General features: G+C 54.4%; 1 protein-coding gene across 2 annotated transcripts; it reads right to left on the bottom strand.

Moving 5' to 3' along the window:
* Positions 1 to 35,742: 35,742 nt before the first annotated feature.
* On the bottom strand, positions 35,743 to 275,733 carry CMIP (c-Maf inducing protein). Of its 2 annotated transcripts, none has more exons than XM_044761603.2 (21): positions 275,105 to 275,733; positions 129,720 to 129,845; positions 116,728 to 116,778; positions 89,973 to 90,134; positions 85,072 to 85,113; positions 78,986 to 79,048; positions 76,471 to 76,551; positions 69,941 to 70,044; positions 68,335 to 68,439; positions 61,795 to 62,148; positions 53,970 to 54,035; positions 52,634 to 52,660; positions 52,274 to 52,322; positions 49,466 to 49,573; positions 46,877 to 46,993; positions 45,028 to 45,168; positions 44,166 to 44,213; positions 43,018 to 43,164; positions 42,038 to 42,143; positions 40,497 to 40,567; positions 35,743 to 37,742 (listed from the first exon to the last, which is right to left on the bottom strand). In XM_044761603.2, exons 1-21 carry the CDS (start codon positions 275,402 to 275,404, stop codon positions 37,689 to 37,691), a joined length of 2,322 nt encoding a protein of 773 aa, XP_044617538.1. In that variant the 5' UTR covers positions 275,405 to 275,733; the 3' UTR covers positions 35,743 to 37,688. The 2 variants fall into 2 exon arrangements, with proteins under 2 accessions (XP_044617538.1, XP_070356822.1); XM_070500721.1 differs by lacking the exon at positions 275,105 to 275,733 and adding an exon at positions 256,513 to 256,650.
* Between the last annotated feature and the right edge of the window lie 1,263 nt (positions 275,734 to 276,996).

Here is a 276,996-nt window from a genome sequence, read left to right as displayed (position 1 = left end):
AGGGCCTAGCTGGATTTTCAAATCTAAAAAAATAAAAAAAGACCAGAGCAAGCAAATACACGTCAGTGTCTGATGACTCCTCCGCTGCCTGGGTCCTCCCTGTCAACAGAGCTGGCCTTGCCCAACTCTCTCCCGGCGTGTTACCTCCACACAGCACAGCATCCACTGGGGGACAGTCCTTCACAGACGACCTTGGCATCAAGTCAGAATTAAGCTGCCAACCAGCCAGCCAGCCCAGCGATTTGTAAGGGGCCAAAATGTCACTGACAAGGTGCCTTCGTTTCCTGGGGCTACTGCGACAAAGTCCTGCACACTGGGTGGCTTAAAATGACAGGTATTCATTCTCGCACAGCTCTGGAGGCCAGAAGTCCGGAATCAAGGCTTGGGCAGCACTGGTTCTGCCTGGAGGCTCTGGGAGAGAGTCTGCTCCAGGCCCCTCTCCCAGCTTCTGGTGGCTGCCAGCAACTCTTGGCGCCCCTTGGCTTGTAGATGCATCATTCCAATCTCTGCCTCTGTTGTCACATGGCGTTCTCCCTGTGTGTCTCTGTGTCTTCACAGCATCTTCCTTCTGTGTCTCTCTGTGTCCGTGTTGTTATAAGGACATCAGTCATTGAATTTGGGGCCCACCCTAACCCAATATGACCTCGTCTTAACTTAATTACATCGGCAAAGACCCTCTTTCCAAATGTGATATTCTGAGGTTCCAGGTGGATGTGAATTTGGGGTGGACACTAGTCAACCTGGTACACAGGTCAGGAACATGATGGAGAAAATTGGGCTCGCCACAGGCCTCCTGGAGAACTAGAATGGCCAGAGAGCTCAGCTTGCGGCTGAAAACGTAATGACATGGGATAAGGCGAGACCCTCACAGGACATGCTGGGGTGATCGTCCATGGTTGCTCAGCTGCCTTTTAGGAGAGTGAGTCTATTCAAAAGCCAGCTGTGGGCGACTATATTTTCCAAAGACATCTGTCCATACCATCTGCTCTTCCACAATGTGACACTGACTTTCCTCCGTGGAGAGGTGGGGTCTGGGGTCTCTCCCCTTGAATGTGGCCAATCTTTGTAACTTTTTGTAAGTGTCTCAATAGAATGTGACAGAAGGGAGGATGCATGACAGCATCTGCCTGGCTTGGGACACATACTTTGGGAACCCCACACTGACATAAGACTAGCTACCCTGAACTCACCATGCTGGAGAGACCGCATAGAGAGACCACCTAGAGACAGAGAGATGCCCGGGGCCCCCCAGCTGCTCCAGCCCCCTCTGGTCAAGTCTTCTCGCCCAGCAGCCGACACGAGAGTGAAGAAAGCTTTGAGACGACCCCAATCCACGTCAGCACCCACCTGCAACTACATGGGACACCCTGAACCAGAACTGCCCCACGACTCCCAAATGCCCAACCCACAGAAACCATGAGAGAGAATCAATACGTATTGTGGTTTTAATCCAGTAACTTTCAGAGCAATCTGTTACACAGCAATCAATAACCAGTACAAGGGGTTTGTGTTGCTGTGTAGAGCTTGCAAGTCTGGGGCAGAGCAGAATTGTCCAGGGCTGCAAAAGAGAGATAGGGCTCTGCCATCTGGAATCCTCCCTCTTTGCCCTTCCCTGTGGCATCTTCTTCTGCCTCTCCCCTAAATAAAATCTGAAAATATATTTGAAAATGTCCATTTGAAGGGACACTGTACGATCAGCCTGCCTTGGGGGGCCCTGTACTCCAGTGTGGCCCTCCTCTGCACAGGTTGTTCCCATGTCACAAAGTCCCTGCCCCACACCTGATGAATTGTCTCATCCCAGAGGACTCAGCTTGTTATGTTAAGGGGAAGGACAAGACAAATTTTACACACATGGTATTTAAACTAACAGTTGGTAGCTGCTCTAAAAAAATAATAGCGACTAGGGCTGGCCCTGTGGCTGAGTGGTTAAGTTTGTGAGCTCCACTTTAGCCACCCAGGGTTTGCTGGTTCAGATCCTGGGTATGGACCTACACACTGCTCATCAAGCCACGCTGGGGCAGCATCCCATGTAGAGGAGCTAGATTGACCTGCAACTAGGACATACAACTGTATAGTGGGGCTTTGGGGAGAAAAGGAAAGAAGAAGCTTGGTAACAGATGTTAGCTCAGGGCCAACCTCCTCAAAAAAAAAAAAGACATATGTATATATTTGCCATTACTCCAAAATGCACTAAAATTAAGACACAGTGATTGGAAAGAGACACAGATGGATAGAATGCGGCAAAAACAAACACAATAAGATGTTCCTGGGCAAATCAGAAGTGGTAATTCTACACGTGCTGGTGGTACAGTTTGTTCAAATTTTCTTTGTGTTCTAAAATGTTTGTAATAAAATGTTGGGAAAATAACAAGAGCAAATAATGACACTGCAAGATGATGGGCCACATATGGTTCTAAAGCCCAATATCCAACTTATTCAGTCTTCAGCCCAACCCTCTGAGGGAGGTTCCATTATTACCCTCCTTTTATTAATGAGGAAGCCAGGCAAAAGAAGGTCAAAGCTTGCCCAATTTTACAAGGCTGGTAAAGGACACAGGTGGGACTTGAACCTGGGCAGACAGCTCCAACACTGTGCACACTTCATCATTACAACATATCACCTCTCGCTCAGGTCCTGCTTTTATAATCAGAAGAATTATAATTTTATCATTAAGGCATACTTACATTAAATTTGAACGTAGTGGGCTTCTGACATTCTTTTTGTCTACCCAGTGAAATCTGCCCTCCCACGTCTGGGCCATCCCTCCTTAGGTGGACGCCAGAACCTTGCTTTCCCAGACTCCCTTGCAGCTAGGGTGCAGGCATTTCCGTCTGCCCCCTCAGTCAGGTGCACCAGCACCAGGGTTGTGTTCAGGAGCTGATGACAAGAAGAGCAGGTGCCAGAGGGCACATACTTGCAGAAGCAGTGGCAGAGACACCTGCTGTCCAGTGGCAGCAGATCTAGAGGCTGCAGACTCCAAGCCTAGTGGAACCAGATGTGCTGTCTGCCCAGGCCGGGCAGGGGCAGAGCTCCACGCCAGTCACCATGCCTGGTTTCGCCTTGCTTTTGGCGATGCACATTCCAGACCTGGATCTCTGCCCTTTCAGTGAGTCTCGTGCCACTTAATATCCTTCAATAAATTCCTTGTTTCTGCTTACACCAGGATGGGTTCCTGCTCTGCCTCCGACAACTGACGGATACAGTGTATCTTCTGAATGATTCCTGACTACATAAAGAAAACTCCGAAGAGCTAAAAGACTGAAAAGGAGCTGTTGACAAGAGCTGAGTGGAATGGGTAATTTCCTGAAACTTAAGGGGAAATTGACACGTGTATGCCTCCAGGTGTAAACTATCTCTGAAAAATCACCAAAAAAGTAGGAAGAGTGGCTGTCCCGAGGGAGCAATTTGGGTGGTTGCAGCTCAGGGCAGATGACATTTTAAATCTTTAGAATTCTGTACCTGTGCAAATGTTACCTGTCAAAAAATAAATACATAATTGAATTGATTAAAATGACAACAATGAAACATGATTAAACGCTAATCATGGTGATCTCTTGGTGATTATTTTCCCACCTGTTTCTACATTTCTGTATTTTTCAAATATCTTAGCATGAGGATGTGCACTTTAATAATCAGAAAAAAGGTACAATGAAAAGGAACTGGAGCCCACAGAATGAGAGAAGATATTTGAAAAGCATATATCTGATAAGAGAATTGTATCTTGTATATAGAATGTACAAAGCAGGCTTACAACTCAATAATAATAAGATGAATATCCCAACTTCAAAGTGGGCAAAAATCCCAAATAGATATGTTTCCAAAGAAGATATACAAATGACCAATGAGCACATGAAAAGATGCTCAACATTATTAGCCATCTGGGAAACGCAAATTGAAATCACATGAAATACCGTTCACACGCACTAGGATGGCAAAAATAAAAAAGACAGATAATAACAAGTGTTGACAAAGATGGGGGGAAATTGGAACCCTCCTACCCTGCTACTGGGAACGTAAAATGGCGCAGCTGCCTTGGAAAACAGTCTGGCAGTTCCTCAAAGGCTAAATATAGAGTCGTTATATGACTCAGCAATCCCACTCCCAGGTGTACACCCAAGAGAATTCGAAACACAAGTCCACACAAAAACTCGCACATGAGTGTTAATAGCAGCATTATTCATAACAGCCAAAAGGTGGAAACAACCCAGATGCCCATCAACGGATGAACGGATAAACAAAACGTGGTCTATCCACACAATGGAACATATTCAGCAATCAAAAGAAATGAAGTCCTGATATTCTCTACAACACGGATGAACCTTGAAAACCTCACGCTAAGTGAAAGAAGCCAGCCACAAAAGACCACGTAGCACATGATTCCATTTACATGAAATGTCCAGAATAAGCAAATCTACAGACACAGAAAGTAAATTTGCGACTGAAAGTGGTTGGGGAAAAGGGGAAATGAAGACTGACTGCTTAATGGGTATGGGGTTTCTGCTTGGGGTGATAAAAATGTTCTAAAATTGATTGTGATGATGGTTTTACCACTCTGTGAATAAACTAAAACCCACTGAATTGTACACTTTACATGGGTGAATGGTATGGTATGTGAATTAGATCTCAACAAAGCTGTTTTTAAAATGTGAAAAAAAAAAGAACTGGAGGAAAACATCAAACAATAGCATTTTTCTATGAGGCTTAGTCTTTTGTTTTTCATTTGTTTGGTGATATGTGTGTGTGTGTGTATGGGTGGGTGGGTGTTTTGTTTCCAGGGCCTGGCACAAAACTGGAGCCCAGCAAATGTTTATTGACTGAATGGATAGATGACGAAAAGATGCTAGATGGATAGATGGATGGTGGTAGCCAGCCTCCAAGATGGCCCCCAGTGGTCCTCATCTCCTGGAATTTATGCCCTTGTGTTGTCTCTTCCATCACTGAAGAAGCATTGACTGTGTCACTGACAGAACTCTGTGAAAGTGGCAGTGTACGGCTTCCGAGGCTAGGTGATAAAAGGCATTGTAACTTCCGTTTTGGTCCTTTGGGCTGCTCTTTCAGGGGACGCCAGGCATCACGCTGTGAGGACAGTCAAGCAGCCCTCTGGAGAGGCTCATGTGGAGAGGGAGTGAGGCCTCCCCCCAATAACCAGCATTAACTAGCCAGCTCTTCCTGAATTCCTGACCCTCAGAAACCACGAGATAATAAATAATTGGGTTTTTTAAAATCACTAAGTTCTGAGGTCATGCAGCAAAAGATTACTAATAGAGATTTATAATAGATGGGTGGATGGATGGATGATTGGGTGGACAGATGGATAGATGGATGGGTGAATGGGTGGGTGGATGGATGGATGGATGGATGGATGGATGGATGAGTGGGTGGCTGGATGGATAGGTGGATGGTTGGTAATGGGTAGATGGATGAGTAGATGGTAGATGGTAGATGGATGGGTGGGTGAATGGGTGAGTAGATGGATCAATGGATCAATAGATTGATGGATGGATGCATGGGTGGGTTGATGGATGGATGGATGGATGAATGGATGGATAGGTAGATGGACAGATGGATGGACAGGTGGGTGGACGGATGGGTGGGTGGATGGATGAGTAGATGGTAGATGGGTGGGTGGATGGATGGATAGATAGATGGATGGATGGATGGTGGATGGATGGATGGATGGATGGATAGGTAGATGGACAGATGGATGGACGGGTGGGTGGACGGATGGGTGGGTGGATGGATGAGTAGATGGTAGATGGGTGGGTGGATGGATGGATAGATAGATGGATGGATGGATGGTGGATGGATGGATGGATGGATGGTGGATGGATATTAGATGGATGGATGGAATTTTCAATTTGTTTCTCTCCTAGAACTTCCTTTTTTTCTCTCACTCACCCAAAAGTAAAGAAGATGCAATTACTCCAACATGATTCTCATTTTGAAACTCTCCATTCCAGCAGGGTTCAGGCTCGGGGAAACATCCATGCCCAAAAGATGCGAGGTCACTACACTTCCTGCCACATTTCCTCTCCCTCGCCCAAAGTAGCAGCAAGTGGAAACGACTGGGATCTCTTGCATGATTTCAGAAAACATGTGTAGAGGCCTAGCTCTGTCTGCTCCAGGCCTGGGCTCCAGATCCCAGAGCTCCCAAGACAGATCAGACTTGGAACAAATTGCCGAGGACGCAAGAGAAGGTGGCGGGGTCACGGAACGAGCAATGCTCTGCAGTAGACACATCTGGTTCAAAACACAGCTCCCTTGCTTGGGCAACTCACCTCACCTCTCTGTGCTCCCAGTTCCTCATCTATAAAATAGAGCCAGGGACAACCTCCTCGTGAAGTCTGTGACTGCAACACCAATATCAATTAAAGGTTCCCGCAGGACCTGGGGCCTTGCACTTATCTTCCTTCTTGCCCCTACCTAGCTCTCTGTTTGTCCTCCCCTGGCCCATGACAGTATATGGCATGGCCACCTGCACAGCTCTGGCTTCAGGTGACCTGGGCTGGAGTCCAGGCTGGGCTCCTTCACTGTGTGACCTTGGGCAAAATACTTAACCTCTCTGTGCCTCCATTCAATTATCTGTAAAATGAGGGATAATAATAGTAGCTGCCTTATAAGTTTGTTGTGAGGATTAAAAGACAGAATCCTATAACTCACTTTCCTCCCAGAAATAGTCACCATCCCTGTCTCCATGGCAACCACGGGTGGACTTCATGGAACATTTTTTTCCTGATGGCCTGGAGCTCTGGAGAAGGGCACAGTTTCCAGGTCCATGAGGAGCATCCTCGGAGCTTCTGCAGATACGGCTTCAGGAGCTGAGGGCAGAAGCTTCAGTTAAAGGCCCGGGATGGGGCTTCTCTCCCATGGACGGCCACCTCTCTGCTCTGCTGGCAGCACTTTCCTGCCTGCCAAGAATGATCACATGTTTTATCTCATCTGATCCCCACCCCAATAGTAGGGTCAGGGGGATTTCCAGCCCCATTTTTCAGATCAGGAAACTGGGGCTCAGAGAGGCCAGGCAATTTGCCTAAGGACACAAAGCTGGTTGCTCCTCTTCCTACACTTCCCTCACTTTGTGCCCTTGCAGAGGTGTTAACTTCTGTGGGGGTCACCACTTCCAATCCAGGCTCCAAAACTCAGTTTGACTCCCACCGTGAAGTGAAGTGCACTGCTTTGTGAATTTCCAAATCACTTACCACCCAGTTTGGTATGAGGTGAAAGGAACGGAGAAAACACAAACAGGAAAGGAAAAAGGATGAGAAAGGAAGTGGTTGAGGGGATGGGGAGGGAGGGTACCCCGGAGGCTTCTCTGTCCCCTCCTGTCACAGATGGAGGTGGCAAACCTAGAAGCGGGTCGCCAGGATCACCAGGTCAACCCCCAGGCATGTTCCCCAAGGACCAAAGTCCTCAGCCTGCCAGGTCCGGCCTTGACCTTCCTCCTGGAATCACCCCAGGTCAGCAGAAGCAGCTCCCCCGGGGCAGGGCTGTGATGGGGACTCAGAGCAGGCCAGACCTACTGGCCGGGCAGCACCCTCACACTACCTCAGCCTCCGTCCGATGTGGGACTGTCCTGACCCCGGCCATGGGGCCCTGGCTGCTGACCCAGCGATGGGGGTCCTCCCACGCCACAGCAGCCCCTCAGTAACCCAAGCCCTCCAGCTAACTCTCCTCGAGAAGAGAGCACCAAACCCCTGGTTCCTTTCATCTCTGTCCTATCTAATGATGGCTGTGGGCTCTCTTCCGTCATCCTCCCAGCTGCCCTCATCTTCTCCCAAGACTCAGGACCCAGACAACCGTGTCATTGAGGATGGTACAGTCCAGCTCAAAGGAGAGAAGAAAGGGCTCCTCTCCCCCCGTGCCCGTGCCAGCCTGGTAGTCAGCGCCCTTGGTTTCTGCTCTGGTCCTGGCTCAGGCTTTCCCAGGGTTGGTCCAAGGCATTCCTTCCTTGCTCTTCAAAAGTTTAAGCCCTGGAGCAGGAGAGAGGAACTCCCTCCAGATGAAGAGAGATTCCCCGAGCCCCAAGAAAGGGCAAAAGAAACCTGAGTCCTGGGTAGGGATCAGGGCCAGCTCCAAGGGGATGCTCCATGGAGGGGCCAGGCAGTGCGGTATCGTGGAAGCAGTAAGCTTAAAGGATCAGATCTCAAGAACACAGATGCACCAGTAACTGGAGCTAACAGTCACTGAGCACTTCAGGTGTGCCAGGCAGCATTCTAAATAAATACTTTTACATCCGTCAAACTATCTAATTACCACCACAGCCCCATGAGGCAGGTACTGCTCTCATCCCATGTTACAGCTGAGGAAACTGAAGCACAGAAAGGGTAAGTGACTTGCCCAAGGTCACACAGCTGGGAAGCAGCAGAGCCAGGATTTGAACCCATGATGCTTTGCTCCTGAATCCATACCTCCCTGTCCACAGTATGGCCAGAGGGGCCTCCCAAAGCCTGGGTCTAACTTAAAATCCTAGGGCTTTGGGAAGTTTCTCAAAAAGTCAAACAGAATTACCATAGGATCCAGCAATTCCACTTCTGGATATATTTCCAAAAGCACTTAAAACAGGAAGTCGAACAGGTATTTGCACCCCCGTGTGCATAGCAACATTATTTACAACAGCCAAAAGGTAGAAGCAACACAAGTGTCCATCAATGGGTGAATGGTTAAGCAAAACGGGGCACAGACACACAACGAAATACTATTCCACCATAAAAAGGAGGGCAACTCTGACACGTGCCACAGCATGGACGGACCTCGAGAACATTATGCTAATTGAAAGAGGCCCATTGCAAAAAGACAAATATCCTAGGATTCCACTTCAATGAGGGACCTGGAGCAGTCAGACTCATAGAGACAAAGAGCAGACGGGTGCAGGGGCTGGGGTGGGGCAGGGGGAATGGGGAGGTAGCGTGAAATGGGGACAGAGCGCCAGTTTGGGAAGATGGAAAAGCTCTGGGGATGGATGGTGGCAGGGGTTGCAGAACAACGTGAATGTACTTACCGCCGCTGAACTGCACACTTAAAAAAATGGTTCAGATGGTGAATTTTATGCTATGTATATCTTACTGCAATAGAAAAAACAGCCGAGGACTTTGGCCCAGCTCTGCGCTGGGCACATCCCACAGAGACTGATGGGGCCATTTGACCAAACTGGCTAATGGGGCTGAGAGGCTACAAACTTAAGAGAGGTCGCACTCCTTGTCAACCTGAGCTTGAGGGCCAGACCTGCCACAGGCGGGAAGCCGGGGCCACCGGGACAGGTCGGGGTGGCGACAGGGCGGAGGCTGAGAACAGACTGTGACTGTGATTGGGTTTCCTCAGCAGGGGCTTGGGGTGGGGGACACCCAGAGGGGCTCAGGCTGAGTCACGGGCTCTGGCTAATAATAGCTAATACCGTTATTAAGCACTTGTTGTGTATCAGGCTCTTTGCTTGGCACCACGTGTGTAGCACCTGATTTATTTCTTACTACAACCCTCTGAGGTATTATTATGTCCATTGCACAGATAAGGAAACTGAGGCCTCAAGAAGACCTCCAGCTAACAAGCAGCAGAGCCAGGCCAGAACCCACATGTCTTTTTTATTTTTAATTTTTTTTGAGGAAGATTAGCCCTGAGCTAACTAACTACTGCTAATCCTCCTCTTTTGCTGAGGAAGACTGGCCCTGAGCTAACATCCGTGCCCATCTTCCTCTACTTTGTATGTGGGACGCCTACCACATCGTGGCTTGCCAAGCAGTGCCATGTCCGCAGCCAGGATCCGAACCGGCGAACCCCAGGCCGCTGAAGCAGAACGTGCGCACTTAACCACTGTGCCACCAGGCCAGCCCCCAGAACCCACATGTCTTGACGCCCAGCCTCTGCCCAGGCTGCGGCTCCTCTGCCCACATAGGGGATTCATCTTTGAGGTATCCGCACCTGGGCTGGGGCTTCTGCCCAAAGCCGGGGGCCTCGCCTCCACGGGCATCCTGAGGGGTCTGGCCATCAGGCAGGGTCCTGGACGTGGGCCATGTCCTTCATGGAAGTTGCTGGAAGTGGATGCAGCCCGGGAGGAGCCTGAATGGAGGGTGGGCAGCCGCAGGGTCAGGGAGGGTTCTGGGGACGACCTGGGGGAGGGGAGATGGAGGTCAAGCTGGAGAAGCGCCTCAGGGCAGCGGGAGGAGCCCTTCCAGGAGGTCTCAGAGGCCTCCTCGGCCACCGCCTGGACGGCTGCCATTAGTGCCGCCACAGCTGCCTCCGCCCCAGGGAGAAGAGGAAGTGGTCAGAAGCAGCTAGAGAGAAACTTAGAAGAGGACATGTCCCAACCCCCAGGGCCCTCCCCTTGGGGACAAGGGGACAGCTGAGCTGTCCCCACGCTTCTTGGAACCTCCCACCTGGGGCAGAGGAAACCTGCTGTAACCCCACAGTGACGTCCTGAAAACACTCTAGATTCTCAGGACTTCCAGGGCCTTCAGCTTCCGGGAGCCCTGAGGTCCAGGGGAGGGGGCAGTGGGAGCCCCCAGCCCAGTGCCCGGCACTCAGCAGGCTCACAGTCCTTGACTAAGGGAGGAGTGGGGCATCGTGGTGAAGAGTGAGCCTCTGGAGTCATGGGTTCAAATCCTGGCTCTGCCTTTTACTAGCTCTGTGGGCAGGGACGGGTTGCTGACCTTTTCTGGGCCCATTGCCTCGTCTGCAACATGGAGAGAACAACAGTGCCTCCCTTGTGGTGAGAATTCAAGGAGGTGTGAGATGTAGAGTGCTAAATGCAACGCCTCACATGCGGTAAGAGTTTACTAAATGCTAGCTCTTGCTATGTCAGGGGAATCTCTGAGGACCCAGGGCCCACAGGTTGCCTCTCTTCTCTCAGAGGCTGGACCTAGGGCTGGCAGCAGGTACAGGCTGGGCACAGGGTATGTCCAGAGGAAACCGGCCGGGCTGCTACCACGAATGGAGAGAGAATCAGAAAAATCTTAAGGACAAACATGGATGAACTCCATCTCTCCAGAGGTCCACTCTGAACCCCATTCATAGCACATTCTAATCCTCAAACACCTCCAGCATGCTAAAGGGCAAAGCCCAAGAGGTCTGGGACACATCTCAGGAGCTCAGCCAAACTCTGCTGCTTTGCCCTGGATGCACAATTAGTGTGTCTGCTGCCCCCACCATCTTAAGTCGAGTTCTGCAGAAAGATTCATCCCCACTCTAGTGTTATATGCAATAGCTGTTTACAGAGCTTTTGCTCTGTCATCAAGAAGCAGCTAACAGGGGGCTGGCCTGGCGGCACAGTGGTTAAGTGCACGTTTCGCTTTGGTGGCCCGGGGTTCACTGGTTTGGATCCTGGGTGCGGACATGGCACCACATGGCAAGCCATGCTGTGGTAGGAGTCCCACATATAAAGTAGAGGAGGATGGGCACAGATGTTAGGTCAAAGCCAATCTTTCTCAGCAAAAAGAGGACGATTGGCAGCGATTGGCAGCGGATGTTAGCTCAGGGCTAATCTTCCTCAAAAAAGAAAAGCAGCCAACAGGGGTGGGACTGAGTGAGGGGAGTGAAGTGCCCAGGGTGGGGCCCTGAGAGTGAGTGCCTCCTTAAATTTTGCAACTCCTGAAATGTTCCCTCTCAGGGTGAACCCTGGGCACCCTCTGCATGTCACCCTAGTCCTGGCCTTGCCCACAAATCTCCAGTTCCCATCGCTCCTGCCTCTTTCAAACATCCCAACCACCTCCACTTTCAAACTATTCACCGAGAACCAAACAAAATACTTTGTAAGAACCACCTAGAATTAAAAGAAGGGAAGAAATGGGAGGCATGCTTTTGGCAGGGAACTTCCTTATTTTTCAGAGCCCTTCATCTCACAGGATAACTCATTACATCACTGTGGAGGGCGCTCTCTGACTCAAGTTCAGAAACCGCTTTTCCAAAATACCCTCACAGAGGAAACTCTTATTATGAGACACGGTGCCAGAATTTCACACCACTTGTGTGTGACAAAAGAACAAGGGACAGTAATATTTCAGCAGTTCACACAAGAGGAAACACATTGGCCAACTTGAAAAAAAAAAAAAAAGATGGTCAATCTCACTCATCAACAAAGAAGCGAAAATGAAATGGCAATTGTACATTCTAGTCAAAAATTTGCTATCTTACCTTATAAATGGTTTCCCATGTTTGTTCAAACATATGTATCTCTACGTGTATACATTCTTATAGCTAACTCCTTTTTTCAAAGTGGGATCTTTTTTCTTACTTAACACTATATGGTGGTCATCTTTTTAGAACAGCTAATCCAGCAAACCTCAGGGTTTTTTGTTGTTGTTGTTGTTTTGTTTGTTTTTAAATCAGCCATCGAAGTTTGCATTCCCCTGTGTGGAAGGAGCCCAGCTGAGTTACCCTGCTGCCTGCTGACAGGCTTACAGGTTGTGTCATTGTTTCTCTTATAAGCAACGCATGTCTCCACATGTATCTTTGAACACTTGGGCGAGTATAGTCATAGAAGAAAATCACTTGTCATTGTCAATGCTGGATCATATGCCAAAACATACATGTATGCTTTAAATTTTGACAGAAATGCCAAATTGCCCCCCAAATACGTTACTGTTGGAGTTGGTAACAATATCCATCTATTGCTTTAATTTTTTTTTTAATTAAAAAGACCATTTTGTTGACGATTACAGAGAAGGCAGAAAGCAGCCCAGAAGGGCCCGAGGAAGAGGTTCTTTGGCTGAGTTAGCTCCCGGTCCCCCAAGTAAACCCCTAAACCATTTGTGCGTGAACATGTAAATCAAACCCATGCTTTGGGCACCCAGCGGCGACTTCTGTTTCCTGCTCGGAGAGCCCCGTGTAAAAGAAGCAGCAGGAAGGCGGTTGGGCGGAGCTTCTGGCCCCACTCAGGGCCTCTCCTGCCACCCCCAGGCCTCAACGCTTGAACAGATCAGCGGCAGGGGAGAGGAAGCCTGGCTGGGTCCCTAGAAAGGACTCAGTTTCAATCCCAGCTTTGACAGTGTCTTGACTTTAGACAAGTTGCTACGACTGCGAGCCTCAGTTTTCCTAACCTGTAAAATGGGCCCGATAAAACTGGCCTGGCTCACTGGGTCATCACGAGGATCAGACGTGGGAAAGTATGTGAAAGTAACTGGTTTTCCTTCCTTCTGTTTTGGGTTTGCTGTCAGGTCTACAGCTGGGGAGTAGGGGAGCCCAGTCTGGGGTTTTCTGACCACAAGTGCTTTCCCAGAAACAGTCTTCCTTGAAGTTGTTATTTTTTTTATCTGAATAGGTTACACATGCACACGATACAAAATTCGAAAGGTCTAAAAGGGTTAAGTGTGAGAAGGAAGCTTCCTTCCCACTCCTGACCACCCCCTCGTCCACCCAGTCCCCTCCCCCTGAGGCTTTGTCATCTTTTTCTTGTGTCCTCTTCCTGGCTCAGTGTTTGTTCATTTCCACAAAAATGCAGCATTTCACACATAGTGCTCTGCAACTTGCTTTTTAAAAAAATTTACTACTATTTCTTGAAGCTTTTCCCCTATCAGTGCATATGGAGCTTCCTCATTCTTTTTCCTCCCTACTTTGTACTTTGAAAAATTTCAATATTATAAAAAAAACTTGCAAGAATAGGAGAATGAAAAACCATATTTTTTAAGTTAGCAATTATCAATTACCAATGTTTCATATACGCCACATTTGCTTTCTCTCTTTCTCTCTCTTTTTTCTAAACTATCCAGTTTAGAAAACAGTTAGGATTTCAATCCCAGATACTTCAGCGGGTATCTCCTAAGAAGAAAGACATTCTCCTACATAACCACGATACAAGGAACACATTCAGGAAACTCAATATTGATACAATGCTATTATCTAATGTATAGCCCATAATCAAATTTCCCCAGGTGTCTAACTAAAAAATCCAGCCTCCGACTAAGGATTACCCATTGCATTTAACTGTTACATCTCTATAGTCTCCTTTAACCAAGAACGGTCCCCAAAGACAAAAGTCTTTTATGACATTGACATTTTTTTAGTGCCCAGGCCAGTTTTGTAAAATACCTCTCATTTTGGATTCCCTCGATTCTTTCCTCAAAATAGACTTAGGCAAAACGTTTTTTTTGCAGGAATATTACAAAGCTGATGTTATACCTCATTATTTTAATGGCAACAGAGTACTTATGGATGCACCACAATTTATGTAACCCAACCTTGATCTGTACATGGCTAGATGATTTCTAGTCGTTTGTTTTATAAACAATGCTACAATGAATATTCTTAAACTTCTGTCATTTTGAAAGTGTCTGAGTATGTCTGTAGGATAAATTCCTAAAAGTGGAATCCTGGATCGATATTTATATGTGTGTGTATATATATATATATATATATATATATATATATATATATACCTTTATAATTTTGAAAGCTATTGCCAGATTGCCCTTTATAGAGGACATATTTATTAATACTCCCACTAATACTGTGTGAGGACGCTAGCCCCAAAAGCTTGTTTTATTTTTTAATTTTCATCTCACTGTGTCCTAGCTAGTAAGGCCACGCATCCTTGCTGAGCCTCTGTATGACAAGATGTCCTTATATCTTCCCCTGCCAGTTTTGGCTAGAATTGGAATGAAATCCTACCTTCCAAGGACAAAGTCTGAAGTGCTCTCCTGGAGCGGAATTCTTGCTCTTTGTGACAAAACACGTCCGTTTTCTCTGTAAACTGCTACGATTCAGAGAGAAGAGGGATTTGGTAACCAAGGAAGGTGTGTTAAGCTTTGCTAGTTGCTCCATCGATGTAATCCAGCCTGCGAAGTGGGATTTATTAAAATGCCCATTTTACAGTTAAGGAAACAGAGGCTGAGGGAAATTAAACGACTTGTTTACTCAAGTCTGAGTAAGGATTAACGGATCCGGACCTGCTTGCCATCACAGAAGTGTGTATAGCTTTTATTCTCCGCCTCCTTGGGTGTTGGCAGTGGAGAGAGAGAAACACAAATCATTTAACTCTAAATGCAAACACTGTTCACCCGCTGCCGCAGCGCTGGGCTCGCGTAAGACCATCTCAGCTCCCACCTCCTGGCTCCCGGACCACTTGAACATTACCTTCCCCAGAACGCACGCTCTCGGGGAGCCTCTAGCCTCTGTGGACTACACTCCCCAGAATACAATGCGTCCCCATCCGCCGGCGCGCTTCCGCTCCCGCCCCACGTGTTTTCTGGGAGTTGCGGTTTCTGGGGCGGAACGCGGGGAGGGTGGGGTCGGGCGCTGTGCGGGGCACAAAGGCGTCTGGTGGGAACAGGTTCCACGCTTATAAGCCAGCAGACACTGGGCAGGCCTGAAAGCGCTTCCTGCCTCCCTTTAGCCAGCACGCTGGCTCTGTCTGTGGCCGCACCGCCCTAGGGAGCCGTCGGTTGAGACTTTCTCTGAGGTTCTTTTAGGATCCTGGCATTCACTTTACTCAGTTTTCTAGGGGCCGTTATTCTGTGACATCATGTCGCCCCAGGAGGGCACCCATTTTCTTCCTCCTTGAGACCCCCGCTGCCTTCTAAGCAGTAAAGAAAAAAAAGGAAGGAAGTACCTTCTAATGGGCTATCTTGTCCCTACAGACAGGCAAATCGTTGTATTATAATAAGAATCAAGTCTGGCCGCCCAAGTCGGCTTCTGAATCAGAGCTGAAAGCGGAGGTTCTCAGCCTACGGCTTCCCGCGCCAGCCCCCAGCCCCGCATCTGCATCGGGGTCTGCACAGAGCGTCCACGTGACTCCAACCTGCAGCCCAGCTCAGCGCCTCAGGTTTATGGGGCAAAGGTGAAACGTCTGTCTGCTAGATTTACCTGCTTTTTCTTTTAAAAACGACCAGACTGTCTGCTTTGAGACCAACAAATGTGCATCATTTACCTCTGTATCCCCAAGACCCAGCCCATGCTGCCCACAATGGGGAATGACCTTGGCATGATATCCAGCGGGTATTTACCGGATGGCCAATTGTCCGTGGCCGGGGTCCGTTCATTAGTCAGTGCCCATGTTATCCTGGTTGTTAAATATATTTTGAATATGGCCTCTAAGTTATAGTTGTTGGGGTGGGGGGTTGCATGGAATTCAGCAAAATTTGAGCTGGGAGAGAGAGAGGACAAAGGGCAAACAGATTTGGTGGCAATACTAGGGGGTATTGGAATTCAGAGAAAAGGAAGATTGGTGTGGCCACAGGTCATGGAAGGCTTCTGGCACCTCTACTTATTTCTCATAGGTCAGCACTCGGTCACATGCCCATCCTTTCCAACCAGTGGAAGAGGACTAGGAATGCCGTAGCTGCTCAGAGCAATCAAGATTCAGTCTCTGTGGTCAGGCGCCCTGCCGTTTGGTCAGCAACGACAAAAGGGAACCGATAACGTAACTGAACAATCTTTCTCTACTTCAGCCCTGCAGTGACCCGGATGCAAAACCCAGCCCCTTCCGTGGGGTTCATTTACGACAAGCATTTAATGATTCCTGTGTTCTTTACTGAAAGTTTGTGGAATGATGGGGAAAAGGTTCCACTGCACAACATCCTTTAAAATCCATATTAGCATTGGCGTTAAGACTAGACACTTTTGTTCTAGAAAAAGCAGCACTCCCTTCACGTAGTGCCCAGTCTTGCTGGCTCCTCTTTCCTCCTCTCCAGATTTCTCTCAAAAATGCAAATTCCGTTTCCTGCTATTATTCAGAGCAATTCAGTTCTTTCCCAGCTCCTTTTCCACACTGGCTTCCTTATCACCCCCATCATCACCATCACTATTACTATTTACGGAGACCGTTGCTGTGAAATTGGAATCTTTGGGTTGCAAGTGAGAGAAAAGTCAACTCAAAACAGGCTTAAACAAAAAGGGAAATGATCAGCTCATGTAACTAAAACTCTAGGGCTGCAGTCACAGCTGGATCTAGGAGCTACAGCAACATCGTCAGGACTTAAGTCTCTCTCCCTCTGTTTCCCTCTGAGGATGAGGGGTGTGGGGCTCATGTTCGGGCAGACTCTCTCTTACAGGAGCCCTTCATAGCTCCAGTTTTCCTTTCTCCCAGCTTCCCATCCACAAGGAAAGAAGAGCTCCTGACCCACCAATTCCAATAAAAGCCTCGAGCCCAGTTCCCATCAGCTCAGCATGGATGAGGTGCCTGTTCCCAAGTCCCCATGCGAGTGGAGATGAAATCTAGGGACTAGCTTAGGTGGGATTGGGTGGTCACTCCTAGAACTGTGGGCGTCTGGGACAGCCAGCACCCATCAGACCATGGACCCAGAGTGGGCAAGAACCGGTTCCCTTAAGGAGAGTGGGAGACCATCAGCAAAGAAAGGAGGATGGATGTTGGGTTAGACCATGAATGTCCCCAGGACACATGTGTGTTAAACACTTCGTGCAGGCTACCCCATTAATCTTCCCATCGACTCTACACAGGAGGGACCATTATGCCTGTTGAGTTGATGAGTAAACTGAGGTGGGTAGGTAGAGGCAGTGAGATTTGAACCCAGGCAGGAGTAGCTCCAAAGCCGAGTACATTCAGGTGCTGCGTGGAACCAAGGGTCCCCCTGTCAACAGGCCGCCCCTCCCCAGCTGTCTGTGCTACTTGAGCACATCCTTTGGGCTCTCACTTTCCACCCTGAGCAGCTTACCAAAGTATTTCTGATAAACACACGTGGCCCTCTCCACTAGAGCAGAGGGTCTCAGCCTGGGGATTGAGGACAAAGGGCCCATGAACTTGGATAGTGTTAGGGACTGAATGTCTGTGTCCCCCCAAATCCGTATGTTCAAGCTCTAACTCCCATGTGATGGTATTTGGAAGTGGGGCCTTTGGGAGGTAATTAGGGTCAGATGAGGTCATGAGGGTGGGGCCCCTATGATGGTATAAGTGGCCATGTGAGGACCCAGTGAGAAGGCAGTGTCTGCAAGCCAGGAAGTGGGCCCTCACCAGGAGCTGAAATGGCGGGACCTTGATCTTGGGCTTCCAGCCTCGAGAAACCAATGTCTGTTGTTGCAGTCCCCCAGTCTGCAGTATTTTCTTATCAAGGGAGGCTCGGCTAAGCTATCATGTTCAGTAGGTTCAGTGCATCAAAGGCACTTTCCACTTACAATATTTTCAACTTACCGTGGCTTCATCGGGATGTCACCCCATCGTAAGTCAAGGAGGATCTGTAACTGGTTTGCTTAAGCCTCCTGTAAACTTACTTTATGTACTTACAAATATTATTTGGGGCAGAGTGGCACAGGCGCATGCCCAAATGAAGCCTGGGGAACAACCTGTTCTCTTTCTTGTTTCGTGTCTATGAGACAATCACTGAGGGGACTAGCGACGTTCCGCTCAAGGCAGATAAGACCTGGGGACGTGAGAGCCGCCATTGAACCCTATAGGGACATTTGCAGGTAGGAGCTAGGACCCACGATGGCAGCAACAGGAATGCAAGTCGGGGGTTCCCAAAGCAGGCTGCTCCTCCCCGTCAGAGTGACCCCACCCTGGTGTGAACTGCTCTGGGAGGTGATGAGCTCCCCAACACTGCAGGAACCTCCCAACCCTTCCCGGCACCCACTCCTGCCCCCTCCAACCAGTTGGGCTCACCGCAGCCAAGGCAATCTTTGGGGAGATAAATCAGATCACATCACTCTGTCACTTTACATTCCATGGCTCCCCATTGCCCTCAGGATCTCATCTAGACTGTGTGCCGTGGCCTACAAGAGCCTACCTGTCCAGCCTCACCTTATTCTATGTGCTACCCCATTCACTCCCTCCAGCCCCCTGGCCCCGGCTCCTTGAATGTGCCTCGCTCCCTCCAGCCTCCTGGCCTTTGGCCGTGGAGGTGCCCCTGCCTGGACCGACCAACCGCGCTGCCTACTGCTCTTTGCCCGGCTTCCAGGCGTGCATCCTGTGTCACTCCGACTCCTGCCAGGAGACCAAGAACACTCCAGCTCTCTTAACAGAGAGAATGTAATGCAAAGAAATGTTAACCAGGGGCTGAGAACAGAAAAAGGTGACATGAGGATACTAAGGTGTCACACGTTAATAATGACCCGGAGCAGGCCTGGAGGGACAAAGGAGGTGGGCCGATCATGAAAACTTAGAAGCCTGGGGGCCCCAGGCCTCTGAGGAGGAGCTGGCCAGCTTATAAACTGCAACTTAAGCATCACCTTGCCGGAGAGGCGGTCCTGGTCCTGGGCCTGGTCCTGGTCCCGGTCCCGGTCCCGCCACAGCACCTGTCGCTTCCCTTCAGAGCAGTGTTCATGTGTGCTGGGGTCTGTCCGACCTCAGTCTCCCCACCGGACGCCCAAGAGTGGTGATTACGCCACGTCCTATGTCATTGTGCTAAGTGCCCCCCAGAAACCTCCTTGACAGAATCATTTCTTGGGGACAGTGTCAAGGGACTGGCTGGACTGAGGCTCTGCCAGGTTCTCTAAACTCTCTTGATCTTGAACCTGGGCTGGGGCTAGAGTGACCGAGAGGGGCCAAGCTGGTCCAGGGGTCCAGGACTTAAGGTGGTGCTCCCTCTCAGGGCTGAGCAGGCGCAGAGGCCACCTCTGAGAAGGAGCGCCGCCTTAAATGCTGTGCTCCGGGCACCTCATTGCCTCACCTGCTCCCCACCCCTGCCCTGCCTTGCACACTGCCTGGCACCAATCGGTGCTCAGCAACTTTGAGGTGAATGAATGAATGAGAATTAACCTCGGTTTTCCAGGAGTCCCAGCCCACCTGGAGTAATGAATGCTCTAGGTCATCTTCGGCTGAGAAGGGCTATACTGCCCTTAAAAATTTCCCAAGATGGCAGATTTTATGTTCATGTGTTTTTCGCAGTGAAAAGCATTTTTTTAATGGGAAAATAAAAGTCTCCCCTGCAGGTAATAAGCCACTTGGTGCAGTGGGAAGTGGCCCTGCTTTGGGGCCAGATAGTTGAATTCACAGTGAAGCGATTCTACTTCCTGGCTGTGTGGCCTTAGCAAGTCGCTTTACCTCTCTGAGCTACAGTTGTCTCACGTGTAAAATGCAACTAAACACTGAAGTGCCTGGCACACAGTAGGTTCTTTATACAGGTTTTTTTCCTCTTGTTGTGAGCCCTAATCACACTTCAAACACAGAGGACCTACCTCCCCAAGTGGGTCACTCGTCCAGTGGGGGACTGAATTAAAACCAAGGCTGAGGGTCCTGCACCATGGGAGAAGGGGTCTGCCTTGGGGGAACCGCTCCTGCTCTATGGAGCAAAGAGGGTGTATGGGTCAGAACTCTATTCAAACTTGCTTAAGCAAAATGGGAGATTTATCGTCTCACATATTGGAAATCCCAGGGGGAAAACCTGGCTTCGGGTTAGGCTGGATCCAGGGGCTCAACAAGTCCTTCATTGTTCTCACTCTTCGACCCAATGACTGTTCAGGGCAATAGAGTGCAGCGATTGGCCTTGCTTGTGGGGTAGGGCAGGGGTGGTGGCTGTAATTGACAGCCCCACTGACCCAGCTCCCAGAGGAAGAAGGGTTGATGTCGGCAGAAGAAGGGAGGAAAGTCAGATAAATAGAACCTTACTACCTGCCAACAGTGTCCTAAGCACGCATACTTGTTAAATCACTGAATCCTTGTAACAACCCTGCAAAGTGGGTGTGATTTTCATCACTCCATTTGACAGATGAAGAAGCCGAGTGAGTGAGGGGCAGAGCCAGCATCCAACCCCAGACTGTCTGGCTCCAAGTCCAGGTGCTTCACCTCTTCCCCACGTTGCCTCAGACACAAACAGGAGATGGTGGTCGCAGGGGCAGCCCCGGAAGAAGGGGTCCCAGCGCCCCCCCCCCCGGAGTACTATGGGGAGCAGCTGGGGACCACAGGTGGCCCAGCCTCAGCATGACATCTGTCTTGAGTGCGTCTGTGTCTGCAAAATGCTGGGGGCTCCCAGAGAACTTACCAGAAATTGAGGACACTCCCAGGCTCCACCCCAAAGACAAAAGTCCCCAGCCTGAAGACCCCGATGCCAGTCCTGCCGCTTCCACAGCTGGCTGTGTGACTTGGGGCCAGTCCCTGCTCCTCTCTTGGCCTGTTTCTTCCTCTTGCCAATGAGCAGGCTGGGCCTGAATCCCCGCCACCGATGGCCTGGGCTCTCCCTGGGGAAAAGCTGGGTGAACTGCTCCAACTTGTGGTCAGCCACAAACTGCTGTCCCCAACAGCCCCAGGTGCTGGGAAAACAAGGGGGCCCCTCCCACAGCCTGGCCCCCAGCATACCACCGAGAAGGCCCAACCGTGAACCCAGCTTCCTCCCCTATGGTGGCCCTTAGTCTACCAGTGGTGGGCCTGCCCCCCACCCCTCTGCAGGCCAGCACATTCTGCCTCTGCTGAAGCTCCCCGCACCCTGACCCACACCTCAGCCTCCTACACGGGTGTCAAAATCCCATGAGGGCAGGGGCTCTCAACAGGGGTGATCTTGTCCCCCAGGTAGGGTTTCAGGTTTAGCAAATAAGAATGCAATCTTTGGGACATAAACTAAAAAGTTATGAGTTGCTTATCTGAAACGCAAATTTATGGAGAAAGGTGTATTTTATCTGGCAACCTTACACCCAAGGACATCTGTCCGTCTGGAGAGATTTTTGATTGTCACAACTCGGGGGTTCTATTGGCATCTAGTGGGTGGAGGCCAGGGATGCTGCTAAACACCCTACAAGGCACAGGATGGCCCCCCGCACCCCCAAGAATGATCTAGCCCCCAAAGTCAACAGTGCTGAGGGCAGGAACCCACACCCCAAGTCCTTCCCAGTGTGAACACACATATATACTCACCTGCGATCTCTGGGGCTTGTCAGAGGGAGCAGTGGTTATCCTTATGTGAAGGCCAGGGAAACTGAGTTACAGGCTAAGTGGCTCGTTCAAGCTCACACAGGTGGCAAGGAGCAAAATGGAGTCTTGGCGAGTCTGTGCCTTCTCCTCTCTAATCAACTCCCCTGTTCGTCTAGATATGGAGCCATGTGAGGTCAGCCAGGAAGCACAGTGGTGTGGGGGGGCACAGGTAAAGCCTTACAGGGTCCCCACACCTTCCGGGACTGTCCCATCTGGGCTCCTACGGGCAGGCAAGCCAGGCCTGGAGAGAGATGATCCCGGGCGTCACTACCAGGGCTGTTTTCAGTTGTGCCACCAGGGGGCAGCAGAGACCTGGAAAGGAGTCTGCACGCCTGAGCCTGCCACGGCTGGAGGGAACACGACTTTCATCCAGACTCCTGGGTTCCCCCCCAGAGATGCTGATTCAGTGGGCCTGCAGTGGGTGCCAGGCACTGGTATTTTTAACAGCTCTCAAGTGACTCTCATGTGCAGCCAGGACTGAGAACCACTTGGTGTTCATCCCTGATTGCACATCAGATCACCTGGGAGCTATAAAAAATACCAGTGCGAAAACAGCCCAGATGTCCACCGACGGATGAATGGATAAGCAAAATGTGGTCTATACAGACAACAAGATGTTACTCAGCCATAAGAGGAATGAAATTCTGGCCCACGCTACAACATGGATGAACCTGGAAAACACCGTGCTAAGCGAATTAAACCAGACATAAAAAGACAAACACTGTAGGAGTCCACTTATATGAGGGACCTGGAGTAGCCAAATTTGTAGAGACAAAGTAGAATAGAGGTTACCAGGGCTGGGGAGTAGCGGGGGGTGGAGTTAGCGCTTAATGGGGACAGAGTTTCAGCTTGGGATGAAGAAAAAGTTCTGGAGGAGATGGTTGCACCACAATGTGAGTGTACTTAATGCCACTGAGTTGCACACTCAAAAATGGTTAAAAAGATAAACTTTACATTACATATATTTGACCACAATAAAAAAAAATGTAGCAGAAACATAAATGCTGAGTTTCACGATTAAAGTTTATCATTCCTCAAAACAAAACTCAAACGTCCAAGTCTGTAGCTAATTGATTAAATAAGACGGTCTGGGGGTCTGAAAGTGTCCCAGATGAATTTCACATGCAGTCACGGTGAAGGGTGCTTCGTCTAAGATCATCCTCAGATTCCAGCATCCAGGAAGAATAGTGGGTGTGCCATCCATTTGTCTATTATGATGGCTTAAAAATCTGTCGACAAATTCTTTGATGCTTTTCCTTCAAGAGGAGGACTCTGTTTCCCTTCCCCCTGAGTGTGAGCGGGACTCAGTGACTTGCTTCTAACAAACGGGAAAAGAAAAAGCAGACGTGATGGTGGTGGAGAGACTGAGGACTCCTGTCAATAGCCACGTGAGGGAGCCATGGTGGAAGTGATCCTCCAGCCTCAGTCAGGCCTTCAGAAGAGACCGCAGCCCCAGGTGACAGCCTGATTGCAACCACAGGTGAGACCCTGAGTCAGAATCCCCCAGCTAAGTCATCCCCAAATTCCTGTCACACAGAAATGGTGAGATAATAAATGTCTTTTGTTTCAAGCCACTAAATTTTTAGGTGATTTGTTACACAGCAATAGATTATTAATCTACTCATTCAGGAGTCATTGAGCCATCCACCCATCCCTGTACACACCTACTCATCCATCTACCCAACCACTCACCCAGCTATCCATCCATCCATCCATCCATCCATCCATCCATCCATCCATCCACCCACTTATCACAGAACCAGGGCCCAGCACAGACTAGACTGATGGAAATATTTGTCAAGTGAGTGAATCAACATTTTCTAAATGTCTCCTCTGTGTCACTGGCTGAGACGGGCCAGGGGACTCACCCAGAAACATGTCCTCCCGATCAGTGTGTGATGGGGCTGGTGCCCGGTCCTGCTGGCAAGACTGGGCAGCCCAGGAAGGTGCTCCGGCCCACAGAGACTGTTGGCCACCTGCGGGGGAGTAGCTTCCCCACTCATGCGCCACAAATCCCTCAGGCCTGCCTGATGCAGAAAACCTGCTTCTGTCTCTCTGCCTCCCCACCGCCCCCCCCCACCCCCCCGACCTACCCACCACGGGGGCAAATGCTAAGGCTGCTGGCTGCCACTCAGGAGGGCCCTCAGCCTGGAGGAGGGGAGACGTGGGGACAGCAGAGCTGCCTGCCCTAAGGGAGAGTTTGTGATGAGAATATCCGGGCTTTCCTGGAGGCCGAATGGGGCAGCCACAGAGAGAGGCCAGTTTCCTTCTGTGCGGCCTCACCGTCTCTTCCCTGAGAACATCACAGAGGCCTGGGCCCCTCCCTCCCACCATACCCTTTCCCAGCCTACTCTCTTCTCATCCCTCAGGGTTTGCCCTACATGTGAGGGCTCAGTTTTCTCATCTATAAAATGGGAACGAGGAGGATATTTTGGAGATGAGACTACACGGTGCCCAGGAGGACCCTCTGCAAAGGGCCAGTGGCAGCAAGTACTGCAGTGTGCCCGCTGAGCTGCTATGAAAAGAGCGTAGGGTGACAGTGAAACCAAAGTCCTCCTAGCAGTTGGCAGGGCCGTAGGTGACCCTCCTCGGATCCCTGCTTTGCTCACTCTGCTCTGGCTGCATCATCTCCTCCTGTTCCTCTAACATTCCACATCCACTCTCACCTCAGGGCCTTTGCACTGGCTGTTCCCTTTACCTGGAATGCTCTTCCCCCAAATCCCCACATGGCTCCTCCCTCCCTCCTTCAGGTCTTTGTTCAAATGGCACCTTCTCTGGTGTGAGGCCTTCCCTGGCCCCCCTTCTTCCACTCTCCCCATCCTCCATTTGGATTTATTTTTTTCCATTACATACATCCTTCTAAGACACTACATCTTTTCCTTATTGATTTTGCTTATTGCCTGACTCCTCTCAGAACAGAGGCTCCACAAGGCAGGATCTGCTAGATCTCCATGCCTACTAGAGTGACCAGCACATGGTAGGTTTACAAGATGGATAGATGGATAGATGACGGATAATGGATGAATGATGGATGGATGGATGGATGGATGGATGATGGGTAATAGATGAATGATGGATGGATAGATGATGGATGGATGGATGGATGATGGATGGATGGATGGATGATGGATGGATGGATGACAATGGATGGACAGATGAATAGATGGTTAAAGGAAGAGGATACTGGGTGGGACTTTTCCAACAGTCTTGAAATCAGCATCTCGGTGTGAGTTCCCCACATTCTAGACAAAGCTAGAAAACTAGGACCAGACCCCAGGGCTTATTAAAAAGTGGCTGGAAAGGTTTTGTTCTTCCCACATACTATCCCAGCACCAACAAAACACTGGGGTGGGATGAGCGGGGAGAGAAAAGGAGGGAAAACTCCCTTCCCCAGGTCCCAAGTTCACCCCTGCCCTGCACCCGCAGCCCCCGCCCCCCGGTAAGGCAGGTGTTGCTGATCTTCACACTGCACCTGCCCAAACTAGGGCAAAGCGCCATGGCAAGACGTGTCCACGGCCTGTCGGCGCACGTCAGGGAGGTGTGAGTTTCTGGGAGTCACACGGACACCACGAAGGAAGTGGGGCCTGGGACAGTTTCCCAGTGTCCCATCAAAGGGCTGGCCCAGGGCCAGGAGACCCCAGCAGGAAGCAATGGGAGGTGGGCGGTGAGCCACAGGAGGAGAGAACTGGGAGGGAACATGCCGTGGGGACCCTCAGCTCTGCCCCCACCCCACATGGTACCCTCCAAAACACACACTTGGGCTAACGTTGGAACACGTCTGCGGCCAGCCAGAGAAGCAACTGACAAATAAAAATGGCAAGCAATAGGATATATTGGAGTATATGAGGAAGCCATTTGGTGTAAACCTAATTCGGCCTGACTTTGTTTTTTCCCAAAGGGCCTGACTGTGGCTGTTGAGCACGCATTGCATATCTGCTTTAAAACATTTACTATGGCAAGAACAAATGGCCTTAAGATAAAGGTGTAACTTCCCCCCACATTGGCATTTCCTTAGGGATAAGCATCTTTCCTTAGGCTAGGAACTGATTGCTGTGCTCACCTTTGACCACCCAGCTTGGTACAACAGACCTGCCACCCTGCTGTGTTCACTGAGACAGCAGACCCACCTGCTGTGTCCGTCAATCGCTGTGCCAACAGAGCAGTCTCTCAACTATTGTAAAAGGGACATTTCAATCCTATGTGAATCCTGTTTGGGGGTATATAACCACTCTGTGCATCCCACTTCTTCCGTGCCCTTTATTCCTTCAGGAGGAAAGGCCCCGGGCCATGGTCCTTAGATTTCAGCTCAGAATAAACTCTCCCAAATTTTCATTTATAGATTGGTTATGGATTATTTTCATCAACACAACAATGATTAAACAAGGACAACACTGGGGAAGTACGGGACACATGTCCCTTTCCACTTTCACCCCCTCTGGGAGGAGGAATGGGCTCAGAAAAGGGAAGAGGTGTGAAATTGGATGTGAGGCTGAAGTTTTCAACTCGTCTGGACATTTTGCTACTGAAGGTGTCTTTAAGAAACTGGAAAGGGGGGCTGGCCCCGTGGCCGAGTGGTTGAGTTCGTTGGTTCGAATCCTGGGCGCGGACATGGCACTGCTCATAAAACCACGCTGAGGCAGCGTCCCACATGCCACAACTAGAAAGACCCACAACAAAGAATATACAACTATGTACCGGGGGGCTTTGGGGAGAAAAAGGAAAAAAATAAAATCTTAAAAAAAAAAGAAAAGAAAAGAAACTGGAAAGGAAGATGCCAGAGAACAAGGTTTAGAGGCAAAGGAAATTCATACGTGTCCTCCACGGAGTTCTGCGGGCAGTAGGCCAGCTACGGGTTATGATGCCCCTTCCTCCGCCCTGGGTGGTGCTGAGGATTATGTGAGTTCGGCTAAGCCTTTCTGACACGGCCTGGCACCAGGAGGGCCTCAGGGAATGTGGCTGAATGCAGGGGCATTGGAAACAAAACAATGGAGCGGGGAGTGTGGGGGTGGGACGGGGTGGGTGAGAGGGAGCATGGCCCCCCGGTCCACTGCGGTGGGGGAGGGCCATGGGAGGCCGCGGGGCGTTTGTATGTCAAGGCATCTCCCAGACGCAAGAAAGGAGCTGTTTTGGGGTGACAGGGATGGGGCAGGCTGGAGGGCAGCACGGAGCCCCTCCGGGTCTGGTCGTCGGCCCTATCGCCGGGCCGGGCCCTGGGGCAGAGCCACAGGCCTGCAGGACTAGATCTGTTCTTTCTGCGTCGCTCCATCCTGCAGAGCCTTCCCAGCCCGGGGGTCTCCGGCAGCTGGGAACACGTGCGGAGGGAAGCCGGGGTCTCCATGGCAACGTTGACGTCATGGGCCTGGGGCCCGGAACGCTGCCTCCCGCCCCCAGCGGCCGGCCTGGCGCAGCCCCAGCCCCCGATCTGCAGCAGCTGCGACATCAGGGACGTTGGAGCTGCCGCCCTGCCCTCTGATCTGTCCGGTCCTGGCCACCACAGGCAGACAGGTGTGAATCAGGCCAGCCAGGCCTCACCTGCCTGCCGCCTCCCTGGGTCCCGCTTCCTCCTGCCCCTTTGTCCTCAAATTGCTCTCAGCTGGCTGCTCGCTAAACAGACCTTACTTCCTGTTTCATTAACAGGAAGCCCCCTCCCAGGGAGAATGCGCATTTTAATAGGAATGTGGGAGGTGATGCGCCGCCCCCTCTCCCCTAGCCGTCTGCCTCCCTCCGTCTGTTCCACAGTAAAGCTGGGGGGGTTATTTAGACAACTGCCACATTATCACACACCCTAGCCCGCCACTCTGCCTCCGCCCCTTAGCGGCTTCCCACTGCCCAAGCCCTGAGACCAAGAGGCCTTGCCGCTCTCTCCTGCTGCTCAGGCCCTCCCCATGCCTCCTGCTCCTCCCTTCTAGTAGTTGGTTCCTCCCAAGTGCCAGGCGCTGCCTCAGGGCCTCCGCACAGGCTCTTCCCTCGCCTAGAAGGCCGTTCCCTCCTCCACCTCCCCACGGGGCTGGTGCTTTCCGACTCCTGCTCCAGGTCTGGGCGTCTTAGCCAGTGCTGCCTCTCCTGGAGGCGCTCATCCCAGCCTGCACTTCCTTTTAGCTCTCTCTGCCGCTGTCATGACGAATGACTTGTGGGATTATTTGTCTGAGGGCTGCCTCCTCCCTCAGACTGCATGTGGCAGAGGAAAGCTTTTGTTTTATTCACTCCTGAGCGTCCAGTGTGACTGGCACACAGTAGGTGCTCAATACACTTTAAAAAAACCCTGCTTTACTGAGCTATAATCCACATATCATACAATCCACCCAAGTAAAGTGTACGATTCCACAGGTTTTCGTATATTTACTGAGTTGTGCAGACATCACCACAGTCGCTATTAGACCATTTTCATCACTCCAAAAAGAAACCCTGTGTCCTTTAGCCATCACCCCCCTGTCCCCTCACTCCCTGAGCCCTAATGGACCATTAATCCACTTCCTGTCTCCGTAGATTTCCCTGTTCTGGACTTTCTTATGACTGAACTGTATGTGGACGTTTGTGACAGGCTTCTTTCACTTAGCACAGTGTTTCAAGGCTCAGCGCAACACATTTTTGCTCAATAAATGAATGACTGGGTGGTGGGGGGAATGGAAGGCTGTGGGAGGTGAAGGGAGGACGCTCTCCTGGTGGCTGCTGGCCAGTGGGAGGAAGGACGCCAGGTGCCTTATGAGATTCCCATCTAATAAGGGGCAGAGCTCTGTGTGAGCCTGTGCCTGGCTGCCCCAGGGCCACACTTGATGGCCTTCAGCTCAGGGTCAAAAATCCAGTCTTACTGCCCAACCCCTGATGCTAGATGTGTGGGTCAGATGCCCAGCCCCTGCCCTCATTTCATCAGCAGAGACACTATCTTCACATTGGAGTTTTTCATTCGTTCATTCATTCATTCACTTCTTCCACAGAGATGCACAGTTATGATCTACAAGTCTTTCTCCTAGAAATGAATATACTCTTCTTTTGAAAAATCAGTTAAAATAGATGTTTGCTTTCCAGCAGGACTGGCGGCTGGAACTGTGAACCCGGGATGTCTGCAAGTCACTTCTGCAGGAGCTCCCCCGGAGGTCCGGCCCCGAGCTCACAGGCAGCTCTGAGGTGGCCTCTCTAAGTAAAAACCGTTTCATTGGTGCGTAAGTGTTGTTTCAAGTCCTGTCCCTTGCTGCTCCCTACTTCCTACCATGTTGCCCCTGCCCCAGCTCGGGGTCTATAGCAATTCTAGAACTGTGCTGCCCATGCAGGAGCCATTGGCCACATACGACTGCTCCCGAGCGATTGCAATGTGACAGGTCCCAGCTGAGATGTGCTGGAAGTGCAAAATGCACACCAAGTTTCAAAGATTTCATACCAAAAAAGAAAACAGTGTGAAACATCTCATTAATCATTTTTATATTGACTACATGTTGAAATGATAATATTTTGGGTATGTTAGGTTAAAGAAAATATATCATTAAAATTAATTTCGGCTGCTTCATTTTACTTTTTAAAATGTGCTACTGGAACATTTTACATTATACATGTGGCTTGAATTCTATTTCTATAAGACAGCGCTGGTTTTCAATAGCCACCCACCAGGGGAGACAGCCCCTTAACCCCATGCCCATGACGGACCCTGCTGGAACTTCAGGGCTGCAAGGGGCTTAAGATGCATTACTGCTACCCTTGAGAAAGCCCGGGAGAGAATTGTTGCCCCACCTCCCACCCCAGCAAAGCCCCTGCAGCCTGTGCATGTGTGTGTGAGCCCCAGGGAGGAGCTGCAGTGAGGGCTACGCTGTGCCCGGGAAGTGCCTGAAATCCCAGTGCCCCATCCCTGAGCCTCGTGCTCCCTGGATCCGACAGCCCCTTCTCCCCCGTGGCAAATTAGAGAGGAGACACAAGCCAGTGTTTTAGGGGACCAGCTCTTTGTTGCTACCATCACATTTAGAGGAAAAACAAACAGCCAAGTGGTCTGCTGCCAGGAGCTTGGTGGAAACCTTCCAGCCCGTGCCAGCCCCCTGCTTCTGTGGAGTGACCAACCATACCTCTGGAGGGGGCTCCGAAGGGCAGGTGTCAATACATGGCTGAGTGGCTAAGGGACCATGTGGATTTCATCTCCCTGACAAATCCTGGTGAAGCTAGCCCAGGCCAGCCTTATTCAGCCTTAGAGCAGGAACAGGAAGGACGCCAGCACTGAGGTTTCCAACGCCCCATCCAGATCTGGAGAGTGCACTGAAAAATGTAGTGAAGTTACAGATCCCAGCATGTACAGCTGTGCAGGTTATGCGTTGCACAAGGGTACCACAGCTGAGGAGTCCATCATGAGTTTGGACTACAATCATTATGACAACTTTCCAGCAGATGGCAGTAGAGTGTTTTGAGGAGGGGACACTTAAGTGGCTGGACGAGTATGGCTCTGCCAGTCATCTCTCACCCTCCCAGGCCCAGGCACAGCAGCAGCCATCTTTTTGTTTAAAAAATTCTTTATTGATGACATTTTTTTAAAAATTAAGGCAAAATTCATGTAACATAAAAGAAACCGTTTTAAAGGAGCATTTAGAACGTTCACGTTGTTGCACAATCACCAACTCTATCCAGTTCCAAAAAATTTTCATTACCCCCAAATAAAACCCTATACCCATTGAGCAGTTACTCCCCGGCCCCTGGTGAACACCACTCTGCTTTCTCTCTATTCAGATTTGCCTATTTTGGATATTTCATATAAATGGAATCATACAATATGTGGTCTTTTGTGTCTGCTTTATTTCACTCAGCATAATGTTTTCAAGATTCATCCATGTCGGAGCATGTGTTAGTGCTTCATTCCTTTTTGTGGATGGCTAATAGTCATTGTCTCTATATACCACGTTTATTTATCTGCTTATCCATTGATGGACATTTGGGTTGCTTCCACCTGATGTCACTTTTAAAAAGTCGATGTGTAACATATATAGGAATTTACACAAACCTTAAGTGTAGAGCTCCATGAGCGTGTAAACATCCACATATCCACAGATCAAGACATACTGCATTCTCATCACCCTGGAAGATTCCCTCCTACCTTTCCATCAATAACATCCCCACACCCCTTGCAGAGGTAACTACTATTGTGACCTCTATGATCGCAGATGACTTGTGCCTGTTCATGAACTTTATATAAATGGAGTCGTACAGCAAACCCTCATATGTATCCAGCCCCTTTCGCACAACGTAATGTCTAGCCAATTAATTCACGTCATTGTGTGCATCGTCACTGGTTCTTTTTCTCTTTTCTGCAGAATCCCATCAGATGACTATGTCACTATGTATTTATTCATTCTCCTGTTGATGGAGACATTTACGTTATTCCCCCGTGTGACTATCCCACAGTTTATTTATTCATTCTCCTGTGAGTGGATATTTGAGTTGTTTCCACTTTTTGGCTATTATGAATACTGCCGCTGTAAACATTCTTGTTTGCGTCTTTGGGTGGACACGCGAGCTCAGGCTCTTGGGTGTACCCCAGGAGTGGAGCTGTGGGGTCACGGGGGCTGGGGGCAGATGCTCAGCTTTCCTAGATACCCTTTCCAAAGTGGTCAGATCAATTTCTACTCCCACCAGCAACGTATGAGGCCTTCAGGCGGCCAACATCCCCATCTCTGAACATGGATGCAGGCTGACTCCTGGGCCCCCTTCGGCTCTGTTGCTAAGTTCGGGGCAGGAATACCCTTGTGACCACGCAGTCTCCTTGGGAGGGTTTTCCCAGCCTGTCATGGAAGGGTGTTGTGGAATGGGCTTCCCCTTCCGTCCCCAACCTGTCTCTTTGTCCCCTAGCATGGTCAGTCACTGTCTTAGTTTGGGTTTCCCCAGAAGCAGGCTCTGAGATAAAGCTTCCAACAAGCACAGGTAGCTTATTGAGGGAGTGGTCCCAGGGAACACAAATGGGTCCATGAGACCGTGAGGGGGAGAAGGGCAGGATGTCCTAACAAGCCAGGGAGCCCTGGGGGCAGCTGGAGCTTAATCCCAGGGAGGGACTCCAGGAGTCAGAGGAGAATGGGGCCTCAGCGTTCTGCATGCCCACTAGGAGCGAGGGAGCTGGGACATTTACACACCAGCCCCGCCTGTCGTTGAGGACCTCTGCTAGGCAGAGGTGCTAACTCTAGACCCTCACAGCCTGCCTTGGGGAATAAGCCAAGAAACGGAGCATCATCCTTGACTCCTTCTGGCCCTCCCTCCACACCGATCCCCATGTTCTGCAGTTTTGCTCCTAAGCTTTATTTGACTCTGTTTCTCCACATGGTCCCTACCCTGGTCCAAGCCCCAGCCAGATCCATTCACCAGCCAGCAATGCAGAGATCTTCCCATAATGCTTGGGTTATAAGCTTGGCTCTGTCCCCTGCTCCCCGTGTGACCTTGACCGAAAGCCGCAGCCTCTCCTGGCCTCCACTTCCCCACTGGTCAAGAGGGACTGTGTTAGCACCTCCCTCATAGGCTTGCCAGGAGGAGTAAATGAGTTCAGACCACAAAACCCTTGTTCCTGCGCCTGGCACGTAGTGGGTGCCATGTAAGTGTTTTGTTAGAAAACGGGTAGGATGACTGCAAGCTCCTTGCAATCATTCACAGCCCTCAGGATAAACCCCTGACTTCGAAGCATGAGTACCCAGACACTGGCTCCCCTCAGCCCCCAGCGCCCCCTGCAGCGTGTGGAATGGTGGCCCCCCAGAAGACACACTCATGTGGAACCTGGGACTGTGACTGTATTTGGGAAAAGAGTCTTTGCGGAAACGATCAAGTTAGGGACCTGGCCGTGAGCTCCTCCTGGATCATCCAGGGGGACCCTAAATCCAACAGCACGAGCCTTATGAGAGAAAGGCAGAGGGAGAGGGGGAGGCAGACGGAGGAGGGGGGAGGCCGGTGGAACGGAGGCAGGGATGGGAGGGCGCAGCTGGAAGCCAGGATTGCCTGGAACCACCGGAAGCTGGAAGAGACAAGGAAAGGCTTCTCCTCTGTCTTCGGAGAGAGCACGGCCCTGCGGACAGCTGAATTTTGGGCTTTTGGCTTCCAGAACTGTGGGGGGATACATTTCTGCAGTGCATGGCAGCCCTCGAGAACTGATACACCGTTTCCCTGGGCTGCTGTAACAAAGTACCGCACCCTGGGGGCTTAAAATAACAGAAATGTATGCTCACAGTTCTGGAGGCCAGGAAGCTGAAACCAACGTGTGGGCAGGGTTGGCAAAAATTTCACTGGGGGCCAGTCTGTGCCATGCCTGTCCCCTGGCTTCTGGGGGCTTATTGGCCATCTTTGCGGTGTAGACGCATCACTCCACGCTCTGCCATCATCTTGCATGGCCTGCTCCCTGCCCCTGCCCATCCACTCCCTCTGTGTGGGTCCGCCTCTGTGTCCAAATCCTCCGTTTATAAGGACCCCAGTCATACTGGATTCGGGCCCACCCATATGATGTCATTTTAACTTGATTACTCTGTAAAGACCCCATTTCCAAATAAGGTCACATTCTTAGGTACCAGGGGTTGGGACTTCAGCATCTCTTTTGTGAGGGACACCAGTCAGGCCCAACGATCACACATGCCCCTCGCCCCATGCATGCTCTACTCTCCATTTACAGGTTCCGGGCAGATTGCGCTCTGGTCTGTGGCCACCTCTTGGCACAGTCTACTTTCCTCTCTGATGAGTTGGTAAAGTCCTCGTTCTTCAGTTTCAACAATACCACTTCCTCCAGGAGGCCTCCCTGACCCCTAAAGCCTGGGTTGGTTGTCCCCCTCTGGGCCCACCATAGCTTCCTGTCAGAGCATTTGCCATGCAATAGCGGGGCAGCTTGACTCCTTGCCCGTGGGCACTAGGACCCTGGGCCCTGGACCACGAGGGCCATGTCTCGTGCTTCTTCTTGCATGTTTTCTAGCACACCCCCCCCCCCCCACACACACACACAGGGCCTGGTGGAAGCAGGTGCTCAATAAAGAATCGTTGAATGCATGAATGCATGAATGAATGAGTGAGGCCAGGCCCTTTTCCAAGGCTCTCTAACCCCTTTCCCTGCTGGCCTCTAGAGAAACTTCCAAGAGAGCCTAGCTACTTTAGAGCAGTCTGCCAGACATAAATGACAGCTTGGCTAACCGGGCTCCCACGTGGCGCAACTCCAGGGAGTACCATTCACACTGTAGTCTAAGTGACTGGAGAACAGCTCATTCTAAAGCAGGCACTGTGAATGGGACAATAGTTCCTAAGAGAGCTCAGTTCCTAAGAATCCAATAGCCACTCTATGTGCCCCTAATTGCAGGATTTGCCTTGAAATTTCCTGATTAATATCCCTCTCCAGCTCAAGGGCCTAGAGCCCCACTGGGCTCTCGTTGGACCCCTCTGGGGCCAGCACCATCAGCTGCTGGGGTTGCTTGTGTGTTGGGGGGAGGAAGAAGGGGGGTCCTGGCATGAAAGAGGTGGCCTACTCTGGTGGGATTCTGGTGAGAATGGAAGGAAGGGCAAGCTACGGAGGCATGTGCAGGGCTATAGCTCAGAGAACTGACAAGCGGAGCCAAGGTCCCCAGGAACCAACCTCGAGGAGCTGTTACCACCTGCAGATCTGAAGGGCGAGGGAAGACGTGGTGTCACTTGGCTGTACCAGGAGGAGGGACATTCCAGGTTAAGGGCGGTAAGGCCTCTGACAGCAGGGGCAGGGGGCAGGCCCCACCCTGAGGGGGTGGGGCTGGGAGCTGGAATCAGAGGGTGGCTAAGGAGGGAGCGGGGCTCACCAAGGGGGCCGCTACTGCCAGAAATGAGCACTGAAGCTGGGAAACATGGGGAAGAAACGCCCTAACCTCTTTCTCTTCCCATCTCCCGACCTCCACCAGGGAGCCTGCGTTCTCCAGGCTCCAGCAGAAGCCAGGGGGCAGAGCCCAGATGATGCAGGACAGAGTGGGGAGGAGGGCTGAGGACAGGACAGCCGGCAGGGCCCCATCTTCTGTCTGTAGTTATGAACGCCTGTGAGCCAGGCCCTCTGCCAGGTGCAAGGATCAGAGACGGAGCAGGTTGCAGTGCCTTGCGCGGGCACATGCGTGTGCAGACACATCTATACTTGCAGCAGGTGACGGTGAAGCCAGGGTGAGGCTGACTCATGGAGCCTAGGGCTCTTTGGAACATTCCCTTTAGATTTTCCCTCCTCGACAAGGCCTGCCTGCCACCCAGCAAGTCCAGGGCCGTCCTTACCCTTTTCTCTGGCACCTGCTTTCCCTGTGTGGCCAGCCGTAGGCGGATGGAGTGTCCCACACCCCATCATGTTCTTAGGCTGCCTACTTGAAGGATGTATACAGGCCTTCAGAGCGAGGAGAACCAGGGGAGCAGCGGGGGTGGGGTGGGGGCCTGCTCCTGTCATCCAGAGAGAGTCAAGGGGCCTGGCTTAGGCTGGGGGAGGGGGAGGTGCAGACGGACGAGGAGGAGACTCAGGAACATTCTGGAGTCACCTCGGCAGGCCGGCGATGGGGTGGATGTGGGGCAGAGCCGGGTGAGTGATGGGCCGCTGAGGCCCCACCCAGACTTTGGGAATCAGGACCTGCAGTTTCCAGAACCCCAGAGAGGAGAAGGCACCTTCCTCTGAGAGCTCCGGACTAGAGCTTCAGTAAGGCCCTGCCGCCCAGCAGTCTAGATGGACGGCACAAGTTCTCCCCTGGGGTGACTGTCCCCTGGGGACGCTGGGCAACATCTGGAGACATTTCTGGTCGTCACGACCGGGGCGGGTGGGTGCGACTGGCCTCTAGTGGGTCGAGGCCAGGGGCGCTGCTCCACATGCTGTGATGCACAGGACGGCCCCACCACGGATGTCGGAAGATCAGGCCCCAGAGGTCAACCGCGCCCAGGGTGAGAAGCCTCGACACTCAGGAGCGGGGATTCAGGCCCTGCCGGGAGCCCCCCAACTCTCGGCCTTCCCGTCCCCCCCGAGAGGCCCCCTCGAAGCCACACAGAAAGGCCAGATGTCAATGAGTCACTTACAGTTTATTTTTGCCTGAAAGTGTTTCACATGTCTGAACACAGCTACGTGACAGTAGTATTAACCATCAGGAAAAGCAACGGTGCGAAGGGGAAAGGTGGCATGTCTCGGTTCTTCTTTTTTTTTTTTTTCTTTTTCTTTTTTAAAGTTTTTTTTTTTTTTGCTTCTGCTTCTTCCTGCACCAGAGTGCTGTAAAGTATAGGACCGGAGGGGAGAGAATAAAACCAAACAACGGAAAACGACGACGACAACGACAAAAAAAAAAGGACCGAACACAAAACGGACACACTCACGCACACACGAAATAAAACCTGGCACGTAAAATGAATTAAGACTGAAACCCAATTTCTTTTTTTTTTTCCTTTTTTAAAAAAATGAGGGCGTAGTCGGGGGGTAATAAAGTCTACCTAGCAAAGTATAAAACGACAAAAGCATGGTTTCCATTGAATAAGATTAAATATATATAAAACAATTACATCGACAGGGGCGTGGGTCTGGAGGTGCCGAGGGCAAGTATTTGTGCTAAACCAACAGAATGGGGCTTGGGGGAGAGGGGACCCCAAGTAAACCATAAAGGGGCTGTTCTGTACAGTGAGGGCTTGTTAAGAAAAAGCCGACTGTTTACAAAAGAAACGGAGGTTGGTTTGTCTTCGGGACAGGTGTGGGGGCGAAAGGGGCGTCTGCGCTGCAGTGGCCACATCCATGGGGGTGGGGCGGGCAGTCAGGACGGTGGAGGCAACGTCTGTCTCTTCTCCCAAGAGACCATGCAAAGAGGCGGGCATGCATGAGGAGACCACGGGAAGCACAGGATGGCGGGGAGGCCACAGGTGGCAGAGTCTCAGTCGGGGACGGGAACAGCAGAGGCCCGCGGAGATGGGAGCTCTCCGGGGGTGGGGGCGGGGCAGCTCTTCTGGGGGATGGACCAGGGAGGATAGGTTAGCACCCCCCCCTCCAAATGTGTCAAAGGGGGCCGAGAGAAAGAGTTGGGGCCCTAGGGGAGCAAGACTACAACGTGGGGACCCCACTCCTGCTCCTCCCCCCAGCCTGACCCCCACCCCATGGGGCGGTCGGAAACATCGGGGAATGGGAAACACAGTGGCAGGTGGGCGGGAGGACAGACGGACCGACAAGAGAGCATTAGCTTACAGAATCCATTACGAAAGAGCAATTAATTTTCCAAGGAGGTTCTTTTTTGTTTTTTTTTTGTCTGTTTGTTTCCTTTAAAAAAATAACAATAATACTACCACTACCCCGACAGCTGACTGGCTTATACAGTACTACACGCCAGGGGCGGGCGGGCGGAGGGAGGGAGGGTGAAAGACTTCATAAATAAGAGGCAGGTCCCAGACCCGCAATTTGTCAACATTTCTTAAATAGGAGCATTATTTAAATCTTATGTACAACAAGAATCACTTTGCATAGCAATGGCGAGGACACAGGACGGGTGTGATGACTGACGGGTCTTCTTGTCCCAGTGGCGGGGGCCAGTTCTCAGCCGGAGCCTCTGAGGAAGAAAGCATCCTCGGCGGCCCTCGAGGCCCCTCGGGATCTCGTGATGGTGGCATCAGAGTTGACTTTTCCCACACGGCATTAAACACAAAGGCAAAGAAAATCCACGAAGGGTCCCTCCCTCCCCAAGCCCCCCACCCCCACCCCCTCCCCGACCCGCTGACGCTCCGCTGTTGCTACAAAGTCCATTTTAGATCAGGTCAAGGTTTCCAATTATGAAGCTAAAAGAATTAGGCGGGGGCTGGGCGTGCTTACGGACCCCCCTCCCCACCCCCTCCCCCCTCCGCCCTCTGCCCCCAGAAAGACTCCCCCATCTATCTCACAGCCGGACGCTGGGGGTGGGCCCCCAGGACCGGCCGCTCTACGGCTAATAGTCGAGAGTGCTGCGGCTGCAAACTCCGCCCGCCCGGCCCGGCCGAGGCTTCACCAGGCTTCTGTGTAGCGCACGTCCACCTCCTTCAGGTTGGGAAGCTTGGCCTGCGGGGGAGCAAGAAGCATTTGGTCCCTTCCTGAGCCTGGCAGTGCCTAGCTCCACTCCCCACCTGGTCACTGGGGGTTCCTTGGAGCTCGGAGCTGGGTGACCTCAGGGAGAATCTCAGGTGGGATGTGCCCGGCCCCAGAGAAAGCAGGCGACAGCTAGAGAGGGCAGGCGACGGCTCCTGGGATTCCATGCCCACGCCTCAGAGAGGCTTCGGATCCCTGGCTTTGCAGGTGGGAAGCCCAGGGTGTGAGCCCCAGCCTTGCCACTTGCTGGCTGCGACACTGGGCAGACGATCCAGCCTCCGGGACCCTCAGTTTCCCTATCTGTGGAGTGAATTCCAGTCTAGCCCCAGGACGGCCCCCAGGATGGTGTTAGGGATTAAATACCAAATGCACAGCAAGCCCAGAGCACCCCCGCCAGCGCAAGGTTGTGTCTACAGACGGGACCCCTCTCACTTCTATGGTCCTCATCACCATCAGAAGTCAGGCAGGCGAAATAACACGGGATCACCACAAGCTGCAGGTACCTGGGGTCTGTGGATTCTTCCCGCCCAGCATTCCCCCAGGAGGATGTCGCTAGGCTACAGACTCCACCTGATACTCCTCAGAGCTGCTTCTTGCTCTCCATCCCTCCACCCAGACGCTGCCTCGCTTCCCTCTTTTATAAACGGTGGGCTTTTCCTTAACGAGCCTTCACTGTACAAGAGGCTGCTCACTGGTCTCCTGCCTTTCCTCCTCCCTTCCCAACTTTCCCGTGCACTGGCCAGTGCACGCACACATGCACTCATGTGCACATGCGCACAGCTATGCACATACATGCACACACACACAATTCTTCACTGCTTCTCTCCTGTGTTCCATAACCCTCCATGGCTCCCTATGGCCCAGACACAGGTTACACACGGGGTCTGCACTCACCAGTGTGGCATTGTAAAAAGAACGTTTAAGGAAACCTTTCAAAATTAGGAGACTGCCACAGAAGAATCCAGACTTCCAGGGTCTCATGAAAAAAAGGGAAGATCTAGCTGGACTGGGCAGTGAACTCTGTGACCTTACCTGCCTGGTGCAGAACGGAGGCTGCCCCCACCACCCTGCCCCCTCCAAGGCAGGCAGTCTCCAGTCTGCCCCGAGTCCCCGCAACACAGAGTCTGGGCGTCACTGACCAGTACCATCAAGCTGGCACCATTGTGAGTTTCCCGAATGTGGGAAAATAACACATGGACTGAAAGTGACTTCTTCATGGCGGCTCATGCCCACCTTTCCTGCTTGGTCTCAGGAGTGTTTGCATCTTTGCTTCCTCACCTTTCACATGCACGGGAATCCTTGGGGGAGGGGTTAAGAGGCCCATTTGGATTCAGCAGGTCTGGGAGCCCTGGATCTTCTGACCAGCCCCCAGGGCGGTCACTGGGCCGACTCCAGCCTGGCTCCTTCCTGCATCCACTGCCTAACCTCCCCTGTGCTTCTTGGGACCCTAGCTATCTCTTCTCCTCTGCTTGGCAAACTCACTTCTCCAGACCCCCTTTTGTGGAGACCCTTCTGGCCCAGTGAACGGAGCTGGCTGTCCCCTTCCTGCTGGCCCCCGAGCCCTGGCCTGCCCTGGTGGGCTGCTCTTGTCTGTCTGGCAGGATTGAGCTTCTTCCCGGGCAGGGGGGAGGCAGCTGCTCCTCGGCGGCCCTGTCGCCAGCACAGGCCGGGCACACAGTAGGTTCTCCAAGAGCATCTAGAGGCTTGGCCAGTGAGCAAGCCCAGGGCTACAGCTCTGGCTGAGCTGGAGGTGGGAGTGGAGAGGGGAGACCCTGCTGCAGGTGGCCTCAGCCAAGGCTGCTGCAGGACCCCCTCCAAGTGGCTTCCAGGGTGCCCAGGCACTGGCACACTGGAGCACCATCTGGCCTCCTGGCCCAGCCCTCGTTCCCAGGGCGCTGGTTCCCTGCGGCCTCGCCCACTCCTTCTGGGGCAGCTGGTGCGGGTGCAGGATGACAGGGCGGCAGGAGGCTGCTGAAGGCCCAGCCCTGCCAACTCCCCAAGACAAGCTTTTTTACAAAAAACATGTGCCCTGCCTTCTGCCACTCAGATCCTCGCTTCTCCCAATTTTATCTTGCCAGTGTCACCTGGGCTGCCGGTCCAGGCTCTGACCGGGGTGACTGCACCAGCCCCGTGAATGTTCTCCCTGCTTCTACTCTTGCTCGGCCCCTCCCCTCAAAAATTTTATTTTCCACGTAACAGCCAGAACAAACCTTTAAAAGCATAACTCACCACCCTGCTTAGAGTCTCTGAAAGCTTTCTTTCTGCTGGACTTGGAGGAAGCCCAGGGTCCCCCCGTGACCTGTGAGGGCTTATTCAGGCTGGCCCCAGTCGGCTCTCTCTCTCACCTTTTAGTTCCATTTGCCACAAAGTCCGTTTGCGTCAACTCTTTCTGCCTCAGGACCATTGCACTCGCTCTTCCTCTCACCTGTTGCATCCTTGGCTTTTTAACTTTTGGGTCTCAGCTTATGCAGCCTCTACTTCAGAGGGACTGTCCCTGATCATCCCATGCCTGACAGGCTCCCTATTTCCAATCGACCAATTCCCTGCTGGCTTCCTCTTTGTCATTCCTTTCAACCTGCCAGTATTTTATTTATTGGCTTATACGCTGATGTAATAGCCTTTCCTGCTGGAGAATGAGCTCCGTGAGGGCGAAGTGTTAGTATCTAGATGCTGGCTGGAGGGAGGGAGGGAGGGAAGGAGGGAGGGAGGAAGAAAAGAATGAATTACCTTCAGATCTTCGTAGGTGTCAGCCGAGAGCTTGGTGCTGTTCATGTTTAAACTACAGAGACTCTTCATGGCTGTACGAGAACAGACAGACAGACGGTCATTAGATCAGTGAGACCCTACAAGGGGCAGCTGCAGGTATGGGACGGTCAAGCTGGGGGACTGAGTGTGGTCGCCAAGGCCCCTGTTTAGGAGATGGGGTGAGGGAGGCGGAATTTGAGAGGCTCAGCGGGGGGTCCACTAGGTACAGAAAGTCTATTTCAGGCATGTACTGGTCTGAATTGGGTCCATATTCTCCACTGCCCTCTGAGCCTCCCTCCCTCTGGTCCCTCTGTTGTGCCTCCCCACTGCCTGGACCCCAAATGTCCCCAGAGCTTGAGAGCCACACCCCGGACCAGCCCCAACAGGCCAGGCCTGGCCCTTCCCCCAAGCAAAGCCTGGGAGCTCTTCCAGTAGGAGCTGACTCAGGGCCTGGACTCTCAGATGCAGGCCTCAAACTTCGGTTTGCGTCAAGAGTCACATGGGGAGCCTGTCAAAGACATGATGTCCTGTCCCACTCCCGGAGATGCTGAGCAGGGGGTTGGAGTGGGGCCCAGGAATCTGCATCGTTACCCAGGCCCCCCACCCTGCTGTGTGACTCCAGTGACAGTGTCCAAGGGGCACACTGGCAGAGAAGTGGCTCCAAACCTCACCCTCTCTGCTCTCCATTAGCCCTGTCACCCGCCCCCACCCCCTCCCACGCCATCGGGAATCTGCCAATGACCTTGCAGGGGACACGGCCACCGCCCAGCATGCCTCCCCCTTGGCTAACTCCTCCATGGGTGTCTTGCACACCCAGCCCAGTCACCCCCGTGGAGAGCCTTGCTCAATTCCTCCAGCTGAGGCACGGGCCTCTCATCTAAAGCAATGGGTCTGAAATCGGGAAATGCAGATCCCCAGCCTCAATGCCACCCGGAAGCTTAGTCCAGTAGATGGGGATCAGGGTACAGGATCTGGCATCTCAAGGGCCCCAGAGTATTGTGTGGCTCCTTCTATTAGGGCTGCGCTTCTCAAACTCTAGTGCACACAGGACGCACCCAGGTGCCTTATTAAAATGCAGTTTCCGAGTGAGGGGGTCTGGGCAGGGCCTGAGCGTCCGCATTTCTAAGGAGCTCCCAGTGATGCTGCGGCTGCTGGTCGGGAAGCATGGCCACAACGTCCGGGGACACTTTCCTTGAACTTGGTCTCTTGGGCTGACAGTGTCAGGAGGGTATGGGCTGGACCTTACTCATCTTTTTCTTTCTCCCCTAGACTAGAAGCTCCATGAGGACACATAGAAGCTCCTGGTTTGTCACAGGACCTAGAATGGCCCCTACACACAGTAGGTGCTCAGTGGACACCTGTTCAATGAATAAATGAATACACTCCAGCACACAGCAAAGCGCACAGTGCCAAGTCGGTGCTCAGCCAGAGTTCACTGACTGACTGAGCGAGTGAGTGAGTGAATGGATGGATGGATAGATGAAGTGGGCCCGCACCCTCCCCGGCAGCCCCTTCATACTCACAGCTGAGGGCCAGCAGGCCGGCGTCGGTGACGGGCGTCTCGCACAGGTTCAGCACCTGGAGCATGGTGAGGTGTTCCGACAGGAGCCGCAGGCCGGCGTCTCCAAACTGCGGGCACAGGACCTCTCAGCCCTGGAGACTGATTCAGGCCTCCCCCGGGCACCCCAAGGAAAGGACCCTAGGCTGGGGCAGTGGTGGAGGACGGGGTGGGGACAGAGCCCAGCTCCTGGGCCCACGGCCCTCCAGGTATTGGGTCTGGGTTGCTCTCGCTTCTCTGCAAAGACTCAAACGCCTCTCTCGACCTGGGTTTGAGTCTGGCTTCTGCCTGTGGACGCGGGCCAGGCCATGGCCCTCCCTGGGAGTCAGCTTTGCCTCTACGGAGGGGGGCTTTGAACTCAGCAACTCCTGGATGCAAGAGGGAGCTGAGGCGGCCGTTCCCCACAGCTGGGACAGTGGGATGGGGAGGGCCGGGCCTGGAAGGCGGACTGCTGGGAACGCCCCGGTTTCTCTGCTATAAAATGAGGGCGACGGTGGCCCCTACACTCCACACGTGCTGCACAAGTGCTGACCCATGAGAAGCGCTTCACAGCTCGATGCACGCTGAGCATGGGCAGCAAGCACAGCGGTCTTTATTACAACGAAGAGACCCACAGGCTGCCCGCGCTCCCCAGGCAGGCTCGCAAGACCCTGCTTCTCAGCTCTGTCTCCTGGTGCCTCTGACACCGCCGGGCATGTCCCTGCCCGGGACCTCGGCGACTCCAGCTGCGAAATGGGCCACTGGGCTTCATGAGGTCCCAAACCGCCTCTGGCCTGGGGGAACTGGGTGCTGAGCCAGGAAGGGTGTGGTAGTCAAGTGACTGGGCCCGGGGGCTCTGGGCAGAAAGGCCAGCCATGGAGGAGGGCACAGGGTGGGCACGAGGCTGGGGTGGAGGGCGGGCAGGGAGGCGGGGGCCGGGGCGCAGGCACGGGCGGGCGGTCGCACCTGAGTGGACCACAGGTTCAGCTGCTTGAGAGAAGGCAGTTTGATGAGGTGCTCGGCGCAGGCACTGGTTACGTTGGTGAAGGCCAGACTGAGGTTCTCCAGGTTTCCGAAGGAGCCAGAGCTCAGCAAACGAGCCAAGTCTGCATCCTGCAAACAGACCGACAGGCGGGGTCTTGGGGAGGCCGGGGGCTGCCGGGGGCTCCCAAGACCCTGAGCCTTCCCAACTCCCTCCCCACCTCCTTTCCCTTGCCCCCCAGAGAGCTGTCCCTGGGGGCGGCAATTCCCCAGGAGCCGAGGTGATGGCACGGCTCGGTGGGTTGGGCCGAGGGGGGTGTCAGGGAGGGAGGGGCTGCCTCCATGTCCCCATGGGTGGCAGCTGCGGGCGGAGGAGAAAGCCTTCAGTGCCATGACTCACACCTTGAGTCACGAGCTGGGGTGTTCCAAGGCCATAGCCCTCCCTTGGGCGTGCATGTGTCTCCCAGGCAGCAGCTTATGTCCATTTCCCACATACAAACACTGAGGCCCCTCAACTCTAAGGCCTGAGCACTAGGCTGTGAGATTCTTGAGGGTAACATACATTCTCCCTTTCATCTTAGTGATAGAATCCTTGAGTTTTAGCTGCCACCTGGCTGCCCTGAATTAAAGCTCATTTCCCAGCTAGGTGTGGCCATGTGCTAAATCTGGACAATGGTCTAAAAGCAGGCAAGTCAAGCAGAGCTTCCATGAAGGTCCTTAAAAGGAAGGGGCATGTTTGCCTCTTCCTCCTTCCTGATGGCTGGCATGGAGACAAGATGGCTGGAGCTTGAGCAGCCTTTTTTGGACCATGAGGTGGAAGCCATGTGCTAAGCATAGTGGGGCAGTAGGATAAAAGGAACTAATGTATCTGGTACATTAAATGTTTAATGTATACTAGCTACTACTACCATTCTGATTAATAACTGGTAACATGTTACTATTAACAATAATCTACTCCATGTTTGGTTTCCTGTAGCCTGGTTCCCTCCTGGAAAAGCTGTCCTGGCAAGTATCACAGGGTCCTTGTTCGCCCGCCATCACCTCCAGCAGACACTGTCTGCCGCTGCCAGCAGGGAGCACAGACCCACCTTCCTCCCTCCACCCCGCCCGGCAGGAGAAGGAAAACAACTCACTGTGGACTTGGAGGGCAGTGTTAGCCTGGTGGGCCCGCCTTTCCTTTGCTGCAACAGAAACCAGGCTGATTACGACCCGTCCTTCTCCCTGAGCTTCCTCCCTGTGACCCTACCTCCACGACCACCACGCATGGTGCCATTCTCACTTCTTGGTGGTAGGAAGCAACATGGTGGTCTTGGTCTCAGGGGCAGACCCCAGACAGGGTTTGAGCACAGGTGGTCTATTCCCAAGACTCGCCAGCAGGGGAGGGGGAAGAGAGATGGCAAAGGCCCCTGAGGGAAGGGGGTGTTATCGGTCCAGCTACCATGGGGGCCTCTGGGAGACGGGGGAGGAGTCACGTGTAGGGGATCTCCTTCTGGAGGGGAGGGAGCTGGAGGGTTTAGACACCCTCTCCCATGAGTCAGTGGTTCAGAGCTGCTGCAGGAGACCAGGCGGCGGGAATTCCCGCCACTTCCATCCTGCTGTGCATGCGTGTGGACAGAGAAGGCCCTGTGGCCAAGAGGTGCAGGTGCTGCATTTGGAGGTCAAGCCCCCATGCATGAGATGGGATGTGGGGATGAGGGGGAGCAAGGGTGGGCAGGTGACTGCCATGCACAGCTCTGGGGTGAGGCAGGATGCAGTCCTGGCCAGGCCCTGGACAAGCTGTGGGACTTTGGGCCACTGACTTGACCTCTCTGTGTCTCTGATCATCTGGAAAGTGGCAGGTGCTAATCCCGACCACTTTGGGTCTGGAGGAGGATTCAATGAGATAGAGGCCCAGGGAGGTGCAAGTAACAGTCCCCAGGCTCTGCTCTACTGCACCCCAGCCGCTCTCTCGGCCGGCCTGGCACGGGAGGCCCCGGGAGTTGGCCGTGGACTCACCAGCTCCTTCAGCTCCCGCTGCCGGTCGCACAGCTGCTCGTACATGCGCTTCCCCACGCCCGTGCTCTCCAGGGTTGAGATGATCTGCAGCTGGGTGTCGTTGTTGTCGATAATGTTGTATTCCAGCATCAAGCACAGGATCTGCCCGGGAGCCACGGATGTGTTACCGCCGGCCTGCGACTCCGGGCCGGGCTGCCCCGTGTAGGCGTAGAGGGCCAAACAGCCTGCCCAACAGCCCCACTCTCCAGAAAGGGGGCCTAGAGATCAGCTCAGCACACCCCGTGCACCCCAAGGGTCTTATTCCAAAAATCAGCAACCTGCTCTCTGGTCTGCAATGTCGTGTGACATTGGACAGATCACCGACCTCCACTGCCCACCTGTACAAGGCGTGTTAGTGGACACCCAGCTGAGCGCACAGTAGGCTCTTGGCAAATGCACACAGAAACGACATATGCCAGGCCCCTGAGGGTTGGGAGAGAGCCCAAAGACACAACAGCTGTTTCTACCCCTGGCTCTTCCCCTGGTGCCGGGCACACAGTGAGTCCTCCAGACGTGCGCACTGCACTGCACTGCAGCCCCGGGGGACACGTGCACTGCGCAGCCTCCTAGAGGGCCTCGCCTGCTGCGCGTGCACAACTTCCTTCCCAGCCCCGCCTGCCCGGATCCACACGCCGACGGCCCTGCCTCCGAGATCCCCTTTCCCATGGCTCCTCACTCGCCAAGCAGAGCCCACTCGGCCCAGGTCCTCACGCCACCGCTTGCCTGCCTCCTGTCCTCTGCTCACCCCCTGCCCCCACGTCCCCCTGCACAAGGCAGTCAGGACCAGCATCTGGACCAAACTTCAAGCTCCTCACCAGGCCTTTTCAGGCACGTCCAGCTGCATCCTGAACCTCTTGCCCCCTTGACTCACTATATTCTCGCCCCCCCGGCCCTGTTCTTACACCAAGCCTCTTGCCAGAGGGCCTTGGCACGTGCTGTTTGGAGTGCTCTGCTCCTGCCTTCTTGCTAACTTCTCCTTGGTCCTCAGATCTCACCCTAACTCTCACTTGCACAAGAAGCTCTGGTGGTAAATTCTTTGACACTCTTCCCGCTGAGAGATGAGGCCTGATTCCCATCCCTTGACTATGGGCCGGCCTTGGCGACTCCCTCCCAATGGGCAGACGTGGCGGAAGTGCTCCTGACTGACTTCTGAGGTTAAGTTAGGAAAAGTGACATGGCTTTCGCCTGGTCTCTCTTTGGACAGTGGCTCTAGGAGCCCCAGGCTTCTGGGACTTCGGGGCAGATGGTGAGGATCGGGTGACAGGTGACGTCAGGGGCTGGGGCCGAGGGTGTGCTCGCTGGTGAGTGGGAACCCTACAACCCCGAGGCTGCTGCGTGCAGAGACCTGGCAGCCCAGGCTACTCCAGCCTCCACTGGGTGAGTGCCCTGAGGCAGGGGCCGGGAATGCGGGTGAACAAGCCTCGGAGATGACCCAGCCAGCCCGTGTGACTGTGACCAGGGGAGACCAGAGCGAGAACTGGCCAGCTGAGCACAGGCACCCCACGATGCGTGAGCAAAATCAAGGAGTATTGTTATTTTAAGCCCCCATTTGGGGTGGTCTGTTATGCAGCAATAGACGAGCAGAACAGAAACCTTCTGGATCCCTCTGACCAACACAGATCATGAGGGAAACTGAGAAACTGTTGGACGAAGGCCCCTCGCTCCCGCTAAGCTCAGGGGGCTGGGACGGCACCCGCCTCCGTATCCCCAGCTCCCGTAACAGCTCTGGACTCTCAGAAGGCACTCAGTCAACGAGAAGGAAGCACCGGGCGAGCCAGCAGCCCGCCGGGGCCTCGGGCCGGCTCCTTACCTCCACCATGGTCTGGTTCCCCCTCAGCGCCAGGAGCATGCAGGGCCCCAGCTTGTTTTCCGCCAGGGAGAGCAGGAACTTTTTGGTCTTGTAACAGGAGCCCATGAGGATGTGCACCTGCGAGAGGAGATGGACCAGCTGAAGGGCAGCGACCGCGTGGGGCTGTGGCCTTCGGCGCCTGCCTCTAGCACACCGGAAGGATCACAGAACCAGACGTTTATCAGAACCGCCCCCCCCCCGCCACACCCCCTCTGGACACCAGATCTGAAATAATGAGATTCAAAAGACCCCTCTGACACGGAGGAACCTCGAGGACACTGTGCTAAATGACATAAGCCAGTCACAAAGGGGCAAATCGTGTAGAATTCCACTCAGTGAGGGACTACACCAGTCAGATTCATGGGGACAGAAAGCAGAATGGTGGGGGCCGGGGGCCAGGGGCTGGGGCTGCGGAGTTTGTGCTTAATAGACATGGAGGGTTTTCCGTTGGGGAAGGTGAAGAGTTCTGTGCATGGATGGTGACAACAGCTGCACAACGTGATTGTACTTTACGCCACAGAACTGTGCACTCGAATACGGTTACGATGGTAAAATCTATGTCATGTACATTTACCACCCCCGCCCCCCCTCCCCAAGCCCTGCTCCCCTCAGGACTCTGCTGACATTTGCCCTCTGGCTTCTCAGCACTGTTCAACCTGGCAGAAATTTCTGGGCAGCCCTTGCTTGGGGGTGCATGAGCCCAGCCTCGCACGCGGGACAGGGAACATCACGGAGCCCCAGCTCCCCTTCCCAGGCCCTCTGTGAGCTCCAGAGGCATTGTGAGCGATTGTCTGCCCCAGAAATCCAAGAACTGGCAAACTCTGCTCCATCCTGGCTTATATTCTTTCTGGTGTATCTAGAGGCCAGGCCCAAGGGCAGGGGTCCCCAAGCAACAGGGCTGGGGGGGGGGGCCCCAACACCTCGTTTGCTCCCCTCGCCACTTCAAGCAATAGTGAATGCCCTTCCGTGGTGGGAAACGGCAGCCTAATCAAGGGCACCTTTTCCGTGCCATGTGTCTCCATGGAAACGAGGCACTGCCATCCCAGGGGCTGCCTGCTCCTTCCCCATGGATGTTTCCTTCTGCTCCATCATGAACAACTCTGGCACACAAACGCCATCTCTCTGGCTGGGAAACTGCCAGCTCGTTGAGTTCTCTCTCACACTCAGTCCCCACAGCCAGGGGTGGGGGGACCACCAGGCGTTGCCATGGCGAAGCTGTGACATCAGAGGCGCCTCCGTGAGCGGTGAGAGAGAGGTGGCACAGGCAGGCAGGGCCAGCACTTCCAGGATGCACAGGGCACTCAAAAGGGACTGGTCAGGCAGCAGGTGAGGAGGGGAGGGCAGGTACGTTTAAGGAAAAGGACCTAAAAATAAGCTCCTTTCAAGAATGGTTCCAGGGACAGCGCCGGAGTTGTCGTCACTGCACAAACCTGGACGCTGAGTTCACTGCTCGAGCCTGATGAGCAGCTCACCCCCTGAACCGGTTTCCCGGAGGGATGAGAACAACTGCAACTGTCACTTCCGTTACTTGCGAGCCCTCACTGCGCGAGGCTCTGGCTCAGCCTCTCGCATCTATTATCGCACGCAGTCGCCATGGTAACCCCGTGAAGCCAATTCCACGCTCCCTGTTCTACAGATGAGGAAACGGAAGCCCAGGGAGGCAAGTCAGTGGCCCAGGGTCACCAAGCTAGCACGGAGCCGAGCTGCGATCTGAACCAGGTGTGGCTGACGCCCAGGCTTTCTCATGCTTGGGAACACTCCTGATGGCAGAACGGAGCTGGCGTTGGCAGCAAGCCAGACAGCTGAGGTTGCTGGCCACCTGGGGGAGCATCTGCCCTCGGGGAGGAGAGTCTCTGCCTCCTGTCAGGAGCTGGACACTCTGACAGTGGAAGAAGGGGCTGGCTCTGGACAGCATGGGCCTGGGTTAAGGGAGGGACATGGAGGCTGAAGGCCTGTGTGACCTCAGGCAAGCCACTGTACCTCTCTGGGCCTGTTTCAACACAGATGTAGTTAAGGGATAGGGTACTGTGAAGATTAAGAGATAGTGCCCGTGAGGGATGCCCGGCACAAAGAAAGTACCAGAAGTCACCACAGCTGCAGGTACTGGTTTGGTGACCTCGGATCTCTCATCTCCAGGGTGGATGATCACCCTGGCCTTGGCTTCTCGTTGCAAGGATTGGATGAGCTGGTAGATGTGCAGTGCCTTCTAGAATCCCTGTGCACGCTAAGCACTCAGTCCCTGGGACCTCACACTGCTGCTGCGATAAACTGTGAGCTGGGGCAGCCAGCGCCACACTCCTCAGCTGCCTGGTCTGTACACTGGGGTGACAGGAAGCGACAGCTCCACACAGAGCTCAGTGAGACGGAGGCATTTCATGCCCTTGGCTCGGCGCATGCTCAGATAAGAAATGAGGAAGGGACCCTCGTGGTCCTCACCACCACGACCTTCACCATCAGCATCGTTTTAGCCTAGAAATTCCCGGGCTGGCCACGGCCGGCTCTTCACTAGTCGGGAGAGGCAGAGCCAGCGCAGGGGCCCGCTCCACGTACCATGCTGGCGAACAGCTCCCCGTCGTCATCGCAGGCCACCCCTCCGGGGCTGTAGAGCTGGAACCAGCCGTCTTTGCCGGCCCGCACGCTCAGCAGGCACGAGTGGACCTGCCGCAGAGGAGAGGCACCGGGGTCAGACCCTCGAGGCCCCGGCGAGAACAGCGCCCTGTATCTACACACGCGGCTGCCGAGGGCCGCAGGAGTCCTGCAGGGAAGGACCTGTTTCACCTTGCTTAGTCCAGCGACTCCCAGCCTTCTATCAAATTCCATGGAAGGCCTTTTGGGAAAAACCGTGGTCCCCATAGACCACAGAGCTCCAGCCATCAGCCACCAGCTCCGTGGAGGAGGGTGGGGCCGGTTTGGTTGGTTGCCCTGAATAAAAGCAGCCTGTGGCCCAACCGAGGGGAGGCTCTAGGCCACTGCACAGACATAGCCCCCTTTTGTGGGGGGGTGGCATTCCTTCTCTCTCCCCTCTCTGTGTCTCTAACCCTTCTCTCTTGCTCTCTGCCCCTCTTTCTCTCTGAACCTCCGCCCCACTCACTCTGTGGGTTTCTGCTCCCCCCACTGCGGACCCTTACCCTCCGGGGGACTGCTTTCTTCCCTCCTTGAGTTTCCTATCTTCACCCTCACGTGAGAGCACGGTACCCCTCTCCAGGTGTCCGCCCCCTCACTGGGTCTCTGTCCCGCTACCTGCTCTCTGGGACCCTGCCACCCTCTCTTTGGGTCTCATCTGCACCTCCTTCTGAGTCTCTGTGCCTCTCCCTGGAAGGGACTCTGTCCAGGGCAGGGGGCAATTTCAGCGCCGGAAGCCCAGCTCTCTCTCTGCCTTTCAACATCCTCCCCAGTGCCTGGTGTGTCAGTGTATGGGTGGGCGTGTGTACGTGTGTGCAAACACATGTGCGTGTGCGTGTGTTTGTGTTTGGGAGGAATCCCACATCCACCCTGGCCCTGCTGTGACTGCAGAGAGAGAGGGAGGGAGGGAGGGAGGGAGAGAGAAAGAAGGAAGGAGAGAGAGAGAGGGAGGGGGGCAGAGAGACAGAAACGTGGACCTTTGTTCCTCCTACTCCATCCTCAGAAGACAGAGGAGAGAACAGCCCCACCATGTCCTTCAGGAGAGGACAATCTGCTGCCAAGAGTCACTTACTCACAGATACTCAAGTGATCACGACTCACACACAAGTAAACAGAAGACAGAGGTGGTGGGGCTTGGATTTTCCCTCTGAGTTGGAAGAATATCAAATGTTAACTTATCTACTTCAAAGAAATACAGAACCAAGACTATGAAACTCCATTCAACAAATATAGCAAAATGCTTATAAAACAACTTTGGCTCCACTCAGGAGGGAGAAGGTGGGAGGGGAGACAGAGGAAGAGAAAAGGAGAGAAAATCAGGGGCAGGCCCAGGGAGGGGAAGGGAGGGGAGGCAAGGCGCCAGGCTGGTCCAGGAGCGGGTCCTCTTCCAGCCCCTCCTCTCCTCACGGATGTTCCTGGGGCCTGGAAACCTCGCTCCCAGCTCTTGGCTCTGAAGCTCTGCTGTGGGAAGCAGCTGGTGCCACTTTTATTCCCCAACTTCAAAGTCTGTGTTTGAAATAAAGGCCCACTTTCCAGGGGAATTCTGAGAATCTGTCTTCACGCACGGCAGGAAAGCTAAGATTTCGGAACCACGAAGACCATCACTGGTATCTGACCGTTTGAAAGCTGCCCATCCACCATTTCTGCTTTTTCCCATCGCACCCGAGGATAGCCTTTGGAACCCGGGTTTGGAATCACAGTGTTTTAGAACCAGATCCTTCTAGAGTAGGTTTTACAGCATGGCCTGAAGACAACATATTCTGGCTCCATTGAGAATAACTCGCTCCCTCCTCTGCCCATCCTTATCCTCCTGCTCCAGTGGGGTGCATGTGGCTGGGTCTGTCCCCGCCTGGGAGCCAGACCCCCTCACATCCTGGAATCCATGCACACAGAGAAGGGGGCTGGGAGCTCCTGCTCATCTCTGCAGCCCCCAGCCCAGCGTGAATGCTACAGAGCCAGCTTCAGTACAGGCTTGGGAGCCAGACTCCCTGGGTTTAAATCCTGCCTCAGCCATGTACCAGCTGTGTGACCTTGGAGATGGAACTCAACTTTAGTTTTCTCAACTCTCAAAGGAGGGTAATTCTGATATAAATCCTGAAATATAATGATAGAACTGACTGAAAGCGTTTTGCGCACGGAATGTGCCTGACAGGCGAGCACCGAATAAAGGCTGGTTGTTGTCATCACACTGATGCAGTGGAAGGAGATGGCTGCGGTTGGTCCCCAGTCTGCTCTGAGCCCTTGCTCACACACACAGACTCAGATGGAAGGCTTCCCTCTCCCTGAAGCCCAGCTGTCTGAGGGACAGAGTGGCCCCTCAGGGAGGCCCTTGGCCACCATGCCCGGGAAATGAAACCCCGGCTCAGATCTCAACTCAGATTCCTTCCCTGCCTGCAGATTCACAGAGACTGGCAGGACCAGAGAGAACCGAAAGCTGTCTTGCATCTGGCAGGGAGCCCCTGTGCCAGCCGGCCCCCAAATCAAGGCCTGGGATTCGAGGAGAAACCGCCTCTGGTTAGCCTGAGCTGACAGTACAACTCTGACATCCCAGGCTGGCTCAGGCGCTCACGGCGGGGGCTGTGTTTATGCACAAGGCAAGAGGCCTTTGTAAACTGTTCTGAATGCCCGTGGGTGACAAGGAGGCCCTGACAGAGCCACAGAAGGCTCGGAGAGGGCTGCGCGAGTCCTGCTACGGCCCTGACAGCATGCCTTCTGGGGGGCCAAGGGACACCTCACCTCTTGTCGTGGGTCTTCAGCGAACCTCTGAATCACGTACTTCAGTTCCCTGAAAGAGACGGACGGGAGTGGGGTCACGCCTAGGGTCCCGGCCGGTGTGGACCAGGACGGGGGTCAGGGCTGGGGGTGGAGGAGGGGCCAGGAAGGGCCAGGGACCCCGGGGGAGCTGGCAGACCGGGAAAGGCCTGGACGGGCTTGGACACGTGCTGCAGGAGAACTTCCAAGAGGAGCCATCGTTGCCTCCTAGAATGCACATGACAGAGAATGGGCCGGAAGGAGGGCTGGCTGCTGGGGGACGATCTCAGGACAGAGGACACTGGTACCAGGGGGAGGCAACGAGGGCGCTGCTGAAATACTCACTTGGTGAACTTCTCGTGTGCGAGTGCTCTGCAACAAAAGCAAAGGGAAAGGGGGTTAATGGGGCGCCTTTGAAACGGCACCGTGACCCACAGACCTCCTGGGGGACCGCTCGGCTTTACGTGTGATTCAAGGAATGAAGCGGGAGTGGAGAAGAGAACACGGACATGTTGTCCCTGCTCGAAACTGCAAAACAAAGGCCTCCTTTGATGAGGCGACAGATCATGGTGACGTGAACAGACTGAGCGCCCCCAGGTCCCGCACCTATAAACAGGAGTGGCGCTAACTGGGGTGAGTGTGAGCGTGTGTGCCTGTGCGCGGGCACTGGGGACCCAGGTGTGTTTGTTAATTGTTCCACAATTAAGGTGCGGCTGTACTAATTACCGCCGTACATCAGAGCGGCAATGAGGGACCATTCTCCAGGCGAATTGCATCATGGGTCCACTGTCAAGTGTGTCCCTGGGGCTGCAGAGATGGCGGCTGCAGCCAGCGATGCCACTGCTCTTCGGAGATGCGGTGGCTCTCAGGAGTCAGATTTCTCTGGTCTCGAGTCCTGGGGGCCTCAGGGACACGCCAGGCCAGCAAATGGGGCAATTACTGAGTGTAATGTCCCCCTCGGAGAGCCGCATGTCATCAACACAGGCTCGGTAATGGGCTCCTGAGAGAGCCCCTGGCTGCCCGGGGACCGGCTTCTTCACATCTATCAAAACAGCGACCTGAGGCATTTTAGGGCCTGCTTATTAGACAGAGCCTTCTCCTCAGGCCATTATCCGCTGGGCTGTTTCTCCCTATTTTCCTGTGACAGATTCAATATTGCGATAAGGGCTGGCAAGAGAGACACAGAGGGAGGGTCCATTTCTGGCCCAGCACACTGTGGAGCGGGAGCTAATAACCGTAATGGGTGTAATGGGCGTCATAAGACAGCTTTCAGCTTAGAGAGCAATTCCACACGCATTTCCTTCTGATTTGTACTGGGCCCTGGAGAGAGGAGAGGCAGACGGCACGACTCCTTCCCTCTGATGGGCAATAAAACTGCTTGCTCCTGCGTGGGGGTGTGGTGCGGGACGGGGGCTCTGCTCACATCCTCAGCTCAGTGAGTCCCTCCAAAAACGCGAGGAGGTGATTCTCCCACTTTTCAGAGTGTGTGTGGGGGGGTGCCTCCCCGGGGGTCCCACAGCTGAGGACCAACATCTCCGTCTCCCCTGTCACCTGCGGTGCTCCCAGGGTGGCTCAGTGCGTCCCGTGACTGGACGTGACCGGGCCCCCCGCTAAGGCCTTGGTGGACGACTGAGGTTTCCCTCACAGGTCAGAGGGTTCTGGAGACGTGAGTGGGACTTACTCTTTGGGGAATGGAATGGGTTGAAGCAAGCTGGCCAGAGACGGTCTCCAGTCATCATAGTCCGACCTGGAAGGAGAAGGGGCAGTGGTCAGGTTTGGTCTGGACCAGGAGAGGTTTCTGGCACACTGTCGTGGATGGGCTGAGAGAGACTCACATGGCACCAACTCTGCTCCAGCCACTGGGAAGCTGGGAGGACCAGCAGCCGGTGCCCGGAGCGCAGCCACGAGGCCTGACAGAACCTGTCCGGAGATTTCCTTAACGGCAACTGAAGGGACTAGCGGCCCAGTTCCCGGGGTCTCACCCCTCCTCGCTTCTAAACCCAGGCTGCGGACCACTGTGCCTTCCATCTTTTGCACTATCAAGGGTATTACGGGCTGATTTGCGTCCGCCCCTCAAATTCCTATGTTAAAGAACTGACCCCCAGCACCTCCGAATGTGACTGCATCTGGATGCAGGTCCTTAATGAGGTGGTTAAGGTAAAATGAGGATGGGCCCTAACCCCTGTGACTGGCCTCCTTATAAGAAGAGGAGGTTAGGACACGCGCACACACAGGGAAGACCACGTGGAGACACAGGGAGAAGACGGGCGTCTACACGCCAAGGAGAGCACTTCAGAAAGAACCGGCCCTGCCCCCACCCTGACTTCAGAGCTCCAGCCTCTACAACTGCGAGAAAAGGCGTTTCTGTCACGTGAGCCCCAGTCTGTGTAAGTCTGTCACGGCGGCCCAAGCAGACCGATGCAGGGGGCTGAGGCTGGGAATGCAAAGCTACTCTCATCTTTGATTGACCAAAACTGAGCAGCAAATTTATAGACTGATTCATAATAAATGAAAATTATATCTGCTTATTGTTGTTTGGGTCAACTCTCACAATTTATCTGATACTTCTATTCTTGTGTTCAGACAATAGCCTTTTTTTTTTTTTTTAAGTTGCTGCTAATGACAGTAAAAACAATGGTGATGATAAGAAGTAGTAAAATAATAATAATGACGTAATAAAAATAAAATAAAAAATGAAATAAAATAACAAAATAATTTTTAAAAAGTAAAAATGAAAACAGACCTCGGCTGAGGTCTCGGGGGAGACGAGGCACCGGAGGGTCACGTCCCGCCTGGCCTGGGGAGCCGATGATGTGACAGTAGGAACAACATCAGCATGAAGAATGATGGCTGCCATGTGCTGAGCACCCACTGTGTGTCAGACCTGCTAGGCCATGGAATCGGCCCCATGTCGTACACAAGCCCTTATTACAGCGAGGAGTGTTAAGTAGCTGGCTGAGGTGACTGCAGAGCTGTGTGGCCGAGAGGTCACCGGAAGGGCGGCAAGAGCTTCTTGCGGCCATTGTGGAGTCAGCAGGGCTGCTCCCTCCTCCCGCCAGCACAGCTTCCTAAAGAAACGGCTTTTTCTGCCAACTCCCCCTAAGGAGCCAGGAAGGGAAGGGGAAGGAGGGTGTGGAGCCTCAGCGCCTCAGCCTGTGGACAGAAGGGCCTTCCCCAGGCCCTGGAGCATCCACGCACCCCGGTTAATACAAACATCCTACGAGGAGCGTGTTAGGATAGCCCCATTTTGCAGAGGAGGAGAACTAAGGCTCAGAGACGTCATGTGATTCACATGAGTTGTCGACTGCCATCGGGAGGGGAGTGCGAGCAGCGGGAAGCGGGATGCAGGACTCACGGCCAGGTCCGCGGACTCCAGGCTGACACTGGGCATGCGCTCTGTGCCGCCCGGGGGTGGCTGGGCGCGGGGAGCACGTCTGGACTCGGAGACCCCTTTTGACCCCACACCTGTGTGCTGCTTTCTCGGGGCGGGTCATCTATTTTTGCGACTAGCTTGGCCTCCCTCTAAATGGCTCCCCTCCCTTCCCCCCACCTGTCACCAACTCTGACTCGTGTGTTCCAGAAAATCTAACAGTAGTAAGAGCAAATATCGTAGACAGCACGTGTCGTGAGCCAGGGGTCTTCCTGGTAGACACATGGGTCAGCCATGCAGTCCTCCCAGAAACCCAGGGAGCGGGCCGCGCTTGCCACCCCCATCTGCAGACAAGGAAACAGTTGCGGTAAGAACAGGCGCTGGCCCAAGTCGCACAGCTGCTCAGAGCTGGGGCTCGAACCAGGAGTCGCTTGTGCCCCTACCCACTGAACATCACCACCTCTCAGGAAGCCGCTGGCCTGGCCCTACCTGTGGAGGAAGACCATTTCCCTTTATCACAAAGGGCGCTTACTAGCTTTTCTTTAAAAAAATAAAATATGTTTTATGTAGAAATGTCACTAAATACAGAAAACCCTAAGGAGACTTTAAATCACCCATAATCTGAGTGGGTGTCTGAGGCTGTGGAGCTGTGGCTGCGCCCTGGCCCGGCCCAGGGTCACTCCTGAACAGAAGGGGATGTTGACAAGCATCTTCCGCAGAACAGCGCGGGCCGCCTGTGTTCCTGGGCGCTAACTCAGCGGGAGACGGAGGCCAGGGCCGGGGTCTGGGCGGAAACCCTGTTCTTCCCATGTCTCCCCAGCCTGGAGCTCGGCCCCCTGTCGGCTCCATCACGGTGGCTCCCAGGACCAAGAGAGGGGATGTGGGGGCCAAGAAAGAGGAAGAAGGCAAGCAGACTTCCTTCCTTGCCTCGGCCCAGCCAGCTCTGTCTGTGGTTGGCTCCTGGCCCTGTTCCAGCTGCCTGGTGGTGTGAGGTGGGTGTGCTGGCCAGAGGCTGGGAGGCTAGGTGCCTGGGGCTGGCCAGGCCCGAGGGATGGGGCGTGGGACTCCTGTGGCCAGCAGAGCACCTGCCATGAGCAACCAAAGAGGAGTGCCAGCCTCAGGGTGGGTGGCCTGGCTGCCCTGGAGCAGGCAGGTCTGTTGTCCCAGGGGGGTTGCCTCTGGCTATCAGGCATTCTCCCCCTGGCCATGCCTGGCCGGGAATGGAAGGGAGAGCAGCAGGCCAGGCTGGGAGAGGCCTGAGTGCCCACCTCCAGGAAGGAGGAAAGACAGCCAGGCTTTCCCTGGGCTCAGAGAGGGCAGACGAGGTGCCTTAAGCATCCCCAGGGCCTCAGGTGTCAAGCACTCAAACACTTAATCCTTATGTTAATGGGGCCAGGCTGGCTTAGAACCCTCATTTATAGAGGACAAACAGAGGCCTAGAGAGGTCTGGACACCTGCAGAAGGTCACAGAGCTCGTGAGGGGAGAAGCTAGACCTGAACGAGGTTCTGCGCACGAAGCCCGGGCCTCCACCTCATGCTGCCATCCATGAGTGGTTTACAGCCCAGATGGCTGAGGACTCCTGTCTCTTGCTGGGGTGGGGGTAACACCACGGACAGGCTGGACAGGTGAGCGATGGACATGGGGCAGCCGCCTTGGCCTGGCAGAGACACGCATGCTTGGCGGAACTGTAACCCAACTTGACAGGTGTTGCCTAAACCCGAGCTCTGAGCTGTCTGTGGACAAGATGCTTCCTCCCAGCCACGCCATTTCCTCCCCCTTCACGGCATCATCTGCACGGCACAGGGAGAATGCTGCCCTGCCTGGCGGGACAGCAGCTGATGCACTGGCCTGAGGGCAGCGGGGCCCCACGAGCCCGGGAGAAGCCAGAAGTCCCCAGCCCACTGGCTGGGGTCAGGCAGGCCTCGCCCTGACAGCTGCATGCACGTGACAGCATCCAACCTGAACCCCAGCTCTCTCGGGGCCACAGCCCAGACAACCGCATGCTGCTGGCCCCCGGCGCTGTGGGGAGCGGGGGTGAGCTGAGGGTGGAGTGAGGCTTGGAGACCAGAGAGAAACCCATCGGCCTTTCTAGAACACCGTGAGAGAAGCACCTGATGCCGGCCTCGATGCTCAGAAAGGCCCAGGGTGCAACAAGGGCATGTGGGGACACATCTCATTCTGCTTCGCTCCTGCCATGCACATACATTTAGAAATATCTGCTCCCTCAAAAGACAAGCCAGCTGGCCCAGGGATTAAAACCCAAGGTGAGAAGCGAGTGGCCATCATCTCTGAGGGTGGGGACTTGGGCAAATCCCCTCCCTCTCTCTACCTGCCCCGTCATCCCATCAAGGACCTTCCAGGGCCGCGGAGCAGGTGCACTGGCCTCAGATGCTCCAGGGAGCTTTGAGTTTCTACAGAGGGGCCTCGTGCCCCAGGAATTGGCATTTGAAAGTTTCCAAACAGATCTAGCTATCGATCCATGCATCTATCTACATATATGAACACATATACACATATGCAGGCATCATTTAAAACCCTTACCAGAAGCCTACAACGGAGATGCTAATGATGGAGATAAGAGCACCTGTCCTTGTCGCCAGCCTGCGGGGTGCCAGGCGCTGGGACGAATGCCAGGCACACACTAATTCATTTAACTCTCAAGGCAGTCCTGGGAACCTTGACCTGTGCAGGGAACAGTTTTTCTTTTCAAGGGTATCCAGGGAGCTTTTTTTGCAGCTTACATTACTTTTCAAAGGTGTCAAATTCTAACAATGCACAGACCTTCCTATGGCAACATGACTCATCAGGGGCTGAGCCTGTAGGGTGGGCCCACTCTCACTGGGACCAGCAGCGCCTGCTCCCCGGGACGGGCTTGGGCAACTGGGCCAAGGCTCTAAGCGTGGCTTCCTTGGCCCCCCCACTGCCTCTTAAGACCCTCCATTCCCATAAGATCCTCTGCTCTTTCATTGTTTACGCACCACTCTCATTTGGGGGGCTCTCCTTGATAATAGAAGTCCACTCTTGTCAAGAACCAGCACTGGGCCAGCACTGGAAAGGTCCTAAATTCTCACAACACCCCTGAGAAAGACACCCATTTTACAGATAAGAAAACTGAGGCCCCGGGAAGTCACGAACGCCACCTGCGGTTACACAGCAGATTAAGTGATGTAGCCGCATTTCCTCAATTCTCAGATTGCGCGCTTCTTGCCATCCGGGGTGCACTGAATGCCATATTCAGCTTTTTTTCCTTTCAAAGTGCGGCTACTAAATCAACAATACACCTTCCTCTCAATGGCATCTTAAAATAGAGGACACAGTTGCAATCAGAAAGCGTGACTCCCATTTGCCCGGTGTCTACACCTGCAAGGTGTCTACTCTGCGCTGGAGCCCGGAGCCAGGCCCTTAACCTCACTCCAATGCCCGGGGGCAGCTGTGACTCTGAGAGGACAGGAACGCACCCAGGGTCTCAGGCTAACACTGGCACCTGTGGCCTTTGAACCAGCACTGTCTGGCTCTGAATCTGTCCTTCTTCCATGGTATCACACTTTGGAGTGCTCTGAGCCGCTGGGCCAACATGTCTGAGGCCCCCAGCGGCCCCCAGACAGCAGCAGACTTGGATGAGGAAGTTTCTAGGAAAAGAAGTGCTCAGGCCCAAATCCTGCTCTGACCTCCCTCAGGGTAATAGAAGCTCCCAGCAGTATAAACCCCCCACTGCGTGCAGCCCTCGGGGCGGGCTGTGAGCTGCTGCTCTGAGCAGCGGCCAGGAACACCTCCGGTTCCCAGCGGGCAGCCCCTGACCCCGCCCACGCCCTGGCAGCTGGGCGATGCGGGCAGGCAGGAGGTCAGCAAGAACAGAGTCCTCATTCATGAGCGTGTTTATGAAGAGGGAAAAAAACCGCGTGTCAACTGCATGATGAAACGCAAGCCCTTAGTGCTTCATGAGAAACACGAGTCGGGGCCAGGCCAGCAGAAGGCCTGGGAGTTCCAGGTGTTTGCGGAAAACAGCGGAGTCGGGGGCCGTCTCCTCCAGGGCAAGGAGGAGAAGGGGGCCAGGGCTGACCTGTCCCTTAGAGGGCCGACTGCCACTGCTGGGAGAAAGTGGGACTCCCGCCTGCCCTGAGGAAACCGACACGTGTTCTTGGAGATGCTCTCTGAGCAGACTCTAGAATGTCCTTTGGCTGGCAGGGGCCCGGGGGGAAGGCTGCTAATGCAGTTGTGCCTCAGCTGGCTCTGCTACTAGAGCCACGGGCGAGGCTGGACCTGACCGCCCGGGAGCCCTCACCCTCTCCTCACCGGGGCCGAGGCAAGGGCAGAGGACGGGGATAGGAGCTGCTGCATCCGGAGTCTCCTTTCAAACCACAAGAAGCCAGTGTGTGACACGCACGTGTAAGGGTGTGTGTGCATGTGTTCACCTTCACAGACACCACAGGCCTTGCTTTTAGAGCACGGGGGCACCCCTAGGCAGCCCCCAGCCTCATCCGCCATCTTGCCAGGCAGCTGGCAGGTCGCCCCCACCCCCCAGCAGACCCTAAGTGCGTTCTTGGAGCAACAGATTCATGAGGAGAAGGAACGCAGCACAGCCTCGGAGACGTGCTGAGACGGACGGGACCCTGGAGCCGGGCCTCCCCCCGGATCGGGCAGCCCTGGTGCCCCGCCTTCAGACAGGTGCCACGCATCAGTCAGACGTGACCTCGCCATCATACCCCCAACTCCTCTGAGAAGCCCACCAGCCACCCCCAACTGCGCCTGGCAATGCCAGCTCCTGGCCCCGGTCCTGAGAGTGGGGCTGAGCTCTGCTCTGAAGGACAGGGCTTGTGGGAGGCAGGGGAGGTACCTGCTGGGCTCTCCAGCCCAAGCTGGCCCACGGAAACGGAGAGCTCAGCGCAGGGCAGAGGGAGCCAGCCACGAGGTCCCTGGACCCAGGGCTCCAGGAACCAGGCGCACGTGAATGTGAGACAGGTCTGAGGTGGTACAAGGTAAATGGCACGGCCGGCAAGACTCTTGAGGGTCAAAGATTAAGATGTTCCCACTCTAGAGTCACACAACCGAGGCTCATGGAGGGGCAGGGACGGACGGGCCTGAAGCACCCGGGCCCGAAGCGGCACCACCTAGAGGTGACCCGTCTTGTTTCCTAGCTCCTTTTCCGGAGCTTTCCTCACCAGCCAGGACTGCAGAGCCGGCTCCTGCACACCACTCGCTCCCTGCCCATGGGAGAGCTCAGGAGGACGAGGCGGGGGCCTGGGCCACGGCACAGTCCATGAGGGCCCTACACAGAAGACTGCTACATGCACACACAACACCAGGGTGCACACACAACCACAGAGACACCCAGGCACACGGGCCCAAGCGTGCACAGCCACACACACGCCAAAAGAAAACAGACATCCGTATATAGACATCCACACCAAGCACACCCAGTGTGCATGGATCACCCAACACAAAACCCACTCACACTGGCTCACAGGTGTACTTGCACACGCACGCAGAGAAACATGCACACACTCAACTCTTGTGCACAAACGCTCACACGCATACACGTGTACTCATAGCCACTCATTCACAAAAGCAGCACAAGTGCCCAGACACACCCACATTCGTGCACTTGGACACACACACTCAGGCAACCACATATGTGCTGTCACACCACACATACCCAAAGCCACTTGTACACATACAAAGACACTCACAAACTCAGAATGACATGCAGAGGTTCACACGCTCATAGACGCACTTGGGCACCCATGTGCTCATGACTGCCCTGGCAGGTGAAGGCAGACACTCACACACAACGTGCTCAAACTCATGCACACATGTATGATTGTGCATAGACCTAGACATGTGCCCAGATACTCAAGCAGACATGTGCACACATAGGCCTGAATGCACCCCACACATGTACACACAGACACATACACGTACTCGGCATATGTTCACAGACATACACACCCAAAATCTGTGCCCTCATAGCCTGCAACTGCATCTTGTGTATCCACACTCACGCTTACTCACACCCCAACTCAAGTGTGCACACACACTCTGCATGCCTCGAACCAGCGAACATGGCCACACCCAGTTGTGAAGCCACGCCCCCACTCCCCCCCTCGCGGGTGCCAGGCGCGCACAGGGGACACTCACAGCAGCTTGAGGATTTCCACGTAGCAGCCGAGCGTGCGGTCGGCCTGGGGGCCCAGCTCGATGCTCATGGTGCTGCAGGCAGGGCTGACCATGAGGCAGTCGATGAGGTTGGGCTCGCTGTCGTTGCCCGCGCTGGCCGTCAGCGCCGGCTTGGCAGTGCTGGTGTGCTCCACCTCCACGTGGATCTCGCTGGAGGCCACGACCACCGACTTGAGCCGTGCCTCGGACAGCGTGGCTTCCTGAGACACCAGGTCCGGGCTGGGGTGCAGAAGGCGCAGAGGTAAGGTGGGCTTCCGGTCGCAGGGCTGCTGGCAGCCGTTCCGGATCTCCTTCAGGCTGGGGGAGTTGTCGCGGCTGGGGGAAGAGGCAGGAGAGGCCGTGAGGACGGGTGGCCGGCACGCGGCCCCAAGAAGTCCTAAAAGCTGCAAGCCACCATCGAGTGAGCGCTTCTGACGCGCCACGCTCCACCACGCTGAATGCCTCCCTGAACCCTGGGGCCCAGCTACGAGCCAGCGCTGGCATCTCCCACTGCACAGGGGGACACCGAGGCTCGGTCTGGGCGAGTGGCTTCCCAAGGTCTCAAGACAGGGAGGGGTGGAGATGGCATCCAAACCTGCACACATTGGCGCTCAACACACGTCTGTTGAACGAATGAGTGAATGTCAATTTATAGAGACACCTCCACTGGGGTCTTTCCTGGCTACCTTCCTGACACACCTATGAGACCCACTAAGGGGTTTTACCTCTGGTTGCTTCCTATAGTCTAACCACTTCCTCCACTGAGCCTGATGCCATCCCGTCCTCCAGGGCAAGGCCCAGGCCCCACCTCTACTGCCCCCTCCCCAGCCAGGTGAGAAAGCTCAGTGTTCCCTCTACCTGAGAAGTCACTCCAAGGGGATCCCAAACCCCAGAATTCTAGTCCTCTGGAGTCTGCAGTCCCTCCTGTCCAGAGCACCCCCACTGCTCCCGGCTAACACCCCAGGGGCAGCCTCTCCAACAGCCTGGAGGAACGATGCTGTGCAGGGCCTTAACAGGTGTTAACTGAGGAAAGGGCTCTGTGGAATCACTGATGTCCCATTTGTTTGGGAAATGCTGGGCCAAGTACAATGAGATTAGGCTGCTTTACAGCAGGACTTGTCAGTGCCTCGAAGCTGGTTAAAGCCCTTCTCTCACTGAGGGCTCAAACTTCACAGGAGAAGGGAGGCGCCTCAGGAGGAAGGTAATTCCAGCAATGGGTTTCCTTTGTTGCTGCCCCTGGACCCTCACAGCTCAAGAAAGACGTGCGCCTAGGGGTCAAATGACCTACCCTGGCTCACGGGCTCGTAAATGGAAGGGTCTGGGACTTGAAACCAGGTCTGGGACTGCAAAGCCGGGGCTCCTCACACCATGACCATGGTGGCTTCCAAGATCCTGGACAATCTCATGCAGGTCCTCCTCTTCCAGGAAGTCTTCTCTGATTTCTTCCACCCCCCGCCCTCTCCTTTCCCGCCCCTGAACTAGAGTTTTCCATCCCTGGCTGGATACCAGTGTCCCTCAGGGCACTTCTAAACATCCTAAAGCCCAATTAGATAGGAGTCTCCGGGGTGGGGTCCGGATACGAGTAACTTCTAGGTCTCCCTGTGGGTGCAGTCAAGACTGAGTCCGCTGCTCCCAGAGACGCAGCACAACAGCACGATCACAGAAGCTGCTGGTCCGGTCCCTGCCTCAACGTGCCACACGCATGCGCCCTGTGCTTCCAGAGAGACACACGTGCTCCTTGTGCACAGGGCCAGGCCGAGTGCAGAACTCGGACCCAACGCACATGGAGGGCCTGAGTTTATCCAGCACGTGCCACGGGCCAGGCCTGAGCTGAGCCCACCAACGGAGTTTAATAAATACACTTTAAACTTCGCTGGGGAAAAACAAAAGCCATCAGCTGAAGTCCGAGAATTCTACGGTTGATGGAAAACTGCGTGTGGTCCGAGGGGGGAGGGCGGTGTGACCGTCTCCTCCGTTCAGAGCTCACTTGCTCCCCAAACGCCCAACGCTCCTTCTCCCTTTGTTTGCCTCTGCCGGGGTTTAGGAGTGGATTTTCAAGGCTGTTTGGCTCAGACCGGGTGATTTTCCGGCGAGCTATGCTAACCTGGGTCAAATTGTCTGTTCTGCGTGTGAGTACATCACGTACCCACTGAGAGCACTGAGGACGCGCCCGGAGGACAGCACGGGGCTTTATCTTCCAGGAACTGACCAGCGGCCGGGATGGACCTGAGCCCAGGAAAGGTCACGGCAGCTTAGCAGCCCTCGGGGTGATTTCCTGGAGGGACTGAGGGCAGCCTTTGGAAGCCAGGCTCCTGTGGGCTCCCGGGGCTGGGCGGTTCTGAGCTGGGGGTTGGGGCAGCCTGCGCAGGAGGCAGCAGGCCCCGCCTCACCCACCGCATGCCACCACTCTGGGCACCTGGTCGCATTCGCTGTCTCGGGGTTCCCCCAGTCACGTGTGCCACCACCCCCCAGTCCATCCTGCAGCAGCTGGGGGGCATCTGGAAACTGACATCTCCTCAGGTCCCGTCTCTGCTTCAAACCCATCAGTGACTCCGATGCCCTCAGAGGAAAAACTCACAGCTAAAACACAGGCACAGCTCTGCCACTCCAAGCGTGGTCCCCGACCAGCGGCCTGGGCAGCACTGGGAGTGCTAGACAGCGAGTCTCGGGCCCCACCCAGACCTGCCACACCTGCATTTTAACAGGACCCCCGGAGCGGCTCAGCACAGGAGCTTTCAGAGCTCGGCTGGACACGGCTCTCCACGGCTGGCCAGCCTTCCTCCGCAGCTGCATCTTCTGCCTCTCTGTCCGTCTCTCTGCTCCAGCCACACTCAGTTTCCTCCACTGCCCCCTGCAGGGGCCTTCAGCGTGGCTCTGACCCCCTGTGGCGTTTGCCAAGAATGTGGCTTCCTGGGCCCCATCCAAAATTGCTGTGCCCAGGAGTCTGCGTTTTAAAGCAGCAGCACCCCGGGTGACTCTGCAGCAGGCGGCTAAGGACCGTAACAGAAAACTGTGACTCACGGCGGCTCCGTCTGCACCGCCAGGCCTTTGCACGTGCCGTTCCCTCTGCCTGGACCACCTTGTCCTGCCTCCCGCCTTGCTAACAGCCAGGAGGTCTCAATGTAAATGTTACTTCCCTAAAGGACCCCTCCCTCACCTCCCCCTGGAGCAGGGGTTCTCAACTCTGGCCACACAACTCAACTTGCCTGGGGTGTTAAAAAAAAACAATGCCCGAGCCATCCCAATTAAATCAGGATTGCAGTGGGCCGGGCCCGGGGAACCTTTCACTTCCTTATACAAGCTCTAATCAGCGGGATGCTGCTCAACGGTGTCAACCAACTCTCCAGAAAAAAAGGAGCCTTGGTTTGCAGCATGGGCCAGTTTGCGGGGTGTAAATACATCCACCAGGACCGACTTCGAGCTCCCAGCTGCGATCACTGGCTGTGGGGCCGGGAAGAGGTGTGCTTCCAGATGCCCCGGCTCCAGCCCCGCCACGGGAACTTAAATGCAGCCCAGGCTGGTCCATGAACCCCGGGTGCGGGGCCGTGGGAGTTTTCACACATCCCTGGTAAGAACCACCCACCCGACCAGGATTCCCCCACCTTGGCACCACCGACACTTTAGGCCCATCAGACGGTTCGGCTAATTCTCTGTGGACGGCTGTCTTGCGTGTGGTGGTGGGTTTGACGGCGATCCTGGGTACCAGGAAAACCCCTCCTCCCCAACCAAGTTGTGGCACCCCAAAATGTCTCCAAATGTCACCAAATATCCCCTGGGGGCCAGAACTGCCCGCGGCTGAGAGTCACTGACCGGGATATCAAGCTGTGAAATGTTTCTGGGCACCCAAAGTTTCTGTCATGTCCTTCCGTCTAACTCCCCACCCCGAAGGCGGCCACCATCCTGGCCTCTGTCATCAGATTCGTTTGGCCTGTTCTTGAGCTTCAAGGAAAAAGGCTCACACAGCAGGGACCTTTCCGGTCTGCTCCTCTCTCAGGGTTCCGCGCGTGAGATGTGGTCGTGGTTTGCCTGTTACACTGTTGTGCGCTCTTGCTGCTACGTGGCATTTCGTGTGAACGGACCACAATTTACTGGTCCACTCTACCACTGTAGGATGCTGGAATCGACGCAGACTTGAGTGCCGGGCTGTTACAAATAACGCTGCTCTAAACTTTCGTACACGCCTTCTGATGAACATGCCAAAAGCCACGATGTGGGGGGCTGCTGGGCCGCGGGGCAGAGTATGTTTAGGCTTCTGTTCTGACTGTGTAAAGCCTTCCCCGGTGACTGATGTACAGCTGGGGCTGACACGCCCTCCTGTGGACCATGTACATGACGCCTCTGGCTCCTTCCATCACCCCCTGAGCAAGCTGTCCTGTATCTGCGTGCTTACTGGCTCCCACCTGGCCCCTGCTGCTCAGCCATCGGCTCTGGGAGGGCGGGGCCCCCTCCGGCTGGTTGCCTTTGTGCCTTCAGCACCTGGCACAGGACGGGCCCTCACTGAGGGAGCGCTGAGCGGACGGGAGAATGGAGGCTCTGGCTGCTGCTGGCTCTAGTCCTCTGTCTGTGCAACAGTGTGCACGGTTCCTCATTCTGGTTCTTCCCACCTCCGCCCTTCTCCTGGGGTGGGAACTGGGAGAGCGATTTCCAGTGTCCTTGTCTTTCTGCTTCCTGCTCTGGAGTCAGGGGAACCTTGGCCCAGGGCACCCGGGCAGAGCTTCAGAGATGCAGAGGGAAACTGTGGGATCTGCCTTTCCTGCTCCTGTGCCTGCCCCCAGCCGAGTCCCAGCTCGGGCGTCCACGAGCGGGCCCAGGGAGGCTGCCACGAGTCAGAGGCTTCAGGAGGAAAAGGAGCCTGAGGGTGTGTGTGGGGGACACTCCTCAGGCCTTTCCTGCTCCCTGGGGTGACCTGGGTTTGAAGTGCATGCCGATCAGCTCCAGAGCCAGAGTGCGCGAGGCGGCGGCAGGTGCCCATCTGCGTCCACGGGGACGCCGGGATGGCTGTACAGGCCACGCGCTACCCTCTGACCTCCCTCTTCCTCTTGTTCTTTTCCCCTTTAATAGAACATGCTGTAGGGCATGGAAGAGGCACTCCGGAATGACCAGCGTGACACCTTCATGCTCTGGCCCCAGGGGTACCATCACCTTTTTCTAAACAGGGAAATGATTCAAGAATGGACATGATCCCCTCCGAACATCAACACCTGGGGCTGAGGACACTAAAAGTAGTAACCCTCTCTTTTCACGCCCTGTCATAAGAAAATACTCCCTTATGAGGGTTCTTTTGCAGCCCCTTCACCAAGAACTCAAAGTAGTGTTGTTGCAGAAGCCCCATTTTCACAGGTTTTTAGTGACTCAGAATGTTCCACCGCCTTTTCTTTGAGAAAACACTGAAATATAATCCTGTGCTGCCCCCAGCTCTAGCAGCGCCTAGACACATTTTGGTCCCCTTGGAATTGTGCAGTGTGCCACCTGAACAACTGGACAGGATGGCCGCAGCAGGTGCCATCTGTGCCCTACATATCATATCCTCTCCAACAACCCCAGAGGTCACTGTGGAAAGTTCTACACAAACTAATGGCACCCGCATCACTCCGCATCCCAGGAGCAATCCTCGATCAGGGAGGAATGGGAGCTGGTGAGTAACTATCCCAGCGTCATCATCCCTCACGGGAATGACTCTGAGATGTGTTCCACATGGTCTCCCAGGAGGCCCCAGTGGAGGATGCACAGGTGCCTGCAGCAGTCACCTGCTTAACACAGACCCTACTGGCTGTCCTCCCTTCCCAGGCTCCCTCCCAGTGCTGCCTGGGGTCACCGCCCTAATACGCTGCTGGTGCCCAAAGCCAGGGAGACCCAAAGCAGTGGTTCTGCCACGCCCTCTTCCGGCCACTTGAGACCACAGTGCCGTGTTTGATTGTTTTCATGTTTCTCACATCCGACACAATCCTGCGTATCTACTGGTCCGTCACCTCCCAGGTGTGGTACAGCTCCGAGGGGACAGTGAATCCGAGCGCTCGTTTCCTCCCTGGCACCGAAGGCTGTGCCTGGCGCGCAGTAGGCACTCAAGACACGTGTGAAGGCTGCGGCTGTGCTCACGGATGATGTGGAAGGGAGGAGCCCTTATAGGACCCCTAGTGCACATCCACACGTGCACAGATTACACGCATCCGCACTCACACATTCATAAACATGTGCCCACACGTGTGTACACACACACGCCCTGATGTGTCGCATGCACCAGGCCGTGAGAAATCTTCAGAATAAAATACTTGTCCCCGAGGCCGGGTCAACACAATGGCCTCGTGGCGGCTGGTGTCGATCCACGGGTTTGCCTTTCCAGTACCATCCCTGGGTGTGAGCCCTGGAACCCGGGGGCACACGGGACTCGGCAGCCATGCTGGAGGCAGCGTCGCCAAAGCCACTCCACCTCCCCGGCCTGGTCAGGTGTGTGCCGGCCACCGACCCTGGTGCCTCAGCCCCTCCCTGTCCCCACCCAGGCCCTCCGTGGCGGCGGTGACTGACCTGTTGATGAACTCTTCGTAGCAGGAGTAGATTGCAGCCAGGCACACGGCCACCAGGTTGGGCAGGACCCGCGGGTGGGGGCAGTGCCCTGTGGGGCCGTGCATGCTGGAAAAGAGCAGAGGGCAGGTGAGACAGCAGCCGCAGGAGCGAGGCCCACGGAGGAGGCCGAGGAGGCAGGGAGCTGGCCTCGCACAGCTGGCGGGGGGTACTTTGGGTCCCGGCTTTGCACACGCAGGCAGCAGGGCGCCACTCCTGGCCGCGGGCTCCAGACCCAGGCTGCCCGGGTTTGAGGCAGCTGAGCGGCCCAACAGCTCCTTCAACTCCCTGCTCTCCGTCTCCTTAGATTAAAAATGGGACCACAGCCCCTCCTCAGGGGCTTAGAGTAAAGACCCCACTTTCTAATTTATGGGAAGACAACACATGGTGGCCAGATGTCCTGGGACAGATGCCTTTATGCCTGGCGGTTCTGGAATAATTATTCACAACAGCTCATTTTACTCCCCAAAGTGGCCTGCTTTGGAGGGAAAATGATTACGGTCACCCTGACCTAACACGGGGTCTGGGGACACAGCTGCTAAGTCCTCCATAAATGCCAGGTACTGTTATCTGTCACGACTGTCTCTGTGCCTCAGTTTTCCATCTGTAAAATGGGGCTGACACCCCTACCCCCAGGGCTGTTTGGGGCCTGGGGACAGTCCCTGTCACGGGCCTGGAAAACTGCGGTGGTCTCGGGGACGAAGGGAGGCCTGGCCTGAGAACTTGCACAAACCCCCCTGGGTGCTTTCTAGGGGCCCTGCGCCGCCAGGCTCCCCAGGAGGACACGCCGTTCGGGTTTGGAAACGCTCTGTGACTCCATGTGAGTGCGTCTAGGAAACGTGTCGCTTCAGAACTGGCGGGAACAGGCTCTTCTGACTTTCTTAAGAGCTCAGAAGAGCCGTGCCGACAGCCGCTAAGGCTCCCAGCAAGCGTACGCCTTGTTCTTAGTGTCTCCCGCATCAGCTCACCGAGTCCGCGTGTTAACCGGATTGAGTGGGAACTATGGTTCTCATTTTACACATGGGGAAACTGAGGCAGAGAGAGAAAAGGAAAAATCCAAGAAAAAGCAAAACTCCCACAAACGCCAGAAGGGAGTAAGAACCAGAATATTTGGCTTCCTCTGGGCCAGGCTGGGGAGGTGGCTCTTTAAGTCCCTGACGTTGACCCTCCGGGGTCACCAGGGGAGTGTCTCCTACACATCCAGCACCTGCAGCCCGAGGGGGTGGCAATCCTCACGTTGTTCAGGGTTGTCACCCTTTGCTGACTGAGCATCAGGCCCTGTGCTAGGGGCTTCCTCATAGATGATCCTATTTAATCACACAACAATTCATCCTCTGTGAAGAGCAGAGGAAACAGGAGCAGAGAGGTAGAGCGACTGGCTCAGAGTCACACAGCAAGTAAGTGTCTCAGACCACACGTGGTCAGGAGGAGCCAGCGGAGACCCTGGTAGAAATGAGACGCTGGGGGCCTCTGACCAGCCTCCTGGCTCCCCGGGGCCCCGTGGAGTGAGCATCTCTGGGAGAGGAGGGCTGGCTTGAAGGCCGGGTCAGGGGCCGGCCGGGAGACCCACCTCTGGATGAACTTCTTCACCACTTCCATGCCCGCGTTGAGCTCGTTCAAGGCAAGGATGTACTCCTGAGTAAAGAGCCGCAGGCGGGGGCACTTCCCAAAGTCCTGCAGGGAGAGCGAGGGAGGGGCTGGGACCCACGGGGCCGGGGCCACGGGGGAGGGAAGAGGCCACGCGGAGACACCCTGTCTCGTCTTTCTAGAAAGCGGCTGGCACCCCTTGCTCGTGCTGGTGATGGCCGTGTCCTGGCGGGAGGGCACCCACGCCCGGTGGTCGCTGAGTGGCGGGGCACCACCTCCCCACCCAAGGACGGCGGTTGCACCAACGTGCTCCGAGCACCGGCCAGCAGGCCTTCCCTGGGCATGGCCAGGCCGGGCGCCAGACCCTGGGCCGGACACTGCTCTGTGAGGCAGCCGAGCAAGGCCGCGCTCATGGCAGAGGCAGGGCAGGCGCGGGCTGGGGGCCTGCGGCGGGTGGGGACATCCTGGGGGACAGAGGAGGCAAAGCCAGCAGGACAATGTAGCTCCCCGTGTCCTCAGCCCGGTCGTCCTCAGTGAGGAGCCGCCAGTCCTTCTCCTACCCAGGGCAGGAAGGAGCCCAAGAATGAGACATGGCCTGGGGAGGGAGCGGTTCCCAGATGTAGGCTCCTGCTCCACGGGGACTCCGGCCCTGCACGGGGCCCAGAACCACACTTAGTGACCCTGCCAGGACCTGGGCCTTTCGGCTGTAGAAAAAGCCACCCATAAAAGGCACGGGGGACCAAAAAGGCAGGTGAGACAGACGGCCAAGGTTGAAGAAGGCTACCTGGACAAATAAGGGTGGGTGTGAGAGGGACATGAATGTGGGAGAAGGCATGTGAGAGAGATGGAGTGTGGGGGGAGGTGTGTGTGAGAGAGATGGAGTGTGTGAGGAGGAGTGTGAGAGAGAGGTGGAGTGTGTGAGGAGGCCTGTGTGTGAGAGATGGAGTGCGGGAGGAGGCGTGTGAGAGAGAGATGGAGTGTGTGAGGAGGAGTGTGAGAGAGAGGTGGAGTGTGGGAGGAGGCGTGTGAGAGAGAGATGGAGTGCGGGAGGAGGCCTGTGTGTGAGAGATGGAGTGCGGGAGGAGGCGTGTGAGAGAGAGACGGAGTGCGGGAGGAGGCGTGTGAGAGAGAGATGGAGTGGGAGGAGGTGTGTGAGAGAGAGATGGAGTGCAGGAGGAGGCGTGTGTGTGAGAGATGGAGTGGGAGGAGGTGTGTGAGGGAGATGGAGTGTGGGAGGAGGCGTGTGAGAGAGAGATGGAGTGGGAGGAGGTGTGTGAGAGAGAGATGGAGTGCAGGAGGAGGCGTGTGTGTGAGAGATGGAGTGCGGGAGGAGGCGTGTGTGTGAGAGATGGAGTGTGGGAGGAGGTGTGTGAGAGAGAGATGGAGTGCGGGAGGAGGCGTGTGAGAGAGAGATGGAGTGCGGGAGGAGGCGTGTGAGAGAGAGATGGAGTGGGAGGAGGTGTGTGAGAGAGAGATGGAGTGCAGGAGGAGGCGTGTGTGTGAGAGATGGAGTGCGGGAGGAGGCGTGTGTGTGAGAGATGGAGTGTGGGAGGAGGTGTGTGGGTGACGGAGCGCCGAGGGCGGTGTGTGAGAGTGGTGGAGCACGGGAGGAGGCCTGTGTGTGAGAGATGGAGTGCGGGAGGAGGCGTGTGAGAGAGAGATGGAGTGTGTGAGGAGGAGTGTGAGAGAGAGGTGGAGTGTGGGAGGAGGCGTGTGAGAGAGAGATGGAGTGCGGGAGGAGGCCTGTGTGTGAGAGATGGAGTGCGGGAGGAGGCGTGTGAGAGAGAGATGGAGTGCGGGAGGAGGCGTGTGAGAGAGAGATGGAGTGGGAGGAGGTGTGTGAGAGAGAGATGGAGTGCAGGAGGAGGCGTGTGTGTGAGAGATGGAGTGGGAGGAGGTGTGTGAGGGAGATGGAGTGTGGGAGGAGGCGTGTGAGAGAGAGATGGAGTGGGAGGAGGTGTGTGAGAGAGAGATGGAGTGCAGGAGGAGGCGTGTGTGTGAGAGATGGAGTGTGGGAGGAGGTGTGTGAGAGAGAGATGGAGTGCGGGAGGAGGCGTGTGAGAGAGAGATGGAGTGCAGGAGGAGGCGTGTGTGTGAGAGATGGAGTGCGGGAGGAGGCGTGTGTGTGAGAGATGGAGTGTGGGAGGAGGTGTGTGGGTGACGGAGCGCCGAGGGCGGTGTGTGAGAGTGGTGGAGCACGGGAGGAGGCCTGTGGTGCGTTCAGCCAGGGGAGGCAGGGGAGGGAGGGTGTATCCAGGGTGGTGGCTGGGGCAGAGGGCAGGGCTGGGCAGCCGGGAGCAGGGGGCGGGGGGGGGGGGGGGGAGGTGGTGGAGAGAGCAGGTGGAAGGAGGATCCCTCAGCAGGTGATGGGACAGGCTGGCCGCCCCCCCCCCCCCCCCCCCCCCCCCCCGTCCTGAGGAGCCCAGGCTCCCTAAGTGCCCACATGTCCCTGCAACTGAGGCTACCACGGGGCTGGAGCAAGGACACTATAGGAGGGGCATTACTGGAAACTGAGGTGTTCTCAGGTCCCCAAAGGCCCAAGGCAGTGGGGCGGGTGACGGAGCTGAGCTAAGGGTGGAAGGCAGATCTCCCTGGTGGCCAGTGGCTCGGAGAAGTGTCAGGAAGACCAGAGCTGGGGTCGGAGAGAGCTTTGTCGCCAGGAAAGGACCCTTACGCCCTCTGCGCCGGCCACTAGGGCCCCGGAGCGCCGGCCTGTCAGCTTTGGGACCTGCCTTCTCCCCAGGGCCTGTGCCCCCTGAGCTGTCGGCAGGGCAGTCTGTGGTGTGGTCCTGGGCCTCTCCGGAAGAAGACCCCGGAGGGCAGCCCCGTGGCCTCCAAGCCCATTCTGCTGTCCCCCTCCTGCCGCTGCTCAGCGGAACCCATTTAACAAAAGCGACCTGAATCAGGACTCAAATCTACAACAAAGACGGCAGAGACTTTCCCTGCGGATGGTGACCCCGAGGGCCCTCATGAAAGGGCTAGAAGCAGGCCCCCCTCACGCTCGTAGGAGGTCTCTAGAGCTGCCTGGTGCTTCCTCACCTGGAGTCCACGGGGTCAATCAGGACCCTCGAGACAAGGGGGGCTCATCTGCTTACGCCCCACCTACAGGATTACTCCTGTAGACACGGAGGGCAGCAGAGCCATGGAGAAAGCTCAGAAGGAAGACACACACGTGCGTGCACACGCATACACGCCCACACCCACACACATACACAGACATGCACGAAGACAAGAACGAAGCTTGACTGTGCTTTCACATTGAGGAAGATGCCCAGGGTCCCTGGAAAGCTGTGCGGCCCCTGGCTGCCGCACTCCTCTCTGGGCTTCCACGTCCCTACCGTGGAATGAGGGTCGGAAGAACCGACGTCTAAGCCCCCTTCCACCTCTAGGGATTTATGATTCTATGAAAACAGCTTCAGCTGAACCCTGCAATTGCTGTCAAGTTTTCTATTTGATTTCTGAATAGTCAAGGAATTTCTCCGGAAACAAACATTATGAGTGGATCTGGTGGCATTTTAACATGTGCATAAAGGGTATTTCACCTCTTTGGAAGAGTCAAATACGCTCCTCTTGGAAAGTAAGATGATGCAGTGGTCCACTAGGGACCACTGCCACATCTTCTTGCCTATTTTGCCACCAGAACATTCCAATGAGTGGCATGTGGGCAAGGGGACCACAGTCATACTTGGGGATACAGTTTAAGGAGCTGTTTGAATCAACTCTCCAGGGGGACACACTAAAGGAGTGCTTCCATCTGTATCTAATTTTCTTTCAGCCTAGCAAGAACACCCCTGGAGACTCTTAACCTAGATCTCTAAGCTTCAGTTTGCTCATCCACGAAATGGGCACATGATATTTTTGCAAGAGATGCACTCCAAGAATAGGGGAAGCTCTGAGATCTCGGAATACCACCGTGGACTATGATTGCTCCCATTTCCAAATGTTCAAGCGCCTCCTTAATGGGAAACACTGTACGCTGAGGGAGGAGCAGTCACCGTCCCCGCCACACAGCAGGTGCGTGGCCAGTGGCAGGCTAGGTCTGCCGAGCCTCCTGCATCTGGGACAGGCCACGGTCTCTGCCTGGCACACATCCGTTCTGCACGAGGCACTAGCTGCCCTCGGTCCTGTCTACAGTTCTCTTGCCACAGTTCACAGACAGTTCAGTCATCAGCCAAGGGCAAAGTGGGATCACACTGGTTGACAGCATCCTCACACGCTGAGGGTCACTGGGGGGGAGTCCTTTCAAAGTGAGGTGAGGATTCGTGCCGGAGGGTCCCTGATGGCTGCCAGGCCAAAATGAGGCTATAAATTCTGGATTTGCCTTGGAGCTGTTCTGATTTTTACCCAGAAACTTATAACATGGTCAACACTTCAGGCCTATAAAACTAACCAAATATAAGGGAGATGCCGTACAGTGACGCCGTGGGAGCCTGTCTGAATTTTGATTTTTTCCCCTTTGGAGTCAGATGTCCAAAGACCCCTTTATTAAACAGTCTGTTGACTACCATGGAATCTGCAAAAATGTTTATGGGCCTCAGGAAGCCGGTCAAGTATGCTGGGGGTGTGGCTCGGGCACTGACAGGTGATGGGAAAGGTCCTTTGCAAAAGAAACTCTGGACTCACTTCACGCCATAGTGATTTTAAAGTTAACGGTCAGAGTCCCTTTCCTCCCACTGGCTGAAGCCACACAATGCCCTTGAAACTATTAAGGCCCAAATTAAGGCAGACCCCTGCCCCCGCAATGGGGAGTTTCTTTGTTAGTCCTGGAGAAACAATCAGATGGAGTACCCCTCTCCCCTGTGTTCAGAAAACAAGAAATGCATTTATCACAAATCAAGGAGGATCTCAGAAATAAGCAACAATTCAGTTAGGGTGTATGATTGCTCAGGGTCGAGATGGGTAAATGGAATTCGTATGGTACCAACACGGTTTAATTGGTAGTGGCTGCCTGGAATGCTGTGTTGAGAAGGATCTGAAGCTATCTCTGGGTTCTGCAGGAAGAGTGCTGTAATTGATTAACGATGTCTGCCATGAGTGTGGGCTTGGGGAGAGTTGCACACATGTCATGTGCTTCCATTTCTCATTGGGGAAGGAGGGGTAGGTTATACAATATTCTTTAGGGTCATGGGGTGGAGATAGGAAAGCCACCTCACCAACTAAACTGTTTGCAGGCCCTTCTTTTTCAGAGCTGTTTTACATGCTGAATCTTGACAGGGCAGGGGGCAGTAGTCCTGGGCACCCCACAACTAATTCAGCGGCCCCACCTGAGCGGCAATTACACAGATGCCTCCACGTCACCCAGATGACTTGGCGCTAGGCCTGAGGCTGGTGCAGTAGAGCATGCTGGAACAATGGCCCTCCTTTCAGACTGCCTGCTCCTGAGTGCCGCCCATCAGCACACACAGCTGCTCATAGTTTTCCCTGAGTAACCTATGAAACCTTCTGGGTCTCAGCCTCCTCACTGCAAAAGGTCACGGGGCTGTCATGAGAGTTGAATGACACAATACGCTCGAGTGTCTGGCTCTAAGGCAGCGCTCAATGAACATCTGTGAGTAGATACTAATCATGCTTATTCCTAGCTGTGGCCCCTGGGGCCTGTTAACAGACCTGGCTAAGCCTCAGTTTCCCCACATGTAATACAGGGAAAACGATATTTGCTTCTCTCATTGGATTGATGAGAGAATGCAAAGGGGCACACAGATTAAAAGTGTAATTCCACTGTAAGTGTGCACTAAATTCTGCCACTGTATTTTCTTTTTTTAACCAAAGCCCGTACTTTATTCAGATTTCCTTAGTTTTTCCCTAATGTCCGTTTTCTGTCCCAGGATCCCACACGACATTTAGTCGTCCTGTCCCCTTAGGCTCCCCTGGGCTGTGAGTCTTTCTCAGACTTTCCCTGGTTTTAACGACCTGGACAGTTTTGAGGCTTGGCCAGGTATGTTGTAGAATGTCCCACAACTGGATTGATCTGATGTTTTTCTCTTGATTAGACTGGGGCTACAGGTTTGGGAGAGTGCCCTTCTCCTCACACCGTATCAACGGCGTACGCCATCCACATGACTCACTGCTGCTGTTGACTAGATAGCCAGGCCAGGCCGTGACGGTCAGGGTTCTCCACCGCACAGTCCCTCTTTTCCCCTTTCCACACCGCACACTCTAGGGGGACATCACTATGGGCGGCCCCCCCTAAGGAGAGAGGAGTTCCCCCTCCTGAAGGGCAGAGTGTCTTCAGAACTCATCTGTGACTCTACACATGGGAGCCTTGGCTCTTCTCGCCCAGCCAGAGTATTTTTGTTACTCGTAGCTACCGTGAAAAAGATTCTTCCTGTTGCCTTAATAGAAAAAGGATATAGCCAAGGAGACCAGGCTGCATGAGAACCCCAACTCAGAGAGAATCCCGACCCCAAGTCCTGGCTGCGAGGCTAGCCAACCCCATCCCCAAATTTTTGGAAAAGCCGACCAGCTGGCATCTGTCTCCCCCGGCTTTGCGGCCCGGGTGTCAGGGGAACTCACCATGTTATGCTTGAGGATTCTCTGGACCACGGGGGTGAACACTTCGATGACCACCATGGACCGGGGCCGCTCTCTGCAGTGCTGAGGAGAGAGGACACGGTCAGCGCCGAGCCTGCGTGGGTCCAGCCGGGGCCGCTCAGCGACACTGTCTGCGGCTCCGAGCAGGGCTCGGGGCAGGGAGCCCAGCAGTGGGGCCCGGGCTCCCTTGCTGAAAACTGCTGCGTAGCTCTCTTTTCACTGTTTTGGAGCAAGAAAAGTGGCAGGAGATGGGGTCCTTTGTCTGCTTTTTGTCTGGATCTGGAAGTCTGAGACTGTTTCAGACGGTCCAGACAGGCGTCTGTTCGGACACGCTTATTCACAGAGCGAGGTTTTTGCAGCACTAGGATTCTCCTAACAGAGGAGTCTCTTGAACGCCGGGTGCATGAACACCAGGGGTCTAGGGTTTGGACGGCAGAATCTCGAACATTCTGTGACTTTTCGACTCTTGGCTTTGATGAGCCAGCAGCTCTCAGCCGTATCTGATTTCCCCAGCATGGGGGCTTGTTTTTCAAACTGAAGCTGAAGGCCCCCAGGCGGAGCGGACAAGGCCCTGCCACGCTGACACATCTCTAACCTGCCCGGACCTGAGGTGCGGGGTTTCCAGCCCCAGGATGAGGACATCGGATCTGGGATATTAGAAATCAGGAAAATCCAAGACAAGTACACTTTCCTCAGATCCTGGGGTCTCGGCCCTGAAGTCCGGCAGGAGAGCCTGCCCCAACATGTCCAGAGCACCTGCCCAGGGTGGACCCAGTGGGGGTGGCTCTGTTCCCCACAAGTTCCCCTTGTTGGGCAGGCTGTGGCTCTGACGCCCCAGAGGGAAAACTGCCCGAAGGCTCAGGGGCCCACGTGGCAGAGACCCCTCCCTCCAGAGGACAGGGTGGTCCTCTATATTAGGACCAACTCGGGCGGGGTTCTGTCAGGGAATGCCAAAAAGGATGGTTTCTTCTACATCACTGTTTCTCAAACAGTGCTACCCAGAACCCTCCGGTATGATTCACTTTGAACAACGGTCCATTGTTCTAGAACAAAAGTTTGAAAACTGAGATCTGGGAGAAACCATACAGCTTGAGAAGAGAACAAGGAGGACATGTGCTGGACTCAACCAGACAAAATGTCGAGAGAGGAGATGACCCGCCGTGACAGGCGAGGGAGCAGCTGGCCATGCTCTCAGGAGCCCGAACACTGGGATGTCTGACCCCACCCTGCCCAGGGGTGTGACGTCCTGGAGCTGAGGGCCGAGAAGGCCATCTTAGTTGTCTCCAGTCTCACAAGCTGTTAGTTCTTCCTCTCGTGTGCCCTATGGGGGCGGGGGCCTTGACACAGCACAGGACCCGATGCCCGTGTGTAGGCTTGCTCTTGCACACACACACACATGCCGAACTGGACATTCGGGTGCTCCCCGTCTTGCACCCCTTGTGGACCAGAGGGCACACACTGGCGGATGCACACATTAAGAATGGGGGTGGGTTCCAGGCCTGAAATGCACCCTGGGTGCTTCAGGCCAGCAGGCCGGGCCGCCCTCTACTCTCTGGGTCACTGGAAAGTCTCCCTAAAGCTCATGTCCCCTGACAAACAGAGAGAGCACGCTCGCTGGGGTGCGGGTCAGGGAACACAGGCAGGGGTGGGTAGCAATAAGGGTAGCAGAAAGGATCGTGCCTTTAAGGGGCCTGCTCTGTCACGCCACGTGCCTGTCTTGCTGGTGGACACAGCCCACACCCCTCAAAGGACAGTGTGGCTGTGGCAGGAGGCTGGGGCCCCGCATTCTGTGCCCATGGGAGCGAGGGAAGGGATTGAGTTTGGGTGAAATAAGTCAGCAGGAGGCAGACCAGAGGAAGCAGCAAACCCAGGCCCTGCATCTTTCAAGGACGTCAAATCGTTACATAAAAAACCACGCGGTACAGAACCAAACAGGAGCGTGTGCTGGCTCGGCCCTCGGTCACTGAGGTGTGTTCTCGGAATGAGGGATGCCTGGTGCCCCGCCTGCCCTGGGCATGTGCCGTGTAATCCCCCGGCGAGGCTGGCGCTGCATCCCTGGGAGTGGTTGTCCCGCTCGGGGGTTCCTCCACGCTAACCTGGCACGCCCTGCCCGCTACCTCTGTTCAGGGAAAGCCCCACAGCCGTGCCCCCATGGTGGGCCAGCCGGTGCTCAAAGGAGCCCTGGCTAATAATAACCCGGCTCTGACGTCAGGAGCCCAGAAAATCTGCTGCCAACTTCCTAAGAGAGTCACAGAGACATTCCACAAAAAAGCCGGCCTCCTCCCTGGCCCACTGGGCCTCATGTCCCACCTGTCTGGAAGAGAGCAGGTGGTAACCCTAAGAACAGGATGCCCGGCTCGCCTCCCACTGTGTCCAGGGCCCTGACCCCAGTCCACGGGGCCCGGGTTTTCCACAAATCGTGCAAAGCCAGCTCTCAGCGCGCACAGGCAGAGGCGGGCGGCCCTGCCAACACTGCCCCACTCCAGCAGCGCCGTACCTTGCAAAAGAATTCACAGAGATCTGGTGGTGGATGGTTGTTTTCCAGCAAAGGAGCGATGGCCTGAAAGAAAAAGGGGCAAACATCAGTCGGAGACACTCGGAGGGAATCGTACTGGGGGGTGGTGGGGGGGGGGGTGGCTCCATAAGACTCACGACGGAAAACACCACCTCTCTCTGGCCCCTCTGTCACCCTCTGGGCCATTCGCTAACTCGCAGGCCTCACTTTTTAGGTGTGCACGGCTCTCACCGGGAAGCTAACAGAAAACTCTGGCTGCCCCCTGAAGAACAGACACCACAATAACGTAAGCCACTGCACGGCTTTCATGACCTGCTGACGTCCATCCGCATTCCCCTCAGACAACAGTCCCCGACCAGGAGGCAGGGTAGCAGGGTGGTTATAGCCCAGTCCGGGGTGAGCCCAGGTGGAGCGGTTACTACGGGCGTGACCCCAAGAGCAGGTTCTTCCTCTCTCTTAACCCCCAGCTGCCCACCTGCCCGGGGGAGCAGAGAGAGTCACTGTGAGGGTTGGGGAGGAGAGTATGTGCACAGAGGGTTGTTTCCTCGCCCTGGAGACATCTGGGGCCAGCGGTTCCTGTGTGGGCAGCTGTCCTGGGCATAGGAGGATGTTCAGCGCATCCCCAGCCTTGACCCACTAGATGCCAGCAGCCACCCCCAGCCCAGTTGTGACAACTGCAAATGTGTCCAGACATGCTTCATTTTATATAAGGAGGGCTGACCGCCTAAGGCCCTTGAACCCACTGCTTCCCGAGGCTTCTCAGGCTGGCTGCATAGTAGACACCAATTCCCACCACCACTCCTGTGCAAAGGTCCTGTGGCCTGAAGGAATTTTGATTCTTGGTTTTCCTGCACCTTTCATAATTTCTGTTTTAATGATATTGCTAAATTTCCAATTCAAATTAAGAAATTTGAACAATTAAAAAAATGTGTCCAGACATTGCCAAATGCCCCCTGGGGGACAAAATTGGCCCTGGCTGAGAACTCCTGGCATAAAGTACCTTTCACAGAGCCTAAAAAAAGGCCAGCTCTCAATAAATGTTAGTTATTGGATGGTTAATGCCGACGTGAAGTCTACTCTCCTTCCTGTTTGCCACACTGGCACAAGATTAGGAAATGGGAGACCCAGGACCAGCACCGAGACTGCCAGGCTGTGTGACTTTGGGTGAACAACTCAACCTCTCTGAACATTAATCTTCTGGCCTACAAAATGGGGAAAACTAAGAGTTACTGATTCACAGAGTTGTTGAGACGGTTTGAGGAAAGAAAACTCTAGAAGCTCCAGAGTCTCAGGCTCGGGATAAGCCCATTGCCTGGAGCACAGCAGGTCACTGACAGCATCACAGGGGGACTGTCTTGGGCTGTACTGGGCACAGAGCAAGGGGTGACGGTTTTTCCTAACTCCCCAGGGAGGTTCTGTGGGTCTCCCTCTCACCGACTCCCCCTCAGACCCTGCCTGCCTGGTTTCAGAGGGACTCGTCGATCTGCCCCCCCAACAGCAATGCCCTTGGATCCAGGTAGGGACCTCTCAGTCAGACCTTCCGCTTGTCTCAGGACCCTCAGGAAAAAGAAAGCACAGCTGCATGCCAGTAAGAGGCGACCCTTAGTTGACCAGCTATGTGAGTGAGTACACCTCTGTGAAAAATGAAGTCACCTAAATTAAGGTTTTGCTTCGTGGCACCAACAATCAGGTTGACAAACAGCTGGAGACGTGGCCCAGGGTCTGGCTTGTCTGGGGCTGTGCTGTCCAACGCAGCAGCACCAGCCACACGCGATGATTCAAATTTTAACTGACATGAAATAAACGATTTAAATGAAATAAACCTAAAAAATGCAGTTCCTTAGTCACAGCAACCACATTTGAAGTGCTCAGTAGTCGCACGTAGCTAGTGGCTCCCGCCCTGGACAGCGTGGAGCGAACTCCCATCGCTGTAGAAAGTTCTCCCAGGCGGCAGGGGGATGGGGTGGGTGGGCTCCCAGCTAACGGTGAGGCTGAGGACACCCTCCTCTGTCAACCCCCACAGCCACATGAACCGAGGATCATACTGATGGTGACAACACGCCGAGAGTGACATCGGCCACAGCAGTCACGCTCTGGGGCACCCTGGTGGCGGGCTCTGTGCTAACTGTATCTTGTCACCTCATCTTCACCCTGCACTGGGAGGCGGGTGTGAGTATTGGCCCCTTTTCTCAGAGAGATTAAGTCTGCGGCCCAAGGTCGCAGTGAGAACGTGGCACAACCAGGAGCTGAGCCTCCACCTGAGACTTGGGAGCCCGGGTTGTTCTCATGCCACTTCCCAGCCCTGGCTCTCCACATCACCCGGAAACAACCTATCTGGTGGCAACAACTACATTTAAAGAGAAACCGGGCAACGAAAGACAACAAAACACCCCAAGTCAGCCCGGCCCGTGATTCTGGCTCGGCACACTCATTCCCAGAGGCTGGGCGCCCGGCCCGCTGTGTGGGCATTCTCTGCTGCCCCATGCCGAGCCAGGCCCGCCAGCCAGTAAACACAGGGAGAGGTCAGGGCCCAGCAGGGGCGGCAGGACGGGGCGCCTCCCTATAGGCTGGGAGTCACTGCCTGGCTGGCCCGCTGTGCTCCCGACACCAGCTCTGGGACCAGCTTGTGGGGAGGAGGGACCATACGCAGGGGGCAGTTCCTCTGGGTCAAGGCCCTTCAATCCTGCCAGGCCCCCTCTCTCATGGGAAGGAGCCAAGGAATAAAGGAGTGGGAACAAATTAATCGCCCACAGTGGGCATTAGGCGTGGGCTCTGTGCTTCCATGGCTATTATCTCATCTGATCCCATGACAAATAGGAGGTCAAGCATTAGTTATTTGCATTTGTACAGATGAAGAGACAGAGGGTCAGGGAGGTTACAAGGCTGCCCCGGTCACAGAGTAATGAGAACTTTAAAATGCACAGTTAATTAAAAGAGCTCATATTTTTGTAGAATCTTTCCATGAGCCTGGCCCTCGCTAAGCGTGTTAGGTGCATGAGCTCATCCAACCCTCCCAACAGCCCAGTAAGAGAGGTACTGTTGTCACACCCATTTGATTGATGAGAAGACTGAGGCTTAGAGCATCGAGTTAGCTGGAAACCACCTGAATGGCCATCTAAACAAAAATCTTCTAGAGCCAGCAGAAAGAATGGGGTAGACCAGTGGTTCTCAAGGAGGGACGACTTTGTCCCCCGGGGGGTATCGGCATGTCTGGAGATGTGTTTGATTGTCATGACAGGGGAGCGCCAGTGGCATCTAGTGGGTCTAGGCCAGAGATGCTGCTCAACATGCACAGGACAGCATCCCCCACAAAGAATTGCCCATCCCCACATGTCACCAGCGCTGAGCATGAGAAACCCTGGCGTAGGTATGCCCGAGAAGACGTGAAAGATCCCAGACACACCGTTAAGCGAAAAAACAAATGCAGAACAACACATCCAACATCACATCATTAGTGTTAAAAAACAAAAAATAAAAATACAGCTGTATCTGTCCGTGTGGGTGTGTCACCACCTGGAAACCCCTGGGGCTGTCTCCGAAGACGGCGCTGGGATGGGGTGAAATCCGTTTTGGGATTTTTTCTTTTTTCTTTTTTTACAACGAAGATATAGTCATGAAATACTTGAAATGAAAAATGAAAGATAATTTTAATAAAATTTAAAGTTCTTCCACAACTCGCCCAAGCTCACGTGTACGGGCTGGGCCCCGGGTCTGTACCAGGCTCTGGACTCGAACCCCCATTCAGCTTGGTGCCCACGTTCTTCACCAGCACGCGGGCCCATGGCTAGGGCCCGACCTCAGCTCCACGCTTGCCCAGGGACACGCCAGCTGTTTCCAGCCGCCGATTAATTACCTATTGCAGAGACCGCCTGATGGGCAGACTGAATAAAACCAACTCCAGTGACTTTTGAAAGTCCTTAGAAAAACAAGTACATTAAAAAAACACCAAGCCCCACTGGGAGAAGACTCAGGGCCGACAGGTCACATCACAGAACGTAACTGTTGGACCAAAAGGAGGCTACGGAAGGTTCATAATAACGACAACAGCACTGGGAATAAAGAGGAGGCTGAGGGTCAGAGCCTGGGATCCAATTCTTCATGTTCTCAGCACCCCCGCAGAGCAGGGAGGCCGGGCCCGGATGATGAAAGGCTCAGCCTGGCCAAAGGAGCCCGACAAATGCAGCTGGGATTTCTCAGACCTAGATTCCTCTCCCAGGCTCGTCCCAAGGCCAAAGCCCCCTGCCTGCCTTCCAGGGCCGAGGGGCACCGTGGGACCCACGGGGGTCACCAGCAGCAAGAGGAAGACGCCGACTCCTTCCCCAGCAGCCATGTGCCCACCTGCTTCTCCACCAGCCGGAGGCTCACCGCATTCCTGTGCACGTGCTGGGCCCCCTGCCTGGACTGCCTTTGCCTGCAGCCCTCCTAGCCATCCTTTAAGACTGCTTGCTCACCTCCTCCTGGAAGCCCTCCGTCATCTTCCTCCCAACACCCTCCCTGAGGGAGGAGCTTGGTGCCCGCCCTCTGTGCTCCCCTAACACCCTGAGCAAACCTCAACCTCTGACCATAATGTTTCTTGACAATTTGTGGACCTGCTAGGTTCTCCCGGCAACAGCAAATCCCTCGATGGAGGCTCTGTGTCTATGGTATGGAGACTGGTGCCTGGCACATACTTGTATTCACATGTCAACAAACGTCTGTTAAATGACTTTATTAATTAACAGTGTACCAGAGAAAGGTGGTGGTGGGTGATTGGGGGTGCCTGAGTTGAGGTTCCCTCTGTTCTGGCAAGAGAAGGCAAGGGGGTGTCCAGGGTGGAGCACAGGAAAAACCTCTATATTTTTAGCAAACACCCACTGAGCATGTACCGCACGCCAGACACCGCGGCTGCCGCTCTGCAGAAGCTGCTGCCTTTACTGCAATAAAAGGCCCAGGGCTCCCCTCCTGTGGTGCCTATAGGACCCAGCTAGGGCAAGGAGCGTGATTCTCCAGTCTAGGGGGGCCAGGGCCCAGTGGGCCCCTGAAGCCCTCATTCAGCTCAGAGGGACACAGTGTCTGGGATGCTGCCCTTGTTTCAAAGGCTGCAGCTGCAGGACTTCTGGGTGGGTGAATGTTCCAGGTCCTTTCCTGGACACCGGAGGCTCGGCCTCTCACTTCCACCTCAAGTCCTACCTCTCTGCTTCCCACTTCCTTATACTTTATGCTCCAGGAGTGCTGAGGCTTCCAGAACATACCATGTTGCTTTAAATCTCTGTGCAAGTTTCCTCTCTCTGGAATGCCTTTACCATGTTTTGCCATCTGGCAAACTCCTATTGATCCTTCAAAACCCAGCTCAGACATCAGTGCCTCCAGGAAGCTCTCTGGCTTCTTTCTCAGGTGAGTTTATCACTCCACTCTCTCCACTACATGCCTCTATTTTTACAGGGATCACATTTGTCTTCCTACAAGAGATGATGACGTCTTAGGGAGCAGGGGCTGTATTTGAATCCACAGAATCAAATATACAGCAAAGCGGTGGATTCAAATACACAGCATGGTGCTTGGCACCCAGTAGGTACAACTTCATTTCTTTCTTCTCTCTAGTGAAAGTCATGCTTCATAGCTTAAAATCACCCAGGAAGATATTTCCCCCTAAAGGATGTTTAGATCATAGTCAAGTCCCAAAAAATATCATCTCATCTCAATTTGCATATCAGAGGGAATTAAATCCAGGTTCCATTTGTGGATTAATCAGGAGACATGTCCTGGGGCAAGAAGGAGAACCTTTACCTTTCAGCTAATAGGCTTAATAGCCTCTGAACAAATTACACCGTCTCTGCCACCTCCTGCCTTCAGCTCCCCACGGCAGACCCAGGAAGGAGGAGGTGATTAAGACCCATTTGCTACAAACCTCCGAGACTGCTCATTACTTCCCCTGATCGATTGGGGCTCTGAAATGTGCAAAGGCAAGAGGGAGACACATGTGGCTCAACAGAAAAGACAAAGCTGAGCAACGTCGCCGTGCTGGTGGATGACGCTGGCGCCTGCAGAATTAACCGGGCGCGCCAGGAGAGGGACGGCGAGAGACTTACCACAATGATGTTTTCATGCTCCTGGGTAGTCAAGTTTGTGTTCTAGACGATGGAACGGGGACGCGGGAGGAAAAGAAAACAAAGCAAAACAAAACAACGTCAAGAAAATGGAACATTTGTATCTCTAAGGTCCACACACTTTCAAAACACTTACAGCCCCCCAGACAGAGGAAAGCTGTCACTTTTTCTTGATTAAATAGATCAGAAGACCCTCAAAGGCAGGGTTGGGAAGGGGGAGAAGTATGGCTTCAGGGCAGGAGAAACTGAGTTCCAAGCCCCTGTCTCTTCATGTGTACATTATGTGACCTTGGGCCAGTCCCTTCCCCTCAGTGAGGCTCAGTCTGGTCCTTGTAAGCAGACCTTCTTTACACTAAACCTGTGCTTGGCCCTGGTCGGAGCACACGACCTGGAAGCCAGAAGGCAGGTTTGTAATAAACACGCAAAGAAACAGACTTTTGAGTCTTGACTCTGTGCCAGGCAGTCCATCAGGAGTAGCAAACATATTATTTCTGTGGTTCTCAAACTAGATCCCCAGGGAACACTAGTGTTCCATGAGTTGGCCCAAGATGTTTCAGCTAAATTCAAATTCTAGCAATTTAACGTGCAAATATAATATTAAGTTGAATGGATTAAACTTGCTTAATTTTTAGGATTTTCTTCCCTCCCAATCTGGAATTTTCTTATACAACTGGTACCTGTTGCTGCCATCCTGTGAGCATGCAAATGAGGAAAGGGATGAATACGCAATAAACGAGAAATTGTGGGAAAACGCAGAAACAGCCACTATTGTCTTTTTTGCTAGTTTTGTGGCGTGTTCTGCTCTGTCTGCTTGTCTTGGTGGACACAGGCTTTCACTGGTGTCAATTCCTATTTCCTAGCAAAGCCACACTGGCTGCTTGGAACGCGCCTCATGATCTGGTCAGTGAACTGGCAAGATCGACTGTTCCTGGGTTCTAGAAAGAGCCCTACAGCGCCCACTGCCTGAACAGGTTTAAGGAGTGTCGGGATCTAACATGTTTACGCCAGCCAAAGCGCGAGAAGAGCGAGTGAGCCGTGAAGTTGCTTTGGCTCAGTAAGCTGGCCGCCTGAAGGATGAAGCCGGCCATGGAACCAGGGTCAGTGCCTGAGGTCCTTGGGGCCCCGGTTTCCATGGCGACAGCCTGACCTAGGTGCTGAGGATCCAGGAACATGTGGAAGGATGTTTTTTGGATTCCAATACCTTCTTCTTATTGTGGATGTTGGTGGAGTCTGAGCAGCCTAATTTACGGCAGGTTATTAGACATCAGTCATCTTTCCGCCCAGGGTAGATGAAAGCCTGGCTCTGGTCTCTCCTTATGACTGACAACAAGCTCACTCTGCCCCAGGCACTGTGTCAGAGCTTTGTAAGACTCACCCCACCCATCTCTCTCCCTTATGATAGGTTCTCCCACTACCCCGTCCACAGACAGACAGCTACCTAAGAGTTAGCTACCTAAGATGGGGATCTGTCCCGATTCCAAAGCGTCTATTTCCAGCCACTGAGCTATACTGCTCGACCTACGCAACGGGCAGTTCCATCTTTCAGGCAGCTCCAAAGGGACCAGCCATCCCTCACCCTGCCCCATGCACCTTTCCAGGAAGAGCCCTCGGCAACCAAATGCCATTTCCTTTGTCCCTGTCACCCCGTGGCAGCCCACGCCATTTTGCAGGAAAACTTCCCTCCACAAGCCCACTTCTGACCCGGGGTGGAGAGCGCTCACTAAGAGCCACTGCATTGGAGGGGACACTTGACCCCCAAGCTGAGTGGCCACTCCACACAATCAACTCAACAAAGGCCCAGGAGGTCGGGGACACTGGCTTTGCTTGGCCAGTGGATGGACGGTTCTTTCTCAGAATGGTTCTGCCACCTGACAGTCCCTTCTCTGCCTCCCTTCCCCTCCCCTGGGATCCTGCCCACCTTCTGGTTGGTGAGGTGATGCCTGCAGTCCCTTAGGAGGAGGCCTCGGGAACAACTTGAGTAAAGAGAACAGACAGGGGCCGGCCCGGTGGTGCAGCGGTTAAGTGCGCACATTCTGCTTCGGCGGCCTGGGGTTCGCCCATTCGGATCCCAGGTGCGCACATGGCACCACTTGGCACGCCATGCTGTGGTAGGCGTCCCACATACAAAGTAGAGGAAGATGGGCACGGATGTTAGCTCAGGGCCAGTCTTCCTCAGCAAAAAGAGGAGGATTGGCAGCAGTTAGCTCAGGGCTAATCTTCCTCAAAAAAAAAAAAAAGAGAACAAAGAATCCAGCTCATCTACGCTAAACAAAAAAGGGCAAGGAGGAGAGACGATTTATTTGTTTTTCCACCCATGCCCTCTAGACATCTAGATGAGGGTGCTTCAGGTCAAGATCACAACCATCTCCCGTGACAATAAAAATGTGACCATTTATCAAATGCTCCCTGTCTGTCAGGCACAGCGCTGGGCAGCACTGTGTCAGTATTGGGTCATCTGATCCTCAGTGCTATGAAATGGCTGCCAACCTTGGCCCCCACCTCACAGATGGAAACTGGGCCCTGAGAGGTCTCGTAACTCGTCCACAGTCAGTTAGCCCCTGAGGGCAGAGCCAGGTCCTCTGACTCCACACGCTTGCTCTGAACCACCGTCCCACACAGGTGGGTCTCCCCACTCACTGGTTCAGGTTTATGTCACATCTATGCACAAGCGATGAGCTTCACAGTCAGGCAGACCTGGGCGTGCATCCTGGCCCACCACTTATCCGAGCGACCCTGGGCTAAGAGGGAACCTCTCAGAGCCTCGGTTTGCTCTCTGTGCATCGTGACACTTACCCTGTGGGGCCCCCGGGAGAAACACAAAAGATCGGCTCTAAATGCCTGCCAAAGTGATCGCCACGGAGCACGTGCTCAAAAAACGTCAGCGTCACTCAGAGAGGTGTCAGGCCTTATGGAGGGGACGCTGCCTGGGCTGCAGTCCCAGCTCCGTCCCTTACCAAATGGCAGTGCTTATCAGTAGAATGGGGTGAATATACCGACCCCTTGCCCGGCACACAGTAGGTGCACAACATATATAAGTTGCTTCTGGTTTTTTTTTTTCTTTAAATGCCTTTGTCTCTCCAGCCTAGCACTTGGGGGTCAGCTGACTTCGAGATCCTTGATTTAAAGCCCAAGAAGTGATGCAAAGGCCCATGGGAATGTGGTCACATGAAACATATCTGAGATGGGAAAGAAATCCCGCCAGAGGCTGGCGACAGGGCCCATCTGCCACCTTTGCCTTTGTCCTGACGACGAGCCTGACCTGATGGTGGGATGGTGGGGCCGCAGGGGTGGGCCATGTGGTCTTGCGGTAAGAGCTAGGCAGTCCTGAGGGGCATTTCCAGCCCCACCGCTTACTTGGCAGGTCACTCAGTATCTCTGGGCCTCAGTTTCCTCCTCTGTGAAATGGAGACGGCACAGCTCACCTCTCAGGGCGAATGTGATACTAAGTGAGATGCTTTGTGTGTAAGGCACCTGACACAGCATGTGCGCACTCCTCCAGATGAGAAGCCAGCCCCTGGCCTGCTGACCGGGCCCCTTCTCCCGCTCTGGGCGGGGCACACGGCACCCGCCTTGAATTCCAGACCTGACCACGACTCGTCTCAGAGCCTGAGTCTCCACTCCTCTGTGGAACGAGGCTGGCCTCCCCCCCGAGGACACATCCTCTGCTCCTCTGCCTGTGACCGAGTCTGCCGCCCACTTTCTACCTCCCGTCCCCACCTCCTCCCAGGACGAGGGACCCTCTATTCAGCAGACATGGAAGGCCTGCACCGGTCTCCTGGACCGACGGGCAGTGACCAGCCTGCAGAGAGGGCCGGTTCTAGGCAGCAGGGAACGCGTGTGGGACGCGGCGGGGTGTGTAGGAGCTCCCCAGGGAACCAGGGGTGGGAGAAGAGCAGGGGCCACTCCCAGGGGAGGGGGACAGAAGCATCACTCTGGTGGCCATGCATAGTTTAAATCAGGAGTCATCAACTCCAGTGTCCCAGGAGGCCAGGCAGGCAAATAAACGAGAGAAGTATTAACATTTCTAAAGAGCTTAGAATAGCGCCTGGAGCAGACTAAAGAGAAGGATGTGTCCTGCTACCGAACAGAACAGTGAGACTGGCTCGCTGATTCAGTCTCATTGTTCCTGTCTGCCTCTCCTGCCTGAACGGGAGCTCCAGGAGGGCAGGCTGTCTTCATTCAAATGTCCAGAACAGTGCCTGGCACACAGCACACGCTCAAAGCGTGGGGCCGCCTGGCAGAGCAGATGGCGTAGATAGGCGGCGCCGGGCAGCGCCAGCTGCAAACTGCTGCTGGGTTTTCTGAGTGTTTTTTAAAAGAGAAGCTGGAAATTCCCATTTTGTTGTGAAATCTCCTGATTTTTAAAATCCCGTGTGAGATAAAGTACAGCTGTAGGCTGTGGGGGGTGATTAGGGCAGAAAGCCATTATCTGCTTGGACCTCTGAAGCTGATGCAGGCCAGTGCTGGGGGAAGACGGAGGTGGGCTGGGACTACCAGCCCCAATGCCACGGGGGCAGCAAGGACGTGCTCCTGCTCGGGAATGAACCAGAGAACTGTGTAATCAGCTGCCATCATAGCACCACCAGCCCAGCCTCAGGGCCAAGACCAATAAGCCCCCTTCTCCAGTTCGGTTGTGGGGTGTGGCAGGGCCTTCATTCCTGCCGCAAGTCCTGGACGGCTCAGCCGGAAACACTGGGGGCAAACCTCCTTCTCAACTCCCTCAAATCGCTGGGGGGAGTCCCTCACCTCCTTCAGCAATGGGGGGACAACACAACTCGAATCCAATTCTGCTGTTTGGTGCAGGGTTGGTGTCCAGCAGAGGTAAGGAAAGTGACTTAAAGGGGGGAGCACGGTGCAGAAACCAAGCGGGGGAAGTGTCTCACCTCTGAGAGCAGTTTCGAGACAATTTCCAGTGGGGCTTGGTTGATGGAGTCGTCCTGCAGGGGGGACGTGAGGGCCATGTCCACCAGAGTCCGGATCTCCTTCAAGACCACTTCCCAACGGCTTGGGTTACTCAGGACTTTCTTATATTTGTAAATCTTTTTCTGGTTGGGAGAGAGAAAGAGACACAAAAAGTGTTACCGATATGCCGAGGGTGCAAGATACGAGATGATCAAAGAATCAGCTGCGTTCGGATGTGAAAGGCCCTGAGAAACTGTCAGTGTGGACCGCTCTCTCCCCCGTAAGGAAACTGACACTTGAGAAAGGAAGAGCTGTGCCCAAAGTCACAGGTGCATTTGCAGGCAGCCAGGCCTCCCGGACACTAGAAGAGTCATTTCCGATGACTTCAAAGAAGAAGGAAGCAAGTGCTCTTTCAGATCAGCTTCGGCCACACTTATCCCCCAAGTGTTCAAATGCCGTAAGAGTGGAAGCACACCTGGGTCCACATAGGGGCTTTCTTTGAGTTGGAGGCACTGTTTCTGCTCATCTTGAGCCTAAGAGGTCCCCTTGGAGAGTGGTATTCAGCTAAGAAACCAGGCAGACAGGCTTGGGGCCAGGAATTCAACCCCAGCCAGGTGGGGAAAGAGCCCAGAATGGCCCCCGGGGAACGTAAGGCGGTCCTCAGCTCACCTGCGATCAGGCTTAGGCACTGTGTCAGAAGCTGGGGAGCGACTGGGGCAGGGGCTGCTGCCTCCCTCTATTTGAGGCAGAGTTAGTTCCGCCTCTCTGACATCATGGAAACAGAAGCCCTTGGAAGGCAGAGGTCCCAGCCAGATGCTCCCTCCCGGCCCTGCGGCCGCCTGCCCCACTGCTGCCCTGGCTTGCTCGGGAGTCTCTCCTCCTAACTGGATGAACTCCTTCACTAAGTGCTCTGTTCCTTGGGGAAAACCTAATTTTAGTGTCACTGCGCCAGCAGCCAGCTGGGGTGACATGTCACCATCTCTGAGCCAAAGTCTGATTGAGGGAAGGACCAAGGAGGAGGTCAGGGCCCCTCACTGGCTTGTGAGGCTGCCGGGGTCTCCCTGACCACCTGGTTTCTGAGTTAAGAATTACAAAGTGGTCTGGGAACCCAATGCCTTAAAGGACATATTTAGGGGGGACATATTCCATATCAAACTGAGCAGTTAATGGTGCTGAGCAAGGCATCCTGGTGGAACAGGAGGCAGACTTTGGAGTCAGACAGACCTTGAGCTGCCTATGAAGTATTTCACCTCCTGAGCCTCAGCTTCCTCTTCTGTGAATTAGGCGTGAAAGCATCTCGCAGCCTCTTCCGACGAGTAACCTTTATAAATCCTGAACCCACGTGGTCCGCTCTCTGCATGGAGCTACGTTCCAAAGCACAGTCCACAGAGGACAGCTGCCAGTAACAAGAAGGGAACCTGGATACTTAACTAGTCTCCTTTGAAGAACTTTAACAGGATGAAATGAACAACCCACTGTGATACAAATCGTATCTTATTTTCTTTCTCCCGTTTGTTCACACTCCCCAATTTTTGGAGCCTTTTACTTGTTAATCATCCCCTTATCACCACCACCATCACCCACAACGTTAACTCACACCAGGGTTTATTCCCCCTCATCATCCTGGATCTTTCTCATGTAAGTCAACATAGCTAGTCTCTTCCTCCTTCTCTCCCCCTCTCCTTTCACCTCCCTACCTGCCTGTGACAGCCTCTCTCCTCATTCCACCTCTTGGTCTTACTGTTCTCTGCCCGTTCACCATCTCGCATCGAGATCTAGTGCGAGACAAGCTCTCTCAGAGGGCCAGCAGGGCAGAGGAAACAAGTGGTTAAGTGGAAGACGGCACAGTTTCCATCAGGTGGGGGAGGGGAATGACCAGAAATATTTACTTGTCCATCATTTTGGATCCTATAAGGACTGGAGGAAATGCATGACAAGTTCTGTCGGGGGTGAGTGTTTAGCGAATAGTAAATATGCTTTTGATGGGGATGATGGTGACAATGCGCATTTGCTGAACTCCACGACTTTACTGACTAGATGCCCCCAGTTCCCTAGGACTATAACCAGCGTCGGTGTTAGTTACGGTCAGCTGGAGCCTGGAGCCTCCTGGCCCCACTACAGCGAGCCAGAAGCACCAGCTTCCTGGCACTGCCAGGTCTATGCAAACACAAAGTGCCCGATATCTAACACAGTAGAGACACTTCCCAAGGCAAGGGCCCAATCCATCCCGGGAGATGAATGCTCCTTTGAGTCCTGGACACTGTGGTTTTGCTCCGTACCCAGAGAATTGCTAAATTTTTAAATGACCGTGAAATGGTCACAGAAACTCGCCATAGATTAAGCCCCAGAGAAAACCACAACGAAGCATACCCGTGTCTTACCCACAGTAGATTCTAGATTTGAATACGGTCTGAGCTTTAAGTGCCCTCTCTTCTGATCAGCTGCAAGTTATTTACTTTAGAAACAATAATGGATTCACTCTTTTTGTGAAAATGATGCATGCTCATTATAAGAAATTTAAACCATGCTGAAAAGCAAAAAGAAGAGGATAAATGAAAAAAGCCCTCAAAAATCCCACAACCTAGAAATAGCCATCATTGATTCTTGGTGAACATTGTTCCCGCCAACCCTCATTTAAACTTCGCTGAGTCCAGGCCGCCGGTGGGGGTGGGCGGCTGTGTGTCGGTCCCCACTCTCCACACACAGACATCACTGAGGCTCAGAGGCAGCGAGGCCCAGGCAAAAGGGCCCCCTGGGCGCAGCCAGTCCCTACCCAGCTTCCAATGAGCCCCTTCATGGGTGCGCCCAGCCTCGCGCTCGCCACCACAGCCCCCTCCTTAGTGCACGAGGACAACAGCTCTCTAGCAAGCACCTGAACCCCTGCTGAAGAGGTGTCCCCAGGACACTAGTCACAGAGGCTGCATTCAAACCCAGAAGGTCCCAAGGGTTGTAACACGGGCTAATGTTCAATGAGCATGTACCACGCGCCAGGCACTAAGCATCATCTCATTCCATCCTCACAGTAATCCTAGGGGCTGGGGACCTGCCATAGGCTGAGCAGCCCTGGGACAAGGACCTGAGTGCAAGTGGTTTATTTACATGCGAGGCAAGGCAGGAGACACAAGTGCAGGGTGGAAGGGAGACTGCAGAAGGCAGGAAGAGAAGGTAGTCAGCTAGCGACATCACCAAGCATTATGATGGTAACGGGCAATGTCATCCACCGTGGGAAGTCTAGGAGACACTGCGGGCCATGCCCTAGAGTTGACCCACCCATGGAGCAAGGACGCTGCGACATTTATCCACAAACTTCCTCGACACTCTGTACTTCTGGCTGCCCCAGGCCCAGGCCAGAGTGCTCCCAGAGCCAGAAAAAACCAGAGTGGTGCATGTTCACAGCAAGCAGCCTTCAGAGCACAGTGATGCTGAGAGGGCAAGGTGCCTGCAGCTTCTACTATGAGACTCTAGCATCCTATTCACACATCAGACTATCTGCTGGAGAGGTGACATGACTTTGCCCAAGGTCACGCAGCTAGAAAGGGATCAACCAAGAGTCAAAATCAGCTCTGGGCAATTCCAAAGGTCTCCCTCTTTCTATCACATTGGTCAGGGCCAGCACAGATGGTGGAGAGGAGGGTCAGATTCGCCAAGAGACACTGAGGAAGGGCTCAGGAATGCTGGGTGGCATGGGATGAGGCCAGGACAAGTCCACAAGGCTCTGAGAGCCAGGGGCCAGGTGACCAACGAGTGGGGGAGCCGTGGGAGGATCTGCAGGAGAGGCTGATGGGAGCAGCAGGTGGACAGTGCGGGTGTGACATAGTGGCCTTGGGGTGTGGGCCTCTGGTTCCCAGAAGAGGCTGTGAGCCCTGGGGCAGGGCAGCCACAGGGCAGAAGGAGGCCTGTCCGGGACCACAGGGACCCAGTCACTTGCCTTGGGTGACAAATTAGCAGGTTCCATCCCAGGAATTGCGATGAGCTCATCTGGCGATGAGTCACAGCGAGGCTGGGACGGGACGTCTCTGGAACCCTGACTCCCAGGCCCCCGGGCTTTGCAGTGTGGTCCTCCCACTAAGCCCACCTCACCAGGGTGACCTCATGTGTGTCCAGCAGGGAGGGGTTGCTGGATTCCTTTGACAGGGGCCTTAGAACTCTCTCCCTGCTTGTTTTTGTGTAAGGAAGCCAAGAGTGGTCTTATGTTTTTTTAATGGTTGTGAAGAGAAAAAACAAAGAATGTGCCAGAAATCGAATGTGATCCTTTTAAGGCCCAAATATTTGCTATCTGGCTCTTTAGAGAAAAAGTTCGCCAACACCTGGCTGAAAAGGTCAAACCCCAGCCTAGAAGTAAGTGTGTAGAAAGCTGAGCAACATCATGGGCCCTCGGGAAAACGCAGGTTCAAACCACAAAGAGCCACCACTTCACACACCCCAGGCTCCCTAACCAAAAAGACAGACGATAGCAAGTGCTGGCGAGGATGTGGAGAGACCGGGATCCTGGTACACTGCTGGTGGGAATGGAAATTAGCACAGCACCACGGGGAAACGGTGTGACAGTTTCTCAAAATGTTAAACATAAATTTACCATACGACCCAGCAGTTCTGTTCATAGAAATCTACTCAAGAGAAACAAAGCCAGACTCTACATAAAGACATGTGCCCGAATGTCCACAGCAGCATTACTCAGAAGAGCCCCAAACTGCAAACAACTCAAGTGTCCATCAACTGATGATGGATAAGTGTGTATCTTGACAATGGAATAGTATTTGGCAGTAAAAAGGATGGAACTACTCACGCCTGCCACAATATGCATGAGCCTCACAATCATTATGCTAAATGAAAGAAGCCAGATGCGAAAGAGATACTGTATGATTCCTTTGATATGAACTGTCTAGAAAAGGCAAATTTCCAAAGACAAACAGTGGAACAGTCATTGCCTGGGGCTTGGGGCTGGCAACAGGGAAGAGACTGCAAACAGACATGAGGGCATCTTTTAGGATGACGGAAATATGCTAAAACTAGATGGAGTGACGGTTGTACAACTCGATAAGTTTACTAAAATCATTGAATCATACACTTAGAATAGGTGAATTTTATGGTACGGAAATTACATCTCAATTAAGGTATTTTTTTAAAAATCCCAACCTAGGCAGGCAGAGGAGGACATCAGACAAAGCCAGTGGCAGTATGGCTTAGTGGTTAAGAGTGCACGTTTTGTAATCAGCAGATTTCGGTTAAAATCTAAGCTCTACTTCATCCACCCATATCCCCATCTCTCCATCCATCCATCCATCCATCCACCCATTCATCCATCCATCCATTCACTTATCCATCTACCCATCCACTAATCCATCTGTCCGTCACCCATCCATCCATCATCCATCCAGTCACTGAACAAAAATTACTGGGAACCATCTACTATAATGTACCAAGCACTGCGTTAAGTACTAAGGACACCCGGGTGAGCAAAGCAGATGGCCCCTGTGCTGGTGAAACTCACAGTCTATTACTCGCTCCCTAGTTTCCTCGTCTGCACTGTGGGATGAGAATAACTACTGTCAAAGCCTTGCCGTGGCTGTTCCACGAGATAACAGATAGAAAACACTTAGCCCCGTTCCTGGCTACACAGCAGCTCTCGTTCTTATCACCTACCAAGTGCTGGGAGTGAGGGGTTCAGAGCAGGCAGGACTTAGGAGGGCTCCCAGGATCCGTGACTAAGCCCCACCAGCTCCCGAAATGACAAAGCCAGTAGGAAAAGGCTCCTGCCTCCTGTGCGGGAAAGCCAGTCACTCCATTGCGGTCCTCGCCCTCTGCTTGTCAGGGAGGGATGTTACCTGGGCAACATCCGCCATCTCTCCGGCAACTGCTCCCACAGCAGAGGCAACCACAGACGCCCGGGTTCTCCGCCCTGGGAAAGCGGAGCCTGTCGGCTCTTCCACAGGAGACGAGCTGTCGCCGGGAAAGTGCCCCTCACCAGGAGAGGCGTGACTCAGAATGTGCCGGAAGCACGCCTCCTGGTGATGGGCTGTTGCTCTGTCTGCTCTCTTGCCGCAGCCTCTGAGGCTCAGACTCACACAAGCACGCATGCTCCCCACCACCTGTCATTAAAGGAAAGGCTGCCCAAGAGCTCCAGGAGCCATCAAGAAAAACGAGTCAGGGAGGAACCAGACTGGCTCTTAAAACTTCTCTTCAGTGGGTGTCCCAAAGCTGTGCTGGCCCATATGTAAGCAACCAGCCCCAAGTGCCTACTTATGCTTAACTTAATTAAAATGAAATACAACTTGGGGCCGGCCCCGTGGCCGAGTGGTTAAGTTTGCATGCTCTGCTTTGGCGGTCCGGGGTTTGCTGATTCGGATCCTGGGCGCAGGATCATCAGGCGCCACTCATCAAGACATGCTGTGGCAGGCGTCCCACATGGAAAAACTAGAATGACTTACAACAAGGATACACAGCTATGTACTGGGGCTTTGGGAAGAAAAACAAAAAAAGAGGAAGATTGGCAACAGATGTAAGCTCAGGGCCAATCTTCCTCCCCCCCAAAAAAAAGGAAAAAGAAAAAGAAATACAACTAAAAATTCAGTGCGTTGGTCCCACTAGCGACATTTCAGTTGCTCCTCAACAGCCACACGTGGCTAGTGGCTGCTGTACTGGACAATGCAGATAGAGAACATTTTCATCACTCCAGGAAGTTCTTTGGGCAATGCTGTCCTAAAGTCTTGGAGTCCCCTCTGTCACCATGCTCCCAGAGGACAAGGAATGTGCTCATTGCTTCCGCCCATCACTCAGACAATGCTCACATGCTGGGGCCAGTATGTGAGCGGTACCCTGCCTACCTGCCCAGCTCCTCCAACTTTCCCTCCAAGGCGTACAGGGTGGTGTCTCCGAATGTCCCTTGCATGCCCAGGGACAATGACCAGCTGGGTGACTTTTCTGGCTTCCCTGATTCCTAGACAGGGGGCCTATGACCTCCTCATTACTTCCAGACGTGCTGTGGCTGTGGATGCGGGTCTGCCAGCTGACTTGCCATCCCTGCCAAGCCAGTGTGCTTCTGGGGGCTCCGACACTGGGGTGGGGGGAATTTTTGGTCTTCTCTTTGGTCCTCCAAAATGGCTTTTCTTCAATCCTTTTCGCATCAAGCACCATCACTTTGCCTTCAGACACAACCCAGGCCTGTGATCGGCTCATGTGTGTCAGCCCCAAACCGCCCATTCAGCCCTCGAGTCTTGATCATTAACCTAAGACCAGCTCATAACCTCTCAGCCCCTCTTGTGGACTCTGTACAGAGACCCAACTTAGCCAATACAATTCCCCAACCGTTACTGCTGGTCCAATTAATCAACGGATGGCTTAACCAATGAATACCCTCCAGGGACTCAGGCTTTTCAAGGTGGGTGTAGGGACACCTATTCTGAGTGGAGCATTGACTCTGTGGAGGAGCTGGGAGTGGAGGAAATGACGCAAAATGAGACCCAAGCCCAGCCCTGGCACTTCCCTGTCGGCTAGAGGGTAAGGTTGGCTCAACTCACTCTAACAAAGCCACTAATTATAGTAATACTGGCTACCACTTATCCACTGCTTCCTGTGTTCCAGAACAACCACCCAGCATAATGGGTTGTGACAAGTGCATAAGGGCATAATTGTTACCACGTTTGGAGGGTTCTCCATAGGTCAGCCCCTGTGCTGTAAAAGCTCTTTGTATAAAATAACTTCTTTTAATCTTCACAACCACTCAGCGAGGTGAGTGGTAATTAGCCCCATTATACAGATGAGAAAATCGAGGCCGAGAGCGGTTAAGTCACGCGGCTAGTTAAGAGCCAGAGCTGGACGTGGGACCCAGGTCTAGTTTTGGATCCTGAGCGCCCGATCGTCATGCAGCTCTACTCTGAGAGGCACACCGGAGTGCTTTCTTGGCCTCCATCAATGCTGCTGCCTCCTGCTGAAACGAACGAGACGTACTTTAAATTGGAGGGTTGAGCCTCGCCTCCCTGGCTGCCCATGGCAGTTCCAGACTGGCCACAGCTGGGCGTCCAGCTGACATCTGCCTGGAAAGCCGAGTCCTGGGGAGACGGGCAATTTGTTTGCAAGAGGGGAAAGAGCCTGGGCACTCAGCCCGCTAAGTGCCCACCGGAGGCAGTCTCCCCACGGTCATTACCGAATCCAAGGAAACAGCAGGAACTTGGGTGCAGTGTCCTGCTCATCGTCTCTGGGGCATCAACTGGTTGCCTGGGCAACCAGTCATCTGGCTGGTGAGGAGATGAACAGACCGTGGTGCCAGGCTCCCAGCTGGGTACCACGTCCTACATGGTACTTAGGGCCTGCTTGCACCTTTGGCAAAATCCAATCACCATACACATCCATCTGACAGCTTTAAAAAATTCTATGTGGTCGTTTTCCTCTCTGAGCTCTGGGCCCCTTGTGGGCAGGGATCACACCTCGTTGCTTCTTCAGTGTGGTGAGTGGAACCACTTAGGGTGCATGGAAGGTGCTCTCAGTGTTTGTAAAAGGGAGGAGAACAAAAATCAGAAATAATGGCTATGGCATATGAAGTGCTTCTGCTGTGCCGGGCACTGCACCGAGGCCTTGAACCCTCCCAGCGCTCCTCCAACGCTGCTGTCGGGGGAACCACCTAGGGGGGGTCTTGTTAAAAGGTGGATGCCAACTCTGTAGAGCCAGGCGGAGCCTAGGAATCTGCACTTTTAAGGAGCCTCCCGGGAAGACTGATGCTCCTCAGCCCTAAACGGAGGGCCTCGCTTACTCCTCCCTTCCTCCCAGAGGAAGCAGACACGCTTATGCTGTGCCCATGAGACCCAGAAGAAGGGATTAATACATTGTCTGAGGTCACAGAGCTGGTGCTGCATCCTCCAAAATGCTATGTCCTAGTCCTGATCCCTGGTATCGGTGAACGTGACCTTATTGGGAAACAGGTCTTTGCAGATGCAATCAAGTTAAGGTGAGGTCGTGCTGGGCTAAGGAGGGCCCTGGATCTAACTGCTGCTGTTCCTACAAAAAGGCCATGTGAAGACACATACACACACATACACACACGGGAGAGAAGGCCATGGGAAGATGGAGATTGGAGTGGTGTGTCTACAAGCTAAGGAATCCCAAGGACTGCAGCAGCCGCCAGAAGCCGGAAGAGGCAAGGAAAAGAACCTCTCTTCGAGTTTCTGGAGGGAGCATGGCCCTGCCGACACCTTCATTTTGGACTTCTGGCCCCAGAACTGTGAGAGAATAAGTTTCTGCTGTTTTGAGGCCCCGGTTTGTGGTGCTCTGTTACAGCAGCCCCAGGACTCTCACACAGCTGCTAAGCAGCAAAACAAGGACGGACACCGGGAAGCCTGGCTCCCATTGCCCCGTTGTTCTGCTTCAGCCATTAGAGTCGACCCTTCCAACGCTTTTACTTTATGAAGGTGGCAGCTGGGGCCCCTTGGGACTGTGGATGGGAGGGCATTAGCACCCAGGCCCCCTTGCTCTCCGCAGACTCTCCCAGCTTATCCTTGGATTTGAATTTGCTGAGTTTTCTCTCCCTGGGGAGACCTGAGCCCCCTTCTCTTTCTTGCTCCCTCAGGGGGAGGAAATGCTGGCATCCACTCTCCATGCCTGTCCACAGCCTATGACCTGAGTGCATAAGCCCTGGTCTTGTGCTGCGTCGGGAAAGGCTGGGCGGGGATGCCTGCACAACCTGGGCACCTGCACCATCAGTGATGTGGGGAGGAGCAAGTGACATCCAGGGAAGCTGCAGGGGACCTCCCAGGAGAGTCAGGCAGAATGTCAGCGCAGGGCTGGCTTAGGATCCTCAACCAAGAGGAGTCCTGAGGTGGACTCCAGCGCAGAGCAAGCAGAGCTCCCTGTCCTCTTGTGAGGGTCACACATCAGCCAACAGCAACCCCATCACGCCAGCTGACAGCCCAGATGGCTGGGCTCTGAGCTAAGCACTCATCCTGAAAGCTGTTTCAGGGTTCTCAAGGCTGGCTGTGCATCGGAACCACTTGGGGGGCTTAACAGCATACCAATCACAGACTCTACCCCAGGCCAACCTCATCACAACAGCCAAAAGGTCAAGTAACTCAAGTGTCCACCAATGGATGAATGGATAAACAGATGTGGTGTACCCACACAATGGAGTATCACTCAGCCATGAAAAGGAAGGAAATTCTGACATGTGCCATAGCATGGATGAGCCTTGAGGACCCTATGCTAAGTGAAATAAGCCAGTCACAAAAGACAAATACTGTAGGATTCCACTTATATGAGGGGCCTAGCGTAGTCAGGTTCATAGAGACAGAAAGCAGAATGGTGGTGGCTGGGGCCGGGGAAGGGGAATGGGGAGGTAGTGCTGAATGGGGACAGAGTTTCAGTTTGGGAAGGTGAAAAAGTTCTGGAGACGGACAGTGGTGGCGGCTGCAGGACAACGTGAGTGCAGTTAACGCTATAGAACTGTACACTCAAAAATGGTTAAAACGGTAAGTTTCATGTTATGCATATTTCATCACGTTAAGAAAACAGTATATTTAAAATCCCCCGGTGATTTGAGTGGGCGGCCAGGGGTCAGCACTGCTGGTCCAGTCCAAGAGGGCAGGTTTGAACCCCGCTGCACAGACGAGGAGACCTTAACGCAGAGCGAAACAGGAACCCACTCCAGGTCACAGCTGGCTGTTGGAACCAGGACTCTCTCTCAGGGTCGCGTCACTGTCCCGAGTCCCGCTCAATGAAGAGACCACGAGCTGCACACAGGGACAGTCGCAGACCTGCTCCCAGCATTCTGCATGTGGCCCTGACCCCAGCGAGGCCAGGTCTCCCGGCAGCCCCCTGCCATGAAATACCACCAGCCGTGCCCAAGGTGGGCTGCACGTGCCTTCCAGCGTGGCAGCCGCGCTCTAGGGAGCCCCGTGCTTGGCACACTCAAATCTACGCCCTCACCACCCGGGCTCACCTGCCTCCCCCTGCAACCTGGCAACTCCTGGGAACTCAGAGGCTCAGGCCAGGCCCTGTTCTGGCCCTCAGGGGTGTGTAGGATAGTAAACTGAGAGGGGGCACATCCACATTCGGATTTCTGTTCTGCTAGTTACAGCTGTGTGACCTCTGGCAAACTGTATTGCCTCTCTGAACCTTAGCTCCCTCATCTGTAAAATGGGGATGACAGTAGCCCCGGCCTCTTGCAGCTGTTGATAAGATGAAATGTGATATTTCATGCAAATGCCCCACACTTTCTAGGTCTTAATAAATGGTAGCCATTGAATTTATTTAATAGGACATTGATTAAAATAGTTAATATTTGAGAAAAAAATAAGGGCAACTAGAAACTCCCTAAATGACTATCAATAGAGAAATACTTAAACCGTGGTCCATGTGCACAGTGTAATTAATACTAGACAGCAGTAAAAAGAATGAAGAAGAGGGCCGGCCCAGTGGCACAGCAGTTAAGTGTGCACGTTCCGCTTCTCAGTGGCCCGGGGTTCACCGGTTTGGATCCTAGGTGCGGACAGGGCACTGCTTGGTACGCCATGCTGTGGTAGGCGTCCCCCATATACAGTAGAGGAAGATGGGTACGAATGTTAGCTCAGGGCCAGTCTTCCTCAGCAAAAAGAGGAGGACTGGCAGTAGTTAGCTCAGGGCTAATCTTCCTCGGGGGAAAAAAAAACAAAAGAATGAAGAAGACAAAAAGATCTGCCATGGATTCTATCTCCACCGTACATTAAGCATAGACATAAACACACACACACGTGTACATATATATTTACACGCCCATCCTGCACATATATGGATCTAACACAGGGGGGTGGGGGGAGGCGAGGACATGAGTCAGGCTGATGACAGCTGTCTTCCCTGGAGAGGGAAGTGGCTTGAGGGAGGACCAAGGGGGGCGGGGGGGGGCCAAGGAGGACCTTCTGCTTTATCTGTAATGTTTCAAACTGTCACAGGAAGCCATATCAATGCAACGTACATTTAATTAAAAAGAAATAAAGAAAAAAATCCCCAAAGATTTTAGAAATTGGGGATCATGGAGTGGTACTGTCCCTTCCACAGAATTCTCAAACTGGTCAGAATCCCACATTCTTAGAGCTGGAAAGTATGTGAGATCCTTTTTTTTTTTGTCTCTTCAGTGTTGTAGTAGATTACCTAGGTTTTTTTGTTTGTTTGTTTTTTGGCGAGGAAGATTGGCCCTGAGCTAACATCTGCGGCAGCTTTCCTCTATTTTGTATGCGGGGTCCCACCACAGCGTGGCTTGATGAGCGGTGCTAGGTCTGCGCCCGGGATCTGAACCAGCGAACCCCAGGCTGCTGAAGGGGAGCGCGCGAACTTAACCACTATGACACTGGGCTGGCCCATAGATTACCTCGTTTTTGAAATAACACACGTCCACTGAAGAACTAGAATGGTACAGAACAGCGTTTGGGAAGAGAGCAAAGCGCACAGACTCCCACCGTGTGGGCTCACTGACTGCACATCTGCATGCCGGTGACCATCATTTCAGGGATTCTGTTTCCGCATGCACGCACACGCACACCCCAGTACAAAAGTGCACATAAATTTAGCCCATATCACACATTCTGGCTTTTTTTTGGCCTCATCTCTGCCCCCCGTCCGACCTCCCCACCCCCATACCCCCAAATCTATATAAACATCACAACGTACATCAGGAATCAGCAAACATTTCTGCAAAGGGCCAGATAATAAGTATTCCAGGCTTTTCCAGCTACACTCGGCTGTTGTGGTGTGAATGGGTGCGGCTGTGTTACCCCCAAGCCCCCTTATTTATAAATGGAGGCGGGCGGCGGGCCACACAGTTCACTGACCCCTGGCACTCATCAGCTCAGATCTTTCTCCACAGCCACATACAATCGAATGCAGGTGGAGAGAGAGACTTTTTTGGTCCTCAGTTTTTGTCGTTTTGTCCCTCCTTTTGTTCTGCACAAAGGGCATCCCATTATACACCGTCTCTGCATCTTGCTTTTTCTCTCCTGACACCTGGTGGAAGTCAGTCCAGATCAATTGCTATAGGTTTTCCCACACTGTGTGTTTTTGTAAGCCACCTCAAACATCCCTGGGCAAAGGGAGCATAAACATTTAGAAAATTAAAATGAAGAAAACACAAGTCCTCCCGCCTGCCCTCAGGCCTCTGTGCAAACCCTCTCGATGGTCTACCCGGCAGTGGTCATCAGCTGCTGTGACCGCCAGACCTCAGTGACCGTAGCTTCCCTCCTTGCCAGGCAGCTGGTCCCTTACCAGGCTGCTGTGTGTCAGAGAGCTCTTCCTCAGGGGCCCCTGACTCCCCTGAGGTAGCCCCCTGGGTCCGGCGCCCACCTCCGGGGTCCCCAAAAACACAGTCCCCTCGTCCTCCCCAGCCTTTCAAACACCAGAGATTGCCAGAGATTGTCCTGCCTCTCCTTTGTTATAAATGCGACAGCCCTTTACACCCCAGGCGTGAGTGAGACGCCACCTTTAAAACATCCTGTGTAAGAAGATCCTATTATTTCTCAACAACGAACTTTTCCAATGACATCACCAGTGCCGGGAGCCCCTGTGCAGAACCTGAACCGAATACTAAAGACTGTGGTGGGGACCTCTCACTAATCATTAATAGGAGATGCCATTTTCTCAGGAAACACCTCTGACATTAATCAGCAACCCACCAAATACATTTAAAAATGCAAATACTGTACCAGAGGCTGCTCTTCCTCTGCCACGAGGGAGGGGCCGGCCCCTAGTGAGTCTGGCTCCCTTGAAATGCAGAGGACAGCATCGGGCTGCTTCCTTTCGCCCTGATAAAGGGAAACCTCTATCCCAAATAAGGACATCCCCTGTTGGGCCTCAAGACAGTAGCATCTCAAGGCGGGTGGGGGGTGGGGGTGGGGGTGGGGCCTCCGCTGTTTGTTTGAGAACTTTATCGAGCGCCAGCAGTGCTTCGAAGGGCATCCAGCTTTCATCTGTTTGGGAAGCCTCCTTTCCTCGTCGTCGGGCTGTCTCCTCTGGGCTGGAGCCTCGCTGCTTGCTCCTTCGACAGAGGGCCTTAGCTTACGAGCACCCTGGAAAAGGATCCAGTCCCCTAGGGGATTAATTTACGGTTGATCTCCAGCGTGTGTGCCCAGGCAGCTAAGGATGGCACGCTTGAATCTAGAGGAAGGGGGACACCTGCCTCCCTGGGTAGGTGGTCCGGTAGAAAGGCAGGCATTACAAGGGGGCGAGGAAGACCCCTCAGACAGGCAGGCCGAGAACTCGGCTCGCCCAGGGGAAGTCCGAAATGGAGCCCAGGAGTCGGATTTCCAGGGTTTTCATTGTGGGGACGTCTCAGTTCCCTGAACAAAGGGAGGAGACGCTGGCAGAGTAAAACCAAAAGCTACGGATATGTTCAGCCATTTATCCCTGACCTCAGGCCAAGAGGGACCCAGCCATAGGGCCTAAGGGACACAGGAGGCTCAGGCCTTGGTCTGAATTCTGGCTTGGACCCACAGAAAGTTATTTACTCTGAAAGCTGTTCTCGTCTGTAAGTGGGGATATAATCCCCAGGTCCCAGGGACACTGCATGGCCTAAACAGGATGACACAGATGAAGTGGATGGAAAATAGGAGGTGCTCAATAAATGCCTGCTGCTCCTTCCCCTTCTTCAAGCTACTGCAGTGGCTCCCGAACTGTGGTGTGTGTCACCGTCACCTGGGTGGGGGGTGGGGGGGGTGGAAAACGTGGCTTGCTGCACTCTCCTCCCCCACCTTTGAGTTTATGAGACTGATTTGCATTTCTACCAGGTTCCCAGGCCAAGCAAATGCTGTTGGTCTGGGAACCTCAGTTTGAGAACCGCTGAGTGATTGGTTCAAAACCCCCGTGTTTCCCGTTGTGGGGAGGCCTGGAGGAGGTAAGGACCATCCTTGATGGAAAGATCAATGCAGACGGTGACAAAGCCTTCAAGAGCCAACAGACACCAATGGGCTGCTCGAGTCCGCCATCTTTGGTCGATGTTGAGTTGGGCCCTGACCTCCTGGGTGTGCTTTTCAGGGTCCGCCCACTCCTGACATCTGCTCCAGCCCAGAGGTCGGATTCGGCCCACTCTCTCCAAGGGTCTTGGCACAGCATCGGGCTGGCCCCGGGGTTTTTCCCATCCCCACCTGGCAGCAGACCCCGTTGGCCTCCTGTCGCCACAGTCAGTAGGCTCCATCAGGGTGGCTTCAGGTCCCTTGAAAGGGGCTCTCCGTCCATTTTAGGGCTTTCTGCAAAACTGTCTATTGGTTCTAAGGAAGCACTAGGGTCCTCTGGGGAGCAGGGCACAGGTGACGGCCACTAGGGCCACAGTGGTTTGCCTTGTCTCCTGGTCAATTAGCTGCTCTCCCAAACACCTTTCCATCCGGGGAGTTGAGCTGGCTGCCCGTTGGGTATCGATCACCAGGTGAGGTGAGGACCTAATTCCTCTGTGGGGACAGGCGCTGCTCTTTTCGGAGTCTCTGTTTGGCCTCGTCTCCGAGCCAACAGCAGGCAGCAGCCTTGGAGGTGAACACAGAATGGCAAGTCCCCTCCCCTCTGGGGCTGGACCACCCACCGTGGCCCCACCCGAGTGCTGACCAGCCTCCCCTTCTCAGGGGGCTCGCTGCCTACCACCCAGCTGTGAAAGGGGCCTGCTGCGGACTCCCGGGGAACAAAAGGAGAACAAACAACCTGCTGGTCAAGACAGTGCCTCACATTCACGCTTTAGGGACTTCTTTAGAGGGAGAGAAGGAGAGAGAAAAAAAATTCTGCCTTAAAGGGCAGAAAACGAGTTCACCCACAAACCGTGTACGTGAAAAAACTTCCTTGTATGGTTCAGTGACTCATCAGCCCTCATCAAAGCTTGCGTAGGACGACACACTGAAGCTCTGGTCCCCCTTCCTTGTCTGGGAAAAGGAAACAACCCACAAATACACTTCTTTCTTGGCCGTCTGCAGAGCCGGCTGTCGTGCGCCATTCCTGAGGCCCGGGGAACACTTCCATGCAGGAGTGGGTGGGGGTGTCCTGGATGTCCCCAAAGGCCAAGGGTGGCCCTCCGGGGGGCGGGGATAGGGCTGGGGAAGTCCTGGTTGGGGCAGGAGGGAGTAGGTGGAAACCTGGGGTCTCAGGGACATGGTACAAACCCAGCTCCTCCTCTTCCTGCTCTGTGGCCAGGGGCTGGTCACTCCACCCGGGCCCCCGGGGTTCCAGGTTCTTGATCTTTCCAGTGGGGATGGTCAGAGGGGTCCGAAGGGGTAAAGACTAGGTAACAAAGCGCCTCTCGCTGCCTCTGGCCTGTTGACGGCAGCTGCTCGCCAAATGCTTGTCCTTTCTCATAGAAACTCAGTTTCCCCATCCGGACAGCAGTGTTTTACTGGAAGAGGTAAAGCCTCACCGTGTCTGAATGGACTACTACAAAACCGTAAAAGGGAGTGACATAGATCTGCAGGTGCTGCTGTGGAGAGCCGGCCAGGGTACGTGATTAAAGGATCAAGGAACACGGGACACAGTGCGGATAATAAAACCTGCGTGGTGTTTAGAAAGGAATATTCGTAAAAACCTTCCAAAAGGCCCCAGGAGATGCGAACAGGCCACCTTTGGGAAAATGCACTGGGGGACGAGGAGACTGCGTTTTATACCTTTCTCTACTTTCCAGAATCACCATGGATAAGCAAACTTCCACTTGCCTTCAATGTTGACAGCATATCTGGGGGAGTGAGGGATTGACTGGAAAGTGGGCACGAGGGGATTTCCTGGGGTGATGGGAATTTGGGGGGTGGTTATTCAGGTGAATACCACCGCCAAAACTCACGACCCCCAACAGTTATGCATTTCACTATGTATAAATTACAGCTCAATTTTTTTAAATTAAAAAATGTTAACAGAGGTTTATGGAAAGCGGGAATTTTTTTTTGTCCTTTTTAGTACTAAAAGAAAACCTTAATTAATGCGATTTTTAAACGTCCTGCACCTCAGGACTCTCGTACACGGCTCGGGGTGGACACCCTGGCAGGAACACGGTGGGAAACCGCCGCACAGCGTCCAGTGAAGGGGCCCGTCTGCCTGGCCCGCGGCCTGATCTCCACAGAATGAGGACACGCTTCACTGGACGTGTCAGTAACGGTTCTGTTCCAATAGTCCCGACCTGCAAAGGCCTCTCCATAACAGAATGCCCACACTACTAGGGTGTCCACTCAACACAGCTCCAGCCGGCACAGCAAGTGAACACATCATCGCTACACAAAACAGCACAGATTAGCCTCATAAACACGATTTTGAGCCAAGGAGCCAGGCACAAAAGAGTTCAGCCTGTGCGACTCCATTTCTACAAAGTTTGGATACGTGCGAAATTCATCACTGCGGGTGCTGCTGGAAGGCAGGACGGTGGTTCCCCAGGGGGGCGGGGGCGGGGGTGTGTGGTGGCTGCAGGGGCTGAGGGGACTCTGGGAGGCGTTTCTTGGTCTGGGTGCTGGTTACACGGATCGATTCTCTGAGAATCGGTGAGAATCCATCCAGCAGGACTCTTGGTCTGTGTACTTTTCTCTATATACCTTATCCTTTCATGAAAAGTTTATTTAAAAACCAGACCAAAACGTCCCAGGTCTACTCCAAAGACAGTCCTGGCTGGGGAGAGGGGAGACCACGGCTAGGGCCTGACGCCCGCCCGGCCTTCTCTGCCTCGGTGGACTCAGACACAGGGCTGTGCCACCCATGCCTCCACCCTCTCTGGGTCCACAGTGGTGCCACCTCCACCAGAAGCAGGAGGCTGGGCTCGGAGATGCACCACTCCGGATTCAAATCCTAGCTCTGCCTGGCTCCAGCTGTGCAGGAGCTTGTCCTCGGCCATCTCAGCTCCTCCTTCAAGAAGAGACCAACCAAACCGAGAAGATTGCCAGAGATCACACACACGAGAGCCCCCCACCCAGCTCCTGGAGTTAGCGGTACCTAATAACTGTTTTCTCCACCTACTATAATGAGAGCCCACGAGAGCATGAGCCATCCTCCCCAGGCTGCCCTGCCCTCCGCCACTTGTTATAGTTCCAGGGTCCCCGCTGACCCACCCAGGGGCACGAACTGTGGCTGGGAGTCACTGGAGATGCTGGCCCTCCCAGGGGACTGGCAGCCCGGGCCCCCCGTGGCCTCCCCTCAGGTTCCACGGAGCACGGGGTGCTGGAGATGCAGCCTGGCTGGACTCGCTCTGTAAGGGCCTCTGCTCTCCAGGGCTGGCCTTGCCAGCGTCGTACCTCCCACGGACGGCCCCCTGCTGAAGTCCTGGACTGTGGCGGGCCCCTTGCCTTGTGGGGAAAGCCCCTCCTTTCACAGTTCTCTGCTGAATCCCTCTGATCCCCTCTTAGGAAGTCATAAAGCCCTCTTTGATCAAGTGCCAGAAATTAATCTGCATGGAATTCCTGCCTTTTCGACCTGGATAAAGCAGACCTGTGGCTGGGCCTGTGCAAGGACCAAGGCCACCTTCTGCCTGTCCTTGTCCTGCTTCCCCATTTTACCTTTCTTCTCAGGGGCAGGACAGCTGACCCTCACAACCATCCCAGGCAGAGAAGAACTGGACCCAGGGCGCCTGCCTGGAAGCTCAGCAATGGCTGCTGTGAACAAGCCCCAAAGAGGCACAGGCCAGAGCCAAGGGTACTGGGTGTGGATTCCCAGCGACACACGATCTCCGCAGATCTAGGAGGTCACCAAGCAGGGGGGTGGGAAGCTTTCACTCCATCTGTCAACTCAGGCGGACCAGCAGGGGCTATGTTGAGAACAGTTCTGCCTCAGGGGGAAGAGAGTGCAGTGATTGATTAGTGATGCCTGTCACGGGCTCACTGGGGGCTGGTGGTACGTGTGCTGTGCATGTGCCTCCCTTCTTCTAGAGCCCTGTCTTCTAGGATCCGTCTACACAAAGGGAAACAGAGGCCTTGATCATTAAAGAAGAATAAGAATAATTAACATTGATCCAGTACTTACTCACGTGGCAAATGCCCTTCTAAGTTCTTTATGACTATCAACCCATTTAATCATCAGAAGAACCTAATGAGTTTGGTCTGATTATGAACCTTACTTTATTTAGGAGGAATACGAGGTCCAGAGAGGAAAGCAGCTAGTCCAAGGTCACACAGCCAGCGGATGGTGGAGCCAGGATTTGAACCCAGGCAGTCTGGCCCAGAGGCATTTTTACCTCAGGCATTACAGAAATTATTCTTTGGGGAGCAAACTGGTAATGTGTCGTAAGAGTCACAAAAAAACACGGCTAATCTGCTCAGTAGCCATTGTTCTAGAAACCTGCTCCAAAAAGTAATTCAAAAGAAGTAAAAGCTTGGGTATAGGGGATAGTCATGCCTTATCTGTAATCGAGAAAAAGGGGAAGCGCCCAAATGCCTGACGGCAGCAGGTCCTTTGATAAATTATGCCACAGCCTCTTCACCGATGTCTTGTGGCCACTGAGAGGCTCTCCATGAAGGCCTGGACACACGGTGAAATGTTTAAACTGCAACGTTACGCAGACGCCAGCAGGACCTTCCGCACACCTGGCCACAGCTGCCAAAACATCCGTGCAAAGGTGGACGAAGCCTGGAAGGGCACTCGCAGAATGACGTCGGTCACTGGGTGGGACTGGCAGGAGCGGAGTGGTTGTTGCCCTTGATGTGGTATAAAGGTGTTTTCCCGACTGACTGTTGTAAAAAGGCAGAGAAAGAGGGCGGAGAGAAACGGTAGGGGAGCAGTGGGGGGGGGGGGTCGAGGCCGTCGTGGAAGTGGCAGAAGGGTAAAACACGGGTCATCATCTTTCCTCCAGACAAAGGGACACCCCGGCCAGAGCGGGCAAGCCCAGCCAGGGGCCACACAGGAGGGCGATGGCGCTGTATGGAGGGGAGGTAGGGGCGAGGCTAGGCCCGGGCACACAGAGCCTTGAGGTTGGAATCTGGGGACACAGGGGATCCAGTGTGTTGGGGGCAGATGTGGAAGCAGGGTTGGTCTTGAGCTTGACCTTGGGGGCCGGGAGCCAGGTGGCCTGACTGTGTGCTGTGTGACATGCAGGATGAGGCAGGGCGATCAGCCCTCACCCAGGAGAAGCCAGGGATTGCCAAGTCAGAGGTTAATTCACATAATCCTCGCAGTGACGTCCATGGGACCGAGAGAAATAGAAAGCTCTCATGAAAAGCCTCAGAAACAAAAGCACCAAGGCCCCCCACGCAAGTCACGAGGACAGAAAGGAACTGAGGGACAGTCAGGGAGCACTAGCGCACAGGTGTGAGGAACTGGTGTGTGTGCGTGCGTGTGTTTGCGTATGTGTGGACACACCCGTGTGCAGTTGGAAGCCACGTTCCCAGGGGTTAAGATCCCAGGTCCTGGTATTGGTCAAACTGGTGTTCAAGGCCGGGCCCCGCCATTTAATAGCTGTGTGGCCTTGAGCGAGTGATTTAGCCTCTCAGCCTCAGTCTCCATGTCTGTGAAATGGGGAAATAGGCCGAGGCCCCTCCACAGGGTTGTGAGGACTCAACAGGGTGACGAAGCACGGAGCTGGCACCTGCTCAGCACAGGCGTGAGCACCCTCATGGGTGGCGACGGGCCTCTGCTGCTCTGGGCTAAGGGAGGGCTGGAGGAAGACTTGGAACACTGGTGTGTGGGGACAGGCACTTGGCGGGGATTTGCAGTGGGGGCTACACCTGCAGGACTGGAAGTGGCTCTTCTCCCGTGCCCAAGAGGGCAGCGGGGGACGGGCCCAGGAGGAAGGTCAGATTTGGGGGTGATGCACCCCCAGGAGGGTCCCACGCTTCCCCCAGGACCTCCCCTCTGGGGAGGGGCATCAGCTCAAGGGCCTTTTGTCCCTCTGACCTGGCTCCTTGGGAATCTTGGCACCAGCTGGGGCCTTTCTTTTTGGGGGGGAATAGGGTGATGGGTCCAGCCTTCCCAAGGGGATAGCCCACTGGGAGGGAGAACCCAGGCTTCTGCCCCCACGGTCCTCACCTCTGAGTCTCTGGTTCTTTACCTGGGCACTGGGGACCCTCACAGGGGCTCTGAGCACAGGACGGGCTCACCCATGTCAGGCTCAGCCCAGGGCCTGATGTGGAAGCTCGATGTGACATGGTTAGGAGCCGGCTGTCCCTGGCGATGTCCTTTGTCCCCTTAAGGCTCACAGCCCCCTCATCTAGACATGGGGTAGTGAAGACCTTGCAGAACCCTTATGAGGATTGCGGGAACAACTGTGCATAGTGCCAGGCAGAGTGGCGCCAAAAACTGGGAGAGACACACCTACAGCGCACGCCAGGCAGGGCAGGGCCCTGCTGAGGACAGATGTCCCAGCCATCCTCGGTTCTCACGGCCGCACCGCGTGGGGGGCCCTGAGGGACTGGGCTGCCCACTCCCACCCACCGACACACTGGGAGACACGGCGATGGGGTGCACATGAGGATGCTGCCAGGCTCCCCTCCAAGGGCTTCTGAAATGACAGAGCGTCCCCTCCCCACAGCGACCCAGGCAGCGAGGTGCTGGTGTCACCCCATCTCACAGACGAGAGGACCAAGGCCCAGATACACACACTCTACACCCAGTGCACTCGTAACACGGCCACCCCTCACACCCAACACACACACACGAACCCCACAATCTCTTCCACCCTCCTACTCTGTAAAGAGAGGGACAGAGCTGCGGCCGCCCCAGGGGCTCAGGAGACGGTGCGAAGAACAGGCCACAGCCAGGGCAGACGGCCGGAGAGGACACGGACCCGAGGCGGCATCTTCCCGAGCCAGGTGAGTCCCCGGCCTGGCAGCCTTGGGCAGGACGCCGGCCAGCTTCTCGTCTCACACGGCCAGCTCGGTCCCTGGGGCTCTCCTCAGTGACCCAGCCTCCCTCCCCTGGGAGAAAACCTGCTTGGTTTTTCAGACTTCTGTGCAACGGCCCAAGGAAGCCCTCTCAGGAAGTAGAAAGGCTGTTTTTCAGAGGTGGAGGCGCCCGAAGCGCTGGCTATGCAAAGAAGGGGCATCTTGCCTCTTGGGGCTCCTGTGCAGGCCTGGCGTGTGTCTCTTCACCACTGGGTACCCTGTCGTCCAAGGCCGGTCCACCTGACAGGCCTGTCCCTCACAGCTATGTGCAGCCGGGCCTCTCACCTCGAACCTAGAAACAGGCCAGTCTTCTCACAGCTCTGTAAACACACACTGTGCCCTAACAGCCTGGGACATACAGACAGGCCTGTCCCTCACGGCCTTGCATGCATGGATAGGCTTGTCCCCTCGTGGCCTTCACATATAGACAGGCCTGTCCCCTCAGGGCCTTGCACACATGGATAGGCCTGTCCCCTCAGGGCCTTATACATAGACAGGCCTGTCCCCTCATGGCCTTGCACACATGGACAGGCCTGTCCCCTCATGGCCTTGCACACACGGACAGGCCTGTCCCTTCAGGGCCTTGCACACATGGACAGGCCCGTCCCCTCACAGCCTTGCACACACGGACAGGCCTGTCCCCTCACGCCCTTGCGTGCATGGATAGGCTTGTCCCCTCGTGGCCTTGCACACACGGATAGGCCTGTCCCCTCAGGGCCTTACACATATAGACAGGCCTGTCCCCTCAGGACCTTACACATAGACAGGCCTGTCCCCTCACGGCCTTGCACACATGGACAGGCCTGTCCCCTCAGGGCCTTGCACACGGAGAGGCCTGTCTCCTCATGGCCTTGCACACACGGACAGGCCTGTCCCCTCATGGCCTTGCACACACAGAGAGGCCTCTCCCCTCAGGGCCTTGCACATACAGACAGGCCTGTCTCCACAGGACCTGGCCTCCAAGGTGCATCTCTGAGTCAGAAATGAGACCTCATTAACTCAGCACAACTGTTTATGCTTCCAGACCCTCAGGAATTGGCCTCCTGGGCCAAACCACCTAAACCACACAGGCTGGCCTCCCCAGGGAGCCCTCAGGACAACGTGCTCTGCTCCAGCAGATCCTGGGAGGGCCGGAGCTGCCATCCCATCGCCCAGAGTAACCCCATCCCACCCTCCTTCCTGGGGCAGGAGGTGCCCGTTGTCCTCCTGTGGTGCTCCTGGCCTCTGGATCTCCCTGACCAGCGCTGGCCAAGAGGAAGAGCAGAGCTGCTTGCAGAGGGAGGCAGGGAAAGGGGTCCCGGGGGCTGTGATGTTGTAGGTCAAACCCTGCTCTCCCTCTGGGTGGTCTTAGGACCTTGGGCAAGCGACTCAAATTTCCTCACCTGCAAACCTCAGCAACAACAGACTCCTCAGTGACATGAGGTGATGCTCAAAACAGTGCCCAGCGCCGAGGAAACTCCCCAGCTGGACCGTGATGGCTGCGAGTGCACTGAAATTCAGAGCCAGGGCCATTAAAAGGACGAGATCACCAGGGTGGAACAGAGGTCGGCAAGAATATCATAGAGTTATTTTATTTATACTCTGCCTTGTTCCACAACACAATCTGAGGTAGATTCTACAGCAAGTGTTTCTCAACCTTTTTTTTTTTTTCTTATCATTCCCGCTGAGGAGCGTTTTTAGGCATTGTTCCGCCATTTGCCCTCGTCCCTTTGAAATCAAATACTAAAGAATAAGATTTCGTTGGGTTGGGTTGAACTTTCGAGAGACACACACTACTGTAACAACTTAAGTTTTTTAAGCCCCAAAGAACCAATTTTGGCTCCACTGGGGGCGATACTGCCGCTGATGAGAACGCCCTAGAGACACGAGCATAACTCGATAAAAACTAAAGCAACAGGAACACAGTATTTAAGAGGCAATGTTCTTTACAAATAGATCGCTTTATGTGCACTCCCGCTACAACAGACAAACATACGGTGGTAGGGGATAAAACGACAAAACCAACATTTGGAAAACTTAAAAATTCAAGCTGAGGTTGTATGATTTCTGAAGTCCTTAATTTTGATGTTCTGCTGACTTTTTTCAGCTAAAGAAATGAAAAAAAAGAAAACGAAAAACCCAAAAGGACTGGTTGTAAATACAGAGGAGAGAGTGGCTGTGTCAGAACCAGCAGAGGATCACACCTTGAGTGGGCTGAAGGGTCCAAAGCTCAGAATCAGGCACAGCTGGATAGGAGGCAGGGCGGACACACAGATCTGTCCTGAAATCTGCTGTGTGACTACGGGCAAGTCACTAGATCTCTCTGAGTCTTGGCTCCCTCAGTTGTTGAATGACAACAAACAGAAAGGCGCCTAGCCATGCCTGGCACCTTGTAAGTAGTCAGTAGTCGCATCTGAATTCATAAACGCTGGTTAGAATCTATACAGACCACAAGATGAGCAAGCTATAGAACCAGGATTTGAATCCAGGTCTCTTGGCTCATTTCGCTAGCCGCAGGTGCCCCCCAAACATCGTAGGTTTCTTTGCCATTTTAAAAGGAAGGATGGCATGCCTCAGGTCTCATCAAAACTGGGCAGCAAAGAGCCACAGGAAGGCAATCAAGTAGCTGACATTGAGATACCACTGCCACCTGGTGGCAGCATACCTGAATTAACGGGGGGGGGGCAATCGTCAAAGGGGACAAACCACCAGTGCTTGCACACGTCTAAGACCTGGGTGAACTTATACAGTGAGGTCAAAGGTCACCATTCCTCACCAGGCAAAAGAGCCAGCACATTGCCAGGCACTTGCCGGTTCCTTGACACCCTGACTTGGATTTCCGGATGCTTTCTTCTTTTTAACTTAACTGATTAACAACCATAAACAAACGGAACCCCACAAAAACTGAGTGCAGACCTCCAGGTCTTCATGAGAACTGCCGGGAACCCGGCGATCCCCACTTCTGTACTCGCCCCATCAGCCGTCCGAGCCCCACACATAATCCCTGACGTTTGAATTCGCACGTTTCAAGCTAGTCACTTTGAAATCATCTTTCTAGCCAGTCACGGTCTCCCGAAATTCGGCTTCCCGTGCCCGCCATCTTAGTCATCCCTGGTGGCTGCATGACAGTCACAGATTTCCCCAGCACTGCCTTTCGGGTATGCCCGTAGGTCGCTGCTGGGGGAGACGTCGGCCAGGGCAAGGCGGGAGGCAGAGCTCTGTGGAGACCCTCTAAACACAGCCTCTCTCGACACTGATCTTGGCTGTCTCTTCAGTGAGGCGTTTCCCCAGCCCCCGAGGCGGGCAGCACGTCTCCCAGTACTTTCTGTCCCCTCCTGAACTGAGGAACAAGCAAGGCAATCGCTTACTGAGGAGGGCCGTGGGAAAACGCGCATGGAGAACGGGGGGACTCGAAGCGGCCGTTGTCTGTGCAGTGAAAGGGTCCCTCCTGAAGGCAGCCCCCTGACCATCACCCGTCATCCTCCCTCCTGCTCGACTGCTCTGGCATTTAACTCCCAGACGGCCCCCAGCAGGTCCTGACGTATGCCCTGCCTGTCCTGGGACATCCCCGGCCACAGAGAGCCAGGCCTTAGGGACGTCCTCCCTGCAGAAATGGAGCTCTCAGCAGCACCTGCTGAGTGTGAGCAGGCACGTGCCGCCTTGCCTTCTCAGCTGCCCCAATGCCTTCCGCCTACATTCAGAAACCACCGGGTATGGGAAAGACCTGGACTCAAACCCTGCCTCAGGCCCTTCCTCGCTACAGGAGGTGGGCTCCACTCTGAGCCTCGCCGTTCCCATGTATAAAATGGGAGCAATGATAATGATCAACCTTACAAGGCCGTGGTGGGGTGAGATGGACATGAGGAGCCTAACCTCATGGTCCTGACACACAGGAGGTGCTCAATAAATGCTAGTCGTTTCCCTTCTTGGCCCTAACTTGGAGACTCACGGTCAGCCTCTGAGACTGCCACCCAGGCACAAATAGGACCTACAGCTGTCAGGGGAAAGGAGAGAGGTGGCCCTCTTTGGGACCAAGAATGCAATTTTCCAGGGTTGTGTTTCCATCCTCTGCCTGGCTGTGACGAGGGCCCCTCCAGAGGCACGAGAGGAATCTGGAATGCTCCCTTGGTCATCCCCACATGGCACATGGCCCTAAACCCTGCAGGGGGCCAGCGCTCATCCTCTGAGCTCTCCAGCTTACTGTAAAGATGACAGCCCAGGACACGGATGGGTCATTGCAGCCATACTCAGCTGGCTCTGCGAGGCCCAGGCCTGTCACGGCTTGTTCTCAACTAAAAGATCAGAAGGTGGAGAGACAGGGAGGTGAGACGCCAGAGGAAGCTGACTGCACGGTCCACACCCCGGGCCTGAGCCACGGAGCAGAACATGGACTCCTGTGGGGGCTGGGATGACCCTTCTCAGCAGATTTGGCCCCTGTGTCTTGAAAGTGACCAGTAGAAGGCTAATTCCCCTTTGTGCTAAAAGGCTCTGGACCATCCTAGGCAGAACCAGACCTGGGAAATCAGGCTAAAGAACCAGGTAACAGAAAGGAAGTGAAGACTATGGAAATACAGTTGGGTTTTTGAATCTGGTAAATTTACCTTCGGCACAACCCTCAGAAGTTACTTTCAACCCAGCATCCCGGGCCCCTGAAGCTCTGCCACCCCCCAGCCCCTCAGGTGTGGCCCTGATCTGAGAACAAGAAGCTCCATGATCCTTCTGGAAGCAGACACGATGCCATGAGGCCCATGAGCAATGTCAACGGCCGACAGGGCAGGGATGCCGTCTCGGCGTTATGGGGAGAAAGGCACCACATGTCACACGTGAAGGGGAGAGGCTGGTCTGTGATGGAGCAAAGCTCCTCGGCTGGGCCTCTGGAAGGCAAGAGATTCCACCTTCACGCCTCTGGGTGACCGCCCAGCTTTGGCCAGCATGCACCAGCTGCCCAAGACAGAGGTGGCTGCCCCAAACGAGCGACCGAGGCAGGACTTACCTTCCACTGCAGGGAATGGAACCACTGGTCTCGCAGGTAGCTGTTGGCAGCCTGTAACGACAAGAACAGGACAGCGAGGTCCGGTCACCAGCCTGCAGCATGTCAGAACATTCCACCGGCCAGCACGCGAGCCCCAGCCTGCTCTGACCAACAGTGTCTGCTCTGTGACCCTCACGAGATTTCTGAGGGGTTCACCACGCTGAACCCTTTGGGTGCAAAATTGAAACAGAAGTGGTAACCAGGGGGACTTTTCTGAAATCGGTCACTGCTGCCACTGTGGGCTTATTTTGCTGGGAATGAGTGACTTCAGACGCTGGTGGCTGGAAGAGCTTAACTACACATATCTCGACTTACATAGGATCATGGGAGCAGCCGGGATGAATGGGGAATCGGCAGGGTGGTGCGATGCTGATGGTGGGAGCTGGCTGGCGGCCTCCTCTGTACCAAGCACTGCTCCAGGCACCTGGCGCTTGTTCCCCACATACTCTTCTCATCGTCCTCACAACAGCCCTCAGAGGTGGGTAACACTATGCCATCCCATAGAGGGAAAAACTGAGATGCCAGGGTCTCACGTCAACCAAGTGCATTCAGACCGAGGCAGCCAAGCCTGTGGGTTTAACCACGGCTCCTCCTGCCAACTGCAGACGGTCGTGGGAGAAAGCACTGGCCTTGAACTCAGGCACATCCTGAACTCAAGCAAAACCTTCCTTGGTCCACAGCACCCGAGCTCAGAGACCTAGGCAGCCTCTCATCTGTAGAATGGGGACAATAACCTCGATCTTGCAGGGATGTTGTGAGGTTGAGGAATGAATCCCGTAAAGCATCTAGAACCGTGTTTGGCACACAGTAGGTGGTCAAACAAAAAGGCAGCTGAGGTCATTATGACTGTCACCATCACCATCATCAATTCCTCTCACACGAACTGTGGCCCAAGGAAGGCCCTGTCGACTCTGAGGCACATCACTGCTGCTTCCACTGCCAGTTCTGGCAGATTTGCTGGCGGCAACAGCAATATTTACAGCATGTTTAATGCGTGCCAGGTGCAGCGCTAAGCCCTCGGTGTGGACTGGTGCATTCAGTCCTTGCAACTCTGCCCTGGGAAGTTGGTACTGTCAGCATCGTCATCCCTATGGTACAGATGAGGAAACTGAGGCTCGGGAGGTTAAAAACTTTCCCACAGGCTCCCAGACAGCAGGGTGGACTCATGCTGTAAACCACAATGTGCCAAGTCGTCGCCAACCACCCGCAAGGGCAGAAGTGAAGTGTCCGTTCCCGCCTGAGCCCACAACCCTCTGCTCCGGTGACCTGACCCCGAAGGTGGAGAGACCCTCACAAAGGCCAGAGCTCTCGCCAAGCAGGAACGTCCACTTTCTGCCCCCAACCCACACGAACACACACGCACACGCAGACACAAGCGTGTACAACTGTGGGTCACCCTCATTCAAAGAGATCTGGATTACCAGCCCCACGTCCCCACCCAAATCACTGAGGACACATCAGCCGCTCTCCCAGTGCAGAGTCTGGAGATATCTCTAGGCTCGAACCGATGAAGCGGTTCAGTGGCCAGTGCAGCAGGGAATCGGGCTCCCGTGAGCGAGCTCAGAGACTCCTTCCAAGCCCTGAGCAGACTCACACCAGCACCTGGAGGAGAGGGGAGTTTGCGTTTCTGCCCTAGATGGGGAGAGGGCTAGGGGACCCCCCCCCGTGATGCAGGGACATCTGCAGTGGCTGAGTCTCCAATAGACCTGGGTTCACGTCCTGGTTCTGTTGTGGCCTAGCAGTGTGACCTGGAGCAAGTCCCTTGAGGACCCAAAGCCTAGGACACCTCACTGGGGAGGTGGACGCTGAAGGGGTGTCTGCCATGGGGGCCAGCAACACCCCGGAGGGTCCGTGGCTGGGTTGCCTCCCGTCAGTGCTGACGTAGCTCTGTGGTCTCACGACAGTTCTCTTCTTCAGGTGGAGAAAATACATCCCACGCTCAGGAGAACAGTGCGAAGATCCCAAACAATGAGACAACTCATGTAAATGCTTCCTTAGCGCAGTGCCTGGCACCTGCAGACGCACTGCAGATAGCAGGGAGCACAGCGGCAGCCACGGCCAGTGGTGTGCTGATCAAGGTGTAACAACAGGCTCTCTGGGATAAAGGAGCCCCGATCACAGCGTGTGCCCACACCCGTGCCGTCAAAGATCCCACCCTAGCTGATTCTGTGCTATGAGGGGGATGTCCCTAGGCCAGAGTCGGGAAGAGATGCACACGATTGCTTCCCAGGAGCCAGTACAAGCCAGTATGAGCTGGTTCCACATGCTCCTGGTCCACAATCATTTCTATGCTTTTTTGTTTTGGTGAGAAAGATTGGCCCTGAGCTAACATCTATTGCCAATCTTCTTCTTTTTGCTTGAGGAAGATTGTCTCTGAGCTAACATCTGTGCCAATCTTCCTCGATTTTGTATGTGGGATGCCACCATAGCATGGCTTGATGAGTGGTGGGTAGGTCCGTGCCCAGGATCTGAACCTGTGACCCCTGGGCTGCTGAAGCGGAGCACACAAACTTAACCATTATGCCACCAGGCTGGTCCCTACTTCTATGCTTTTTATTTAACACACCAAGGTGGCCAGAGAGAGGGGCAGGTGTGGCAGGCTGAATAAGGGACCCCCAAAGATTGTCTACATCCTAATCCCCTGTGAATACGTTATCTTAGGTGGCAAAGGGGCTTTGCAGACGTGATGAAGTTAAGGATCTTGAGATGGGGAGGTCATCCTGTATGATGTGGGTGAGCCAATGTTATCACAGGGTCCTTATAAGAGGGAGGCAGGAGTCAGAGAGTCGAGACAGAAGTAGGGGCTGCAGTGATGTGGCTGCAGGCCAAGGAATGCAGGTGCCTCTAGAAGCTGGAAAAGGCAAGGAAACGGATTCTCGCCTGGTGCCTCCAGGAGGAACCAGCCCTGCCTGCCAACACCTTGATTTCAGCCCAGTGGGACCCATGTCAGACTTCTGGCCTCCAGAACTGTAAGACAATAAATTTGTGCTGTTTTTTTTTAAGATTTTATTTTTTTCCTTTTTTCCCCCAAAGCCCCCCAGTACATAGTTGTATATTCTTCGTTGTGGGTCCTTCTAGTTGTGGCACGTGGGACACTGCCTCAGCGTGGTTTGATGAGCAGTGCCATGTCCGCGCCCAGGATCCGAACCAACGAAACACTGGGCCGCCTGCAGCGGAGCACGCGAACTTAACCACTCAGCCATGGGGCCAGCCCCAATTTGTGCTGTTTTTAATGCTAAATTTGTGGTCATTTGTCAAAGCAGTAGTAGGAAATGAACAGGTATGCCAGGCTGGTTGAAGGGGTCACTCCATTGGTTCTGAGGGTCCACAGTGGGCATGGTCAGTGCCCATAAGGTGCCACTGCCTGGACCAAATGCCCATGTGAAGACAAAGAGGAAGAGAGAGGAGAGAGAAGAGGACAGGGAGGTGGAGAAGGAGATCCACGTCCTTCCCTCTTCTGCACCCACCGGCTCCACCATGCTGCCCTGCCAGTACGTGCCCGTGTGCGACCCCACTGCATCCCCAGGGCCTGGGGCATCAAGGAACAGAGGGAGACCTGCTGAATGAGGTAATGAAGAAATGCATGAATGAGGGGGCTGAGAGCTCCTTGAGGGCAGGGTTTTATTTCTGAGTCCCTGGCAACGATTAGGAGGGCCAGGTGCTGTCAGACACGGGCAACAATGAGCACACAAACCATGAAAGAAACCAGAAGTGCTGGGGGGGTGATCAGCGGCAGATGGTGACGCCCCCCCTTCCTTGGCAGCCAAATCCAACATAGACGTGCCTCCCCACGCCCATGCCCAGCCCCTCCCATGATGAGGGGCCGCCCCAACGTGTGGGCCCCCGTTAGGGATCTTTAAGGGGGGCCCCCAGCCCTTCCCTTGGCTGTATGTGAGCAGGTGATCCAGGCTGGGTCAACCAGAGGCTCTTGTCTAGGACTCTGGGTCTTGAGCAAAGCGATGCCAAGATGAGGAGGGTGAGAACTCATTATGAGGCAGGGCTGTGTGTTCCTGTAAAGATGGTGACTGGGCTGGGACATGGTCCCCCCGCCTGCCTCAGCTCCAGGCCACTTTCTAAGCCTGCTCTCCAGGCTCCCGTCAGTCCTAGCATCTCCCTTTCCTGCTTGAGATAGCCTGAGTCCATTTCGGCTGCTTGTGTCCAGAGTCCTGATAGACGAGCACATCCTCGCTGGACCCTTGGTCCTTCTCAAAAATGGATGCTCCGAGGCATTTTTCCCTGCCGTTGTTTTTCAGAAGGTGCCAGCCAGCTCCCAGAGCCTCGGCCTCTCCTGGTTACACCACGAGCCCTCCTGGCATCCCCTGGTCCCAGAGCTCATACACCGGGTGGTTCCGGCCCTGCCCAGACTTGGTCAGTTTGCCAGCTCGCTGCTGAGCAGGGACAGCTAACAGACTTCCTTTCCCGCCCCCGTGCCTGGTCTGGCCTGGCCCCCAGGTCTCGTCGTCTAGAAGGGGAGGAGGGTTTCCTCAGTGACACCAACCACCATCTTACCTGCCTTTGTCATCTCCCCTCTTCAGCCAAACCTTTCAGGCAGAACAGCCTGAGTTTTCCAAGACTTCCTTCACGTGGGAGAGTACGGACCCCCTTCCCCGGCCACACCCAGCTTCCTGGCCATTTCCTTCGTCCCTGAGAGTGTCTCAACCCCAGGAGGTCTGTGTGGTGTTCTGGAAAGATGGCAGGTTTGGGTTCAGTGGAGCAGTCTGTGGACCTCAGCTGCAAACAGCCATGTGACTTTGGACTTCCCAGGCCATAACGGGCTCAGGACGCCCGCCTCTCTGCGTGGGGATTAACTGAGACCCTGAAGGTCAACAGCAGCAGCCCGACGTCACTTACCAGGCACCGTGCAAAATGCCTTACACGCATCGCTGTGAGGTGAGGACGTGCACATTCCCATCTCACAGATGAGGAGACTGAGGCTCAGAGCAGGCAGCAGGGCCCAGCTGCCCACCCAGGCATCTGATCCAGCCCCTGACCACACCATTGCCCCTCGGGCACATGCTCACTCTTCCCTGCTTTTTAAACCCCTTGCCTTCCCCAGGGCCTCGGCCAGGCCCACCTTCCCTCCTCGACTTCCCTGTACTTCTTGCGGCCCCTCTTAGACCCCTGACCCCAGGTCACAGGACTGAGAGAGGAGGCAGGATCCAGGAGGATTAACAGACACCTTCCCAGTGTGGTTGGCATTAAAAAGTCTGCTGAGTGAATTAATGAAACGCAAGGCAAAGCGCGGAGACGCGGGCCCAGGAACAGTCTTGCTGCCCAGCTCTCCAGAACCTCGTTCCTGGGGAGGCAGAGAGGGTGAAGGTCTCTCCCACTCCACCTGCCAGGCTCACCACTCCCCAGCACACCTGGGAGGACAGGGGTGCAGAGGGGCTGGCTGCACAGCGGAGGAAGGCGGGCTCGTCCATCACAACAAAGGAGGCCCTTTGAATCACAGGCTCACGGGGGTGTGAAGAATCACCCAGCCCAGGGGTGCTCGGTCTTGGGCGGTTTATGGGAACCTGAAACAAACTATAGATTCACACTCAAGTAATGTACATGCTGTGTATATACCACACACACACAATTGTGCGGGCAGATCTGAATACACTCTGGACCACAGAGGAAGGTCCCAACTCCAGCCCAACCTTTCCTCTCCTGCCATGCTTCTGACGAGGACTCTAAGGCCCAGATTTGCTGTGGTCTCATCAGTGTCCTTCCCCAGTGTTGCCAGCTCTCCTTCTGGCACGTGGTGGGTACACATAGCCATTCGTTGCTTTGGCCGATGAAATGTGAGCTGACGTGATCTGCGTCGCTTCCGCTGGAAGCCTTTAAGAACCAATGCACCTTCAGCAGGCTCCCTTCCCCATGCCCTGGTAGCCAGAAACGTTCCAGTCGGTGCACACTCCACTGGCTCCCAGCTGACCCAGGATGGACAGGCAGCATGAGTGAGAAATAATCCTATGCTGTTTTAAGCCACTTAGAATTCGGGGCTGCTTGTCACAGTAGCATAACCCAGCACAACCTGGCTCGCCTAGTTTTTCCTGTGGCTTTGTTCACACAGAGCGTGGATCCTGCCAGGAACACTCTGCCTCCCCGCCCTCCCTCACTGCCTGCTGAACCATCTGCCCTTCGGGTCTCACCCGAAATGCCAAGTCTCCAGAAGGCCTGCCTTAGTGGTCCCTTCCCCCTCACCATCCCTGACCACATCAGGTGATGATACCTCCTCTAACAGATCACACTGTCCTGTAATCACTTGTTTCTTTGTTCTTCTTCCTCTCCAGGCTGTGGACTCTGTGAGGTCAGGGGCCACATCTGACTTATTCACTACTATGCCCATGAAACCTGGGGAGATGTTTGTTAAATGAAAGACTGGTTGACTTGTGGAATGAATGAATGAATGAATGAATGATTGGATGGATATGTGGATGGATGGATAAATGCATGGGTGGGTGGATGGCTGGCTGGCTGGAAAGATAGATTAATGGATAGATGGATGAATGGATGGATGGATGGATGGACAGATGGATGGGTGGATGAATGGACAGACAGATGGATAAATGGATGGGTTGGTGGATGGATGGATGGATGGATGGACAGACAGATGGATAAATGGATGGGTGGGTGGAAAGATGGATGGATGGATGGGTGGATAGATGGGTACGCAGACAGATGGATAAATGGATGGGTGGGTGGAGAGATGGATGGATGGACAGACAGATGGATAAATGGATGGGTTGGTGGACAGATGGATGGATGGATGGATGGATGGTTGGACAGACAGATGGATAAATGGATGGGTGGGTGGAGAGATGGATGGGTGGACAGACAGATGGATAAATGGATGGGTGGGTGGAGAGATGGATGGATGGATGGGTGGATAGATGGATAGACAGACAGATGGATAAATGGATGGGTGGGTGGAGGGATGGATGGATGGATGGATGAAGCATCACTATACTCATTCTGCTCACTGAAGAAAATTTCATGTGAAACAAAACTTCAAAAGAACTATTCAGTCTTGATACCCTCTCTTCCCCAGTTGTATTTGACTAAGGCTCTAGTAATAATCATAGCAGTCTCTTCCTGAACACCCACTATGTAATGCTAAGTATTTTACAATGCTAAGTATTTTACATGTAATATTACTTATCCTTACAACACCCAAGGAGACAGGTACTATGGGTCCAGTTCACAGATAATGAAGATGCCCAGAGAGGTTATTCCTGCTGCCCGAGGTCACATAGCGAGAACATGGTAGAACTGGGCTGGGACTCAGTCTGTCTGACTGCACTGCCTGCTCTCTCTACTGTCCACCGGGGAACATGAGAGCCATGTGTCTGAGCTCCCTTGGGCTCCAGGAATTGGGCTGGGAAATCTGAAAGCATTATGCTGATGAAGGGGAAGGAGGAAGGACTTGGCATGTGTCCCAGTCACCAGGAGGCCCCACCCCGCAGACAAGAGGGTGGGCCAGAACTTTCCTCCCAAAGAGGGGGAGGCAGCTGGTGGGGCAGCCTCCGCCTCCTCACGGCCGCTTCCCCTCTTGCTGATGGAGTTGGAGAGGTTTTAACACGGCTGGGCCATAACTACTCTTTCCTTTGGCTTGTCGAGTTTTGAAAAAGGACAGAGGCCACGAGGGACATCCGGAATCCCAGTGCCGGCATCTCTAAGAGCCTTCAAGGAAAGGGAGAGTGGACTGGGCTGTCCTTGACCTGGGGGAGAGGGTGCGTTTCTGCATAGTCCCCATCCCGCTGTGCGGGCGGCCGAGGCAGGACGTCACGGGGCACAGCTCGAAGTCCTGAGGGTCACTCAGGAGACGGGCCTGGAGCATGGGAAAGAGCCCCGGGGGCCGGCGCCAACTTCTCCTAGTGATAAATCTTTCTAATACGCAGAGGGCCTCGTTCCAGGCAAATTCTGCCTAATTTCCTCTTTGAAAGTTGCCAAGTTCTCTCTCATTGTTGTATTGTCTCGAGAGGTAAGAAAAACAGCCAAGGGTGCACCCGGGTGACTCTCCCCAGAGCTCCTTCCCCGGCCGACTTCTTAGGGAAAAACAGCACGTGCTTCTCAGACCGGAAAGGTCTCTCTCCAGCTTCCAGTAAGAAGGGACCCCGCCCCGCCCCCGCCCGGCTGCCAGTGTTTGGGGTAAATAGTCGTCCGGCCTCCCGAGAGACCTTCTGGAACATCAATGAGAAGAGCGGGTCTCGGAAACCCTTCCAGAAAGAAGCAGAACCTCTCCGGGAAGGAGAGTCTCGTTGTTCTTGTTCCTCCTGAAACCTTGTTCTAGAGCAGCGGGTTCTGTCCGCTTCTCAAGGATGGGCAGAAACCCAACTGCGAGGCAGAAATCTCCAGAAGATCTGTGGCCCCATAGCCTTTAATTCCTGCCACCCCACCCCGTGGGCGGGGAGCTGCGCCCACCCAGGATGCTTTGATCGCACCGTTGAGGTACTTAGGTAGTTACCTCCTCACAATGAAACGCCAGCAGAAAGGGCATGAAGGGAGGAAAGAAGATAAATGGGTGCTTTCTGTAACCAGGGATGCTAATAGCACGGCATTAGGGAGCTCATGCTGAAAACCACAAAGCACCCAGAAGCGCATCGACTGGACCCGGGCTGGAAGGCTGGGAGCTCTGTCTGACGACCTGATGCCCCGCTGGCGGACTGCTCGGCAATCTGGGCTCTGGAGGAGGGACACTTGCCCAAGAGCGTCTCTTAACCTTCCTTGAACCCAGATAGGTCAGCTCCCAGAAGTCTGAGTGAGGCAGTGATTCCAATTCTTACAAAGCAGCTTTGTAAGGAGGTCCCTGGGAGAGGGACAGAGAGAGAAGAAGGAGGAATGGAGAGAGGAGAGACACGGAGAGAGAGTTAGGTCAAGACGCACAGAGAGGAGGGCTCAGGGTGCAGCGAGGTGCAGAGAGAGGCTTGGAGAAGGAAAGCAGAGACAGAGAAACCACAAGAGATGCAGGAAATGAAACAGAGCAAGGGAGAGAGAGGAGGGGAGGGGAGGGGAGAGAAGGGGAGGTGAAGGGAGAGATGGAGAAAAAGTGTCAGAGAGACAGAGAAATCAGACACACACACATAACAGAAAACCTGAAAGACAGACAGAGAGAGGAGGAGAGAGAGAGAGCAGGCAGGCTGGCATAGGGACGCCCGCACGTCCCTCACATCACCCCTACATGGAGAATAGCTGTGCCACCTGAAGCAGGACGGGGCCCCCTCAGGGGTGCAGGGATGCCAGAATGCTAAAGACCCCCTTTCATTCTGAGGTTATTTCCCCTGGGTGGGGGGGTGGTTCAGTGTATGGAGCATGGGTCAAAACGGAAAGTCCTAGGGTCCAGCCCCCTACAGTAGAACTTCCTGTGACAATGGAAGTGTTCACCTGCGCTGTCCAATACGGGAGGCACCAGCTGCAAGTGGCTACTGAGCATTTGAAACGCGGCTAGAGGTCTGAGGAACTGCATGCTTAATCTGATTTAATAAATTAAACTTAAATGCAAATGACCCACGGTGGCTAGTGGCTGCTGTACCGACAGCACAGTTCCAGGTGTCTTCACTCGTCGGCCGACCAGAAGCTCCTCGAGTCAGCCTTGGCCCCCGTGCACACCTGGCTGCTTCTCGGGCCTCCCTGCCGCCCGGAGCAGGGAAGAGGGCTCTTTGTCACGCCATAGCTCTGGGGCCTGTCACGTGAATGGGGACAAGCCCAGAGCACGGGATCCCACCAACTGTCACGACAGCATGTGAGGAGCGCCCTGCCCGGCACCTCGGGCCACCACCCTGGGGCTCCAGGTGCCCCCCGGCCACTTCACTACCAGACAGATCTCCTGGCCTGGAGCCCATCTCCAAGATGACTCGGAACCCACTTATATAACGAGACGGCCACACGCCACCCATGAGTCACGGGAGGGAGGGGGAGGAGGGTGATGACAAGGAGGACGCAAGGTAGAAGCTGAGGGGAATGACAGCAAGGGAGAGACCAAGGCGGGCTGCACCCACCTGGGGTCCCCTGGGTGATGGGACGGAGGCTGTGTCTGGGTCCCCTGTCCTGGCTCTGAATCCAGCTCAGGATCCCAGGATCCGCCGGCCGGCCGCCTCCTCTCCCGGCTGCTCTCCTGCTCCAGCCTCTGGCTCCCGGGCTGTGCGGGCTGCACCATCCGCTGGAGCAGGGGGCAGTCACAGGCGTGAGCACGGCAGGGGGAGCTCTGACGTGAGGCCACGGCCTGACGCAGCCCCAGCCAGGCGAGTCATCACAGCCGGCCTGCAGCCACGGCCTGGGTTAAAGGGACATTCCAGGCGATCCCAGCGACCGGTTTCCCTTGCAGCCTGACTGCTCCTCTGTCCCCAGGGCGAGTGAGGCTCAGGGTACTTCCTTGGGTCATGCTGTCCCGTCCACGCCCAGACGCTATGAGGCTCTCTTGCTGGCAGGGCAGCGACCACTCTACCCGGGTAGATGGCAGCTGAGGCCTCCCCCCTCTAGCTGGGCCACTCCGAGGGTAGCCCCCCACCCGCCTCCCTCTGGCACTCACACACCCAGCCTCCTCTGCCCTGCAACCAGACCGGTCCTCCTATTGTTCCCTCTACCCCTTAAGAGCTTTCAGGGCCTCCCGATTGCCCTCAGAATAGAGGGTGCCTTCCTCACTCAGCTAACAAGACCTGTGCGATGTGGTTGTGACGCATCCACAGGGTCCTGAATCCCCTCCTCTCTCCTTCAGGGCAGCAAATACCCCCTCCCTCGCATTCACGCTTTGCACCTGCATTCCCTCTGCCCAGAGTGTGTACTCCCATCCCAGCACACTCCTACGCATCCCTCTACGCCCCCAGCTCTAATGTTGCCATCCGGGAGGAGCCTTGTCTGGCGCCCCCGGGCCGAGTGAGTCACTTCCTGCTCTGGACTCTCAGTTGTTGGGACTTACGTCTATTTTAGCTGTTCTCTCTCTGGTCATTTGTCTACGGCTCTGTCTCCCCGGGGGCCCGCAGCTCTTCAAGGATGGGGCTGCGGGCTTATCCACCTCCTCCCCCGGCTCAGGGCTCTGTGGTTCCATCAGATTTCCTCAGCATGCCCTCCTCTTCTCAACTTTCCACGGAACCCCATTATTGCCCCCCGATCTTCCACCACTGCTCCCCCAAGTCCAGGGTGGTCAGAACTCAGAGACTCTGCTGCAGCCATGGGATGGGCGGGAAGGTCAGAGAGGACAGCTCTGGGGCTGGAGGGGACGAGGGCAAAGGTAAGGGTGGATAAAAGGAAAGCTGCCGAGTGAGAGGGAGAGCCTGAAGAAGAAGGCAGACGGGCAGGCACGTTTGGGTGTCCTCCAAGAGACGACAGGAAAGAACGGGATTTTTCGAGGGGATGTTTAGCTGTTACACTCAGCTTGTGGAGCTCAGCATTCCTCAGAGGCCAAAGTGCGTGCCTCTTGGCTCCAATGTTGTTACACAATCTAGTAGCCACTTTTTTTTTTTTTTTTAAATCAATATATTCCCCAGGCCTGGGTCTCTCTCTCTCTCTCTTTTTTTTTTTGGTGAGGAAGATTGGCCATGTGCTAAAAATCTGTTGCTAATCTTCATCTTCTTGCTTGAGGAAGATTGTCCCTGAGCTAACATCTGTGCCAATCTTCCTCTATTTTGTATGTGGGACACCTGCCACAGCGTGGCTTGATGAGTGGTGTGAGGGTCTGCACCTAGGATCCAGACCTGAGAATCCCGGGCCGCCAAAGCAGAGTGCAGGAACTTAACCACTGCGCCACTGGGCTGGCCCCTCTAGTGGGCACTTTTGAAACGGGTTTTAGGCAACATCTCTTTGGGCTCAGAGCAGGTCTCCCTGGAGTGACAAAGTAAGAAAGAAAACGCTCCTAAAAGAAAGGTCAGGGCAGACAGTTCTCCCAATGACAAGAGAGAACTTTCTCTCTAGATGAGGAGTTTCTAACTTGGGGTCTCTGCTGGAAATTGGGGTGGCTCTCCCTGAAATGATACAGAACATGTCGAATGTATGTTCTGCAGTGGCCATGTGACTTTTTTCCACCGCAGTTCCTTTCTCGGAGGGCCTTCTTGTCCCCTGTCCACGAGGTCCTGGTAGGGCTACGAGAGTACACAGCTCTGTGGTCAAGGGTGGGCATGTGACTCAGGGTAGGGCATTCCCTGGGGTGCAAAGGACTACAGTAGAGCCAATCGGGAATCTTGCAGAGATTTTATAGAAAGATATTAGAAGGAAAAAAGACTGTCACATTTCAAAGGATTACGAGCTCCAAGAATGTGGCTTGAGACTGCCAGAAGTCCATCTCCCCCACCATATGGAGAGATCCCGCCTGACAATGAAGCCAACACACAGAAGCAGAGCCAGGCGATGGAGAGAAAGATGCTGAATATTAATATGATTTGACTCCTGGATCCAGCTATGCCTGACTTCCCCGTTATTTTAATATAGCATTAAATTCTCTTTTTGCTTCAGACACTTTGAGTAACATTTGTATCATTTCTGATCAACAGTCCTTGACCAATACACCCAAAATGCACACTTTTCCGAGGAGACAGCTCATACTTCCATCAAAGATTCAAACGGCTTATTAGACCAGTGAGAAGTAAGAAATCTCCCCATTTGAAGTATAGCAAAAAGTAGCATCTGTTGCTTACTTGCTTCTTACAGCCTTTTAAGGCCTAACAACATGCACACATGCCTCAGTTTCCTCATCTGTAAAAGGGAGATCAGAAAACCTATTTCTCAGGTTTGTTTAATGAAACAAAAACTCAGCATGTAAAGCTCCTAGACTGTGGCAGGCATGCAGTTGGAGCTCAATCCATGCACATTCCCTTTTCCTCTACCTGCATGAGCCCCAGTTTACACTTTTTTATACTTGGAGAAAAAACTCCCTCAGTTAAACCACCTTTCCTCCTGACAGCTGGCTGTCTCCCTGGGAGGGAAGAGGAGGGTGCGTGCGGGGAGGGGGGACAGCTGCTCGTTCGTGTTTATCCTACCTGCAGGAGGACCGTTCCCCCAGGAACCGTGAGCTGTAAACAGTACTTCGGGGCGTTCTCCCAGGACAGCAGCTGAACATCTTCAATAGCGCTGTAGGAGACCGAGTTTTCCATGTACCCAGTTGGCTGCAGCAAAAAAAAAAAAAAAAAGAAAAGACATGCATTGATTACAAGATCAGGCACAACATCGGCGCCTCAGAAGAAGGTTCCAGAAAAATAGCCCCATGCTGGCAACGAGCAAACTGAGCTGGTACAGAAACTCTGCAACTTCAGGGACCAAAGGGACTCTGAATTTCCTAGCTGGCGGCATCCAGCTGGAGGGGAGGGGCCGTGCGGGAACCTCGCCCACGTGTTTGGAGGCGCAGAGTCGGGACTAGACTGGGGTCCCTGAGGGAAGCCCCAAGGACTGTTCTCCTGGCAGCCACAGGGCCCAGCATGGGGCGGAGCCTGAGTCCCTCTATCCCTCACGGTGTCCAAGCCACCACCCTCCCCTTTCCAGAAAGCCGTCACAGCCCCCTCACTGGTCTTCTCGCCTCATCCCTTCCTACAGGCACGTGCTCTCCACTCAGCACCCAGGGCCGCGTTCCAAGTCAGCAAACTCGATCCCTTTATTCCCCTACTAAGCATCCTTCAATGGCTCCCAGTGGCCCAACCACGAAATCCACGTTCCCATCCACCATCAACAGGCCTGCAGGTCTGGTCTTGCTTCTGCGTCCAGCCACCCCTCCCTCCCTGGGAATTTCTTGCCCTTTCTGTGCTCCTCTACGTGGGCCCACTGACAGCACCAAAAACTCAGCTTGCTCCTTGTCCCAAAAAGGCCGCGGCCCCACCCCTGGCATCTTCTCTTCTCCTCTCCAGGTCTCAGCTCAGCAGGACTTCTGGGGGGAAGCTGTGACCCTCTGGACCTCATAACCCAGTGGGTCGCATCCTCCCTGGTGGCCTCTGTGCTCACCATGCCCGGTTTAATTACTGTGGCCTTGTATCATGTGCTATCTGTTTGACAGCTGCCTCCTGGCCAGGCTGCAGCTCCGTAAGGTCAGGCTCCTGTTTGTCTTGGTCCCTGCTCTCTCTCCCCAGTGCCTGGCACGTGGCGAGGGCTCGAGAATTTGTGTGGAAAGAAAGAAGGATAAAGGCTCTCATTGGTCAACTCTGGGGTGAGGGTGGGGCAAGAGAAACTCACAGCCATTCACTGCTCTGTGAGTGAGGTCCGCCGTCACAGAGAGAAGGCACCAGGGGCATGCACCTGCCACCAGGGACCAGCAGCACCCCTGTCACCCTGTCCCCAGGAAGCCAGAGTTCAGCAGAATCGGAGGCGAGTGTAGCACAGCCGAGAGGAACAACAGCTAACATCTCCCTAAGCCTGAGACGCCAAGGCTCCCGGGCACTCGATGAACACCATCTCCTTTAATCCTCACGACAGGCCCATGGAGCAGGAGCTGGGGCCATCCCACTGCACAGATGAGGATGCTGAGGCTCAGGGGGGCATGCCACATGCCCAAGGTCACCCAGCTGGGCAGGGGTGTGGCCAGGACTGAACTCAGCTGCTGACTCTGGACTCGGCGCCCTGAGCGCCATGCTCAAGCAAGAGGCAGACGCGATTTCAAATCCGTGGCCCAACAAGCTATTCTACCTAAGGACTCAGGACCTCCAGGAGGTGTGTCAGTTTCAGGTTCTGCCTGCCAAAGCTGAGGTCTGGTGGCGGTGGCGGCGGAGAGGGCTGAGAGCTTCAGCTGCCTCAAACTTCCCTGACCCGATCAGTCACCAGCTCAGGAGGGAACAGCGACTGATCAATTGACCTGCCCATTCATTCACTCGCTCGTCCATTCATCTGACAGATATTTATTAAGCACCCATTACTTCCAGGCCATAGGCTGGGTGCTGGGGATACAGCAGTGAGTGTCTGAGACCAGGGCCCAGTGGGGGCAAGAGACAGCAGATGAACAAACCACCCCAATAAATAAACTATAGGACAGCAGCAAGTGCTGCACCAAGAATCCAAATGTGGTGTGGTGGGCAGGAGGCTGGGAGCTGGAGCTCCGTGGGAAGATGGAGGGAAAGTGCATCTCAGAGCACACAGCCAGTGCAAAGGCCCAGGGGCGGGAAGAAGCTGGCAGTGTTCAGGGAGGGAGGCCAGGGTAAGAAATGCCCTGGAGAGATGAGCAGGCCAACCCTGGAGGGACGCGAAGGCCCAGCTGTGGGCCCAGGTACCACTCCCTGGGGGGTGGACACTGCAGCGGCTTTAGGAAGGTTTTATAGCATCATTGGGAGGAGTAGGCGGAAGCAGGGAACAGCCTGGAGGCTCCTGCACAGGTCCAGGTCAGACCCTGGCGGGGAGTCGGGAAGGCAGCCAAGTTCGTCCTCCCTTCTCACCAGCACATGGCCCGCCCTCAGCAGGAGCCCAGGCGACCGCGTGTCCGACCAGCATGGCTCCATCAGCGGGCCCCAGAGGCGGACACGTGGGCTCCCCTTCACCTTCTGCCCTCTTCCAGCATCCTCCACACTATCGTGTTCTCGAAATTCTGCAATAAACAGCTCAGCCCACCAGCATATCTTGTCCTGAGAATATCAGTGAGACCAGGGGCTTGGGGGATCGGCTATGGGCTTATTTTCCCAACCCACGTTCGAATATTTATGGTGGGTGTGGCTGACAGCCTGTCTGCCCCGTGGGGTTTCTGCACCATAAGAGCAGGAATTCTCCTCTGACCTGTTCCAAGGGCCCAAGCAGAGCCTGACGTTTAGGGAGGTGAGCGTCGTTTTCTTAATAAACGAAGGAATATTTTCCTAAATCAAAAAATGTTCATCCATGGATTACTTATAATCACTATGCATAACATACTTGGGAAGATGCTTTTTTTGTTTATTATGCTTAAAAATTAAATCAAAATATTAAAAATACATTAATAGATTTTTTTAAAAAATCTCCATTAGGAAGCAACGGCACTTGGGTGCCCGGTTGCACCAAAGGCCTTTTCTTGGTGGCCCATGTCACTTCTCTCCCCTTTTAAGGTCCATGCATTTGGAAAACTGCATACAAGAGAGAGACACGAAATCCACTCCGAAAATCCCAGCGGGGGGGAGAGTGACCGCAAAGGCGTGAACGTGACCATCCAAGGCAGCCTCGCTTCTTAGAATCGCACCTGGGACACATGGGCAGAGGGCCTCGCAGCTGCTCCTTCCCTCACAGCCTCCTCGGAGACCCACCGCGCTCGCTGCCCAGTGCCACACCAAGCCTGTGGCAGCACATTCCGGCAGAGGACCTCCAGTGACGTGTGCGATCTGACATGAGGGAGCGCTCACTGACCGCCTGCGTCTGCCTTTCTCACGACCCTGCTTTAGCCGCTTCAATGTGGCCTTAATTAGAAGTTGCAACACAGGCTTTTTGGGGGAGAGGCTGGGTATAAATAAATACATACTGTTTTTTAAAAACAGCTGTATCACTTTCCCATCATTTGAAGCAGTACTGGCTAAAAGCAGAATCTGTAGACTCAACAGGACCTGTGTTTGAGCCACTTATTGTGTGTCTTTATGTAAGTTACTGCACCTCTCTGAACCCGTTTCTTCCAGTGGTAAAACGAGAACTTAATAAATTATTAGGAACCTTAAAGGAGATCCAGTGTGTCAAGGGCTTAGCATAGCACTTAGAACATACTGAAAAGCTTAACAAAATGAACTGTTGTGAGAAAGATTAGACTTCATCTCTGGAGTCTTCCTCCTCAAAACCCATAATTCTAGTCTAACCATGAGAAAAACATCAGACCAACCCCAGTGGCGGGCCATGCCCCAAAACGCATGACCAGTTCAAGGGAAGTTCGAGCAAGTGTCCCAACCAAGAGAAGTCTTTGGAGACACGATGACGAAAAGTACTGACCGTGGGATCCTGGGACAGAAAAGGGACGAGGTGAAAACTGAGGAAATCGAATAAAGGATGGACTCTAACAACAGCCTATCAATGTCGGTTCATCAGTTGGGACAAATGCATCATGCTATTGTAAGATGGTACCAAGTAGGGCAGCGGGGTGTGGGGCATATGGGAATTCTCTGCACCATCTGTAACTTTTCTGTACATCTCAAGCTGTTCTAAAGGAAAACGTTTATTAAGAAACATTAACCCAAGGGGCCGGCCCGGTGGTGCAGCGGTTAAGTGCGCACATTCCGCTTCGGTGGCCTGGGGTTTGGATCCCGGGTGCGGACATGGCACCTCATGGCAAGCCACGCTGTGGTAGGCGTCCCACATATAAAGTAGAGGAAGATGGGCACGGATGTTAGCTCAGGGCCAGTCTTGCTCAGCAAAAAGAGGAGGATTGGCAGCAGTTAGCTCAGGGCTAATCTTCCTAAAAAAACCCGCAAACAACAACAAAAACCAAAACAAAACAAAATAAAAAGAAAAATTAACTGCTGCTGCCACCACTCCTGCTGTTGCTGTCACTATCATAGTCCACAGAGCCGAGGCAGGAGCCACGAGGCGTGCAAGGGAAACGGGACAGACTGGGACGCAAAGCCCCCAGGGGCTGCTCTCTGGACTCGGTGTGAGCCAACGCGGACCAGGCAGCTTCGTCCTGGGTACTTTCACACGCTGGGGATGATTTCACAGATGACTGATAATTCCCTGGTAATCTGAACAGGACGATCAGAGCTACAGGGGAGGAGATTCCTGCATGGGGTAAACGCTGGGTTAGAAGAGAAGGAGAAATTAAATGCTCCTCCACTCGAGGGAAGCGAGGAAATCCAGCTCTGAGTGGACAATAAACAGATTAAAAGTTATTTCTACCTGTGAAAGCAGGGCAAGCCGTTCTGTATGACTCCATTTATACAACATCCCGGAATACACAAAACCACAGGGGTGGACACATCAGACCAGCAGTCGCCCAGCGGCTGGGACAGGGGAAGGGACCAGTTACTGAGGGACATGGGGGCACTTTTTGGGGTCATGGAAGTATTCTATATCTTGACTGGGGTGCTGGTTACTAGACTATACGTTTGTCAAAACTCACAGATCTGCACACTAAAAGCGTGAACACTACTGAATGTAAATTACACCTCAAACCTAACTATGGCACTGCGTGAATATTCAAGATAATCTGGAAGATGATGAACACGATGAAATCTTTCAGATAAAACCGTATCAAGACCACTCATTAGCACTGCATATATTACCTTCCTGATTATTTTTTAGACATAAGTTTTTTTTTTTTTTTAACAGAGCCCAAATCTTACGGGTACATATAATTTTGTAACCGACCTTTTTTCACATAATGCTAGATCATATGCACATCCCATATTCTGAACCATAACCTCCAGAACTATCATTTTAGTGGCTATAAGATATTCAGCCACTATTTATTTATTTATTTTTATTTGTTTGAGGAAGATCAGCCCTAAGCTAACATCTGCTGCCAATCCTCCTCTTTTTTGCTGAGGAAGACTGGCCCTGAGCTAACATCTGTGCCTACCTTCCACTATTTTATATGTGGGACGCCTGCCACAGCATGGCTTTGCCAAGCGGTGCCATGTCCACACCCGCGATCCAAACCGGCGAACCCTGGGCCACTGAAGCGGAACGTGCAAACTTAACCACTGTGCCACCAGGCTGGCCCCTCGGCCACTATTTATTTAATTTTTGTTTTTGTTTTTCTTTGCTGGGAAAGATTCACCCTGAGCTAACATCTGTTGCTGATCTCCCCCCTCCCCCACTCCCCAAAGCCCCCGTACACAGTTGTATATTCTAGTTGTAAGTTCTTCCAGTTCTTCCGCGTGAGCCACTGCCACAGCATGCCAACTGACAGACGGGTGGTGTGGTCCTGTGCCCGGGCACGGAACCCGAGCCGCTGAACTGTAACCACTAGGCCATCAGGGCCGGCTTGGCCACCATTTATCATCAACCCTACCCCCTCCACCACCGACAGTGCGGCGGTTTCATTTTACGCCACTATAAACAACTGCACGGTGAACATCCTTGTGAAACATGTTTTTCTAGCCTATATTTAGGATTATTTCCTTAGGCCAGATTCCCAGAAATGGAATGACTGGGACAAAGGGTAAGGGCCTATTTTATGTTGTCACCAAACTGTTCTCATTGAAGAGATAGTAAAGAGAACTGGGGAGTCCTGGCTAAGACCGGGGGGCCTTCGTGCTGGGTCCCCCGCTTGCCGGGCTCCGGCTGGAAGCCATGTTCCGACCCGGGTGAGTTCAGTGTGACGGTCTGGAAGCTGAGTGCCCACAGCGCGACCACACGGGGTGGGTGTTGGGTTGCAGCCGTCTGTAAGCTGGGGTCCTGGCCCTGGGGATGCTGCTCTCCCATGGGAGTCAGGGATCTGGTCGGAGGCCTCTGTCCTTTCCCTCTCTGGGACTGATGAGGGGCCAGTTTGGGGTCTGGGTGTTTGCAGGACGGGAAGAGAACAGTCTCGCTCTGCTTTCGTTTCTGAGATGAGCTGCTTCCCTGGTGAGGTCTGCGCTAGAGAAAGCAGGGCCTGGGGGACTCAACAGGCCCCCAGTGATCCCCCAAGGCCTTCAGAGCTGACATCCCAAACAGGGCACCTTCTCGGACTTCCCAGGCGTCAAAGTGGGCAGCGAGTGGGGTGACCAAAGACCCTGAGACAGCGCCCCCCACCCCGAGTCCCCCAGTCATCACCTCCCCCCACCTTTCCAGGGAGCCAGCTCCCTCTCGCCTAAACTGCCTGCTGGTTTCCATGGGGATTTCTCTAAAAGTGCTTATGAATCATGACGTCCGAGGCCCCCCAGACGAGGCTGCAGGCTGACTCAAGGCACACGTCAGGAAGGCGCCCAGCACTGTTCCTGGCAGGGCGGGGGGAGGAGGCTCCCGGACCCCAAAAGGAAAAGCTGGTCAGGAATCATCCACCCTCCACCAGCACGCTCCCGAGGCCGGAGGATGTGGGAGACTGGGAAACCTCGCCCAGCTGGGGACCTGGGCTGAGAACACAGGCGGTGTGTCATGGGGGGTTGCTGCCCTGGCTGCCAGCTGGGTGCGCGATGCTGGGGACACGTCTCCTTGCTCCACGTACGAAAGCCACTTGAGTCATCATGGAGGGGACCCAGGCTGCATGGCCTGGTTCCACACGGCACTGCCCTGCCGGCATGAGGAAGGAATGGCTCTGGCACCCACACACAAACCCCGGGCTCGACGGAGAGACGCAAGTCGGAGGGCAGGAGAGCCCCTTCCAGCCCCGCCTTGGACAGTCAACAACAACGGGAATAATAATAGTGATGACACCATTACTCCGTGGTGGTGCCATGAAGTGGCTTGGACTAGGGGAGTGGGCTTCAGCCCTCACTTCCCCTTCTGCTTTTCAAAAAATTGAGATAAAACTCATCTGACAGAAAATTAAACATTAACTATTTGAAAACGTACGATTCAGTGGCATTTGGGTGCACTCACAATGCAGTGCAACCTCCACCTCAATTCAGTTCAGAGACATTTTCATTATCCCAAAAGGAAGCCCCATAGCCATTAAGTGGTCACTCGCTGTGACATCACCCCAGTCCCTGGTGACCACCGGTCTGCAATCTGTCCCTGTGGATTTGCCTACTCTGGACATTTCGTATTGACGGAATCAGACAATCTGGGATCCTTTCTGTCCGGCTCCTTACACTTGAACATTTTCGAGGTTCCTCCATGTTGCACGTACCACGCGTCAGTACTTCCATCCTTTTTACGGCTGAATAATGTTCCGCTGAATGCACAGGCCACGTTTTCTTGACCCCTTCATCAGCTGAAGGACATCTGAGTTGTCCACCTTTTGGCCATCGTGAACAGCCTGCTGCGTGTTTTTCTCAGTGACCTGGCAGGACACGCACCCTGCACACACAACCCTCGCCAAGCTCCCCCCACAGACACACACAGGTGCCCTGGCTGACCTTTACCCAGCGGTCACCATGTGGCCGGCACAGTGCTGAGAGCTTTGGATACATTATCCCATTTATCAGAACAACAACAATGCTGCAGGGGGCAGCTGTGATGGCCCCCATTTATCCACACATTACAGAAGAAGAAACTGAGGCATGGAGAGGTAAGGCCATGTTGCAGCTTCTGTTTTCAAGAGAGAAGACCCTGAACTCAACCTCACGACCCCCGAGACTGTGCCCTCCATCCCTACGCTCTGCCCAACTCCTCCAGCCAGCTCCTAACTCCAGTGTGCGTACGGGTGTGCGCGTGCATCGTGAAGGCGCCTGTGCAGAAAGGGGCCGGGACCAGAGAGGACGTCAGAGCCGGCCCCGGCACAGCGGGGGGTCTCAGCATCTGCCTTCCAACTGACTGCCATCCAGCCCCGCAGGTCGGCAGGCCACCTCCGGCTCGACTCGGCCTCCAGGGCAGAAACCCACACATGCTCATTTGGGAAAGGCCTGTCAAAATATTTGGATGTTCTCTTGAATGCCACAAAGGGAGAGTTGAGCAGGGAGAGCAAAGCGGCAGGGAACAATTTGCTGCTAGATGAGCCAGTCTGGGCCCCGGTCCCAGAGCTCATCTCCTCAAACGCCGTCCCCACTCCCCGTCCCCTCGTTTCTGTAACCAAACAGACCGAACATGATATGACCTCTTCTTGTTGCCCAGGGTCCCTGGTGTTGTGACCCCCCCAACCCCTCCACCGGTGAGCTGGGCTGCAGCCCAGCGATGCCCTCGGTGCCACTTGGGAATAGAGAGCTGCGCACTGCTACACTCCGGCCTGGAGTTGGAGAGATGGGTCTGTTTCGAACAGCTTCTCCCATCATTCTCTGGATGCCAAATGGTTACTTCCTATTGCTGCCAATGAATCCGCCCCCACACCCTACCCTCAAAAGGTTACTGCTGTGGCCTGTGAAACCAGAGCACCAAGCGCATTAGAATTATGTGTAAAGTAAAAGTAACTGGGTTCGGAGCAAGAAAATCTCTTACAGGAAAGATACATCCTTCTTGTGTTTTGTGGTGTTTTGTCCGATCTTCTCTTGGTGGCGGGGGTGATTATTCTAAGTTCTTCACAGCATAAATAACTCTAGATTGGCACTGTCTGGTGGAACTTTCTGCAATGATGGAAATGCTCTGTATCTGCGCTGCCCAACGCAGGAGCCACTGAGCACTTGAAATGCGGCTAGGGTAACGGTCACCTTGGGACTGAGGTCATGCAGTCACTCAGCATGTGGAACCCTTCCCATGTGTAACCAATACCAGGGCCTGGGGACATGGCAGTGAAGGGGAGGGACACAGTGCTACACATGGAGCTGATAAGTTGGTGGGAGAGAAAGATGACCCAGGAAAATTGGGGGGAGGGGCAGGTCAGATGGATAGAATCTGCGTCCCAGACAGCTGAGAAACTGATCAAGGCTCAGAGGGAGCCTGGATGGAGGGACTGGCCCCAGGACCCTCTCAGGCCCAGTGGAGCTGTCGGTGGGCATGAATGCCAGGCACCCCTCCTCCTGCCCTAGTGTCGGGAGCTCCCTGGCTGGGAGCACCACTGCTGGCACACCCTGCCCACCTCCCACATCAGCATGGCCCCCTGCCAGCCCCCGGTAGGCAGGTATCACCATCGCCCTTGTGACAGACCAGAAACAGAGGCTCTGCGCAGGTATGCACCTTGACCGACCACGCACAGCTACTCAGGACAAAAGTAGGAAGAGAACTGAGACCTGCGGACTTTCCTGGCCTTGGTCTATAAAAGCTAGTGAGTTAAAAATCAGGGGCTCGACAGTCCTCCAGCAGAACGGCTCCAACGAGAAAGACGACGACAAGGGTTGGCGTGGATACGGAGCAGCTGGAATGCTCCTCAACTGCTGGTGGAAATCGCTAAATTGCTAAACCACTTCAGAAAACTTCACAATAGGATCTGCCAAAGCTGGACATACGCATCCCCTGCGACCAGCAGCCCCACTCCTATGAAAAAACGCCGACATACGTCCTCCCAAAGACCTGTACACAAATGTTCCCCGAGGACCACAGAGCCCCAGACTGGAACAGACTGGGAGCTACCCAGACGCCCACCAACAGAAGACTGGATCAAGAAATCCGAGTCCACTCACCCAGTGGAACAGTTACACAACAACGAGAAGGAAGGATCCACGACTACACACAACACGTGGATGGACCATACCAACAAGAACACGATGCTGGGGAAAGCGAAGGCGGCAGGAGAGGGAGACCGGACAGGAGACGGATGGGACTCCATGAAGGAAGCCACAGGCCTGAGTCTACAGGAGCTGAGAAGGGCTGCTGGGGACAGGACCCTGCGGACAGCACTCATTCGTGGGGTCGTCAGGAGTCGGAGCTGACTTCGTGGTTTGTAACAACAACGCTGTGCAAGAGAAACTAGACACAGAAGCACATAGTGCATGCGTCCATTTATAGAAAGCTCAGAAATAGGCAAAACTCACTCCACGCTGTGAGAAGTCAGTGTGCTGGGTATTGGGGTGACCAGCTGTCTGGTTTGCCTGAGAATGAGGGGTTTCTCAAGCATCGGATATTCGGCACTAAAACCGGGAAAGTTCTGGGAAAACTGGTACGAGTTGGTGACCCTACTGTCGCCCCAGATGGGGAAAGTACTGGAAAGGGGCAAGAGGGAGCTTCTGGAGGCCTCGCACTGGTCTAGCTCTTGATTCGGGTTGGGAGTGACACAGTGTGTTCACTTTGCAAAAACACATAAGCGGGACACAATGTGTCACTTTTCTGTGTGTATGTTACACTTCAATTAGAAGATCTTTTGAAAAATCAGAATGTCTAGAGTCAGAACCCAGGCTCCACCACTTGCTGGCTGTGTGGCCTTAGGCAAGTCATTTGGCCTCTCTGAGCCTCCATTTTCTCCCTTGTAAAAGTCAGAGAGTATTCCCACCCATTAGGATGGCTACTAAAGATAAAAAAAGATAATAACAAGTGTTGGTGAAGAAGCGGAGAAACTGGAACGCTCGTATACTGCTGGTGGGAATGCAAAATGGCGCAGCCGCTCGGGAAAACAGTGTGGCAGTACTTCAAACAGAGTTTCCGTATGACCCATACGGGAACTTCATGGTATGTGATTATACCACAATAAAAAAGGTAACAGTATATCTATCGTAAGGGTGTTTGTGGAGAGCAATTAAGTGAATGCAGCTCGGCACCTTGTAAGAACTTGATACAGGGAACTGCTCTCATGCAGTCACCCCAAGAGAGTAGCACTTGGCGAGGCCTGAGAAAGCAGGCCGGGAGGGTGCTGCGGGCAGGACACGAGGAGGTGGGGGTTCATTCGTTCGAGGTCAGTGAGATAAACGCCCAGCACGGTGCCAGGTGCTAAGGAGGAGCTAGTTATAGCCAGGCAATTATGTTCAAGTCTCAGCCAGAAGCAAGAAGAGGCTTTGTGCAAGGGCTCTCCAGGTTCCTTCACCACCCATAGATTGCTCCAGAAAGATGGGACAGAGAGGAGCGCCCTGGCTTGCAGTCAGCCTGGCGCATGGGGGATCACCCAGCTCTGGATGACCAGGGACAAGCAGGATGCCATCAGTGATGGATGGTCAGGGTCAGCCCCAGTTGGCATCCCAGGAGCTCTGGGCCATGTGCCTGTGGACACCGGCTCCCCACCTCCTCCTGCGCCGTCTCAATCAAGCCCCCTCACAGCCCAGCCCTCCTTGGGGGCCTGGGAGGGGCCGCCTGGGGGCCGTGGGATCTTCAAGACAGGGGAGGAGCCACCAGCCCTGCTTCCCCACTGCCCAGGCCTCAGAGGAGCGGTGCCTAGAGGATGGGCCAGGAGGGCAGGGCTGGTGCCGGGGCAGGTCAAGCCTGCTCTCTACAGATCATGCTCTGTGGAGACGGTCAGGAGGCACGCTGGCTCATTAATCATCAGTCCAGCCATGGCAGCTGCCCCCTTTTATGGCCAAATGGCTCAAGAGGTTTAATAATAGAGTGAAGGACTGATATTTCCACATTCAGACTCTTCGAACCCCAGTCACCATCGCAGGCTTGGGCAGAGGGATGGAAATCTGGGTCCTCGGGGCACGATGCTTGGCATCTGTGTCACCCGGCAGCTTTGCCATCAGAGCAGTCGATCAAGGCTCCTGAGGGCCGTGACACAAAGTCAGCACGTTTCCAACCACTGAGTCAGCAAACATTTTTAAGGACCACAGCAGCTCGTATGGATCTAGGGCACCCCAAATAGTAGGCCCCTGGGGCAGTCCACAGCCCCATCTCCCTGAGGCTTCACAGGGACTCTGGGAAAGCGGTACTGCTAGGACCCTCATCTCGTAGAGGAAGAAAGGGAGGCTCGGAGCAGTTAAATAGTGGGCCACTGGTCACAGCTGGTCAGTGGAGAGGTCGCCTCATTGACTCAGAAGCCAGGTCCTCATCCACAGTACCATGTCTCCTGCTGGCTCTGCCAGACGCTGGCCCGAGAGCCCCAAGATGCCCAGGGCGTGCCAGAGTCAGCCGCTTGATTGGCGGGGGGGTGGGACCAGAGGTGGACAGAGGTAAGGACAACATGAAGTGATAAGCACTGTAATTGAGGGGTGTAAGGACAAAGGGCAGGAGGGGGAGGAACATTCTGGACATGGGAAGGCTTCCCAGGAGTGACCTATGAGCAGGGTCTTCAGGTGGGCAGGGCAGCACTGGACACTCCCAGCAGAGGAAACAGAAAGCGCAAGGAGCCACAGTGTGCAGGACTCCGGTCTGGGAAGAGGAAGTTACTAGGTGAGGCTTGGGTGCAAGGACTCCCCCGGGGGCCTGAGACAGGACCCAGACCAGGGCACAGCCCCGCCCGCCCAACCGTCCCAAATCCTTGCATTCTCTCTCTCTCCCCGCCTAGCTCTTTCTAAAGTTAAGGCGCACTATATAAACAGTACAGTGTGTAAAGTGTGAAAGTGGACCAGTCTGAAGGTTCAGCGGGACCTGGTTTTGCACAGGCACAGCCCTGTGTCACCGTCACCCAGGTCAAGATAGGGGACATCTCCAACACCCCAGAGGGCCCCCGGGGCCCCTCCCCAGGCCGCCCTGTCCACCACACTGGCATCTCTCGCTATAGACTGGCTCTTGAACTTCTGACAAACAGAAGCTTGCGGTAGACAGCTTTCATGTCTGGCTTCTCCAGCTTAGCGTGATGTCCGTGAGATGCACGTCTGTAGCTCAATCTTCCTTTTAATCGCAGAGCAGCGCTCCTTGCCATGCGCCACCGTTGTTTACGGATCTTTGGTTGTTTCCGAAAAGTTTGGGGCTATTGTGTAAAAGCTGCTGTGAACATTTTTGCACTTACTTTTTTTTGGGGGGGGGGAGATTGGTGGCAAAAACAGTCTTTTGGGTAAATACCCAGGAGTGAGATTCCCGGGTTTTAGGGTAAAATGCTTAGATTTAAACCCAAGAAACAAGTTTGTAGGGAATTCTGGGGAAGTTTTCTATGAAAACGAGCTCCTTGGGAGGGCCCGCTCTTTCTCAGGTGCCTTTCGCCTTGGGCAGGACAAGGAGGCCTGAGCTTGGCGGACGGAATCAGGCCAGCGAGGGAGCTCAATTTTCTCCGCAGGTGCAGAGCATCTTTCACAGAGGGACTCAGACCGGCAGGACAGGCGGCAGCCTTCTCAAAACCGGCCTCGGAGACACAGAGGAGGTGGTGGAGAGAAAACAGAAACTTTCCTCACGGCTAACATGGCAGAAAGGGACGTCTCTGCCCCCCTTCACGTTCGATCTCCTCGCCATGCTCAGTACAGATGCTTCTGCAAAAGGAAAGGGCACGCTGGCTCAAGATTAGAGCTCCGAGTCAAAGGCTGGGAGCAGCAACCGTATGTGTGTATTTTTAGTGTGAGTATTAATTTAATTCCAGGATCACGTTCGGATGTCATGCAGGCCTATCGATTTGGTGTTCCAGACGTAAGGATACCAGGGATCGGAGGGCGAATTTCCAGGTCTTCAGAAACATTTCGCTACTGGATGGTGTAATTCAGCTGGGGAAAAACTGTGGCCTGTGACAGCCTGGAAACAGGGGCACCTGCCTCTGGGTCGCATAGGCTGGGCTACACCTCCACCCTGGTGCCTTCCCGTGCACTGACATCAGCTGTTTCTGTGCAGTGAGCTCCTGGGAGCAGGGACACTGCATTTCAATCTGCCGCCTTAGCCGCGTCCAGAGCCATTCTGATTAAGGACCAGCTATGTGGGTCAACGCTTGTGGACATCTTCCCACTGACTCCTTAGAATGACCCACGGGATGGGTGCCAGTATGATCCCATTTGACAGTTGAGAAAACCGAGGCCCAGAGAAGAGAAATGCCCTGCTCTAAGCCCTGCTCCCAGTTATTAATAAAGCCAGGAGTGGAACTCCAGCCCTTCAACCTAAACCAGAGGCCGGCCAAGGTTTTCTTTAAAGGGCCAGATAATAAATTCTTCAGGCTTTTGTGGGTCACACGGTTTGTCATAACAATTCCACAGCGCTGTTGTGGTGTGAAAGCAGCTTCCCTCTTGGTGCCTCCCTGACCCGTCTGTGAAACGGGAACAACAGTGTCACAGGCCTCGGTGCATACTAATGAAGGTCAGCTGATTCTCAAAAAGTCCTTCATACACTCAGGCTTTGTCAAAAGTGGCCCAGCTACCTCCCTCCTTTTGTCCATCCCTCGACTTGTCATGGAGGGTGGGGCAAACTCCAGGTGCTGAATTAATGTTTAGAGAAAAATATAAGCAAAAAGACAGTTTCCACCTGTGATGGCACAGGTCCGGCTGAGGGATCTATTGTTTCATGGGGACAGAGTTCCAGTTTTACAAGATGAAGGAGTCCTAGAGATGATAGTGGTGACGGCTGCACGACAGTGTGAATGCACTCAGTGCCACTGAACTGTACACAGAAAAATGGCTAAAATGGCAAATTTTATGTTATGTATATTTTTCCACAATTTAAAAAATTGGAAAAAACATGATAGTACCCCCTGATGGCCGGGATGTGGAGAAACCAGGATGCTCGGCCACTGCTGGAGGGAGCGTGAACTGGTCCAGCACTTCGGAAAGAAACCTGGCAGCAGCATCTGCTAGAGCTGACTCCACCCCTACCCTCTGCATCCCAGCTGTCCCCAACCAGACCGCGTACACACGGTCACCACGTCACCGGGTCCACAGCAGCACTTCACAAGTGCTCATCGATAGTAAAATGCATAAATAAATCAGGGCCTATTCGTTCAGTGGAAAACCACGGACAGTGAGAACAAGCAAACTGAAGTCTTTGCAGCAATTTGATGAGTTTCACCGACGAGAGCACATTCCGTGTGAGTCTGTTTACATAAGGTTCAGATACAGCAAAGGGCAAGGCAGTGGTCACCCTGAAAAGGAGACCAGGGAGGGTCTCAGGGGTGGACATACTCTGTGACTTCATCTGGGTACAGGTTACAAGGACAAGCTCAATTTGCGCAAATTCACCAAAGGGTATTTGTGGGATTTTCTGTAGTATTTTACACAACTCAATAAAAAGATTCCTTTGAAAACACCACATTCCTCTCCATCAATCTATGGCTGAGTTCGGAATAACTTCATAGTTTTTTACATATTTTCTCACATTGTAACAGTAAAGAACCCAGGCTTGCGAGTCAGACACTGACTTCACACCTCAGCTCTGCGCCCTGGGCCAGAGAGCAACTTAGTCTTCTGGAACCTCAGTTTCCTCATCTGTGAAATGGGGAAGATAACAGAGCCCAGCTGACTGGATCATTGTGAGGACTGAATGAGGGGGTGCCTGGAATCCACTCAGCACAGTGTGTAGCGCACAGTCAGAGACAACAAATGTCAGTGCAGACAGCACTGAGGACCTACTGTGTGCCGTAAATAAACCACGCTCCTGCTCTCATAGAACTTTCTGGCAGTGGGGGAGAGAGACAGAAAACAAGGTAAATAAGCAAAATACACAGGGTGTCAGATGAGGATGAGCTCAAGTGAAACCAATAAATGGCGTAAGAGTGAGAGGGGACGTTGATCCGGGCATGGCCAGATAGTTTCATGGGGAAGTAGAGAGTAACTCACCCATCACACAGAGAGAATCCTGGAGAAGGAGGGAGACCAGCACTCGGTATTTCCCAAAGGGAAACCACCCCTGGCCTGAGATGAGAACACCACATGGGGACATAAGGGGACCATGCTCACAAGCCCCTCATGGCAAGGGTCAGAATTTAAAGAGACCTTCTATCTTTTAGAGGCAACCGTGATTGACAAGACTACCTAAAATCTCTTAAAGAGGTTTAATCCGTGAGTAGGGAAGGAGGGAGAAGGGAAGGGATCTATCCCTGGGGATGGGTTTGTGTGCGTCTCCCCATCAGAAAACAAAAACCTTGTAAGCCGTGTTTCCCTTTTTCCGCCTGAACAGAAAGCTCGAGGCAGCCCAGCAAGGCTCGGGGTAATGGGCCGTCTCCGGGGACCTGGCGGGGCTGGCTCCGTGAGATCCTGCTTGCCTCGCTTTGCATGGTGTCTTAGCTCTGAGAAGCCACAGTCCTCTCGGAGGCAGGCAGGGTATAATCTTAGACAAATAAACACGATACTTCTTGGGGAAGCGGGTGCTGGCAGCCATGGCAGTTGCCGTTCAAGTACAAAGTGGGAAATCCCTGATTGTTCTCGGCTCAGATCTTGCCTGGGGGGGTGCAGGCTTCCATCCCAGGGTTCCAGGATGTGTAACAAGCGGATTCTTACATGCTGGCTGCTTAGGCACAGACCCAGGGTTCTTTCTCCAAGGAAGCTGGGCTGCAGGGCGAGAACGGTCTCTAAGGCCCGTGCCAGCTCTCGCTCACCACCCAGAGGCGGGGTCTCTGGAATCATTAGAAATCTGCTCCTGAAAACTAATATCTACACAAAACCCTACACACGATGTTTGCAGCAGCTTCATTAGTAACTGCCAACACCTGGAGGCAACCAAGACATCCTTCAGCAGGTGAATGGATAAAGAAGCTGACAACGGAATATTATTCAGCGCTAAAAAGAAATGAGCCACCAAGCCCTGAAAAGAACTTAAGGAATCTTAAAGGCAAATTGCTGAGTGAAAGAAGCTAATCTGAAAAGGCAACACACTGTATGATTTCACCTATATGACACTCTGGAAAAGGCACAGCTATGGAGACAGTGAAAAGGTCCGTGGCTGCCAGGGGTTGGGGAGGGGAGAAAGGGATGGACAGGCAGAGCACAGAGGATTTTTAGGGCAGTGAAACCTATTCTGTCTGACACTATAGTGGTGGATACATTTGTCCAAACCCATAGAATTTACAACAAGAGTGAATCGTAACATATACGAAATTTGGGTGATTCTACTATGTCGATGCAGGTTCACCAACTGTAACAAATACATCCGTCCAGTGGGGATGTTGACAGGCGAGGGCACCATGCATGTGTCGGGGGGTGGGGGTTTATGGGAAATCTCTCAGCCTTCCTCTCAATTTTGCTGTGAACCTAAAACTGCTCTAAAACAAAGAAGCCAAAAAAAAAAAAAAAAAAATCTGCTCCCCCAAGGCAGGAGAGGAGGGAGACACAGACGCTCAATAACTTCAGGAAGCCAGGCGGGGTAGAGGAAAGATCTGGAATGTGGACTCAGACTGCCCGGACCCCTGTCCTGCCCGGTGCCTCACTCCTTGGGTGGCCACCTCACACCTCTGGGAGCCTCGGTTTTGTCACCAGTAAAATGGGAACAATGACTGAGGTGGTCAGGATGGTCTGCGTGGAAGCTGGGGAAGCCAAGGACTTTCTAAGTGGTGGCTGTGGGTGTGGAGAGGTGGAGCGAGCCTCCTAGTCTCTGTCCCCGAGGGCCACACGGACCAATCACATCATCTGCCTACCAAACAGGATCTACTTATGACATAACAAGCAGAGGTGACAGTGAAAATATTTAATAGCTGATACAGCCTAGGAACGGACAGGTCAGAATGGACGCCAGTCGTAAACAGCCGGTCCAACGTGCAGGTGCCTTCCGCAGGACCCTGCCCGTGGGAATGAGTTGTGCATGTCCCCTTTCTCATGAACAAAAGACCCTCTCTGTCTGTCCACTATCATTCTGGATCAAACCACGTAACCGGTATTGCCAAACCCAACTAAACACATTGTACTGAAAAACAAAAACCAATCAACCAACCCCATAGATTTTATCTCACACAGCCCGTTCTCTACACTTACCAAAATTAGAAAAAACAGCTCATGAGTCCCAACAGATTTATGTGGCCCCCCAGAATTCAGGAACCTCCACATTTGAAACCAGAGATCTGTCCTCTTTGAGTTCTCTGTTTGCCTCCTTTCCTCATCTTTAAGCACCCACACAGAAACCTCCTCACTCACTTGTCAAGCATTTGCTCCACGAAAGAAACGTAGTCCAGAATCCTTTACGGAGCTCTGAGCTGAGCAGGGCAGGGAGACGCGTGTACGAAGGATCAGAATGCCGGGAGTGTGGGATCTGCAGACAGGCAGGCCCGGGAGCCCCTGGGGAGGGGGACTCCCTAACTCCCCATGGGATCACTCGGGAAGCCTCTGGAGAGAATGTGACGTTCAAGGTGTGTTTTGAGGGATGAAGAGGGGTCTATCAGGCCGGGAGATGGAGGTTAAGGGAGATGAGTCAGAAAAACCGGTTGGATCCAAATTATGGAGAGCCTTGAGCGCCAGGCTGTGGTGCCTGGATTTCCACTGGACAAGGGAGGAATGTGGGGGCCACAGGGATCAGACTCCCCCCGTGCACGAGCGATCAAGTAAGCAGGGCGTGTGAGCAGGCCTTGTAAAGGGTGACTCACAAAACTGTCCCCAAGGCGCCCTGTTGCTACATGTCTCTGCAGCTGGGTGAGCCCCGAACAAGCACCCCTTTCCATCGTCAACGTTGCTATCCTAACAGTCACAACAAGCCGTCACCTCAATGAAGGAGGAGCTGCGTTCAAGTTCTATTGGGTCTTTCCCCTCAGGGACACCGGCCACAGCGTGATTTCTGCCTTGTCTGTAAAAAGCATTTCCAAAGCTTGTGTTCTCAGAAGAGTGGTACAAAGGTTACTTTCTCCATTTCAGCACCCCGTTTACTCGATAGTTTCCAGAATCCTATCTCTGATGGAGCCTGGATGAGTTGGGTCCTGAAGTCAGAAGGCAAGGAGGGGGGCAACACCATTCATTACAAGTAGCTACTTAGACCCAAGCAAACCCCAAATCCCTTCTGGAGAAAGACGGGAGCACGAATAAATAACACGTCAAATCGCAGAAGCCAGCACGGGAAAGCAATGAAGTCTGAGCGCAAGAATGCCATCGGTTTACTTCTCACTGGATCACTTATTCACTCAGCAAACACTCCCTGGCAGTGCCGGGTGCTCTGTCCTCCAGGAGCTCCAGAAGGATGGGGGACATGGTTAGCATGGGACGAGACAAAATACTACAAGACGGGTACTGACTCCCCCGCGGGGATAAAGAAGACAACCACCGATCCTGCTCTGACTCTTGAGAAATGAGTAGGAGTTTGCCGGGCCAAGGAGATGGAAAGGCATGGGGGAATGTGGGAAGTGGGCGTGGCTGCAGCTTGATGGCCCGAGGGAGCGGGTTGGGCAATGAGATGACGAGATCAGAGAGCCAGATGGGCGTGGGGAGGGTGGGGAAGGCCGAGCTGGAGGTGTGGGCTTGGTCCTGTGGCTTTGGCCAGGCCGAAGGGACGGGTTGGACATCTGGGTGCAGGAGGAGGACGGGTGGGGCTCTCCTCCAGCCGGGGCCACGCCAAGGAACCGCCAACGTCCAGGGAAGAGGACCGGCGGAGAGGTGCTATGTTACGGGGCGCCCGCAAATTCTGTGATTGGACACGAACTTCCCTGCACAATGGAAAGAATTCATACCAACACAGGCTACAACGTGGACATCACGCTAAATGAATGAAAGAAGCCAGGCACAAAGGCCTACAGCGCATGATTCCATTTACATGAAATATCCACAACGGACAAATCCACGGAGGCAGCAAGCAGATTCGTGGTGGCTAAGGGCTGGGGGAGGGGGGCGGGGAGTGACCGCTAACGGGCGTGCGGTGGCCTTTGGAGGTGATGAGAGTTATTCCAGAACTAGATAGAGGTGGTGGAACACTGTGAATGTACTAGAGGCCACTGAATTGTATACCTTAAAATGGCTAATTTTAATTACGTGACTTTCACCTTAATAAGAAGCCCCTGTTCTTCCTTAGACACGGGCCTGGGCAATCAGGGAACACTCGGACACGCAGGTGTCCAGGCCCAAGAGACTCCACGGCAGCCGGCGGCCAGCAGCATCCCTTCCCTGGATGGACAGAGGGGAGGAAGTAAGGTCTCAAGGGACCCCCTTCAGAGGCCATTTCAAGAGCAGAAAATCACCTGCTGGCATCTAATCAGGTGTTGATAACTCAGATGATGGATGACGCCAGCCTGGTCTGTACAGCGTGAAACGGAGTTTACTTCCAAGAACATCGGCCGCCCTCGTAGGATGAACTAAGCCATTGTGTGTTACTGCAGTCAATCGATGTCGACACGTTCTTAATGCCAGATCAATGGCCTCATCAATTTCCACAGAAAGCTCTATGACCACTTCAGGGAAAAACAGGGTCATTCCTCTGACAGAGAAGGATGATTTTATACACACACACACACAGCCTTGTACTCAGCATGAAATGAATAATCTAAACACTGGATTAAGAGTCTGTTTCCTGAGCTTCAGACTCACAGTTTATTCATTCATCAAATATTTATTGAGAGCTTCCTGTGTGCCATGAAAGTGTTTCCAGCGTGTTCTGGGTGATGGGAACACGTCATCGAATGAGACAAAGCTTCTCACCTTTGTGGAGTTTTCGTTCGAGCGGAGGACTCACATTCTAGAGAGTGCCTGCTGCCACCACCACCTTGATGCCCACCAGGCTCCTCCAGATCACCACTCAATGAGCTCAGTCTTCCCGAGCCTGGTTTGTGGCCACATCTACCAGTTGGCCACACGTGAAACCCAACTGCTCAGTCGTATTCAACAGCCCTAACCCCTGGATTTAGTTACCAGGGTCAGATCCCTTCAGTTCACCAGGCTTCTCTACGCCCTCTGTTCTAGTTCTGTCCCTCTCACTTTTCCTCTGGAATACTGTGAAGGCTTCCTGCCTGGATTTCTTGCTTCTAGGCTTAGACTCTTCACCTCTCTCTAAAAAAACATTGCCACCAGAGTTTTCTTCCTGCAACACAACGCACTTGTCTTGTTCCTCTGCCCAATGACTGGTGGCCCTGCTTTGCCTACAGAGAAAACCCCGGCCTCTGGCTCTGTATTCAGGGTTCTGTGAGGTTTTTCAGACACTCCGGTCTTTCCCAGAGCCCAGGGTGAGAGGGTGTACCCTGAAGGACCTCTGCAAAGACAGAGAGGAGAGAGGGGCTGGGGTCCAAAGCAAAGAAAAAGTATCCCCAGGAAGCCCCAATTGGGGGTAACTGGAAAGAAGGGACATGGAGACAACGAGCCTCCTTCCAGGGCTCGACTGCTCCCTCCTTATCTTTGACTGTAAGAAACTCTACTGACAACTTTCACTGAGTGCTGGTCCCTCTCGCTGCCCAGGGACAAGGATTCCCAATGATTTATTTTTAAAAAGCAAAATCGGGCACTGATTGAGAAAGAATTCCGATTTAGCCCAGGACAGTTGCTCAACAAATAACAAGAATAGACTGGTGGCCGATCGCAGTCAGGGTCACAGAACAGAGCCTGCTTTGCTGCCGTCTGGGACCACAGCTGTATGAGAGGCCCACGGCCCCGACCTTGGGGGCAGTGCTCGTGACACGGGGGGACGTTCACACAGACAGGAGGCCTAGGACTTGCCCGACGTGGCCCGCCATCCGTGGGGGGACAAAGGGGCCAGGCAGCCCAGATGTTGGCAGGGTCCCATCTGCGGCCCTGGGAACAATACCCCCTTTCACTGCCCGGTCCGGCGGCCAAGGTCAGAGGCAACGCCAGCCAGAGCTTACCCTCCCAGTGCCAAGGCCCTTTAGAAAAATTTTAATAATTTTAGATAGAAATGTCTCCTCTTTCCTTGCTTTAAATGGACCATTCGGAGTATCCTGTGCCCTTTTCTCGATGACACAATCGTCATTCGGAGCATCCGTTACTGCACACTGCCACCGTCAGGAGCTCCTGGAGCAGCGGCGAGCTGCTGACCCTGCAGTGACTGTCCCTGGCTGCTGTGCATTTTGCATCTTTCTTAATTTTTTTCTGTCATTTTCTCCTCTTTCCCCCCAGACTTCAGGCACTCGGTCAGGGGTTCCTGCTCTCCGAGGGCAGCACGTCAGTCCACGCAAGCCCTCCTCCCTCCTCTGAACTCGCTGCTTCTAATTCCGTGGTCTGGGAGACTCAAGCCACACACCTGTCGGGGCTGCCCGGGGAATGTGGGAACGGAACCTGTGAGCTCAAGGTGTGGCAGCCACCCCCTCGGGGTGCTTCTCCCAGGGCTTCTGGGGTGTGTTTGGGATTGCTGTGCCTGTTGGAAAGTGGCCTTGAATAAGTGGGGTGTTCCTCCGTTTACTGGCAGCAAGGTCCACTGCTGACTCAAAGAGCAGAGTTCCTTGCCACTGAAGGACACTCCCACTGAACACGGAGGGATCAGAGGCCACTCGGCCTCTCAGGGCGGGCCTTTGACTCCGAGAGGAGCCCTTCTGGGTCCCCATCCCACCGGCCCCAGTGCCTTCTCAAGCCCAGTCTGCTAAGTGACTTTTCAGAGCATCGCCTTGGCCCCATCAGGCTCAGAAAGAAGGCGGGGCTGACCCAGCAGCTTGGCAGACAAGCATTCCTGGGAGGAGCTCCCGGGGGCGCTGTGCGGAGCGCTCAGCAGTTCCTACCTGCAGCGAGCGGCCCCCTGGCTTCCAGGTCCTCCCGGAAGGAGGCCTGGGCTCCGGGGATCAGACTCCCTGGGTTCAAATCCCAGCTCTGCCACTTTGGAGCTGTTTGATGTGAGGCAGGTGATTCCATCGCTCTGTGCCTCGGTGTGCCCATCTGTATCTTCAGGGGTGTTAACATAAGGATTAAAGAAGACATTGTTCCTAGAAATGCAAGCTCAGCAACTGTGTCCTAGGTATATAGCCAAAAGAATTGAAAACAGGGACTCAAACAGATACTAGTACACAAAGGTTCACAGCAGCTTATCTGCAACCACCAAAAGGTAGAAACAGCCCCAATGTCCGTCAGTGGATGAGTGGACACCCCAAACATGGTCCATCCATACAGTGGAATATTACGCAGCCATAAAAAGGAATGGAGTACTGATACATGCTACCACATGGATGAACCCTTAAAACATCACGCCCACTGAAAGAAGCCAGTCACAAAAGGCCACACAGAGCACGACTGCATTTATATGAAGTGTCTGGATTAGGTAGAGCCATAGGGACGGAACATGGACTGGTGGTTGCCCGGGGCTGGAGGAGAAGGGCAGGGAAATGAGGAGTGACTGCTCAGGGGTATGGGCTTCCTTCTGTGGTGGGTGAAAACGTTCGGGAGCCAGACAGAGGCGGTGGTTGCCCAACGTTGTGAACATATTAAATGCTGCCAAATTCTGCACTTTAAAATGGTTGATTTCATGTTATGTGAGTTTTATCCACATTTTAAAAAGGCCTGAGCTCAGTACCCAGCCAAAGCTCACTGTGTCAAAGGCTTTGGTGCCAGGAGACCCAGGCAGGCGCCTTAGCGGATTCCTCGTCTGTCCGTGAAATGGGCCTGGTCGTGGCTGTGCCCTCACGGGGTTGCTGGCATGATGAAATGAGACGATGGATGCAAGTGCTTGACACACGGTGCCTGGGACATGAGTACAAATGCTCAGTTCAAGGTGGTGAGGGGTCTGAGAGGTGGGAGGGGTGTGGCAGCTGTGAAGGCTGGGATGCGGGTGGGAGCCGATAAAGCAGGTGTGTCGGAAGGCAGGCGAGGCGGCCCCTCCCCAGACCCCGCCCGTCCTTGCTTATAAGGATCCTACGGGAGGAGGAATTCTCGGAGCTGCTGTGGGCACCGTAACACTGAATTCCCTCGTGTTCCTCAGGCCTTCCTCCCTCCTTCAAGCGCTTCCTCTTCCTAGCACCACTTTTGGGAAATACATGTGTGATTTTTCTTATCTCCGGAAACTTTCCCCTGCCTGGTGAACTTAGATGATTGTTCCCAGGGCTTTTTCTGAAGGGATGTTATTGGAGGCACGATGGATCGGAACACCGAGGGATCAGTCAAGCCCTCCCCTGTGAAGGGAGGGGGGAGCGCAAGGGAGACCAGCACCTAACTGTCGAGGGCCTCGAATGCCAACCTGAGGGGTTTGGCCTTTTTCTGAGAGCTAGGGTGGCGCCATCAGAATTCCTTTAGAAGCACAATGATCTTTTTCTTGCAGCTGAGAAGGAATAAAGAAACCGCCACCCTCATCTCCAACCTCTCCTTTCCTGGTGGTGCCAGGTATATCTTAGCCTAGCCTTTCCTAAAATGAGTTTTGTTCTATGATGGTAACTGGTATGTTGACAAAACATAAAAACAACAACCACCACAATAAAAGAAACAAAAACCAAAAGTTCTGTGATCTAGATGGAGAAACAGTGTAGACAAGTTTTTTGGCTGCAGGTCTTCTCAGTGCCTTTAATATATTACTGTGAATTGTAACCTCAGGGAGGGGAATAACAGAGACAGTTCAACAAGTGTATTTATCTACGGGACCCCTTCTTTCCTCCCTTCCTTCCTCCCTTTCTTGTCCAAAAATGATCTCTTCTTAGAACTCACATTAGAGAGAGCTGCCCCTGTGAATTTCACCATCCCCTCCCCTGGTCCCTTCAGCCCACAACTTGATGGATGGGCTGATGTACAGGGTATTTTCCTGACTAACCAGTTGGATAAGGGCAGCTGGGACTTTTCCACGTGGGAGACATCACAAAGGCTGTGTGCAGCCATGCTCGGTGGCCCCCTCCGGGGACTATGACCTGGAAGCAGCAACTCCTGCTCCCTGCATTGTCTGGCTGCAGGAAGGTGCCTTGGCAGATAAGCCAGACCTCCTTCCACACTGGCCCTCAGGGAGGGACCATGGCAGCGGAGGGATGGGGCGAGCTCAAGCCACTTGCTGCCCTGGAACCCATCCACACTTGCCCTGGCCTGTGAGGTCTGGCATCCCTTGGTGCCAGCTGACCTCTCTAGCTGTGCCTTTCTCTCCTCTCTGTGCTGGCCAGCGGGATAGGGCCGAAGGAGCGCTTGGCCAAGAGTCAGGAGACAAGTGTCCCAGATCGTGCTCAGCTCTGTCGCTCAGGAAAGCGACATCACTCTCCTGAGCCTCTGTTCTTCTCTCCACATTCAGATAAGAATTCCACTTGACGTTGGGACAAGCACCATGACCTCTCTGTGCCTCAGTTTCCTCTGCAGGAAAAATGAAGATGGTAGTACCTGCCTCATGGGGCTATTGCAGGGATGCTAAGCATCCTCTCCTAACAACGAGGAGGAAGATGAAGATGAAGGGCTGGTGGAGGTCAGCTGAGATGGAGGGCAGTGGCTGGGCCTCCGGGGGCTGCTTGCCCACCTGGGCAGCTCTCAGGGGTCCAGAGGCTATCATGTCCAGCCTCGACATCACACCCTTTGGCCCTCGCTCTACTCCCCTGAGCCACCCACAAATCCAGTCCCTCCTCCTCGCCCCAAGACAGCCCTCCAGAATTTAGAAGGCAATTTCTGACTTGAAAGCAATTCTGTTCCTTAGTGAAAGTGGTTCACCTCAAGCCTCCGTCTTGAAGGAAACCAACAGAACCCTCCTTGACTTCCCCGTCCCCTGGGATGCTTGAATTACTGCCCATAGCAGATGAGAAAACAGAGGCTGGTACCCTGTCTCAGTACTCTCTGGGGACTGCCCACTCTGGAGCTGTCCTGGCCCCTGAACGGAACCCACGGGCTTTGGGTTGGGTCAAAGGACTCACGCTGAGTTCCATCTCGTGCTCCAGAAAGAATCCTTCGAGTCGTTTCTCCTACTCCTTCTCTGCACTCACATAACTCCAAAATCCTCTCATTCTCCAGACCAAATTTCATGGCCTATCAGTCCCAGGATGAGGGTTGAACACTTAAAATATCCCCCTGCTTCTCCTTTCTAAAGACAGGCATGACCAGGACATTGGACGGACACTGTAAAGGTTACACACTAGGAAAGACCCGAACTCACATGGCTCAGGGCTGGGATTGTCACTGACTGGGATGAGACGAAGGCATGCTGCACCCAGCGTGACAAAGTCCCCAGGGAGAGCAGGGAAGAAACCTTACATGCAGTTCCTTTCACTTTCACGGGTGATGGTGATGATGGTGCTGGTAGTGATGATGATGATGGTGGTGATGGTGGTGGTGGTGGAGGTGGTGGTGGTGGTGGAGGTGGTGGTGGTGGTGGTGATGGTGGTGGTGATAGTGACGGTGGTAGTGGTGATGATGATGGTGATAGTGATGGTGATGGTGATGGTGGTGGTGGTGGTGATGGTGATGGTGGTGGTGGTGATGGTGGTGGTGGTGATAGTGATGGTGGTGCTGGTGGTGGTGGTGGTGATGGTGGTGGTGATAGTGACGGTGGTAGTGGTGATGATGATGGTGATAGTGATGGTGGTGGTGGTGGTGCTGGTGGTGGTGGTGGTGATGGTGGTGGTGATGGTGATGGTGGTGGTGGTGATGGTGGTGGTGGTGGTGGTGGTGCTGATGGTGATGGTGGAGTGGTGATGGTGGTGGTGGTGGTGGTAGTGGTGATAATGATGGTGATAGTGATGGTGATGGTGGTGGTGATGGTGATGGTGGTAGTGGTGATGATGATGGTGATAGTGATGGTGGTGGTGGTGGTGGTGGTGATAGTGGTCATGATGGTGGTGGTGGTGATGGTGGTGGTGGTAGTGGTGATAATGATGGTGATAGTGATGGTGGTGATGGTGGTGATGGTGGTGGTGGTGGTGGTGGTAGTGGTGATAATGATGGTGATAGTGATGGTGATGGTGGTAGTGGTGATGATGATGGTGATAGTGATGGTGGTGGTGGTGGTGGTGGTGATAGTGGTCATGATGGTGATGGTGGTGGTGATGGTGGTGGTGGTAGTGGTGATAATGATGGTGATAGTGATGGTGGTGGTGGTGGTGATGGTGGTGGTGGTGATGGTGATGGTGGTGGTGGTGATGGTGGAGGTGATGGTGATGGTGGAGTGGTGATGGTGGTGGTGGTGGTGGTGGTAGTGGTGATAATGATGGTGATAGTGATGGTGGTGGTGATGGTGATGGTGGTAGTGGTGATGATAATGGTGATAGTGATGGTGGTGATGGTGGTGGTGGTGGTGGTGGTGATAGTGGTCATGGTGGTGGTGGTGGTGATGGTGATGGTGATGGTGGTAGTGGTGATGGTGATGGTGGTGGTGGTGGTAGTGGTAGTGGTGATAATGATGGTGATAGTGATGGTGGTGGTGATGGTGATGGTGGTAGTGGTGATGATGATGGTGATAGTGATGGTGGTGATGGTGGGGGTGGTGGTGGTGGTGATAGTGGTCATGATGGTGGTGGTGGTGGTGGTGATGGTGAGGATGGTGAGGATGGTTGTGATGGTGGTGGTAGTGATGGTGATGGTGGGCAGGTGGTGATAGTGATCATGATGGTGGTGATGGTAGTGGTAGCAGTGATGGTGGTGATGGTGTGGTGCTGGTGCTGATGGTGTAGTGGTGGTGGTGGTGATGGTGGGCAGGTGGTGATAGTGATCATGATTGTGGTGATGGTGTGGTGGTGGTGCTGGTGCTGGTGGTGATGGTGGTAGTGATGGTGATGGTGGGCAGGTGGTGATAGTGATCATGATGATGGTGGTGGTGGTGGTGGTGCTGGTGGTGATGGTGCGGTGGTGGTGGTGGTGAGGAGAACAGCCTCCAGAGTGGCCAAGCACTTCTTGAGCGTCACCAAATTTAACCCCATCAAAATGACACTTTCATTTTATAGCTGAGAACACCAAAGCTTAGAGGTATTGGGACAGCCCTAAGATACAAAGTTGGTAAGTCATGGGAGTAGGATTCACAACTGGATCTGGATGACTCTAAACCCTGTGCTCTTACCCACTGTTCTGCACTAGGCTTAGCACACTGCACTGGTTATGACACTGGGCTCTGGCAAGAGGCTGCTTGGGTTTGAATCCTGGTTCTGCCTCTCGCTGGCTGTGTGTCCTTGAGCAAGTTACTGCACCTCTCTGTGCCTTGATGTTCTCATATGGAATGACATAGCAATACTATATTTCATCAATTCAAACATGCACAGTTGAACCTCCCATGAAGTTGAGGTGATAATAAAGCTCTGGCTGCATTCTTGTCTCTCTTACAGGTACGGAAGGGCAGGGGGTATCCTACAAGCAATGGAGTCTCAGATCTGCTGAAAGATGGTAGCGCCCACCCACAGGGTTTTTGGGGGGACTAGGTGCGATCATGTGAGCGCCTAGAACAGCACGCGCACAAAGCAAGCATGTCTAAGCACCTGCTCTTATTTCAAATGTTTCGGAGTTCAGCCAGTCTACAAAATTTATTCAAGTGTTTGTGAAGGGATCAAAAGGATCAGAGTTGAGCCAGACCCTGTGCCAGATGCACGTCCCTCCCGAGAGTGTCACACGCCCACACACGGCCCCGTCAGACCCCAAGCTCACATGGCCAGGAAGGGCCCAAGGCAGGACTTGAACTCAGGACTCTCACTGCCCAGACACAGTGCAAAGCGCTCCGGCTCGGGGCCCCACTGCTGTCCTGTTGGCAGTAATTCAAGCATCCCGGGGGGACGGGGCAGTCAAGGAGGGGAGTGGGGCGGCGCGTCCCTGGGCCCAGGCCGCAGCCTCCAGGGCCCATCGTCGCGGTGTTTACTCTGCACTAATGGATGAAGTCAGCCTCCGTGTGGCACCTTCATGCCTGGCCCAGATCATCACTCTGGAGACCCTCCGGCTTGATGCAGGGAGAAGTTTTCCATCCCTGCAGCCTCGCGTAACCCCTGCTCCAAGCCTCCAGGAGAAGTTGGGCGGGTGACAGCTCTGGGGCCGTCTCTGCTGGCGGCCTGGAGGCTGAGGGCGGGGAGTCACTGCCAGGGTCAGTTCAGTCCAATTGGGCTTCGCAGGAATGTTCTGAGCTTGGAACAGCTTCAGAAGAGGCTTGGGGATCCCCGTTCCATCACTGCATCACTTGGGCTCAACTGCCTAATTTTTCTGTGCCTCAGTTTCCCCCTGTGTAAAATGGGGATGATGATAATAGGTCCCTCGTACATTTGGTCGTGAAAGTTAAATGAGAGAACTGCGGTAAAGCGTTTAGCATGTACTGGGCACGCAGTAAGCACTCAGTTAATCTTAGTTACTATCCACTAAGGCAACTCCCTTTGAGTACATTCCGGAAGCGGCAAGGCATGAAATGGGACAGGAATGAGAAAGATCTCAGCAGGTGACACGGCCCTACATAAACGTTCCTCCAGCAAGCACTTAATGAGCATCTACTGTGTGCCGGGCCCTGCGGATACCCAGGGGACACTAGGGGCCTGGCCCACGTGGCCTTACATTTGGTCCATCCTAATACCCAGTATTAGCGGTCTAAGTGCTGACCGAGCTGAAGTGGGACTATTTATTTACTCATGAGTCTGTCTCTCCCCGGCACCTCTGAACCCCTGACAACAGGGATGGTGACCTGTCCCCAGAGGTCACCCATGTATTCTGAGCATCTGGCACAGCATCCAGGACAACAAACCAGCTCAGAGATCGGTGACAGAGACGAGCAGAGGTGAGGGAGTATTTCAGGTCAAAATCAAAGCCTCTTTCTCACAGAACCACCCACAATAATTCCCTCCCGCTATTTTTTTAGTGACTGACGGTTTCCCAATGTGTCCAATACGAAAGCCTCCAGCAGCATCACAGTTTTCACCAAACCACCACCTCTTCTGATGGACTGCACAGACACCACGGGCTCGGGACAGGGCCAAGCCGGGCTGAGTTTGCAGGCTCTGCCCAGTCCAGCTGTGCCCACAGTGGCAGGGGCCAAGCCTGGTCCCCCTCCACGTCTCCCTGCCTGCCAGCGGGAGGACTCCAGGGCTAGGAAGGGTGTCAGGGCCAGGCGATGGGCAGCCCAAGGGTGGGCCAAGAGGTGGCAGGCAGGGGCGGGGAGGGTGTCAAGGCGGCAGCTGCTGTCTGGACAAAGGGGCTGTGGGGTCACCAGGAGACCCGCAGATAAGAGGCAGAGCCACAGCCTGCAGGAGGACGCTGAGCGTGGGGAAGGAAGGCAGGGGGCTGCTGGGCTGTCGGCTGGGCAGTCCTGGCAGTGCCAACCCTCTCGACCAGCACTGTCCAACGGACCTTGCTGTGACGACGGAAACGTTCTACTCCTGAGCTGCCCAATACACTGGCCACATGTGGCTCCTGAGCGCTTGAGACGTGGCTAGCGGGACTGAGGAACTGAGTTCTTAGGTTTACTTAATTTTAATGTAAAACAGCCCCACGTGGCAAGTGGCTACTGTCTTGGACAGCAGAGGTCAAACCTGGGCTGTACCTCAGGAAGTCAGAGACCGGGGGGCAGATGAAGCGGGGCACGGCGGAGGCCTGCTCTCAGGCACCCAATCTCCTCTCTGCTCAGAATACTGACAGCCCCATTCACGAACGCCAGCGCTGGGCCAAGCACTGCGAGGAGCGCTTTACTCACATGAACTCACTTAACCGGCACACCTACCCCGGGAGGTGAGCGTGACGACAACGTTCCCTTTACAGGCGAGGAGACTGAGGTTGGGAAGCTGGAGGTCCTCGCTCTTTGCGGGACAGAGGATCTGAACTCAGGTGTGAGTACGCCAGAGCTTCAAGCATCACCCTGTACTGCCCCATCCTCCCCGCCCACCCCACCATCTCAACACCCCCCGACCCCCACTCTCGGGGCTGGGCTGCCTGCCTGCCGCCCTCCTGCAGCAGTGGGTGCTTGGCTTCCCGGGTTGGGGTGTCTGGAAAATGGAGACTCAGAACAATGTGGGGGGAGAGGGGTGCCACGTGGTGCAGGCTCCAGGGGTCTCCACAGTTCCTCTCCGACTCCACAGGATGTGGAAGGCTTTGTCGGAACAATACGGAAAGTGACAATTCAATCAACAATTTGCTTCCTTCCAGTCAATAAAGAAAGTTTCTGACTCCTCGGCTCCCGTCGAACTCCTCGCTCCGCTCAGGAGGCGGTCTCAAGTGCCGCCACTGCCTGAACCTCCCACCCCCCCCACCTCTGGGGCCCCCACTCCCCACTCCTCCCCACCAAGCCGACGGTCCAATCTCTCTCTGCTTCTTCCCTAGACCTTGAAGGGTGGAATAGCAAGGTGCACCTTCCTTTTAACGAGAAAGTTCTTGCTTCATTTAAAATCCTGGCTGTTCCCTGGGGGTGAAAAGATGCATTTTTTATTTCTCTATCACGGTTTTGAGAACAGTGACAACAGGTCATTTCGTCCTATTATTTTCTATTTCCATTTCTCTCTCAATCTGAAATCTGCTGATACCTGAAGAAAGTTGGATGTGAGGCAGAGGGACCAACCACACTGCTTTGCCCGGGACCAAGGAGTCTCCCAGAAAGAGGGCCTCTAAGAGCTGGAACAGGGGAGTCCCAGGCAAACCGGGACAAGCTGGTCACAGACCTCACCTGGGAGGGGCTGACTCTCCCAGGGCTGTGTCACTTTCCACGGGAAGCACTGGGTTGATTTTGCAACCATCTCTAGGGACCTTCGGCCCTGCCGTCTGTGCGGTTGTTAGGCATCAAGAAAGAAGCCTGGATTGGAGATCTCAGCTCAACCTCTGCAAACTGGCACCCGGAGCCTCAGTTCCGCATCTGCGAAATAAGGACAGTAAGACTGCCCTCCCAGGGCTGTTGCGGGGAGAACAAAGAAATAAAAGTGCCTGCACACAGTAGGTGCTCAAGAAACACTGGCTCCTGCCCCCTCTCTGTGTCCACTCTTAAAGCCCAGAAGAAGAGCAAGGAACTCTTCTGAATATTTGCAAGAGAGAACTCAAAATACCTCATCTAATTCACACTGCACACCCCCACCCCAGTGCAAGAAATCTGCAAGGGAGGAGGGGGGGTTGTTTCCAAGACTGGCGCCCCAGAGTCCCGCCTGTGAATGGGAGGGTTTCTCCTGCAGCCCACAGTCCACAGAAAGGGCTGAGGGGAGCCACGTGCTGCTCTGAGCAGGTTCAGGGCGGACCCCGCAGCCAAGCAAGGGGCTGATTTGATAGGCAGCTGCCAGAATTCACCCCTCTGGGGATCCCAGAAGGAGATGGCCACAGTAGATGCTGAGCTCAAGGTCTTCAAAGCCTTGGGAAGAACATGCGAGAAAGGCCCGGGCAGTGAAGGGGAGGAACTGGCCCAAGGACGCGGCAGACACTCCATCAAAGTGCCCTGGGTTGCTGCCCAGGGTTGAGGCCAAGGACCTCCTGGTGACTGAGGCCATCAAGGGTCTAACGGGGGAACTGTCCTCCCAACGCCCTTCCTCCCGTGAGAGGAAGGCTGAGGGTGGCTGGGGTGGGGGAGAACCAAGGAGAGGTCACTGAAGCAGAGGCCCAGGGCTAGTGCAGGAAGAGGCTGGACTTCTCCTGGGCATCGAGGGAAAGCCTCAGGCCGGGGAAGCACTCCCAGCTTGGGGAGGCAGGGCCACCAAGCACAGTCCCCGGTCCGGGCAGGGTGTGACAGCCAAGGCGCTGAAGGGGGCGCACGCCAGCCCACGCTGTGCTCACGAACCTCTGCACTGTGGTTCACCGAGGAGGGGGTTACGCGAGCCTGCACCTGCCTGGAAAGGCTTTTTTTTTTTCTTTATTGGATTTTATTTTTTAGAACAGTTTCAGATTTACAGAAAAATAGAGAAGTGAGCACAGAGAGTTCTCATATGCCACACACTCAGAATCCCTATTTCCATTGTCGGGGGAGGGGGGATGTTACAACTAGCGAAATCACATGGACGCACTAATATAACTCAAGTTCACGTTTTATTGTGACTTCCTTAGTTTTTCCCTAACGTTCCTTTTCTATCCCCAGATCCCATCTGGGATCTCACGTTACATTTAGTCGTCCTGTCCCCTTAGGCTCCTCTGGGCTGTGACAGTTTCTCCGGCTTCCCTTGTTCTTGACGACGTGGACGGTTCCGAGGAGTGCTGGCCAGAGGTTTTGCAGAATGTCCCTCAGCTGGGATCTGTCTGATATTTCTCACGATTAGATCGGGCAGGTGGGTTTTGGGAGGCAGGCCCTAGAGGCAGTGCCCTTCTCCTCACATCCTATTGAGGATGCGTGCCATCACCACGAGCTTGCCCGCTTGGCTGACGGGCGTCTGTCTGGCCTCTCCACCGCACAGTCAGTCCTTTCCTTCCCTTTCCCATACTGCACTCCTTGGGAGGACGTCACTACCAGAAGCCTCTAAGTACGGCCAGTACTATTCTGATCCCTTTACCAAACCAAATGGCTCCGAGGATGTGTTAACAGGTGAGGGTGGTGGGGAGAGGGTCTCAACATCTGAAGGGAGATAAATCAGGCTGCCAACCCAAGTTCAACCAAGACCCCGGGAGCGGGCGAGCGACAGCAGCAGCCGACCTCTGCTTCCGCACCCACCAGGCAGGAACGATACGAACCACGCTGCAGGTGGTCGCAGGGACCGGAAGTTACACCCCTGAAGCGCCTGCACCTGGTAGGGCCCAGGAGGAGCAGTCCTGATTCCTGGGGGCCATGGTGGGGGCTGATGACCCCAGAGAGCCCACAGGCATGGTGGAAAGGGGGCTGGGAAGCCGGGTCCTCAGAACTGGGGAACGGCGTCTCCTCCAGCACTGACTTGGAGGATCCAGCTCAAGAGGACCATGTTCCCACCAGGGAAAGCCCTTCCCCTCACCCCTCCTTGCTTTTCCTCCCAGGCCCCCCACTGGAGCCTAAAGGAAGAAGGGGGTCGGCCTGGAGACTCAGTGGCCCCCACCCAGGGTGCCGGCTGTCCAGGCGCGATGCAGCAGGCTGGCCGAATCACTGACAGCACAAGGAGCCTCAGGACACGGCCTTTCAGCAGCAGCCTCTTCAAACCCAACCTCCCAGCGCGCCATCTGCAGTTTACAGGTGAGAAACTGAGGCTCAGGACAAGCCGTCCGCCAGGAAGCGGCCGAGTCAGGTCCAAGCTCAGGCTCTCTCACTGCGCCTGCCCCAACGACGGTCACACCTGAGGGGCCTCGTCACGTCCTCTGTCTTGGCTGTCAGAGCATACGCAGCTGGTCACAGCTGGGCACCGAGTGTGGGCCCGCTCCACACCAATCAGCCACGCAGTCAGGCAGCAACACACATGGAGATTCCCAACAAGGTGAAAAACATGGTGGCTCTTGGCTCAAATTGCAGTAAACGAGGGTCGGGGCAAGTCCTGCTGCCGAGGGGGCTGTCTCCTCTCTGCTGATTCTCAAGGAAGAGAGGGGCAAGGAAGATTCCAGCACAGGCCTGGTGCACGGGAGGCCCTCAGTGAACAGCTGCCGACGGACTGAAGGAGTGAGTGAGTGAAGGCCGAATGGATGGATGAATGGATGAAGGAACGAATGAAAAGTTTTGTGCAGACAGTAACAAACACTTATAGAGCACCTGCCACACGCAGGCGCCATACCAAGCACCGTACACATACTGGTCCATTTAACCCTCATGGCAGCCCTGTAAGACTACTACTATTCCCGCAGATGAGGAAACAGTCTCAGAGAGATTAAGAGACTCAACCACAGTCACCGACCCGGGACATGGTGGAGCTGCGGTGGTGTGTGATCCAGCTCTTCCTGGCTCGCGGGAGCCAACTGTGCAATTCTCTTTCCAATTCTGCATTCAGTGGTCTTGGCCAAACCGGGAGCACTTACACTGCAGAAACCGGCAAACACCACAATCAAGGCTTCCCCCAGAAACCTCGCCACTCCCCAGAAAGCAGCCTCACCAGCACACAGCTCACTCAAGCCCAGATAGTCTGAACCTCATCCGTGTTCTCCACCACCAGGCCACGCCGCTCTGCCTGAGGGTACATGGCTGTGTGTGTGTGTGTTTGTGTGTGATGCTCTGCCCTTCACACTCCCACACTGAGCGTTCAGACACTTACGGGATGAGTATTTTGTCCCAATGAGCAAAAGCACCCACCATCACCTGGCCAAGCCATGGATGTGCCTCTAGCCTACCAGTCCCCTTGGCAGGACGGTCCGGTCCAGTCAGCCCCTGAAGCCATGGCCGCTGGAAGGTCAAATTGAAGACCAGCGATACCATACGCACCTGGGCTCCAGCCACTGTCATCTCCCTCTGAGAGAGCCAGGGGCCAAACGAGGTCAGGAGGGGGACAGAAAGGAGGGCACGGCCTTTAGGGCTAGCTACCTCTGGGTTCAAATTCCAGCTCCATGGCCCACTGTGGGACCTCACCCAAGACACTTCTCCATTGTGAACCTCAGCTTTCTCATCTGAAAAGTGGAGCGATAAGCCGTGCCACACATGCTGTCCATGACGGGTGTGGCAGACTGCCTGATACCTGGTAGCTGCTTACGAGCGGAAGCTACACACACTCTCAGTGGACACAGAACGAGGGCGGGAAAGAAGAGGATGAGGTCCCTGAAAGAGTAAGCAATTCAGAGGAGGAAGGTTACAGGCCCAGAGGGCCAGGGGTCCACAACCATGCTGCGGGCACCTCTCCTCCTTGGAAAATGCAATTATCATGTTTAAATCTTTGCTAGTCTTCCAATTGAAAAACTGGATCACATTTTCTTTTAAATTCACATCTCTCTGATTCTTGGGAGGCTGACGTTTTCTCATAGTTATTGGCCATTGCATTTCTCCTTTTGTTCTTTGCACATTTTCCCCTTGAGGCAGTCACAGTTTCTTATTGATTCACGCACACTCTTTGCGTTTTAAGGTTACTTAACCCCTTATTAGCCAAACATGCTGCAATGTCTTTTCCCAGTTCATTGTTTGCCTTTCACGTTGGTTTATGGTGAGGCTGATGTGTGTGCCTCTTTTTCCATGCTCAAGGGTCACCTTTTAATGTAGCCGAATCCAGTTCTCCTTTCCTTTGTGGATTCTCGAATAGAAAGAGTCAAGGTTTGGTGCTGGTGCTGATCTGGGAGGCTGATCGCTAACTGGCTTGAAAGCGAGAAACAAATGGACAAGTTTCTGCTCGCCTCCCTCCGCCCCCAGTGAGCCAAGGGCTGTGCCTGGCCTCCTCCCCCTAGGCCTTCCCTCTGTGGGGTCACTCCCCTCTTCCCTGGAGCTTCTGCCTGGCACGGAGGGAGAGTGACTCACTCCTGAGGCATGGTGCCCTGACCCTGGGCCCCAGCCGTGCTGGGCTGGGAGACAGGAGGCCCAAGGGTGCAGAGTTTTCGCCGAGCAGCCCCTCGCCTGAGGGTGGGGGCACAGTTCCCTTCTGATGCTCCCACTTCCAGAGGGCAGAGGGCAGGCACGTGGTCAGAGCACTGGGGGAGAAGGAGCCAGAAGCAGAGGGAAAGGCAGACTCGACTGACCAAGCCACGGCCCACAGTCAATGCCAGCGGGCAAGGAGAGAGGTTCCCCCTGCCTCCCTCACCGTCAGAGCTGCCCTAGAAGGCCGGTCCCTGGCCCTTCTGGGCCTCAGTCTCCACATCTGCAAAATGGGCCTCCTCCAGGCAGTTACTTCCAGCTTAAAAATACGGGATGTAACACTGAACAACGTGGTCATTCAGCGCACAGCTCCCAGCACCCCTGGATGGGTATCTTGAGGGTTTCTGGCCTCAAATCCACCCGAAAGGAAGCCTAGGGCACGAAAAGACTAGGACAGCCTTCAAACAGCCGCTAAGGAGCCGGGGCCAAGCCAACAAGTACTTATTAAGCGCCTACTATGTGCCAAGGGCTGGGGCTACGGCAGTGAACAAAATGGACAAGAACTGCCACCTCTGGGAGCTGCTGGGGAAGCAGGAGGGAAGACAAGGGAGGCAGTGCAGACGGGGTCATGGAGCAGCGACGCGCGCGGGGCGTGGGGGGCGGAGGAGAAGGTGGGGAGCTGCAGGGGGAGCGTCAGCTTCCTCTGCTCAGGTGAGGGGCTGGCGCTTCACACCCGGGCTCTCCTGGGCCATTGCTGCATGTCCCTCAGTGCCCTCCTTCTGACAGAAGCGGAAACCGACGTCCCTTCCCCAAGTCGTGCAGCGAGGAGGTTTCCGGCGCAGGTCTGTCTGTGTCCCTCCTCCCACCACAGGGCCGGGACTTCAGGGGAAGTGAAGGCTCCGAGGCCACGCTGTCTCCCGGAGGCCCAAGCCCGCTGCGTGGATGGAAACGCAAGGATGGAAAGAAGGGGGCCCCACCCTGCCACAGTGCCCCCGGGCCAGGCACAACACGCTTCAGGGACAAGTGAGTCCCTCGAGGGCCTGCCGCTGCAGCTGGGGCAGCTCGGCGGCCACGGGCCCCTCCTTGGCGAGTTCTCCCACCAGGCAGCGAAGCCCCAGGATTGTTCTCTGGGGTTCCTCCCCGTGAGCATCTATGGAACAGTGATGGCTGCAGGACCCTTCCCTCTGAGGGGCAGGAGGGTCCATACGGTCACGTGAGCTAATGGCACGCATAGCCTGACAACTGTTCACATACATACACACTCGTGTGACCACCATTCAGCACCCAGAAGGCTCCCTCGTGGCCCGTCCCGGTCAACATCCCCCAGAAGTAACCACTCTTGTGACCTCTGTCACTACACGCTAGTTTTGTCTGCCCTTGAATTCCACAATGAAATCATGCAGTATGTGCTCGTCTCTGTCTGGCTTATTTTGCTCAGTGTAACGTCTGTGAGATTCATCCGCGGTGTTTATTTTTCTTTGCTGTATAGTATTCCATTGTGTGTCTGTGCCACGATTTGTTTATCCACTCTACCACTGATGGAGACTTGGGTTGTTTCTAGTTTTAGGCTATTACTAAGGCTGCTCTGAGCATTCCTGTTCCAGCCTTTTGGCAGACAGAGCACTCAATTCTCTTGGGAATATAATTGGGAGTAGCATCCCTGGGTCCTAGGAGAAGCAGGAATGAATGCGTTAGACTCTTGCCAAGACCTGGGAGGCAGGCAAAATAAGCCTCATTTTGTAGATGAGGAAACAGAGAGGTCAAGTAACTTGCCCAGGGTCACAAAGCCAGAGGGTGAGACTCAAACCCAACAGTGTGTGACTCCAGCTCCACGGCTCCTCTCCAGCCTTGCGTGGGTGGGCGCCCTGAGCGATACCTGCTCGAGAAGGAGATAGAAAGAGAGCACGGGGGGAGGATAATGCTTCTTAACTCCCTGGAAGAGCAGCAAGGCCCCAATGTGTCCCCAGGAAGCCGGGAGACCAGGGACGGGGTCTGGCGGGCTGAGCAAACAGAGGCGCATGAATGGGGCCTAAGTCCACCAAAGCCAAGCACATAATTTCCCCTGGAAGCAAACGCGGCCAGCCGCCCCGGCGCGCCCTCCTTCTGGGGGAGAGGGCAGCCTCCCATCTGAAGCGCCTTTGTCTCCCCTGGAGTGTCCAAGACAGGGTGGCAGAAGCCTCGCTTGCCCAAACAAATGACAGTGAACCGTCCCCCACGTTCCCCGCTGCCTGATTTCAGCTTCAAAGTACCAACTATACCCACCCCGGTCTCTAGAGTTTCTCGCCTGAAGCTTCCCATGGGCCGAGTGCCCAGAGAGGACACACGCTGGTCCTCGTCCTGAAATCTGGAGGAGGGGGCGAGATGGCACATCCACCCGTGTGACATCTGTGCCCACTCACTGTGCACCAGCCGTGACACAGGGCTGGGAAAAGATGGCTGGGCCAGCGTGTCCTGAGGGAGCTGGCGGTCTCCCATGGAGAGAACCATAACAAGAGATGGACGTGTGCTGAACGCTCCCTTCCCACCGGCCGGGTGAACAAAGGGTGAGAGTCAGGCCAGGAGGCAGCTGAACCCTTCCCGGGGCTGGGTGCAGGCCCGCTGTCTCTGCCTCACTCCCTCCCCTTTCAAAAAACCCTAAACTTCCCCTCTCAACGTCCCTGCCCCCGCTGGCTGTGGGGTCACCACGGTTACCAGAGAAACTGCTATGTGTACACCCTGACCGCACCTGGTCTCCACGGTGATTGGTCCAGAGGTCAGCGTCTGCCCTGAGCCTGGCCATATGGCGCCCTTTACGGGAACTTGGAGACGGGGAGGGAGAAAGAGCAGGCGGTCTCCTTTCTGATGTGGAGCTGCCAAGTCTATGCTGTGCAGGTTGGAGGCCGTGCTTTAGAGCGAGGCGGGCAGAAGGAGGAAGCAGAAATGCCGAGAGAGGTGGAGATGAAGGTGCCAGGGGCTTCCAGTCCCTGTCCCACCTGCTGTCCCACGACCCCTTGGTTGGGCTGCTGTGATCTTAGCTGAATAGAGAAGGTGACCCCAAGGCAGCACCTTCCAGTGGGGCTTTGGAGGATGCATAGAAGTTTATATAGTAAAGACGAGGGAACAAAGGCTCCTCTCCTGAGCAAGACCACTGGCACCCAAAGGCACAAACTGCCCTTTGGAAGGTCAGCCGTGCAGCCAAAGGCACCAACCCTCCATGCCCAGCTGGGGCGCAGACAGCACTGCCCCACCTGGGTCCAGGGAGGGACTTTCTGTAGGTTCCATGATAACCGTCCCATTTCTGCCTCCCTCCCAGAACTGAGGCTGACGTCAGCCAATGTCTTGAGCTCCCTCCTGGGGGACCCAGGCCCTAGCGAGGCACACCAGAGCACCCACCCTGCATGGCGTGCACCCTGGAGGCTCTGTTCCAGCCTGGCTGTCCTAGAACCCCCAAGGCGCACACAGGTCCCAGCACCCATGGATTCATGCTTCGAGGATGCTCTCCTTCAGGGCATTCTCATTTGCAAACTCATCCTCCGTACGTTTGTCCATTAGCTGTGCATGTTTTATTCATTCCTGCACACATGCCTCCACGCATCAAATATTTACTGACCACCTATTATGTGCCTGACTCACTGACTCTTTCTCCAGGGCCCAATTTCTAAAAGTATGATGTGCAGGGTCCCCAGCATCAGAAGCACCCGGGCTTGCTTGTTGAAAATACAGAGTGGCCCGACCCACTGCCACCATCGCCCCAGAGCCAGGCTCTGAACAGGCTCTTGGAGCTGCCGGTGTAGACATGAGTCTGAGCCTCCTGGCCTCAGAGTGCTGACGCAGGCCAGCCTGGCTGCTGCCCCACGTCCTCCTCACTCACAGCCCCACCTCACCGACCGTCGGGGATTCCAGGAAGGGGCTCAGAACCACATCACATGGAGAGTAGATCCCTCTAATAGCTCTGTGGTTTCATTTCTGCTCCGAGAGCATTAAATATATAGGCTGCACACAAAGATAGAGACATATACACATTTTTAGATGGGGTCTCTGGAGGCCTTCACGAACACATCTTAGGGAAGCCCCCAAGAAAGGCAGCTTGGCGGGGGGGGCGATGCTGATGAAGGCCCAGTGCAGACGAGTCTTGATTCATGGGCCCCCAGGCCGCCCGACTCCCGTGCCCGTGTAAGGCTGCATTCTTTCCTCCCCTGGGAGATTTATTTCACCAATTAAAACCCGGGCTCCACTGTGAGGTAACCGCCACCTGCTTCTCTCACACTCACCCCGGGGTGCTCTCAGACCACCTGTCTGGATCTGTCCTAAAGCTGCAAGCAGAGGAGAGAAGGGACGCTGAGTGGCTGGCCTGCGGGCCCCGGGCTCGGGTCCTGTAGCTCTTGCGGCCGCGCGTTGCCGGGCTCCGCTCTGCCGGCCGGGCCCAGACACCCCGGCTGGAGACAGCTGGGCCACACCAGGCTGGTGTCCAGCCTGCGGTCTGCAATGGAAGTCTGGCTCTTGGAGGCGCGGTGAATGGCCGGATAGCGCCGACCCGCAGCAGGAGCAGGGCCAAAGGCAGAAGCTTTTCTAAGGATTGATCTGTTTCCCAGAGCTCCTCAGCGCTGCCCCGGGAAGCCCCGCGATGACAAGATCTCAGGGTACGAGGGAGGCGGCCCCTGCCCACATGGCTAATAAGAAGAGAGAACATGCCAACCGAGTCACGGACTGGAGACTGGCGGCCCCTGGGCCACCCAGCTGAGACCACAGCAGAGCCTCCTGCTCTGCGTGTGCACACGGCTCACCTGGAAGATTCCATGGGAATCCAGATCGTGATGCACTGGGGCAGCGTAAGGTCTGAGAGTCTGCATTTCTAACAAGCCTCCGGGGCAGGTTGATGCTGCTGGGCTGTGCACCACACCCTGGATGGAAAGGGGCTACCTGACCCAGTGGAGGAGCTCATCTCATCATCGTCCCACCTTAACAAAGAGGAAACGGCAGCTTATGGAACACATGACCTGTCTGGAGTCACAAAGGGAAGAGGCAGTCGTGGGATTTGAACTCGGGACTCTGGGCTCCAAGGTGCAAGCTCAGAACCACCAAAATAAGATGCCTCCCCCAGCCGTCCTCCAGGCTTTGCTCCATTCTTGCTGCTTCTCTGTTTGCCATCCTGGGTGCCAGGCAGGCTGGGGGAATCAGATAATGAAACACCCTCTTAGCTAATACAGGTCATGGCCTGCAAGGGGGGGGAGCCTTTGCGCAAAGAACAAGATGCCCTCTTCTCCAGGTGTTCAGCGCCTTGCCAGGGCACACAGATTCCAGCCCACTCAACCCTTGGCCGACACTAAAACTGCGCCCCCCCTCTGCGGGGAACCCTGCTTACCAGTGTCTCAGCCTGTGGCGGCGGATCCTAGCAACAAGCAGCAAGGGCTTTGGGTTCAGAGGGGCCCAGGTTCACATTCCGCCTCTACTACTTAGCTGCTGTTTGACTCTGAGCAAGTGACTGCACCTCTCTGAGCCTGTTTCCACATTTGGAAAATGAGGGAAATGCCCACCTCCCTCACAGAATTGTGAGATATGAACTGGGAGCCTTTTAATGCCAGCACAGAGCCAGCCGTAGGCAGATGGGTGAGCCAGGGTGCTCAGGAGCCCAGCTAGGGCAGTCTGCCTGTGACGGGGGAGGGCATGGGTGAGAAGGAGGGGGAGGACATCCCGGCAGCCTTGCTTTGCCGCATGACCCACTCTCATGGGCCTCCCAGCTCAAGAGGCCTGAGGATGAGCACCTGCCAAGGACAGCCAGGACTCCAGGTCGGCCCCACATGAATCCGCTTAGGGGCAGAAGGTCTGGCACCTCCTTACAGATGGCTTCTGGGACAAGACAGCCGCCGAGGAGGTGTTCCCTGTGCACAGCATCAGAGCTGGGAAGACCCAGGTTTGAATCCTGGTGCTTGAAGGCTGGCCCGTGCGGGGGGCTGTGCTGTAAAATGGGGCTGTCCTGAGGATCCCAGGAGGCCCGAGGACGGCGGGCATCTGCGCCCTGCACAGATCACATGCTCGCTCGGGCTGCGTCACCGTCGCCGTCCACGCCTTCATCTCATAAACGGCCTCTGCAGCCAATGACCGCTGGGCTGCCCCTGGCCCCCCACGCCGCACATTTACATCCAACCCATGAGCAAGGCCTGTCCTCTGTCCCTGAGGTCCTGAGTCCGACCACTTGTCACGGCCTCCACCAACGAGAACCAGAGTCGTTTCCCAGCTGGATTCTGACAACAGCCCCAGCAGGCGCCGCCGTGCACACTCACCGCCTCAGCACCGTCCAAGAGAGCTCTGAGACAGTGGGAGTCGCGTGTGCTGGCTAGCAAGTGCCTGAAATGCGGCTACTGTGACTGAGGAACTCAATTTTCACTTTATTTTTTTTCAGTTAATTTAAATTTAAGCGGCCACATGTGGCTAGTGGCTAAGGGATGGGAGATTTGGACTATTCTCCATCCAGCAGCCGAGGGATGCTTTTTAAAGCCAAAGTGAGATTGTGTCCCTCCTCTCCTCAAAACCCTCCAATGGCTCCCTTCTCACTCAGAAGAAATTCCAAAGTCTGGGCAATCGCCTACAAGGCCCTCTGTGATCTGCCCACCTCCACCCTCAGCTCCTACCATCCTCTTCCTCGCTCACTCTGTTCCAGCCCCACTGGTCCCCGTGCAGTTACTTAAACCTGCCAATGCCACTGCTGCCACAGGGCCTTTGCATGTGCTCTACCCACCCTCCCCAACTTCCCCTAAATATCTTCACAGCTGGTTCCCTTAATTCAAGGCTCTGTTCAGATGTCTTCCCTGACCCCAGGAAATGACACCCTGAGTCCCGAGCAACTCATCTCTCTCTGCCTTGTTCCTTCAAAACATCCATGACCTGCTGAAATATCATGTATTTGTTTATATGTTTATTCTCTTCCTTTACAGGAATGTGGGACTCATGTAAACAGAGACTTGGCCTATCCTGCTCACTGCTCTATCTCCTGTGCCTGGAATGGCCCTGGCCATGCACACAGCAGGGCCTCAACAAAGATGAGCAGAAGAATCGTAAGACACCCAGCACACAGTAGGTGTTCAATAACACGAGCAGTGCTGCTGTAATAAGAAATTTTCATCATTATCCTTGCCCCAAACCCAACCAGTCCCTGTTCAGGCCCGATGGCGCATCACCTGGTGCACTGGTGTCCTCCTGGAAACCAACCACAGAGGGACGACGCCCTCTCCCTCCACCCAGCACGCCCTGCCTGCAGGTGCCAAGAAGCTGGGTGCCCCGCACAGAAGAAGGAAGTCCTGGCAGGACTGGCGGGCCTGGTTGCCGGGCAACCCCACCCCATCCCTCACAAACACGGCCACACGGGTTCCACGGCAGGGGCTGGTGTTTACACGCCTCTTATCGGCTGGCCTGACCGCCAATGTTTGCGCCTCATTTCCAAAAGGACAAAGTACCTGGGGGAGCAAGCACTGAAGGGGATGGGAGTCACGATCACCAGGCCACGTGTCTGCAGGGGCAGGGGAGGCAAGCTCGGGTTCCCGAAGGCCTACTGTGCGCGGCCCACCTTCCACACGCTCCCAGCCACCCTCGGGTGTCGTGGTTTAATGAGATAATGCAAGAAGGGCTCTTCCTGTGGTGCCTGGCACACTGGCAAGCAGTCAGTAAATATTAACCACGGCTGTAGTTATTTTTTTTTCTTCTGGGACATTCTTGTCACAATTTCATGGCAGCCTGCCTGGCCGGGCCTGCCTCCCCCTCTCCAACTTCATTTTGTGACCTTCCCTCTGGCCCTGCCTCACTCAGACTCAGGGTCCCGCCACCTCGGCACTGCTGACACTCCGTTCCTTGCGGTGGCGGCCGTCCTGGGCATTGAAGGGTCTGGAGCAGCATCTCTGGCCTCAACACACTGCTGGTAGGAGCAGAAAATGGCAAGTGGTGATGGAAAACAGCACAGAGGGTCCTCAAAATTAAAATTAGAACTACTGCACCATCCAGCAATTCCACTTCTGAGTATGCACCCAAAGAATTGAGAGCAGGGTCTCAAAGAGAAATTTATACGCCTATGTTCGTATAGGCACTATTCACAAAAGGTGGAAGCAACCCACTGTCCACCGACAGATGGGCGGGTAAAGAAAATGTGGGACATGCACACAATGGACCATCCTTCAGCCTCAAAAGGAAAGCAAATTCTCTGTGTTTGTGGATTAGAAGATCTGATGTTGTCAAAATGTCCACACTACAATCTACAGATTCAGTGCAACCCTTAGCAAAATCCCAAAGGCATTTTTTTTTTGCAGGAAGAGAAAAAACAATCCTAAAATTCATATTGAATCTCAAAAGACCCCAAATAGCCAAGGCAATCCCTGGAAAGAAACTATCTGTAAATCATACATCTGGTAAGGGGTTAACGCCCAGAGTGTACAAAGAACTCAACAGCTCAGTAACGACAACAAAACTAGTAACTTGATGTAAAAAGGGGCAAAGGAATTGAAGAGCCATTTTGCCAAAGATGACATACAGATGGCCAACAGGCACGTGAAAAGATGCTCAACATCACTAATCATCAGGGAAACGCAAATCAAAACCACAATGAGATATCGCCTCACGCCGTTTGGATGGACACTCAGAAAACCAGAAAATAACAAGTGTTGGAGAGGATGTGGAGAAAGTGGAGCCCTCGGGCACTGCTGGTGGGAGTGCAAAATGGTGCAGCCATGGTGGAGAACAGTACGGAGGCTCCTCAAAAAATGAAAAACAGAACCACCGCATGATCCAGCAATCCCACTTCTTGGTATGCACCTAAAAAAACTGAAAGCAGGATCTTGAAGAGACGTTTGCACACCATGTTCACAGCAGAATTATTCACAAAGGCTAGAAGGTGGAACCATCCAGTGTCCATCGACGGAGGAATGGATGAACAAAATGTGGTATGTCCACATGACAGAGTATTACTCAGCCTTAAAAAGGAAGGAAATTCTGACACATGATACAACATGGATGAACCTTAAAGATATTATGTTGTTGGGGCCGGCCTAGTGGCGCAGTGGTTAAGTGTGCACGTTCCGCTTCGGTGGTCCGGGGTCCGCCAGTTCGGATCCCGGGTGTGGACATGGCACCACTTGGCAAGCCATGCTGTGGTAGACGTCCCACGTATAAAGTAGAGGAAGATGGGCACGGACGTTAGCTCAAGGCTAGTCTTCCTCAGCAAAAAGAGGAGGATTGGCAGCAGTTAGCTCAGGGCTAATCTTCCCCAAAAAAATTAAAAAAAAAAAAGACATTATGCTGTCAAGTCCCAACTCAGAAGTAATTTCCTGGGGGCTGCTCACCCCAGCTCACAAAGCAGAGTCCACACAACCCAGAGCCCCCAGAGAGTTCCCTGGGGTTCAGCAGAATAAGGATTATTCAGAAAGATGACTGATCTTCCAGGGGTAAAAAGAAAAGTTAAAGATGAAGTCTGGAAGAATATACCCCAAAATATTAACAGCACTATCTCTGGGTTGTGGGATTCTGAGGAATTCCTACCCACTTTGTTTTGCTTTATCTCCTATACATAGGTATTTTGTTTGCTTGGTTTTTGATGTAAAAGTTAAATTAAAAAAAATGAGTAAAGGCATTTCACTCACAAAGAAAGAAACTAATATTCAGGGTATTATTATAAAGAGAGCAATGAAATAACTAAAAGGTTGCTGCACTTGGAAAAAACAAGCTTCAGGCACCGAGAATATGCTCTTGGGCAGCAGCAACAAAGGGAGTGGGGACTCAGCTCTTTCAGGGTCTTAAATGTGCCAAGACCGTACTGAACTCTGAGCTATCTCAGCTGCTGTTCCTTCTGCCTACACACCCTTCCCTCCACGCTTCACCCAGCAGGACCCTGATATCCGTCAAGCCTCACACTAACCCTCGCTTCCTCCTAGAAGCCCTCCCTGGCCGCTCCCACCCAGACCAGACACTTCCTCCTTTTTAAAAATAAACTTTTTATTTTAAAATCATTTTGGATTTACAGAAAAGTTGTAAAAATAGTAGAGAGACTTCCAGTGAATTCTGATGTACTCTTACCCAATTTCCCCTAATGTTAACATCTTCACAACCATGGAACATTCGTCACAACCAAGGTGCCAGCACTGACACACGACTATTCACTTAACCCGACATTCCATTCAGACGTCACCGTTGTCCCCCCAAAGTCCTGTTCCTGTCCCAGGACCGGAGCCAGGGCCCCACGTTACGTTTATCATCATGTCACCCAGGCCTCCTCTGGCCTGTGACAGTCCCTCACACTCTCCTTGTCCTGGAAGATCCTGACGGTTTTGAGGAGCGCTGTAAAAGGACATTTACAGAATGTCCTTCAATTCGGGTTTGTCCAATGGGGCGCCTCCTTTTTTCAAAAAATTGTAGTAAAATCTACATAACATAAAACTTGTGACTTTGATCCTTTTTAGGTGTACGCTGCAACAGCATTAAATACATCCGCACTGTTGTGGGAGACCGTCACCCCATCCGTCTCTAGAACTTTCTCACCTTCCCCAAGTGAAACTCTGTCCCCATGAAACACTAAGTCCACATCCACTGCCCCCCACCCCATGGTGACCACTATTCTACCTTCTGTCTCTAAGAACACAAACCAAAGCCACAACGAGATGCCACTTCACGCCCGCTGGGATGGCTCGTATCAAAAAACAGAAAATAACAAGTGCTGACAACGACGTGAAAGAACTTGGAGCCCTTGTGCCCCGCAAGCGGGAAGGTAAAATGGTGCAGTCAGCGCGGAAAACAGTTTGGTGGTTCTTCAACAAATTAAACACGGACCTTCCATATGATCCAGCCATTCCACAACCAGGCACATACCCAAAGAATCGGCAACAGGGTCTTGAATGGGGATGTGCACACGCACGTTCAAAGCAGGGTCATTCGTAAGAGGCAAAGGTGGGAGCCACCATGTCCATGGACGGCTCCTGTTCAAAAGGCATATCCTGTAATGAACGGGTCAATGGCTGCCTCCCCACCGAACTTCCTCCTCTCTGGGGCTGCTAGGGCCTTGCTCCCTGGGGCATCTTAGACCCAGTGGTATCTGGCACGTAGCATGAACCCTACCCAGGGCATGCTGAGGTGACCTGCGCCCAGATGAGGGGCCTGCCCCACTCCTGAGGTCCCGGGCCTGGGCTGCATGAGAAGGCAATGCCCTGGCAGAGATCCCACAGCAGGACAGTCCAGCTGCTGCCTCCCTGGAAGGGCCGGGATCCAGGGCGGGCAGCAATGAGTGGGGCCCACACCTTCCTCACCCTCTGGGCTGCCTGGAGCACTTACTGACCCACCTGGTGGTTCAGGTGAAGCAGGGTTCGTGGAACAAAGGCAGGAAAGCGAGGCTCGCTTCCCAGAGGACGAGGAACCCCGCCCTCCATACCTCACATGCACTTGTGCACACACACACACACACTCGCCCAGGAAGCAAGAGCGACAACATCCAGCAAGGTAACTGATAGCCCGCTAACCGCAGGCCTCAGTGGGCACGTGCGGTGCACGGCCTCGGGGCTAAATTAGCACCTGCCCGCGTTTCGTTCAGACTTCGTAGCACACTGCGAGATAGAGGTTATAATAATCCCCCATTCTACGGCAGGGGACACTGAGGCGTGGATAAGGGCCGTGACTTGCCCAAGGTCACACAAGTATCCACCAGCTCAGTGTAACTCCGGACCCCACGGTCTGACCCTGTGGGATGCGTCACCCAGCTGGAGGCGTCAGGAGTGGAGGCAGCCCAGCCACAGGATTTCCAGCTCACCACTGGGTCTGCATATTTTGGGGAAACGAAAGCTAAAGACACAGAAGACAGTGATTCTGTGTGGCAAGGACTGTACTCAAGCTGTAGGAGAAGTGAATGACAGCCACAAGGGAGTTCCTGTTTATTGAGCGCTTACTGTATGCCAAGGCTTACCTCCCAGCTGTCGCCTTCACAGCTCCCCACCAGCAGGCATTATTATCGACCCATTTTAGAGATGACAAAACTGAGATTCAGACGAACAACCACTTGGCAGGAACCAGGCTCCCCAAGTCAGGATAGATTGTCCACAGCCCCAGTGACAGCAATGGGCACCGAGAAGTCCCACCTACTCTGGATGCATTAGGGCAGGAGGGGGTCTCAGACCCCGGTAGTATGGGGCAGAAGGCCTGTGAGGCAGACATGGCTGTTCTAAGGCCAGGGGGCTAGAGGGAGGGGCCGGACTGACCCGCATCAAAACTGCCTCCTGGATTTCACATTTCTCGCCTCTTAATTTTTGAGCTTCTTCCCTACCACCAGTTTTGTTTACTCATCCATGGGAAATTCCAGCAAAAGGTTCAACGTATGTTCCAAGGAGGTAACCCAGCCCTGTTGCACATGCACTGGAATCAGAGGAGCTGGGGGCAAGTTCTGGCTCTGCCACTTGGAAGCTGTGTGACCTTGGGCAAGTCGCTTTACCCCTCTGAGCGTCAGTCCTCTGCAATGAAGGGTAGAGGGAATCATAGGCACTGCCAAGGTCACCGGGCTCCTTAAATGGAATTGTGGCCATGGGAGCACCTGGAGCCACGGCAGACACAAGGAGCTGTGCAGAAACCTATGAGGAACCTGAACCCGTGGACAAAAGAGAGGAAAAGGCTTCCTGCTCTGGGCAGGAGGCGGGGAAGATGACACACCTGCCAGGTAACACCTGACAAGCTGCATGCAACCACAGCGTGAGCCACAGAAGGGCCAGGCCCGCCCCCAGCTCGGTGCCCTCTCCACCCACGCCCTACCCAGCAGCCCCTTCCACTTGGGCTCTCAGGGGCCTGCAGGGTTTGCTCAGATCTGCCCAGGACGCCCTTCCCGGGAGGCCTGGCAGTGACGTCCATGCGGACACCTGGCTAGGTGGCGGGTCACCACCTCCCTGCGTCCCTGCTGGGGTGCAGTTCTTCCCGAAGCTAAACCAGGAAGGAGCCAATGTTCCCACTTGAGCCCAGGGGAGCCTGGCTTTCCCCAGTGCCGCAGCGACCACTCTGGGGAGAGGAAGCGAGGGGATTTTTTTCCGCGTTGCTCCGTCACGTTCCTCCTCCCGGATGACGCCTGCTGCTTATTATAACTATGACAACATCGGAAATGCTTCTTGTGGATTTCCGCAAGAGGGGAAATGACAGGCTTTGCGTTGGATGCTGCAGACCTGAGATGAAGCCTTTCAGTGTGGGACGGTTTCCCGGGGCGGGGAGGCGTGAAGGCAGGGGGAGGCACCCAGGTGGGACAGGCGCCCCCTCCCCTGCTGCAGGAGGGTGCCACGGAGGAGGGCCCACCAGAGACCGAGGGATGCCCCCCACCTTTGGGAAGGGCTGGGCAACCCTGGGCGCTTCCAGTCCAATGCTATGTGCTGCAGGGACCTCAACCTTCTGAGAATTTAGGCAGAAGACACATGTATTTTAAAACGGCATCATTTCTCGAGTGCCCACTGGATGCTAACAGGCTCTGGGCTAAGTGCTCCGTGCTTTGGACCGGAGTGTCGCCAGACGTTACAATTACATCCATTCTACAGACAAGGGACTGAGGCCCAGGGAAGAATAAAGTGGCCTGACCAGGGTCACACGGCCAGGGAAGTGGCCACGGGAAGACAGACACCTGTTAATGTGGGTGACTGAAGAAAATGACAAAGTGCAGTGACTGACCCAGAAAGGAGAAATTTGGAGGTAAGAGAGGAGATGAATTAGATCATACGGAGATATCTGCCAAGGTGGGATTCTGCAAACATCTCCAGCGCCTGGTAGCGGCTTCCCGGAAGCGTGCTGTGCAGGATCTGCGGCTGCATCTGGGCTCACAGGAAAGAGTGGCGATTGATTACTTATGTCTGCCCTGGCCACAGCTGTGGGAGGCCGTGGAACAGATGCCGCATTTATCACCACTAGTCTACTGCACATCCTTCTGATGCAGGATATTTCCCTGAATCTTCCTGCTCCTTAGTGTCCCCTTGCATTAAATGAGCTCAGATACAGAATCATAGGTAGAAATACCTTTTGAAGAGGGGGATATTTTCTTTGAATGTTAAACTACACACCTGGCATTTATTCAGTGTTAAAACTTTAATTCTTATAGGAAAGGCAGATTCCATTCAAACACACATTTATGAGGCACCGGTGGTGTACCAGGGTCTCTGCCCTCACTGTGCTGATCAAGGAAGACAATTAACTTAATAATTATTTAACACAGTTGTTCTAAATGCCTCAAGTGGAAAGCACAGGGGCCACGTCATGCCCACTGGCGGGGCAGTCTCTGCCTCCCTGGCGAGGATTTGATTCTGACGTGGAAAATTACCTTCCTGTGCACAGCCCACTGGAAACACTTGCACAGTGGCAAGCCCAGAAGGGTGGTGGAGGCCTGAGGAATGTGGGCACACGATACAAAGGGACCCGGGGAGGCTGCAGTCATGGAGCTGAGGGTGGCCTCTCTGCCGGCAATTCGTCGATCTTCGCTAATTAGAAGCTCATGCCTCGGTCTTTGATTTTTCCACCCCAAAGAGAAATCTTGGCCACGCTGCCTATAGCTTTTGGCAAGGGGCAAGGGCACCGGGAAGAGAAAACGCAAACGGCATCTCGAGGGCTGAGAGGGAAGGTGTGTTTGCAGTGGCAGCGTGCGCCCAGCTTTTATCTCTAGGCTGTACTTAGAGGTCTTGCTCTCCGCTTGGCCCGAGCGACCTCACCCACCGCCGGGTGGCGGGAGCCGCAGCGTGCCACAGTCGCCTCCCCTGTTCCAGGCTGGCACCAGGACCGGCAGCCAGGTTTGTTTGGAATACACGCTCTTCATCAGAGGAGGCTCAGACAGTCTCCCTTTCTGGCCCGAGAAGGAGGGGAGGCATCTCTGAGGCCGGCGCTTCCCCCAGTGCAAACAGCCGAACCCAGCCCGCCCGGCCTGGCTTCCAGACTTGTTGCTTTTGCAAATACGGTCCCGGGTCCAATTTCCCACATTCTTGCAGCCAAGTCCAGCCAGTCTGCTGGAGGCATGGCCCCCCCCAGGGCCGGAGACCAGGACGAGGAGGACGCCGTCCCCTCCCACCTTCCGGAGCAGCCGCTGGCGGAGGGGTCCAAAGGGAGCAGGCGCAATCAGGACAGACAAAATCGGGGAGCGGCTTTTAGAATGGAAGGCGCTCAGGCCCTGGGGACTGGGACCAAGCGGCAGAGGGACCCATCTTTAGAACTGTCAATCCCCAGCTCACTTCCCTAGCACTTCCTCACCCCGCAGACCACAGGGGAGCAGTCACTCCCTGGCCCTGCGGAGGGGCTGGCCACCTGATAAAACGCGCCCGTTGACACTCCTGGTGAATGTCAGCCTCCCCTCTGTGATGGACTGGCAGCTCCATGAGGGCATCCCCAAAGCCCAGCACAACGTCTGGTGGGAAATGAAGAGCAATGGAGGGAAAAAGCAGGGAGGGAGGGAGGGACGTCATTCGGTTTCTCCTACTGGGGCTGGCCCATTGTGGTCAGAATAATGTCCCCCCAAAGATGCCCATCCTAATCCCCAGAGCCTATGCATATGTTACCCTACCTGGCAAAAGGGACTTGGCAGTTGTGATTAAGTTAAGGACCTTGAGACAGGGAACGATCCTGCACGATCTGGGCGGGCCCCATGTCATCGCAAGGTCCTTAGAAGGAGGCAGGAGAGTCAGAGGCAGAGGAGAAGTGACGAGAGAAGCAGAGGTCAGAGTGATGCCACCACGAGCTAAGGAAGGCGGGTGGGCTCTCGAAGCTGGAAAAGGCAAGGGAATGGATTCTCCCTGGAGTCTCCAAAGGAAGGTGGCCTCGTCAACACCTCGATTTCAGCCTGGGGGACCCATTTTGGACTTCTGACCTCAGGAACTGTACGATGATAAATTTGTGTGGTTTTAAGCCACAGAGTTTGGGGGAATTTGTCCCAGCAGCCATAGGAAACTAAAACACCCAGGCAGGGACCTCTTGGGACCTCCAGCCAGCGATTATCAGCCCCACTGAACCCACATTCATGACTGGCAGACATTGCTAACAGCCACAGAGTCCTGATTGCCTCCTCCTTCCGGGGACATGAAGGATGAAGATTCCTGCCCACTTGAAGCCAAGCCACGACGACGTGACTGGTTCTGGCCGGTCAAATGTGAGAGGAAGTGACACGAGTCACTTCCCAGACCGAAGGACTGTGCTGAGCTCCCTGTCTTCCTTGCTGTCCCCCAGAGAACCCTGGGGCTTCGTGTGGAGGTGACAGCGTCACCAGGTGGAGCTCCTCTGCACGCTGCCCACCCGTGTGGAGCAGGTCCCTGCTCACCCTCCAGGACAGTGTTGACTGAGCAAGAAGAAAGTGTCTTAAGCTCCTGGAACTGGGGAGTCTTGTTATGGCTGCACGACTCGCCCAGCCCAATGGAGCACAGGGGGACCCGTCTATGGAAGCAGCAGCTGCCGCCCACATGCATCTGGGGGAGCTGTACACTCGAGGGGTCTCAGCCCCCTTTGGAAGAAGATGCCATCTTGGCCACAGACCCCTGCACTGTCCCCAGGGTCCCCTTGGCAATTTCCACCTCCGACAAGGGAACTCCGCCTTAGTCATCGGATGATTGTGAAGGGAAGTCACTTCTTCCAGACAGTATAGAGGGAAGGGGAAGACGAGCAGCTTCCCGCACCTCCCACACGCGTCCCACGTGTGTCTTCGAGGCGCGTCCCAGCAGCCACCCGCCGACACGCCCACTGCGGCTTGGTCCTTCGTGCTTCCTTCCGTGGGACCCACAAATGTCTTCTCGTCTCTCTGCTTTTCCGCCAGGCCCTCTGCCATGTCTGTGCTGGGATTCTAGGAAGTCGATGGATATTTTCAGAGCTTTATTGTCCCATTTGTCACTTGCTAATTAGCTAGGAGTGACTAATCAGAAAACAGTGGCGAGGCAGAGAAAATATTCCCATTTTCTCGGCTGTTGGTTGCCCGTGGTTACTGAGAGCCCTCTGGATTTATTTGTTGGAGCTGGGGAGGCGGAGGCGGGGAGGGGGGGAGCAGGGGCTGCAAAACGGAGGTGGGATTTCCTTTGTCCTCCCCTCTGGGAAAATATGGAGAGCCCTAGGGGCTGTCATCAGGGAAAAGGGCAGCAGCTTCATGTAACAGTGACAGTGTTGCGGTCACCAGTGGGCAAAGCCGGGGTCTCCAGAGCTTCCGACCTCGGCCTTCTAGTAATTTCTAACTCTGACCAGAGGAGCATAGGAAGCACAAACAGCTCTACTGAGTTCTGGCCTCTCCTGGCAACGGAGGCCACGCGACTGAGCCACACAGAGAGCACAGAGGGTGGGGTGAGACCTGGCTACGCGGTCCTGCCCACTGCTGCCAAGGTGCCAGAGCCGAGAGCGGGAAGGGAACCATAGGCCCCGCTGCCCTCCCGACCCCCGGTGGCCAATGCCACGCCCCTCAAAGCTAGTGGACGTGCCATTCGCTGCCCTGCCCTCTCCCAGCCGCGCTGTCACCCGCGATCCTTGCTGTGGCTTCTCTCGGGCGCTGCCTTTTATTCTCCCATTTCGCAGACGCCAACACTGAGACTCAGAGAGTGTGCACGGTGAGCCTCAGGTCACGCACCGAGCAACTGGCAAAGCTGGGTGTCAACTCCAGGTCTGTGTGCCCACCGCGTGTGACGATAAGGGGAGAAGGGAAGGGCTCGCCTTGTCATGTGCCAGGTGCCTGGTGTATGTCGTCTCAGTCCCAGGACCATGGCGTGGGGTGGGGTCATATCACACACAAGCGTGCAACACATATGCACGCACACAGGCACAGATGTAAATATGCACGTGCACACACGCAGGTGTGCACACACAAGTACATACGCGGGCACAGGAACACAGACACATGCACATATATGTATACACACCAATGTGCACAGAGAATTCACATGGCACGCGTTAATACATGTGCACGCATGTGCATGCACTCACTTACATACAAAGAGAGTTTCTCAACACAGATCGGGAAGAGGACGCACAGCACCCTGCCCCCGGCTGGCGCTCCAGTGGCCCAGGCCGCCAGGTTTAGCAAAGGCCAGTCCTTGCCGCCTCTGCCCTTTGGGGTGATTTCATCACGGACGGTGATTTCCAAAGACAGTAAGTAAACAAGGCTTCTCAGGGCCGCTTCTTCAACCCCCTACCACACACACCAATGCCCCCCCCCCCCGACCTAAATCCAGCCCAGAAAGCCCCCAGGTGGGACGGTTTCCTGGGGAGGGCGCACAGCAGACCAGGGCTGGCGAGGAAAAGAGGGACGGATCTGCTGGAGGAGAACTTCCCGACGGCCCTCAGCACGGCCTCTGACCTCATGGGTCATAATAGCCTGATGAAGAAAGAGCAGATGTGAAACAAATGGCCCCACACTTGCAAGGCTGGCACTTTCCAGGGTAAAGTTCCGACTGCCGAACGACAGCCCAGCTCACCGGGTTAATCATTGCCTGAGCAGTACCCATGGGCCCCGCAGCCCTCAAGCTGGTGCCTCTGGGCTGCTCCAAGTTGGGCAAGTCAGGGACCAGCCACGGGCAGAGACCCTGCCCTCCCCCCATCCTCTATTTCCAGCATCAAGAGTCTGGTTTGTTGACTGAATAAGATGTTGATCAATCACAAAAAGGCCCTTTTTGCTGACCGCCTACTAGACACCCGGCCTTGGACTGACCCCTTTCCATCTAGGCCAGCAGTAAAGAGTTAATGGCTGAGTGCCCAGGCCCAAGCAGTCAGGCCCGGGTTCAAACCCCAGCCCTGACAGTTCAGCTCTGACACCAGCTGGTTCCTCATCTGTCTAATGGGTTGCTATGAGAATGAATGGGACAGTGGGTGTTAAAGAGGGGTCCCTAACAGTGGGCATTTGGCCACATGTGGAGACATTTTCAGTGGTCACAGTGGGGGCAGGTGCTACTGGCATCAATAGGTCAAGGCCAAAGATGCTGCTAACATCCAACCATGCACAGGACGGTCCCCACCACAGAGAATGACCCGGCCTCACGTATCTCATGCCAAGAGGGTGAGAGATCCTGGCGGAAAGGAGGTAACACAACGCCTGGTTCAAGGGAAGCCCTCAAAAAACGTCGGCTGCTATTAGCTCCAATTTGTCCCAGCAGCCCTACAGCACAACACCATTGACGCCACACTGCAGAGAAAGACGCTGGGATCCGATCAGAGAGGCTGTGGCTTGCTCAAGTGACAGGAAAGAGCAGAGCCAAACGGGCTGCCCAACTCTATCTGCGTTGCTTTTCCCACGGCACCCGGCACTGGGGCATAAGATGGTCCCAGGCCCGAGGCCCACTGCCCTCTGGAGACATCAGACCCCCACCCCGCCCACACTGCCCCAAAACCGCAAGCTAGCCTTCCGGTGTCATCCTTCCTCCTTCAGTTGCGCAAAGGGAAGAGGGGCCATTTCCTGAATCGCTTTCCTGGGCGCCAAACGGACGGACACCTGTGTCTGGACCCTGCAGACAGCTCAGAGCAGACACTTCCTTCCCCTGCCTCCTCACTCTCCCCGTCCCCGGCTGCCACCCCCAGAGCTTTGCCCGAGTGGACAGTCTGTCTCCAAGGGCCAGCTTACCCTCCGAACAAGCTGTCCACTCCTGGCCCTGCAAACAAACCCGACCCTCCTCCGAGCTGGCTGTCCCCGGCTGCAGGACCCTCTGCCCTGCACACCTCGAGAGGGGCCTGTCTCCAGTGGTGGCAGAGGGCCCTACAAGCACCAGTACGGCCTGGTCTCTGTCCACCTCCAGCGGGGCACTCACTGCACACGCCACCCCCCCCAACTCGTGGCCACATAAACACACATGCGGTACACGACCAGCCACGTGGAACTCCTCCTGTCTCTCTAGCCTCTTTCTAGAAGCCAGGCCTTGACAGGTGCTCCTCCCTCCCTGGGACACTGTGCCCCGCCTCCTTTGCCCCATCCTCCCTTCAGGTGACTTAGACTTCACTGAAACACCCCTGCCTCTGGAGGCCAGGCTTGGCTTGGCTACTCGCTTCTGTGCGCCCACGTGTCAGCACCTATTACCCCGTACTGTAACGGAGAACACGCCGGTCTTCACCCAGCGTGGCAAGAACTTGAACTCCATGGGTAGAGAGCCCTTCTGAGCGCCTCGCTTTACAGCCCAGCGTCCAGACCAGCGCCGTCCGGTACAACTTCCCGCGATGATGGAGACGGTCTCTACCAGTGCCGTCCAACACGGGAGCCACTGCTCCTACGTGGCTATGGGACGTTTGAAATGTGGCCTGTGTCCTCGAAGAACGGAATTGTAAATTTTAATTTAATTACATTTTAATAGCCGTATGTGGCTTGTGGCTACCACATTGGACAGCGCAGTCTAGAACAATGCCCCACGCAATGTAAGTGCTCAGTGCCCCCTGGCTGAATGAATGAATGGTGTTCACTACCCTCCTTGAGGCCCCCACAGTGTAACTGTCTGATGTCAACCTCCAGCAGGCTGAGAGCCTCCTAAGGGCAGGATACAGTTACATTTTGCTCATCACTCGATTCCCACTGTTTTACATGGTTCCTGGGATGTAGGCCCTTAATAAATACCAATGGAATAAATGAATGCATGAATGAATGAATGCATGCTCTGCAACTCGGACCCTCTTTCCCTTCCCCACTAAGCCTAAGGAAACCCGATGAAAATGAAAGCAGTCCACCAGTCTGGTTTCTGAATGTATGTCCAGGCGCCTCACGAAAGTGACCGTCTGCGCCCCGCATCCCGGGCTCCGTCTAGCCCCGTGTTGACGGCTTCCGCTGCCAGCGAGCGAGGATGCTTTCTCGAGCATCCTTCCCTCTCCCCCGATGCCATGGAAGAAGTAGGACAAATGTGTTTGCTCTAGACTCAGAGGAAAGGATCAGGGATCCTCGTTTCCCCAAGCTGCTGTTCCCCGACTCCCTGCTCAGGCGGCAGGGACCCCCAAGGGGGTTTTAGGAAAAATTATAACTCCTAAGAATGAGTATGAATGTGAGATTCTATTATAAATCAAATGCCTTTCAACCCTGACTGTCAGCTGTGATGTTCTCCAACACTGTTATTCACAGCGAGCATCATCTGCGTTTCTCCCCCCCACCGCCTGTCCCACTTCCTTCCAATGTAGGTCACAGTGGAGTCACCCTGCGTTCACTAGGTATGCCTCAGGGGAGGGCGGGGGGTGCTGCTTGAAGCAAATTTAGGAATCCTCTCTGACAGGCATGGAGCGACCCTCCTGTGCTCTCTCATTCAACCAAGACTCAAATCTTGCAACCACATGTGGAAGTCCTGTGCAAAGATCCTGGGGCATGTGGGAGGGCAGGCAGGCCGGCAGGGTGGTTCCTGTGCCCAAGAAGGTTGGGCGGCTGGAGCTTGAAAGCCATCGTCACAAGGAAACAATGCCAAGGAGGGTTTGGTTTCCAAAAGAGAAGCAGATGAGTCAAGCGGTAACTGGCCCTACTTTATGCTGAGCATCCTAGATCCGCCACATGCTAGCTGTGTGACCTTGAGTAAGTCGTTTCTCCTCTCTGAGCCTCATTTTTCCATCTGCATGTGCACCTGTCTCAGAGTGGTGTGGATTAAATGCATTCACAGAGGTAAAGTGCTTGGCATGTGGCACAGCACGGAAGAAACACTCAGTAAACAAATATTATTATTGACGTTGGTGTTGTTTGCAAGAGTCTCTTTTAGCCACACAACATGATAAGCATCTTGCAACAGAACCTCGGCTTCTACTTCTTCATTCTGACGAGCACTGAGCGTGGAGCCCCCGCAGGCGCTGCACTAGATGCTGGCAACGGGTCAGACTCTGCACCCATCTCTGGTAGCAGGACACTAGCTGGGAGGAGGGATGATTAACTCAAACTGCATGATGCACACGGTGAGCCTGTGTCGCAAGGATGGGGAAAGCTGCAGAGCCCAGTGGGGTGGGACTCGGTCTGGGCTGGCCTGGGAGGTTCCACACCGTGTGAGCTGGGCAGGAAAGAGGAAGGACAGGGGGTCCCTGGCATCCCGAAAGGTCTAGAAGTGCACAAGATCATGGGCTCTTTGGGCAACAGCAAAAGGTTGTGTGTGGCTGGGGCACAGGGTTGCCTGCTAAGGACCTGGCAGGAGATGAAAATGAACAAATTGAGTTTGGGCCAAATTCGGCCTTCTCTGCCAGGAAAATAAGGAGTTGAACTTTGTCCTGTGGATGACAGAAGGGTTTTAAGTACCACTCCTACAGTTACTCAACTCTGGAGACAGAGAGCACACCCCCTCCACACACATACACACACACACAAACATATGCACTTGTGCATAGACACACAACACTCCAGATATATACAAACACACACACATATATGCATGTGCACAAAGACACATAACACTCCACACACATATACAAATACATACACCCCCTCCACACACACAAATATACATACACAGACACACACAAAACACAACGGCAGGCCTGGCTCTCTGCAGCAGACCCAGAGCAGAAATGGGAGGCTCCGGGCTCCCAGATACAGCAAAGAGCATGTGTTCTGAGAGCCACGAAGGGGCCTGAGAGGCCAGCCCCAGGCTGTTTGGAGGAGGTCCTGTTTATAAACAAGAGGTTTCCTGCGCGCGCACACACGCACTTACCCCTTGAGAACGGGACAGCTCTAAGGGGGACGCTTTCAAAACAATGCCTTCACAGGTCAGGTTTACCACACGTAGCACCAAAGAGACTCTGCAAGAAAAACACTATCTTTCACTTGCACAAGTCTCCAGCCTAGGCCTCATGTGAAAACGAAACTTCCTCCCCTCTCCATCACCCACATCTAAAAGGGAAGTGTGGGTCTGTCTCCACCAATTCCGAGCCACAACGCAGGAGCTGGAAGGGATCGGGGACCCCCAGGGAGGATGGAATCAGTGGGTGGCAGGGGTCCGGGGAACACCTCCACTATGTCAGCGTCTGCATTTGGTTCTCTCTCTGTTCCTCCCTCTCCTGAGCGGATGGACTCTTTTGTAAGGAGAATGGTTACACCCAGGGAGGTTCATTCACAATGAAGAATGCTTGTGGATGCAAACAAAAATGTGCTAAAGTTCCTTAAAATAGTTGCGTTCTCCTAAGCAGGAAAAACCTTTTTCCCTGCATCATGGTTCATACCAGCAATTAGCTCAGCAAACCCTTTTCTATAGCAAGCACAAGGTGAAATGGAAGAGACTTCAAGGGCCACAGCTGGACGGCAGGCAGTCAACTGTTAAACAATGAAACCAAACAGTGATTTCCGTGGAAGGAGAGACTGCCTGAGCCAAAAAAGGATTTCCCTTTGTCCCGCAGAGTTGAACTCCATCTTTGTTAGGCCTGATAGAGAAGCCAGGCACTGTTCTAAGATAGTGGCTTGTTTTATCATCACCATAACTCTAGATGGAGAAACCAAGGCACGGAGGGGCGAAATGACTTGCCCAAGGTCACAGAGCAAAAGCCAGGATTTGCACTTGGGCCATCTGGCTCCAAGGGTCAGATTCTTACCCCACAACCCTGATCTCCTGCTCCACACGTTCAGCCCTATCGCTCCGCTGGGATAAGCCAGGGCCACACGCACGCTTCGCAGGGCCCAGAGGACAGCGGCAGGGTCCCAGCATCCCTGAACTTTATCGTGGGGATGGCTGGCCAATGCAAGGTCTTGGCAATAAGCAACAATCTATGGGGGTGGACGTGATTGTTTCCAAATGTTCTCATAGGGTCAGTGCAGAGGGCTCGTGGGCTGTCATGTGGCCTTGGCTGTGATGGGGGAGGGGAGGAGAGGGCAGCATTCTGCTCAGGGCAAAGATGGCCATGAAGTTTGGCCACAGGTACCACTCTGTGCCATTTCAAGACCGCACTGTCTTCAGATTCCCCAAGCCTGATCCAGCCTACCTACCAGATGGGTTCACGGAGGCCCAGAGAGGTGAAGCAGCTTCTCCAAGGTCACATAGCAAGCAATAGACAGAACCAGGAGTGACATCCAGGTCCCATGACACCTCTGCCCTTCCTACCTCACAGATTCCAAGACAGTGGGGCTCAGATGAACGCTCTTTGGAAGGGACCCCTGAACTTACCTTTCGCTAGGCCCGTGACAGAAAATTCACACCCCTCTCCAAAGAGTGGCCCCAAAGTCAACCCACACATCCAGCCCCACTGTGAAACGTTTCTCCTCTCTGCTCTTCCAGCAGGGCGTGGTGTTATGGAAGGAATGTTCAGGTCTCCCTCAAATTCACACCTTGAAACTCTCACCCCCACCGTGACGGAGTTAGGAAGTGGGGCCTTTGGGAGGCAATTAGGTTTTGATGAGGTCATGAGGGTGGGGCCCCCAGGATGGGATTAGAGGCCTTATATGAAGAGAAGGGGACCAGAGCTTGCTCTCTCCGCCATGCAGGGACACAGAGGGAAGGTGGCCATCTGCAAACCAGGAAGAAGGCCCTCACGGAGCACCTGCCATGCTGGCACCCGGATCTCAGACTTCTGGCCTCCAGAACCCTGAGAGATCAAGGCCTTGCTGGGGCCCCCCAGTCTGCGGGATTTTGTCCGGCAGCCCGAGCAGACTAGGATAGATGGAAAATATCACCCTCAGACCAAGAACCAGAAAACCACACTCGTGCAGTCTGCTCTCCCAAACACAGAATGATTTTACCTGCTTCTCAAGAAAAGGCACCCCATGCTGGGAGTGCCCCACCCCCGCCCCCGGTGCCTACCATGGTCCCTGGCACAGAGCTAGCCCCTACCGTAATCCTCGCTCCCAGGTGAGAACATTCCTGACTTCATGGGGCTGCCAGCCTGGAAGTCTGCGACTTCACAATCATCCAGTGCCAGCATCCTTTAAAACGAAGAATGCCCACACCCAGCAATTCTGCATCTCAGCACTACCCACAACTGCTCAGGCACAAAAATCTCGGACGATGCAGTTTGCTCCTGCGCTGTGTTTAAGAGTGAAAAGTGAGAAACAACCTTCATGTCCAAGGATGGAGGTGGGGGTGGAGGAAGGACCATTTTATGGGATTTGATGAAGCAACTGAACAGAATGAGGTAGGTCTCTAGCCATCAGAACCAGCGGTTGGGTGATGAACCCCAAATAAATCAGACATTATTACAAGATGAAACAGACATGTTATTTTTACTGCAGACATGTGCAATGTGTATTTGCTCTCCATCTTTTGTGGTAGGGACGAGGCCTTTTCCTTGAAGATGCTCCCCACCCTTGCAGTCCCCACTGTCTTTCTCACATACACCCCAAGCAATTTGCAACTGACAGTCTGCAGTTCCTGTTTCTTCAAAGACCCTCACGAGGCCATCTAATTATTATGGCTTTTCCCACTCTTTTACGGTTCTCTCACCCACAACAGCTAGCGTTTTTTGGCGACACTCGGAGACTTTCCTAAGCAATTCCATTTGGTTTTCATAAAAACAACCACTCGCTCTTCACACTCGTATTTCATAAGTTTATGTAATCTTCAAGTAAATTGTGTAATTACAGTAACACCTATAACCAGCTAATCAGGATTGGGAACAAACACAACTGGCTCTTGGTAACACACAACACAACTGGCCGGAAGAAGGGGGCAGGGCTTTCCCGGAGCATTCCATCAGCCGGCCTTGGGCAGGGAAGGGAGACAAGGGTGTCGGGTACCCCAGCCAATCTGTTAGAGGAGTGAGTCCAGTTAGCACAATTTATACGGTCCTAATGAACTAACATGGACACATCTCCAATAAGTTATTAAATGAAAGGGTAAATTGCAGAAAGATACACACAATAAGATTCCTTTTATGTTTAAATAAAGAAACTCTTACATAAAATTATACTACATACTTTCTATAGAACCCTCGGTTTGAATGTAAATATAAAGAAAAAAGACTGGAAGGATGGGATGTGGGGTAGGAATGCCATTGGAGGGGACGGAAAGGGAACTTTATACTTTTCCACACTGCGTCATTTTTGCAAGAAGAATACACATATACACTAAGCATATAATTGAGGTCTTTTTTTTTTAAATCAACAAGACTTAACAAAATAGCTCAGCCCAGAGCTGGAGAAGTATGCAGCTTTAAAAAAATTCAAGATAACACTCAAAATAAGAAACATAACTGGCTTCAAAGAAACCGCTGTCTCCCTCTCAGCCGGGGTGAGCAAGCCAACAGCGTGGTCAGAGGCATTCGTGGGCCGGAGATCCTCGACGGGCAGGACTGAAAACAGGCGGTGGATTCACCAGCCCGGTGGGCTCTGACCTGACCCCATGGTCAATGTGCGCAACGAGCTGCCACAACGAGCTGCCAACGAGTGACCAGCTGCTCTTGGCCCTCGATCGGTTTCTCGATTTAGCCGGATACGCTGCACGTATGACAAACTCACCAAGGAGTAGGACTCAAAGGGACCTTTCAAGGTGGCCGCGGTTATTCTGCAAATTAGACACCTACTTTCAGCCTCATTCACTGCCAACGATGGTTTCCATCATTCATTCACCACGATTTAGCGGGTCCCCAGTACACACCAGGCACAGCGCTTGTAGCTGGGGACCAAGCTGTGAAGTAGGAGCTTATGGCCCAGCACAGAGGGACACAAAACCACCAATGGACAAATCATCACTTCACGCGAATTGTGGTCATGCTATGAAGCCCAAAGAGAATCAGCTGTCCCATCCCAGGTGGCGGGAGGGCATCAGGGAGGACCATGGAAGGTCCCCTTAGAGGTGGCACTGAAGCTGAGAACCGGAGGAGAGTTGGGAGGGAGTGCGTGAGGGTCGGGGAGAAGAGAGGTCTTTGCAAAGAGGACGGCGTGCGCTGAGGTGGGCAGAGGCTGGCCTGGTTGAGTACAGGAACGGACCCCCTGGCTGGAGGCAGGGAGGTGAACTCCACGGTGCACAACGAGGTGGGCGAGACAGGTCCAGATGGAATCGCACGCAGCCCTGAGGCCCGGCTCAAGGATTATGAATGTTTCCCAAAAGCAACGGGGAGCCACGACTGGATTCTTGAGCACAGGAGTGGAATTTCATCATGCACGTGCCTTTCACTCATGCCCAACTGAAAACATTGACTTAGCAGCCTGTGCTTCCAAAAGGGCCCTCCTTCTCTTCCATTACTGTGGGCCCCGCAAACATCTGTGCCAGGCCCCCTGGAACAGCCAGACACTTTGCAGCTGCCCCCGCCCATCATTATCAACCCCCAAGGACACCCCGGTTAGAACCCTCCCACCACTCGGCACAAACCCTCGGACTGCTGGGCTTATGGAAACATTCCCAAAATGTTTTTCTGTGCAATTGAGCACAGAAACGGTCCTGCTGCAAGCATTTCTTTCTCCCAGGCGGCTACACCCAACTGTTTTGCTGCAAGATTCTGCGTCACAAAAGGGTATCCCCAGCTAATATGACATTCAAATGAACTGGAGAATCTGGGCGGCCTGAATTCAGGGTAATCATGTCCCATCGGTGTGTGTCCTTCCTCTGCATTATCTAATCAAATTTCCTGTGTGTATGAATATAAATACTGCTGTTCTGACCCACGATGAACTTGCAAACAGACTGATTATATCAGCTTTAACAGATTAAGGTTTCCAAAACCAGATGGACACCATTACTTTTATTTTAATTTAAAATGAACACAATTTCCACTGGCTATGGATAAAATTAATGACCTTAGAAGAAATCAACTTGCCCGGGAAATCAGATAATCATATCACGGACCGGGATCATAACACAGTCTTAGTCTGAGCTGTCGCGTGCTATTTCTACCTCAATGGCTTTTTCTACTTTCTTGGAATAAGGCTGTCGTGACACATTCTTTTGGGGGTACTGAATGTCAGCGCGACTTGGCTTAAATGGCAGGGGATGGACCGCCACCCTGAAATTACTGAAACCAGGAGAAATCCACAGGATCAAGACCAGACCGAGAAAATCTTATAAAACGGTAATCGAATCAACTTCCTACCCAGACCAGGCCCTTCTTAAATTGCAGATATCAACTTACTCGGCTTATGAAGTAAGAATATGGAGCTACGTGCCAGCCTCGAGCAAATCCACTGGAAGAGCTCCAGCCAGCCCACAGCGCATTCACTGATGATGATGAAACCGGCTTCAACCACGTTTCCACTTTGTTCCAACAGTCCCCGGCTCCTAGAACCCCACGGCTAACTCCTCCACTGAACGTTCACTGAGCCCTCCATCTGGCCATTTCTTTTTTTTTTTTTTTCCTGCTTTATGTCCCCAAACCCTCCCGTACACAGCTGTATATCTTAGTTGCAGGTCCTTCTAGTTGTGGGATGTGGGACGCCGCCTCAACGTGGCCTGATGAGCGGTGCCATGTCCGCGCCCAGGATCTGAACCCTGGGCCGCCGAAGCAGAGCACGTGAACTCAACCACTTGGCCACGGAGCCGGCCCCTGGCCGTTTCTGTCCAACCTTATTTCTCGGAATTCCCCCACAGCCCCGGCCAACTGGCGCTCTCATGCCCCCCGAAAGGCAGGATGGTGGAGAAGACGGGGCAGACCCGGGACGCTGACTCACACCAACATCACGTCTGCAAAAGATGCCCGACACACACACTCGTGGGGTTGGGGGCACGGGAGTGGGGGAGGGCTGGTCATTATATTGTCTCTTGATTTAGGTGCTGGTCACACATGTGTGTTTAGCTAGAAAAAGTCCACTGCACGGTATGGTATCTGTGCACATTTCTGGACATATATTTTAATGACATTTACCAAAAAAAAAATAGCAATGCTAATCCGTGCCTCAGTTTCCTCCTCTGTAAAGTGGAGGGTATTGCAGAGGTCATTACATCTCTGCTCGTGCTGTTTCTCCCTCTGCCTCCGCCCTCAATTCGACCCACCTCATCTAGAGGTCGTGAACTAGGTGCCGGTCCCGGGCTCAGCCCCAGGACTTCATTTAAGATCAATGACACCAAGGTGTGCAGACTGGCCACACACAACGTGAATATACCTAGGCCTACTGAACTGCACACTTAGAAATGGTGAAGATGGTAAATTTTATGTTGTTTTAACACAATTGGGAAAAAAAAAAAAAAAGATGGGCTATAAGAAAATATTCTAATCCTGAAGGTCAATTTATAACACTACAGGGTTAATGCCTGGTGAGAAAGGCACCAAGCTGTACCCTTGGGCGTATATTTTTCATAAATCTTGCCCTAAGGCATGGAAAGATGAAGAAATAGTAATAGCTGTTAAAAGAGAAAACAGGATACAAAATTTCATGCATTTGGAAAAGTATGTTAAAAGGCAGGGATTTAGACAAAGACTAGGAAAAATAGCCACAAATAACAACATTTATTGTTCTGGGTAGCAGAATTCCTGATGAATTCTTTTCCTGTTTTTCTACACTTGGAATGTTTTACATTCATATTTCTTAATCATAAAACTGACGAAAATAAATAACTTTTATCTATGCTTCATGCTTTAGCTCCTCCCTTTTGTAAAGTGTCCCTGTTTTTTTTCTTGAGGAAGACTGGCCTTGAGCTAACATCTGTGCCAATCTTCCTCTATTTTGTATGTGGGATGCCACCACAGCCTGGCTTGATGAGGGGTGTGGGTCTGCGCCCAGGATCCGAAGCTGCAAACCTGGGCAGGCGGCCAAAGCAGAGTGCACAGAACTCAACCACTACACCACCAGGCCAGCCCCTGAAAAGTGTCCTTTCAACTCAGTTTTATTTTGTGTCTCTACAGATTCCTCTACGCCTGAGAGCTATCACTGCCCCTCTCCTCCTCATGAAAACGGATTTCCTGCTGAGTTCCAATCCAGCCTCAGAATCCTTCTCAACACAGTGCTCCAAGCAGTCCCACGCCAGTGAAACACGTGCCATTATACTTGCTCCCTCTCCTCTTTTTCTCTGCTTGTTTCCTGGTGTTCATCTTAATCTCCCAAGGCAGATATAGGATCCTGGGGGAGTGGGGCTGAGATTTGCCTGGTTCTCCCCAGCTGGGTTCTAAGCAGAGGTGTGGAGAAGCTCGACAATCACACAGTGAACGACCACACTCTGGGATACACACCTCTCCGTCCTCTTCACTTAGTGCCAAAGCAAGACCCCGTATTTCCAAGTCAGGTAACCACCAAGCACAGGTTCCCAGAGAGCATGAGGACAGAGGGTTCCAACCTGACGGTTAATCGCAACAGACCTGGGCTCACCTCCCCACACTCACGGTTCCACAGACGGGCGGAGGCGGGGCCCTCAGCCCACGTGCCAGAGAAAACGGCGATTTCTGCAGCAAGGACGGGAGCACCTCCAAGTGACTTTGGTTGTCACCCTCCAGTCGGGTTCGAGGAACCACTTATTAGCTTTCACAGCAACCAGCCTTCCCCTCGTGTAATTTTAAAGGAATTAACACTGATCTAGGGTCAAAGTTCTTACAGGGGAATTCATCTTTACATTGGTGACTGCACTGCAGACTCTGGGGGGTGGCGCTCTGGGTCCCTGCTTACAAGCTTATAGTGCAGACAAAGATCACGTGGACCAGAAGCGCACACCACAGGACACTGTGGACACGAGGCCCCTCCTCACAGAGGTCCTCGGGGCCCTTGGGTGACACAACTCTGGACGGGGAGATCAAAGATGGTCTCACCCTGAAGTTAGAGTAGACAATTGTCTCCCAAAGCCTGAAGTGACCTCGAGTCCTTGAGGTCACAGGAATGTTCAAGTGCACAGCTCTCTGTCACTGTCACAGCTTGTCGGCTCTTCCAGAGTTCGGGGCTATCTCAATAATTTACTGGGTGGAGGAGTAGGTGGGCAACAGGGTCGAGTATTTGTCATGGGGAATATCCTGAAACTCAAGGACACACGACAACAGTGTATTTACTGTGAATTTTGCTCTAAGGTGAAAGGTATGAAGTGAGGATGAACCTTACAGAAAGTCAATAACCTCGATGGAAATATTAAGAATTATATTATTATCAATAGATTAAACGCTTTTATGTGCCAGCTATGGTACTATACAACTCCTGTTTGATCTCACTCTTGCTAACAAGTCCATGTGGCAGAGCCTTAGGACTAGCTCCACTTAGAGAGAGAGAGAACTTACTATGACTGTCAAAAAAAAAAATTCCAAGTGATATGCCATGAGCAAAAGTGATAATAACATAAGAAGCACAAGGGAAGCATCTTAAGACACGACCTGCGACCTAAGAGAAGGTGAAATACAGTTGAAATTACATGCATATGAGATTTGGAGACACCATCTAGCTATGTGACCTTAGGCAAGTTACCTGGCCTCTCTGTGCCTCACTGCCTTCATCTTTAAAATGAAGGAGTTCAACTTTAAAACACTATGAGTCTAGAGTAACTAAAACAGCATGATGATGGAGCAAGGATAGTAAATCAGTATAACAGAAAGCCTAAAAGACACTTCAGCACATATTTGAAAGTTTTTAGTATATGATAATAGCGCTATTTTAAAGCAGCAGAGAAAGAATGCATCATTCAGTGAATAACACCAGACGCTTAGTTAACTATCTGGAAGGAGAGAGCGGCATTGCACCCCACCTCACACATTATCCCAAAAATTGACCCCAGAGCAATTTGACAGTTATATGTTGAAAAAAAGTGGAAATGTTTGCTCGATCTTGAAATGTGAAAGGAGTCTTTAAAGCACTCATTCAATTAAATTAACTAATTTAATTAAGAAGCCACTAATAAAGCCACTCAGATCTGACCACAGAAAAATGTAAAACTTCTATATATCAATAAATACCCCAAACAAAATTAAGATGCTGGAGGGAAAAAGCGGGGAGGGGGAACAATTGCTACATACATGACTTGAAAAAGGATGAACAATCTTTCTCTATTAAAAAGGGAACCCTTATAAACAAATTTTTTAAAGGTACATACCCCAATTAAAAAGAAAACACACAGAGAACCTAAACAACTTGCAAAAGAAATGCAAATAGCTAATGAACCCATAGATGAAGGGCAGCGAATAGATTTAAGGTGACAAATCCTTACTGAGGGTGCCAAGGGTCACACTCCTTTAAAGAGGTCAGGGTTCACTACAATGGGGCATGTGTGGCCTTGCCCGTGTGGTCGAAAGGGCGCATGCCTCAAAGTCCTGGCCACAAGACATGGCCTGACCACAGGCTGCCCGGGACGTGCCCGGGTGCAGGAACCCCAGCTGAGACAAGCGTCCAGCCCCAGCCCCGTGGAGACGCAGATTACAGGGGTGGCAGCAGAGCCGTGAGCAGGGCTGCCACAGCGCCCCTCTCCTGTCCTGCCCGGAATCAGACAGCGGGCGAAAGGCAATGCTCCTCTCTCGGATCTTCCTTCCCCATCTGGGATCCCTGGGCTGCGCAGAGGATGCTCAAGGTGGATGGGCCCGTGGAGGGAACAGGAGGGGGTGTGCCTTCCACCTCCTTGAGACCAGCGCTACCCAGCTGCCCTGCAGACTCGGCCCCGCTCCCACTCTGAGGAACCCTCGGAGGCAGCCCATTAATTTTAAAGACAAAGCACATAGTAACAACATAGCTAATAACAGAAGCTATCATGTAGTGAGTGACCACATAACTTAGTAGGCAGACCTCGCTCCAAGGAGCAGAGGGAGGATCTGTGAAGCTAAACTGATTCATTCATTCATTCATGCACTCAGAAAGTGTCTGTCAAGCAGCTGCATGGACAAGGTCCTATTCTAAATGCTGGGGACACAGGGTTGGGCAACAAGAAAACAAGCAAAAATCCCTGCCTTTCTGGCAGGAGGAGACGATAAACAAAATAAACAAGCAAGACACAGTCTGCTGGATTATGATAAGTGCTAAGGAGAAAAAAAATAAGGCAGGAAACAAGAAATAAAGTAAAATATGGGGAGGGAGTGTCAACATTTGAGATGGTACGGCCAAGGAAATCCAATTAGGTGACTCTTAAGTAAAGATCAAAAAGCAGTGAGTGAGAGGGTGTGTGGATATTTGGGCAAAGACATCCCGGGCAGAGGGGCTGGTCAGGGCAAAGGCCCCAGGTGCAGCGCCGGGCACGTCCGAGGTGGCAGCCCAGGTCACGCTGTGTGTAAGTGACGACGTGAGCTCCCACTAGGCCACAGTGCCTTTGCAGATGGGCCCGGGAGGCGATGTGGTTGCCCAAGGTCGCACAGTTAATCATTGAAAGACCAGCCAGGCATGGATTGTGTGGGAAAAGAGCAGAGACCTGTATCCTGGGGCTGCTGGAGCAAAGGCCCAGGTCCTGCTGACCCACTGCGTGGCACCGGGGCCCCTAGCTTCCTCTGGCCCCAGGGAAGCTTCTCCTGGCTCAGCCACTGGACAAGGTGAGGGAGCCTCCTGTGGCCTGCAGGCCCCAGCTGAGGACAGCCAGCACCATCCCTGGGGAAGCACAGAGCTATTTGTGGGGCTTAAAAGGTACCTGGCGAGACTGCACATAAGCCCAGTGATTTATCTGTTGGGCTTAATTTATTGGCCTGGCGGGAGAGGTCGTTTAGGAAATTTTTCAAAATTAGTGATGGTCAACGTTCTTGAAGACAGTTACATGTATGCACAGGCCTCTTTGCATAACGACGTGCACACGCAGGCACACTCACAACACACACACTCACGCTTCTACCAAACGCACATCCAAACGTGAACACTCTGCATTTGTTTCTCCCTGCCATCTAATTATGAAGTTGTTTCCAGGCGGCCTGACGATGAGCAGGGCAGAATCTTGTGTCTGGAGACCGCAGTTAGAAAGCCAGCTCAAACGCTGAGCTGTGTGACCCTGGGCACCTCACTTCCTTAGCTGTCCTCGGCCTCAGTTTCCTCGTCTGTAAGATGAAGCTCCCCAGATTCCCGTGGAGAGCACAGATAAAACGGGTAAGGCGCCCCGCTCAGTGCCCGGCGGACAGTTGGAGCTCTGGGAAACGGAAGCTCTCCAACGACAGCGTGGTCTGAGAACCATTTACAGTGCGGTCGCCTCATTCTAGGGGACAAGCCAGACCCACGTAAGCAAATTTATGAGCCATTTCTAAATACGAACGGCAACAGAGGTGAGATAATCAACAACTAGCCCCAACTAGTAATTTGCAACAGAAATGCATGTTTCTCAGTCCAGAATAGTTTTTTCCTGGCCCTGGCATGGTCTGAATCAGCCAGTCTGGGAAAAGCCACTACACAACCTTTGACCTCTTGGAACTAGTTAACTTGGAAGGAAAGGGAACAAGGCTTGAACCCAGTGAACCCAGTTTTCCAAGCAAAGGTCGGACAGCAGATCGGGGCTTAATTACATCTGCCAGGACCCTATTTCCAAAGAGGTCATGTTCATGGTACGGGAGGTTAGGACTTGAACGTTTCTTTTCGGGGGACACAATCCAATCCACGACAGTGGCCACCCCAGGCAGTATTGGAACAAGCCGACAGGAGCCTGTGGCTCATGTCCCAAGTTCAGCAGTTGAAGGGCAGTGGGCGGTGAAGGGGTCAAAGTGCTGGGCGCCAGGCCTGGCTTTTCCAATTATTAACCCCGGGACATTAGGGGAAAAGAGCTCTTTAATGCAGGGGTTGCAACCATCAAAGAAGATAATGTATGTAAAAGACAGCACGCCACTTGGTGATGCCCCCACGGAGATTATGTGGAGGAGGCTCACGGTGGTTTTCCATCTCCCAGTGACACAGAAGTCTTGGAGGTAGCAGTCACACGGGCCCCGGCTCCGGGAGAGGCGTGGGAGGGGGGCGGGAGAGGCGCTCGGCTTCGCGGGGAGGGCGGGGAGCTGAAGAGCGAGGCAGGCTTTGCGAGCAGGAGTGAATTGTCAGGACTGTCAGCTGCGGAGGGTGCCGGCTGAGCCGCTGAGTCAGACGGGCTGCACGGATCCCACAGGAGACGAATACTCCCACCAAGAGAAATCTGTTTGACTTTAGGAAAGTACAGGTTACAGTGATACTCACTAAACACCCCACCTTCCTGCTCGGCAGACGGGAGAAATGAGTAACGGGGAACCCGCCACGGTCCTGAGGGATCCACCAGTTTGGCTGGGACTTTCTCCCCAAAGCGGGGCCCTGTTCACATCACATTTGCCCGGGATGATGCATTATTGGAATCCCCTGGTAAGAAGGTTCAAACTTCATCAAACAGGGGACCCGGCAAGACCGGATCAGCATCGGTGAGTCTCCTTGATCCTAAATGAGGCTAATTTTTCCCCTGGCCTCAACTGCAACAACATTCATCTACGAAGAACACCATTTACAGCTGCCTGATTGGAAGAACTCTCTGAGACGGTTTTCAGGCAATGGTGAAGATCTTACCCTCCCAGGCCAAGCCCCACCCCCACCCTTAATGCAGACCCTTGTACAAAGGTTTCCAGGTGACCCCATGCTTACCCAGTGTGCCAGTTTCCTAAGGCTGCTCTAACAAACGACCACAACTCAGTGGCTTAAAACAACACAGATTTACTCCCTTACAGTTCTGGAGGTCAGCAGTCCAAAATGGATGTTGTGGGGCCGAAGGCAAGGTGTTGGCAGAGCTGCGTTCCTCCTGGAGGCTCCCGGGGAGAGTCTGTTTCCTTGCCACCTCCTAGAGGCCGCCTGCATTCCTTGGCTGGCGGCCCCTTCCTCCATCTTCAAAGCCGGCAACAGCATCACTCCTTCCTCTGCTTCTGTCCTCACATCTGCTTCTCTGACTCTGTCTGCCTCCCCTTCCTCTGATAAGGACTCCTGCGACCACGCTGGGCCCACCTGGATAACCCAGGAGCAGCTCCCCATCCCAATCACATCTGCAGAGTCCCTTGTGCCATTTCAGGTAACACAGTCACAGGTGCTGGCAATTAGGACATGGACATCTTTGGGGGCCAGTAGTCTGTCTACTACACCCAATATGAAAGCTGCCCCAGTGTCCCACAGCCTCACAGCCCACACTCCTCGGAAGGCCTGAGGGCCCCACCTAATCTGCCCTGCTGACCTCTCCAGAGCTGCATCTCCTGCCTGACCCCTCACGCTCCACCCACCCACACTGAGTGTCCCGGGCACTGCTTACCTCTGTGTCTCCCTTCATCACAGAAACTGCACCCACTCTCCCCCATTATCCTCCCTCACTGGGCCCATCCCAAGTCATCCTTGAGATGCAGCTCCAGCATCATGACCTCCAAGAGGCTTTCCCTGATCCTCCTAACCCGGCCTAGATACTCTCTTTGTCCCCCTCACTTCCTCCACCACACACATCACACTGGATTGTGAATGTCTGTTTACTCATTTGTCTCCTCCAACAGGGGTACTGGGAGGACCTCAAAGGCCAGGGCCACAGTTCATTGATCTGTGTCTAGCCCAAGGCCTGATTTACAATGGGTACTTGGGAAGTGCTGGGTGGATGCACAGATGAATGGATGGATGGATGGACAGATGAATGGATGGGCAGATGGACAGAAGGGAAGGAGAGAGGGAGGGAGGGAGAATGGGTGAGTACCTGGCATAAAAGTACATGCTCAATAAATATTCATTGAGTGAAAGGAAGGAGGGAGGGGCAGAGGGAGGAAGAGGGTGTGATTAGGGCCACCATCTACGTTGGGAGAACTCAGCAAAGCAGTGGCCAACGTAAGGAAGAAGCTCAAGACTTGGGCAACATTTGTGATCTGTCAGAGAGGGACACCCTAGGGAGCAGCTAGCCGAGACCAGGAGGATTCCAGGAACGGGTACACAGCCCACTAGAATTAGCAAAAACTCAAGGAACTATTTTAATTTCCCATGCTGATTCAAAGGCACATCTCTCCGGGAACCAGCAGGAGGTGTCAGGACTTCCTCCCAGCTAGAAACCAGCTCTCACAGCCCCACTTCCGGGTCAGGGTAACTCGATGTGGGAGCAGAGCTTCAAGGCACTTCAACCTCACTCAGGGCCCCAATCTGTCTCCATCCTGCTTTTTAAGTTTTATCCAGGACTTGTCAGCACGGGGCCCCATGGTGGAGCAGGGAGTCACAGGGTCATGGGGCACAGGGTCGCCTTGAGCTGTCCAGAGTGGAGATGTGTCTTCACTCCAGGGCCAGGCAAGTGCCAGCTTTCACCATTTTCCTTAAAAATACCATTTTTCTACAAAGTTGTAATGTGAGTGTGAATGATATTTTTCTAGAATTTTATTATGAGAACTTTCAAACATAAAGAAAAGTTGAATACTGCTATACACCTACCAAAATGGCTAAAATTAAAAAGACTGAGAAAAGCCAATGTTGGCACGGATGTGAAGGAACTGGAAATCTCATACGCTACTCCTGGGAGTGTAAGCTGGTACAACCACTTTGGAAAGCTGTGTGGCATTATTTACAGAAGTGGAATGTATGTGTCCCCTGGACCTGTGACTACCGACTCAGTCCTGACTATAAGCTGACAGAATTTCATGCACGCTCCCCAAGAGGCATACGCAAGAGCGTTCCTAGCAGTATTATTCATAGAAACCAAAGACTGGATACGATCCGAATGCCCACCATGAGTAGAACGTTATATTCTTAAGAAAAAATATTATTTAGCAGAAGAAATAAGTAACTTTCAGCTATATACAATTATGCACAAATCTCACACATGTTAATATTGAGCCAAAGGAACCGGACATGAAAGAATACACACTGTTTGATTTGCTTTCTAGAAAGCTGAAACCTAAGAAAAACTAAACAATAGACACACAGTGGTCAGGAAAGTTGACTCTGGGGAGGAGCGAGAGGGTGGCTTCTGGGGTGTAAACAGTGTTCTCACTGATGGCCTGCGTCACAGGCATGCGAGATGTGCGATAATTCATTAATCTGTTCTTTGGATTGCACACCTTTACAAATGAGCAACATGTCGATAAAAAGAAAAAAGAGAAAGTTGAAAGGATCTTCCAGCGGGTATCCATACACACATCGCCTGGATTCCACGGGGAACATTTTACTATTCCTGCTTTTTAGCTGTCTATCCATTCCCTTAGCTATCCATCAGGCCTTGTTACTGTTACTGATGATAATGATAAATGGTATTTTTGACATGCAGGCCATGAGGCCAGTTTCTCAAACCACTCAGCCTGGCCTCTTGGTCAGGCCAGGCGCCCTGCAACCCTCTCTCTCCCCCGTCATCTTGTTCTCTAGCTCCCCCCGCCTGTCCCACTTGGGCAGACGAGCTGGAGAGCGGAGACGTGCTGAAGTGGGCGAAAACCAAGGAAACACCTTCCTCTTCGGGTTCAGACTCGTCTGGCTGCACGTGTCTGAACCGCGCCGCCACCCCACCTGCCGCTTCCTCCAGCGAAACCAGCCCCGAAAGGGCAAAGCTCACACCCCCGTGTGCTCACTCCTGGGAGCCCAGATGGACTCAGAACACATCCATGGCCATCCCCGAAACAGAAATGATTCCCGTAACCATGAGGTGAAATTTCCCTTCTTAGTTTTGGAGGGAGAGGCTGAGAACCACTGAAGACTCAGGACACCTGCCCACCGCTCTGAAGACACTGATCTTCCTCCGGGAGCCGCCTGGAAGCAATAACGCCAACCTGCTCCGACGGCTGGTTCCTGCCCTGTGGGGCCTCCAGGGGCACCTGGGGAGACGAGGGAGCCCAGGGCACTCGCCGAGCGGGGAGAGACGGCAGGGGGCTTCTTCACCTCTTTTGCACCTTGGAGCCCTAGCCTGTCCGGTGAAGAATCTGGACCCTTTCTGAGAGTGTGATCTTTATAAATGCATAAAACAAAATTCATAGGATGGCCAAGGAAAGTGATCATACTGAAATACAGGTATCAAACTATTTCTTAAAATTTCTGATAGAGCAAAAAGACAACTTCTTCACTGCATTAAATAACAAGATCTAGCTGGAGGTCCGAGAGCTACAGAACTTCGGAGGAGAGACGAACGTAATGGTATTCCAGGACACCCACAAGGACGGAACGGGATCTGAAAGCATCCGTGACTTCTCCTGGCAACCGGTCTCAGGTACTGCTAACGCCACGGCAGCACCGCCCACAGCCATCGCCAAAGGAAACGCTACATTTCAGTTACAGGTTAACTGGTCATAAAGATGTCTTTTTTTTTTTTTTTTCCACATCCAAGTTCCCAGACCCCCTGACTTCTATCCGTGGACCCAAGGATGAGAACTCCTGGAAGTCAGGAGCTTGCTTTTTGTTCCCTTTCTTTTATTCCTGAGGATGCAATGCTCCCTGCACCTAGGTACACAGCCAAACGAACTGAAAGCTGAAAGCAGGGCCTCACACAGACGCTGGTGCACCAACGTGCACGGCAGCACTGGTCACGTTAGCCAAAAGGCGCAAACAACCCGGATGTCCATCGATGGCCAATGGCTGAACATAAAACATGATACACACACACACACAGTGGAATATTATTCAGCCTTAGAAAGGAAGGAAATTCTGAGACACGCTACGGTATGGAGAACCTCAAGGATATGATGCTAAGTGAAATAAGCCAGTCACAAAAATACAAACACTGTATGATTCCACTCATATGAGGTACCTGGAGTAGTCAGAGTCCTAGGGACAGGAAGTAGAATAGCGGGTGGCAGGGAGCTGGGAGGAGAGAGAAGGGGAAGCTAATGTTTAATGGGGACAGAGTTTGGGAAGATGAAAGAGTTCTGAAGACGGACGGTGGTGATGGTTACACAACAACGTGAAGGTACTTAAGGCCACTGAACTGTGCACTTAAAAACGGCTAAAACGCTAAACTTTCTTTTATGTATATTTGATCACGATAAAACAAAAAAACGAAAACAAAAATGCTCCCTGCAGAACACAGAAGTCCCATTGCTGCCAAGAAGAGGCACGGCCTTCCTGGTGGCCACGGGCAGAGTCTCCTGGTGGCTCTGCACCAGGCTGGGCCACCACACAGATCTGGGCTTGCGAACTGTGGTGCCGTCATGGGCACAGTATGGCCTCAACGTCCACCTCTGCAAACGAGGGCCATGGTCACAACGGCAGCCAGCGCACACGATGAGCATGTCGTCTCTTGGAGCCGTCCCGATGACCCCAGGAGGTGAGTCGTACTGTGACTTCGCTTACCAGGTGATTTAGTTAACTCACCCAAGGTCACCAAGCTAGGACTGGCAGTCCGGACTCTGACGTCCAGCTGTGTGAGTGTCTGCCGGCTCCTTGTTTACTGTGTCCCCCATGAAGCTGCAGGCCCCAGCACCACAGACACCGCCTCTGTGTCGCTGGCCACGCTCTCCCCAGAGCCACCGCGCAGGAGGCTCCGTAAATACTGCTGAGCGACTGAAAGAATCAGGTTCTGTCTGACCCCACAACTGGCTTCCCTTGTAAGCAAGGGTTGGTGGCACGGTCAGGGCCTGGTCCTTCAGGTCTCCACGTGGATGCTGAGATAACCCCGGGGGTCATGGGTCAGTGCTCTCCCAAGGTGGGGCTGGAGGGGGCCACAGTTCAAGGGCCAGAAAAATAAATCTGGCCCCCGTGGATGCCCACACGCCATTCCACGTACACACACACCTGGCGAAAACATGGATGACTCAGGAACCAGCAGCTGGGAGTACCTGCCAGTGCGCGAGGGGTTCACTGTTGCTGCAAGAGGCCCCAACGCTGGGAGAGCCGAGGGATGAGGTCAGCCTCGCATCCCAGCTCGCGGGTGAGGAAGCTGTGCCTGCGCCAAAGTTCAGGGTTACCTGATGGTGACTCAGCTCAGGAGACGACGCGGGGAGCTCAGCAGAGCGGCACCGGCGCCCAAGGCTGCCTCTGCCATGCTCCTCGGGGGCTCCAACCAGGAGTTGAGGGCAGTCTGGAAAACGGGCACAGCGCTCCCCAACCAAAGTGCCATCCTCCCCTCCCTTTTCAGAGGGCCTTCTAGGCCATGACACCCTCTGGGGGCAGCGGGGTTGCCAGTGACCTGAATCAGACAAACATGGCTGGACCGGGGTGGTGGGGAAACCTGGATTTGTCACCCTGGATGAGCCAGCTGCTTGGCCGGGGACCAGGCAGGCCTGAGGGGCCGTGAGGGACGCCTGCCCTTGGAGTCCCACCACAACGGGGGTGGGTGGGATGGTTACAATGCCGCCTTGCAGCTGAGTAACTGTGGGCTCCAGGTCTCCGTCCACAAGACGGGGTGAACCTGTCCCCCCTCCAGGGCCGCCACCCGGATGGACTCTGCAGCAGTGAGAAGAAAGGAGCTGGATCTGCACCAGTCAGCAGAGGCAGGGCTCCAACACCGGAGCCAAGGCTGCAGGGTGGGAAAGTCAAGCTGTAAAGACGTTTAAAAAACACACACAAAGCAACACTACATATTGTTTAAGGTTCCATATGTGTGTGTGTAAAAGTATTTAAAATCTAATGGAAAGATCTACACCAAATGGACAAGAAAGGCCACCTGGAGGCAGGCAGTGACCTAGAGGTGAATGTCAAGGTAATTAGAACTTTTCCAGTAATGTTTTATTCGTTTTACTGAAAAAGGCAAAGCGAAGAGGACAAATACTAACAATGGTCAATTTTGGGTGGTGGAAATGTGGTTTTTTGATACGAGTCTTTGTTGCTTTCTGTTTGTTTACTGGCTAACCTGAAAGTCACCTTGACATCAGTATGTGGTCAAGCACTGAATCCTATTGATCGTGTACATATCCTAAATTGTGTGTATTTTTTTTTAATTCTCAAAATTCAAAAAGGAAATGTCTCTCAGAGCATGCAGTGTTCAAAGTACTCACTAAATTGCATTCCCCCCAACCAGAATCGAGGGTCCGGGGCCCCACGGCTCTGCGACCAGACATTCCTCTGACCCCCGTCTATTTCAGGGGAGAAAGGGAAAGCCTGCTTGGCCCTGGGCCCTGCCACTGACCCACTTCCCCAGGACAGGCACGAGGGGAGCTACAGATGTCCTGCAGTGGAGGCTCCAGCTCAAGCATCCAGAGGGCTCTCCATCCTCTTGTTTCGATCCAGGTATGGCCACCTGGCACATGGCTCTGATGGCAGCGTCCTCTCTACCAATCACACTCCAGGAAACCCAGTGACGTCACCGATCACCAATCGGAGCGCCTGACCAGCGTGAGCGAATCGTGTTGCCACACTGGGTTGACAAGATTTCAGCCAGAGGCAAAGACACTTGACATTTCCTTTCTCTTGGGAAGTCTCATCAAGTGTAAATGTGCAGATGGTGTGGCCCAACACTGAAAGCAGCAGCCCCCGTTGCCCACTCAGGCTCAGCTCCTGAATTTCAGACTTACTGTTAAACTGGAACAGTGCCCCCTGAATCCTGTTCACACACTTTGCCTCCCCCATTTCTAGATAAAGAAGAAACAACATTCTGTAGGCTGCATTTCACTGTATCGTATACCCGCCTTTCTATGGAGAAATTCTACCTGTAAGATTTTGGGTGCCAAAAAGGAAAAGAAACATTCAGGATACTTTTTTCCTTTCTCCGATCTCAGCCAACCCAACTGAAGAAAAATATCACATGCTCGAAAATCCAAGTGACCCACCCCCCCCAAACTGTGGCCATTTTGAAATCTGGATGCACGGTAGGACGAGAGTTTTAAAAACCATTTGGTTTCTCTTGTTAGTAGATCACTCCACATCTGCCTGCAAATAAAGGCAGCCTTGGAGAGAAAAAATTCACTCCAGGGAGCCAGCAGGAATGGCTTTTTTGGAAAAGCTCCCCACGGACCCCGCCTACTGGATTCAGGGTCCACATAAAGCCCCCTCCCCAACCGAGGTGACCCAGACACTCAGGCTCCCCCTCTTCTAGCAGCAGAAACGCCTCTGCACAGCCCAGCCCTTCCAAGAAGCAGCAGTGGCATTTCAGGGAGGCAGTGACCTCACAGTCACCATTTTACAGAGCAGAGCAGCAGTGGGGACAGCTCGTATTGCGTTGTTCAGGGGGGCGGCGAATGCGGAGCCACCAGATAACTAAAACCTCTGCTGTCTTCCTGCCACTGCCGACCATCACCATAGGAACCACATCCTGCTGCTACCATGGCAACCGCGAGTACCATCCGCTCAGCAATGATGCAGAGGCCACTCAGGAAGGCTTGCAAGGCCTTGGGGCTGACAGGGTCCTGCGGTCCACAGTCACGGGGACCAGGAAGTGACAAAGAGAAGCCTTCTGAGGCAATTAGTGTTTTGGTTTAAAAGCCTTCCTTCTGCTCCTCAAGAATTAATTTACCCCCAAATTAAGTCCTTCCTAAAGTACACTCCTGTTCCTGGGCTGTGAAAATCTCTACGGCCAAACCCATCAGATGAGAGCCCCTCCAGTCCTTTTCTGTGGGCAGGATGTGACACCCAGGGGCTCCCACGGTCAGACCACGAGCTTGCCACGGCAGCCCCTGTGACAGGCCAGGCACTGGGCGACGCCCTTCCAAAAGCAGCATCTGGTTCCATTCTCACAACTCTGCTCATAATTTAATTTCCCACTTCCTACCCACATTTTACAGAGGAAGGAGGCTCCGGGAGGTTAAATGACCTGTCAGGGTCATGCAGCACACTGGGCAGGGCGGTCAGAATCTCTGACTTGCAGGCCCTGAGAAACTCTGGTCACCTTTATTATCCCCAATGCAAAGTAGGAATCAGGTCCTACTTCTTAATAATGGCTAAGGTTGACTGTTAACAAGCATTATTTTAAATACACATTCATGGCTACTCCATAGAAACTGCTTACTTTGTGCTAGGCATTGTGTAGACATGCTACATGGGGCCTCTTATTTGTGTCCCTCAGAGTCTATGAGGTGGAAACTAGCACAGACGAGGAAACTGAGGCACAGAGAGATGAAGTAACTTGTCTGAGGGCACACAGCAGTCAAGAGGCAGACCGGGGGTTCAAACTTGGCCAGCTGGACACCAGAGCCTGGGCTCTTGGTCCCCCGCTACCCACGGGCAGCTGTAGCGTAAACATTAGACCCTGGCCACCTAGCACAGCCTCCCAGGGCCTCCCACCCCTTGGGGCTGTGCCTGTCACCCCATGACACTGTTGGGAACGACCCTGCTTGGCCACACAGGAGCGTCTGCGTCAGCACCCATGCTGGGTCCCCTGCAGCCCCTTCCACAAATTCAGCGTAACGATGGCTTTGGTTAATGGCCCCTTCAGTGCAGCCGGGACCTTCCGGGGAGTCACGATTTCACTGTTCCCTCTTCATCCTGAGGCAGCACTTCCAGAACACGCTTCCCATTCACCGCAGTCCAGGAAGACAAAGCCCCTGATGTCAAGGGCCTTCGGGGAGGAGATGAGGGTCTGGCAGCCCCGGGACCTCAGGAAGCCAGTTCCACGGTGTACAGATTTGGTAGAGCCATAGGAAACTGTCACTTTGTAGGCTACAAGTGGTCAAACACTGGCAGTCTCATCTGGTTGATCCTAATGTCTGAGCCTCATAACAAGTCCACTTTACAGATGAGAAAACCGAGGCTCAGAAAGGTTAAATGACTGCCCAAGGTCACAGAGACAGGCAGTAGGAGACACAGGACGGGAGCCAGGTGTCTGGTTTCAAAGTCAGTCCTTCCCCTCCACCATGCAATGCTGTTTCCCCCACCGCCCTGGGGGCTGGGAAGCACAGCAAGGGTGTGACTAGCGGGGGAAACAGACCAGAGAAGCCACTTCCTGTGCTGTAGGAGATGGGAGTTAGGGGGTCAGGGGGCTGGGACCTTCTCTGGGGGCCCAGGCTCCACTCTCAAATAGAAGCAAGTCTGGCACAGTGGCGAGACCAGCAAGCACAGGGATTTTGCCTCACATTTTTTAATCGATACCAACAGACACAGAACACAGGAAGCAGGTAGTTACTTCATCGGTTTGAGCCCAGCTGGCTAATGCGTAAGGTAGGATGTGAACGCCCACTGCACGGGGCTGGCTGAGAAATCAACGCAGTCACGTGAGCCAAGAGCCCAGCTCCATGCCTGGGCCACGGGTGGTGCTCCGAAGACGTCACTTCCCTTCTCCAGGGCCTGTCTCTGGACCTCTCGCCAAGCTGGAGGGCTGCAGCCCAGGCCGGCCCCTTGGGGACTTCAGCAGAAAGCCTCTCCCAAGCCCGAGGCTTCGTTCTTTCCCAGATCATCAGAGCACTTCCTGGATGTCGTCCACCACAAGAAGGGCATTGTTTTTACTCACGACCCTGACACCTCTTCTCCACCTCCCACCTCCATGGCGTCAACAGGCCCAGAGGATGGCCGGTGGTCCAGGTGAGCTGACCCCTTAGCAGATGGCAGGTCATGCTTTCAAAATTGCGACAGATTTTCTGTGCTCAGCTATCTTTTGACCAAAGCGAGAGCCAGATAGGAAATGGCGGGAAGAGATAATCCATAGGCTTCAGCCATGGGGGTTTCAAAGGTGACTCGGGAAACAGCATCCCACTGACTCACACCTTCCAAAGAATGGTGAGTCCTCAACAGCTGCATGACCTCTCTGTCCTCCACTCCCAACACCCTCTCGCACGCTGTTAACCACGGCGGGCTGCGGACAGTGCTCGGCGGGACTCCTTTCCCACTTCGCCCGAGAAGAAATTCCACAAATCCACTGGCATCCACTTCCCTAGAAACTCTGAGACCTATAAAAGGTTCCCATTCTTGTGGTGGGAGGTCAGCACTGAAAACAGACGTTTTCAGCCACTGCCAACTTTGTGCCAGGGTTGTATCTTCCAAGCCTCCAGAGAATATCTAACTCCAAAAATGGCATCCCAAACTATGGGATCGTTTCTGACATATTCCCATGACAGGGGCCGCTGCTCTGCATTTCTTCCGGAGAAAGTGTTTCCAGCCTCCCCCTGGTGTTTTGAGGCGAGATTCCTACGACACACAGCCTTAAATGTGGGGGGTTTCTTTCCCTTGATAGCCCATTATTTATTTTCCAATTACACAGCCAACACATGAATTCAGTGTTGTCTTAAAAACTCGAACAATAATGGAAATAGGAAGAGCAAAAAGCAACAAAGTCCCCGCCACCTGGATTCAGTCCACTCAATTCCCTAGAGAGAAGCCCTTTCACCAGTTTGGGTGTTCCTTGTCATTTTCCTAGGCACTTATGTACACGTAAAAAACTACCTTTTGCTTTATGCTTTTGGGTAATAACAACATGACTTGGACATCTTTCTATCGCAATGCATTTTAGGTCTACTTCATTCTTCCTCAATGGGCATCATATTCCACAGAATAAATGTACGAAAATCTATTGACCTGGGCCTTCAGTGATGAACGTGGATACCATCTCTAGCTCTGCTCTCTGCTCCCTTACATGTCCTTGGGCGTGTCTCTAGGTGAACGAGGGAGAGTTTTCTTAGGACAGGCATCCAGGCGCTTTGCTGTCTACCACCAGGCCCCTGGACTCAGCAGAGCATAGCCAGACCTGGTCCCAGCCCCAAAGAGCCAAGAGCCCAGAGTGAGCACAAGGAGCCTGGTCATTGATGGGACACCCAGGCTGGGAAGGAGGGCCGGCTTCCTCTACTGGGGACATCTAAGCTGGGTCCTAAGGTAGAGCTGGCCAAGAACAAGGGACAGAAGTGAGAATGTGCAGGGAGGGGCGCTGGGGAGAGAGTCCCTCCCAGCAGGAGGGCATACCTGCAAACAGCAAGCAGAGAGCCAGAGGGGAGCGCTGTGGGAAGAGAAGCAGCGGGCAGATGGGGAGCCTGCTGGGGACAACGGCGGGGGCGAGCAGCAGGCTCGAGGCAGAGGAGAAGCAGGATTCGATCGGTACTTCAGCAAGTGCCCAGGGGCACCAGGAATGAGAAAGGGGCTGGGATGACAACCTAGGCCACCAGGCAAGGCTCCAGCAGACCGCAGCACAAAGAAGGGAAGGGCATGGAAAACTGCAAAGGGAGAAAGAATTTAGGGCCTAAGCCCGCAGTCGGGTGACGGGACTGTAATCACTCAGAAGCTGGGACGTGGGATCCACTTCTGCTGGATCAGCCAGGGTCTAAGCAGAGCCCCAAGCCCCTAGTGTGTCTGAGCTGAGGGCCTTTAACACGGGGAAGTGGGTGCACAGGGATGGAAGAGCTGAGAAGCCAAAGGAGGGACAGCGAGGTGACCCAGAGGTCAGCACCAGTAGGAAGCTGCCACCCCCCTAGACTGGAGGGACAAGGAGGGCGCAGCAGTCCTGAGCCTGGGGGCTGGGGCAGAACCTCGGCTGTCCAGGGGGAGCTGGAGCCATGGGGGAGCAGCAGCTGCTGTCAGAGAGACTTCCAGGGACAGAGAGGGGGAGAAATCCTCCAGCCTCCCGCCAGCTCCTCCCGTTGGCTGAATCCAGCCACACAGGGACGTGGCACACGCAGCCTGAAGGGGTCATCTCCCTGCCCCCCACACCCAGAGGAGGAGAGGAAGGGGCGGGATGGACGCAGAAGCAAACAGGCCCAGACGGGCACAGCTACACCTCCAGGACCTGGAACAGCGCCTGGTGGCTTCTTTGCTAGAAGAATACATACCCCCGGGGTGGCTTCAGAGCCCCAGGCCTCCGATTGATTTCCTGATAGCTATCGAGCTGCTCTCAGACTGACGAAACCCGCCTCTCATTAGCCCCGACCCGGGCCTGCACTCCCAAGCACTCAATAGCGGATCGATAGTGTGTTCTCTGAAACGGCAGCCAAGCGATGCCCGCCCGCCTGCCTGGCCCTGGAAGCCAGACGGGACACGCCCCGCCCCTCAAGTCCCCACCCAGCGGAGACCCATGTCCACCTTTTAAAGCAGGAGGGACCCCAAAGATTCAGGACAGGAACCGGGGGCCAAAGTGCTCCGTGCAGCTGTGTGTCACCTTGAGGCCTCCAAGCACAGGCGAGAGGACTCAGCCTCACCTGCCCGGTCGATCCTGAAATCCTGGGCAGAACAAAGGCTGGCTGCCAGGGCGTTTCTCTCTGCTGGAGTCACATTTCCGTCCAGGAGCAGAAGGCACACGGAAAAGGCTGACGGCTCTGGGGCTGCCCAGCGCAGCCAGGAACCCTCTGTGTGGCGGGGTGGGTCAGCTCCGGCCTCAGGCTCCGGCTCTGGGAAGTGGGAGGAATACGGCCTCCCTCCAGAGCTGTCGGGAGATTTACTGAGATAGTGCCTGGTCCTTAAACGATGACACTAATGAATTCACATCTTCTGTCCCGGGATCAAAGGGTCCCATCCTGGGTCCAGGGAAGCCTTATCTGACAGATATTCATATTAATATCCATACCACATACCACATTAATATTAATACCACATACCAGGTATTACCCTCAGGATTCCTATCTATTAAGTCATTAAATCTTTAGAACCCTAGGAGGCAGGAAATATTATTGTTCCCATGTTACAGATGAGGAGACCGAGGCACAGAGAAGTTTAGAAACTAAACCATGGACACACAGTTAGTTTATAAGTGGTGGAGCTCGAACTCACTTGCGGGCACTCAGGCTCCAGAGCCCACAAAGTTACCGCTACGCCCGTGCCATCCATTACAGGGCATCCGCCATGTGCCAGGACCTACGCTAAAGGCTTTACGGGGGCTCTCCCATTGAATCCTCCTAATAGTCCCACTTTGTGGATAAAGAAATGGAGGCTCAGTGAGGTCAGGCCACTTGTCCAAGGTCACAGGCTAACAATTGGCCGTGCAGGCTGGAACCTGGGTGGTCTCATTCCAGAACCACACTCATGATCCCCAAGGTCAGCTGCGTTCTGAAGGTCAAGTGGGGCTGCCCCTTCCTCCCTCGTCGTGCCATTTCTGGAAACTTCTCTCACCCTGATGCTGTGGAGGTGGTCACATCCCCCAAGCAGGAAGCTTTCCTGGTCACCCTCCTCCCCCCTGCCCGCCCCCCGAGACTGCCTGAGCTGGAACACCTGCCCTCCTCGCAACAAATCCAGCCCTCAAATAGACCAGGATTGTCAAGGATTCTGGCCTCTTATGTAGTAAATACATGAAGTCACTCTCCATAAACAAACACATTATTTTGGGGATGAAGATCTCTGGACATCAACAAAGCTGGCAGCGTTTTTTTTTTTTTTTTTAACTAGCAGCAACAACCAGAGCAGAAGCCCGTGGTCCATTTTGGGGCCCAATCACAAAGCCTTCCTTCAGCCCATGATTGCGCTGGGCCGTGGGGACAAGAGTGCCCAGCCAGGGCTATGGGAAGCAAAGCAAATATTGTTGGAGCAGAGACAACAGTACAAAGGCTGCAAGTCAGTGGAGTGAAAACCAAGCCTGGAGGTTCCGAAGCTGGAATTCTAAAAATTCACACCGGGAAGGAGTTGTGCCACTGAGCCAGGGGCCGGCTCAAGCGATGCCCATGTCCCCAGCAGCACAGCCCTGGTCCACTCTGGGAAGTGTCTAGACCCGACCCTCACCCCTGCCTGTGCCCGCAGGACTGCACCGCAGCCAGGCCAGGAGGACGTCAGCGCCCTCGGCATGACCCGGGAGGTTTAATCCTGGCTCCGAGCATGCTCAGCCCTGGAACGGCATCCCAACGCTGCAAAGAATCAAAGGCCAGCTCTATTTGCGAGCTGACCTCCCGGGAGAATCCCAGGGTGGAGAGGAACCCAATCCAGCCAGGTGGTGTGACAGATCAGCTTTCGGTCCCTTCATTCACTCGACAGCCGTTTCCGGAACACCTACTATGCGTGGGGCCGTAGCCAGAAGTGCTGGCCTGGCTCCTCCACGCCAGCCTCTGGCTGGGACCTTGGCAACGAGGCCGGTGAGAAAGGTGGCACCTATGAATAGCCCGTTGGCAGGAAGCCCCCACATCCTGGGTCTGGTGAGCAGCAAAGAATGCGGGCAGGCCCCACTCTAAGAACAGTCCTTGTAGAAGAAGGGAATCTTCCGGCCAGCTAAAAAGAGGAAAGGACTTAGCGATTCACAAAGGTTTAGGTGACGGATTAAAATCAAAGGAAAAGGCTCCCACTGGCCAAAGATGGGACATTCTGAACATCAAAAAGAAGAGTAACTGCACAGGATTCAAACCCATCAAATATAAATTTAAATTCATACCAACAGTAAAAAATTTAAAAATACGCCTTTGGAAGATCCTACAAAATCAGCCTATTACTCTAAAACTTGGTAAAAAGGGGAAGAATGAAGCTTTTTTTTTCCTGCCTTTCCTGTATATACTGAACATCAGAACAATCAACGAGCTGATGAAGGGAAGCTCTTTCTAGAATAATTCCATCCAATAAACGAAGAAGGGAAGGGGACCGAAATTCTTCACTGTGCAAACCTCTGAAATAACGGATCTGAGCGATGATGGTCGACGACGACCACAACATTAGCATAAAAGCTGATGGCCGGCCAGATGGCCAGCCCCTGAACCTACCAGTGAATCACCCAGAGAAGCAGCAAGAAGCCCATCTAGAAAGCACAGATTTTGTCTCACTATATCCAACATATTATCATTTCAATAAGTAATCAATACAAGAAACTATTAGCGAGGTATTATATTCTTTTTTCCATTCCAAGTCTTCAGAATCCGGTGTGTATTTCACACTTACAGCACATTCCAATTGGGACCAGTCACATTTCAAGCGCTCAGGGGTCATGGGGCTGGTGGCTGTCGTACTGGACAGCACAGGTAGAGAACTAGAAAGTCGCAGGATGGGCAAGAAATTTACCGGAAACACAGGGCACAGAGAGACGCGTCCAACGATACCAGGAGGAAGCGATCAGCAAAACTGGAAATAGGGAAAATTCCATAGGACGGATGACTTTATTCAAAAACAGATTTAAAAGCCCTTGACAGAAACACTAAGCAAATGCAGAGTACAGACCATGCGTGGATTCTTATTTGAACAAATCAACAGTAAAAATAACTTATGAGACAATTAGGGAAATGTGACTATTGACTGGAGATTTAAGGAATTATTTGTTAGTTTCTTAGGCATGAGAATGGCACTGCACTGATATTTACTTTTTTAAAAAGGCATCCTATTTTTCAGAGATACCTATTTAAATAATTTCTAAAGAAATGACCAGATGTCAGGAATTTGCTTCCAGATAATTCAGTGGTTGGGGAAGAGGGGAGCGAGTGGGAGCAGTTACACGACAAGATTGGCCGAGAGTTGGTAACTTGAAGCTGGTGACAAGTACACAGGGGTTCATTTTATCCTTCTCTGTAGTCAGTGTATGTTTTCAAATTTCCCAAAATAAAAGTTTGTTTCTTAATTTTTTTAACTTTTTTTTTTTTTTTTTTTTTGCTGAGGAAGATTCACCCTGAGCTAACATCTGCTGCCAATCTTCCTCTTTTTGTATATGAGCTGCCATCACAGCATAGTCCCTGACAGACAAGTGGTGTAGATCCGTACCTGGGAACTGAACCTGGGCTGCCGAAGTGGAGAGCACTGAATTTAACCACTAGGTCACCGGGGCTGGCCCTGATTTTGTTTAGTTAAAGAAAAGACCACCAGTCTCAGGCTGGTCTGGGGCAGCGGCAGAGAAGGGCCGTGGTGGAGTACGGTTTTGAAGAGAGCCAGCTCTGGGATCACACCTGCCGGATTTAAACCTGGCACTGTCGCTGGCTAGTCAGGTGACTGCGTGTGTCCCTTCAGCCACTGGCATCAGTTCACTCCTCTGCTAAGTGGAGCTCGTCACAATAGCGCTTCCTCACAAGACTGTCGTGATTAAAGTAAACGATCCAAGCTAAGCGCGGAGCCTCGGGCCCGTGATAACATCAGCTGTCATTTCTCTATCGTTCCTGGTTTCCTCATCACCATCTTCAGAAACAACCTTGGAGACGAGGTGTCCATCACGGACACCCTTCCATGCTGAGCTCTGGCGTCCTCACCCAGGTAAATGGGGGCCCTGACATCTGCTCTGTGTAGCTCCCGGGCAGCTTGAGGGGCACACGTCCCCTAGTCCCTGAATGGACCTGAGAACCCTGAATGGCAGCAGGAGGGAGAAGGCAGCGTAGTGCAAGGATGCTGATGACTGCAATCGATGCCTCATGCCTTGATGGGGCGCTCACAGGGGTGGGAAGTCAAAGCCAAAGCCAGGAGGGCTTTTGCCAAATGCCCCATAAGAGATACAGGAAAAGCATCCTCATCTGAAAGTGTAATGTAAATTGATCAGATAATGAGGCTCCATCTGCCAGCCTGACCTGCTTTAGGCCGAGTTCCCGTAGGGCAGGACTCCTGGGTGGAGGGAAGGATGCCTGGAGCTCCAGACAAAGGGCCCTCATCCCAGAGGCCATTCCACCCCATCCCATCAATCACACTTCCATGCTCCAGCCCACCCGGAGGGCCAGCTGTTCCTGCCCATCTGGTTAGGGAGACAGGAGGACAGAGGCCTGGGGGTCCTGGGTCCCAGGCAAGACCCAGCCATGGAGATGTAGCTGGGGGAGGTGGGCCCAAGAGGCAGCTGGTCAGACCATGCCCTTGGGTGGCCCCGGGCAGTATTCTGGAGCCATCCTGAAAGCTACCCCCATCCCAACTCAAGGGAACAGCTCTGTGTTGGGGCCACATTGGCCCAACCTGCTCAGGATGACCGGAGGGAGATGGAGAAACAAGGCAGGAAGGACAGACAGCCGGACCACAGCTCCCTGAGCGCCCAGCCTATCGTGAAGGTCATCCCCATTCTTAGCACTGAAAACCTCAAGTTCAGAGAGGCGCCAGAGGTGACGCAGGCAGGAGGCAGAGGAGTCTTATTTCAAATCCAGTGACTATCTCTGAAGCCATGGTCCCTCCACTGCACACTGCACTGCACCTGGGCACAGGGATTAACCCTGAGAGCAGTGAGGTCCTGCCTGGGCCACCCCTCTCTGAGCTGCACTTGCTTATCTGCAGGATGGAGCTAAGAAAAGCCCACCACAGCGAGTGAGGCTGACGTGGGGATGCAGAAAGAGGGCCCGCTACGAGGGGACACATCACTTTCAGAGGCTTGTACGAACCTGCTCTTCACTGGGACCTGCTGGCTTTTCCCCCTCAAGAGTGGTCTTTATTTGAAAAACAATAAATAAATGATTCCCTTTACATCATGAAACCTGCCGCTCTTGAGGCAAAATGCAGGGGACCCTGAATTTTATCAGAGTCAGTTCCTGTGGGAGGCCTTCGCACTAAGCAAGACAAGGGCTTGGCATTCCAGATAGCCAAACTCCACGTCTTCCGAATGGATGTCCCGTGTGCTTAATTTTGCAAGCCACTGGCCAGGAGGGACAAGGGAGGCTGGCTCTGGGCTGTGACACTTGTTCTCCTAAGCATTTCCCAACCCCTGCTGCACAGCTGACAAAGCATATGTCACAGAAGGCCCTGGGATACGATGACGGTCCCCATCCTGGTGGCTGTTCCCTCGGCACGCCATCCCAGGCCTCCAGGAGCTGCTCTGAGACCTTCCTCTGGGGGCGCCCTCCCGGAGCGATGCAGTTTGGAAATATCTATCGATATTCCAAAGGGCATATAACCTTTGATCCCGCTATTCCACTTCCAGGAACTTATCCCAGAGACGCCCTTGTGTGTCTCAAACATATATGTATGCGGCTGATGGCCGCAGCATTACTGGAAAGAGCAAAAGGCTCTTTTTCGTAAGGGCATGGTTGCACAGATCCTACACAGCAGAACGCTGTGCGCAGAGAGAAGAGGCGGCTGTACTGATTGGGAATCACTGCTTACTAGTGTTCAATGAGAAAATCCCACAGGAGTGTGTGTGCAGGATTCTGTCATTTGTTTAAACAAAGAAAAGAGGAAATAGAAATATGCATGCATTTGCTTGTGTGTACGTAGCCCATGGCTGGAGATGGGACGACTTTGCCCTCCGAAGACCTGGTGGGCCGGCCTGGCGTCCCGGGCAGCAACAGGACGTGCGTTCCCAGCACTACTGGTGCTCCCATCACTTTCAAAGGCTCCCGAGAAGCCAGGCCTCTTGTTCTCCAAGAATCCCAAACAGAAGGAAGGGCAGATTCTTAGTTACCCGCATCCACCCCATCGGGACACTTCACTCAAGTCTTGTGTTTCATCTGAATAAGCCTCGTGAATCTTGCGTTCCACGGCCCGTCTGCACCTGCTCTAATGGCAAAATAATATGTTACACGACTCCCTAGTTAGACAGTTTAACCTTTCCCCCCCTCACCAAATCTTCTAAAATGGATGCATCCAGAAAGGGGAGCCATGTTTTACACTACACACCAGTGAAATTACTTAACCTTTCCACCCCTCAAGTAAAATGCTCATTCCAAGAGGATGAGCCAGGTTTTAAATTATACATCAGTTAACCAACTTAACCTTTCCCTCTGAATTGACAAGTCAAGTAGAAACATGAGGAAGACATGCCAAGTCAGCCTCTGGCTTCTGGAACCCTCACTCCCCAGGGGGCTGCACATACCCCACTCTGAGAAGAGGAGTTTGAGGCCCATCTTTAGTACCTGCAGATGGGGGCTACCCAAGACCCCCAGAGAGCCAGGGCTGGGCAAATGTCTTCCCTGAGGGCACACTGAGGAAAAAGGCTTTGAGCCATTTCAACTTCCAAGACCCACTTTATTTTCTTTCCCACTTAATAATCTTTATATTTGAAAAACCTTTTCCCCTGCCCCAAACTAGTGTTCTTAAGCCATTACTAATTTTTTTTTTTTTTTGAGGAAGATTAGCCCTGAGCTAACATCTGCTGCCAATCCTCCTCTTTTTGCTGAGGAAGACTGGCCCTGAGCTAACATCCATGCCCATCTTCCTCCACTTTCTATGTGGGACACCTACCATAGCATGGCTTTTGCCAAGCGGTGCCATGTCCGCACCCGGGATCCGAACTGGCGAACTCCAGGCCGCCGAAGCGGAACGTGCGCACTTAATTGCTGCGCCACTGGGCTGGCCCCGCCATTACCAATTGTTATTTCCATTTTCATTTTTATTTGCATTTTCCAATGTTATTTCCATAACACAAGGACAGTTTTTAAAAAACAGTGACTATCAATGCAAGGAAGGATCAGGTTTCCCTGTATAATAAAATGGCTGCAGCTTAACTTAACAAGGATCATCTCTCAAGAATAAATGTCAGGATTTCACTGGGCTTCCTGAGGGTTGAAAATTTCTCTAGGTACCTTCTTCATTATCATCTTCTCCGATGCCAGCTCAGTAAGTGCCATCAAAATGTATCCAGCTGTGTAATCTGCAAGAAGTTTCTTAACCTCTCTGAGCTTTGGTTTCCTCATCCATAAACTGAGGCCAAGACTAGTCCCACCCATTAGGGTTCTAGGAGGATGAACTGGATAACATGCGTAACTTGCTCAGCATGATGCCCACACATAGTAAGCACTCCATACACAGTAACTCATATTATTGCTGACAAACTAGCCACTGTTTCACTGAGAAGAAACCCAAGATGTGGGAAGGGAAATTATCTTGGCCAAAGTTTCACAGCAGTTTCCTGACACTGCTCACAATTTCTTCCTTCGCACGGCCTGACGGAAGGAGACAAGACTTTCAGTTCCCAAACCAAGAAAGCACCAAAGACATCCCCCAACAGGCACCAGAAACCCGGTCCAGAGGACCCCACCTGATGCTCTGGGGCCAGCAGACTCTGCTGCCTTCAAAAACCAGAACGTACCTAGTGGGATAACATCAGCAGCCCTAAGGCTGTGGGAGCCCGTCTGGGCCCCGAGGACCAGTCCCACGTGGGAGCAAGAGCCGGCAGGAGGGCAGCAGTATGGCTGTTCCCGAACAGGCGCAGTCGCCTCCTTTTCCTGGGCACATAGGATTCTGTTTCTCCCCCTCTTCGTCCACCCCTTCAATTAGAGGTGTGGCCGTGTGACTTGCTTTGGCCTGTGAAATGTGCAAAGTGCTGTGTGTCACTGGCACGCCTATGTACAAGTTGCCACACCCCCTGTCCTGCCTCCATGATGGTGGAGGTACACGTTGAGACGGCAGGTCCGTCAGCCTGAGTTCCCGAGTATTCCAGAGATGACCAAGGTCCCCTGCTGCTGTGCCCCGCACATTTGGGATGAAGCAGAAATAACTCCAGTTGTGTAAAGCTACAGGTTGGCTGGCGGGGTTATTTGTTACTGTAGCAAAACCTAGCCTAACTGGCTGATACAAGGAGTTAAAGAGCACCGACCACGCCAGCACTTCCCAACCTACCTGTAACGAGAGACCAGCTTTTATTTTTATTTTTAACATCCAATCCATCACAGATCAATACTTCTGAAAGTTATGACAGAAAGACCACTGCAAAGTTAAATTGCTAGAAAAGCCTCTACACCCTTAACTGTCGCCCTCTATACCTATCTCTTCACAGCCCAGGAAGCAGCAGCCTGCAGAGGGGCACAGACCCCCAACCCACACCTGCAGTCGCACAGCCTGTGGAGCGAGACCAAGGCGGGGTTCAGCCCCAGCTCCGCCATTTTCTAGCGCTGGGAAAATCATTTTACCTGTCTTAGCCTCTACTCCGCATTTGTGCACTGAGGATTTTCATGGGAGGATGTGAATACAAAGCAGGTGCATCACAATGTCAGGTGTGAAGAAGGCACTAGATGAATGTCAGCTTCCACAGCCAGCCTGTTTCCAGACGACCACGTCTGAGTCATGGACAGGCCCAGGGACCAGCTCAGGGATCTGGAGCGGGGCAGTAGGCTTCAAGCAACCTCAGAGAACAAGGCAGTTTGGAGTCAGAGAACAAGGTTGAGATTTGGAATTCGCTTCCAGATACCCACCCTGAGATAAGGTGACCAGACTGGCATCTAAAGGGGACAGAGCTGTCTTGGGGCTTGGCAGACTGCCTGTGGTCCGCTGAGACCAGAGGATAACATCTATCGCCTCAGCACCATGGGGAAAATCTTAGGGTAATTTATAACCATTACGAAACCAATGCTCACCACCGCTGGCGAGGCTTCTCTGTGCTGGACTCTTCTCATGAATTATTAACACTTCACAACGACCCTGTGAGAGAGGTGCTACTAAGTCTATTTTGCAGGAGAGGCAACTGGGGCTCCGTGCAGCTAAGCGGCTAAGAAACACACCTGCGGGCACAGAGCAGAGCCGGGCATGGGGACCAACTGTCTGGCTTTCCTGGGATTTGGGACTTTCGGTTTCAAAATGTGGACAGTCCTGGGCAAACAGGGCCGAGTTGGTGACCCCACTCCATAGCCTGTGTTTTTTTCTTGGCGACCATATTCAGCATGTGCCGAACTAGGGCATGGCTTTAATAAAACATCAACCAGGAGGCTGAAACAGACCTTCGGCTGCTTAGCAGCCTGCCTGGGAAAGCCACATCCCACGACATCCTGCAAACGTATCTAAGGACAGAGAGACAAGGCGCAATGGACACACACCAAAGATAAACTGACTACCTGGCATCTCGGGGAAAACGACGACGACGGCTCCACATGGCCTGGGGACGGGCCTGCTCTGAGGCTGGCTGAGGAATGGAAACTTCTAAACACTAGTCACAGAAGCAGAAGCTTTTTTCTGACTTGCTTTTTTTACCCCCCCCTTTCTTTTTTTAAATTTAAACAATAGGTACTCAGAATGTGCTCCCTTACTGACATGTTTTCATAATTTGCCAAACAAAGCAATGGGAATACGATATTAACCATAACACTTTGCATTTCTTAGAAGGGCAGGTCCTGGGTGTGACTTCATTTCCCAGAGCTGCTGGCTGTGTCTTCTGTCTCAATTCCCCTCTTCATCACCCCCTCCAGCATGACACCCGAATGCCTGGCAGATGACAGATGCCTAGGGTCCTGTCGTGGAAGAGCTGATGCAGGACGACAGCTCGGTTCTGCAGTAACTAAGGCACCCTCAGGCTACAGAGGCTGGACCCCCTGTGGCTTTCACCTCCTCTTCCATTGCTCCCACGGACCCGGTGCCCACGGTGTTCCCGGGGCTGTCCTAAATGCTCCATATGTAAGCCGGCCATGTAATCTATCCTCCAAACCGGGATGCTCTGGAGAACGAAATGAAATGGGGCACGACTGATAATTACACCAGGGCTCCAAGTGTAAACTGGGCTTGTCCCAGGCAAAACGGAACAAACGGCCACCCTGCTGACGTACAGCATCTCATCTAATCGTGTCTAGAGAGGCGGTGCAGCTCAGGAGGGACAAGCCCAGACTCTGGGGCCAGACAACCTGGGCTGAAGCCCAGCCCTGCCGCCTACCAGCTAGGTGAGTTACTTAACCTCTCTGAGCCTTGGTTTCCTCGCCTGTACAATGGGGCTAGGTAATAGCTGCCTCATAGGGCTATCTGAAGATTATTCTAGTTAATACTTGCGAAGCCTTGGTATAGGGCCTCGCACATGGTGGGTGCATTATATGTGTGTTTACTGAACTTAAAAGTCCTCCCACCACCCCCAAGAGAGTACTAGAATCATCGTTTTACAAATAGGTAACTAAGGCACAGAGGGGTTACATCATAACTTGCTAGTTAGTTGCAGAACTGGATGCAAACCTAAGACACAGGCCCGAGCCTTAAGCACCCCACAATCCTGCCCCAACCCTCTGAATGGCAGACTCCTCCGAACGGGGAGCTATAGCATTGTCTCTCCCCATTTAGGAATTTAGGACGCAGCTCGAGTAAGAAGTACAAGGAGCCCTGGATGAACATGTGGCCACAGCTCGGGCCCAGCAAAGTGGCTGACTCAGAGGAGGGGGTCTGGGTCTCCGGAGGCTGTGTGGCATTTGCAAAACCAAGAGGCACCAGCCACACAGGAAGGGCACTGCAGCCTGCACGTCACAAGCCAAAGGTCCCCTTTTCCTCTCTCGCCAAATTACTCGATCTCAGAAATTCCTTTGCAAGACAAGACTGAAATGCAATCTCCAACCCCATCGGGCCCAATGGAATTTCACCAGCGCAAATTGCCGAGTTCTCCAGGAAAACGGGGGAAGCTGGCCTGAAGTTTCGGATTCTTGGTAGGTCTTAGAAAGCTCAGCACTCGAGTGGCTCCTGGAAGCGGCAGGAAGTGGTTTGTCTTTGCTTATTTTCCAAAGGATAACCACCAGATTTGCTCGTAAAAACTTTTTAACCAATTGGCAGAGGGCACCTGCGCAATCAAGTGATTTCTCATCTCCTTGGAGTTTTCAGTTCTCTTGTTAGTTCAATCTGTGGGGCTTCAAAGAAGCGGGTACTCAGGGCTTGACACAGTGCTTGGCACAGACAGAGAAAGACAGGGAGGAGGGAGGGAGAGAGTCGGCGGGGAAGAGGAGGACATCTTAATGAAGAATCAAAATTCACCGGAAGAAAAGTTACAGAGTTCAATCCAAGCCCGTGGCTCCATGTCCCGCGGTGCCCAGACAGCAGCGACCATCAGCTCTAACAGAGGGCAGGGCTGGAGCTGGTATAACACACAGGCAGGGAGGGGACGGGAAGCAGGGACAAGAAATGGCTGAAGACGGCTGGAAGCAAAGGGAGGCGTTCCCGGGAGGCTGAGTGTGTTTTGGAGAAGGAAAGAAGGGGCTCCTTCAGAGGGGACAGCCAAGCGCAGTGACAGGTGAAGGCAGGAACGTGCTGGGGAGTCTAGCAGGTGAGGGCCGAGGACACTAGCGGACGTGGCCTGGAAGTCTGGATGCTTCTGATGAGGCCAAAACAGGAGAGAGTCTCGCCCAGGCCGACAAGCCCAGACTTGAGTCTGAAAGCAGCAGGCAACAACTGGAGGCCCCGGGCAGGACAGGAGCCGCAGCGGCCCGGCAGTGGATCAGATTCAGAGGTCTCGCTGGGTGGGGTGGGGGTGGCTGGGCTGGGAGGGTGGGGAGGGGCCAGAGCAGGGCCAGGAAATGAAGGACTAGAAGGAGGAAGCCTGAGTTCCTGTTCCGACTTGTGGGAAGCTTCTGGACCAGTCCCTTCTGCTCCCTGGGACGGGCCAGCTCCCGGGCCCAGTCCAGCACGATGTGCCCAGATTCCCGGGGTCAGGGGGCTGGGGTCCTGAGCCAGCTGAGTAGATGGATGGGAAGGAAGCCCAGTGGCAGCCCTGGCAGAGGGAAGAGCCATAGGGCGCTAGGAGGCAGCTTGGTCAGGCCTGCCTGCCACACGGAGGCCACAAGCCCAGGACAGGGTGAGCATGGGTGGCCGGGGTAGACGAGCCCAGACCTGTGGAACCTCTTCCCTCTCCAACAGGGTGAGTGTGCGGAAACAGAAGACAATCTAGAAGGGAGTCTGCAAGGGAGGTGGAGACTGGGGCGAGGCATGGGATAGAGGCGCAGGGTATGTGTGAGCATGGATGCACATGTGTGCGTCTAAGTTGTGTGTGTGTGTGCAGACACAACTGTGTTCTCAAGCACGTGTGCCCTGTGTCCTTCCATGCACATGTATGAGGCGTGTGCACCCATGACTTTGAGAATGAGGGCTCTATGGTCACGCACATACACTGTGAAGGGTGGACGCCATGTTTGCACACGTTTACACAGAGGTTGTTGCACGCACACATACATTCATGGGGAAACAGCATCATGCAGAGGACAGAGCCCAGACTGGAGCCAGGCTGGGACTGAATCCCGCCCCACCCTTTACTCGCACATGACCTTGAGCAAGTGACCCAACTTCTCCATGCCTCAGTTTCCTCATCTCAAAGATGGGGCTAAGAGTAGTAACTACCCTATCATGCTGTTAGGGGGATTAACTGAATTCGTATTTGTGAAGCACTTAGATGGGGCCCTAGTAAATGCTACAGACATGTGTGTGAAAAAAACAAACATAAGAGAGCAGGTGGGTGGGGACACAGCTGGGCACAGAGACCCATGTATATCCAGAGAGGTGTGCACAGTGTGGCGCAGAGGGGAATGTGTGCACACGCCGGGGCAGAGCAGCGATGCCTGGAAGGGGAAATGCTGGCAAATGCCCACAGCACCTGCTGCTCCTGGGCCAGTGTGGTGTGTGAATCTGTGTGTGTGCAAGTGTGGAGTGTGCAGGCATGTTCTGGGAGCATGCATGCGTGTGGGATGGACCCCCTCAGAGCAAATCACGGTAAGCGCAGTACTGCTCATCCTGGGGTGAAGGCAACTCGGAGTAGCCTGGACCATCAGGGGCCAGACGCCCAGAGGAACCCCTCAGAGCTGCTGGGAGCCTCGGGCAGACTGTAGTGGGGAAAGGCAGGCGAGAACCCAGCCCGGCAAGGCGGAGGACACAGGCCACATGACTCAACCCTGTGCCTCAGCAAGTTTTACAGGAAGGAAAGAGAGCGAGCGTGAGAGCCAGGGAGGAACACAGACACACACACTACACGGACCATCCAGTGGGCACACTCGTGCCGGGGGCTCCATGTACATTACTCCATTGAACCCTAGAAGGGGGACCATCCCCAGTTTTTCAGATAAGGGAACTGAGAGGTGAAATAATTTGCTCCCAGACCCAAAGCTCGGGGCAGGGGGTTCCAAGCCCCCCACCTGTCTCTGTGCCTGTCCTCTCAGCAACTGCGCTGTTCTAGAATGAATAAATGAACATGAATGAACAAATGAATGAATGCAGACGTGCACAAATGAATGGACAAACAGACAAACAAAGAACAATGAAAAGGAAACCGAAACTCCGTGCCAGGAGTAGGAGTTACACAAGGGAAGTGCTGGTGGAGTGTGCACACGCCACATTCGAGAACCCAGAGGAGAACAGGGCCCATTCCCGGCGGGGTGAGCAGCAGTGACGTGTCTGAGGGGCCTGGGAGCCACGCTGCACAGGCAGAGCCTTCCACATGGCAGAGGACGCAGCCGGTATGGCCAGGCTTCCAGACCACTCCCGGCCCGGAGTCGGCGTGCAGGCCTTAGTGTCAGCTCTGCAAACTGGCATCCTCGCTCCCCTCAAGTCCCGAGGGACAGGGGATTAGTGGATCCTGGCTGCCAAGGCCTGGACACTCGGAGAGCCAGGCTGCCAGGGCCGGGATGTCACCAGCAGGATGAGTGATCATCAATGTGACTTCTCAAAGCGGCTGTGTCGTGAGGCCCCGCAGGGCTCGAGCTAATGACAGTGAGAGGAAGGCCCCTCGGCCCCGGAGACTCTCCAGGGGCACTCTGGAAATGGCTCCTCGCACTCCAGCTCGCCATGCCCAGCAGGCCCGAGCCTGACTCGGCAGCCCCAGGCGGCCCTGGACCAGCAGCTCCACCTGGCCGAGCCCCGAGCCCTCTCTGCAGGGTAGGGAGCCACCATCTACTAGGGGATGGGGGCGGAGAGGACCCCATACAAGGTTGAAAACACGTCTCATAGGACACATAGCAGGTCCTCCCACAGGACTGTTCTTATAAATGACAGCCACCAGGGGCCCGGAGCTACTGGGTAGATGGGCGCCCAGGCTGCTGGACCCCACGGCTACACAAGGCTGCCAGCGAGGCTTGGAGGGACCTCACCGTGGGTGCCATTGGCTCCATCCACCTGCTGTCCCTAGGAGGTCTAGTGTCCTCCCCTCCCTCTACATTGAGACCCTCTCCCAGCCCAGAAACCCCTAAGAAGCCCAGCCCGGGGCACCTCTGCCATCCAGCTTTGTGGCCTCTTCCTACTGCTGGACTCACCTGCCGCTCCGGGTGAGCAAAGGGCCCCTGTGCCAGGCTGCGCGGGCGTGTCCCCGCACGGGCATCCAGTTGGCCCCGCTCTCTCCCTCTCAAACCTGCCCTTTGCCCCCACGCCCCCAATCTCCTTCACAGACGTTCTTCTTAGACTCTGATCAGTTGAACTGGGAAGCGGCCCTAGAGATGGAGTGTTGGTTTTCAAACTGTGTGCCCCGGGGCCCCCCAAGGGGTTCCAGAGGTCCCCTGAGGGCCGAGACCCACCTCAACCGGGACAGCAGGCCTTCAAGAACCCTCTCTTCATGACAGTGTTGGAGGAGAGTTGGGATGCCGAAATCACTGAACGTGTGTGCACAACAATTCACCCAATTTAACCTCACAAAACCCTTCCTTGCAGAACGGCTGCCCTGCTGAGCTGCGTCAGTCCCCTCCACGGCACTGGCGTCATCCTATGTGTTGACTTATCCCGTCCATCTCCCCGACTAGTAAGGCCCTGAAGGCAGGGGGCTGCTTGTTTTGTTCACTGCTGTATCCTCGGCACAACAAACACTGATTTAACATCTACTTTTTAATTAACTAAATGCAATAATGAATAATAATAACCACAGTCCTTCCTACGGGCCAGGCTCTGCCTGCACCTGTCACATGTGTTAACTCACCCAGTGCTCACAACCACCCTGGGAGAGAAGTCTCTTATCATCCCCACCTTACAGACGGGAAAACTGAGGCACAGCCCAGCTTACAACCCCAGATCGCAGTGTCTTCAAGGCCCCTGGGGGTCACTGGCCCTGCTGCTCCCCCGCGCCTGGAAGAGGACCCTGCTCCCTTCGTTCCTCCCCATTTTGTCATTCTGTCTCTGCTCCTGCAAGTCCCGGAACTGGAGAACCAGGCGATTATCTCACAAATGTGCACGTCTCCGAGATGAGGAGATTGAGGACTAAGAACTTCCTGTCTAGCTGGGGGAATGAATCAGGCAGAAAGAAAACAATGGCCAACGGCAAAGCAGTCGAGTGGGGCTCACCAACGTTCCAGGAGGGATGGGTGCCCGTGGCTGAGCACCAGGGAGGGCTCTCAGGAGGAGGTGACAGCTCCCGAGGATGCCAGGTTGGGCTGCATCTCTTCCATGAGCGGGGCTCCATGTCACAAGGCCTCCAAATGGCAGTGGCCAACATCTTTGGGGGAGGGGAGTCTTCAGCCATTCTTCCCACAAAAGGAAAAGGGAAAGGGGCCCCGGATATCTCAGATTAGGAGATACAGCTGCCCACCCTCCAATAAGCAGGTCTCTGACTTCAACTAGCTCTGGATACAGTCTCCGGGCCGGGCAGAGCCACACCAGCAGAGGAGAAGGCAGCGAGCTTCCCCACGGTCCTCCCCAGGAGGGACCGTACCTCCAGCAGCCAGTGCCATCTGTCCCTGGACACCAGGGTGGAAACCCGTGGCTGCCCTCCTCGAGTGGCAGCCGGGCCAGCTAAGGTCTGTTCTCGCACGGGCTCCTCGGCCACCCATGCACACGGGCAAGTCCTCCACAGGTCCATGCCCACACCCAGCCCCTTGGAGGAGCCTCACCCCTTTGGCTCTCCCTGGCTCCCACCTACCACTGTGCCCACCTGCCTGGCACACCCATGGGGCGGATTCCTCCTCTGCTTCCCCCAGGCCAGGAGGGTCCACTCTGACCATCAGTGTCTGTTCCTCAGGAGACCGTGTGCTGTGGCAATAATGATGATGATGATGATAATGACAGCTGACACTGTGCCAGGCACCTCACAGTTATTAATTCACACAATTCAAACTTTTGCCATAGGGAGCCTGACTAGGTCCATGTACAGAAGAGGACCCTGAGGTTCAGAGAGGTCACCTAACTTGCCCAAAGCCTTAGAGTGTCCAGGTGTAAGGCTTTAGTCACCAGAACCAGGTGGGAGCACCGTCTCTGACACCAGCTCTATGATCTACGGTTCGTTATGTAACTACTCTGTGCCTCAGTTTCCTCATCTGTAAAGTGGGGATGATGGTGCCCATGTCACGGCTTCTTCAGCAGGCAAAACCAGGAAAGTGCCTGGCACTGCAGGGTTTCCATAATGGCAGTTATTATCACTTATAAGAATATTCATGATCAAAATCAACTTTGTGTTGTTTGGAGACAAGAGACCAGGTACCCAGAGGCACTTGGGCAGCATCAGGGAGTCAAAGGAGGGCGGGATGTGGAGTGGGCCTGACGAGCTTGAATTCCGGCAATACTACTTCTGTCTGTGTGGCCCTGGACATCACAGGCAAGGTCGGGAGGGCAGCCCCTCGGGTCACACGGTGACCCCCATGACCCTGGAACCACGCAGAGGAACACACACGGTGCTTGGCACGAGGAGCCGCCCTGGACACCGGTCCCGGTGGGAACTGGCCAGCGCTCCTCTTGAACCCTCTCCTTTGAAGTTGGTTTCCCGTGGGAAGCGTGTCCGGCTCCACTTCCTCCCCAAGGTGAAGGGAGGGCTGTGTGGCCTTCCCTCGGAAAGTTCCTAGGAAGGCCCAGCCCAGTTCCAGGCTGCGAGAAGGAGGCGCCCCTCTCCGGGCGCGGCCACGTGGCTCCTTTCCCACCCTTTGCATCAATAAAAGCCGATCCTGGGGAACCTTCCATCCCTGCATCTGCTCTGTTCTCAGCACACGTCTGGAAACACCCTCAGCTGACTGGGACCTGCCCTGGATGCCCCGGACCAGGGCTGGGGACAGAGTCAGGAACGAGGCTGCGGCTGGCAGGCAGGTGCACCTGCGAGCTGCCAGGCCGAGGTCGGAGGTGGCACAGCAATGCCCTGGGCAGCCATGGGCTGGAGATCCAGGAGGAGGCGGCTGCAGCAGCCCGACGCTGACCTAACCCTGCCCTGTTCCCCTGTGACTGGTCAGCAGGCGAGGATGGCGCCTGCAGGCAAGCTTCTGGAACATTCCTCACCTACGTGGACGCAGTTCTTACCGTTGAGCCAAGACCTCTGGCTTTGACCTTTCAGATCACGTGCAGAATCACATTTCCACACATATATATATATTTAATTAAAAGGTAAAAAACAGCTAATAACTAAATCATCTTTCCGAAGACTTCCTGAAAAGCTCCAGTTTATAGGCTGGGCCTGAAAAACGACACAAATGAACGGCAGGCCTGGCCCGGGCTCTGGCGTCGCGTGGATCCACGCTCAGCCTGGCTCTGTCCCCTCGTGGCCGTGCAGCCCCCAGCACTCGCTCCTCCTCTCGGAGCTCCACTTTCTCTCTGTCAGTTCTCCTGTCGGAGGACCGCACGTGGCAGAGTGCCTTGGGTGCATCAGGCCCTCAAAAACAGTTTGTCACTGCCATCATAACTCTTTTTATTATTATACTAACCTTGAACCTCAGTTTCCCCAGATGTGACGTGGGAACAACGGGACCTCATGAGCTGCATGGCTCGGGGGTGGAGCGAGGTGAGGCCCTGGGTCAGGGCACGCATCACGCCGGCTGCTGTGCTGCTGCCCCTGTCATTGTCCCTGCGAAGCGGGCAGCCCCTCGGGTCACACGGGAATCTACAGCCCGTGCCAGGCCCCTCCAAGAGCTGCAGAGCAGAAGAGCACACCTCACTCAGTCCTCCCAACGGCCCGAGGAAGTGGGCCACACTACTAACATCTGCGTCTGAGGGACTGGACGGCAGGGAAAGGAGAGGCAATGACCCCCCAGCCACTGTGGACCCTGGCCGCGGCGTCCGTAACCCAATCACTGCCCCATAGACAGCCATGCTCACACCCATGGCCCCATCAGCTGGCTTCTAATGCTGCTTGGAGCTCCTGGGGAGGACCTGGCAGGGTGGCTTTGTCACTCTGAAGCGGGCCAGGGCCGTGCTTACCGATGCTGTCACTCTGTGGGGACAGGGCCATCACCAGAGGCGGAAGCAGGGTCATATGGCTAGGAAGGGGCAGCGCTGGGGCGGAAACCCCGGTTCCCAGCTACAACCCATGGCGCTTCTGTCCCATTTCTGTTTCAGAAGCACAGTGCTGGGGTGCCCACTTCCTCCCTCCCTGCTGACCCTGGTGCCCCAGGCCCAGGGCACCGCCACAGAAAGTACTGACTCCACCCAATCCAGGGATTTCTTATCACGCCACCACCGCCCCTTCTCCCATTTCTTCCCCTTCTCATTGTCTCCCGCTCTTTCCTTTTTCTCCCTTCTTCCTTTTCTCCCTCCTCCATTTCTGTCTGTTTGTTTCTCTCTGTCCTTCTATCTGTTTTCCTCTCTCTCTCTGTTCCTGTCTCTGTCTCTCTCTCTGTCTGTCTTGTCTCTCTGTTCCTCTCTCTCTCTCTGTCTCTCTGTCTGTCTCTATCTCTCTGCCTATCTCTCTGTCTCTGTCTCTATCTCTCTCTGTCTCTGTCTCTGTCTGTCTCTATCTCTCTCTGTTTGTCTCTCTCTGTCTCTGTCTCTCTCTCACGTACACACTCAGGCCCCCATTCCCCCCTGGAGCCCCATCTCTCCTCCCATCCCCCCGACACCTCCCCATCCTCGCTCATCCACATCCTGCTTCTCCTTGTCCTCACTGCCGTTTCCAGGCCTCTCTCGCCAGCCTCTGCCCGTCTCTCCCTCTGGCTTTCTCAGTGCCCTGCGCCCCTCCCCACCCTCCCCCGCTGGCCGAGATGCCTGTGGGAGCCCCTCTCTGCTCCTCGCCCCTCTATCTCTACAGCTGGAGGGGACACTGTATACAGCTGGAGGGGACACCGTATGCTCTTTGTTGCTAACAGCGGTGCTAATGGCTGAGTGAAGACGGACAGAAGGAGGAGGCCAGGGCAGAGCCGAAGATACTGGGGCACGTGTCTCAAAGCCAACTGCTGACCGACAACACTCAACGCGGCACCATTCTCAACCCATGAAGTTAAGAAAAAAAGAAAAACGACGATACCCAGAGCCGACCAGGCATGTGAACAGGACATTTGCGCGCTGCCGATGGCATTACAGACGGGTTCCGCTCTTTTGGAAAGAACGGAGCCTCATCTATGTCAAAGCCATCAAAATGTTCAGGCCCCTCTGACCAACTCCCCCTCCTGGGGACTTTCCCAAACAATTATCCATCCTCGTGAGGCACAGGGCAAAAAGCTATGAGCCTAGATATTCGCTGTGGCGAACTCTGTCGGAGAAGAAAGGCTGGAAAGGGCCTTAGCATCTACCCAAAGGGAGACGGTTTCATCAAATACACTGCGACGATCATCACAGAGCCACTAAAAATAATGGCCGTGAAGACTGTGCAAAACATAATCTATGCTGATGACAGAAGAGGAACAAATGAAAAGAGTCCGGCCTGTTCACTCTGTAATGACGTAAAAATACAGGCACATATGGGTGAAACTCAGGAGGAATAATTAGAAAATCAACACCAGGAACTCTTTTTTTTTTTTAATTTTTAAGTTAAAATTTTTATTTTAAGATATAGACCCACATGCAGTTATAAGACATAACACAGAGAGAGTCCATATACCCTGTACCCATTTTCTCCACATGGCAACACCCTGCAACACTACAGTACAATCTCACAACCCGGATACTGACATTGCTACAGTCAAGATTCAAAACATTCTGCATCGCTATTGTCCTTCTACAGCCACGCCCACTTCCCTCCTGCCCCCACCCGCTCTCTAACCCTGGCAACCACCAAGATGCTCTTCATTTCTATATTTTTGTCACTTCAAGAATGTTATATAAACGGAATCACACAATGTGTAACTTTTGGTGATTGCCTGTTTTCAGAGAGCTGATTCTCGGGAGGGTCGTCCAGGTTGTGTGTGGCGAGGGTTTGTTCCTCTTTCTTGCTCAATAGTAGTCCACGGTGTGGACGGACCACCGCTGGTTTATCCGCTCACTGTATGAAAGACATCTGTGTGTATTTTTCTTTCTTTCTTTCTTTCATTTTCTGGCTATGATGAAAGCTGCTAAAACATTCGTGCACAGGTTTTTGTGTAAATATAAATTTTGATTTCTCTTTGATAAATGCCCAGAAGTACAATTGCTGGGTTGTGTGGCAACTGCACGCTTACTTTTGTATGAAACTGCCAAACTCTTTTCCAGAGAGGCTGCACCATCTCACGTTCCCGCCAGCCACATATGAGCAATCCCATTTCTCCAGACCCTTGAAAGGATTTGGATGTTATCACTATTCTGTATTTTAGCCATTCTTACAGGTGTGTGGTGATGTCTCGTTGTAGTTTTTTTTAACTGAGATTCATAATAGGTTACATCAATGTGAGATTTCAGTTATTTCTTGTCTGTCGCCACACCGGTGCTCCCCTTCAGCCCTGTGCCCACCCCCCACCCACTTCCCCGGGTAACCACTCAACTATTTTCTCTGCCCATGTGTCCGTTTATATTCCGCACATGAGTGAAGTCATATGAACACCAGGAACTCTTGACAGCCAAACCGGCCAGCTCCCGGCTCCAGGCAGCGAAGGGGGCTGGAGAACCTGCATCTGTGTCGTTCCGGAGTCTGCGGGTGAGCAGCAGGAGTGCAGAAAGCACGGAATTTATCTGAAAACACGTCCGTATCAATGCAGCTGGCACAGGTTTGGGTGGGATGGGACGTCCACGGTTATGTAAAGGTAGGGGAATTGTAAGCGTTTTTCTTTCCTTTCCTTTTCTCTTCAAATTCTCCTTAAGGCTGCCTTGATACTGGTTTTTGCAATTAAAGGGAAATCAGACCTCCGCGTAGAGGCCTCGGAGCTGACAGCGGCCTGCCATAGTGAGCTCGCTTGACCCCACAGAAGCACTGGGCCAGGGACAGCAGCGAGTTCTACTGACCCCGTTTTTATCAAGATGAAAATGAGGCATCAGAAACGGGGTGATTCCCCCAGCATCACACAGCCATGGGGCAGAGACGGGACTCAAACCAGGCCCCCCGGGAGGGAAGCACCAGGCCCACGCCAGGCCCTCGGGGGCCGCCCTCACCGGGCTCCTGTGAGGCCGACACCAGACCTGCACGTCCTGGCTGCAGCCCTCCGCCCCTGTGACACACAATGCCGCTCTGGACCACCTCGCCTACTAGCCCCCAGGGCTGCCAGCCAGAGCCCCACACAGGTAATGCCGCCGACCTGCGGCTGACCCAATGCCATGCTCCACACATGGTTCAGGGACAGGAGACTCACACACCCAAACCTCTACCACTGGTCTCTCGGTGAAGCCCTGCAGCCACATGAGGATGACAACATGACACACGAGCTGAGACTGTGCCGCCAGCTGCAAGTTCAAGTTCCGACTCCTCCGCCTCCTGGCTGTGCGCTGAGCCTCAACATGGCCCATCAGTAAAATGGGAATCATAACAGGATTGTAACTCTTAGGGATACTAGATAAAAGAAGACAGCGTGTGTCACGCACCCAGTTCAATGCCTGGCCAGAGCAACTGCCCCTTGGTGCCCACCATGTTCTGCCTCGGGGCCTTTGCATGGCTCCCTCTGTCTGGAACCTTCTATCCCGGATACCCATGTGGCTCCCCCATCTCTTCCTGCAAGTCTCAGCTCGAGTGCTCCCCTGGAGGAGCCCAGCCTGTTCACATCACGGCCCTCCCCCGCCGGGTCCCTGCTGTGGTCTTCCTCATGCCCTTGTCCACATCCGACATGACACACAGTCACTGGGTTGGTGTCAGGCTTCCACCAGAAGAACAGGCACTTTACCCACCACGTGCTGGACTCCTAACATGCAGTAGGAGCTCATCAACCGTTGATCAGTAAGTGGTGGTGACAACTTTGCCACACGAATCTTCGGCCATACTTTACCAAGGGCCAGCGGCCTTTCATAGCCCCAAGGGCCATCAGAGTCCCCGGGACACCACAAGGCCTCTGGCCAGGCCACCTCGTGTCCACAGGCCCCATGCCCTACCTGCTTCCCTGCCCATTCCCCAGGGACCAGAGGGCACCAGACCAGATGCTGGCACTGAGGAGGTGCCGAGAATCCCGCTGGCCAGAAACATGATGAACTGCCTCGCCACGGCAGGAACCGCCGACTCCAGTCGATCTGCCGGACCTGGGAGCCTCCAGAGGAGGCCACTGCCACATCCCCAGCTCTGGACGGCCGGGCACGGTTCCTGGTCTCTCCGTCCCCATGATGCCTCTGCCGGGGCCCCTCGGTCGGACTGGGACCGCAGGCACCTGCAGGAAGGAGCTGGGGTTTGCAGAGACCTCCCCTGGGCTGGGCACTGGGACACAGCCACCCTGAGCTAAGCTGGGTGGTGCCACTTTACAGAGGACGGGGGCTCCAATAGCCCCGGTGGGCAAGCCAAGAGAGACCTCTATGGCTGGTCACCCCCTGAGCCCCTGCTGCCAGACGAAGCAGCTCGCTACAGGGCAGAGGAAGCATCACCCCACCACGGTCTGGAAGCCCATTCTCTGCCTTGGGGACCCCAAGCCTCTGCAGGTAAGACCCCATATGAGGGAACAAGCACCACCTCTCCTCTTCACTCAGCGAACTCCAGCTCCTCCCCCAGGTATCCGCTCAGAAGTCACCTCCTCCAGGAGGCCTTCCCTGATCCCTCCAGTCAGCCTCCGAGAGCCTCATCAGCATCTGTTCGGGCCTTGCCCGTGGCTGCACCTCCCATGCCTGAGAGGGAGGCCAAGGCACAGGAGAGGCTCCATAAACCGAAAAACTAATGAATGACAGAAGAGTGAATGAAGAGAATGAATGAAAGAAAAAAGAAAGGGAACAGACGAATGGAACCCTGAGGGAGTGAAAGAACGAAGTGCGAACGGAGCAGGCAGGCGTGACCGGGAGGACGTCTCCCTCTCCCCCAGAGCCGGCCCAGAGTCCGGAGTCACAGTCTAGTGCCAATCAACAGGGGCACGCCCCTGACTTTAAGTCACAGCTTCAGCGCCACGCTGGCTATTATTCCTCGTCCCATCAAGTCATGCAGGGTCGCAAGACAACAGAGGGAGTCAAGGGCTAGGGGGCAGTGCCCGCAGTGGGGTCTGGAGGCTCCAGGGCCGCCCCGAAGCGCTGGGGCGAAGCAAGGGAAGTGGAAGACCACCAGGGGGGCCACCGAGGGGAAGGAGCCCACCGAGGGGGACAAGAGGGCACAGGAAGGCACTGCCATGTCCCCTCACAGCAGTCCCAGGAGGCGGGCGCATCCCCTCGGCTCTCCTGGAGAACCCGACACGGAGCCCAGACGTGTGGAAGCACACAGGGGCGACCACGGAACTCATCGCTAACTCAGCACGCCCTCTGCGCACCAGGCCCTGGTCCAGCACTTTCCACGTATTACCGCATCCCACCCTCACAACAACCCTACGAGGCAGACAGTATTATCTCCACCTTACAGGCCGAGAAACTGAGGCACAGAGACTCTCGGCAAGGGGCCCAAAGTTACACAGCTAGTAAGCTGAAAGAAGAGGAATTTAAAACCCACACAGACTGGCTCCAGAACCTGAACTCTTAACCACTGGGGTTACTGTCTCTCAGCTTTGGTCACGTAGCCAATAATAATAATAATAACAATAATACTCTCAGCTTCAGTATGCAAAGGTCACACGGCCAACAACAGTAATAATAACCAGGGCATCCAATGGCCCCTCTAGAACCCGTACAGAGGAGGGGCTGGGCACAGGAATTCAGTGAAACAGGGATATCGGTGATTGTCTAATAACTGTTGGGTTTGGACTGTCAGTGGGGGTGGCTCTCAGATGACGCCCTCCCAAAGCTACTGTTTGGTACCACAACTTTGCAGCCAGCCACCAGGCTAATCATTTCACAGGGATTTTCTCCTTTGATCCTCACACAGACTCTTTGAAGATGGTACAAGGATGCTCCCAGTTTGCAGATAAAGCAAGCTGAGGCTCAGAGAGGTTAAGTGACTTGCCCAAGGTCACACAGCTAGGAAGTGACATTCGAACTCGGCCTCCCTCTGACCCCCAAGGCCAGACCCTTGCCCTCTGGCTATGGCTTCCCTTGCCTTCAGAGGGGAGGAGCTGCCAGGAAGCCAAGTGGGACAAGCCTGCCCGGCCTGCCCATTCCCGCCAAGTCGGCTCCCTCGGCCTGCCACAGGCCCCGGAACCCCAGCACTTCAAAGTGATTCACCCTCGAGGGCCGTGTGGTGTGGTCTGGGCCCAGGGGTGGCGGAGTTGGTCCCACGCTCACCCTGACCACCCAGGTTTGCACCGGGTTCCCCGGACCTCAGGAATCCAGGTGCAGCCCTCGGCAGCCGCCCAGTGGGAGCAGCCCTCCTCGGCAGAAGGCCCCAGTGCTCAGGAAGCCGGGTTTAGGGCTCCTGGCAGAGCAGAGATGCTGGGGGACAGAGGGGTGCCCCAAATCAGCTCCCCCTGGCTGCTCAGCCAGCCCCTCCCCTCAGTTCCCAGCGGGGCCGAGACACGTGCCCTGGACCCCTGCAGGCTGGAAACCAGCCCCGGCCCAGCAGGCATCGCCTGATCCTCCAAGGACTGGTGGCCGGAGGAAGGCAGCTGCTCCGGCTGCCTGACCCCCGCGGCCCCCGCTCCCCCCAGAACACCTCCCTTGGCCCGATCAACGCCCCCGACGTGGTCCTCTCCTGCCTGGTGCCCTGCAGCCCCGGGAGGCCAGGGAATACTGGAATGTGCAATGCCTGAGGTCAGAGCCCGAGTTTGATTTGAGTTGGGTTGAGATGAGGGGAAAATGGCCAAGAACAACTCGCTGATTTACTTCATTTCCAGACTTGGCGGCTGCCGGGGCTGGGCTTCCAAACCAAGCTGGCTTTGGCCAGGGCCTCTGCAGCAGCGCCGGCCACAAGGCACATCTGGATCCGCTTAGGGAGTTAAGAGCCATAAAGTTCTCTTAAGAAATTAGTTCCTGGGGAGCCCGGGTCTCTCTGCGGACTGGGTCAGGGGCCCCCGTGAGCTAAGGACACCCGGAAACTGTCTGACAGGGGACGGGGGGCTCCTACATCTGCTTCAGTGTCACCTCGGGAGCTCAAGTGCAAAATGGCATAGGAGGGCAGCAGACACAGCCCTGGCACTTCCTGGCTGTGTGGCCTTGGGCACCTCTCCTGACCTCTCTGGTCTGCTGGGCAAATCCTTTCACCTCTCCTGGAGGAGACTGAACTCCAGGAAGGACCCAGAGTGCAATTTCCTAATTTGCTGCTGCCTTGGGGCTGAGCACATGTCCGGCCCACAGGAGGTGAAGGAACCCAAGGATGAATGGACGCCCCTTGGTTTCCTCAACTGTCAAATGTGGATGACGACATGCACCTCCCAGGGCTGTTCAGAGGCCCAGCTGGCAGAACAGACGGAGGCCTTGGCAGAGTGTGTCACACCTGGCCCTTGAGTGTTAAGTTCATCAAGCGCAGGCCTCGCAGCTCAGGTCTCAGGACTTGGACATCCCCGAGAAAGCGCCACTGTGACAGAACCGCCTCCTTCTCCTCCCTGGAGCACAGCCACACGGAGTCAGACATCGTGCTCGCTGACCAGGCAGGTGACGACTCACGTACCAGGAGCGCAGGGTGGTGGCCTGGAGCGTGGCCTCGCTGAGCCCCTCGGCCCCCAGGCCATCAGTTCCACGACACGGGCTCAGAGCAGCCACGTGACTCAGTGACGGAGGCGGCGGGGCCACACAAGACCCCAGGCTGACGCCTCTGCCGGGGCGCAAGCGGCCCTGCGGGTCAGGCCTCAGCTCTGCTATTCATCAGCCACATTACCTAGGGCAACTTCTCTCGCCTCAACCTTCCCATCTGTGCTGGGGTGATAAGAGTACCTATTTCATCAGGTTGTTTCTGATCCGTGCAAAACGGCACCCACACGACTAAACACCACCAACAGCTCTCAACAAAGGGTCTGGCATGTGATAAGGGCTCAGCAAATGTCAGCTCTTGTTACTATTTCCACTGGCTGTCTAAACACACAGCTAAAGGAATGTGCCGCTGGTTCCCACTGAGCCCAGGGGGACGACAGAAATCACCTCGAATCTTCCAGGTTCAGATCTCCACCTGGGGAGGGGCCGCCTCGTGGCTGAGTGGTGAAGTTTGTGCGCTCTACTTCAGCAGCCCGGGGTTCGCCGGTTCAGATCCTGGGAGCAGACCTAGCGCCACTCATCAAGCCATGCTGTGGTGGGACCCCGCATAGGAGAACTAGAAGGACCTACAACTAGGATACACTACTATGTACTGGGGCTTTGGGGAGGAGAATAAAAACAGAGGAACGTTGGCAACAGATGTTAGCTCAGGGCCAATCTTCCTCACCAAAAAAAAAAAAAAAAAAATCCCCTGGGGAGTGTTTACAAACGGTGGTGTCCAGCAGTGATCAACTGCCTTCAGCAGGCACAACTGGTTGGCATTTCTCCGGACAAGAATCATTTCCATTACTATCAGCTTTCTGCAATCAGAGTTGTAAAACAGCTCAGAGACGATGAAAGACAGAAATAGCTCAGATGAGTGAGCTAGACAAGACACCCAGGCATCTTTTCCCACCCATTTCAAAGTCACTTACGACATTTCTTGACAGACAAGATCTCACAAAAAGATGGATGCAGAAGGTACCACGGTAGGAAAATTTAGAAACGACTCAAATGTCTGTCACGGGAAACGATTCTGGAATATACATGCAATGGAGTACTCTGCACGTTACAACAGCTGATGTCATAGTAAAAAAGGAGGCCTGGGCCCTACCGCGCCCTGAGTGAACCCCGTCTCAGGGGGTGCAGCCCAGGCATCAGTATTTTTTGAGTTCCCAAGTGATTCTAATGTGCAGCCCAGGGACCTGCTGCTCTAAACCCACCGAGCAAGCCTGGGGGCTGCCTGGAGGCAGGAGGGGAGGGCCGAGGGGGCCTCTGAGCAGAGCGCCTTCCCAGGAGGGGACAGAGGAGCAAGGAAGCCAAGAGAGAACCCAGGGCAGCCCGACCGCTGAGGAGCAGGAGAAGGGAGACTGCGTTCCACGCTCGCTCCAGACGCCGCCGGGGATCTTCGGGCCCTGTCCAGGGCTCCGAGTACCGGATCTGCCTCCTATTTCCATCACTGGATGGTCTGCGGCCGTCCGACCGGTGGTCCTTCACCAGCAGGGCTGTGCATGCCCCACAGTCCCACTCCTGCCTCCAAGGCCCCCTCCGCCTGGACCAAGGGAAGGGGAGATGGTTTCTACCACGAGGATTCTTATAACCGGGTAATCTTTCTCCACTAGACTCCCAATGGGCTTGCACCCCGCTTCAGGCCCCTCAGGCAGACAGGTGGCTGTGGTAATGGCACCCCGAAACCCGGGCCCAGGCTGAGGCCTCCAGGCCGTCTCTGCTTCTGGAACCTCCCAGAATGCCTCCTCAGGCTGGCAAGTGGAAGGCCACAGCTGCCAGGATGTCCTCACCATAACTGACTCTGCCAGGAGGACGGGGACGGGCAGCGTCCACGAGGGAAGCACGGCCTTCCCCAGGGCTCCGAGCTGACCTGCGACGATTCGTGGAAAAGCGTGACGTCAGAACCAGTCTGAAACCTACTTCAACTTGGTTTCTCGCTTTCCGCAAAGCTACAGCGAAGAGGGCAGGAACGGTCCCTGCTTTGGCCACCACCACCAGCTCTCTCGTCCAGCAGGAAACCCCGAGCGCGGTCGGGGTTCGACAAATAGTAATTAATTCGGTAACCTTAAAAATGGTCAAATACAGAATTGAGCTAAACCGGATGACACTCTACACAAGACTCCAGTGGGGAGTCAAACGTTTAAGGAAAAACAGAATTGGACAGAAAACACGAAATGCAGACCGTTCTATCTGAGCCTTAATTTCTGTCCTTTGGTGTGGATAAAGACCGCCATGATTCACCTGGAGAGACAACGCACTGCAGGAGAGGCTGCGAAACTCTAGACTCAGCGTTTGTACACCACTGTGTTGTATAAATAGCAAAGGCCCTATCTGACCAGTGGTGAGGATGGCTGGGGAGCGGACGCCTGAGTAAAGTCCCCAGACTGGAGGCACGTCAGGCTGGACCCCGGGCTCAACGCAGCAGGCCCTCATGGGCCAGCCATTCCCACAAAACCCAGCGGGCGGAGTGGGCGGTGAAAAAAGGGGAGGGGAGCGGGGAACAGAAGAGAGGGAGGCATTCAGGCTTTTGAAGCTGCCAGTTTCTTGAATGTCTGCTCTAGCATAGCTCCCTTCTCCCTCAGGATCAAAGCCACAGTTCCTACAAGCCCTGCACCAGCTGGCCCCACACTGACTCACGGACCTCAACTCCTACCACCCTCTTGACTTGCTCTGCTCTGACCACATTCACCTCTTTGCATTCCTCGGGATAGCCAAACTCCTGCCCCAGGGCCTTTGCACAAGCTAAGATAGCTGCATGGCTTGCTTCCTTACCTCCTGCAGGTCTCTGCTCGAATGTTACCTTCTCATCCAGACCTTCCCTGACCACCTTATTGAAAGTGCCACCCTACACACACACACCACCCACCTCCCCACTCATACCAGCACTCCTGTCCGCCTGATCCTGCTATATTTTCCTCCATAGCATTTATCAGGAGCTGACAATATTCTCTATTTCCTTGTTCATTTTCTTCTTCCCACAGTGGAATGGTGGCTTCCAGAGGGCCAGGACCTTGTCTGATCTGTGCTGTGCCTTCCCCAGTGCCTGGTGCACAGCAGATGTTCCAGTGAGCCACTCTGGGCCAGGCTCACGGCCTGATCCACCTCGCCTGCTGCCTCCTCACGGGTGGCCCTGTGGGACAGGCACCGTCTCAGCCCCACTTTACAGTTGACAAGAACGGGTTCAGCTCAGCCTGTGGTGGAGCCTGGATCGACCCAGCCCCAGTGACGCCAAAGCTCAGCTGTGTCACCTGCCACAGCAGCGGGAGGAGGCAGCGCATGGGGCCTGCCTGACCCCACAGAGCCACCTCCCTCCTGTCTCAGAGGCCAGCTGGCACCTGGAGGGCGCTGACGTCCCAGCTCTCCGTCTTCCTGCCCAACGGCTGCAGGAGGGAGGCCCCTGTGTGGAGCTGGGGGCGGCGGGCTCTGCACCGGGCTCCATCCTCCTGGGACCGTGTCCTCGCAGGCTCAGACCCAAGCAGAGGTGCCACCTAGCAGGCGCCCAACCGCCAGTCTGTCCCGCAGCTCCTGAGGCTCCGCCGGGTGCCCGCCGGCCTCCTGGTCCTCACGCCGGACCCTCAGACAGCCGACAGCTCCTCCGACAGCCGTGCTCTCCCATCCCGCCAGGCCCCGGGCAGCGCCGCTCTCCCCAGCCGTGGAGGCACAGTAACATCTCCCAAAGACGTCCTTGGCCTAATGCGCGGGACCTATGCGTGTGTCACCTTACGTGGTAAACGGGACTTTGCAGATGTGGTGAGGTCAAGATGGGGAGCCTATCCTGGCTCCTCCGCACGGGCCCAATGTCACCTCCCTGGGAAGAGGGAGACAGGAGGGGCAGAGTCAGACAGGGAGATGCTGCGATGCAAACAGAGGTTGCATCGCGCCATGAGCCAAGGAGCTGGTGCAGCCTCTAGAAACGGGGCACAGCAAGAGACGAGCTCCGCCCCGGAGCTTCTAGAAGGGATGCAGCCCTTACTTTCGCCCCATGAGACCCGTTTTTGGACCTCTGACCTCCAGAAGTATAAGACGATAAACGTGTTTTGTTTGAAGCCACTGAGTTTGTGGTGACAGCATAGGAAACCAAGGGCCCCTGCGCCCTCGGCTCGCGGGGGCCGCCCTGGCCACGGCGCGGCCTGACCCCACGCAGGTGCTCCCGGACTTCCTCTTTCACAATTATGCAGCAGCGGTGAGGAGCTCGCTCTCTGCAGCCAGCCCGCCCCGTCCTCTCATGAGCTGGGCAACCTCAGAAACATTTCCCGACCTCTCTGTGCTGCCTTTCCCTCACCTCTCAGCCAGGGCCATCCATCTCCTACAGCTGAGAGAAGCCACGCAGAGACGGGGCCTGGCACTCTCACGTGGGGCTTGCCACTACGACCTGTCTGCTGGGCAAGATCTCAGGCCTGTGGAGAATGTCACCACATGTCCCCAGAGCCCCAAACAGTGCCAGGCTCTCAGGCTTGGGGAATAGTTGTTGAATGAATGAATGAACGAATGAATGAATGAGTCCCGCAGCAGCAAAAGGTCTCAAACACAAACGTAAGGGACAGACCATGTGACGTCCGTTGCTGAAGGGAGACGGAGAGCCAGGCCAACGCCCTGAAGGATACACGTCTTCTCCTGGCTCCGTTCCAGGGGTCCCCAAATATTTCAAACTGGGCGCAGGGAGGACTGACCGGCCACCAAGGCTCCCGCGATGACACCGTGTCCAGCCTCATGTCCGGCCCTCAGACCAACATCATGCTGGCCCACCTCCCCTCTCGTGTCTGCTCCGGCAGAGCTCCCACCACGATGGCCGAAGGGAGGCCCTGCGTGACAGCTGCCGGGGCCCCACCTGCCTTTCCCCAGTGACATCTGAGGGAATCACATCCCCTTTGGTGGCAGCTTACCGGGAAACACGTCACTATGGCAGTGCCCCCTGCACGGTGTTCCCATGGAGGTAAAACGAGAAAGGCAAATGAAGTGTATAGTGCCTGGCACACAGTTAGCGCCCTACCTCACCGCTAGTGAGGTAGTTTTCAATTCCTTTAGCCCGTAGCAGACGTTTGAGTAGCTGTTGGTCCCCCTTTTGAAATCACATAGACAAAGCTAATTAGGGGAGGGCAGGGCAGCAGAAAGGGTCAGGTCAGGGCTCTGGACTCAGACAGAGATTTGAAGCTGTGTGAGTTTGGGTAAGTTGCTTAACCTCTCTGAACCCGTTTCCTTATCTACAAAATGGAGCTAACATTACCTGCCCCAAAGGAGTGCTACGGCACAATGAAATAACGCACATCAGTCGTGCTCACGTTGGAGCCACTTCAGGAGCTGTCTGAAGAGTGCTGGAGGCCGGCCTCCCCTAACCAGCGCACTTGGTGTCTCAGGCTGGGGTCTGGGCCTCAGGGGTCAGGAGATCACCCAGGTGCTTCCACAGCGCAACCAGGGCAGAGAAACACAAGCACTTACACAGACCCAGCACGCAGCAGGCACTCAGGAAATCAGGCTGGCACCATTCCATCCACCGGCAAGGGTCTCCTTTCACTGTTCAACAGGCATCTGCAGGGTGCCTACTACGTGCCCACGCACAGGTTTCAAACCCAGCGCCGGGTGCCAAGGGCCGGAGGTAGGGCCAGGGAGTGACCATTGATGGGTACAGGGTTTCCTTTTGGGGTGATGGAATATTCTGGAAACAGACAGAGGTGGTGGCTATACTAAATGCCCCTGAATCATTCACCTTAAAATGGCTGACTTTATGCTCTGTCAATCTCACCTCAATTTAAAAAAAAAAAAAAACGCCTAATCCAGACACAAAGGGACAAACACCGCATGATCCCACTCACACGAGGGCCCCAGACAGGCAGCTTCAGAGAGACAGAAAGGAGCCTGTGGCTGGCGGGGCAGGTGTGCGGGAGAGAACTGGGGGGGGGGGGGGGGGGGCTCATGTTTCATGAGTGCAGAGCTTCAGTCTGGGGAGATGAGAAAGTTCTAGAAATGGACAGTGGTGATGGTTGCACGACAACTGAATGTACTCAGAACTGCACACTTAAAAATGGTTAAAATGGTAGAATTTTATGTTACGTGTATTTCACCGCAATAAAACACTCACACGCTGACAGTCCAGAGATGCCATCATGGAGATGCCCGGAGCTGCGGTCCTACCCGCACGGTCCCAGGCACACGCCCGGCTCCTGCGCGAGGTGAACCCTCCCAGGTTCTCCAGGCGAGCGACTTCGAGGGACCGAGCGCGCTCTTTGCAAACAGGATGGAGAGCGAGCCCTTGTTTCTCTGCGGGGCCAGGCCAGGCTGAGCAAAGGAAACACAGCGACCCCCTCCCCCCAGGAAAGCCTGGCCGCAGCCACAGCAGAACTAAAAGGGCTGGCGCGCACTTTCACTTCCCACTTGCCCAAGGACCCCACGTCCCTGGGGTGTCCACAGAGCCCTGACCTGGGGTGGCAGGGGCTGCCTCTCGCCCTGCCCTGAGCTCCGACAAACGAGACACAGCCACGCTGGCTCTAGAGGCCATTGCTGCAGCTCTGGGTCTCAGTGAGGGGACCACAGGACGGGCGCTAGCGTGGCTGAGGGACCCAGCACGCAGAGCCCAGGGTCCCCGGCCCGCTCTGGGCCTGTGACTGCCCCGTCTGGCCTGCAGTGTCCTCACCCGTGGAAATGAGCGAACGGGATTCAGGCAGGAAAGGCGAACGGGCTTAGCTCATGGCCAACTTCCACCAATCAGAGGCTCTGGGAGGTCCCTCAGGTGGCGTCTGGGCTCAGCGGGGCACCAGGAGAGGTGGTGATGTCTGCCTGCGATGGGGGACCGAGGGGACAACTCAGGGTCCTCGTATTTGCCGTCCTTGGATGAGGTCCCTTAGAGGGTGATTCCTTGATGAGGTTCCACAAAGCTTCCTTCCAGATCTAGGACGGATGCAGCAGCCTCCCTGACTGACACACGTCCAACGCCCTCTGCTCGCACACTTCCTTCTCAGAGAGCTCACCCCCTGCTCCAGCAGCCTCCACATACAGAAAGCCCAAATGTTCACCCTCGACCCCTCCCCAGGGACCAGGGTTCCAATCTCCGGGACCATAAAAAACAAGATGGCTCTTTGTTCTAATTGACACCCTTGCTGAAGACAACTTACTCCTTATCTCAGGCCTCTGTTAAAAGACTTAGCTCCTCCCACCATTCTACCTGTGAGCTGGTTTCCAAAGGACGGCCTGTTCTAAGACATGAGGGTTATGTCTGTGACCCACACACAACGTGTCTCTTTGATTACATTTCCCAGACTCTCTTGCAGCTAGGAGTTGCCACGTGACTCGGTTTGGCCAACAAGATGAAAGCAGAAGTCTCCTTAAAACAGTCAAAGTCCTTCTCCACTCTCCCTCCTACTTCCACTTCCTGCTAACTAGAATGTAGGTGGGATGGCAAGAGCCCACTTCCCACTAACTGGAACACAGATGCAATGGCAGGAACTTGAGCAGCTCCTTGGACAATGAGGCAAGGTGCTAAGAACCGTGGAGCAGCAAGATAGAAGCAGCCTGGGTCCACGAAGAACACAGACCAGTGGTACTATCCTAATACAACAGCCTATACCCAAGACTTCTTTTACATGAGAGAAAAAACAAACTTCTGTTGTGTTTAAGCTGCTGGGGGTTTTAATATTATATGAACCTTGAACCTAAAAGCAGGATAAATCAAGTCTGGTTGCAGATGCTGAGAGAGCCTGGTTGCCTCCACACAAGGCAGAGCACCCTGCCATCTTCAGTGGGAAAGGAGGGCGCCCCAGTCGCTAGGCCCTGGTGAATTCCACATACAGCCCATAACATGCCCTAATATCTACCTGCCCCTTAAGAATTCAGGGCCAACATTTCCAAGGTGGACGTGTTTCTGCAAAATCAGCGGAAGGACTGGTTTTACCAGTGGATGATGAGACAACCAGCCACCATTTATAAGCACCTACTGTATGCCCCAGGTGCTCAGCTCAATTCTGCACGAGTTATCTCAGGCCCACAAGATGGAAACAGCCCTATGACAGAAGAAGTCCAAAGACGTCCAGCACGTTGGGGCTAAAAGCCTGGATTCCAGCCCTGCGGATGGGGGTTCTTTCCATCATTCTCACTGTCTCCTGAAGGTTCTCAGGAGTCCCAAGGGGCTGAACTTGGCTGCCCCTGGGAAGTGAGGACAACAGGAAGGGAAGGGTGGGGAGAGGAGGAGAAGAAGAAGAAGCGGGGAGCAGGAGGAACTCACACCTGCCCGCAAAGAGAGATGATGAGAAAGAATCCGGGGCCGGAAGGCAGGGGCTGAAACAAGACAGGGGCACACGCGGGAACATCAGGAATTGCAGCTGGAAAGGTTTGTTACACCGGGCGGTTCTATGTACATATTCTTTTATATACTGCTTTGACCGGCTGAAGTCGTCCAGCATTTTAAAAGGGAAGGGAGAATGTGCAGTTTATTGTATGTCAATTATACCTCAATAAAGAGGGGTTTTTTTTAAATGCACTCGGAGAGGGGGGAGGGGAGATGGGAAGGAGAGAGGGAGGGAAGAATCGAGGCCTCTGGACACAGCGGCTTCTCATCGCGGCCCACGCTCCGCCCGCCACTGGGAAGGCCAGCCACACTGACCACAGCAGCCCCCTCCACGAAGCCAGGAGCCCTGTATGAGACAGGCCACTTCACCTCCACGTTGCCAAAGGTTCCTTAGGTGAAATGACGTCTCAGAGCTTCCAAAATGAGTCACCCTCAAGCCCGGCCACCCCAGAACCACGGCCCGCCCACCCGCAGTTTCGACAGAGACAAGCCGTGGCTGTGCACACCTCCTGCTCCCCCCACGGCGGGACGCAGGGCAGCGGGCCCAGGACGGACGCCACCCTGGACTTGCACCCTGCACCGAGGCGGGAGCCCCACAAGGAGGGGGCCTCCAGCACAGCGGCCCCTTCTGCAGGTGGGCCGTGGATCCTCTGCCTGCCACTGCTCCCCTTCCGCAAGAGTGTGGCTGACACAGGGCAGGAGGCTGGGGTCCTCCTTCTCCTGCAGCCTGACTCAGTCCATCCCTGAGATGGCACACAGCACCTCCCCTTGGAGGTCTGGATGGAAACCTGGGAGCTGGCATGAAGCCTCACGCAGAGCAGAAGTGCTGTGGGATCGGCCTGGCCGGGGGTGGGGGGGCCCCGGCAGAATATGGGCTGCATTGGGGCGGGGTGGGGGGGTAGAAACCGGTGATAATGACTCAGTGCAAAAAACAGCAGCTGACTCCTGCCATCCACCTTGACCTCTCCAACCTCAAGACAGCACACAGGCCGATGGATGCCCCCTGGCCTGGGCCCGGCAGGTGATCAACCTGCGCACAGTGGGCCAGGCAAGGCCAGGGTGAGGTGGAGAGCATGTGCCCAGGCCAAAGGGGGCAGCCACCAGCAGCTCCAGCCAGGCTGCCACGCAGGAAGTCGGGCACAGCCAGGAGCAAACGGCTTTCCCGCCGGCCTCCGTTTCCCCAGCTGCAGAATGGGGCTAAGAACAGACACCTGCACCACAGACTATTCCGGGATCCGAGCAGCGAATAGACACAAGTCATTCACAATGGTGCCGGGCACGTGGTGAGTGACACAGAAGAGCTTGCTTTTGTTGTTATTATTAGAAAATGGAAATCTGAATTTTTTTTTTAGGGGAACTCTCCCGATTTTTAAATGTGGGTAACTTACTGAGGCCTTTTTTTCAAAAACACTGTGGGAGCCAAGGAAAATACATCGGCAGACTGGACTTGGCCATGGGTCACCCGCTGGCACCCTCTGCTAGGCACGTCCCCGGCCTCCCCCTGGGGCAGGCCCGGGCCTGACAGGCAGCGTGGATCGCCCATCGGGACCTGAACGTACCCCACGTCTGATGCCGGCTGCCAAGCTCGTGAATCTCTTAATGGGAAATAAATGTTTACAGCAATCCCCCCCCCAACTCCCACACCAAAGGACAGGAACTACTAATTCATACCCACCACATCCAAGTTGCCAGTTTTATTTCATAGGAAGGGAAAAAAAAAGGACCTCTTAAAAAAAGAAGAAGAAAAAAGAAAACCAACAAAGGCAGGCTCGAAAAGGCACCACTGTTGACTTGGGCAAAGGCCACTGCCGGTCACAGAGGAAAACAGCTCAGCGCTGAAACCCGGCCCAGACACGAAAATTACAGAGCAGCGTGGCCGACATCCCCCTGCCCTTTCTGTGTCATTCACTCACGAGGAATGCAATGAAACAGCCCCTCCCCCACGACAAACAAGCGAGGAACGTCAGCCGCCCGAGCGAGCTCCGGGGAGCCCGAGGGACTGACCTCAGAGAAGGACACGGGGAGGCAGGGCCAGCAGGAGGGCGGGGGTTCGGGGCTCCCACACGCGCACCCACTGCACAGATCGGGACACCGAGGGCACCGGGGAAGACGGGATGTCCGCCTGGTCCATTGGACGTGGGGGGAACGGCTGTTCTCGCATCCTTGGGGAAGGGGAGTTGGATAGACCTGCCCCTGACACCCGCTGGGCAGCCACCGCGTGACTGAGCCTGAGGCAGACCCAAAGGGACGAGAGGAGAACGGGACACACTGTCCACCCTTGACCCCTCTCTCACTGACCTTTGTAAAAGGTCATCAGAATCTCATCATGCCTTGCTTCCCAAGGCCCTTGGAATAAAATCCAAGCTCCTTGCTGAGGCCCTGTGGCTGTTGTGATCAGCCCTGCCTGCCCCTCCAGCCTTCCACCCCAGGGCCTTTGCACTTCCTGAAATGTTCCTCCCCCAAATCCCGGTAGGACCGGCTTCTCTATGGGTGCAGCCTCCTCAGAGAGGCCCTCCTTGACTGTGCTGTGTAAAGGATGCCCCCGCCCCGACTCTCTCTGCCACTTGGCCCATCCCATTCTGTCCCAGTACTTGCCACCTCTGGAGGGGCCGTGATGACTGCTGACTTGCAGGTTTGCTGTCACCCCCAACCCCGCGAACTCCAACGTCCTGAGAGCACAGGCTCTCGGAAGGCCCTGGAACAGCACGCGGCCCAGTGCTGTGGTTCAGCGGTGTCAAATGGGTGGCAGAGTTGCTATATCTGTTCACAACCAGGAGAACCATGGGCCAGGAGGGCCAAGGCCTCCGCCGCGTGCAAACCACGAGCGCGGGAACACTGGGGAGGGCCGGCGGGACGAGACACCACCAGGAGCATGGAGAAGACCACCAGCTCATCCGAATCAAGCTCCTTGCAGTCCGGAGCCTTGTCCTAGGCCTGCTTCGTGCACCCTTTCCTTGCATCCTGACCCACCCCCAGGTCATAAATCTTACTGCTGAGCTCATCCTAGAGACGAGGAAACTGAGGCAGAGGTGAGACGACGAGCCCTAAGTCACACACACACCCAGGAAATGCGAATGCAAGGAGTGAAATGCAGAAGATGGCCTTTCAAGGTGTGTGTGTGTGGTGTTACGTCCTGCGTACGTGTGCACATATGCATGTGTGTACACTCACAGGTGTGTGTTGCATCTGTGTATATGTGTGCCTCTGGCTGTGTGTCCATGTGCATGTGTGCACACGCATCTCTGTGTGCAGGTAAGTGTGTGTACGCCTGTATCTGTGCATGCATACCAGGCATCATATTCCCCTCTCCTCGTCAAGAAAGGGTTTCCTTTTGTCCTGATCTTGGAGATTTGGGGTTACAGCAAAGAGATGACACCGGAAAGTCAGGCATTGTGTTTCCTTACAAATTTGTAGGTAAAACTATGTGAAACTGATATTTAATCATTTTTTACTTACAAAATCGCAGTTTCCTACAGTTCCAGCCCATCCAACCTAAGAGTCTGCCTTTGTCTGGTGTCTTAACAGGCAGGCAGGGCAGAGGGGCGGCACCCTGACCAGAATCCCGGGGTGCCATCCGCCACCGCGTTTCAGGCCTGGCCTTATCTTTGGAACTTTCTCCAGACACACAGAGGGGGAACGAAAGCTGCTCTGAGGTCAAACTGTCAGAACGTCTGTCTCTGCGACCTGGCCTCTGGGTGCAGGAGCCACAACGCACAGGACAGGAAACACGGGGCGGGGGCCTGGGACCCCCGCCTCCCGGCCAGCAGCCCACATGCGCAAAGAAAGCTCCAGACTCAGGCCGCCTCTGGGACCCCGCCCCTCTGCCAGCACCCAGGGGCGGGGGCCGTGTCCCCACCGGGGAAGTGGCAGAGAGAAGAGGCGTGAGGCCGCTTTGTTTATCTGAGGCTTCTCAACATCTTCATTTTTTTTTTAATTCTCTTCAAACTGAAACTGTCAAAAGTTGGGCCTGATAAATCTGAAGGCTGGAGAGGAAGTGGTTTGTCCTTCCTCCTGCTCATGACTTCTGCAAAAGATAACACACGGCTCTGGGTGACTGTCAGGCAAGGCCAGGGCGCCCACCGGGCCTGAGGCAGCGCCCTTCACCTGCGGACGACTGCAGCCTCCCGACAAGGCTGAGGGCACAGGCTCCTCACGTCCTCTGCCCCGCACCCGTCTACCGGGGTTCAGGACACAGGAGGGGCCCTCAGAAAGCCCCCTCCCGCCCCCGGGGACTCTCAGGAAACTCGATTCAGACACGAGCCTTCACCTGTGGCTGTTCAAGCCCCACAGCAGCCCGGGAGTCAAACGTTATTATCCCATTTTCCGGATGGGACAACTAAAGAGGTCAGAATGTAAACAACATGCTCAGTTTCATCTCAATGACTTGCCCGATGTCACACACAGGCAGGGACTGACAGAGCCTGAACTTAGGACTGTCTGACTCCAAAGCTCCATGTCACCTGTCCTCTCTGGCGGTCCCCGCCCTGGGCTCAGTCGGGCCCCTTTGTAACCTTGGTAACGATAACAGTAATAGTAGTCACAAGAAGAGCCCTCTCTTTTTCTCAGGCACTTGCTCTGTTCTAGGCACAGTGCTAACACGGGACATGCATTATCTCAGTGAATCCTCTCAGAAGCTCAGGGGATGGTACCACTATCCAGACCATTGTACCAATGAGAGACAAAAGCTCAGAGAGGTTAACCCACTTGCCCAAGGTCACACAGCTCTCGACTTGCTGCTCTGATCACTAGCCTGGGGGTTCCTTCCACCATGGAAGACTGATTCCAGCCTTTTAAATACCAGACAGTTCTCTCTATTATCTTGCGTCTAGATGTTTCTGGCCTAGAATGACCTAAGGGCTGGCCCCTTTGAGTCTCTCCACCAACACCAAAGGCTGAGGGAGAGACGCCATTTCCTTGCTGGCAACGAACTGAGCCTCACCCTCTCCACCAGCGTGGCCTTTCTCAGGTTCTCAGATCTGAGGATGACCATGTCAGGGCAGAGAACAAGGTCCTTTCAAGGCTGAGCAGAAAGGAACAAGATGTTCGGGGGAATTCCTGGGACTCGGTTTCCATGTTCCAGTCCAAAGTCCCGAGCCCAGCACGCGGGACAGCTCACCCGGACCCACCCCATTCAACACACTCCTCGGCCCAAGGAGCATTTCCCTCTGGCAATGTGCCGCCCTGCCACGCCTCCCGGCTCCGCCAATGCCGTTCTCAGCCCGGAATACTGTTCCCTGCACTCTCCACCAGGCCCGAGTTCTCCACCTGGCCCGAGCTGACCCCTTCTCTGATCCAGCAGCCTTGTCCTGGGGAACGCTGCTGCCTCCCCCGAGCTCCCGTCACCCTGGTTTACGTCAGAGTCACATGGGGCATTAGCTCAACTGTCCATGGGGCTCTCTCCTCGAGCTATCTCTGTATTCCCAACCCTTGGCACCACGCCTGTACCCAGCAGGTGCTCCATAAGTGCATATCAGGCAGGACGCGGGAACACGGAATGAGCAGCCCCCGACACGCGTGGAGGAGGCAGCGGCGCAGGCACTGGGCGCGTTTCCTCAAGCTCCTGCCCGCCATGTGCGCAAGGCTCCAGCTCGGAAGGAACGGGAGGAGCGGGCTGGGGCTGGACGCCGGGCCCACGGGAGTCCGCGCTCCGCGCTTCCAGGACAGACACCCCGCCCGTTGTGTGTGAGCGGTGGGTGGGTGAGGGGAGGAGCCCACGTAGTGGGTTTCAGAGACTGGAGCCCAGCCGGCCCTGGGGGAGGAGGGACTGCGACCTCCGCTCCCTCCCAGCCCCCACCCAGCACCTTGTCATCTCAGACTCCAGAGGGCTGCGGGGTGCCCCCAGCTGGGCGTCTCATGGTCTGTTCCCTGGACCCGGGTCCCCAGGAGCAAAAATAGGGAGGCCCGGGAGAAACAAAACACTAAAATCCCCTTCTTCCCAGCCCTGAACCGGAACAGAGATGGCCTTTTGAGGGGATAGCATTCAAGTCCGCCAGGCTTCTCATGGGGGTGGGGTGGCAGAGGAGTCAGCATCAGCCGGGGGCGGCAGCAGGGCTGTTCTGTGATAAGCCCCAGCCCTGCACGCAATCGCTCCAGCCCCGACCTCCCTGATGAGCCTGGGGTGGCCGCGCGCCTTGTCTGCAGGTGGGACCTGAGGCCGGCACTCAGGGACACTGAGGAACTCGTCCGGGCCCCATGGCGAGTGGCAGGGATGGGTGGCAAACGCAGGTCGGAGTCCAGCACCCACACTCGGGCTGGGCCCACACAGGCCGGGCGACACCGCGTGACCTCACGGAGCCCTTGGCCTGACCCACTGGAAACTTGCTCAATTGAAAAACCTCTCTGTGCCCAGCGAGGAAGGGCATGCCTCAAAGGGCAGCATAGGGGTTTTGTCCGTGTGTTTATTTTCCTGTACGTTCTGGTCATCGCAGTCACCTCCCAGCAGACTCCACCCCAGGGAGGCACAGGAAGACGGAAGGAGCTGGCCTGGCCCCAGGACCCCTGGAACTGGCTGCAGAAATGTGCCTTTGCCTTTTCCCGACTCGGGGAAGGAACAACGGCCCCTTTCAGAGCCGGGCCCTTTTGTTCCTGTTCCCGGGGAGGGGACAATCTGACGCAGGGAAGGGGTGCTGAGCCTAGTGCCCCATGCTCCACGGCCTCCTAGCCCGTCTCCAGCTAACCAATCGAGCGGACCGGCCCGTTTTGTCATTTTAAAACCACGTAGCTGGCGGCCTCGTCATTCAACGACTGCCAGTTCATAACAGCAGCAGCGGCAGCTCAGAACTCACGACGGGCCAGGCTCTGTGCCAAGGCTCCAGGAGCAGTGTCACCGGTGGGCCTCGTCCGAACCCCAGGAAGCAGACACGCCACTGTCCAACAGACACAGACAGGCAAACTGAGGCTCAGGAAGCCTGAGGTCGTTGCCAAGATCACGGCCCGAGAGCGGCAGAGCTGGGATTCGAACCCGAAAACTGCACAGCCATCTCTGGCCTCCAACCAACCAAGAAACAGGCAACTGGACTAATTTTTTTAAAGAAGAGAAAGAGAGAAATGGAAAGAAGAGGAAAAGAAGAAAAGACACACTTTTCTTCACCACACTTACCACCATCTGAAATTGCCGTGTTCTTTTGCACAAAGGTGTCTCCCCCTCTGGAATGCAAGGTCCTTTGGGGGATCGTGTTTTGGTCCCCCACAGCCCAGCCCCCAGCCAAGCGCCTGACACACAGGAGACCCTCAGCGTAGTGCAGTAAGGGGACGCACAGGGCTGCTGCTGGGCGCACAGGGGTGCCATGAACCCAGCCTCTGGGGAGAGCCTCCAGGGCTGGGGGACGGCCTCTGTCCTTCCCGCAGAGGCGGGCGAGGCTCGGAGGGACGACTCTCTGTGCCCGGCTCCTGGGCCCAGCATGCCTGCGGCAGGCCGCAGACAGAAGGGTCCAGCCCAGGAGGTCCCCTGCGCCTCGTCCTCCTCCAGCTGCAGGCAGACACACTTCTTAACTCCACTCATTCATTCATTCAGCCATCTCTTTATTCACTCATTTGACAAATACTTATTGAGCACCAACCACCACCAGGCGCCATGCTGGGCAGCCTCCCAGGACTTCAGACGGCCCAGCTAGGGGGCAGGTAATAGGAAAGAGAACAGGCCGAACAGGCCACCGCATCACAGAGAGGGGGACGCATCCAGCACGCGTGAGGGACGCTTCTGGAGGTGGTGAACGCTCTGATGGGCAAAGACCGAGTGGCGCCTCCTCCCTCGGTCCCAGTGCCTTACACCAGGGCTTTTATATTTCTAAACAAAGATCCAGCCCACACTACCAAAGGCTGTGCATGGACAGCACAGCGCTGTGCAGACCGGAGAGACAGCAGACACAAAGAAACGTCCCACAAAAACGTCAATTATCATCTCAGGGTGTTAGCGTTCTGGGTGAATTTTATTTTTTTCTTTTGTTTATTTGCACCGTCTAATTATTCTCCAATGAACCCCAGTTCCCTATGTAATTGAGGGCGAGGGAGCTGGATGTCTTTAAAAAATAAATGTCCACTCCTACGTATGTATGCAAAAGAACGGAAAGCAGGGTCCATGGCGGCGTTAATCAGAGAGCAAAAGCTTTCGTGGAGACAACCCAAGTGTCCAGCAACGGCTGGACGGATAAACAAAATGTGGCCTATCCACACAATGGAATACTACTCAGCCATAAAAAGGAGTGAAATTTTGATACATGCTACAACACAGATGGCCCTTGAAAACATTATGCCAAGTGACCCAAGCCAGACACAAAAAGGACAAGTATTGTACAATTCCACTCACATGAGGTACCCAGAAGAGGCAAATTCCTAGAGACAGAAAGTAGAATGGGGAGGGGTCCGGGGGGGCGGCACTGGAGAGTTAGTGTCAAATGGGGACAGAGTTTATGTTGGGGATAGAGAAAAGTTTTGGGTATAGATCATGGTGATGGTAACAACAACGCTGTGAATTTAATGCCACTGAAGTGTACACTTACAATGGTTAAAATGACAAATGTTATGTATGTTTTACCACAATAAAAAAAGAACCACTCAGAATCTCAAATGCCTAAATAAATAAGACTGTGGTACCAGTGAGTGGAGAAAGTGAAGAAACCAGAAGCTGTAATGGGGGAGGGATAGTGGCCGGGGCAGCCTCTCTCCCTGGGCCTCAGTTTGCCCAACTGTAAAATGAGAGCGTTGGACTCGACAACGGTAAAAGGCCCCACCAGTCCAGACGCGGACTCAGTGACCAGCTGTGTTCTCTTGCCTCCTGACTCACCCTGATTCTAGGAAGACAGTGGCAGGTGTATGCCTCCAGGTCGTGAGGCCAGTCCCCGACATGCACCTCGTCCAGGTAAACGGGCGGTAACCAGCTCCTAGCGACAGCTCCGGCTCTCACCATCTGAGTGGCCGTGCCCACGCCCCCTCCCTCGGAGCCTCAGCTCTCACACCTGTGAACAAGGAAACGATGAGAAAGCTGCCTTCTCTAACTCCCCATTCCTTACACCCTGGCCAGGGCGGCCGCGGAAGGTCACACACACGAGGCCCATGGAGCCCTAACTTCATCCCAGAGCTGGAAGCCTGGAAAAGGCCATCCTGGCCAGTGACCTGGGCTGGGACAATCGAGGCTGCTGAGCTGGAGAAAGAGAACTCTCCAGGCCTTTCCTTGCTGCCCAACCAACGCCTACTCATTTTTCCTTAAGTGGAATCTTAAGAGGGTGGGGACATAAGGAACACCCAGGAAGTCCCTTGAGGTCACAGGAGAAGCACAGGGCTTAGGAAAAAGTACACAGGCTCGGGTCAGCCTGACCTGGGTGTGAATCGCAGCTCTGTCACCTACAGCTGTGCAACCCTGGAGGCGAGGAGCTGGGCCCAGCCCTATAACGTGGGGACACCATTCAACCCAGGGGACTGCTGCAAGGACGAGAGAAGATACTTACACGCCTGGCACGTCGTAGGTGCTCAAGAAACGGTAGACGCCATTTCCGCCCAGCCTACCCCTTGGCCGCCAGGACCCAGCTGGAGAGACAGGCGGCTCAGATCCCTACAAAATCTCCAGGGAGGGGAGACATGAATTTGAGAGGCATAAAAAATGCAACCGTATCCCACCAAACTGCCAAATGTGGGGGGAGTAATGAAGCAAACAAAGGGGCAAGTTCTACTCCTTCTGTGGCTTAACGACATGCCAATGCAAACTTCAGTGGCAAAGAAACCACCCCAGCAAAACTCCACATCCAAACGTGAAATGGTCCCGTGGAACCCCCTCTCTCTGCTCATTTAAATCACATTTCACCCCAAGGCGTGGCTGAAGAGGGTGCCTGGCTAATGACGGGAGAGTCAAAGACAACGAGGGAACTCACTTATTGGGGTCCTTTGATATGCTGCCAACCTAAGGAAGACCCTCGGTTTCTCTGAACTACACTGGCCATCCGCCTGGAAGTCCTCCGCACTCAGGAGGAAGCAGCACGTTGGAACTGCATGCGTCCTGCACCTCACAGAGGAACTCACTTCTGCTGCATCTGCCAAAAAGGCCCCATAACACGGACTCAGGAAAAACACCAACCTTTCACAGCGCGAAGGATCGTGGCGTCTGAGTCAACTCGGGCCATCAGAGACACAACCCTCCACGGCCCATGTGGACACTCTCCGGGCCTACGTTTTCATGCTTACTACTCTTTACTCCTTGACCACCGGGGGTTTCTGGTCATTCTGTCCCCAGCTTTACAGGTCAGAGAGGTGAGGTGGCCTAAGGTCACCCTGTGCGGTAGGCAGGGTTTGAGCGCCAAGCCACCGCCTACAATGCCAGCAGAATCGCCCTGCGCCCGACCACAGCGAGTCTGCAGTGATGCGCTCGGCCTTATCAAAGAGCAAAGAACTGTTCTCAATCTGAAAATAAACATTTTAGGGGCAAGAAGTGCCAACCTTGAAACTCCAGACTAGGACAAAAGAAAAAACATTTCACCATAACCAAAAGACTAAACACAGCTCGACGAGCACAGAAAACGCTGTGTGGACAAACCCACTTCCCCAGCCAAAGGAGCAGAACTCTGAAGAAAAACCTTGATCTTTCATACTCAATGAAACATTTTTTTTTAATCATTTACATGTTGATTTCCGTGCAAAGTTCCATTTCCTGCTAGTGAAGTGTCAGAGGCCTGCTAGACTGCTTTACACCCTGGGGGGGTCCATGAATCTATCGCCCAGAATGCCTGTATTATAGACACTAAATTTTAAGTCTGTCATCTTACCATCTTGCCAGCAGAAGGGTCCACAGCTTTCATCAAGTTTTCATAGGGGTGTGTCACTCAAAAAAGTCTGAGAGCCAGTGTCCTGGCACATCCATTTGATAGGAAAGTCCTGTCATTCCGATTGTTTGCGACTGACAGACAGACTCATGCCATCCGCCCTGATGTGAGGACGGAAACGAGACCAGGAACGAAAGAAAAAATAAATCACTTCTCAAAGCAAGTCATGCAAAGCGCAAACAGGCCAAAATTTAAGTGGATGGGACAGAAGAATTGTTAAAAAATAATAACAACAAAAACAGTATGGAGATTCCTCAAAAAACTAAAAATAGCATGACCATATGACCCAGCTATCCCACTACGGGTATCTACCCAAACAACTTGAAGTCAACAATCCAAAGTAAGATATGCACCCCTATGTTCATCACAGCACTATTCACAATAGCCAAGACATGGAAGCAACCCAAGTGCCCATTGACTGATGATTGGATAAAGTTGTGGTGTATATATATATATATATATATGTATACATATATACACACACAATGGAGTACTACTCAGCCATAAAAAAGACAAAATCATCCCATTTACAACATGGAAGGACCTAGAGGGAATTATGCTAAGTGAAATAAGCCAGAGTGAGAAAGACAAACACCAGATGATTTCACTCACATGTGGAACTGAACAAACACATGGACAAAGAGAGCAGTTCAGTGGTTACCAGGGGAAGGGGTGAGGGGTGGGCACAGGGGGTGAAGGGGAGCACCTATGTGGTGACAGACAAGAAATAATGCACAACTGAAATCTCACAATGATGTAAACTATTGTGAACTCAAATAATAATAATAATAACAGAATTTCACAGGCCTTTGAGAAGGAAAGAGGAAGAACTCCGGCGCTCCTTGACTCAGGCCAGGTCTTCATGAAGGCAGCCCCACCCCCTGAGGGCAGGGCCTGTCCACACAGCTCACCATCAACTGGCCAGCACTCGCCAGGCCCTCGCCAGCATCTGCTGGATGCTGGACAAACCTCCCACGCCATCGACTCCTCACAACACTGGCATGCAGGGATCCTAATTCCGGTTTCACAGGTCAGGCTGAAAGCAGTCACATGACTTGCTGGAAGCTGCACCCAGTAAAAGGCAGAACTGGAATTAAACGCAGATCCACGCACTGCCATGCAGACCCAGGTCCTTCCCCCTACAACACACTTTGTTCAGACGTCAGACTTTTAGCCCAAAGTCATCTCTCAACAGAGAGCCCCTGGTGTGGTGCAAGCTCCACAACCCCAGTGGGTCCCATGAGGGGCATTTACTTCTCTGGGCCCCGGGTTCCTAACCTACACAGTGGGAGACATGCTCTACGCCAACAACAATTGATCAGCAGCAGCTGTCTCTGGGCTCTCTGGGGAAGGATTGATTATGCCAGGATTGATTAGCAATGTCTACCAGGGGCAAGGCAATGGGGAGTGGTGGCACACATATCATATACTGGCCATCCTAGAACTAGATGACCTGCAGGTTCTCTTCCATCTCTGGCTGCCTCTGACTCTAATTATAAAAATTCAAAAGAGGATGGAAAATGAAAGAAAAGACTAACATTTTCCAATGTCGACCATAGCTGAATTCAGCAAAGCCAAAACTGGCCGCCCAGCCAGTCCTGCATGCTCCATGCACACGGCCCTGCCACATGGGAGGAAGTGGGAAACATCAGATCTGCTGCCTGCGCATCCAGTGAGACACCCCATCCAAGCCAGAAGCAGCAAACATGTGGGTTTTGTCTGGCTTGGCCTGGGTTATAAAACACCCCATCAGTAAGCACAGTGACCTCGCAGGGAGCTCCACTGGGGTTCAGACCTGATGACCCCCTTCCCTGAGCCTCGGGCAGATTAATTCACCTCGCTGAGTCTCAGTGTCCTCCTGCTGGAAAATCCTCACAGGGCCATGATAACGACTGAACACAACAGGGCATCAAAGTTCTTACCACAACCACAAGCCCACAGTAAGCGGGCAAATTAAGGGCCCCTGCTATCCTCACCTCCATCCTCATCCCCACCTGTCTCTGAAGGGGGCATATTTTCAGAAAAGAGTCCAAGTGCAAGAGACTGATTTCTTTTCCCACACTCAGCATCACGGCCCATTTGGTTACTCTGAGCTCTCTCTAAGAGGAAAGAGTCTCTGAAAACAACGCAGTGCTCTGGAGCTCCCGGTGCATCAGCCGGGGCCCCGGGAAGAAACAGATGGCAGACACAAAATGGAGTAATTTAAAGAAATTGTCACAAAAGGACAACACACCGAGGTGTGCGCAGGGCACGGGAAAGCAAAGGAGACGCTTTCTCTACCCAGGGTGACCAAGTGTCCCAGTGTGCCTGGGAGTGAGGGGCGTCCTGGGACGCAGGACTCCAGTGCAAACTACTGGGTCAGTCCTGGGGCAAGCCAGGACAGTTGGTCACCCATTTCTACCCCTAGGCCTGGAGGGACAAGGGGAAGGGGCAGTTACAGAAGCCGGGGCAGGGGGTGACAGGAGCTGAGGCTGAGGGACACTCCTGCCCACGGCAACCCTGAAGGAAGTTGCCAGGGCCTCCATCTCCCTCCAGAGTCCCCACTGGCCAAATCTACCTGGAAGCCAGAAGGCACAGAAACCCCATGAAGACTGCCAGGTCCTGGGCACAGAGAAGCGAGGACAAGAATGGACTGTCAACCCTGGGATGGCGAGGGGGCCAGACGCCCCCTTAGAAAGCTCCACAGAGGGGCTGGGTGGGGACCCAGCCCTCATCCAACAGGAAGGAGAGGAACCTCCTCCCGCTCTGGGATGGGAACACTGGGATGGAGCGGCCAGACTCGGGCTCGTGAAGCCACCCTCAGTGGGTTTAGTTCTGGGCCCCCGAGTGCAGGCGCAGCGGGGATTCCAGGAGGAAGCCCCCTCCCCTGGCCGCGGAGGCACCTCGATGGCGTGAGTGAAGCCAAGATGACACAGTGAGCCACCCCAAAGGAAGAGGGGCTTCCTGGGCTCTGTCTCCAGGGGGCTCAGCGTCATTGCAGACCTGAGTGGGGGATCAGAGGTGACAGCACACCCCGGGGTGGGGGGGAAGGAAGGACGTGAAACAGACACAGGCGGCCTCACAGAAGGGCCGTGAGTGGTCTCCCCACCGGCACGCTCAGACCGGACGCCGCCGTCGGCCCTGTGCCTGTGTCAGGGGCAATATCGTTGAGAAAATAAAAGTGACTTTCAATTCTGTTTTTAAATCATATTTTCCAAGATCAAAATCTTATTTCCCAAGCACCGCTGCTGAAAGCTGAGGCGAAAACCACCCATAATATCTTAATCCTCCCGGCCGCAGGTTCCCGTCTCGCTCGAGTCGGGGACGTGGTGGCTGGAGTTGGGGCCGGGGCTGAGGGTCCATTCCCATCCCCGGGCCCAGGTCACAGTGCCGGGTTACGGGCTCACTCTGGAGGGTCTCCCGGACCGCTCCAGGTCACCAGACCTGGCTGGGGTTTCCAAGGAGACTCAAGTGGCTTTCCCATCCCCTTCACAGCCTGCAATGCCAAGGGCCCCGGACGCCCCATCAAGCAGCTGTCTACAGCCCAAGGCCTGTGCCGACATCGGGTATTCCTGGATGAAAAGGACCCTGCCCTCCAGAAGTTCCCAGCCGAGCAGGAAGCTGGGATGCTGGTGGGAAGAGGCAGCAACCAGGATGAGGCTGGCGGTGCCGACGGAGCGCCACTTCCGGAGCGCCGCGTCCACGCCTGCCACACAGCACTCCCTGTGGGTTAGCGCCTTCGTTCCTGGGACCATCATGGGAGGGGGCTGCCAATATCCCCAGCCCCCAGAAGAGGAAACTGAGTCGGGGACCCCGCTTTGCCTGTGATGCCCAGTGTCCCGTTAGGGAAGGACTGTCCTGGCGAGGCAGGGCCTTCAGCGCCTCCACCTCCCCCCCAGGTTTCCAAGTGGGGGCAGGGTGTCTGCTCCCCACCCCGCGGCACAGACCCCTTCGAGCAGGGCTGCCCAATGCCGAGCAGGGTGTGGGCTACACAGCCGCACCCAGCCAGGCAGGGCAGCGGCTGAAATCCGGCCAGGGCTGGGCTCTGGCCCGGGGGACGTCCTGCTTACCACTGGGGCATCAGATGAGCCCCCAGCCTCTGCTCTTTGCAATGCTCTCTGGCCTAAGACCCTCACTCCTTCACTGCCACTGCCGGCAGGATCCGCACAGACTCTAGAAGCTTCCTTTTTACATCTTTTTCTGGCAGTATGGTTCAACTAGCTCCAAAATGCAGAGGGACTCAATGCATGGCCCTGGGGAGGTTGAGTCAAGCAGAGGAAGGCCTTTTTAGAAGAGCGATAGAGCCACGTGGCCCACTCCCTTCTCCTGTCTGCTCCCCCTCCCCCAAAACATGCTGTATGTCACACAGGATTCGAGAAGCAGGTTTCAAAGTCACATTCCTCACTTGAAAACTTTCTAAGGCTAATTTTTCTCTCCCTTTCTTTTTTTTATTGGCATGATGCAATTCCCCTTTCAACAACCAGATCTCTGAAGCCCTGAGTCATCGCGATGGCAGGGACAGCAGGGGGGCCAAGAGGAGGGATCAAAGGTGTGGGAGTCGCTCTCGCCCTGGTCCGAGGGATTTCCTTCCAGGGGCCCTGCCGGCTCGCAGCCCAACGCCACACCACGCCATGCCAGACACTGGGATCGGGCACGGCGGCCCCATGGAGTTCTCGTTCCCGCCCCTGCACAGGTTCCACGGAAGCCAGGTGACTGTGGGGCAAGAGCCCAAGCTCCCAGCTCTGCCCAGGACCGGGCAGCAGCAGGACCCGCTCTGTCAAATGGGACCTCTTGGGTAGGTGGGACAGTAAACAAGTCACCACAGGTTTCTCAACCAGCAGCGTTGCCCCCGGGGGGCACGTGGCACGGTCTGCAGCATGTCTGGCTCTTACAACTAGGGGAACAGCGTACTAGCATCAGGAAGGCCGAGGTCTGGGATGCTGCTCCACATCCTACAATGACCAGGATGGCCCCCCACAAAGAATGACCTGGGCCCCAATAGCAACAAGGCCAAACTGGAAACACTTTGAGATCGTGCAGGAAACGGCTTAGCATTTATGAATAAGACCTGATTCCTACGTGCTGTGCACACGATCCCAGGTGTGTCACACGCACTCGTCTAGGAGAGAAGCACAGATGGCCATTCCCCCAAATGCTCATGTGGGCGATTTCTGGGTGGTGGGATTATGGGAGAACTTGTTCCTTCTTTATTTTAGAAGATCATCTTCATCCCTGTGTGACTATTTTTGTTTTACGTTACAAGCGTGGAGGTGAACAGCCAGTAGAGGAGACAGACAGGTGAAGAGGCGATTGCCACTCAGCTGGGGAAGTGCCACCGGGCAGGGGAGCCAGCCCTCCTCCAACGGGGGGGTAGGGGAAGACTCCAGGGGCCCGCGGCCTTCCCTGACGCAGGGGAAGAGGTGCTGTGCCAGAGCTCCGAGGTGCGGGGGGCCGAGCCGGACAGCAGGTGCACTCCAAGAAGGACCTCGGGCTTCACACTCACCACCATCAAGTCACCACAGTCTCTGACAGGCGGCTCCTCAGGGCCAGGTCATCTCAGGTGGGGAAACTGAGGCTCCTAGAGGCGGAGTTCACTATCCCAAGATCAACAAGGGGCAGGTGAGAAGCAAACCCTGCCAGGCTCTTCTAGAAACAGCTCTGCAGGACGATGGCTGAACCACCCGGGGTGAAACGCTCCGCTCTGTCCACACCCTCCCCCTTCTGCAAGGCCCTCCTCGCAGCACAGAGCCAGCCCTGGCCACTTGGGGCGTTTCTGACCCTCTGCTCTGGAGCCCTGCTCACAGGCCACAGTCACACTCTCGAGTCAGACGGCCTGGGTTCAAATCCCAGCTCCGCCCTTACCAGCTGGGGAAGCAGTGACTTCATCTCTCTGGGCCTCAGTTTGCTCATCTGTAAAATGGGGACAGTGACAGCAACACCTCACAGCGGCAGCAGGAGGGTTAAATGAGCTCATCTACGTGAAGGGCTGAGATCAGGAAGCACCACTGTGTGAGCGTCAGCCCTTGTTACCACCACCTTGATGATGACCAGTCCTCACTGCCCAGGCTCCTGTGCTCGAACCGCAGCAAGGAGCACTGTGGCACCCGCAGAGAAGGCCTTTGGCTCTGGAGCCAGGTGGTTGGGGTTCCAACTGTGTAACCTGAAACTCTCAGGGCCTCAGTTTCCCCATCTGTACAGTGGAGCCTCAGCAGCTGGGGTGACGACTAAATGCACAGAAATGTCCATGGGACTCGGCACGGCTGGAGGAAATTACCACTATTGTCCTGCAGTCAGCCCCACCCCGTCCTGACGCGTGTGACCCTGTGGGCCGACCCAGCTTGGATCCCCCAGCCCAGCAGCCACTGGACTGCCGGGACAGCTCAAGCTTTTTTGTTTTCCCACCCCCAAAGCGAGCCTCAGTCACAGGGTCGTGAAACACGAACCAAGCACAGCAACAGACGGACGTCAACAAGCCATTGTTCCCCTTTCCGACGGGGCAGCCCTGCCCCCACCACCCCACAGCCTGCTGGCCGGAGATCCCGCTGCACACACAAAGCAGAATACCACTCCTGTGCCTGGCCTCGGTCCGCTGGTGCCACCTTCCCAAGAGCCACAGGGCCAGGCTGGGCCTTCCCACCAGGCCTCCAGGAAGGAAGGTTCTAGAAGCGGAGCCTTGTGAGCCAAAGCTCACAAGGGAGGTTTCAGGCCTGGGACTTGGATAGTCCAGAGGCCTCTGGTGGAAGCCCATCAGGAGCTCCAGGCCAGCCAGCCAAGCCCAGCAGCCTCACGGGCACGGCAGTGGGCCAGGAACCTTTGGGCTCATGTCCACCCCAGAGGCTACCTGTGTGCACCGCGTGCCAGGCCACACGCAGGTCTGAAGCACGCCTCTCTCCTTTGGCCTCAGCAGCCCCGGAGGAGGGAGTGGTGGGACGTGCCCGTCACGAGGAAGGCCAGAGACACGAGGGCTGCGAGGAAGTGGAGGGTGGCGATTCGAATGTGACTCTCCCCTCTCCCCTTTAGCAGGGGCGCCCTCCCAGGTAGACACCTGCAGCAGCCGCATTCGCTCATTCCTTCACTCACTCATCATTCACTCAGCCCGAAAATGTCTGATGAGAGGCATAGCCTCAGTGTCCCCATCTGTAAAATGGAGAGTAACAGCATCTCGCTGGGGCGTTGCAGGATCACCAACGTAATGACGGAGCACAGCTCCTGGGAAAAGGCACGTGCGTGTGTGTCTGCTGCAGTGGTCACTACTGTGACTAGCGCCTGGCCCTGGGGACTCAGAACCCTGCGCTCCCGAAGCTTCTGTTCAGGGGCATCCCGGGCTCCCAACTGGCGGCCGGTCCCCCATCCCTGTGTCATGGTCAGGGCCCTCCCGGCTCGAACAGCGCTAACCTCACCCCCTCTGGTGGCCCCCACTCTGGGAAGCGATCCTGCCTCCATCTTTATCGCCCCCCTACTCTCTTCTGGTGCCCACCACTCAGGAGAACGGCTTGGACCACTCTGCCGAGCCCCAGCTGCTCTGGCCTCTCTCCCTCTGCCCACTCCCACCCCGGTCCCCATCCCTGCCACTCTCTATCCTACCTGTGTCCGTCCAGACATGTCTCCTACGAGCCCTTCCTGAAGCACCTGCCCCCCTGGCAGCACTTCTTCCTCCCTCCAAACAGCAGGACAAGGCATAACCTTCTCTAAGGAGACAGATGTGCTCTGCCCTACAGGGCATCACAATTTGGAGTGTACCCCAATTTAATGGTGAGCCTTTGGGGCGTCCGATCACGTCTGGCTTTGCAAGGGTAGCACCCGGGAGCACCCACTTGCAAACGCAGGGTACCTGGGAGCACTCCCTTTGCACACACAGCATCTGGTCCTCAATTCACAAACGTAGTGCTTACCCTTTACAAAGACCGGGCCGTCACTTTGCAGCACCAGTTCCCTGAACTCACTTAACAAATTCGCAAACGAAAGTCTGCCAAACGTTGGCAAACGCTGAACTGCTAAGTCCACTGATTCTCAACCAAGATGTTTCTGCAAGAGGCTGGATGGAGTCCGTTTATGTCTGCCTCACGGGTGCACACGGATTCGTGGACACGCACGCTCCAGCGCGGGGGCAGACCTGCCTTGGCCCCTCAACCTTCCCTCTTCCCAGCTCTCCCCGAGTCTCCCTGAACCACCTGTACAACGGGAGGAGTAGCACCTACCCCACGGCACTGTCGAGAGAATCAAACGAGCGCCGTGCCTGGCACGCAGCTGCGAGACGAGTGTCACCGCGATCAGAAGTGCGTGGCTCCAGCCTATTTTATTCCCCATCACAGAAAACACTGCAAACTTCCCTGACCTGCCACCGAGCTCAAACCCAGGAGCCAGAAGAGACTGTGTCATCTGAATTTCCTTTCCAGGGAAGCAGCTCGGCTGCCGGTACCTGGAGACCTCCAGACCACGGCGGTGTCCCAGTGGTCCCGGGGTGGGGGTCGTCATCATTCCAGGGTCTCCTTTCTCCTGGACACTGCCAACCCCGCCCCCAGCCTCCCCTGCACTTGAGGGAGGCCACATGACTGAGCTGTGGCCAAGGGTGCGGCCAGGCCCACAAATGGTTCCGCCTGGTGCTTGCTCCCTCCCCACATCCCCCACTCAGTGTGGCCCTGGATGCGGCAGAAACCCCACCCCGGACTGTGACATGAGCAAGAAGTAAACCGTGCTGCGTGATGCCATCTAGATTTGGGGCTGGTTCTTATAGTAGTTAGTCTACCCCGACTAACACCCAGCCCTGTCTACACGGATAGCTCCACTGCCCCACTGAGCCTCGTGCTGGTGCGTGCCAGCGATCAGATTCACCTGGGCAGGACCATGAGCCAAAACGGGAGGCCGTGGGGCCAGGCCTGGGCTTTCCCCAGACCGTGTGCTCCTATCTGCAGCTTTTCTGGGCCCCCGAGAGGTCAGGACTGGCCCAGACACCCCGGAAACTACTCCAAGTTCCAATGTTATATCAGCCGTCTCCTGATGACCCCACCTGAGCTGGCCCAGCCCAGCCCCAGGGAAGCACCCGCCGCCCTGTCCAAGCCTTGCACGTCCACCCACCCAGCGACTGGAGGATCCAGCTCTTCTGCTTCCCTCCAAAGTGAGTTCACTCGGCCCAATCTGTTTACACACTTTCTCGATCATATCATTACTGATAGCAGCTTGAAAGCAGGAGAGCCAAGACAAAGGAAGGCACTGGAAGGCACTGGGAGGCAGGAGTCCTGGGTGGGAATCCCAGCCCTGCTGCTGAGTCATCTGTAAGGGTCTTTGAGCAACACACTTCCCTTCACCACTTCCCCACAGGCAAAAAGCCAGCGGCGGGTTCGATGATTACTGTGTTCTAGATCCTAGGACCCTTGTAACACAGCATGGATAAACGGAGCTGGCTTCTTAAAGTCTGGCTGGGCTTTGTAACTTAGTCTCTCAAAGCACTGCTGCACAGCTCCCTTCACTATTTATTGGGAGAGGGCCGGGGTTAAATACACACACGCACACACGCACACACACACTCAGCCTCTCGAAGCTGTAGATCAGAAGCACCACGGGGCAGCGTGCTGCCTGCACACCCAGCACCTAGCACATTCTGGGTGCTCATAAATCTGTTTTAATAGATGATAACAGCTCCTGAAAGGCAGGGGTAATGACAACTGCAGAGCATTTACTAAGTGCCAGGCATTTTCCTGGGTGGTTTCTAAGTATGATCCAGCCTGAGGGCCTTTGCACTTGCCATTCTCTCTGCCTGGGATGCTCTCCCCCTAGATATCACCTCCATCCCTGACCATCATGTGCAAAAGCAGCAAGGCTCCCAGTCCCCAAGCCCCGCACACCCCAGCCACCTGCCTGTTTTGTTTTCTCCAGGGCCCCTGTCACAACCAGAAGGATTTTATATTTACTTGCTTAGTGGTTTACTGTCTGTCACCTACCCCACCAACACAGGCTCCAGGAGGGCGAGGACTTGTTTTCTTCCAAGTGCCTAGAACAGTGATATTGATATTTGTTTGTTGAATGAATGCATGACTGTACTGCCGTGCCTTACCTCACCCAACCCTGACGTCATTGCTAAAAGGAAGTCCCCATAATCCAAATTTTACAGATAAGGACAGAGGTTTGGTGACCCACCAAAGATCACCCACCAGCTAGGAAGGTGCAGGGGCAGGATTCAAGCTCGCCTGTCTGACCACTCCGCTGGGTCTGGCTGTTCTCCATGCACCTCGCTGCACAGGCCAGACGCTGGTCTAAACGCTGTGCCTGTGGCAGGTATAAAGAAACGGCTACTGAACACTGGGACCAATTTCAGCACCGGAAGTGTTTTCCCCTCAATACACACGGACACCTTCCCCAAACAAACACGCGTATGTGCACACACACACGCCTCATCACCCTTTGCCATGGCTCTGCTGATGTCAGCGAGGCTTCTTTTCAAATGCACAGGGCACCTCAGTGCCACGCTGAATGCCCGGGGTGCCTTTTCACCAGCGCTAGGGGTGGGAAGAGAAGTCCTCACTTCCTCCTTTTCTCTACCGCTGGGCTGGGCAGCCCGGCTTCCATCCTGGGGAAGCAGGAAGTCTGGGGACAAAAACGATGCTCTCAGGTGGAGCAGGAAACAGCCATCCTGGGCCACACCAACCCTTGTCCTCCAGGCAGGGGTCAGCGTGGCCAGTCAGAGCCCCCACTCACCTGTGTTCAGCTCCTAGTGGGGCCAGGCAGCCAGACTCTCCAAGGGGGCTCCCTGGCCCGCGACATTGAGCCAGACCGAAGCATGACCCCAGGCAGCAATGAATCCAAGCAGACTGCCCTTCCCCTCTTGAGGGAGGGTCAGCTCGCCCTTGCAAAGCATTCTGGGACTAAATATTTTAACACTCATCAAAGAAGTAAGGAAAAACATTCAAATTATCAAAACAGAAACAACTCCACTGAATAAAAATGGAAAGCGTCTTGTTTGAAACGGCAAAAGACTGGGACTAATCTAAGTGTCCAGCAATAGGGGATGGTCTTCCTACATTATTATGATGCCCCTCTTTCATGGAACAGTACACGGCCATGAAAAAAACAAGGCAGCTGAGTATGCACAGAACTAGAATAATCTCCAAAGTAAACTGTCCAATGGACTAATAATGGCACAGAACCGTGTGTAAATGCCCAGAATGGTCCACAAGGATACAGAAGGAATGGGTAAAAGGGTTGCCTCTGGGGAGGAGGACTAGGGGCTATGGGGCACGGAATAAGAGAGAAGCCTCATTTTTCCTTTTATGCCTTGTTGTACTATCCAAATTTATTTGATGTGTGCATTTGTTTCAATTTTCAAAAAAAAAATAAGTTTTGTGTTTTTGCTAAGCAATCTAGACTGTGCCCCCTGAGGAATTTTTCTTAAACTGCTTTCAACAATTTCCTTGTCTTCATACATACCAGATCTGCTAAATACCCCTAACTTCCCCAAACGCACTGCTCCTCTCAGGAGACGTTTCTCTGGAGACTGCCCGTTTTTAAATAGCAATAATCCCTTCCATTTGTGCAGAATTTCAGGACGCTCTCTCAGGGCAATTAGAAAAACACAAAACCACGAGTTGGAATGCTGGCCCCTTGTTACACTCCTACTCTGTGCTGGCCGCCCTACTAGGTGCTTATCTGAATTCTCTCCAATCCTTACAGCAACTCTGTAAATGAGGCAGGATTTTCCCACCCTCCAGATGAAGAAAAGGCAAGGCCCAGCGAGGGAAAGAAATGTACCAAAAGTCACACAGCCAGAAGTTGTAATCTCAGAACCCAGACTCGGTGCCAAGTGGCAGCAAATACAGAGTTTGTTCTGCCCCATGGTGGAGACACTCTAAACCATTAGGCTGCCTCCCTTAATCTCATTTAATCCTTTAATCAAAGGCATAACTCGACCATCTCGCACGTCCACTCCGTCAAAACACAAAGGGGGTACCATCCACGTGGGCCCAGCCTGCCTGGCCTGGAGAGAGGCTGCCCGCAGCCAGTGGCGAGGCACTCTGAGATTGCTTTGGGTTTTAGGACGAGGCTCCCCCTAAGCATCGCCGGACGCAGTGCCCCAGAAATGCCCTCTCTGGCTGCAGGTGAGTCAGCGGGCACCCCGGCCAGCCCCGGGGAGCGGGCAACGCCGTGCAGAAGCCGCCTGTGGGCCACGGAGCAAGCTGGTGGCACACACCCCGGTCCAGGGCCAGCTTGGCAGCAAAGCCCAGCCACGAGCAGTGGAACGCCTCCCACCTGCACTGGCACAACTCTGCCTGTGGCCAGAGGGCATCTCGGATTGCACCAGGCAAACGGCAGCATCAAAACTTACTCCCTCCTGAAAACGCGCTGATTTATTACAGCCTGGGGAAGGCAGACCGCGCTTGCTGTTTACAGAGATTTACAGAGAATCGAGACTTTTCCTCCTCGTCTCTCTCTGCCTCTCCCCTCCACCAATCAGTCAAGTTACCTGAGAAACAAATTTGATACACTCCAAAATCTTACAACGAGTGGCACTGAAAGAAAAAAATTGCTTGTGTTTACATATGGCCAGAAAAAACATCAATAAATCAAAGGAGGGAAGGGCAGGCACAAGGAAGAACAGTGCGAGGGACAGCAGTGAACTTGTGTGCATAGGCACACGCACACGCTTGCCCGTGGGGCTCCACACCACTCTGGAGGACACATGCTTTAATTCTCAGGTGGAAACAGCACCACGGGGACGGACTCTCCCCTCAGCACTTGACACTCATAAGCGTTAAGTCAAGTTCAGAAGGCTGTGCCCCCCAAGAAGACATCGGACTAAAGAACCCAAGGAGAACTAAGGGGACTTCTCTTTTCCTCTCCATGACACAAGCCCAGAAACGTTTCAATCGGGGCAGCAAGAGTGGTGCAAATTTAAAAACAAGGCATTGGTGGATTCGGACTGGAAAACAAGGGCGGCTCCGGTCACCTGTGCTCTGACCCCTGCTGGGTCAATGAATAAAAGACTTTGGGGACTGGACCGCCATTCTGAGATGCCCTGCGCTGCATGTAAAAAAATAAGGTGAAATAAAAGGTAAGCAGCTTATTTGTACTTCTTGGGTGCAGAGGAGACAAAGCCCTCTTCCAGCAGACAAACATGTCTAGTGGGTGATCAAATTCAACCCAGACCTGAGAACAGCAAAATGGATTCTGGTCTCGCGGACCCAGCTGCTCCTGCAGGACTCCTGGCTCTAGGCGACGACCGACACCATGGTCAGCGGCCACGGAAAGCGCAGGGAGGCCCGGGCACTGGGAAGTCTGCATGCTAAAGAGGAATGAGGCTCCACAGCTGGGCCACAGGCCGGGGAAGGCAGGCAGGCCCTTTCTCTGCAAGGTGCGGCCCTGTGTACCCCGGGGAGGGGCCGGATCACCCCTCACGCATCAGCCAGGTCACTGTCGCCTTTGTGTTTCCTTCTTTGTTTATGAGCGTTCCGGATCCGAAGTCTCCAGCACAGAGTGCATCGGCCCGGTGCTGTCACCGGCCACGTCAGGCACACTGTTGGCCAGCAAGGATTTAATCAGTAACTGGCCCAGGAGAATGCACCGGGGCAAGCTCCAACCTGACCCCACAGACGGTGACGTTTACAGCCCGGCCGGGGGCAAGGCTCCCGGTCCGCTGAGCACAGCTTTCCAGTGGGGTCCACCTGAGGGGTGGATCCAGCTGGAGCCGCCCACCAGGTGGGACTGGGAGCCCTCGTAGGCTTCCACCCCTGCCCCATGCGGCCGTGGTCCTGGAAGTCTGGTCTTTATCTCTGACAACGATCCAGTTAATTGGATCAGTGTAGACAGACGCCGAAGACCATTTGGGCAAAACAGTGTATTTGGTTTGTTTATTGGTTTGCATCCAGATCAATCACTCTGAGTCTTGCTCCTGAAGCCCACGCAATTAACCAGATAATTACCAGATGGTTCTCAGTTGGGCTGTGTAGACAGCCTAATATATGGATGATACACTTTCATGGAAGGATATGACCCGAGATGAAACCTACTTGATACATCGGCCGCTCGAGCCTGGGCCAGGGGACCCTGCAAAGCCACATGGCTGCACAGGGCTTTCTGTTGTAGTGAACTGTACTCAAATTCACCTTTGTTTCATGTGGGCTGCTGTTTCTCAATAGAGTGTTGGGCCGCACTATGAAACGCAGACAGATTACATAACGCCCAGGCCTCAGGGAAACCCCTCAGGGGCCACTTGGCTTCCCAGGGCCCGGCCACCAACCAGGTGTCTTCTGATGGGACAAGGTCCCCAGTGACAGTCCCAACCCCACCTGTGCCCTCCCGGAAGCCACCACCGTGGCCGGGCCTGCCCTCAGCAGCCCCGCTCCCCACTCAACAGGCCCTGACACGGAGAGCCGTGCAACCCACTGCAGCCCACCATGGGGAGAGTTAAGGACACCCCCGGCCTGCCCGCGGGGCCTGATGACGACACACAGAGGAAGGGGGACTATGCCAGCCCATTGGACACTTGCTCGTGGTTCCTCCTTCCACATTTCCCAAGGCCAGAGCAAGGCTCTGCTGAGACACATCCTATGCCATGAGAGCCCTCAGTCCCCGGACCTGAACAATCTCTGCTCCTCTCCAGAGAGGCCCGAGCTCCGAAGGGGCCACCACCTCAGCAGGTGAAAGTGGTCCTGGGGCCTCTGGCTGCTCAAAACACCCACAAACGGCTTCAGTCTCTCTTCCTTTCCTCTCTCTCTCATATACACCTCTTGAGCAATCAAAGGGAAGTAAGCGGGGGCCTCGAGCCTCAAAGCTGGCTTCCCCTAGACTGCGGCCAGTAGCAGCAGAGCACACACTCCTGGCCTCTCCCAGGGGAGCACAGGAGCTCAGCCTGTCCCTCCCACGGAGGGTCATGGTGCCTCTCAACCATTTTCTCCGCCACCCCCCTCCACACGCCTCATTTCAAGGGGTGGCAGGAAAAAAAAAAAAACTCCTCCTGAGCCAGGGGGAAATTCTGAAGCCAGATTTGGGGGCTCCTGATCCCAGGCAGGGAACTGCTGAGAGCACCAGTTCCTCCTCGAATCTGCAACACTGCACGCTGGCGAATTTTCTGAGGCTCTCCCTCCAGCAAGTGAAAAGCCAAGTGCGAGGCCTGTGGCTCAGGACGGGTTTAAGAACATGCACGAGCCTGAAACTCGGACCGGACGGCTTCACGGCAACCAGCGCACCTCCCTGAGAGGGCAGTCTTTGCAGATACTGCACCAACGTGCCCACAGGAAAGGAGAAAGAGGTGTTCTGAGCACGTCGGACCCAAAATTCAGAATAAAAGGCCTCGCGTGCTTCAATGCGCTCGGGGAGTGGGGGAGCTGTTTCGAGGAGTATGGCTGCTTCTGCTAACTTTTCCCCCCTCCCCATTCCTTGGAGCGTGTGTCACGGCCTGTGACACACTGCCAAGGGAACACGGATGCCGGGGAAACGTCTACACACGCTACACGTTTGTGACATGCCATGAAAGCGACACCCTGTTTCCTGGCTGGGTTTTCTTGGCACAGGTGTGGGCAGGCAGTGGATTCTGCCCCCGCCCCCCACGGTGCTTAGTAAACAGGATCACGGTGGCCCCAGGGGGGCTGTGCATTCTGGGGAAGACCTGCCACCTCTCCAGAGAGGACGGGACCCTCTGAGCAAAGGCTCAGGGCCAAGCAGAACTGGGGCTTTAAACTGTCCTTGTTCCAAAACGCAAAGCATCCTGTTCAGCCTCCTGCCGGCCACCCACCCCCCCCCCACCCGACGCCGCGACCCCCCACAGCTGTCTTTCTCCACCTTGCAGATTTGATTTCAGAAACAGATCAATGACGTCCCTGCCTCTCATCCAGCTGACCCAGTCCCAGCCATGTATTTAAAAACAATAACAACAAAATAAAACCTCCAGCAGCACACACACACTCCACAGATAATGCAAAACCAGAGCCCCACAGGCCAGCTTCCACGCGAGAACTTGACCGCCGCTCGGTGGGGAGGGGACACTCCAGGACCCCTGTCCCCTCCCCCTCCCCTTCCAACCTCCCAGTGTACGAAGGAGATTTTTCAGAAAGGGAAGCACCCAGCCTTGCCTGCCAGCCCGGGCAGGAAAAAGACGTGTAGAGCAAAGAAAGAAATGGGCTTCTGGAAATTCTTTGGGTTTCGGGGTTTTGAGGTTGTCGGTTTTTTTCTTTCTTTCTTTCTATTTCTATTTTTTTTTTTTTTTGGTTGTTTTGTTTTCCCGTCCAACGCAGATCCAGATGGGCCGCGGGGTTTTCAGAAAGGGAACCCCCACCACCATCAGGGCCCAGCTCCGCGTCTATCCCACGGTCCCATCCGTAAGAAACCCTAGCGCTGGGCCCGGGAGGTTCCCCCAATGCTCTGCCTGGGGTGGGCCGGAGCCTCCCCAGAATTCGGAGGGTCTCTCCGAACCCGTCGGCTGGGCAGAGCTCCGGATCCCACCACCCGGCCCGGAGCGCAGGCCGGGAGGGGGGCGCCCCCGGCCCCCCGCGAGCCCGGGATCCAGGTGCGGCGCAGGCAGGGGGCGGCCGGCGGGAGGGGCGCCTCGGGCCCGAGGGCAGGCGCGGGGGTGCAGCGCCGCCGCCGCGCAGAGCGACTCACCGTGGCGGACGCCAGGCTGTTGTCGGCCAGCGTTAGGTGGTGCGGCTCCCAGCGCCTCAGGAATTTCGAGGTGAGGATCTTGCTGAGAAAGGTCCGCGGGTGCCGGATGACACAGACCTGGATGTCGCCCTCCTGCAGCAGTTTGTACCTCATCCCGTTGCACAGCAGGAGGGCCCGGCGGCACGGCACGGCGCCCATCTTCGTGCCCTCGGGGGCCGGCACGTCGCCCCCCAGCAGCGGCTTGGTCTCCTCGATCTGCCGGGGGTCGCCGCCGCCGCCCGAGCTGCTGGTCAGATCCATGGCCGGCCGGGCCGGGGAGGGGGCCGGGGGCGGGGAGCGGGGCTGTCCCGGCTGCCGGGGCGGCGGGGCCCCCCGATCGGCGGCCCGCACCCCCCCAGCGCCCAGGCAGGAGGGGGGCGTGGGGCCGGGGGCGCCCGCAGGGGAGGGGCCCGGGCGGGCGCTGGCGCGGCCGGCGCTCGGTCCTTCCTGCGGGCTCCGCTTCCTCCTAGCTCGTCGGGTGCATGCTCGCGGCGGCCGGACCGGCTCGGCGGGTGGCGGGCGGCGGGCGGCGGGCGGCGGGCGGGACGCGGGCAGCGCAGGGGCCGGGGCAGGCGGCGGCGGGAGCGGGGCCGCGCGGGCGGGCGGGCGGGCGGGCGTGTCTCGGCCCCGCCGCCGCTCGTGTGTACAGTACGTGTGTCTGGGCGGCCGTCCGCGGGCGAGTGTGCGGCGGGGGCCGCGGGGGCCGGCTCAGTTGAGAGATTGCAGAAGCCGCTCGGCGCCCGCGCGATTGGTCCCCGCGGGGTCATGTGCCCGCCCCTCTGACGTCAATGGCGGCAACGGCGGCGGCCGCCGCGGCTTCGGCCTCTCGCAGGCGGAGTCCGCCGCCGGGCGGGGACGCGCGGGGCCGAGGCGCGGCCCGACGGGAGGGGGCGGCCCCTGGGGAGGGGGCTGGGGCGGGCGAGCCCCGGCAGGCCCGCGGCCCCGCCCGGAATCTGGGGGGGGTGGGCGGGGGCCGCGGGGGCGGGGCGCGTGACGTCACGCCCAGCCGGCCGCGCCCCCGCCGGTGCCCAGGCCGGTGCCGAGCCGTCGGCCCCCGGGCCAGCCGATCGGGGGCCCCTGCCGCCCCCCAGGCCCCTCACCCCGGCCGGCCCGGATCAGAAGTGTCGACGCCCCGAAACGAGTCACCGCGGACGGCCGCGTGCGGCCAGGTGCAAACCCGAGGGACCGGAGCTGGGCTGGGTTGGGCTGGGCTGGAGGGGTGGGGCTGGACTGCTTGACCTCTGACACCCCCTCCCCAGCTCCGGCCGCCCACTTGGCGGGCCGGGTGGAGCCAGAAAACAGAGATATTTCCTCGAATTCAAAATGTCCCCTTAATTATCCGGATAATGAGCCCCCACTGCCTTGGCTCAGCTTGGGGGACTCTGCAGGCCCCCTGGCCTTTTCAGATGTCTGCGCGCCTTGGCCCTTGGGGTCCTCAAGCCGCCTGGGGGTGGGGGGATAGGCTCGCCAGCCCCTATCCTTCCTTCTGTTTTTGGAGTCTGACCCCTTCGAGGGTACGTAGACAACAAAGACCCCCCCGCCATGAGTGAGTGGTCCAACCCATCCTCTGCCTGCAGCCCAGCAGCCCCGGCTTCTTTACCTCTCCCCTCAGACCGGACCTGGTCATTCATTTCTGTGCCCCAAGGCCCAGCACAAGGTCAGGGAGAGAATCATATTGGAAGCGCCCTTGTGTCAGTCAAGAACTCCATCTTAGAAACAATGACGTTCTCTTTCTGCCATCAGGAGTGACACACCTGAGGCACCCAGCAAACGCTCGCCTCGGCGGCCAGCTTTCTCATGTCCATGCACTTCTGTGGTTGATACCATTAAAACCCCAGATTTCTGCCTTTTTG

This window comes from Equus asinus, chromosome 28, assembly GCF_041296235.1.
Source record: "Equus asinus isolate D_3611 breed Donkey chromosome 28, EquAss-T2T_v2, whole genome shotgun sequence".
NCBI classification, from domain to species: domain Eukaryota; kingdom Metazoa; phylum Chordata; class Mammalia; order Perissodactyla; family Equidae; genus Equus; species Equus asinus.
Note: the sequence above shows the minus strand (reverse complement) of the source record. Positions and strands in the feature narration are given on the sequence as shown.

Coding starts and splice junctions, on each gene's coding strand:
- CMIP (XM_044761603.2), bottom strand. CDS start 275,404: ATGGATCTGACCAGCAGCTCGGGCGGCGGCGGCGACCCCCGGCAGATC. Junction 90,135..116,727: donor TCCATTCCCTGCAGTGGAAG/GTAAGTCCTGCC, acceptor TCTCCCAACCAG/AAAAAGATTTACAAATATAA. Junction 68,440..69,940: donor GTGAAGAAGTTCATCCAGAG/GTGGGTCTCCCG, acceptor GCTCTTTTCCAG/CATGCACGGCCCCACAGGGC.